The following is a 288358-nucleotide window of genomic DNA, read 5'->3' as shown; positions in this document are numbered from 1 at the left end:
ATTACCTGCATATATTAATTTTTGGCCAGCTACTGGAAAAGCATCTTTTCCCTTTTCTAATTCAATCTTCTCTTTCAATGCTTTCACCTACAATAAATATTTTTAGTTAAAAGATGTCCGTTAGCTTTCACATAAATCATTAGGATAATAAACTCTTTTACGTTCAAAATGCCAGCAACCACTAGATATTTTCTGTGTTAGCTTAACAGTAAACCAATTGTAATCTATGCAAGACAAAATTAAGCATCAGAAACAAAGTTTTCCAACTTCAAATCCATATACAGTAAGCAAAAAAAAAAGTTGCCTTTGAGAATACTGTAACACACGCATTGCTTATTCCTTAAAGATTGGTAATCTTGGTGAAGCCCTCCACACTACTGCACCTCAGAAAGGCAAGTGTGCACTGACAAGGAGACCCCAGCCCACGGTCCCTGGGTGTCTTTCACATGCACTTGCTGCTCCTCCCTCAGCTTACTCCTTGCTCCTCACCTTACACTCTTCAGCGGGCCATCCCAGTGTTGCAGGAATTTTGTTTGATCTCTGTTTTAAAATAAATCATGATATACCAGGGAACCCTAGTGACGTCTCAAGGAATCTTATAACCTCAATTGAGAAAAGAATTATATGATCCCAGAAAGAGAAGTGCGGTGGCTTACGTGGTTAGGACGCTGGATTGGAAGTGAGCAAGCCTACATTCAAGACCCAAGTACTGCTACATGGTGGGGTGAGTTCCCATCATTCGCTCCAGCTCCTTGACAAGGACACGAAAGGAGCCCCACAGGTGTCTCCCTGGGCAACGGTGATATCACCAGGTAATCCTTTCAACCCGGAAACCCTTATAATTCCTGATGTAAAGAAATTTTCAGAAAGCTGCATGTGTTTGTCTCCAAATATTCCAGTTACAATTCCTTCATTTTTCCAGACCCAAACAAAAGTATTGATTAGTTTGTTGTTATTTTCTATGACAAGAAGAGTTGAGTTTTGTTCTGTTGGGACACCAAACTACTGAATTTTGTATTACTGGAATAAAATCCAAATAGAAATATTTTATAAGTAGCTTCATCACTTAACTCTTCACTAATATTCTATGGAACCCCAGGAATTCTCAAACTTTGTGATAGCAAGACCACCTAAAATAAATGAATCTGTATGAATCTCCACGAATAAACAAATGATTTAACTGGAGATAGGGAAGGTAAGAAATAAGCAATAGTCCTTGACTCACAACCATAATTGAACCTGGAACTATGGTTGCAAATTGTGCTGGTCATTAAGAAGGTCATGACGTGACTGCATCCCATTTTATGTCTTTTGCAGTGGTCATTAAGTGAATATGGCAGTCATTAATCAAAAGTGGTGGTCATTACAGAATGCAGCAGTCATTGTTTATTTATTAAACTTGTATGCCACTTATCTACCTGGAGGTAACTCTAGCTCACTTACATTCAATTAAAATGCACTAAAACATTAAAAAAACAAAAACAAATAATGGTCTTAAGTTTAAAATTAAATTAAGCGAACCAACTGTACCCAACCATCATTTTTATGCTGCAAACCTAGGAGCAAACACCAATTTCTGACAAATACACATAGATTGTAGTCAGATAACTACAGGCTGTTGCAAATGGGCATAAATGTAGGCTGGCATAATGAAACCATAGAAGGGCTGTCATTGAAATTTCAAAATTGGGTTGTTAAGTAACTTTGGACAGGTTCATTATAACTTTGAACAGTTGCTAAGTGACTGGTCATAAGTAAAAGACTACCTGTATTCTGATTTATTTTAATAATATTTCAATCTATGTATTAGACCTCAAAATTTGCAATCAGCCTGCAGCAGGCTGACACACAAATCTGAACAAAAGAGAACAAGTTTTAACAGTGCTCCCACGTTGCCAGTAGAGAACTGGATCAGATTTTTTATTTCCTTCCTTCTTGGCTTAGACTATTACATCAAATGTGGATGACGTACTACTACTGGTACTACTACTTGAAAGCATCCTGGAAATACCATAACTATAAGTTAGGTTTTTTTAAAAAATTAAATCATACAAACCAATATTTAGGTACCCTTACAAAAATATTGGCATGAAGTCACCAGGAATTCAATTTAACTAAAAAGAAACATAATCTTTTTAATTAGCATTTTTATTACAAATGAAGTACTTGAAATTAAGACAGGAACTTGGTGAATTGTTTATTTTTTATTTTACATTTTATGCATATTTGAAAATGGATCAATAGATCTATTCACTTTTTTTAAGGCAGTAATTTACCTTGAACCACACAATGAGTTCTGTAGAAAAACACAGTTGTGCCTCAAATTCCAGAATGAACTATTGATAAAAATGTGTTCCAAATCTTAATTTATGAGGAAAACAAAAGACACTCAACAAGAAAAACTTTCTTTACAATATTTGTTCTAATACAATTTAAACCACCTTCCCAAATAATGATGTCACAAATATAGTTATTAAACTCTAGAAAACGTGTAGTTTGATATATACAGAAAATATATGTGAGCATACATTATTTGAAAATTATTTATAATTTGTTAAGCAATACTGGAAAAAATTGTACAAGGTCATGCTTCATAACAGAAGTTTCTAACTAATAGATCACAATACTCTATTAAACCTGGCACGAAGCATTGAAATTAAAACTTTAGTCCTTGGCCCACTATTTAGAATATTTGCTAACATTAACATTGAATGTGAAATCAGGATTGAGGAGATTCAGTTTCATGAGATTTAATGAGTGGTTCTGGGAAATTATTGGGAATTATTCTCAGATTAACATTTCATACATTCATTGTGGAAGAAAATACATATATGTAACCTTAAAGAAAATTGATCCACTAATCTATATTTCTATTTATGGAGGTAAACCAGAAAGGTTTTTAAAAGTTTTGCTACCAAAGTTAAAATTGCATATATGGTCTATACTCCAAAGCATTTTAAATAAACAAAACAAAACAAAAATGCAAATATTCTCTCTTGAATATTGTGCATAGATATGGGAAGAATAATGTATCAACATTTCAACAAATTTGCTGAAATTAAATTTCCTGGATCTAATTGAAATCCCACTAACTGCAATATAATTTTGCAATTTGTACAACATTTTGCAAAATGTACTTTCTTGCTGACATTTGCGAGAATTTGAAAGACCATCTTGGAACAGAAACCCAGGAAGAGGGGAGGTTTGTGGGTGTGGGTGTTTGTGTGTAAACATTTTTCTAAAGTTTTTAATGAAGCTGTTTATACACAACTCCAACATTTTAAACAAACTTGTCCTTGCCCAGACCACAATACAAGTATGTGAACAAGTCTATGGTTAAACATAGATAAGCTGAATGCAGTAGTAAATTAAAGCATCTTTATTTGCCGAATTCCAGCTATTGATGATAAATACGCAATGTAAATTAAAGAACATAGTAAACCATATGCTTTTGTGTTTAATAAACACAAAGAATTTTGAATAACTTGTTAGCACCAGAAGTCAGACTTACTGTAGTTGAAATCCCAAAGTGCAGCAGAGCTTAAACATCAACCATTGCTTTTCTCATTTTTTCACAAATACAGAACTACCCACCAGATAACAGAAAAGCTCTACTAGTGAAAATTGGGAAACACTAACACTTCCCAATCATCTTTCTGAAGGAACTCACTTTGGGAAAGAAAAAACAATATGCATCAAAGCTATTAAGAATATTAATTTATTAAACTTCTAGGCTGTCTGATTTTTGACTGACAACAAATTACAATAAAATAATAAAAGATAAAAATGATAGAAGAGAACAAGCAAAAAAATAACAGTACAAGAGAACAAGCGCAATGAAGCAACTGATCTCATTCTCTCTCCCTGAAGACATGGGTGAAGAGCCAGGTCTCCACAGTTTTTTTAAACAACAGCAGAATAGGGGCCATCTGGTTCTCAGGGGGAACTTTGCTCCAAAGGGCAGGTACCACAACAGATAAAGAACGCTTCCGGGGTCCTGAGAGAGGAGATTGTTTAATCGAAGAAAACTGGAGTGCACCAACCTTGCAACATCAAATCAGCCAAGCAGATGTTATGGGAAACAGGCGGTCCCTTAAGTAACCAGACCCTATATCATGGCTAAGAAATTACCCTCTGCTATTCAGATTTGCCAATAAGCTTTAGCCCCATTTACTACATCTAATACAGGTAGTCTTCACCTTATGACCACAATGGAGCCCCCAAAATTTGTTATTAAGTATGACATTTGTTAAGTGAGTTTTGCTCAATTTTACGACTTTTCTTGCCATGGATGTTAAGTGAATCACTGCAGTTGATCAATTAGCAACCCGGCTGTTAAATGAATCTGGTTTCCCCATTGACTTTGCTTGTCAGAAGGTTGCAAAAGGTGGATGACATGACCCTGGGACACAGCAATGGTCATAAAACAGGAACCAGTTGCCAAACCTCTGAATTTTGATCACACAGATCGGTCACAAGGATGCCGCGAAAGTCATAAGTGTGAAAAACACTCACTTTTTTCAGTGTTGCTTTAACTTTGAACGGTCACTAAACGAACTGCTGTAAGTGGAGGACTACCTGCATATTCCCGGGCTCCCCTTGAACAATGCCAGAATAAGAGAGCTAAACACTGCAATACATAATAAACCAAAGGATGATCTAACACTATTATCTCGCTCAAGAGCTGGGGATGAGATGAATGACAGCTCACTAAACGAACCGTTGCAAGTGGAGGGCTACCTGTACTAATGGCACTTTACCCCTTTACAGTTCTCAGCAGAATGTGTTTAGGCAGCATAAATCGGCACTATTACGTAGGTTATTTCGATGCGTGGTGTCCTTTGCCTGTCCGATCAAAGACACCCTTTAACCTTTTAGGAGCGAAAGCAGGCCTACCGCCTTTTCACGCAACGCGGCCTATTTGCCAACCTCGCCTAGGGGAAGGGGGGGGGGATGAGAAAGAGCGCGCGCGGGTCCCGCACCCCCGCCCTCCTCTAAATAACGCAGAGTCATGGCACAGAGTCCTATTCCAGGACGCTGCAAAAGGCAGCGAAGTCGGCGAACTCCTCACTCCAAGTCGCCTCGTTCTGAACGACCAGAACCACCCCGCCGTTCGCACGCGGGGGAGAGGGACACAAGGGGGGGGGGAGAATAGTGGCGAACGTTGAGTTTAAACGTCACTTCCCACCGGGGGGGGGGGGAGGGAGGAGGGTGAGCAGGCGAGGAGACCCGTCCCTTTTTGCCAAAGGACTCCAAAGCTGCACCAAGGCCTGGTGCCAAAGAGGAAGCCGCAGCCTCGGGTCGCCCGGGAGGCCTGTGGCGGACGTGCCCGCATGTTCCTTTTCTCTCCGCAAAGTCCCACGGTTCTTCTCCCTCTCCCTTCAGGCCCTCCACGATTCCGGGGGTCTATCTCTTTCTCTCTCTCTCTCTCACCGTCCCTTCGCTGACAGGCCCCAACTTTTCGAGGCAGAACTTCCCACATCGCTGCGGAAAATGGGCCTGGGGATCCTTCCGAATGTGGGCCTTCCACCCGCCAGCGCGCCCTACCCACACACACAACACACCACACCACCAGCACCGAGCGCCAACCCGACCTCTCGCCCCTTTTTCCCTTCAGGCCGTACGTACCGTCTCGTCCAAGTCGATGTCTATCTTGAAGGTTTGCTGCTGCAGGGTCTTCAGAGTGATTTGCATGGCGGCGGCTGGCCTCTAGGTCCCAGCAGAACCGAACCCCCACCCCCCCCTGCAGCTGCCTCAAGACTGGGTGGCGGCACCGACAGCTTTTCCCCCCACCCCCCCGGATCCTCTCAGTGCTCTCCGGCCTAGCTTGGCTTAGGCTACGGTGAGAGAAAGGGGGAGGGGCCGGGGGAGGAGCCAAACCGGAGCAAATACCGTATTCTCGCGCACCGAGGGGGCGTTAACCCACTTCTGGCGCTCCGCTCGCGGCCCAAAGGCAACGGCTGCTCCCGCCGACGACGTGACGGCGGTGACGCAATCGCCTCGTGACCTCCCGCCCAAGCCCCAGGTGAAAGGCTGGGAAAGAGCGCGGAGTGCGCAAGAGCGAGCAAGAAAATACGGCCTCTACTCCCTTCCCCCCTCCCCGTGCAGGGGAAGGACTGCGCACGCGCGGAAAGGAGTTTCGGCAGCGCGGGGTGGGGGGTGGTATGTGGAAACGACGACTGAGGGAATTCACGCTGAAGCGGCTTGGCGAAAGAGAAGCGGGAAAGCGGCCGGCGCTGAGGCGAGGAAAGCCATCGGAAGGAGTGCTGAAGCCCGCGATAGGATGGAGAATATTTTTCCTTGCTTTTGCGGACTGAATACCGTCCTCGCATTGTGACCACCGAAAAAAAAACAACCTTCCTTTTATAGTCCAAATGCTTCGCTCCCCTCTCAGTGGCGAGGGGAAACGGTTCTGTGAGGGAGACGCTCGGATTGCAACCCTTGTATTCGAATGGGAGTCGGTCCTGTGGCTCCGTATTCTAAGCGCGTACGATTACTCTGCAGATTTCTTCTCGCTCTGGTGTTTTTAAGCCGTTCACGTGGGAGTGTAATTATGGGGGACAGCTCAATTTATAGACCTGTCCCCTTGGGCAGTTTCCAAATTACGTACCGTCTTCTGCAGTTGCCCTGAGCTCGTTTGTGTTAAGCAAACCTTAAATGCCTTTGGGATTGCAGTGGCTTGATGTATCTGACATCAATCTGGTGCCCAAGCCCAATTTTAGGGTAAATCAGTTTACTCATTAACGGGGGTTTGTTTAAGGCCCTGAAGTTTTAAATCCTTTTTGGTTTTGCAATGTAATAATGCAATGGCTTAAAAGTGTATAAAAGTATTTACTTTTAAAGTATAAAGGTATACTTTGCCTTTTGGTAACCATTGTTTCTGAGCACATTTATAGATCACAATTTTCTAATGGATATAAAATATATATTCTTCCTTAGCTACTGATCTATACACCACTCTTGCTAACTATTTCAAAGCTAAACAAGCTTGCCACTCACTAGGAAGTCATTAGACTTGACAATTGGGAAGGGGAAAAAAATCTTACAAGGCAAATAGCAAGTCACTTACAAATTGTTTGTTATCAAAGCAACTACATGACCATGGCCATGAAGTCACAGGAAATCAAGTTGGACTCAAGGAAGACTTTATCTTATATCATGTTAAAGTCTAATGTGTTCTCTGATGGAGATGAAAAATTTGACTTCTCAAGGGACTTCAGTGATTATTACAAGCAAGATATATTTTAGTAATATAAATTCTAAGATGGGATACAAGTAGAACTTGGTTATAGGGAAGAGGGGGACACAAATTGTTGTGATAGAATTTATAGAACTGCTGTGGTTTTCTTGATAGGACTGAGAGCCAGAGTCGGATAAGAGAGGTGTAATGATAGACAGGTCTAGAGAGATGAGGATTATAAAGATTGGGAAAGCAAAGGATGAATTTTAAGAAGATGCCTGGAAAATCTGCTTTGTATCCTTTGTAAGAAAGTAACGGGAACTTAATACGTTCTACTGTTCGGTTGCCTTTCTGCAATATAGAATAAAGTTGTTACTGTTATTTTATGTATTACTGCTTATCTTTGTCACCTGATCATATTTCAGTGATTTCACGTCAATATGCCTTTTCTCTTTCCCACCTCTTTATCATAGGTGGATTTCCCCAAAGATCTGTGTTGAGTTCCTTTTAATTTATTTTACACACGCTTCCTTTGGATCATCTGATTTCTTTGCATCAGTTTAATTGTTGCACATATATTGATTGACAAGTCGCAAATATACCTCTCTAACCCTGTTTTGTCAACATCCTGTTCCAGATAACCTTGGTGGGCTTTTTGATTGATTGCATTCCTATCCTCTGAAGCTCAATGTGAAATGGAGATTGTCTTCCATTCTGATTAACCTATTCCTTTATATCTTCATTGCTACCAACTGTGGGCTTCCTTGGCTTTAGGAATCCGGGGATCAATTTCCTTTAAAGCCCTTCATTAATAAAATCATTAAAATCTGAAACTTTTTGTGTAATGTACATTCATAGATTACATTGGTTCTTAGCCATAGAGACAACAGAGCAGCTGTTTATGTCTTGATTATCTTATATTTTGATGTTTGGAACAGTCTGTTAACTGTTGGAACAGTATTAACCTAATAATTCTCTCTGGTCCCTGATCCAGTACAATTCTGGACCTTCCTGAATTTTGGAGTAGCAGTTTAAGTTGCTGGTGAGAGCACTTAGTGACTTAGAATATTGGCTTGCATCTTATGTGCCTTGCACTTGACCAGATCATCTAGGCAGAGCCAGCTGGGATCTCAGCATAGTAAAGTAGCCACATGATAGCTTAAAGCTTTTCCCATCCAGTGCCAGTCCTTTGGAATCAGCTTCCACCAAAATTATACCTTATGCCTGGAGTGTGGTTTACACAATTGAAAACATAGGTTTGAAGCATTTTTAATTACTGTACCTTTTGTAAAGCTGGATTAAAAATTAATTTTATGCAGCATATATTGTTAATAGCGCCTGCCATCTGGAATGTAATTCCCTCTGAGATCCAGGTGGTTCCCACCCTGTTAGGATTCCCAGGGGCTTCAAGTCCTGGCTGTTCTCTCAGGCCTTCGGTGAGGTGGTTGGAGCCCATTGAGGTTTCTGTGATTTATGTTTGGTTGGTCAGATTTGCCATCTTGTTCTTTATTTTGTCCTTTTACCATTGTTTTTGTTGATTTTTGTCTTTTTGAATTTTTATTTTATTTTATTCTATTCTTTTTTCTATATTATAAGCATCCCAAAGTCATTCTGGAGTTGGGCAATACAATACAAAATACAAAACTGAATGAAATTAAATTATAGGTTATAATTATTGTTTTATTGTTTGCCTTTTCAGGTTACTGATGCTCTATATTTGAATTGGATTGTTAACAATACTGATGTACTTTTTTGTACTACTGGTAACTGTAAAGAAAAAAATAAAAATTTACTTTCGCAATTTCATAGTTTGAAAAAATTCCATCTTAGTGAAGATTCCAAAATGGGAGTACTGTCAGTTAAAAATAGTTTTGCTGAGCCCAGACTTTATGAATATATCTGCTTTCATTATAAATTCATTGTCAGGAATTTGTGATGAGCCACTTTGGTGTAACGGATTAGTTTTTACTTCTCCCATAGACACAGAAACTGAGCTAGTCATTCTCAGTCCAACCCACCTTGTTTTATTTATTTTATTTTCATTGTTACTGTTGTGAGAAAAAAAATCAGGTATGTCTCCTTTATAAAATAAAGGTAGGAGATAATGATAATAATATATAATTTTCTTTCCACTGTTCCCATGATTTCTATGAAATCTATCTCCTGCCTCATTTAAACTAGAAGAATAGTACTCAGGATTCAATTAATTCCATAATAAATAAGCATTCTATCTGTAAATGTAATGCACAGTTAAATAAAAGTTATTATAAACCATCTGTTGAATTTTCTTGATCCAGAGAAGAAAATGTAGCATCCAGGACAAACGTACACATTCTGTTGTAAGGAGGAAGGCCAAAAATCACATGCTATCTAGGATTAGCTTCTTGATTTTTTTTATTACTTAAATAAAAATAATCCCCTCTTTTAGATCACAGTGTCAAGTATATCATATGACATTGCATCAACAACACTTAAGGTACCCATGTAGCCACAACCTAGTCTATGCAACTGCAGGTCATCTGGTAAACTATTGGAGATTGTGTTATCTCTTGGAACTCATGAGCCTTTCTGATCACAAGAACAAAGGGCAAGAGACACTTAAGGAGAAGGGTCTTCACAGATGGTCCTTATGTCCATTTTTCTCCAGGCACATTGTTAGTAATTTTTTTCTGTATGTTTAAAAAACAAAGGAAACTTCCTGTCTTTCTCTTTTGTACTTCCTTCTCTTCCAGACATACTTTAGACAGAAGTGAAGTTTAGATTTACTGTTAGCTGGGCTTAGCCTGTAGTCTGTATCCAAGACAACTGTATTATTTTTAATTCTAATGGAGTGTTCTGCAGCATAATTTCTCAATATTCTTTCAGCTCAGTGCTTATATTTAGAAGCATATCCTCCAGCAAAGACTTGCTGATTCAAATCTCCAAAATAAATTCATTCCAGTACTTTGCTATTTTAGATTACATATTCAGAATAGTATTCTGAACATTCTTCTACATTAAATATTGCAATCTGAAAACATTAAGATTGCTTGAATTGATCATATGCCATGTCATTGTAAGATAAATCTTTTCCATTACAAAGATGGGGAATCTATGGTGCCAGATGTTGTTGAATAACAGTGCCCAAGAATCTTAACAGGGCCATAGGCTATGGGTGATGGGAACTGAACAATGTCTTCACATTCTAGAGATAAATTTCTCTGTGTCTAAGAGCTTGTAGTTTACTCTGACTAGAATTTCATCTTCCTTTTTTTCAAATAATTGCTGTCATTAATTTAGGGAATTTGCTCTCGGAAGCTGTTGAAATAACCGTCAACATGGAGAGATTTAGAGGAGTACTGGGCATATTCATGGGCACAAGGCTATTAGAAGTTTATCATCATGATAACTGTATTAAGTCTACTATCAGATTAAATTTCTGGAGCACATGAAATGAATGAGCTGTTTCCTGATATCCTGGTTGTTGATTTCTCAGAGGCAACTAAATAGAAACTCTGAGACCAGAAAAACTATACAAAATATTATTTACAACGGGGTGTTGCAATTAGTGTAAACTTGTGTTGTATTTTATAGAAGGCAGTCTTCTTGAAGGGCCATTAGAGAATAGTTGCTACCAATATATGCTGGCTTCTGGTGCAAAACCAGATCCAGTTCAGTTTTGACCAAAATAGGTTCCTCTTCCATTATTGATACTATAATTTATGTCAACAGCACATCTCTACTCAATCAAATTTATGCACAAGTCTATATTTCATGCAGGGGTATCTACAGCAACAATCACTGGTATCAAGATGTCGTGCATGATCATTCAATCAAAGCCTTGTCTTTTTTTAAATGTACGCAATGTGTGTTTTAAAAGGGCAGTTTCATTACCTGGTTATATCGCTACAGTATTTTGAAGTCAATGTAGAAGTTTTATGGTGAGGCCTATCATCAAATTCTGTTCGTCCCTGCCATTATTCTTATAAAGACTTATCTACAATTTATATTTCAGATACTTACTTTTTGAGCACTTATCTCCTCTTCCTGTATTATTGTCTCACCCTATTTTAGTCAGACAATTCATGGGTGGGGGTGGGGCGGTTACTCTCCTTTAACCGCATTAGTCGTTTAAAAACACTGTTGGCCAAAAGGGCTGTGTGAATGAATAAGCACTATGCAAATTCAACAGTTCTAAAAATGTGGAGTCAGCTTCTCACACTCACATACTCTTGATCTAGGAAAGAAAGTAATAGATTTATCAAAAATTCTGAATTTGGTTCTATAAATCCCTGTTAACTGAATTTTCCATAGAGTTCTCACTTCCAAAATGATCTATATTGGAAATTCAGAATTGGCTAATTTATATAACTTACTTTTTAAACTTAGAGCCAAAAGATATGTGACACCTGCTGCCTATTTCCCCCTGTATTTAACAATCCTAGAAAAAGAAAAGGTAAATTAGCAAGTTAATTTGTTTTGGGCTTTAATAAGTAGCTAGTGTGCTTCAGATTGATGTAAGTCTATCAGATATTGGCTACAAAAATCTAGATCGCTAGGAGGCAAGCAAAAATTAGTTTCTTTTATCTCTTTGCTACCCTGTAATGGGTGTCTAGATTTTTTAAGGCCAAATGCGATACCTCTACCTTGGAGAGTTACAACTTCAGCAGGTTTGCTCCAGCCCTTACTGTATCTCAGCATAGATTCAGAGTGTTTTGATTTATCAACTAATTATGTGCACATACATTCTAATTACTAATTGCATCGTTGTATAACAAACAAGCAAACAAAGCATTTTCTAGAAGTATTCATTATTACAGGTGATAGGGCAAAAAATGAAAGAAGCCAAAGATTCACTTATTTGGGGGGGGTCTATTTAATTACAGGTTTAAGATAGAATGGGAAACAGGCTGCAGTCATTAATATTATATTAATAAGTTTGTCGGGCTGATAAGGTGTTTTACGGCTAGGGCTCTTCTAAGGACACTAGAATACAGAAAAAATAAAGCAATAGTTAATTCAGCAGTAATTTGGAACTCTGCTTTATGTAGATTTCCTAATAGGCAATAAAAGATTGGGGACAAAATAGACCAATTGTATATTGATAGAGCTGGAAACAATTTTACATGCAGATAGTTTCAAAAGTCATCAGAATCCAAAATCAGTAGGTTTACCTATTAATTGGAGGGCTGTACCCTCTGACAATACTTCCCCAGCTTCCAAATGTCAAAGGAAAATTTTAGTTGCATCCCAAATTTTCCAACGAAGCCTAATATTTAAGCCTGTAGGTGGCAGTAGCTACCTCAGAAAGGTCTCAGATTCAAGTTTATTCCTCTGAACCTTTTTCTAAATGATTTTGGAACAATCCCATGAGGGATGATGGCTAAAAAGTTCTAGCTTGATATAGAGTGCAGAATTGATAGACACATTTCACCAGCAATGCAGAATATATTAATAAAAAACATTGCCTCTGGAGAGATTTTCTGAAAATGCAATGGGAAGTGCCTCAAACCTAAGAAAGAATTAAGAGATTGAATAATCTATTACAATAACTGTAGAGAGATACAAGAGGAAAAATCAATAACTATCGTCTGAATGTTATTGGTATATCTGAGTGGTTTGTAATATATAACAGTAAATACTGTCCCAGATTTTAGGGATAAAATACTGTACAACTCCATCTTGCCCCCAAATTTTCCCCAAAACTCTACTCTGGTGTACCAGTTAGTTGAGTTCTTATCTTCTTAATTTGGGAAAAGTGCTAATAATTTTATTTCCTTGATCTCTCTAGTCTAGTTCCTTTACAGCTTCCAGCTCCTAAAAATCCTTAGATCAAAAGAGGGAAAAATAAGAACCTTGCTGTAGTTTTTTTAAGATTGGGTGGATTCTTGGATTCTCGGATTAGATGGCAGTCTAGGTAAAGTTCTATGCTCTCAATTAGAAGATATGCTCAAAGACTAAATACAGATTATTATCTCAACTATTTCGAGAGCCTGAATATCTATTATCATTTTGTATGTTTTAAACACTTGAGCTGGTTGTGAGGATCCCAAATCATTTTATTAAGTAAATCTTAGAAATTCTAATACCTTCTCCTCTACCAGCCTAATGTTACATAGTCAGTCCCTATTAAATTCAGTGAAATTATTCTAAGGTAACGGTATCCATTGGATTGTTACCTATAATTGTTGAGTTATGGTCTGTTCAGTTGTATATTAAAATAGATTCTGAATAGATTTGAGATTGATTTGAAAATGTGTGATGGGCCTACTCTGGTGCTGTACTTGAACTTTGTTTTAGTAAAGCAGAAAAATAAGCAGTGAGATGCATCCTGCTTTTGCTAACGATTATGTGGAAAAAGATTTTGTGCCAAAATTGATGCTGAGAGATAGGATTAATGTAATGTAATTTCTTCAGCTACATAAGGGTTAATATTGATATTCCATTGCACTGCATACCAGATTCAAGGCAGTAACCAATAGTTCTCAGTCGAAGCAGAATCAAGACAGTACTAAATAAGGAATTTCTTTTTCAGTTCTATACTTTGTCCTGTGACAAGAGGCCTTCTTAGATTGCTGTTCAGCTTCATGTCCAAATATAACATCTGCTCTGAAGAAAAAATACTCTTCCCTATTACTCTATTATAATTTTGTTTTCATGGTCATTTTTCTATAATAGAGCATAAACGCATTTCTTCAAAGAAGGCATGGAATCTTTTTTACATTTATAAACATATGTAAAATGTTTCTACATGAGGAGATATTACCCATATTTGTGATGAAACCTAACTGATTCCTTGTAGGTGATCTGCAGATTAGGCGTCAGTCTCCGTTCTTATTATCTAAGAGTCAGCCTATTCTGATTAATGCCAGAGCTTGTTAGCAAAATTAATCAGTCATAATCAGAGCAGCTTCACTCTTTGCATTTTTATAAATTGCATAATCACGTTTTGCTCCTCTACTTGAGGGATAATTACTGTAATGAACACTTGATTTTCCCCCTCCTAGTTAGAAATGTCAGAGATGTAGTCATTGTACAAGGTAATGTTAAAGCAGAGCAAAGGTTGAAACAGAAGATTTTGGTAAACATTTGTGGGGCTGACAATAATAGGACTGTTGCCTTAATTTGTAGTGTTTTATGGAAATGCATAGTTGGAGCAAATAATCCAGATAACAAATTTTGTCCATTAGTTGTATACTTTAGCGGTACATGCTTGTATTCTCATATGCAACCAGAAACCTGCTTATAAAGTGTCCACACCAGAGAATTCACCACAATTTGATTCATGTATTTTTGGTATTATTCATAGCTTTTTAAAATCTCTGTACGTTTCTGCTAATGGGTTCTAATTTAAAGTGGATTTCACTTTTTAGATTTCCATGTTGCTTAACACGTGTTGCACATTACCCTCTTGATTTATTTTTAATTTCATATTTTACTCTGCTGTGGCTTTTGTGAAGTTTGGATTATTCATTAATTTTGTTCATATACTTGTGCACAATGGATTTTAGGATGACAAAAACATCTGAAGTATTCTAAACTGCAAAATCCTATTTTTTTCCTGTGGATTGAATGAAAATACAGTGGAACCGATCCTGGTTGTGTCTTTTCTGTTAACAGCAAGCACTGAAAATCAGATACATATATTGCTTTTGCTTACATGGCTCAATTCCAACTACTGTACTGTTTCTTTAATCATACTAAAATACCTTGGAAGGTTGATGTCACTGATTACTATGCTCAGGAATTTCTGGCATCCTTGATTCCAGTTCTACTGTTTGCCTTTATTTAATGAAACTGAATAAAGAAACATTATACAACAAGCAAAATAGGTTGAAACCGTTGTGTACAATTTTATATATATGTATATACAAATATGAAAAGCCTGAATAATTTTTGCATTTGCTTGCTTGCTTCTGCTCTAAAAAGCAAAGGTACAATACTTTTTCTGGACTTAGAGCCACACTTGGTTTTTTGAATGCAATACTAAGTTTACTCCAAGAAGCAGAAGGTGGGGCCTAAAGAAAGGCTGCATTAGATCTGAGTTCATTGCTTTAAGTATACTTAATCATTTTAGTACTATTTAGAAAATCCTGAGTGTCCTTCTATAAAAAAGTAAAATTCAAAGACTACTTATGGAGGTTTTTAGGGTGCTTACCTGAAGTTTTCATGGACTGCTTGTGGTCCTGAAATCTCAGATTTTGTGCATTTGAATTAGATGTGTGTTAAGTCACGGTAACTGTGATGATTTGCGATGCATATTTGCTAGGGATAAATTAGCCAAGATCCAATTAGGATTTGCAGTCCAATTTTTTTTTCCATTAATATTTCTTCAATATTGGTTCTGTTGGATAAACATTGATATGTGGGGTGCCGCAGGGGTCGGTTCTCTCGCCTCGCCTCTCCTGTTCAACATCTATATGAAGCCGCTGGGTGAGATTATCCGTGGTTTTGGGGTGGAATACCATCTGTACGCTGATGATACTCAGCTGTACATTTCCACCCCTAACCACCCCAATGAAGCCGTCGACGTGATCTCCCGGTGTCTGGAAGCTGTGCGGGTCTGGATGGGGAAGAACAAGCTTCAGCTCAACCCATCCAAGACAGAGTGGCTGTGGATGCCGACATCCCGGTACAGCCAGCTTACTCCATCGCTGACTGTTGGGGGCGAATCATTAGCCCCCCGGGGGAGGGTTCGCAACTTAGGCGTTGTCCTGGATAATCGGCTGTCCTTAGAAGAACATATGGCGGCCGTCGCCAGGGGAGCTTTTTATCAGGTGCGCCTGATTCGCCAGTTGCGTCCCTTTCTTGACTAGGATTCCCTACACACGGTCACTCATGCCCTTGTCACTTCCCGCCTGGACTACTGCAATGCTTTCTACATGAGGCTCCCCTTGAAGAGCATCAGGAGGCTCCAACTGGTCCAGAATGCGGCTGCGCGGGTAATAGAAGGGGCACCGCGATGCTCCCATATAACACCTTTCCTGAGCAGCCTGCACCGGTTGGTGGTGGTCTTCCAGGTGCAATTCAAGGTGTTGGTTATCACCTTTAAAGCGCTCCATGGCATAGGACCGGGTTACTTACGGGACCGCCTACTGCCACCTATAGCCTCCCATCGGCCTGTGCGCTCCCATAGGGAGGGCCTCCTCAGGGTGCCGTCAGTCAAACAATGTCGACTGGCGGCCCCCAGGGGGAGGGCCTTCTCTGTGGGGGCTCCAGCCCTATGGAATGAGTTGCCTCCGGGGTTGCGTCAACTCCCCGACCTCCGGTCTTTTAAACGCGAGCTCAAGACTTTTTTATTCCACCGTGCGGGGCTAGCTTGGTGAAATTTTAAGTGGGGTTTTAGGATTGTTTTAATTAGTTTTAACTTTAATTGGCCATTTTATAATTAGTTTTTTAATACGCTTTTAAATTTTTGTCTATGTTCATGTTGTTTTTATTTGGCTGTGCACTGCCCTAAGTCCTTCGGGAGAAGCGCGGTATAAAAGTATAATAATAATAATAATAATAATAATAATAATAATAATAATAATAATAATAATATGTACATTGAAATCTTCAAGAGATACCTAGTTCAGTCTGATACATCCAATTCATTCAGGTATCTGATTTGGAGATTCATTCAGAAAGTTGAGTCATCTTGAAGGTGACTCAGTCTAATATTTGAAATGAAGCTTTGTACCAATATTCAACACATTTATGATGTCTCACTGATACATCATCATCATCATCTTCCTAGCGTTGTTCCCACAGGTGCAGGTTCTGTTTTTTGAATTGACGAATGCCATCTTGCACAATCAAATGCAAAATCTGTATCCAACTGGGCAATTTTCATGCCTGCATTTATTGTGTCTTGCCATCTTTGTTTTGGCCTTCCACACGAGCCCTTGCCATCTGTGTTAAATGGAAGGCTGATGTCTCACTGATACAGAAATAATTAAATACATATTCAGAACTGGACTCTATGGATTTGTATTGTTCAAAGACTTAAAACTGTCCTCTTTTTAAGCTGGATACAGTGCTCCAAAAACTCATACAATCCCCAATTGATTCTGTGGCCTCCATTGTTGGAAGTGTTCCTCCTGTATTATTTATTTATTTATTTATTTATTTATAATTAGATTTCTATCCCGCCCTTCTCCCGAAGGACTCAGGGCTGTTTACACCCATATTAAAATACAAATATAAATAGCAATATTTAAAAACAAATTAAAACCAAATATTTAATGCCCGAAACACTAAAACGGTCAAAGACCGATTTAAAACCCATTTAAAATTACAATAAAATATTTCTTAGGCTAGTCCCGCACAATGAAATAGTAAAGTCTTCAGTTCACATTTGAAGGCCCAGAGGTCGGGGAGTTGTCGTAGCCCCGGAGGCAGCTCGTTCCATAGGGCCGTTGCTGCCACAGAGAAGGCCCTCCCCCTGGGGGTCGCCAACCAACATTGTTTGGTCGACGGCACCCTGAGGAGGCCCGCTCTGTGGGAGCGCACAGGTCGTTGGGAGGCTATTGGTGGCAGAAGGCGGTCTCGTAGATAGTCCGGTCCTAAGCCATGGAGCACTTTAAAGGTGGTGACCAATACCTTGAAGTGCACCCAGAAGGCTACCGGCAGCCAGTGCAGGCCGCGCAGGATAGGTGTTATATGGGAGCAACGCGGTGCTCCCTCTATCACCTGCGCGGCCGCATTCTGGACTAGCTGGAGCCTCCTGGTGCTCTTCAAGGGGAGCCCCATGTAGAGAGCATTGCAATAGTCCAGGCGGGAAGTAACGAGGGCGTGAGTGACTGTGCGTAAGGAGTCCCGGTCAAGGAACGGGCGCAACTGGCCAATCAGGCGAACCTGATAAAATGCTCCCCTGGGGCATTTATAATATTCAAAGATATACGGAGATATATTTTTTTTCTTTAATTGGGAAAGTAATTAAAGGATTCATGCCATACATCCTGGTGCTTTGTTTTGACTAAACTATCACTTAAACCACTTCTGTACTATTTTCAAAAGCCCTCAGTAAGCCTTTGTGAATGCACTTTCACAGATATTCACCCTGCTTCATCAATGCCCAGAGTTACCTGGATGTTTCTATTGAATTCCTAATCCTGTTACCCATTCAAAATCTATTATAGGGGTCACCAATAATATATGATCTAAGAGCAGACCTGTCAATGCCTAAATCAGTATCCAGTTACCTCCATTTGGTATAAACCACCAAAATATTTTGTGCGTACATCTTCCTAAAACTTTTTCGGCAAACTTGGCTAGCTGTGTTCTGTAATGTATTTAAACTTTAGGAGGGAATTTTGGGCGGGAACAAGCACGTTGCTGATTGGTTGAAGCCTCAGCCAAAATAGTATTTAAAGAGGGGTTTTTGCCTGTTGTCTTTCGCTGGGTTCACTATAAACTAAAGAGCTGTTGTCACTCACTGGTCTCCTGCCTCTTTATTGCCCAAACTTAACATTGGCGACGAAGGTGGGATACTGAGGCAGTGAGATCGGGAAAAGAGCTGAAGGGGCAAACAAAGTCGCGAACCCAGCCAGTTTCAAGGGCGGATAGTTAGCGATGTCCAGCTACACGCCGCCAGCGCCATTTGACCCAGCCAAGGAGAAATGGGGGTCGTACATGGCTCATTTCGAGTGCTTCCTCGAAGCAAACGAACTACAAGGAGTCTTGGATAATCGGAAGCGAGCATACTTCCTGAGCCACTGCGGTCCAGAGGTCTTCGATACCGCGGAGTCACTTTCAGAGCCAACGCCGGTACAATCGGTACCGTGGCAAACACTACAAACAACACTTCGAGCGCACTACGCACCGGTACCCTCAAAGTTCGTCCAACGGTTCGAGTTGAGGCAGCGGGTACAGCGAGAAGGCGAATCGATAAGCGTGTACATGGCCGCGTTGAGGAAAGCCGCGAACCACTGCGAGTACAGAGATTTGGAGGACTCCTTACTCGAACAGTTCATCTGCAAAGGCGGCTGCTGTCTAAAAGCAACCTGACTTTGGCAATAGCCTTGGACGAGGCCAGGGCTCACGAGATGTCCACCAAAGCGGCAGAAATCTTGCAAAAGCCGAACACGCAGGTTGCCGGAGCGAAAACAACACCGGTCCACAGTGAGGAAGTCCAGGCCGAATCGGAAGGTGAGGAAGAGGAAGAGGTTTTCCACACCGGGAGGCCGGAGAGAGGTGACCGGGACGAATGTGTGAGTTGCGGGGGCCAACACCAACGACAAAACTGCAGGTTTAAGGACGCGATTTGTCGGCGGTGCGAAAAGAAAGGTCACATAGCGCAGGCCTGTCGAGCCCCCCAACCTTCCTGCCAAAAATTCAAACCGACCAATCAGAGCGCGGGAGCAGCGAAGCGGCCCGGGATTGGTCCATTCAAAAAGGGCGCGAAGTTAAATCAGACCACTGTGAGAGTGGGCCACTCATCGACACGACTAGAAAAAAAGATTTTTACCAAAACATACATTGAAGGGGTGCCGTGCCAAATGGAGGTGGACACCGGCTCGTCAATCACAATTATGTCCTGGGATACCCTCGTGAGGGACTTGCCAGCCATTGCAAAATGCCAGCTACAAACCCAGAAGCTGAGAGTGCAAGACTACCAGGGAAATCGAATCCCTGTTCGAGGGGTCACGTCCGTCAAAGTCAAGTATGGACAATTCAAGAAAACCCTGCCAATCACCGTAGTAGATGGAACTTTACCGAGTTTGCTAGGACTGGACTGGTTCCGAGCTTTGGGCATGGGAGTAACCGGGGTCTACAGAAATGAAGTCAACCTCAAGGATGAACTGCTGAAGGAGTTCGAGGACGTCTTCAAAGACTGCCTGGGCAAATACGAGGGGACCCCTATTTCTTTCAATCTAGACCCACAAGTTGCCCCCATCAGGTTAAAGGCTAGGAGGGTCCCATTCGCCCTAAAGCCCAAGATTGACAGGGAATTGGACAAGCTAGTAAGCCAGGGAATACTAGTCCCCGTCGACCATGCAAAATGGGAGACACCTATAGTGACCCCAGTCAAACCGGACGGATCGGACCGGATTTGTGCTGACTACAAGGCAACGCTTAACAAAGCATTGCAGAAGAGCGCATACCCCGTCCCAGTAGTGCAACACTTGCTGCACTCGTTAGGACAAGGGCAGGTTTTCGCCAAACTCAATTTGGCTCAAGCCTACCAGCAACTACCCGTAGATAGCAGCACAGCCGAGGTGCAGACAATTGTCACACACCGCGGCGCTTTCAAATGCACTCGACTCCAGTTTGGAGTTAGTGTGGCTCCAGGGCTATTTCAAAACCTAATGGAGCGACTATTACAGGGTCTACCCGGGGTGGTACCATATTTCGACGATGTATTGGTATCAGCAGAAAACTTAGAGGAACTGGGGGTAAGACTAAGGAAAGTTTTGGGCATTTTCAGGTCTGCTGGGCTTAAAGTTAAGCTTAACAAATGCCAAATTGGGTGGAATCCGTAGAATTTCTGGGATACCGAATAGACAGGGAAGGGATTCACCCTACTGAGAGCAAAGTACGGGCCATCAGGAAGACCCCAGCTCCCAAAAATAAAACGGAATTACAAGCATTCTTAGGGCTTGTCAACTTCTATGCGGTATTCTTAAAGAATAAGGCAACAATAGCCGAACCGTTACACAAATTACTAGCAAAGAAAGCTGCTTGGTCCTGGGGAAAGGTGGAAGCTAAGGCATTTGAGGGGGTAAAAAACCTTTTGTCCAGCGATAGCCTCCTCATTCAGTACAATGGCACGTTGCCATTAGTACTAATTTGTGATGCATCTCCCTACGGGGTGGGGGCTGTGCTCAGCCATAGGTTACCGAATGGAACAGAAGCCCCTATAGCGTATTATTCCCGAACAATGTCCCCGGCCGAAAGGAACTACAGCCAGCTAGATAGGGAGGCATTGGCTATAGTCTCCGGGGTTAAGAAATTCCACGAATATGTATTCGGACGAGATTTCGAGATAGTCACGGACCATAGACCCCTACTGGGACTCCTAGCGGGTGACCGCCCAACACCCGTTGCACTTTCACCCAGGCTGACCCGATGGACTATCTTCCTAGCGGCATACACTTACAAATTGCTCCACCGCCCCGGAAAAGACTTAGGGCATGCGGACGCTCTGAGTAGATGCCCTTTACCAGAGACTATTGAAGACCCGACCCCGGGGACACCCGTCTTGCTAATTGACTCTGGACTCTGGCCCAGTCACATCCAAGGAGGTGGCTAGGGCATCTTACAAGGATATTACCATAAGGACTGTAATCGGTTGGGTGCAAAGGGGATGGCCCGCTGCGCCGGGCGAGCGTTTCAAAGACTGCGAAAAAACGATCGGAACTGTCGGTTCAAGGGGGGTGTCTGTTATGGGGGGATAGAGTGGTCATCCCGGAGAAATTACGCAGAAATGTGTTGGAATTATTGCATGTGGGCCACCTGGGGATTGTGAGGATGAAGAGTTTAGCGAGGAGTTATGTATGGTGGCCCCTAATGGATAAGGAAATTAGCGACAGGGTAGGGAAATGCCAACCCTGCCAAGAGTCAAGGCCACTTCCCCCTACTGCCCCAATTAGAGAGTGGGAGAAACCCCAGGGGCCATGGTCCAGGATTCACATAGATTTTGCTGGGCCATTCCATGGGCAAACCTTTTTAATTGTAGTAGATGCCTACTCAAAATGGTTAGAAATCATCATCATGAAAACCACGACGGCTGAGGCAGTTATCTCAGTCCTGAGGCATCTATTCGTAACACATGGCCTGCCCAACACCCTAGTTTCCGACAACGGCCCGCAATTCACGGCAACCCAATTTGAGGGGTACTTAGCGGAAGAGGGCATCAGACATGTCCTCTCGGCGCCTTTCCACCCGGCGACGAACGGACTTGCAGAACGTTTCATTCGGAGTGCCAAGGAAGCGCTATCTAGGATAAGTCCAGGCGATTGGCAAACAAAAATCGATACCTTCTTAGCAGTCCAACATAGAACCCCCTGTGTGACAACTGGCCGCAGCCCAGTGGAACTATTGATGGGCAGGAAGCTCAGGTGCCCGTTAGACCGACTAAACCCAACCTACACCCCAGATGGGTATAAGGGGATACAAGAAAAAACCAGGGAAATGACAGTGGGTGACCCAGTGTGGGCACACAACTATAGCGAGGGCTCAACTTGGTTAAAAGGGACAATTCTTGGAATAACCGGGCCGAAATCATATGTAGTAGACATGGAGGATGGCCGGGTTTGGAGACGCCACATAGACCAAATAAGAAAACGAATACCAAGTAATACAGAAACTAATCAGCCAGGCCCTGACTACCAAATGTTCACAGCTGACTCAAACCCGAGGCGAGCGGGGGACTTATCTGAATCCGATGAAGTCCAGCGACGCCAACCGGTTCCTCCTGAAGACAGCAGGGACGACTCTGCCAATAATCCAGGGCCGGACTGCCCAGAGGAGGAGCTGGGAGGAACTAACAGTCCCTCCGACCAGCTCGACTCACTCCCAGAGAATGAATTGCGCAGGTCAGAAAGAGTTAGGAGACGCCCTGTCTACCTGCGTGACTACGTGGAGAAATAACATGCTAATTTTATGTAAATATGGGTACAATGCGTTCTGGGAGGGAAGGAGTGTAATGTATTTAAACTTTAGGAGGGAATTTTGGGCGGGAACAAGCACGTTGCTGATTGGTTGAAGCCTCAGCCAAAATAGTATTTAAAGAGGGATTTTTGCCTGTTGTCTTTCGCTGGGTTCACTATAAACTAAAGAGCTGTTGTCACTCACTGGTCTCCTGCCTCTTTATTGCCCGAACTTAACAGTTCTGTTCTAGTTGACTCCTGCTGTTTGCCTGGGCAAGTCCCTGCAGTTTTCTTGGCAAGATTTTGGAAATGGTTTGCTACTGCCTCCTTTCTAGGGCTGATAGAGAACGGCAGGCCCAGAGATATCCAGCTGGCTTTCATGCCTAAGGCAAGCTAAGAACTCTCAGTCTCCTAGTTTCTAGCCTGATGAACTATACCACATTAAACTGGCTCATACAATTTCCACAGCACTGTCTAAATGTATAAATAAGGGTTGAAATTCCATGGACGTTTTTGAATCAGGATGAGTGGTTTAGAGTTATTAGTTCCTGCATTGGCTAAGTCACATTCTATCCTGAATTGCCCCATTTGCCCAAAGTTTGATCTTTGCTTTGGGCTGCATCACAGAACTAATAGGTATCCTTGATTCAAACACAAAACACACTTTATATTTTCAGTGTAAACACAAAATAGTGATGAGGTTAAGGTTAGGCCCTTGGCGACAAAATCTGGGAAGTGGCAGTTGCATGTTTGTTCAATGTTTTCAGGAAATCTAATATAACCAAGCTGCCTGGTAAGATTTTTCTACCCTTTTAATGGACTTGTAGGAGCCAAGAGGGAATTCCAGTTCATGCTAATGAGGCTTCTAGGGTGGCAATTGTTCTGTATTAATTAGCATTGCAGCAAACAAGTGTAATTTTGTGTACATGCCAAAAGTACAATAAGGGGCTTGTTATCCAGATTTGTTAATGTGATTGAACAGTGTGAGATGAGAAGGCAAAGAAATGCGTCCAAATTCCAACATTTACCAGGGCTTCATTTTCCTTCTGTATTATTCCTTTGAAGTCAGTAACATTGCAACAGGAAAATGGGTCAGTAGAACACAGATTTAATATTCATACTGAAGGGCATGGTTTCCAAATTTAATGCTTGCTGGTGTTGGCCAGATCACCCTTGGTTTCTACCATGAGGCTGATTCATGGTCAATCAGTCACGCTCCATCCAACATCTCCGACTTCAGATGCCAGCAGAACTACTTCAGAAAACAGCAGCTACTTTAATCAGATGCATATGTCACAGGCTCCTCAGACAGGAATATTTTAGTGCATGTGGAGTGCAAGGTTCATATGGCTTGTACAAATGGAAGATAATTTAATTCTGCTGTTGGCCACTCTCAAAGTAAAACATTTAAAATGCAGAAAAATGGTTCCTCCTGTGATTGTAAGAACATCAACTAACAGTGATTGTGCTCACCCATTGCAATAAACCAGAAATCCTTCTAGGAATTGAAAATCCAAAACATACCAAGGTTTTGCTGGCTGTTTAGGAGGGAACAAATCAGAATTACTTACTCATATGTCACATGGCAGGAAGAGGAGCTAAATTGGAGAAATCAAACAGCATGTACAGATGACCAAGGAATGAGAATATATCCAGTGTTACTCTCCTTAAGAGGGCCAAATTATTCAGGATGAATAGACGTTGATAAAATCTAAAATCTTCCTCGTGATCCTTTGAGATCTTTATTCTAGTGTGAGGCCATGGGTGTCAAACTCAAGGCCCAGGGGCCAGATCTGGACTGCAGGGTGCTTGAATCTGGCCCACTGGAAACAGTGAAGGACCAGCCCGCAGTGCCTCTGCCAGTGAAAACAGAGCTTGGGAGGGCCACATGCGCCACCCCACACCCCCCAGAGCTCCATTTTCACTGGCAGAGGGTTGCAGGAGACCATCGCAGCCGGAAATGGAGCTCATTTTCGTTGGCAGAGCACTTCGGCCACCAAAGGTGCCCCCAACATGCGTGACACAAGCTGGCCATGCCCCCCCACATCCCCAAGGTCAAACACAACCCTGATGAGGCTCTCAATGAAATCGAGTTTGACACCCCTGTGTTAGGCACTCAAAGAGAAATGAAGCTTTTATTTTGTAGATTAGGGCTACTTTGTCAGTTGCATGAATTGTTTTTAGCTGATTTTAAACACATGCCTTATTCTATACAGAGAGAGATGGATGCTGCGTAGCAAAATATAGTGAGTGCATGGGAATGGTATGTATGTGTGAAAAGGGGATTTCTGTGTGAAAGGATGTCAATTGCATAATTTACTGCAGCTTACAGAATATGAAATAGCTGCATAGATCGAATTTAGTTATAAAACTGATTGTAGAGGAGAAGCTGCTGAAACCTTGGTGGACTCTGCCAGTTATGATCGTCGATTCATCTGATATTGGTCCAGGGGTGAAATGCTCCCGGATCGTACCGGATCGTGCGATCTGGTAGCGATCATGACCGGTAGTTCGGCGATCCGGTAGCAATGGCGGAGCAAAGCTCCGCCCACCCGCGCGGGTGTCATTACTTCCCGGTTTTAATCAGGAAGTAATGAGTTTTTTACCTTCTGCACATTTGCAGAAGGTCTGCACGTGCATGTGACATATGCACATGAGTGGCGCATGCGTGCGAGCAGTGCATGTGTGCAAGTGGCGCATTGTACGAGTGCCGCGTGCACTTCCCGTACTGGTAAAGAAGGTAAGTAGATTTCACCCTGGATTGGTCTCTCACAAAGGGAGGCCTTTGGAAGTAGTCTCAAAAGATGCATGGCTTCATACCCTGTCTACAGTACATTCATTATGAAATGGCTTGAATAACCATGGGATAGCATGCTCTAATATATGAGCTTTTTCCCAAAAATAATTTGTTGAACAGCGAATGGTAAAATCTAATGGTCTGCTCTGCCATATTCCTAACAGTATGTACGTCATAATCTGCAGGGCGTTAGTGGTTAAAAGCTACATACACCAGTAATACGTTAAAAAGATAGACTGCAATCTTTTAGGATAGTACCCCTTCACCTGGTCCCAGTTTTTCGAACCTCAGCTCTCATCTTAAAAATGGTGACCAACGGCATCTCCAGAATGTCCGAGTTTAATCTTAGCTTAATCTTTATCCTTCTTTGATCCAAAATCGAAAAGCAACATCGAATGACATAGACTGCTTCTGTGACACTGAATAACAAACTAGAGCAGAGCTGAGCATCAATACCATATATTGGTTCAACCGCATTCAAAAGAGTGGAATGGCTGAACATAGTAGTTTCCTGTAGGTATAAAATGAAACGGGAAGCAAGACAGAACTTTATGAGCCATGGAATTGAGCAAAGGACTAGCTTCCATATACGGTCTAATAGAAATGACTTGATATCCATACCTGTCTCCCATCAATTCTGCTTGCTCTATTAGATCCAGCCCAGAGGGGTTGCTCTGGATCCCTCCCATTAAACAATGTCATTGTGTTGGACCCTAGAGTCTTGCTTTCTCTGTTGCAGCAAGTGCCCTGTAACACAGCATCCTTTCAACAATGTGGATGGCCCTGACCCAGTTAGCCTTTTGCAAGGCATAAAAAGACTTGGCTGTTCTTCCAGGTGTTTGGGCCAGGAGGTTAAGTGAGCTCTGCCAGCTAATGTGGTTTTACTTTAAGTTGAAATGTGCCGTTTGCAACCTCAGACATGGTTTGAATTATTTTAAATTCCGTTTTAACTTTGCAGGCCTCCCAAAGCCACTGATCTGAGATGGTGGCCATGCAAATTATTTAAATTAATTGATTAACAGCCCAAAACAATATTGTGTATTATTGCACTGGATATTTCTATGATAACTAATTTATGTTTATATTTTACCAATATTTCTATTATTTCGTTGCTATATCGTGATTATTTTACTATGGGTTTTGTATGGGTTAAAGGTAAAATAAATGCAGACACAATCTGTTAAGAAAAACAATTTATTAATAGTTTCAGCCATTATCTTAGAATACCATACTGTTCCCGAACTCAGCCTTTCCCCCTATTTAATAAATGTATTTAAAATTTCAATTAATTAAGTATTAATTCAAATGCATTTAAGAAATGTATTTAAGAAATCAAATAAATAACATATTCATTTTGTGGAAGAAATCCAGGATGCAAGGAACCATTTGAGGAAATCTTAGTGTTTTTCGGTTATCAAGGGGAATGCATAAATTTGAAAGTAGCATGAAATGTTGAAGAATGGCTCACTTAAATACATATGTAAAGTGTACATATATGCAGGGACTGTTGCAGAAGGCAATATACATTGTTGTAGAACAGACTACACAAGTCAAATTCATCTTGATCCAGATTTGATTTAATCTAAGCCATGTATATATCTTTGTCATGCATGCATAGTGAACCACAGTATATCCATATGTTTCTTATAAAGAAGAGCAGCAGTGCATATGTTTTTTAAAAATATAAGGATATAATTCTCACAATTCTTAGATTTCTTCCTTTTTTGTTCCATAGGCAACTTATTGCATAGCCGACACTAATTCCTGGTTCCCAATTCACAAACCACTGTCTAAGCCAAAGGAAGTTAATCATCTTTTCCTTGCTTTCTCCAAGATTCCAATTAATACTTTTAAAACCAGCATCGGTTGCATGTTTGCTTAGAAGGAAACGGGGAGTATGTATTCAGGATCCTTATAGATTTAAAACTTCCCTTGATGCAGCAGTTTTAGCAGCCTGCTTCTATTTGAAAAAAGAAAAAGGATTTCTTTGCCAATCAGATTTTTCCCAGTTCTTACACTCCCTCAAAATAAATCAGAGGAAAGGAAACAACCTTCTTTGCCACGGTTGTTAAGTGAATCGTTGCAGTTGATAAGTTTGTAAACTGGTTGTTAAGTGAATCTGGTTTCCCCATTGATTTTACTTGTCAAAAGGTTGCAAAAAGGGCTATTTTTTGAATTAATTAGGGCATCCCTCAGAATCCTGACACTATGAGCTTGGGACATAGAGTATCCCAAGTCATAAGTGTGAACTAGTTGACAACCATCTGAATTTTGCTTACATAATCATGGGGATGCTACAAAAGTCACAAGTGTGAAAAAATGGTTATAAGTCACTTTTTTCAGTGCCCATTGTAATTTTGGACGGTCACTAAATGAACTGTTGTAAGTCGAGGACTATCTGTATTACCAGTAAGCTTTTTATTCTCAGAAAAGTTTGGGAAACCAGAGAAGGTAACTTCTCCGACCCTGTACCAACAAAGAACGAATCAAAAACGGCCAGGCCTCTCTGACTTACACTAATTGGAAACGAATTTGGATAAAGACCAATCAGAAGACAGATCACCTGGTGATAAAGACAGGTGCTCACTCAGTCCCTGCTCAGTTAGCTGTCCATTGCCTGTGTGTAACAGAAGACTTTGCTGTTGTGATCCGCCAGCAGCCTATGGAGATGGCAACGGAGTCAGATTGCGAGGAGGTTGAGGAAGAACAGGGACCAGTCCTGGAGGCTGGGGAAGGCCCAGATGAGGGCTTTGCGTTGGAGGCAGAGGTTGGGCCAGGGCCATCGGGGAGTGAGGTGCGCATTCCAGAGCCTCCAGAAGTTGACAGTAGTGAGGCAAAGGAAAAGGAGGAGCCTGTTCCTAATGCATGCATGAGAAGAGCTGCCAGAAGGCAAGAGCAGCTCAAGCAAAGATGATGACTCGGGAGTAGGGCCAAGAGATGATTGGCCCCTCCCATAAGGCTTAAAAGACCAGCAACGACGTTTGGACTTTTTGCTGGAAAACAACTTTGATAACTGTCTTGTTGCATTTGTGTTGTATCGGTGTCTTCTGAACTTTTGCCAAGAAAGGCCTTTGGCAGTTTGCCTAATTGGATCAAGGTTGGTGATAGGATTGAGGAATTGTGTTGGGAGGAATTTGCTTTAATTGAGTTGGACTGCGCTGAGAATGAAGTAATTCTCAGCTGCTCTGATAAAGTTTCTTTTTACACTGACTGAGTTTCCTACTACCTACTTGTAGTACCTGGGTCACAACATTCACCTCCGAAGATGCCAGCCACAGTTGTGCGGTCACTAACCCCTGAAGCTCAACACTGCCCAACGTATTCTGACTGTGAAAACCTACACCAGTACATTGCTCTGATGCTCTTATTTACTCTTGTATATAAGTAAACCACGGGTTTAGATTTGAATGCTGAAGCTAGTTTTCCAAAACCGCTCAAACTACTGAAGGCCAGTTCTTGTTTGGATGCTAATGTTAGCAAAGGAGTGCTTTTTTTTGGGGGTGGGGGAATGTTTCCAAATCACATGGTGGGATTAGCCTAGATTGGAATTCATGCTCGGTTCCAATCACAGCAAATGATTACTCCTTGCCAAGCGGGGCGGGGGGCGGGGGAAGTGCCAGCAACTCAATCCAGAGAATTATATTAGCGTTAATAAAGTGGCCAGGGCCAAGGCAGACGTGCCCTGCGAATGAAACAAAAAGCGCCACTTTGGCATCTCCCGAAAGCTGTTGTGTGTTGTTTAACTTGGCACCCGTTTGGCTGTGTAATTATTTGGATCTGGATTATTTGCAGGGATAGGGATACATCGTAGCTTTTGTCAAGCTGTGAGCAGCTTTTGGAAAATCTGCGTTGGAGGGAAACGTTGAGACAGGATCAAATTTCTCTCAGGTGGGGGTGGGGTGGGTCGAAAGGGCAAGGGTTAATTGCAGAAATGAAAAAAAAATAGGCAGCAGGTCTGATCCAGGCACAAATTCAAGTTAATTATAGTCCATCTGGGTATGAAGAGTCCAGGTGGAGCGGGAATCGCCAATAACAAAAGAGAATGCTGTGGCAAGATAAATGACTATACCTTTAGCAGAGTGTAATAGGTACACGGATATATTGGCGTACTCTTCTCTGGAAATATATTACCGTTGTTTAGAAGAGGGCCTATTAATTAGTCTACAGCTATTACTAACTGATGACATTATTTCTACCTACAGTGAAAGCTCTGTGATCCCGTTCCGTAAGCTGTCATTCTTTCAGATAACACCTACACCTTCTCTCTCTTAATTTGATCTAAATCATGTGGTCTGGTGTCATGTTAATGCCACCCACGCCATTATATTAAAGTGAAGTGCTGGGTACAATCATTGTGATTGATCTAAATATCAGCCTTCCATAGGCTCTAGGGATAAACAGGATTTAAATTCCTGCAATAGCCAGCCATCCTGGCAGGGAGTGGGGTCCAATTGTATTGGTAGAGCACTAAGTTGGAAAGGCTGTTACAGACCTTATTAGAAACCCTGCCACGGGTATAATATATTGGCAGCCTGTATCTCCTGACAGATGATCGAGCTAATGATCGCTCTGAAATCCAAAGGCTCAGAATTTTAAACTTCAGAATTTCACTGACAGGTAGTCCTCAGCTTATGGTTACAGTTGGGACCAGAATTTCCATTGCTAAGCAAACAGTTCAGTGGTGAGTTGCTCTCGGTTCGGTCTGGTTCTTGTGAACCGGTAGTAACAGCAGCGGGAGACTCTGCCCACCTACCCAGACGTCATCATGAACGATCATGAACGATTCTACGCATGTGCAGAGCCGCACGCGTGAGCGAAGTAAGAGCACGTACACGCACTCCCATTGCAAACTGCTAGCGGAGGTAAGTAGAACCCACGCCGAAGCAGTTGTTAAGTGAATCATGCTCAGTTTTACAACTTTTTTGCCACAGTTGTTAAGTGAGTCACTTGCCATTCTTAAGTGAATAACGCAGTCATTAAGCTTGTTTTTGTTAGTTGCGAAGTTGTGTCTGACCCATCGCAACCCCATGGACAACGTTCTTCCAGGCCTTCCTGTCTTCTACCATCCTCTGGAGTCCATTTAAACTCATGCCAACTGCTTCCGTGACTCCATCCAGCCACCTCATTCTCTGCCATCCCCTTTCTTCTTTTGCCCTCAATCTCTTTCAGCATTAGGCTCTTCTCCAGTGAGTCCTTCCTTCTCATTAGGTGGCCAAAGTATTCGAGTGTCATTAAGCTGGCTTCCCCTATTGACTTTGACTATTAGAAGACAGCATTGTAGTCATAAAATACATGCCGGTTTCCAAGCCCCTGAATTTTTATCACATGACTGTGGGGGATACTGCAGTGGTGATAAGTGCGAGGACTGGTATTCAGTTGCTAAATGAATGGCTGTAAGTCAAGGACTACCTCTTTTCTCCTTATGCATTCTTGAAAATAATTCCGTGAACGTATGGCATCTACAATTATTTATTTTATTTTATTTTATTTATTTATTTGTCACAACAGTATATATAAGCATAAGCAAGAAATAACTATACGATATATAAGCATATATATCAGCATAAGCATGAAATAACTAAATGAATTGGATACAATCTTTGAGTATCCCAGAGTTTCCCTTTGAAACCCAGAGGTTTCGGTGTAATTTTTGTAATAGGCTCTCAGTTGCTTTGCAGTTGAAGCAGTGTGTATGTCTATATCAACCCCTTATGTTTCTTATTAGTGCCCAATGATATGAGCATTCAGGGAACATACATATAATAAAAATGTGTACAAGCCGAGTTGAAATGAATAGGCTATATCATTTCAGTTCTCTTCCGAAGAATCTTGAACTATTGATAAGGTTATATACATCATTATCATGCTCCATATGTGGAGCCCTCAAAAGCCAAACACTCGAGGTTGTGCTTATTTTAAAATATAAGGACTATAAGGTTTACATAAGCCTGTTCTTTTTACAACACTGAAAAGACCTAGCCAGAGAAAATAAATGCAGGTAACAGATATCACTTGGTCAAAAATATGCAAGAAAGTTTACAGCACATTTCAAAAAGTGATTTAATTAAGGCTAAACACACCTGGAAACAATCTAATTAAATTTAAATAATCCCATCAAACTATATTGAGATTAAATGTTGGTTTTTCAAAAATATGTTTCTAACTGGCAATAGTTAAAATGGAGTATACCTAGAGCATGACTGGAAATTTATCCAGATCTTATATTAGCTTCGTGATCATTTGTTTTTCACCCATCTTTGATGTATAACGGAGATATAACCATGAATAAGTCTAAAGAAAAAGAACCAGATTTGTCTTTTTTTATCTTAGATTTTCATACAAAATCTAATAAAGCTTTCTGCAACTTGGTGCACTCCATATGTTTTTATCAGAATAACCCCAGGTTGCAGAAGGATGGGCTACATCAAATAAACATTTTGTACATGTGTATTATTCACATATGTGTGTAGCTGCGCGGGTGATTGAGGGAGCACCGCGTTGCTCCCGGGTAACACCTCTCCTGCGCAGTCTGCACTGGCTACCTGTGGTCTTCCGGGTGCGCTTCAAGGTTTTGGTTACCACCTTCAAAGCGCTCCATGGCTTAGGGCCCGGGTACTTACGGGACCGCCTGCTGTTTCCACATGCCTCCCACCGACCCGTACGCTCTCACAGAGAGGGTCTTCTCAGGGTGCCGTCCGCCAAGCAGTGTCGGCTGGCGGCCCCCAGGGGAAGGTCCTTCTCTGTGGGAGCACCTACTCTCTGGAACGAACTTCCCCCCGGTTTACGCCAATTGCCTGACCTTCGGACCTTCCGCCGGGAACTGAAAACTTATTTATTTATACAAGCAGGACTGGCCTGACTTTTTAAATTCTAAATTTAAATTTTAAACTTTTAATGGTAATTTTATTGGGTATTTTTATGGTCAATCGACGGTTTTAATCTGGCCTTTCATTGAATAAGCTTTTTAATGGTTATTTTAATATGTATATTTATTGTTTTAAATGAAGGCTGTACACCGCCCTGAGTCCTTCGGGAGAAGGGCGGTATAGAAGTTTGATAAATAAATAAAATAAATAAATATCTCATAGCGGAATCTAGGATCCTAAAACAATATATTTCCCCTATTTCATTTTATCTTCAAAATATTAGTAACATTACTACTACTAGATAGAATAATTCTACTCTTAACAGACTTGACTTCAACCAATATCACCAACAGGGTGAAAATTTAAGCCTATGTTTATTTCTATTCTAATTTTCCAACATTGCGGTCACCACTGGGGAAAAAATAGAAACATCTCTTGAGAAACTTAGTCCAATGAGATAATACTATTTAAGCAGTGTCGTTAGGTTTTGAATCATAATTATCTCTTTTTAGCTGAGGTTTAATCTATGCTGGATGGCACATTATTAGATATTTTAGTCCCACTTTTCATTCCTGTAGACCAGGGGTGTCAAACGGGCAGCCTGTGGACCAGATGGGTCATGCGCAGGCCACACCCACCGCAGCCACACAAAGTGAAGAAACATTGTGATGCATCACATGACGGCAACGTGACGGCACAAGTTTGACACCGGTGCTGTGTAGACTGTCAGCTAGAAATAAATCTAATTTATAGATCCAGTATACAGTTTCCTGCCTGAACAGGAGGTTGGGCTAGAAGACCTCCAAGGTCCCTTCCAACTCTGTTATGCTATTCTATTCTGATTTATTAAACTGATCATTCAGGGCCATGCCAATATTGTCTGCTTAAATCAACAAAGGTTTTCCAAAGCCTTAACGCAGAAGTCTACTTCTGTCACAAAATTTACAAAATGGCAGGAGCCAGGTAGCAATCTGGAACTTTCTGTTTGCATTCTTTAGCTCAGTGTTCCTCAGCCTTGGCAACTTTAAGATCTGTGGACTTCAACTCCCAGAATTCCTCAGCAGACAGTCTTCTGATCTCTCAAGGGCTGCCAGAAAGAAAAGAGAGTCAACCTATTCGCCAAGGCAGCTGAAGGCAGGACACGAAGCAGAAAGAAATGCAGCCTAAAAATAAGAAATTTCCGGAAGTTAGAACAATTAATCAATGGAAGAGATTGTCTTCGAAGTTGTAGGTGCTCCATCCCTAGAAGTTTTTAAGAAGACGTCGGTAAAGACTAGGTGTGTCAAACTCAGGGCGTCATGTCATCCCATGACTTATCGTGACTTTCCCCCCCTTTGCTAAACCGGGGGTGGGCGTGGCCAGTATGTGACACATCCGACCCATGGGCCACGAGTTTGACACCCCTGGTATAGAGTCTCCTGTTCAAGCAGGAGGTTGGACTAGAAGACCTCCAATGCCCTTTCCAACTCTGTTATTCTGTTACATGTTGATCAGAAGATTGTTTGCAAATGAATGCATAGGAGAACACACACCGTTGCAGGGGTGCTATTCAGCAAGTTATGACAGGTTCTGGAGAACTGGTAGCAGAAATTTTGAGTAGTTCGGGGGACCGGCAAATACCACCTCTGACTGGCCCCAGAGTGGGGTGGGAATGGAGATTTTACAGTATCCTTCCCCTGGAGTGGGGAGAGAATGGAGATTTTGCAGTATCCTTCCCCTCCACGGCCACCAAGCCACGCCCACCAAGCCACACCACGCCCACCAAGCCACGCTCACAGAACTGTTAGTAAAAATAAATGAATTCCACCACTGCGCTGTAGACCAGTATTTCTCCACTTTAGCAACATTCAGATGTGTGGAGCTCTAAGGTCTTTAAGTGTTCTAGCTGGGGAATTCTGTGAGTTGATGTCCATACATCTTAAAGGTGTTAAGATTCAGGCAGTCAATCACTTCACAGCCATCCCAAATGAAAGCTGAATCATACAGACTGAGATAATTACCTAGTTTAATGCTCCCTGTGGGCTGATTATACTTGACCACAACAACCAGCAACAACTGGCGGAATCGGATGACCCACTGCTGTTGATGGACTTTGTGTTTGAAAATTCTGAGCCAAAGATGCTTTTTCAAAAGGCAACTGGACTTCCTTGTTTTTTTTTTATTTGAAAACATTTTGCTTCTCATCCAAGACGCGTCTTCAGCTCAGTTCTGTCAGCTTGTTGGATGAGAAGCGAAACGTTTTCAAGGGAAAGACCAAAAAAAAAATCCAGGTGGCTTTTGAAAAAGTATCTTTGGGACAACCATGACCTGGATGATTGAGAATCTCCATAGACACTTGAAAACTCTTGAGTTATCAAGTGCTTAGAATTGGCATTCATATGCTGCCTTCCCTAACTTGGCCTGTCCAGATGTGGCCAGAGATTTGAGGGGGAGGGGTAACAGGCCCAACACATGTGAGGTCAGGAGGTTGGAAAAATCAAAACTAGTCAGTACAAGCAGTTACAAATCCCGAAATATTGAGCTGATCCAAATCAGTTTATTTTTTTTCCCTTCCCTTCACAACCTACCAGGTATGTAATTATGAGCTGTCAAGAAACAAATCAGATATAAATATTCTGTGTTAAGTTTAACCCATGAATTGCACACACTCAAATAAGATCAAAACTGATTGCTAGCAAATATTTAAAATAGTTGCAGATGTGAGGGGTTAGCACTTTGTAACACATTGATATCAGGAGTGAAATCTACTTACCTTCCTTACCGTTTTGGAAGTGCATACACTGCGTGCGTGCGCACATCACATGCGCACGCAGACCTTCTGCGCATGCTCAGAAGGTAAAAAACACAATGTGTTTTAAAACCAGGAAGTAATGACACCCGGGAGAGTGGGCGGAGCTTTGCTCTGCCATCATTACCGAATTGCCGAACTACTGGCCACGATTGCTACCAGATCGCGCGATCTGGTCCAATCCGGGAGCATTTCACCCCTGATTGATAACTGTGGGGCAGAATGAGGGGAGGGAACTTTCTTTTCAGTTTACAAAAACTTCCCTAATTTGTGACCTGGATGTGCTTCTTAAGGAAAAAAAATTAGGCCATTTATATATCTGTTAAAGTTAAAGGTTCCCCTGCACATGCATGCTAGTCATTTCTGGCTCTAGGGGCGGTGCTCATCTCCGTTTTTAAGCTGAAGTGCCAGCGCTGTTACCTTCTCACCAAAGTGCTCCCTATTTTTCTACTTGCATTATTTACGTGCTTTCAAACTGCTAGGTTAGCAGAAGCTGGGACAAGTAACAGGAACTCACTCCGTTACGCAGCGCTAGGGATTCGAACCGCTGAGCTGCCAACCTTCTGATCAACAAGCTCAGCATCTTAGCTTTGCTTGACAAAATTGAGGCAATATTTGTGGCACATCTGCCCCCAGTTCTCCTCTACTGAGTTATTCTCTGAAGTCACGTTTATTGGCCTTAAAAATACAGAAATTTACTTCGAATATGTCTATGTTGTCAAAGTAGAATTGTGATGAAAACCATCTGTATTCTACAAAAAAGCAAGTATGTTTCTCCATCCCACTCAATATGTTCCAAGCCAACCTCTGTTATGAATTGCCAATGTTGGCTGACCTGTGGTTCTCTTGAACAAACAGCAGTAATGGTAGTAGTGCTATTCAAAACTGTGATTACCGCTTTGTGATTCCAAGCCACCATTGATCCTGTAATGTCCCACCAATTCAGCCACTGCTACTCCTGGTGATACTCAGTCCAGTCTACCAATAAAGGAGAATATTTGTAGCTCAGGGTTGAAAAGAGGTGTCATTGGTGCACTCTGAGATGGGTTGTTTTCTTGCAGACATGTCATTATCCAAACTAGGTACCTAACTTCATCACTGACTAACATTGATGTTACAGTATCTAGTTTGGGTAATAAAATGTCTACAAGAAAACAACCAAGCTCAGTGACCACCAAGGGCCCCTTACTAAAAGAATAACCAAGTTGGAGGGGACTATGGAGGTCTTCTAGTCCAACCCCCTGCTCAAGCAAAAGACCTTATACCAGAGATCCTAGCACCAAGTGCCCAAACTGGAATGCATGTGCATGTGCATGTGCCGGAGCGCCGGAAGACCAAAGACCAGCTGTCTGGTGTGCATGCATGCACCAGCCAGCTGATCTTCGGGTTTCTGGCATGTGAATGAGCGCTGGCCAACTGGTCTTTGCACGTGCCGGAGCACCGGAAAATCAAACACCAGCTGGACAGCACATGCATGCCTAGTTTTTGGCCATTTTCTCCAGCTGTTTTCAAGCCATTTTCTGAGCCATTTTTCACACTTAAAATGGACTGAAAACAGCCCAAGAAACTGCCTGGTTTTTTTGGCAGTTTTCAAGCCATTTTCCAGTGCTCTGGCACCCGCAAAGACCAGCTGGCCGGCGCTGGAAACCAGAAGACCAGCTGGCGATGGCCCACGTGCCCATCAAGAGGGCTCTGCGTGCCACTTTTGGCACGCGTGCCATAGGTTCGCCATCACGGCCCTATACCATTTCAGACAAATGGTTATCCACTCTCTTCTTAAAAGCCTTTTTTGAAGGCTACCATTTATCTACTTCCTTCCTATGGACTGAGAGGAGACAGGAACTGTAGCTACTGACAGATCAGCAGTGATGAAATGACTCAGAGTGGGCTTCACATCCTTTAACAACCGGTTCGCCCCAGCACCGAAAATGTGAGCGTGCGAAATGACTCCTTTTACAATACATTTTCAAGCAATGTTTATCAAACTTGGCAACCCTAAGATGTATGAACTTTCAATTCCCAAAACCCCCCAGCTAGCATCTTAAAAGTTATCAGGTTTGAAAAACAGTTTCAAGGAATGTGAAAAGCAAGACTTCCCAGAATCAATTGGCTGACTTTTTAGGTGGCTAATCACGGGATTATTTTGGTGCTCTGCAGATGTGTTTTAACTCTCATGGTCCCCAGCTAATGTAGCCAAAACAGCTTTTACATAATTTAATTCACAAGGAAAGCCGTATTGGTTGCAGAGAAAAGGGTTTAAAATCCAACAGTATCTTGGTAGTCTTAATTTGGGGAAATTTGGTGTAGAAAATGATTTCTGTGTTTCTGGAAAGTAAGAATTTAACTTGAGCAAGAATGAGTGAATCAGCCTGTTTTAAGTTTAGCAGAAATATGGCATAGTATATACAATATATAGAGAATAGAAAGGAAACGATACTGTAATCGGGAAAATGGAAAGAAGAAAACCACATCCCTGCCAAACTTAGCAGGGCAAGCTACTGCATATAAACAGGGAACAAACTTCACACTCATTAGCACTGATGATGTTACCTAGTTGGGTAATGAAATGTCTGTAAGCAAACAATCAAACTCGGCACCAAGGATGCCACAGTTCAACCTTACATACATGAGCTACACAATTCTCTTCTCTTGGAACACAGAGTAGGTTGCCCTTATGATCTTGTAATCATAAGAGTGATTGTACTTCTATTTGCTGCCAGAAAAATCATAAACTTCCTTCTATCTTTCTTTTCAATTCTTTCTTTCTGCACTTTTCGTTTTCTTCCCTCTTTCTATCTTGCTTCTTCTTAGTTTGTGTTAGTTTCTGTACCTTTTGTAAAACTTTAGTGAAGGAAAACCTATGTCTTCACAAACAACCTGGTTTCAGGGTAGAGGGAAGAAAACAAATGTGCTTGTAACAATAAAGTCAGGAAGGAAACATCCTGTAATTAGAATCTCACCACCAAAGAGCAGAGAAGGAGCTAAAGAAGGAACAACACAAAAGAAATTCTTCAACCTATCTATATCTCACTGTCTTGTGGTCAGTAGGCTCCGAGATACTGAGAAATATTGCAATTAAAGCCACACTTCTAAGACTGGCTTAATTTCTCTGCCAAAGTGGAACATAAGTCCCAATTAAAGATATATCTGCATGATGAAATATGCTTTAGCTAATTCCAAGTTAATGACTTGGTTGGATGAGATCCTTTTATTCTCAATGACCTCTTTCCTTTCCCAATAAGCCCATACATCATTTATCTGCTGTCATGGCCATTACATCAGTAAATGCTGGAAGATACTCCGTATATAATTTACAAGAGTCCAGGTGACGTTGTCCTCCATTTATAACACACACACACATTTTTTCTGCCTCCTTTCCCAGAGGAAAATCGGTATCTAGATGGATATTGAAAAGGCGAACAGTACCCTTTCTCAGCATTTATGTCCTGCCTTGTAGCCTGCTCTTTCCACCTATTTTAGAACAAATTTCAGATTGAATTAACCCCATGTGATTTTTATTCCTAGATCACAGTTTTTCTCTCTCACATTCACATTCAAATAAACCTACTTTTACTTGTTGTTGTTGTTGTTGTTGTTCCTTTTCTCTGTTTATTTAATGAAAGTTGCCTGACCATCTTTTATTATGTCAATTATGTGCTAATAGTCTGAGAAGACTTGAGCTGGCTTATCAAACTTTGCCTTGCCACTAACCAGTCTCATTTGCAAAGTCTCATTTACAAATCATTCATAACGTACTTTAGATCTTCATCTTACCATTGATCATCCAGTCACTTTGCTCAGAGAATACTAGCTAATTCTCCTTCTCCTTATGGAGTGTCCTGCCTCTGGAGTTTCTCATAGGCTCCCCAAAGAAATAACAAGTGATACAAATACAGAGAGTGGAATTTGCTGCAAGACCAGTTTCATCCACCGCTGAAGTGGGGTGGGAGTTAGGGCACAACTGATTTTCGGACAATGGCAAGGAAGCACAATTTGTAAGAGCTTGCAACAAAACAGCTTTATCAGTGTCCAGTCAGAAAATGACAACAGAGGCATACATCCTTAAAAGCTAAATCCTGAAGATAATTTTTTGGTCAGAACTGAAAGAGACCTTCCAATTTTTCCGAATTGTAGGGGGAAAAATCCAGTCCAATTCCAATCTGGGAGAATGGTGCTGGAAATAAAATGGAGGCTGACTGGCTGCAAGGAAAGAAGGTTTATTTGGTTTCCAGAAACTTCAGTGACAACAGCAGTGTTTCTGGGGTGGCTGACCCCTTGGTGTCAGCTTTGGAAGCCATAATAGTCCGGAAGCTTCCAAGCTGTCACCTTCTCATGTGTAAGAAAGTAGGAGGGAGGTGTTATTTGAGGGTTTGCATTTAGACAAAATAGCATTCTTCCCATTGGTCAAGATGAGGAGGAGCCTGCATCTGGAGAAGGAGTGGTTGGAGTGCTTTCTCGAGATGGGATGGATGGTGATTGGCACATGTGATCGACTGATGAGTGAGGGGATGGTTTTGGAGGTTTTGATTTACTGAGGGAAAACCTGATACTCTCAGATTCGGGTTTTCCCAAGATGTGCCAGTATACCTACTCTAATAAAGGGAACTTTGAGAAAATGCTTACCTCAGAGTTTTTAATTGGAGCAGAGGTTTTTCTGGAACACTGACATTTGGTTTAGGAATGGATGTATTTTTATAGGATCTGAGATGCTCCAGGCGGTTGACCAATGTAGTGAGCCTTGTGCCTTTTGCTATTCTAATGGTGGTGGGTTAATCCTATTATGTCCTAGAGATCATGTCCTGGTTTTAGAATTTTGGTGGGGGATGTAAATTCTTAATCCCAGCCTGGGGAAGCTGTGGCTGAAAATGTTTTATTTATGAATAGGATGGCCAGGCCTTTATGAATGGATACAAAATCTGCATTCCTAAAGACCAGTCTCTTCTGCTTGAGGCTGTTTAAATATGCAAGAAGACTGGGGCTGCTTCCTGCCTTTAAGAACATGTTTCTTCATTTCTCCTTTGGGGAAATGTAATACTCTGCCACTTTTAATATCCCCCAAAATATTTCATTATCTAGGGAGGGGGGTTTCCTACAGAATGCAGTATACATTTGGGAAATAATGACACTCCTGGTGAAAGGATTAAAGAAAATTCAGAATAGAATATTGATCTTTTAATGTACAAAAAAAAAAAAAAATAGGTGGACCCAGCTGTACAGTACTGTAGTATGGAGTGCTGCAGTTTAGATTTGCACTGAAAAGTCACTCAGTGGGCAAACCATTTGGTATTTCATGGCTATTGAACATATACTATTCTCTTTAAGGATCAATTATCACAATCTGATACTGTATTGCATTTTTGTCCTGTCCCATCCCCCACTTTTATAGATGTCTGTCTTTGGCTTGGGTTTTTTTTTTAAACTGCTGATGGTCTCATAAACACGCTGGAAGCTTTACCTTGTTTGTAAACAATACACTTTGAGCTGCATAAACAATGACACTTTTAAGTTTTGATTTTGGAAATAGAAGCTAAGATTATAACCCAGAGAGAAAACTGGGTAAACAATCTATTCTTTCTGCCTATTTTGATACTGGATTATAGATAGATAGATAGATAGATAGATAGATAGATAGATAGATAGATAGATAGATAGATAGATAGATAGATAGATAGATAGATATACATACATACAGTGGTGGGATTCAGCCGGTTCGCACCACTTCGGGAGAACCGGTTGTTAACTTTCTGAGCAGTTTGGCAAACTGGTTGTTGGAAGAAATCATTAGGGCAGAGAACCGGTTGTTAAATTACTTGAATCCCACCACTGCATACATACATCAATGTATACATACATACATACATACATATATATATGTATATGTAAATGTATATATATAATACACACACACACACACACACACACACAAAATGCAAACACACACACACTCTCCCTTTTTGGAAAAAATACGAATCTACTGAAAAGATTTTTCAGGGATAATACCAACATTGTTGTGTCTTGTCCGCTCTCACTGCAGCCGGGGTCTGCTTATCTGCTCCCGAACACGGAGGAATGTATGCCTCCCGGCCCCAGTCCTGGCTCCATGCCCAGACAAGCTGCAGAGGAGGGGGCACCTCCCGGTCCCAGCCCTGGCTCCATGCCCAAGCAGGCTGCAGAGGAGGGAGCATCCCCCGGCCCCAGCCCTGGCTCCATGCCCAGGCAAACGGAGCAGCTAGACCCCTCCCCCTCCTCCACAGCATGTGAGCCTGAGGAAAGTTTACTTCCAACAGCTGATTGGAGTGACCCTCGCATCAGAAGATTGGATAGGTGGAGGCAACAGAAGGAAGGGAGGCCTTAATGAGTGCTGAGTCATGGAGCCACACCCCATGGCCTATATAAAGGATCTGCTTTCTGGCAGTCTTTGAGTCAGGCAAAGTCGAACTCATCTTGCTGAAGTCACTTACTGGTCTCCTGCCTGCTCTGAGGACTTTGCTAGGACTTTGGGCAGAGCTGCAGAGGCAAGCCTGATTCGGATTTCCCTGACCCGGCCGTCAGCAGAGGAGTGGGACACGACAAACATTCCTTAAAGGCAGAATGACCTTCATTTGGAGGGAGAGTCAAAAAATCAAGATGTAGGCTTCAGTGATGGGATGTCAGGCATGCTTTTTTGACGTGCACCACAGTTGTGTTATCGCAACTGCTGCCTTGACTAGTTTAGCCCTGTCAGACACCTCTGACAGAGTGGCACTTTACATCAATCTCCAAGGCAAACCATAGCTAACTCTCTTTTTACTAAACACAGTTCTCTCGCAAGTAAAAGGAGTATCCAAACTAAGTACATACTTAGTTTAACGTGGCACAGCATTCATACAATAAAGAGGCTCGTGCATTTGTATATTAACTCTTGTAAGTTAAACCACTTTTAATGCCTCTAGCAAATGAGACTCAGTAAGCTGAGCTGACTACTCTGGATAGTTCAAGTGACTTCATCCGGATTTTTCCTTTCATATTCTTCCTATTTATAAATTCTCCTGTCTGTCAAAGAGGAGATCGTCGCTCATTTTGACAGATTATGCATGAGTAGAGGTCTTGAAAAACACCATCTTCCCTTCCATATTATGAAATACAACAACAACAACAACAACAACAACAAGAAGAGTTGGAAGGGACCTTGGAGGTTTTCTAATCCAACCCCATGCTCAAGCAGGAAACCCTATACCACTTCAGACAAATGGTTGTCCAATCTCTTAAAGAGTTCCAGTGTTGGAGCACTCACAACTTCTGGAGAAAAGTTGTTCCACTGATTAATTGTTCTAACTGTCCAGAAATTTCTCCTTCGCTCTAGGTTGCTTCTATTCCTTGATTAGTTTCTTGTGTCCAACATCTTTATCAGCGTACATTGTCCTGAGATAGATTTGCACAGATAAATCCATACACTCAGTTCCTGGGCTATCCACACACTGTATTCAACACAATGACCTTTCCAAAGATCTTCCTATCCAACATGGTCTTTTTAACTCTAAGCATGTCTCACTTTATAATTCTTGGAAATGCTCTGAGTTCTATTAAAACAGGGTCAAAATCCAGTTAAGAAATATCAGGGTTTTCTACAAATTAACTGAAGCTTCTTCCTTGCGGAAACCTTGTTGTTTTATTGGCCTATGACCAGATGCGTTTTCTTAAAGAGGTCTCTTTCTTTTCCTAATACGCTCGCTCAAATTAAAAATGCCCAGGTGGTGCTTCCTTCGACATCGCCTAAATCCTGGAAGGCTGTTTCGTTCTCCAAATTCAAGGTGGCAGATGAAGAAATGAACAGCTTCATCCTGCAAAATGGAACAGATTTGCCAGGAAAGCAATTAGAGCCAGAGGGCCATGGTGCCACCTCTTGATACCCGTCACTTCAGTTTGTCCTGTTAGCTCAAAGAGATTCATTTCAAATGAAAAGGTTGCGTGGCAGGAGGGCACTTGCAGTGTCAAATGTTGGCGTTCCTCTTGTCTACAGCCGTGAAATGCACAATCCAGATTGATCATGCAAATGCTGTCTTTGTTCTACCGGCTAATGAATTCCTCTCTGTCAAGTAATGCTCGACCCTAGAAATCAGCAAACTCCTACTACCTTGTCATAGCCACCTCCACTTCCCATGGAAACCATTTGAAGTTCAGCACTGCTGTCATCTTAACTAAATCATAAAGTCTTTACTTTCAGAAATGGGCACTTGCAAGAAGCTACTAAAAGCTTCCCGGACTGTGTAGGATCAAAATGCTTGGAGGAATGATTCCTTGGCGATATTTTCAAGTCTATTCTTAAGTAGAGTCAAATGCAGTACGGATGGGCCAATTTAAGAGCAGGAAAAGAGATTTTTTTCTCTTTTTTTTAAAAAAATGTCATTTATATTTAATGTATACTTTACTCGAAAAAAGAGGATAGGGAAGCAGCATTGAGAAGCTTTATTTATTTATTTATTGCTATCATTAATGCAGCTAGAAATGGACCTAGATGAGGAGTGTCAAACTGGCGGCCCATGGGCTGGATGCATCACGCACAGGCCACGCCTACTCCAGCTCTGTGACGGGAAAAAACATCGTGAAACGTCACATGACGACAGCGTGATGCCGCGAGTTTGACACCCGTGACCTAGATGTTGATCCAAAAACCCCATAATCCGAGTGATGAGGACCCTGTCAGAGAGACCTATTGCCTATTAGGGTCTAGGACAATCTACCATGGCCAACTTGGCCTGGCCATCTCATTGCAATCCACTCACCAACCACAGGACAAGAGTTACATTAATAATCAAGAAATGGTGGAATAGAATTGTTAAGGAAAGGAGGGACAAAAGGAGGGACAAAATGAAATGTGAATGACAATTTTTTAAAAATTATTTTAAATAATTAAATGAAATTGTTGACTTGTCCTGCCGCGAGTTGTCCTGAGATGAATTAACTGCTGCAATTTATCTCATTCCATGTCTTTTAGGGTCTGCATGTCTGGATTCTTTAAGCCTGATAGTCTATTTGGGTACGTGCACTTCCGAACCGGTAAGGAAGGTAAGTAGATTTCACCCCTGCCTATATCATTTCAGACAAATGGTTGTCCAAGCTCTTCTTAAAAACTGCCAGTGTTGGAGCATTTACAACTTCTGGAGGCAAGTTGTTCCACTGATTAATTGTTCTGTCAGGAAATTTCTCTTTAGTTCTAAGTTGCTTCTCTCCTTGATTAGTTTCCACTCATTGCTTCTTGTCCTGCCTTCAGGTGCTTTGGAGAATAGCTTGACTCCCTCTTTTTTGTGGCAAGCCCTGAGATATTGGAACACTGCTATCATGTCACCCTTAGTCCTTCTTTTCATCAAACTAGACATTCCCAGTTCCTGCAGCCATTCTTCATATGTTTTAGCCTCCAGTCCCCTAATCATCTTTGTTGCTCTTCTCTGCACTCTTTCTAGAGTCTCAACATCTTTTTTACATCGTGGTGATCAAAACTGGATGCCGATTATTCTGGACAGTGAGTTGCTTCAGGGCTCCTGGAAGTAAAAAAAAAATGCCAGTGGGTATTTTCCTAGAATGCCACAGTGTGACATAGCCCAGGAAATTCTTGGAAAATAAAATGGCATCTGACTAGAGACACAGTCACTAAAATTGACTCATGTAAGAGGTTGCCAAAAATAAAGGAAAAGAAAGCCCAGCATAAACGAGTGTAACAAAACAGGTGATTTTAAATCAAATGAATGTAATTGAAATAATCGTAAAATTGGTCCTGTTATTTTTATGGAAAAGGTCCTCCCCATTGTTTTACACTGGTTGAAAGGAGCAGGCAAACTAAAGCGGTCTTTGAACGTGTGAATCAGCTAAGATAGGAAGTTGAGAGAGATTTGAACTGGGTGGGAGGAGGAGGAGGAGGAGGAGGAGAGGACGTGGACCTCTGAGCTCTCCAAATATATTTGGAGACATTACTAGAATCTTTCTTTGCATCCTCATCAGTTCCTTTTTACTTTAATTTCCATCTCTCTATAAAGACTCCTTTCTCCCCCCAACTTTTTGGCCTGACCCTGAGTTTGAACCAAGGGTGAAATGCTCCCAGTTCGGACCGGATCAGTCGATCCAGTAGCAATGGCGGTGGGTGTTTTGGAGAACCAGTAGCAAAAATCCCTGCCCACCCCCCGCCATGCCCACCCAATCGTCCGGCTTGCCCACTTCCCCACAGCTGAGCCGTGCAATCGTCAGAGCCTTTTTTTTACTTTTAAAAGCATTTTTTTACAATCTATTCAGCTGAATAGGTTGTAAAAAATGCTTTTAAAAGGTAAAAAAAAAGGCTTTGACGATCACAGCTAAGCTTCCTAACTTCCTCCAGATGTGTGGGGACTGCTATACAGGAAGTCCTCAACTTACAAGCACCACTGAGCCCAAAATTTATGTTGTTAAGTGAGACATTTGTTAAGTGAGTTTTGCCCCATCTTACGACCTTTCTAGCCACAGTTGTTAAGTAAATCATTGCAATTATTAAGTTCATGGTTGTTAAGTGACTCTGGCTTTGCTTATCAGAAGGTTGCAAAATGACCCAAGAACACTGCAACCGTCATAAATATGAACCAGTTACCTACCAAGCATCTGAATTTTGATCATATGACCATGGGAATACTGCAAGGGTCATAAGTGTGAAAAATGGTCATAAGTCACTTTTTTTCAGTGCCGTTGTAACTTTGAATGGTCACTAAATAAACTGTTGTAAGTCGAGGACTACCTATACTGTCTAGGTGTGGAGCAGAACAAGATATAAATATGATAAATAACGAAGTCCCATTAGAAATTACACCTACACAAGAGTACAGCACAGGGATGGGATTCAGATCCTTTAGCAATGGGTTTGCTGCCCTGTTGCTGGGTGGGTGTGGCCTAGATGGCCACCTCCACCACAGTGGGAGGGCATTTTTTTGTCCTTTCCAGGCTCTGGAGGCTTTCTTCGAGCTTCAGGGAGGGCAAAAACTGCTTCCCCCGGGCTCCACAGGCCCTCCAGAGGCTGGAAACTAGGCCATTTCCAGCCTTCTGGAACTTTCAGGAGGCCCATTTTTCGCCCTTCTCAAGGCTTTCTTTGAGCTTCCAGGAGGTCGAAAACAGCTTCCCCCAGGCTCCTTAGGGCCTCCAGAAGCCAGAAACAAGCCCGTTTCCGGACTTCCGGAACCTCTGGTAGGCCCGTTTTTTGCCCTCCCAGACCCTCCTCACAGCCCCTGCACTTACCTGGAATGATAACTCCAGGGAGCAGTGGGTGTGGGTGGCATTTGGGGATTCGCCAAACCTCGGCGATCCTTGGCTAGAGGATAGCCCAAACCCTGCCGAACCCCCAGAAGCTCACCCCTGGTACAGAAGTCTTATGAGGTTTCCTACAGTTGATATAGTTAGCAGATGCAGACAACCAGTTCATCTCCAATTACAAAGGGACACAGCTTCCCTTAAATCATACAGCAACTAATGCAAGTTTTGGCAGGGCTGTCTTTTGCCAAATTACTTTTCCTATATTGTTTTTCTTTCCTCACCACAGGGAGTAATTGCAGAAGCGTAAATACCAGAAAGTGGCAATTTTAATCACAAACCGAGCAAGTGGAATGGTTTTTAGCATATCCTGTTTCGCCTTAGGAAAACCCCCACAGTTTTCCCTTTAGGGAAAGGAAGGGAATTACAGAATGCACCATGGTTTCTTTGCCTTGCTTCCTTACTTCCCCCAAGCAGCCCCTTGGCCTTCCACGCTGAGATGGGGTTTTAGAAGTCAAGGCCTGCAAATTCCTAAAAGCCTTAAAACTAACATTGTGCTTCCCCTCCCCGAGCAAGCAAGCGTTCTTTGGATTTGAGTTAATGCAGGTAGGAAATAGGAGAGACAAACAGAAAGGGGAATACGGGTTATTTAACCCTTTCAGTTCTGCAGGCCCCTTCTCAATCATTGTTTTGCTTTTTACCAAGTAAAGTGAATAGATGTGAAAAAACAGTAAGCAGATGGAATCTCTGAAACAGAAAGAAGGCATCAAATATTAGAAGATAGGATGGGAAATAAGTTAAAATAGGCAAGGTGGTGGATGCCACGGATCAGAGCAGTGGTGGGTTTCAAATTTTTTTTATTACCGGTTCTGTGGGCGTGGCTTGGTGGGTGTGGCGAGACTTGGTGGGTGTGGCATGGCTTGGTGGGCGTGGCAGGGGAAGGATACTGTAAAATCTCCATTCCCTCCCCACTCCAGGGGAAGGTTACTACAAAATCCCCATTTCCTTCTGATCAGCTGGGACTCGGGAGGCAGAGAATAGATGGGTGGGGGCCAGTCACAATTTTTACTACCAGTACTACCGAACTACTCAAAATTTCTGCTACCGGTTCTCCAGAACTGGTCAGAACCTGCTGAAATCCACCTCTGGATCAGAGGTGGTATTCAGCAGGTTCTGACCAGTTCTGGAGAACCGGTAGCAGAAATTTTGAGTAGTTTGGAGAACCGGTAAATACCACCTCTGACTGGCCTCGCCCCCATCTAGTCTCTGCCTCCCGAGTCCCAGCTGATCGTGAAGAAATGGGGATTTTGTAGTAACCGTCCCCTGGAGTGGGGAGGGAATGGAGATTTTACAGTATCCTTCCCCTGCCCCGCCCACCAAGCCATGCCCTGCCCACCAAGCCATGCCCCGCCCACCAAGCCATGCCCACAGAGCCGGTAGTAAAAATTTTTGAATCCCACCACTGCCATGGGTGTCATATTGTTTGCTTTGTCCTCCTGCAGATATCGCTGATTTGCAAGAGGGGATTCACAAGTGCAGAAAGCAAAAACACCAAATCCTGATCAGCAAGTTTTCTTACACAAACTCCTTTTCTCCAACTTTGCCACAGTAAAGACAAATCTGGCTATTTCCTTTCTCTTTTTCCTTTAGTACAAGGTCTGGCACTGGAGCCACAGCATTGCCAGAAACAAGCGAAGCCCCATCCGCGGGATGCAGGTGATGCACGAAACCACATCCCCTCTGGTCCACAGAAAATCTGTTTCCACGGAACCAGTCCCTGGTGCCCAAAAGGTAGGGGACCACTGATTTCGTAAAGAGGTCTTATAACAGAAAGTACCAACCTTCATTAGTTTTTGACGAAGCAGCCAAAGAAATTCCTTCTTTTTCCCTTCCAATTAAAGCTCTGTTAAAGTTCCGCAGGCAATAGGTCAATTCAATCAGTTTTGGAGCATTCCCAGAAGTGAACGGATGAAATGACCCTCAACTAAAAGATGCCCTGAAGTACACCATGTTGGGCTTGCATGCAGACTACTTCTCAGAGAGACTGCCAATTCAGACAGTGCTACTGGAAAGGCAAATTGGCCACACGAGCGATTAGCACGTTGACGCCAACAAGCCAGGATGATTATTGGTTTGGAACGCATGAAGTTTCGCCTTTCCAGCTCTTTCGTTCTTTCTCAGCCTGTGTATTTTTCTACACTGGCCTAAAAGGCACAGATGATTTACTAGCTCAGAGTTGTCAAACTCGATTTCATTGCGGGTCGCATCAGGGTTGTGTTTGACTTCGAAGGGCCGGGGATGTGTGTCCATGGTGGGCATGGGCAGCTCGATGTCACTTGTGTTGGGGGCACCTGTGGTGGCCAAGTGCTAAGCCAGGACTTCCCTGAGACCCTCCCTCACTCTCACTATAATCTTCCTTCTTTCTTTCCTTCCTTCCTTCCTTCCTTTCTTCCTTCCTTTTCCTTCCCTCTTCATTCTCCTTTCTTCTTCCTTTCCCTCTTTCCTTATTTTTCCTTCCTTGCTCTCTCCCAATTTTCCTTCTTTTTCTTTTTCTTTCCTCTTTCCCTTTCTCCTGTCCTGTCCCTTCTTGCATGCTCAAATGCAAAAGGGGAAACATTTCTCCTTTGTTTTATTATTAGTTTGTTTCGATAGCCCTCTGCTAGCAAAAATGGGACCTGTGCGCGGCTCCTTGGGTGCCCCAGTTTTGGCCGTGATGGCCTTTAGCAGCCCTCTGCCAGCGAAAATGGAGCACAGGGGGGCACGCCCCACCCAGCTCCAATTTCGCTGGCAGAGACACAATGGGCTGGTCCTTTGCTGTTTCCAGGCCGGTCCTACAGGCCAGTTCTAAGCATCCCGCGGGTTGGATCCGGCCTGTGGGCCTTGAGTTTGACACCCCTGCACTAGCTGTTAGCAAATGAGAAATCACCTCCCTGTGATTCTCTGCCTTCCTTGGGCATGTTGTGACCTAGCAAGGAGCACGTTGCCCCCATTGCTGAGAGATTCAGAGCCTGGAGGTCCCTTCTAAACTAGCTCTGTCACTGGTTGTGGAGCTGGGCCAGTCCTAAAGGACAGTGCAGGGGCATCTGATCTCTTGGACAGGATCAAAGTTTCATTCATTTGCCTTGTAGTTTCCTAATAGTAAATGAAAGCAGTCACAATGTTGTCTTATATGTCTTTAATCATCTCCCAACAGGGAGGGAGGGAAAAATTGGTCATATTCCAAATTGCTTCCACATTATGGCACATTATGTATAAAACAGTGATGCTCTTTCAAAAATAATAGCATGGTTAGATTTATTATAAAAAAGGGGTTGTTCAATCAGCCTATTTAAACCTTTAAAGAAGTCCATTAAAATATATAGGGGAAATGTGTTAATGGTTTCCATCTTGCTTCCTTGCTAGTTAAGGAAGGGTTTATTTCAATGATGACACTGTTCAAGCTAAACTGAGATGGGCCTAGCAGTGTTTGGTTGATAAAGTCAAAATTGGTTGGCTTACTACATTGTGCTATCCAAAACCTGTGACCTATAAACCAGAATTTGTAGGTTCGCACAAGCTTACTGCAAAGAAAAATAGATACATTTTGGCTTAGCAATGAACCCATTATTGTAAGTGCTCCCAGTTGACCATACCTCATAGATTTCATTCAGCCTTTCTAGCCTGATGCCTTCCAGACATTTGGACTAAAAAAGTGAACTCTCCCTTGAGTGAAATGCAATTTCTCCAAATCCAGAATTTTAAGCCAGCATAGCTGTTGGCCACACTTGTTCTTTCCCCCAGTGCAATGCCCACCATATGCCTTATAACTTCAACTCTCTATGTTTCAGTGGGAATTTTGGATGTGTAGTTCAACACATCTGAAGAGCACTAGGAAGAGAGAGAGAGGGGAGGAGGGAGGGAGACACATACAGAGATACAGATACAGAGAGAGACAGAGACAGAGAGAGAGGGAGAAAGAGAGAGCGAGAGAGGAGGAGGGAGGGGGGGGAGACACACACAGAGAGACAGAGACAGAGAGAGACAGACAGAGAGAGAGGGAGAAAGAGAGAGAGAGAGGAGGAGGGAGAGGGGGGAGGGAGGGAGGGAGACACACACAGAGATACAGAGACAGAGACAGACAGAGAGAGAGGGAGAAAGAGAGAGAGAGGGAGAGAGGGAGGGAGAGAGAGGCTCTGAACAGAAACTACAGAAGCAGACCCAAATAGAGAGAGTTAAGTGGCTTGCAGTGAAGGATGAGATGTCTCTCCAAAGTAATCAGATTACACACAGTTCTGTTTTTGAATACCTCACCTCACCACTGCTCCAATACGTCATTTATGTGGCTGTCTCACTCTGCACAATGCTGGAGACATATTTCTGTCTCTCTATTCTGCTTATATTTCCCTTCCTTCCTTCCTTCCTTCCTTCCTTCCTTCCTTCCTCCCTTCCTCCCTCCCTCCCTCCCTCCCTCCAGACCTGCCATAGTTAAATTCCTAAATTGAAACAATCTTTGGCTCCATTTGTTGAGAAAGGTATATTTGCTAACCTGCACCTGCCTGGTGTATGCTGGGAAAAGAAGGCTGGGGTGCGGGGGATGAGAAGGGCTGATAGAAACCCCACCTTTTCCGCATTCATTGGGCTGTGTGTGCTGCACTGGATCGTGATGGGAGGTGGGGGGGGGAAAGTAAAAAGCCCACTCAGTCCGCACTCACTGAGACCCTGGCTTGTAAGCCGCCGGGATTCCCAACTGCAGAGCTTGCTTGGCTCTGTTCCCAGCCCTCTCCACGGCACAAAATAACAGCAACAAAAAAACTGTGGTCAAGGCTTCTGCTGTGTCATGCGGCTGTCCTGGGGAGGGAGGAGAGTGAGAGAGGGGCTGCTTGGCCTTCTACTCTTCGTCCCCATCCAGGCAGCCGGAGCATATTAGACATTGATTCCAAACTTTGTGCCAGCAAGAAAGAGTTTGGGGCAACATGTCTCAAAGGGCTTTCTCAGTTTCAGAGGGGAGGGGCAAGGGGTGGGGCCAGCCAGTGGTGGAATCAGCCGGTTCGCCAAAGTCAATGATCGGTTTACCTGAACTGGGCCAAACCGGCTGAATCCCACCTCTGCCTCGTTCCCTGAGTGCAAATATAAACAGCATATAGCTAAGTGTACATTCACCCTCTGAAAAAACCCTGCCACACAAATCAATCCAGCCTAGATGAATGCCCCCTACAATTAACCAGCTCAGTGGAGTAAGGTAACTGTTAGCTCTTTACAAAGTGCAAGTAAGGGGCAAAATGAAACCCTCCTTTCAGGAGCCACATAAAGCACTGGAGCCACATTTTTAAAAAAAGAGTACATCTGATCCATACTTCACATATTTCTTGGGCAACGAGGAGAGATATTCTCAACAGAAATTCTTGAGATGTTTTGACTGGATGGGCAGATTCCATTTTGGCAAGGTGGTGCCTGATGTATTCTGGTGCTATATTTAACCCAATATTTCTATCCAATAACCAGATATCTGCTTTAGTAGTAGTAGTAGTAACAATAAAACTAGTATACTTTTTTTTTTACTAGTATAGTAGTAAAAAGTAGTAAAAACAATAAAACTAATATCATCAGGTAATTTACAATTTTTAAGGCATTTTAACGTATGCCTTTATTATTAAAAAAAAAAAAGCTATAAAAGTCCTAGAAGATTAGAATGGTCTTAGTCTGCACCAAAATAACATTGAAATGGATGCACGTCCATGGATGCATAGAAATGCCGTTCCCTCAGGGCTCTGCAAAATGAGCATAGCTTGCAGCCAGTGATGTTCACAACAATGCCTTCCATGCCTAAAATTACCGTCACAGATAGATCTGATGGATTACATCATTCCATTTCCCTGGAACAGCTGCAAATCATCCAGAAATAACAGCAATCCAGCAGCCGACATACAATGCTAATTGAATCTTCAGATGGTGAAAAGCCTGGGAATTCAGCATAAGCCGTAAGTGTATCTGCCTCTAATCTAAGTGAAGGATGGAGACTAAAGAACAACTTCCAGCATTAGTCACTAGGCAGCTGATCGACCCTGCTTGATCAGCTGCCTGATGCTGTTGTTGTTCAATGACATCTGACGGCCACAGGTTCTCCATCCCTGTATTAAACCATTCTGTCTTTAAGCTGTGGTCATTTCTGCACTGTTGGATTAACATGGTGCCATCAACCCACTTTGTGTTGGCACACAAAAATGTCACCAGTAAATCTGCTGCCGCAGCCAATCTCTTAAATTGCCTCTATTACATCTCATTCAAGTCACTGCTGAATTGGGTTCGCCTGATTTGTGGGGTATACCAGTTATCCTAGGCAAGGTGATTGATTTTCCCCTCTGGCTTTGCTGCTGTGCCTCTTTAGCAGGTCTACAGCCTGCAGGAAGTCTTCCACCAATCAAAGAGCAGGAACAGGAAGAGTCCCATGTTATTGTGTAGCTCTAAGGCTCAGCTAGACTTCTCTGAGCTGATATGTTTTCCCCCAGTAGAAGTGGGGGATGTGATGTCAGCCCGACCGAAAGCGAATCTTGAGATCGGTAGGAATGGAGTCGGGCCTGGCTGTTGGGAATTACTAAGTAGTTCCATTTCTGAGCCGAGGAAAACATTAACTTGCTGAATATATGGCAGGAAAAAGAAAGCCAGGGAGTTTATCAGTTATGCACATGCGCTAAGCTGGGCTAGCAGCAAAGAAGGCTTTCCAGTAGTAACTAAGTAAGTGGTGTTTCCTACTATGTGCTTATGCACATGACTTTGGCTGTAATACAATACTGGCCCCTGTGTTGATCTATCAAATAATGTACTATAGTTTTCAGGAGGAATCTGCAGCAGTGGTGGGTTGCTCCCGGTTCTTGCGATCCGGTAGTAAAAATGGCGGAAGGCTCTGCCCACCCACCCGGATGTCATCATGGATGATCTGCGCATGCGCAGAAGTGCATGCACTCCCGTTGTGAACCGGTAGTAAAGGTAAGTAGAACCTACCCCTAATCTGCAGTGAATGATGAGCAAATATTCATACAACTCCTTGTTTATGTTTTGTAGATGAGAAAAATCTGGAAGACAATCATTTATACCAGGGGTCTACAAACTTGGGAAATTTAAGACTTGGGGACTTCAACTCCCAGAGTTCCTCAGCTAGCCATACAAACTCATCAAGAGTCATATTGTCTGATGAGAAGCCACTCATCATCTCCTCATTTCCAAAGCTTTTTTCTTTTTTCCTTTGTGGTTTTTTTTTTCCTTACTTTTTTCCAAAAGCATTTTTATGTGTATTTTTTCTTTTGATAATGTCTGTATTTTTATCATAATTATTTTGTGTTTTTGTTTTGTTTTGTTTTTCTTTTCGGTTTTTATTTTAAAAGCAATAAAAATTGTAACTAATATTGATAAGAGTCTCCAGTCTTTTTGTTTTCTCTGTATTCAGTACATTAGGGGTGCCTAAACACTTGAATGTTAACAATTTAAGCATTTAAATATCATTGTACTGAAATAATTTATTGTATCAAGCTTTATAGATTATGTTTTACTAGCACAGTGAAAAAAATATATAGAGGAATTAAGACTCTTTGAAATTGAAGGCCATAGACAGAAGGCCTTGATCTGTCTTTTGCCAGGAGGGGCCCAAGTCAGCTTTTGCAAAAGTTGAAGTATCTTTTGATCTTTGAATCAACAAGAAGCTAGTACTAGAGTGGAGTAGCATAGCAGGGTGGTCAGAGAAAAAATATTGGCAGAATTGGATGATTTGAAATCAATTGGCAAAATGCTGGACTCTCATTATTGGTCTAGGATAGTGATGACAAACCTATGGCACATGTGCCAGAAATGGCATGCAGAACATTTCTCCAGGCACGTGAGTTGTTGCCTGTTGCTCTTCTGGGTTCTGGTACGCTGGCCAGTTGGTCTCCATGCACGCGGGAGCACCAGAAACCGGAACACCAGGTGGCCAGTGCGCTGTTGTGGTCCACCAGCAACCTGCGGAGCTGGCAGCAGAGTTAGACAGTGATGAGGTTGAGGAAGAACATGGGCCAGTCCTGGAGGCTGGGGAAGGCCTGGATGAGGGCTCTGCGTCGGAGGCAGACATGGGGCCAGGGCTATCTGGGAGTGATGTGTGGACCCCAGAGCCTCCAGAAGCTGACAGTAGTGAGGCAGAGGAACAGGAGGAGCCTGTTCCTAATGCACGCATGAGAAGAGCTGCTAGAAGGCAAGAGCAGCTAAAGCAAAAAAGACGACTCTGGAGTAGGGCCAAGAGATGATTGGCCCCTCCCATAAGGCTTAAAAGACCAGCAACGGCATTTGAGCTCTTTGTCAGAAAACAATGCTGATAGACTTGCTCTTTGTCTTGCTGCATTTATTTCTTGTCGGCATCTTCTGCTTTTGAATTTATGCCAAGAAAGGCCTTTGGCAGTTTGCCTAATTAGACCAAGGTTGGTGATAAGACTGAAGAATTGTATTATGAAGAATTTGCTTTGATTTAGTTTGGACTACGTTGAGAATGAGTTAATTCTCAGCTGTTCTAATAAAGTCTGTTCATTTAGTAGCATCTACTACTACCTACTTGGGCCTGGGTCACAACACGCGCATGCGCTCACTGGAAACTGGGGGATCATCTTCCTGGTACACGCATGTGCACCAGGTGGCTGCTCTCCTGGTTTCCGGCACACGCGTGCGCACTCCCATTTTGCCATTCGATGCCGAAAAGGTTCACCAACACTGGTTTAGGACAGGGGTCTGTAAACTTGGCTCTTTTAAGACTTGTGGACTTCAACTCCCAGAGTTCTGGGAGTTGAAGTCCACAAGTCTTAAAAGAGCCAAGTTTGCAGACCCCTGATCTAGAATCAACAAGTCTCCCCTCAGCCATGGAAGCATCCTGAGTGACTTGGGCCCATTTTTAAGTTGGTCCTCAACTTACCTCACAAAAGAATACTTCGAGCTCCTGAATGAAAAATGGGGTATAAATCTAGTAAATGTATAAACAGAATATGTATTCTGACCATGAGAAAACAACCAGGTGCTAAACCAAAAATGTAAATTGCTTGTCTGTGACTAGCAAGATGTGGAGTGATTCCGGTTATTGCCATTCATAAACCCACAATTTATGTCTTAGTCTCTTGTACAACCAGGCATGGTGCAACACAGCCATTTCAGAACTCCCCGTGTGGCTCCCCTGTCACTGGTGGGGTATGCATGATCTACTGATTCTGCTTTGAACCCAGCCAATTCTATGATTTTGGAACGTAGAAATCCTATCGTCAGCGGTAAGCCTTCTGAGGCAGATCAGACAGGAAACTTAATCTAATTCTACATTATTATAAAGCTATATTAACAGAATCTTTACAAGTCTGAAAATACAAATTTCCCACCATCTCTTTTACAGCCCAAGAAACTAGGGAGAGTCCCTTCTGAGTCTCTACCTGCTATCCAGTTGTGAGCTGTGCTGTCTCTTTTTCTGACTGTTTCCTAGGCAGTGTGTCTTTGCTCCACATTTCCCAAGCTCTTTCTCACATAATGTTGCATCAGCCTTGAGAAACAGTCCAGACAGGGAGCACATCAAGATGAACTAATGCTAGTTAGTATTACTATACCTTTTACCGTATACTGTCTACTGTGGACCTTTCATGTTTCTTAAGAGGTCCCTAAGGGGGCGTGCATAAGAGCACCAGCGTGCCTACCGTCCCTGTCCTACTGTTCCCTATTATATGTAATCATTCTCTATGTTTATGGCTATGTTTTGCCCATTTATACACTTTTTGTGTGTGTCAAAAAATTTTCATGTGTCCGTGTCTGTGCCTACTCTGTTACTTGTTTTCTTGTATTTGTTGACAAATAAATTAAATAAATAAATAGTTTATTAATGTACCCTTAAATCAGTGGTTCTTAACCTTTATAGTGCTGCGACCCCTTTAATACAATTCCCCACGATGTGGCGACCCCAACCATAAAATTATTTTCTTTTTGAATTTATCGCGCCTGAAGCCATATTGGCTAGCGATCTGAACTGCTTGCGATTGCCTTGAGGACGGAGGCATTAAAGCGGAGACTCCTCCCCTATTAAGTTTATCGCGCCTGAAGCCAGATTAGGCTAGTGATTGGGAGTGATTGCAGCTGGCTTGAGAGGGAGACATCAGAGCAGAGATTTCTCTCTTTTTTAATTCATCGCACCTGAAGCCGAATTCGGCTAGCGATTTGAAGAGCCTGCAGCTGGCTTGTGGAGTCAACCATTGGAGCATGATTCTTCGACTCGCAAGTATACTTCCCATATTTCTGATGGTCTTAGGCGACCCCTGGAAAATCGTCATTCGACCCCCAATGGGGCCCCAACCCACAGGTTGAGAACCGCTGCCTTAAATAAAGGTTAACAGAATCTTGCAAGTCTGCAAGTACATTTCACTCCTGTCACTTTTACAGCCCAAGAGAGATATTGAGATATTGCCATGCCCACATTCCTTTGTGGGCTAAGCTGCCTCTTATCCAACCCATTCTCCTGGCTGTGGCTCCTCTCCCTATCACCCAAGGTCTTCCCCACACACCAATAAACCCATGAATATTTTGAAGTCCCATTGAACGCAACACAACTGCAAGCCAAATCTATTACTGTTTTAGACCAGAGGAAGGGAAAGGATCTCTGACTGACATAAATTTGCCCCCTTCCCATTCCAAAGGCATTGTTCCAAAGCGATACCACAACAGGGATTCCCCACAAAGACCGCACACTGTTCCATTGCTAAAGTAATGCTGCTTGTTGTTAAGACTACAAATGCAATTAAAGGCTCCAGCAAGCATTAATTAAAGAATCCACCTTCCCCCCCCAACACCCCCCCCCCATAAAAAAACCACCAAGAGCACTAGTCACTAGTAGAGACATTTGAAATGAGTCTAGTTCCATGTTTCCCCTCCTTTGGGAAAGTCAATAATAATAATTTTTAAAAAAAGAACAACAGAAGCAGCCAAGTTAGACAACAGTTCCCGGCTGTTTGCAATGATGGCATTCTCAAGAATTGGCAAGATTCGCATATTGACGACGGGCAGACACAGCTTTGCCCAAAGAGCACAGAGTACTTACAGATGCCTTCATTATCTCATGCCGTCTAATTGGCTTGCCAGCAAAACATCTCTATTAGCTCCCCTCCTCTAGTTCCCCCCCCCCCAGCCTATGGGAGGTGTGATGCATTGTTTTAGCACCCAGGGAACCAGCTTCTCCTCTTGAGATTCTCAGCTTGCACAGACAGAGTCTACCCCCCTCCCTCTCCGCCCTCTCACTTCACTCACAATGCAAAGGTGGGGGGAGGGTTTCTGCCACGCATTTCGGGGAGAATTCCAGCACAGAAGCCACTTTGCATATACCTCTGAGGAATACTGCTGGGAAACTGCTACACTGTAAATTGTCTCAAAGACGCACTTAACGTATTTAAAGAGCAATTATGGTATGTTAAATGAACACCAATCAACTGTAAAAACAGCAGTTACAGGGGTTTAATAGGTATATAACGGAGGAACCCTCACTACCCTTCAATTAATTCTAAATCACACAAGAAGTGTAAGTTGAATGCTTATTGCTTATTAATACATAAAACATGTGTGGCATGTTAAAACATTTAATTAGCATTTTAATAGCAAGCTGAACATTAAATATCAAATTATTGCCAAAGCACTTGTTGATCTATTTAATCAGCAGTTTAATGGACCTCTGGCACATGCACTAAGGTCAGCATGGAAATAAGGTGCTGCACACGGACATTAATAAGAGTTACGCCCACAGCTTTCCTCCTCTGGAGGCTGCAGCCTTGAGTCTAAGGCTGGCTCTGGCTGCGCAGCGCAAGCAGACCTGTGGCCACGTAGTAGAGTGACCATTAGGCAGCAGATGTTCGTTGTGTCTGGAAAGGGCAGCAGCCCTCTGGCTCCTTCGGTGGGACTCTTGGGACATTTTCTTTTGGCAGAGAATAAACACTGAGTCATCCTGAGAACTGGCCTGAGATGGGGGTCTCATCAGTGGTCTCAAAGCAAAATGCCTGGAATGGTGAAGGAGCCACTATTTTGTCCTCCTCTGACGGCAAATTGTCGTGATCCCAAAAGCTGAGGTTGTAACTCAGCATGGATGAAAGGTGGAATCACGCGTCACCGATTCGGGAGCTCTGACCAAACCAGGCGGTTATGATTGGATGGCCTCATCAGGGAACTGCCAAGAATTTACTTCTGCTGATTTCACTGCTTTTTTTCTGGCACCCAAGGAATAGCCAGAGGCAGCAACTTTATATGGTTAATGAATTAATTAAATCAAAAGATTCGCCCCTCTTTTGTAACATGACACGAGTGACTTTGAATATTATTAAAAAAATAAACAGATCATGTTAGAGAAAACCTATGCAACTACTAAGAGTCAACACTGACCAGATGGCCCATAATCGATCAGCACACCTACATCTATTTAAGCAGGAATGGGCATATAATTTTCCCAAGGGGCCACATAAAAAATTGCGGCTGTTATGGAGGGTTGCCACCACGCCCTGCCCCTTGCCCACTTCCATCCCTTCCCCACTCCCCGCTTATGCCCCCCACTACCCTGTCCCCACTGTCCATGCCACTGTTCCCAGTCCCCTGTCAATGCCTCATCACCCCCCACACCCCCAGCCAATGCCAATACCAACATTGCGGGAAAGACAGGGACAGGCACAGAGACGAATGTGGTCCACAGGCCGTAAAATGGCCAGGTCTGTATGTGATCTTACTTTAGAAAAGTCCCTTTGAAGTCAATGGTTCTTGATTTCAAGCAAGTACGTGTAGATCTCTAGCCCTATTAAGATATGAAACTGCAACGGTTTATTTCTATTGAAGGAGAATTTCTATGAGCATGGCTGCCTCTGCTCATACAGTAGGCTGCACATCTTCAATGAGGTAGAAGATAAGACTTGGCTATTGCTTCTGCTCACTGAAAGTGAGGATGCTATAAAAATGCCTGGATGCTACAGTTACAGGGAGCTTATCACACAGTTATCTATGGTCCCTGATTAGGATGTTTATTTGGGAACGGATGATCTCTCCCACTTCAAATGTAGGGAAGGAGCTTTGTTTTGTTTTAGAATCAGCATGGTGGCTGGGATAGGCTTGACGACCAGAAGGTTGGCAGTCAAGACCCAAGCACCACGTGATGGGGAGGAGCTCCTGTTCTTGCTCCAGCGCCTGCCCAACTAGCAGTTTGAAAACGTGCAATTGCAAGTAGGTAAATAGGTACCACTTCAGTGGGAAAGTAACGGCATTCCATGCACCTCGGCATACAGTCATACTGGCCACATGACCATGAAGGGTTTTTGGACAATGCTGGTTCCCTCTGCTAAGAAATGGAGAGTTGGACATGATTTGACGGGGGAAGCTTGTTGCTTATCTTTATGGACATTTAGTTGGAAGATTCTGTTGATAAGAATTCAGATCAAAAGTAATGCAATCAAATACATCGTGGCTTCCTGTCTCAGTCTCCGCTGTCCAGGGTTTTTTTTTTTTTTTGGGACGATGAGCATCAGGGCTACGGAAATTATTCAGAGAAGGAGGTTTAACATACAAACTCTTTAAAATACTGCTCAAGATTTTGTGGGTATCTTCTGTATTTGCTTCCAGGAAAAAAAAATGACAGATTTCAATAGTTGGGGGCTATTTAAACAAAACACCTTTCCTAAATCTATTCTGAATCCTTAAAGTTTTGAACAGCGTTAATATACATCCAACAATCTATCTTTGGCTTCATGAAATCTGGTGCATGTGACATTAGAGACAGGGCCCAACAGCAGGCCAAACATGTTTGTGATCTGATAAAGCAATGTGTTTTCAAATATTCGCAGTCCATTTAATATTCTGATATAAAACCAGGGATGAAATCCAGCAGGTTCGGACAGGTTCTAGTGAACCGGTAGAAAATTTTGAGCAGTTCGGAGAACTGGCAAATACCACCTCTGACTGGCCCCAGAGTGGGGTGGGAATGGAGATTTTGCAATATCCTTCCCCCAGGAGTGGGGAGGGAATGGGGATTTTGCAGTATGCTTCCCCTGGAGTGGGGTGGGAATGGGGATTTTGCAGTATCCTTCCCCTGGAGTGGGGTGGGAATGGGGATTTTGCAGTATCCTTCCCCTGCCATGCCCACCAAGCCACACCACACTCACCAAGCCATGCCTACACAACTGGTAGTAAAAAAAAAAATTGGATTTCACCACTGAATAAAACCTTTTCTTTTAAAAGGAGATGATGCTGAGACATTTTCCTGTTTTTTTAAAAAATTTTTCACAAAACACCAAAAACTTGAACACAGTAAAGTTGAAGATGCCCAGGGTAAAAGTGGAATGAACAATTGAAATCATCTAAGGATTCATTTTCTGACTCTTTCAAGGAAGATAATTTACTCTGATAAGGAAGGAAGCACTGCCTTTTTAAAACCCATTCCAATTGAATCATGCTCTGTCATTGTCCATGATTTATTGGAGCCATTATTGAAATTATAGTATAAGTTACATACAGGAGGTGAATGTAGGAAGAAGAGAAGAAATTAAAGAGAAAGAGCGAGAGACTGAGTTCATGAGAGAGAAAGATGGAGAGACAGAAATAAGTAGGAAATGAGAAAGCAAGTCAGAACATACAAATGGTTGGTATACAGTACTGTGTTCTAAAACTGGCCCTTGTAGCATCAGAGGGTTTCTGAGAGGTGCAGAGCAGTGGTGGGTTTCAAATTTTTTTACTACTGGTTCTGTGGGCGTGGCTTGGTGGGCATAGCAGGGGAAGGATACTGTAAAATCTCCATTCCCACCCCACTCCAGGGGAAGGATATTGTAAAATCTCCATTCCCTCCCCAATCCAGGGGAAGGATACTGCAAAATCCCCATTTCCTCCCAATCAGCTGGGGCTTGGAGGCAGAGAATAGATGGGGGTGGGACCAGTCAGAATTTTTACTACTGGTTCTCCGAACTACTCAAAATTTTCGCTACTGGTTCTCCAGAACTGGTCAGAACCTGCTGAAACCCACCTCTGGTGCAGAGTGCGTATTTAGCTTGGAGCAGCTTATCAGTTAAAAGAATCTTCTTCAGGCAGAGTTTGAAGCAGCTGAGATGGTGGATGGAGACCAACTTTTGCTGTGAGGGAAAAGAAGAAAGAAAAGGCAGAAAGAAGTAAAAGGACAAAGAGAGGGCAAAGGGCAATGAAAAGGGAACACAAAGTTTTAAAGATAGGCTGACCTCCTTCCATGGGCTCCTATCCACTGATTCTTTGCAGACCGATCGGAGCTGGGGAAAACGTGGACCCTGTTCCACAATGATTCAGAGAAAGCGCCATCTTGCAACCCCATGAAGCAGCCACGCTTCCCTCCCACTGAATAATAAAACATTGCACCTACCTACAGTAAGAACTCAGTCCTTGGGTATCATGTTAGCAAGCCCTTGTCTCTGAAAAAGCAGCGCTGCTGCATTCAGCAGGAAGGCGAGGCCGTTCAACAGATTGCCTTCCAGCTGCTGCACAGGAACATCTGGAGGCTTCCCTCGCTATTGGCCAGGTAGGCTGGGAATTGCCCTTCTGAGTCTCTGGTGAGCTGCATGTTGAGGATAACTCCCTGGAGCGGCCTAAAAAGAGCTAAAAACCTTGTGTCCCTGTCTATGGCTTATTGAATAAATCATGGCTGCTGTGACTGGGGACTGTGTCCAATGGGGATTGGAGGAGTTTGGGGCCTGATGTGGAGGAGATAATAATAAGGTCAGGCTAAAATGAGGCTAGTCAGCCATCGAACGCTTATTAGCTGAAACCATTCATAAAACCATCGCCGTGACACCAGCATTCTTGCCCGGATGAGCTGATTAATGCCAGGGTGCCTTCAGAATTTGGGGGGAACAGACAGAGGAAGGAAGCAGAGCTATATTTTAACACATCCTATTGTTGGGTTGTGGGAATCAATGAAGAGGCAGGACGACAGGAAGTAACTTCAGCTCTTTATTTCAAGTCAGTAACTTCATTAACTTCTACAAAGGCTTAGCCGGCAGCGCTCCGTTTTAAAGGGAGCTGTCCCGATTCATCCACTGGCCATGCTTTACTTTTCCCATTGTTTGAATCCACCAATCAACGGCGAGCCCCGTTTGAACCCGCCAATCAGCGGCAGGAATGCAAATGGCTAAACTCGGACATGCGTGAAGCCTACGTCCCTGGCTTCACTCGCTATTTACATATGTAACACCTATTTTAACTTACCTGTCTCTGTTTCTTTTAAAGCAGAAAGAAATTTTTGGGGAACTCATTTCTCTCCCCTCTCCCCCCTCACCAAATATGACAACTTCATGGGGTTTTTCTGGATATTCTAAACTAGTGATCTTAACCACAGCTGGATTTCTGATGCGGGGAGTTCAATATTGTCATCACTGTCTGAGGAATTTTTCAGGATTTCAGACTGGAATCTTTTCTGGTCCTGTCGCTCAGCAAGGAAGCAAAAGTTAAAAATCGGGGAGAAAAAAATAAAGTGTCAACTCACATTGTCTTGCAGGACCTATTCTAGTTGACGGCCTCACAGTTTTTTGTCTGGTGCCATAACCGTTATACCAGCCTGGATCCCTTGAGAGCTATTAGTTACCTAAAACTGAAGACCAGGGACTAGAGAAATGGGTTTTATTCCCCAAGGAATTATCCTTTCTCTGTTTTCCTAATCCAAGCAACATGTGTGACCAGCATACTAAGGGTCACTTTTTTTATATATAGGAGCAGAAATTGAGTAGCTAATATCTCCTATATAAATGCCCATCCATACAAAGGGAAGAGTTACCTTCCAAATTTTGCTTCCTTGTGGGAGGGGAAGGTGAGAGGGGGGCTAAAAGTATTATAGCCAGCTTGCATTTTTAGGATTGTACACAGCAACATTTCCCTTCGAGCGCAACAGTGACGGATAGAAACTGACAGCTTGGACTCGATCCACTTGATTTGTTTCAAAAAACTGATCAGAATTTTCCCCTTAATCCAATTACTCTGTAGTGTAAATTGAATTAAGCCACAGTATCAGTAACAAAAGGGGGAGAGAGAGTGCGAGTGGATGCATTAAGTTAATTGCTAATAAGGTTGCCAGGTTGCGGCCTGAAAAATCATGTCTCTCTCACAGCCTCCAGCTGCAGAAGAATTAAAATACAGCTGTGGCCTTTGACATATTTAACTCTTGACCACTTTTCCTTTTCATCCATTGGCGCTTGGTCCAGAAGATGGGACCAAAAGATGGCAAAGGGACAGAGGAAAGAATTGAACAACAACAACAAAAAAACCACCCCAAAACCTAGCAGATCCACTAGCACAGAGACGAATGTGGTCCACAGGCCGTAAAATGGCCAGGTCTGTATATGATCTTACTTTAGAAAAGTCCCTTTGAAGTCAATGGTTCTTGATTTCAAGCAAGTACGTGTAGATCTCTAGCCCTATTAAGATATGAAACTGCAACGGTTTATTTCTATTGAAGGAGAATTTCTATGAGCATGGCTGCCTCTGCTCATACAGTAGGCTGCACATCTTCAATGAGGTAGAAGATAAGACTTGGCTATTGCTTCTGCTCACTGAAAGTGAGGATGCTATAAAAATGCCTGGATGCTACAGTTACAGGGAGCTTATCACACAGTTATCTATGGTCCCTGATTAGGATGTTTATTTGGGAACGGATGATCTCTCCCACTTCAAATGTAGGGAAGGAGCTTTGTTTTGTTTTAGAATCAGCATGGTGGCTGGGATAGGCTTGACGACCAGAAGGTTGGCAGTTCAAGACCCAAGCACCACGTGATGGGGGGGAGCTCCTGTTCTTGCTCCAGCGCCTGCCCAACTAGCAGTTTGAAAACGTGCAATTGCAAGTAGGTAAATAGGTACCACTTCAGTGGGAAAGTAACAGCATTCCATGCACCTTGGCATACAGTCATGCTGGCCACATGACCATGAAGGGTTTTTGGACAATGCTGGTTCCCTCTGCTAAGAAATGGAGAGTTGGACATGATTTGACGGGGGAAGCTTGTTGCTTATCTTTACGGACATTTAGTTGGAAGATTCTGTTGATAAGAATTCAGATCAAAAGTAATGCAATCAAATACATCGTGGCTTCCTGTCTCAGTCTCCGCTGTCCAGGGTTTTTTTTTTTTTTTGGGAAGATGAGCATCAGGGCTACGGAAATTATTCAGAGAAGGAGGTTTAACATACAAACTCTTTAAAATACTGCTCAAGATTTTGTGGGTATCTTCTGTATTTGCTTCCAGGGAAAAAAAAATGACAGATTTCAATAGTTGGGGGCTATTTAAACAAAACACATTTCCTAAATCTATTCTGAATCCTTAAAGTTTTGAACAGCGTTAATATACATCCAACAATCTATCTTTGGCTTCATGAAATCTGGTGCATGTGACATTAGAGACAGGGCCCAACAGCAGGCCAAACATGTTTGTGATCTGATAAAGCAATGTGTTTTCAAATATTCGCAGTCCATTTAATATTCTGATATAAAACCAGGGATGAAATCCAGCAGGTTCGGACAGGTTCTAGTGAACCGGTAGAAAATTTTGAGCAGTTCGGAGAACTGGCAAATACCACCTCTGACTGGCCCCAGAGTGGGGTGGGAATGGAGATTTTGCAATATCCTTCCCCAGGAGTGGGAGGAATGGGATTTTGCAGTATGCTTCCTGGAGTGGGGAGGGAATGGGGATTTTGCAGTATGCTTCCCTTGGAGTGGGGTGGGAATGGGGATTTTGCAGTATCCTTCCCCTGCCATGCCCACCAAGCCACACCACACTCACCAAGCCATGCCTACACAACTGGTAGTAAAAAAAAAAATTGGATTTCACCACTGAATAAAACCTTTTCTTTTAAAAGGAGATGATGCTGAGACATTTTCCTGTTTTTTTAAAATTTTTTCACAAAACACCAAAAACTTGAACACAGTAAAGTTGAAGATGCCCAGGGTAAAAGTGGAATGAACAATTGAAATCATCTAAGGATTCATTTTCTGACTCTTTCAAGGGAGATAATTTACTCTGATAAGGAAGGAAGCACTGCCTTTTTAAAACCCATTCCAATTGAATCATGCTCTGTCATTGTCCATGATTTATTGGAGCCATTATTGAAATTATAGTATAAGTTACATACAGGAGGTGAATGTAGGAAGAAGAGAAGAAATTAAAGAGAAAGAGCGAGAGACTGAGTTCATGAGAGAGAAAGATGGAGAGACAGAAATAAGTAGGAAATGAGAAAGCAAGTCAGAACATACAAATGGTTGGTATACAGTACTGTGTTCTAAAACTGGCCCTTGTAGCATCAGAGGGTTTCTGAGAGGGTGCAGAGCAGTGGTGGGTTTCAAATTTTTTTACTACTGGTTCTGTGGGCGTGGCTTGGTGGGCATAGCAGGGGAAGGATACTGTAAAATCTCCATTCCCACCCCACTCCAGGGGAAGGATATTGTAAAATCTCCATTCCCTCCCCAATCCAGGGGAAGGATACTGCAAAATCCCCATTTCCTCCCAATCAGCTGGGACTTGGAGGCAGAGAATAGATGGGGGTGGGACCAGTCAGAATTTTTACTACTGGTTCTCCGAACTACTCAAAATTTTCGCTACTGGTTCTCCAGAACTGGTCAGAACCTGCTGAAACCCACCTCTGGTGCAGAGTGCGTATTTAGCTTGGAGCAGCTTATCAGTTAAAAGAATCTTCTTCAGGCAGAGTTTGAAGCAGCTGAGATGGTGGATGGAGACCAACTTTTGCTGTGAGGGAAAAGAAGAAAGAAAAGGCAGAAAGAAGTAAAAGGACAAAGAGAGGGCAAAGGGCAATGAAAAGGGAACACAAAGTTTTAAAGATAGGCTGACCTCCTTCCATGGGCTCCTATCCACTGATTCTTTGCAGACCGATCGGAGCTGGGGAAAACGTGGACCCTGTTCCACAATGATTCAGAGAAAGCGCCATCTTGCAACCCCATGAAGCAGCCACGCTTCCCTCCCACTGATTAATAAAACATTGCACCTACCTACAGTAAGAACTCAGTCCTTGGGTATCATGTTAGCAAGCCCTTGTCTCTGAAAAAGCAGCGCTGCTGCATTCAGCAGGGAAGGCGAGGCCGTTCCAACAGATTGCCTTCCAGCTGCTGCACAGGAACATCTGGAGGCTTCCCTCGCTATTGGCCAGGTAGGCTGGGAATTGCCCTTCTGAGTCTCTGGTGAGCTGCATGTTGAGGATAACTCCCTGGAGCGGCCTAAAAAGAGCTAAAAACCTTGTGTCCCTGTCTATGGCTTATTGAATAAATCATGGCTGCTGTGACTGGGGACTGTGTCCAATGGGGATTGGAGGAGTTTGGGGCCTGATGTGGAGGAGATAATAATAAGGTCAGGCTAAAATGAGGCTAGTCAGCCATCGAACGCTTATTAGCTGAAACCATTCATAAAACCATCGTCGCTCGTGACACCAGCATTCTTGCCCGGATGAGCTGATTAATGCCAGGGTGCCTTCAGAATTTGGGGGGAACAGACAGAGGAAGGAAGCAGAGCTATATTTTAACACATCCTATTGTTGGGTTGTGGGAATCAATGAAGAGGCAGGACGACAGGAAGTAACTTCAGCTCTTTATTTCAAGTCAGTAACTTCAGTAACTTCTACAAAGGCTTAGCCGGCAGCGCTCCGTTTTAAAGGGAGCTGTCCCGATTCATCCACTGGCCATGCTTTACTTTTCCCATTGTTTGAATCCACCAATCAACGGCGAGCCCCGTTTGAACCCGCCAATCAGCAGCAGGCATGCAAATGGCTAAACTCGGACATGCGTGAAGCCTACGTCCCTGGCTTCACTCGCTATTTACATATGTAACACCTATTTTAACTTACCTGTTTCTGTTTCTTTCAAAGCAGAAAGAAATTTTTGGGGAACTTATTTCTCTCCCCTCTCCCCCCTCACCAAATATGACAACTTCATGGGGTTTTTCTGGATATTCTAAACTAGTGATCTTAACCACAGCTGGATTTCTGATGCGGGGAGTTCAATATTGTCATCACTGTCTGAGGAATTTTTCAGGATTTCAGACTGGAATCTTTTCTGGTCCTGTCGCTCAGCAAGGAAGCAAAAGTTAAAAATCGGGGAGAAAAAAATAAAGTGTCAACTCACATTGTCTTGCAGGACCTATTCTAGTTGATGGCCTCACAGTTTTTTGTCTGGTGCCATAACCGTTATACCAGCCTGGATCCCTTGAGAGCTATTAGTTACCTAAAACTGAAGACCAGGGACTAGAGAAATGGGTTTTATTCCCCAAGGAATTATCCTTTCTCTGTTTTCCTAATCCAAGCAACATGTGTGACCAGCATACTAAGGGTCACTTTTTTTATATATAGGAGCAGAAATTGAGTAGCTAATATCTCCTATATAAATGCCCATCCATACAAAGGGAAGAGTTACCTTCCAAATTTTGCTTCCTTGTGGGAGGGGAAGGTGAGAGGGGGGCTAAAAGTATTATAGCCAGCTTGCATTTTTAGGATTGTACACAGCAACATTTCCCTTCGAGCGCAACAGTGACGGATAGAAACTGACAGCTTGGACTCGATCCACTTGATTTGTTTCAAAAAACTGATCAGAATTTTCCCCTTAATCCAATTACTCTGTAGTGTAAATTGAATTAAGCCACAGTATCAGTAACAAAAGGGGGAGAGAGAGTGCGAGTGGATGCATTAAGTTAATTGCTAATAAGGTTGCCAGGTTGCGGCCTGAAAAATCATGTCTCTCTCACAGCCTCCAGCTGCAGAAGAATTAAAATACAGCTGTGGCCTTTGACATATTTAACTCTTGACCACTTTTCCTTTTCATCCATTGGCGCTTGGTCCAGAAGATGGGACCAAAAGATGGCAAAGGGACAGAGGAAAGAATTGAACAACAACAAAAAAAAAACCACCCCAAAACCTACCAGATCCACTAGCGTAATTTGCTTCTCCAAATCTGCCTTTCCTTTAACAAATGCCATCTAATGCTATAGTGTTTACTCAGTTTGGCAGCTTCAGATGTGAAGGACTTCAGTTCCCATCATTACAACACATTGACCCTGCTGGCTGGTGATGAGGGACTTATAAACCAACGCATTTGATAGCCTAGCCTTAATGCCAAAAACAGACCTTCTGTTCTGATGGTAAATATTCAGAGTCTTCTGTGGAAGTGAAAACATTTTCTGAACGTTCTGCGGGTTTTTAATAAACTGAAAAAAAAAAATAGATATCAAGGTTCAAATGGAACATCAGAACTGCCATGTGTGTGTGTGTGTACTTTAATATATATCGGTATATTTATTCAAGTTTGCACTTCAAAGTGTTGAAAAACTCATTACTTTTTACTTTTCCAGCAACATTTTTCTTTCTTAATTGAGGTTTATGTATTTAATCCATCACAAAGAACTCAATCCGTGTTAAATATTGGTTCTGGAAAGCAAAATGAAGCATAAGGTCCATCCATTTATGGAAGATTAAGGATTCAAATGAATATAATTAACCAAATAGAGCTTATTGTGTAATTAAAAGTTAACAGCCCACATCCACACAACCAAATCCGTAAGCCGAGCAAGGAGGAGAACAATGAAGTCCTCCCTTACAGGAAGTCCGTGAGAATTTTTATCTGAATTGATTAGCGTTTGACAATTAAAATCTAACGCCTCTTTGCAGTTCGTTCTGCCTCTAAAAGTTGATTTTCCAGTTTTTCCTCTGATATCATAAGGAGCATTAAAACATCGCCAAAATAGGAATGCTATTCAGGTAGTATCACTGTGATTTCTTCCAGGGGAGCTTGAGCTCTTCACTTTTTTTGGAAACCCTTATTTTAAAATTAGGTAATTGGGCGTACTAAATGCTGGCCAATGTCCTTTGCTGCTGAGATTTGTAATAAGAATTATGAGTTAAACAGATCGGCTTTGCCTAACGTTAATCACCCTTTAGAATGATTTCAGAAGCAGAGATAGTAATTAGATTCCATTGAGCAATGAAGTTCCAGAGCCTTTCTTGTAATTTAACTTGGTCATAAATGCAAGGAGCAATGAATTTGATCAGAGTTGGATGATGAACCCCACATTATTCTTGCTTGCGGACAAAACCCAGGTTATTAAAAGTCCACACATCATGCATGAATTCACAAATTAAGTCGATAAATGAAGAAGTGGGGTTCAGTGGTAAACAGAGGCACATTGGCAGAAGCAATTTCTCCAGTTAATTACATTTCAGAGCAATCCTAAACATGTTTAATCAGAAGAAAATCCCAGCGCATGAACTAAATTTTGGTCCTTGTACTTGTGCCAAGATTTGATGCTCACCGTGGAATGCTTTCTATATTAATTTCCCTGCTGCTGGCTTAAACAGGGTACCTACTCACCATCAAGTAAGCAAATAACAATACTGGCATGAAAGAGGCTGTCTCCCATCACCAACTCTAACTGCCTGTGTTCTCAACCACTTCCAATCACCTGACCTCTCTTCAAGGTAATAGGTCAGTAATGGCTAACCTTTTCCGGACCGAGTGCCCAAAGCGCGCATGCGCCCGAACCCCCAAAATGCAATGTGCACACAGCCCCTGCGTATACGTCCTGGCCCCTGTGCATGCGCATGCAGTCGCTGCATGTGGCTCACTCTTGTGCATGTGCATGTGCCCTGTTCACGGCAGAGACCCAAATACTAGCTGGTCAGTGGGAGGTGCGCGCGCATGTATGGCGAAGCTGAACTGGGGTGACGGCTCGCGTGTCATCAAAGCAGGTGCTGCATGCCACCTCTGGGACGCGTGCCATAGGTTCACCATCACGGTAATAAGTAATAAGTTCTAACAGGTGTCCCCCTAGTACAGGGGTGTCAAACTGGCATGTAGCATCGTCACGTGACGTATTATGACTTTTTTTCCTTCACTAAACTGGGTATGGGCATGGCCAGCGCATGACGCATCCGGACTGCGGGCCACAAGTTTTTACAGCCCTGCCCTAGTGGAAGGGGGGTAAGATGAAGAAGGTAATGTCATGGAGAAGCAGTTAAAGAAAAGACATTGCCAGGGTGTCTATAAATGTGGCTGTTAAGGGAAGGTGAAGAAACAGATAGGTCAAAAGAAGTCTGCATCTTATCGAGAGGTAAAAGTTTCAATGCAGTAACATTTTTATACAAATTCCCAACTCCATCCTATTTTGGAATATTCTCTAAAATCTTAATTGCTCAGAGAGAGAATGTCCTTCTGGAGAAGGGAGAGAAAAAGACAACCAGGGCAATTAGAGAGCTGAAAAAAACCTTACCTCCAAGGAACAGCTATAATTCATTGTGTTTTTAAAATTAGAAATGGAAGATTAAAGAATGAGATTTTAATGAATGTGGAAGGTACGTTTGCTTCCCTTGGAATCAAGGAATGAGACATAAAGTAGAACAGGTAAAGTCTCAAGCATTGCTGGGATGTGGGCGAAACAAAAATGGTTTGCAAAGAGAGGAAGATACTGGTAGGCCTTGAGTTACAACACAACGGAGACTGGAATTTTGGTCATAAGTAATTGCAGTCATACGTTGAGGCATAATGTGACCAAACTCAATGTTATGACCGTTTTTATGATGGTTGTAAAGCTGTTAAGTTAATCCAATGTATCCAATGGGTGGTTGGTGGTGGTTTTGTTTTTTTTTGCCATTTGCTGCCGGAAAATGGCAAAAAGTCACAAATTATGGTCATGTGACCATGGAACATTGCAAGTTGTAAATGTGAGCCTGTTGCCAAGCACCTGAAAGCACTTGAAACACAATCGTATGGCATTGCGGAGGCGGCAGTGGTAATTTCAAGGACAGGTTATAATTAGCTTTTTTGAAGTCTGCTGTAACTTCAAATGGTTGTTACATGACTGATCATAAGTCAAGGATTGCTTGTATGAAGTGGTTTAAGGAAAGGTGTTGGTACAAACCAGATTTAGCTTTTTTAAAAAAAATGCATTTATTTATTTGGCATGCTACTGTATTTCTTATTCCATTCCTGTGTTTTCCAACATTGCTCACTTTCAAAGGAAGAGGGTGATGGACAGGTATGGATAGCATTTGAGGTAATCTACTCATAGCATTTGAGGTAATCTAGTTAAATAAATGAGTAGGAAGTACAGGAGAAACTTCATTAGCACAATTTTGCACTACAGATTGCTAATTTATGGCAAATAAGTCTTTCTTCTCCTTTGGTACAAGCAAAGTAACTCCCCACCTCCCGGCCAAACTCCTGCTTGAGCAGGGGCAGTGGTGAGCTGCTGCTGGTTGTAATAACAGTGTGGCATCGAAAAACCGACGATTATATAGGACTGTGATGGCGAACCTATGGCATGCGTGCCCAAAGTGGCACGCGAAGCCATGTTGCCCGGCACGCGCAGCCTTGCCTGTTCATCTTCCGGGTTTCTGGCGCACATGCATGGGTGACGATCAGCTGTCCTTCGCGCATGCAGCAGGCCCCAAAATCGGTATGCACATGCACGCTGGCCAGCTGATTGTGGGTACGCATGCGCGATAGAATCTGGAAGTTCGGCTTTTCCGGAGCAAGATCCCTTCATGCGCGTGGCAGTGCTGAAAACCGGCCTGTGTATGCCTGCCAGCCAGCTGATCGTTGGGCATGCGTGCTAGAACCCAGCAGTTTGGTTTTTCCAGACCACGACCTAGACGAGTGTGATATTTTCACACAACCTTTTTGGCATTCAGTGCCAAACAGGTTTGCCATCACTGATATAGGATGTGATAGCGCCAGGGCGGATGGGCGGGGCCAGCCACTGCTCAGAACTACCAGTTTGCCCGAACTGCTCCAAACTGGAAGCAGCCCATCACTGAGCAGGGGGCTGGACTAGAAGACCACAAGGTCCCTTCTAATTCTGATAAGTCAGTTTGACTCATCTGTTTTGATTCTGATAAGTCAGTTTGCCCCAGGTTGTATTAACTGATCACTAAAAGGATTTTAAAAGGGGATTGGGAAAGTAACTATACTACTAGCAATTAAGATGGCTGTAGAATTTCGGAATTTCTAGTGCACGTTAGGGTAAGTGAAGTCCATTCTGTATGTATTCAAGGAATATCCTTTGAAAGCTTCTTCCAAATCTTTCAAAGGTTTATTCTGGCACTCTGCATATACTTTCTTTCCTGGCACTTCCAAGTAGAAGACGACTTATCTGTGCATCCACAGGATCACAAAGACAGGCTGAGCCTTGCAGAAGATGCTATTTTGCTTCAAGGAGAATGTACTTTTTTTGGCTTGGCCTAGCCTAGGTCAAGTTGTCAAGGACTTCTGAATGTTCTGCCCAGACTAACTAGAGCAGGGCTATCCAATCACAGCAAATTTTAAGATTTGTTAAAGACTTCAACACCCAGAATTCTTTAGCCAGTAAGTCCACAAGTCTTAAAGTTACCAAGGTTGGACACACTTGAACTAGAGCCACTGTGTTCCAAGAGAAAATGTCACTGAACTGCATGCAAAGTTGTAAAATTGTTGGGGGCAGAAGCACATTGACCGAAGGACTAAGGATAGGCATGCCAGAAATCATAGAATTTCCTGGAATTTCCTCCTAAAGCTGATCTATCCTTGGAAGATTTGTCACTTAACCCTCCAGCTTTTGCTTCAGCCATTGGTAACAAGGCCACAAGGTGGAAAAGCTGTAAAGCAGGGGTGTCAAACTCAAGACCCTCCGGCCCGCAGGGTGTTTAGGTCTGGCCTGTGGGGCCACCCTGGAAACGGCAAAGGACTGGCCAGCGGTGTATCTGCCGGGTAAAATGGAACTCATTTTCAATGGCAGAGGGTTACAGGAGGCCACCACAGGCAAAAATGGAGCTGGGAGAGTGCTTGGCACACCACAGATGCCCTGACAATGTATTTTTTATTTACTGTAGTTATACAAATATTTTTGCATATATACAAAATATATTTTTGCGCTGGATGTATCAATACCCTATCAATATTTTGCAGCTGCCAGCCTTCTTAGCTTTTTTCCATGCTGGAAATTTAATATGTGTAATGGGAATTTAATTCTACACCGTTGGAGGTTATGAGGTTGAAGAAGACTGTTGGTTCAATTTTTAACTGCTAGTTTCAGTTGTATTAACACATCTAATTTCTTTTCAGTGGTAATAGCTCTATAGATACAGCCTTCTAGATGTTACTAAATTACTATTCTAAAACCAGGCAAGTCAATACATCAGCTAACTAGGAAAAACTAATTTACTTTTACCAAGAACAAAATAAGGCTAGCAGACCTGGGAAGCAGAACTCCAGAAGATCCCTAGAGGGCAGCAAAGAGAAGGGCTATTTGCATTTTTGCATGGCTGCCTTATTCTGACTCATAGTGATACTAATGGTAATTGCTTTTCCTCCTTGAGTTTGAAATATTAGCAATCAATTTGTTTACTGACTGATTTGCTGGTTCCAATTGCAGTCACTAAATGAGGACTACCTGTATCTTGGTTTAAGAATCTGTCATCTTTTTTCCCAAGTTGGCATTTTTCCAGAAGTGTTGGGACTATAGAAATCCTCCACAATCACTGCCTGTAGGTTAATGGGGGATGACAGATTAGAGAAAACTAAGCTAAATTAATATTACTTTCCCAATGCAGATGACATAGGATAGATCGGGGTCTCCAACCTTGGTCCCTTTAAGACTTGTGGACTTCAACTCCCAGAGTTCCTCAGCCAGCTTTGCTTTGCTGGCTGAGGGACTCTAGGAGTTGAAGTCCACAAGACTTAAGGGGACCAAGGTTGGAGACCCCTGGGATAGATGACCATTTATCTAGTTAGCATAAGTCATGGCAAGGATGAGATTTTTCAAACCATTGTGTTATCATGAACAGATTTTCTGGCTAACACTGGAAGACTTTTGTTCAATTCTTCAGTAAGCCATAAAGCTCATTCTATGATCTTTATATTTATATATACAAGATCATATATATGATCTTGTATATTCTGTGTTTTTAATATGGCTGTAAACCGCCCTGAGTCCTTCGGGGAGAAGGGCGGTATAGAAATTAAATTATAAATAAATAAATAAAATAAATAAATAAATAAAATCTTTCACAATATATTTGGTAACTTTTCAGTATATTATACAACTCAAGTTAATGAATACAGTAAAATGTGAGAGATAAACAAAAGTATAGGTTAATTGTAACAGTTTACTAACCTAAGAACCATCTGTAATCCATTCTTCTATTAATAATAGTTAGACTATAGGAGAACACACAACAGCACAACATTACTCTGAAGATATTTTTTCACCATTCAAACCAATGACTTTCCATTTTCATTTTTTGAGAGTTATGTGCAACTTCTTTGAGGTAAGTGGACTTCGAAGTCCTTTAATTGTTATGAGGACATTGCTTATGTATAGTTTCATGTATTGTCTATAAACTCTTCCAAATTAACAAAAAAGTAATGATTATGTACTAAGAAACCCCCATTATAGAATACTATAGACCAGGGGTCTCCAACCTCGGTCCCTTTAAGACTTGCGGACTTCAACTCCCAGAGTCCCTCAGCCAGCAAAGAAGTCCACAAGTCTTAAAGGGACCAAGGTTGGAGACCCCTGACATAGACCAATGGCCAATCTGGGAGTTGAAATACACACAGCTTAAGAGTTGCTACAGCCCCACTTAACATGGCCAATAGTTAGGGAGTTGTTGCTCAACAATATCTAAAGAAGATTTTGGTGGTTCTTAATTGCACCGAGATTAAGTATTTTGTAGTATTAAGTATTTTGCTCCTGCTCTTATTCTATTCTTATCTGCCCCTAGTGGATTTTCTGCCCCCAGTAGATTTTTCCTTCTTAATATTCCCTGAATATTAACTCTGCAGGTTCATAATTATCACCAAAATAAGCAAGTAATATAAGTAAAGCAATGATTCATTGAAAGCCTTTTAAGATGGCACCCAAGTGGTATGGGGAGAGAGAATAGTAGAGACATTTGTTAAGTGGGTTTTGCCCCATTTTATGACCTTTCTTGCCAGTTATTAACATGGTTGTTAAGTGAATCTGGATTCCCCACTGCCTTTGCTTGCCAGAATATTACAGATCTTCTGACCCCAGGACACTCATAAAGATGCCAAGCGTCTGAAATTTTGAACACATGACCATGGGGATGCTGCAATGATTGTGTCAAAATTGGCTGCAAGTCAATTTTTCGGTGGTGGTGTAACTTTGCAGACACCAAATGAAGTGTAAATTGAGGATTACCTGCAAGGAGATAGGAAATACAACACCCTTCCTCTTTTCCTAAATTTTGGAGTTATTCCCAGAATATCCAGATGGCATAGCCCTCAAACAAGAGCATCATGTGACAATCCACAAAAGAGGAGTGGTGGCCCAGTGGTTAGAATGCAGTACTGCAGGCTACTTCTGCTGACTGCTGATTGCCCAGCAGTTTGAATCTCACCGGCTCGAGGTTGACGCAACCTTCCCTCCTTCCGAGGTCAGTAAAATGAGGACCCAGATTGTTGGGCGCAACATGCTCTGTAAACTTCTTAGAGAGGGTTGTAAAGCACTGTGAAGCGGTATATGTGCTATTGCGTGCTAGCCTTCCCTGCCCCCCTCCCCAAGTGGTAATACCTAGCATTAGAGGTGAAGTTTGAATAGCTGTGCCGTTTTGGTTTTGAGACTACTGGAACCTGCATCTATGGGTATTTGCTACGTATACACTGTGTCTGTTTTTCTTATTAGGAAAACTAGTTTTCACTAACCTGGATGACTGACCTCTGGGAAGAACTATGTAGCTATTATCATTAATTATTAGCTAAATGAGTTTCAAGGGGCATGATGGTTTAGGGATTAAGACACTGAGCTTGTCAGCTGGAAAGTCGACAGCCCAGGTTTGTGACCCGAGTGCCATGTAACTGGTGAGCTCCTATTACTCACCCCACTTTGGTGGGAAAGGATACTGCGTTCTGTATCTTCATGCCAGCCACATGATGACAGAAATGTCTCTCAGACAACCCAGGATCCCTTGGTTGAGAATCTGAGATGAGCACCGTCCCCTGAGTCGCGGTCACATCAGGGGAAAACCGTTAAACCTTAAAATGAGTTTCAAATCTGCCGAGGTCAATGGAAGATCTGGTGATGTCTCTTGAGGAAACTAATTAGCTCCAAATGAAGAACTTAATTTTCACAAGACAAGACAATAAAAAATATTGACAAACTTCAAAAAAAATGTTAAAAGTAATCCAAACAAACTTTTCATTGAGGAAAAAATTAGCTGGGTCTCACAACGATTAAAAAGTACTTGTCTTTCATTGCTGATAACAATGATATCAAATTAATGGGGCCAATATTTCAATGTTAAAACAAGACAAAAGAAAGGCAGAACGTTTCTGAACTTGAGAGAACCATACGCACACTTCTGTTTGAAAATTTTTTATTCGTTTTCTTTTGCCTTAAAAAAGTTATCAGTGCAACATTTCAGAACATCCACGCCTCACCCACCAAACACTGAGCAGTAGTTAATTTTTAATTAGGAAATACTGAGTTCTGAAGCCAGTGGGTTATCATTTTGCTATTTATTTCCTTCTCTCAAACTCTGAAAAAAGTCCTCTGTATAAATTAAACAAATAAAAAAAAGGATGTTACTCTCAATCCTAGGTCATCATTACAGCCAACAGAATCGTAATAATGCATCTAAAATGTGTGTCCACAATATATCAAAGGGTACATTTGGGAGGGAACAAAACACAAGAAAAAATATGACATTCTAGACTTGTTAAAAAGGATAATGGTCCCATATATTTATTAACAGGTTAGCAAAAAAATAAAATAAAATAAAAATAAACCAAAAAACCAAAAACAAAACAAAACAAAAATCCAATGGATTACAATATTTACATGTTATTCGAAAAATAAAGTAGTGATAAAAGCATGTCACAATCATTTCTTTTTTTTTTCTTTTTCATTTTTGGTAACCATTACAAACATCCAATCCAGGTATGGAACTGTTTAAATACATTTGATATGAGGCCAATTAAAAAGAAAACATTCAGACACAAAATGTTTATTTATACTTCTCCTTCCAATGTGTTTGCCACATGACTTTCCCTCCCCACCAAATAATTAAAAAAAAAACAAAAAACCTGAAAGCCCACCCTCACAAACTAAGAATCTGCAAAATTCAAAACATGCTTTTTCAAGTAGCATTTCCTCCACAAATGCAATGGTAGTCGTTTTTTCTTTTCACCTGTTTTAGCCATCAATTTGAGAATTTCTGTGTGGATATCGGCTTCTCCGCAGCTTCCTATCTCCCATCCCATCCCTTCCCTTCCCCTCAAAGTTAAAAGAAATAATAAAAAGGAAAAGGAAAAAGGAAAAAAAGAAAGGAAAGGAAAAAAGAAAGAAAGAAAGTAAAGCAACCCAAAGAGACACATGCATTTCTAAAACTAGATTTCACTCAAGTACTTTCTACTTTTGGAAAGTAATCCCGTTTGTTCTCTATCAGACCATTCTTCCCTGGGCCCGGACCTTCTGCTTCAGGTTCATGCAAGATATCCCAACATTTTTACATGGAAAAAGGAACTCAAAACACAACTTCTGTTCCTATTTAGGCTCTGCTGTTCCCTCTCATGTGAAGAATGCGAGGTGGCGCGATGATTTGTCTCCCTCCTTGAAGTCCACAAAATGTAGATCTCTAGGCTCCTAATATTGCAAAACCGGGTTACCTGAACTTTAGAACTATATGTGGTTATCAATTCCCTCCCCCTCCGACCCTCCTTGTACCAAAACGAGACACACCACATTAAAAAAAAAAAAGGCAACCATTCTTAAGTAACCAAAATAATAATCAGTGAAAGATGTTCAATTGGACGAGCAACAGAATGATTCTTAGGACACTTGGATGAGTCCACAACCTGCATAGCTGTGCTGTAAGTTTGGTTCTTTAGTTAAAAGGGTTTTTTTGTTTTTGAGTTTCTTTAAAAAAGTTACTTCTTTGATATCGCCACATGTTTAAAACTAAATAATCATCATCGTCATCACCTATTCACAAGAACTACTTCTCCTTCCCAGCCCTATCACATTGGGTGAGGGCAAAGGAGAAATGCGGGGGAAATAACATTACTTTTACATGGAAAAAAAATTAATTGTGCTGTATTGTAATCCCTCAGGCTGAGCCGACGTAGACATGGGGCAAACAAGAACGGCACAGAGTCAATCACATGAGTCTTAAAAAAGAAAATAAAAAATAAACCCAACCAACCAACAAACCCAACGCCCTAAAATCATAGCTGAACGCTAACAAACAGCTTACCTGGAATAAAAGATGACAAGTCACAGACAGGTATCTAGGAATTCTCTCTTTTTTGTTTTGTTTTTTTACTAAAATAATTAAAAAAATCACAGTATTTTAAGAAATAAACCCCCCACAGGGATTTTTGAGCACAACTTTGTTTTTTGTTTTTTTTTTCTTCTCTTTCTTTTAAAACTTTGTGGTTTTTCTTCCATTCACCATCTTGCCCAGCAGTCTGTCTTTCTATATATATTTAACCACAACGACAACAGGTAGTACTCACAAATGCAGAGATTTGTTTTGTGTTTTTTTTTTTTTCGTTTTTGTTTTTAATTTCCCTTGGTTAATTCTGAGGTACTAGGAAACAGGTGACTGTTTTAAGCCAAAGCAGTCTTTTAACTTTCTTTTTTTTTCTTGTTTTTTTTTTTTTGTCACTCTGGAAAAGCGTAATATGTATATTAAAACTAGAAAAAAAAAAAAAGAGTGCCCCAAAGTTGGGCACGGAACTTTGTCCCCTGCATTCTTCCATCCTTGGGACGCCTCCATCGTCAAAAGGATCCCGAAGTCTCCAGTGGTGGAGCACAAAGGCAAAAATGCAAGACGCGTCTGGGAATTTGATTCTCGCAAGTCCAAAGTTATGACCGTGTAACTTCCCATTGTCGAGATCCAGAAGAGTCGTGCGGGTATCATGGAGCCACGGATCCCACCGTCCTCAATTAAATAAATTTAATCTATGTACACGCACGCCCACGCACTCACACATGCCCGCACACACACACACACACACACACACACACAAGTACCAGTGCTTTGAAAATAGATCATTCAGTCCTAAAAGCAGCTTTGATTCTTCCTTGTCCCCCTGCCCGCCCCCTCCCCATTCATCACTGTTCAAGTAGGTTGTCGGAAATCACACCAGGTGCTCATTCACTTTTGACCTCTGCCATCTCTGGGAGTGATTTATTATCAGCAGCAGCAGTAGCAGCAGCAGCAGTGACACAGATGGCAGCTTCGTTCTTGTGGGAAAAGTCCACCAGTCTCTTTGGGCTGCTTTCCATTTCTTCTGCCAATGGTACCTTAACCGTCTCTTCTGCATTCTCTTTGGCCTGGCTTTCGTCACTGATGACCCGGTTGGTTTCATTCATTGCCCTGGTAATGGAGACAGGAAGGGGGGGAAAAAAGGGTGACGATTTGGGCATCACAGGGACCTCTCGGCTCTTCTTACTAGGGCAGAGCCAACATGACTTTAGAAATTTGGAAGAGTAGATCCATGCCGGCCTTAGCAGGAATAACTTAGCAAGTCAGATGGCCTCTGAGCCTGGGAATGAGATGATACGTTTACAGTACAGATAGTCCTTGAGTTACGACCATAAGGGAGCATAATGCCCATTTACGATCGCAACGTTAATTGAATCGCTTTAAACGAATGAACCCCATCCCTCCTCTCCCCATTGCATTCGTTAACCGAGTGCACGAGTTGTTAAGTGTGCATGAAGTTCCTCAAGGATGGGGAAGACCATGGGGAGCCTAGTGCAGAAAAAGACCACCTGCCTAGGGCCACCCAAGGTCTCCCCACACCCACTGAGATATCTCATATTCCCCTCCCCGTCCCTTAGGGTCCCCAGAGCTGCTTCAGCCTCCTCCGCGCTTACCTTTTGAAGATCGGCAGAGCTCAGGGCTACAGGGCAGAAAAGGGGCCTTCTTCTCAGATGCAGGTGAAGTTGCCTTCTTTAAATCTCGTGTTCTTTGGCCCCCTTTGGAAAAAGCTTGTCCCTCAGACAATGGAGGCCTACAGGGGTGCGAGATCACGACCCTGAAGGCTTCCATCCCGTTTGCAAAAAGCTTTTTGGCCCAGAGGAGAGAGGCCTGCAGGGAGCAATTTCACACATCTGCAGGCCTCTGTCCTCCACACCAAAAAGCCTTCTGCAAAAGGGATGGAAACCTTCAGGGGCGCGATCTTGCGCTCCCGCTGGCCTACGTAGTCTGTGCAAAAAGCCTTTTGCAAAGGGGACAGATGGGCATGTAAATCAGTCTCTGAGAAGATGGCCACTTTTCTGCCATGTGGCCCTGAGTTCCGTGGATCTTCAAAAGGTTAAGTGAGCGGATCAGTGACAGGATAGGGAGGAGTCGGTGCGCTAGCACATCAGGGCCAGTGCCTGTTAGGACCCCGAGGGGTGGGGGAATAGGCTGCGGTTGGTTGTAAGACTGAGCGACTGCCATGGCGCTGCAACATTCGTAACTGGGTTGCAAGTGCTTTTGGGGGTAGTGTTGTAACTTTAAACCGTTGCTAAGTGAACTGTCACAACTCAAGGACTATCTGTACAGGGCAAAATAAGGTGGGTGATGTTTCTTCCAAAAAGTTAGCAAGCTCCCCCTTAAATCAGAAGAGAGGGAGAGGAACAAAGGCATCAAGAAGCACCTGTCTTCGTGCACTTGCTGATTTGGGGGAGTGTCAGGGACTAAAACATACTGATATTTGGTTCCCAAGATTTAATTTCTTTTTCCTTTTTAATAAGGATGACTAATTAGACTTTGCAAGATTATGGATTTCTCTGAGATTTAAGAGTAACTGGACAATTTATTGTAGCTTAAGAGAACCAGTTTGTTATAGTGAGGTTAAAACACCAAGGCTGGAAACTGGAGACTACGATATGAGTCCCTTTCCCATCTTAGGCACAAGGCCACCTGGGTGACTTTGAGCCAGTTACTCTTAGCCTTAGGCCAGGAGAAAATGGCAAACCACTTCTGAAAAATCTTGCCAAGAAAACTGCAGGGAGTCTAGGCAGTCACCAGAATCTGACTCAAAGGCAACATTTAAAAAAAAATTATATAAAAGGAGTTTGTGGGTTAGTATCTGTTTAAGACTAAGCATAAAACACAGTTAGGGAGTTGCATACTTTTGTTGGGGGGAGCGGAAGGGTTGTGCTCAGTGGTGGGATTCAAATAATTTAACAACCGGTTCTCTGCCCTAATGATTTCTTCCAACAACCAGTTTACCAAACTGCTCAGTCAGTTAACAACCGGTTCTCCCGAAGTGGTGCGAACTGGCTGAATCCCACCACTGGTTGTGCTGCATGTCAGCAACTACATAGTAGAAAAAAATCCATTCATGAATATAATGCATATGTCCAAGTAATGAGACCCCCCCCCAAAAATAGAATACAGTCAAATATCTACTAAATAATCCATGTTGGGAATTACTATCTAGCTGATGGATAACAAAATTTGAAAACATTATCCCGATGAAGCAGGATATTCAGAAGTAGATGAAAATATTGTTACGTTTGTAGGGAGAAATTATGACTTTTGTATCAAGGCTGATACGTATTTTCGTCCCACTCAAATATTTGATACAGATGAATAAATAATTACATTTGGTGGAACGAAAAATACACAGGATCTCTCGGTGAGTTATGCTGAGGGTGGCTTTAATTTTTCTAATTTTGAACAATATCACTGTGGTTATATATTAGAGCCATTCGGGTATTAGAAGGAAAATATTATTGACTATTTACCGTTAGTAAAAAGAACACAATTTTGAAACTACTGTTCAGTAACCTTGTAATCCAACAAGTTCTCTGTTTCATTACAGTAAAACAGTATGTAAATTATATACAGTAAAAAGACAGTTTCCTACAGTCAGGATTAATTTATCTTTAACTGGCTGATAATAAATATGCTTTGTTTGTAGTATTTGCTTCATAATACACAGTATACTAGGAAAACGCTCTATTCTTCCCTTTGCTGGTGGAAGAAATGGTAGCTTCTGGATTCACTTACATGCCATGTCTTAGTACATGCCGTTCCCATTCAGAGCCTTCAGCAAATGTTCGCCCGCAAAATTCACAGGGGAAGCGTTTTTCAGGAGGACCATTTTCTGAAAACCTCATGTCCCCTTGGAGGAAAAGAAGCGCATAGACATGTATCAATCTTAAGAATAAGCCAAAGTTCTCTGAAGGAGGCAGAAGGCAGAAAGAGAAAGTAGTCTGAAAGTCCAATAGAAAAAAAAAACACGTCACAAATTTCCCTATTTGAAAGGACTTGTGAGATGGGAATCCAACATCTTTAAAGAGGGACATTTTCATTTGGCAAAGAATGTGAACATCCTATGCTTCTCTTTGAGACACACACACACATATACACATTTGAAAGGTAAGAATAGCACAGAATGTTCACATTCTTTGCCAAATGAAAATGTTAGTATGTGGATGTATGTATATACATACATATACGGGGGGGGGGGGAGAGAGCGCACACCTACATTTTGCTTAATGGTGTTTGAGGGAGGGTGAAATTTCATTTCATGAATAGAACATTTCAGATTTACCAGTCTTGTCTCCCACTCTTTATACAGGTAGTCCTTGACTTATGATCACAACTGAGCCCAAAATTTATGTTGCTGAGAAATTTGTTAAGTGAGTTTGATCCCATTTTATGACTTCTTTCCACCGTTGTTAAGTGAATCACTGCGGTTGTTAAATTAGTAACATGGCTCTTAAGTGAATCTGGCTTCCCCAGTGACTTTGCTTGTCAGAGGTCGCAAAAGGAAACCCTGGGACACTGTAATGGTCATAACTGTGAAACAGTTGCCAATTTTGATCCCATGATCATGGGGATGCTGCAAAGGTTGTAACTGTGAAAAATGGTCATGAGTCACTTGTTTCAGTGCCGTTGTAACTTTGAACGGTCACTAAATGAACTATTGTAATTTGAGGACTGCCTATTTCTACAGTGGTGCTTAACAGTGTGTGAACCCTTTTAAAATTTCAATATTTCTGCATAAATATGATTTAAAATGTGACCTGTAGTCACAAGTAGACACAGAGAACCCAATTAAACAAATGGGTGTGTGTGTGTGTGTGTGTGTGTGTGTGTGTGTGTGTGTGTATATGGATGGATGGATTTGGTTATTCGGGTTTTCTCCCGCATAAAATTGGAAGTGTCTTGGCGACGTTTCGACGACGTTTCACCAAGACACTTCCAATTTTACGTGGGAAAAAACCCGAATAGCCAAAGACCTACATACAAACACCTGCGAAAACCTCAGAAAACAAATATATATATATATATATATATATATATATATATATATATATATATATATATATATATATATATATATACACACACACACACACACACACACACACACACACACACACACACACACACACATATATATATGTCTGTATGTATTCATTCATTGAGGATAATAACCCAAAGCTATATATTTGTATATGTATCACTTACACATTACCAATCGTATCTGTCTTATTGTTCTAAATTGTATATTAACTTCACTATAAAAGCTGACACCAGACAGAGCATAAAAAAACTCAATGAAATAGTGCAAGATTGGAAGATGTGGAGAGACTTGGCCCATAGAATTGCCAAGAGTCAGACTCAACTCAACGGATATCATCCTCATCATCATCTAGTAGCCTGGAAAATAATTCTAGGTTCCCAAAGGCATGATTTTCTGACATAGCTCAACTTTTTTAACTAATGTTAGCTAGTTATACTATTAAAATAATTACTACTATTGTTAGTAGTTGCCATACTCAACTATTTAACTCTTGTTAGCTAGTTATATAGTACCTATATAAAATAATAATCCCAGAGGTTATGGGAGAATTATGGGGGATCTTATAACTTCTAGGATTGTTATTTTACATAGATACTATCAATCTCTAAAGAGAATTATTTCCCCTTGTATGAATTGTTTTGTATAGTACAAGGCACAGAAGATACAAAAATGCAGAAAATGCCTCACAGTTGTCTTCTTTGCCTGGTGAAAAACAGATGCTGGTTGACAGCAAATCAAATAAGCCAGCACTGCTTGTTTAATTTTACTTGTGAACGAACCTATTTTGTTATAACAACGGAAGAGTCACTTAACAGAAATATGATTTTTATGAGTTCATTGGGGTTAAATTTACTTGTTTTAGCGTTCCGTGAGCATCTTTTCAAAAGTTGTTCTGAATGCAGAGTACAATTTGATTCCACTGAACTGGATGATGTTTATTTCAAAGGTCAGTGATAGATCAGAGCCACAGGTCTGCAGCCATATGATCTCCACCTATAGGGAAGGCATTCCTTGTAGAGTAACACTCAGTGAAAGTGTTTATTACTCTGGGAATGCCCTGCCAATCAACCCTTCGAGAGTAGACCAGCCAAATACTTCTCACTGATTCTAACGGGGGAAGCACTAATTATCGGCTTAAGCTTTGGCTGGATGTTGTTCTGCAGAACATAATGGAGCATTCCCAAGACCCTGAAATCACAGTGGACATTCCTCCTGGCTGAAATACGGGAGACCAGTGTGAACCAGAGAGCTGTCTGCCAAAACAGAAGATGAAATGTTTTCTCACAAAATTAAGACGATTGCCACACAGGCCATTAAAAATAATTACTTGGACTATCTTGCTTGATTTCTTTTCACTGAAAATGAGACAGTACCATCTGCTCCAAGCATTAATTCTGTAGTGGGGATTATCCTGAGTAAAAAGAACAACAGAATGCCAATGTCTCTCGCTTCCCAGAGTCCTCTCAAAGTACATAATGAAAAACAGTTGGATTTTGCTTCATTTAATTGCTGATCTTTGCTTGTCCTGTTTCCACTTTGTGTTATGCTGCACACAACTCATGAGCCAACCTAACCCATTGACAATCTCTCTTTTGCTTCTCTGTGTGATCTCATGAACATATATTGTATGCCCTTCTTTCTCTGCAGGTTTTTTTTTTTGTGGGGATGGCTGCAAGAAATATTGTCAAATTCTTCCCAAGACTTTTCCAAACACATAGATATGTTTTTGTTTCAGAGGATACTGCACTACAACTCTCTGAAATTCAAGCCAGGCCAATTTAAACTATCCTCAAACAGTTTTTCTTTTTTTAAAAAAAGACTTGTTCTTTTGAGGTTTAAACTTTTTTTAATTCCCCAAATGTCAATCTAACTGCTTCAGAGTTTGGATCCTCAAAGCAAGCAAATTCTTGGAGGGAAAGGCCGTCTTGTAGTTTTACAGACTTCGCTGTTGAAAGTTAACTCAGAGTAGACACAACTCCATCATTTAACGATTTATTTCTCCTAGGGTTCTCCGCATGTTTCTGAAGAGCCCAGTACTGGAAAATCTTTATAAAATGTTCACAACTCAAAGCTAGTAAGACAAAGGGGCTTTGTGTTTTAGGGCGCTCAGAGTTTGGCGATCTCCCATCTTTTGTTCTGGGGTTGCCCTACCTCAGACAGATCCCGTGTGCAATTGGAGGGTCCGTCCTGGATTTGCAGCTTCTATTTGAAGAGCAGGTGGCTCTTCATGGCCAGGCGGTCTTTTGCACAACTTTGTGTCATGCATCCCATAACTGTTCTGGACTGTGAGGTCTTTTTTACAGTCACCCATGCCTTAGTCATCTCCTACTTGGGATTACTGCTACGCGCTCTGCAATAGGCTTATTCAGAAGGTTTGCCTGTTGCAAAATGTGACAGCACAGCCAATTCTGGGTGCCAGTTGATCAGCATATTTGGGTACCTCTGCTCTAAGAGCTGTATTGTTATCAGGATGCTTTTGGGTGCAATTCAAGGTATTCTTCAGGGCTTAAGGACTGGGCTGGACCACCTACCAGGTTATGTCTCTCTAGTGGTGTCTACCCATCTTGCGGGATCCAACAGAAAAGGAATACTCCAGATCCCACCCATGATCTAGTGCCATCTGATTTAGGAACAAAGCCTTTTCTATCAAGGTGTCCATTCCCAGGAACATTATTCCCTCAGAGACTGAACTTGTCCCAACCCTGTTGGCCTTTCACAAGGCATGGAAAACCTGGTTTTGTCATCAAAACAGAAGATAAAAGTGGGTGAACCATTTCTTAGCCATAGTTGTGCTAAATCAGTGTTCTCAGTTACTATATAGTCATTTCTGCTGTTTTTAATCTCTTTTGCTTTTTACTATGTTTTTATAGCTCCCTGGAATCCTGCATATGAAAAGAGGGTGGGGTGGGGGGAGCATATTAAACAAAGAAACAAATAAAAATTGAAACTTGTGTTTGTGGATCAACAGCTGTGAGTCAGATTAGCTGAGAATAGAATATAACAATACAAGGGAGATATTGCTACCGTTAATTATGATTCCCTTACGAATCAGCATATGTGAAATCCCAGTGAATTAAGATTGTTGTTTTTCACTCATTGCCTGCCTGCCTGCCTGCCATTGGGAGGATCCAATTCATAATCAAAGATCAGCAGTGCAGGAAATGGGTACAATTCAGGTGTCTATAATGGACAAACAGCAAGTCCTCAAGACAATGGCCTTCTTAGTCATGGCACCTTGTTTTGTCCTATTCCCCTCCGCCTCCCAAATAAGTTCATTTGGTATCAACGTAATCTTTATGGTGTTACACAAATACATTTTTCTTTCAGTCATGCACATGGATTTAATAATTCTTTAAGAAACAGAAGACTTTGGGACAGTGAGTTCTTATGCCCATCGGCAGTTCCTTTTTGTTGAAAAATTAATACTGTGGAGGATCAGATCCATGAGTTTCAAAGTGGATAATGTTTAATTATGCTCCTCAAATCTAAGATCTATTTATAAGGAATTGAGGATCTACAGGTATTATACCTGGACTGTTGCAAAAACAAACAAACAAACCAAAACCATAATGATTAATGATATATTCTTGGAATGATGAACAGACTCTAAAGGTTGCCCGAACAAACTGTCCTTTGAACGGGCTCCTGCTGTTTGGAGGAAAGGCAAGTCAGTTCGCATTTTAGCATGACTGGAAGCTTTCAAAATGTTTCTCACTGGAACTGCTGGGTGGAGGAGAATTAATCAAGACAACCACAACACTGACCTCTCTCTTCTGTCTCGGGGCTCATCTCCTCATCCTTTTCTTCCTCATCACTGCTGGAGCTCTCCTCTTTTCCTTTCATTTGCTCCAACTGATCTAAGTTAACCCGTCCAACCAGCTCAAAATTGCGACTCACCTTTGGGGAAAGAAAACAATACAGTGTATTTGCAAAAACTGCAATGAGTGCTACTCTTTTAAAGCAGCTGTTTATTTTTCCTGGGAGCAGGACACTCCTACTGGATATAAGAAACTGAGAGTCCAAACACTGTATAGTAAGTAGCCTGGTATGGAAACAACAGGTTGAAAAAGACTGTGATAGCACTATGCGTGCTTGAAACTCCATAGACCAATACTCTTCTCGCTATTCCACAAGAGGGAATCTTCTCCACAAGAACCAAGCACAGAGTTGAAGATCTGAAAAGGGTTAAGTAACAGGGACAGATGGTTTCTTATGGCAGGGCTTACATTTACCCTTATTTGAAGTAAGATGAAAGTGCTGATGAAAGAAAAGACAGAGATAAGAGAAATAACGCCCTCTGGAACATCTGCTCCCGAGATACCATTGGCGTGGACCCTGTTGGCCTTTAGAAAGGCAATAAAAAAAAGTACTTTCTCTTCAGGTTGGGAAAATTGGAGTTCCCTTCTGGAGCAGGATATGAATTTAAGTTTCTGATTGCCTATTAATCTCTTAGAAGTCAATTAAAATCGTTCATCTTGTTTTGAAGTGGGGCACGATTGTACGCCATCCAGAGTTGCAATGTTCAAGTTGAGCAGCTCTATAAATTCTATAAACACAAGCAAAACACCATGGATAACTTTCTAGAGGGTGGAGCAGGAAGTGGGCCATATCCATTCTGATCTTCCAAGTCCCCGCACAGTCGAGCAAGAGAACACACTGAAAGCGTAATTAGACCTCCCTAGATTGATTGATTGATTGGTTAATTAAAGGCTGGGTATAATGACTAGATTTCCAGATGCCCATTATTTCTCACATCAGTGCAACCAATACCTCCACCTCTTATAATGTTGCTGATACTTTACTCTGTGTAGCCATCAAGGGGCCCTGCACAATACTTTAGAGATACAACCAAAGGGCATGGGAACTAAAGATGGCAGCCTTCAATTGATTCACCAGGTGATTCTGGCAGGAACGGGGGCAAAAAATAAACTGTTTTGAGCACCGTGAGCTAATACACAGTATACCAGCCTCCTCATTCCACATATTATTTAATTGAGCAGGATGTATTTTATGTAATCCTACAACATTATTATTAAGGCAGCTGATAGGAATAAATATGGTCCTTTGTACAATTAAATTGCAAGGAGGCCTTTCACTGCATGCTTCATAACACAACTCAATTTATACATTTTGCCAGCCAAACGTTGTGACTCTTTGGGATGAGACACCTGCTAACAAAACATTGGCAGGACAGCTTGGGCAAGGGTGGTGAATATAGAACACCTTCCTAATGTCATGTATCGTGTCACCATCTGGAAAATTGTGTTTCACTTTGCATCTCAATGAGCATACGATTAAACAAATATATGCAGAGACCTTTGCTACTGTCTGCTGCTTGCAGCGGGATGTCACAGCCTATCCCAACAGCCCGACTTCTACCATTCAGAGGCAGAGAGCTTCTGAAAAGAAGAGGCTCTACCTTGCCATCCGATGAATTATAGGGGTTGAGATTTTATAGGCTGTTCGTCTTTTGCCATTTCTACTGCTTGAAAGAGTCTTTTTAGCTAGAGTTCCTGGAAGCTCATCACCCAGAACCAGATTCAAAGCAGTTGATGCCGGTAGCTTGTACTGTTAAATGTATAAAGAATGAAGCTGACACTCAACATGTTCAGCACTGGAATTTGTTTCTTTATACTAGAAACAATCACACGGTCAAGTTTAAGGCAAAAATGCATTCCTGGTTTTCCATCCAAGCTCATTTTATCACAGCAGCTTGATTTAGAAGGGGAGGTTTTTGGTTTTTTCCAGGAGTTGCTGCTGTTAAATGACTGATAAATCAGAAAACAGTGATTGATTTATCCTAATCTATTTTCTGCCGCACACCTGCCATATGTTAACAGCAAGTTTACTGTCCGAATAAAGATCCACTTCCAATGGAAGGTATTAATTTTTTTATAGAAATGAAAAATTTTCGGGAGTGGGGGGGCAGGCACCAAAAGCCAAGAAGAAAAGGAGTTCAACAAGATGTTGAATCAATTAGAATGCTACTAGCGTATATAAATTCAGAAAACCAAGATGAAGGGCATGGAATGACGTCTCCGCAGTGCAACATTTAACGGCAGGTTAGACTTCTTTTGCCTAATAAAGATTGATAGATTTTCCTCTATGCATTTACCTCCAAAGGTTCCCCTCGCACATATGTGCTAATTGTTCCCGACTCTAGGGGGCGGTGCTCATCTCCGAAGAGCCAGTGCTGTCTGAAGACGTCTCCATAGTCCTGTGGCTGGCATGACTAAACGCCAAAGGCACACGGAATGCTGTTACCTTCCCACCAAAGGTGGCCCCTATTTTTCTACTAGCATTTTTTACTGCTAGGTTGGCAGAAGCTGGGACAAGTAACGGGCGCTCACCCCGTTACACGGCACTAAAGATTCAAACCGCTGAACTGCTGACCTTTTGACTGACAATCAGTGGCTAAGACAACCTTTCAATCGTCTTAGCCTCTGAGCCACCGCATCCCTTACATTTACCTCTAATACCATTTTAAAGGCCCAGAGCCCAGGGCCTGCACCCTGTGACAAATACTCCCTTAATTATGGAAAAACGTGTTCAATTCATTAGATACTTATGGAAAAAAATGAGTTCCTTTAGAAGAGGCTGGCCAGCTGACACCTCAAGTAAGACGAGACCCCCCCTCTTTTCCTCCCCCCCCCACCGAAAGGTCTGGGCCTCAAGTGAGCAGAATCCACCGCTCACCTTATGCTCATCGCGAAGGTGAGCATCGAGTTCATCTGTGTGCTTGGTCTCGTAGTAGCAGAGTTGGCATTTGTAAGGTCTCAGCTCATTGTGCTTCTCTATGTGTTGCTGTAGACTCTCATCGCTAGAACAGGTGAAGGTGCACTTGTCACAGCGGAAAACGACTCCCTGCAAATATTTGGACAGCTTGGAACGGCAAACTTCTATGGGAACCACTCGCTCTTCTATTGGGGCGAAAAAAAAGACGATACGAGAAAGCACCATTAACAAGGAGAGTTATTTCTGCTATTTCTCCAAATGCTCAGGGATGGTCACTTCAGTTTATTTGTCTAGTATTTTACTAGTCCTCGACTTACAACCATTCATTTAGGGACCATTCAAAGTTACGACAGCACTGGAAAAACAAGTGACTCACAATCATGTTTCACACTTATGACTGTTGCAATGTCCCGGGGTCATGGGATCACCTTTTTGCAACTTTCTGACAAAGCAAAGTCAATAGGGAAGCCAGGTTCACTTAATGACCACGTTACTAGTTTAACAACTGCAGTGATTCGCTTAACAACTGCATAGAGAAAAATCATAAAATGGGGCAAAACTCACATAACAATTGTCTTGCTTAGCAGCAGAAATTTTGGGCTCAACTGCAGTCGTAAGTCAAGGACTATCTGTGCTTGTCATAAAAACGCCACCTTTTACCCATTTTCTGTCTCAATTCTCATCATAGCCATACGAATTAGGAACATGGTTCTAGTTTTGCAAATATGCCCAAGCTGTGACCTTGGGAGTAAATTTCACTCAACTCGTTACTTTTGAGTGCACAATACATCAGCTTATCCAGTTAGTTACTGAATCATAAAACCAATTCATTCATGATAGATGGAATAGGTAATTCAAAGCCTGTTCACTTCTTTTTTGTTCACTTCTTTGAGGAATTGCAAATTCTTTTTGCAATTCCCCAAAGAGGGTCCTGAAAAATGGCAAATATTTTCCAAATTCTCCTCTGGCATGTTCCATTTGCTTTTTTAAAAAAAAAAAAAAGGGGGGGGGAGGGAAATGGGACGCAGCAGAGCAAAGTGGAACGATATACATATTAACTGGCTACACTGAACTTCAAAATTGTTGTCGGAGGACATTTCTATTTCTATTGGAAGTTACTGCAAGCCTGAATGCTATTATTCCTCGGCAGAAGGAATTGAAATTGGATGCTAGTGCATAGTAGCTGAATCAGAAATAATAAAATTTGACTTTATTACAATACGGGCAGCAGCTTTTCTCTAAAACAGATGCTTGTTTAGCAATGTTAAGACTTTATATTGTCAATTATTGTTGCAATGAGTGGTTGCTGTGGTGTTTTTTTTTTTTTTGAGGGCATAAAATGGTGTTCTAATCAAATTTGCCAGATTTTGTTTTTTGCATCCCATTGGTCTTCGATCAATTTTTTAACAGCTTTCCCCTCCTCTACTTCTTCATCTGTGTATATTTGCCAACTGAAGACAGCCTTTCACGGATCTGATGAAATGCCTTATTGTTATTAAGGTGTTTCTCAAAAATCCCCATTGTAGCTATCAGGATTAAGAGCAACTCCTTAGAATGAGCTTCAAAAGAACCAGCAAGCAGGAGGACCCTTTGAAACCTACCAACTTCATGCAAGTGAATTTCTGCTCACCCAACAGAACTTCTCTTTCCTTCCTTCCTTTCTGGAAGGATGTGTGTGTGCTGGGAGGGGGGGGATCACAGCGAAAATACACAGCAAATATTTTTTGTTACCTATTTATAAGAACGTGCATCTGTTTCTAAAGTTTTTGATATAAATAGTAATAACGTGTGTGTGTGTGCAATTCCTAAGTTTAAATAAAGGCATTTCCTACAATGGAAACAATTTGTGTGCTTTAATAAGTTTGAACTGTGCTGCTTCTTTGGAGAAACGAAAGTCTAAACTACCAGAAAAACAATTAAAATTATGGAGGTGGCAAGAGTAGTTAAGACACCAGGTCTACAAAGTGGGAGACTGTGAATTCTAGTCATGAAAGGCAGTTGGGTGACAGCCAGTCACTTTCTCTCAGCCCACCCCACCTCACAGGATTGTTATTGTGGAAAATATAGGAGAAGAAGTGTCACCATCTTGAGTTATTTGTAAAAATAATAAAGGCAGGATACAAACAAACAAACTCTAAGAAAATCACTGGGATACAATGAACAAACAAGTAAATAAATACAGATAGCCCTTAACTTCATTTAAATTAACTTTTATTTTATTTTATTTTGTTTTTAACTTAACTTTGTGTTGGAATGGTCAAAAACTTGGCAACTCCAAATCTCAACAGACAAATGCTCTGTCTTACACATTGGAAAAAAGAATCTGAACAATAAATACAAGCTCGATGGACACTACCTTATAGATATCCCCCACCCCGTTAAAGACCTTGGAGTTTTCATATCAAATGATCTAAGTGCCAAAGCCCACTGCAACTACATAGCAAAAAAGGCTCTAAGAGTTGTAAACCTAATCTTGCATAGCTTCTTCTCCAGAAACACTACACTACTAACCAGAGCATATAAAACATTTGCTAGAACAATTCTTGAATACAGCTCGCCTGTCTGGAACCCAAACCTCATTTCGGACATTAATACAATTGAGCGTGTCCAGAAGTATTTACAAGAAGAGTTCTCCTCTGATTATAACAAAATACCTTATGCCACCAGACTTGAAATCCTGGGTTTAGAAAATTTAGAACTACGCCGCCTTCGACATGACCTGAGCTTAACTCATAGAATCATCTGTTACAACGTCCTTCCTGTTGAAGACTACTTCAGCTTCAATCACAACAATGCATGAGCACACAATAGATTTAAGCTTAATGTGAACCACTCCAATCTTGATTGCAGAAAATATGACTTCAGAAACAGAGCTGTTAATGCCTGGAATGCACTACCATACTCTGTAGTCTCTTCCCAAAATCCCCAAAGCTTTAACCAAAAACTATCTACTATTGACCTCACCCCATTCCTAAGAGGTCTGTAAAGGACGTGCATAAGAGCACCAACGTCCTAATGTTCCCTTTGATTATATACAATTTCATATCATTATTACATACTTATGGTTTTATATATATGCTTATATATCGTATAGTTATTTCATGCTTATGCTTATATATAATTTTGTGACAAATAAATAAATAAATAAACTTAAGACCACAATTAGCATTGGAAAATTCATCATTAAGTGGTGCAATTGTTAAGCAAGACATAACATGATCGTGACTTGCAACCTTTCCTTCCTGCTTCCTCATTGGCTTTGCTTGTTGGAAGCTGTCTGGGAAGCCCACAAACGGTAATCACGTGACTGTGGGAATGTTGCAACAATCATAAGAACTTGCTTTCAACACTATCGTAACTTCAAATGGTCACTAAATGAATGATTGTAAGTCGAGGATGACTTGTAGGCAAGCAAGCTACCATGCATGCCCAGGAGCAAAGAGGAAGAATTATGTTCATCTTTTGAAAGAAGTCAAATAAATAAGCTATTACTGGGTCATGTCACAGCCCCAAATAGTGTGGAAGTTTATGTTCAGTCGGTAGCAATTTATCAAAAAATGTCATGTCCCAAAATACCATCTCCTATGAAGCCATGGCATTTATGTAGGTCATTAATTATATGAGAAGTAGCCTACAGGAAGAGCTTAAACAAAGTAAATGCCAGCTGCCACCTTAAGCTTGCTTGCGCCTCGCTACCATGCGGTGATAGTCTGCCATGAACACTGGGGAGAGTGGTTGGGAGGGGGAATGCTTGGGGGAAAATGAAAGTAACTGCTACATCTCCCTGAGAAGCTGCCTCAAGGTCACCGACTGAGAAAAGAAGGCAGCTGCATACCAACTGACTGTTCTGAAAATATTTTGCATAAACCTGATTGGTCATGGGGTGGTCAGTGATGGGAGGGAGAAAAAAGTTGAATTTAGGGATTTTGGCGCACAATTCTCAGTTCTGCCTGTGCATCACTGCACTACCCTTGACTTCTAATAAAATTATACCTTTCTCAGAAAATGAATCCAAGGAGAGAGCAGGGGAGTTAAAACTTGATTTCATTGAGGCTGCATCAGGGTTGTGTTTGACCTAGGGGGGCCAGAGTGGGTGTGGCTGGGATAGATGTGGCCAATGTGGCCAGCTCGAAATCACAGGGGGTACCTGTGGTGGCCATGTGCTAAGGCAGGAATTCCCTCAGACCCTCACTCACTCTCATTATAATTTCTTCCTCCCTCCCTCCCTCCTTCCCTTTTGTTTTTGTTTTGTTTTGCTAGCCCTCTGCCAGCAAAAACAGGGTCTGTTTTTGTTGGCAGCTTGCTCGAGGAGGCCATCGCAGATGAAAACGGAGCCCAGGAGGGTCGCGCGAGCTCAGTTTTTTCTGGCAGAGGCACTGAGGACTAGTCCTTTGCTGTTTCCAGAGTGGCCTCGCAAGCCAGATCTAAGTACCCGCAGGCCTTGAGTCTGACACCCTTGGTTTAGAGGTTTAAGTGGTGGTAGGTCTGACAGTAACTGTAATTCAAAGGCCAGATCAAACATTTACTGGGCAGCAGATAAGACAAATAGTTGGTTTGCCTTGTCATCACATCTCACGTCATGGGTGACCCAAACACTCATTTTCCCTTTCTTCCCATTAAGAACAGCCTGAGTCAGGGCATGATATAAGTGCATTACACAATGCATTTCCTGTGCACAGAACAGGAAAGGATGGCATATTTGCTCCTCCTTGCCACAATGAGAGCAGATCTGGCTATCTGAACTTAATTGCCAGTTCTTTAATCACCGAGATCTTAACTCATCGTCAAATGCACCTTTCTTTTCAAATTGTGGTCTGTGGAATTTGAATTTCTTAATTTGCTGCTTATACCTGCATAGGAGTTGTTTCTCTGAATTTAAAAGAAAAACAGTATTAATAAGATTCCAAATATGTTGTTACGTTTGCCTCGAATAAGGCTGAAATTATTATCTCCCTCTAATCTTTGAAAAATCGAAGCCCTGATACCCTGCATAGTAACTGAAGGAAGCAACAACAGGTGAGGGAGAAAAACAGTCCTCATACTTTCAAATAACTATCATTTTTTTTTGCTGACCAAGGTAAAGCAGTGATACAAGATTTTTTTTAAAAAAATATTTTTTTAAAGGCCTCAGGCATATATTATTTGGTAAACTGCATGAAGCACTGGAAAAAATGTCAGGGCATTTATTGAAAGCCTGCGTGAAAATTTGATTTATTAGAAGGTGCTAGCTAATTACATTATCTGGACTAAATGAGAAAGCTTTAACCTTTGGCTGCATATTAGCATTTCCACCGCCCTGAGAATAAGGGTGCCAAAGGATTCAAGAGAGCTAGTTGTTAGGAAAAGCAACCTCTTTCACAAGCCAGAAGTAATTCCTTACTGCCAACCGCAACCATGCAACAACTACTTTAAAAATCGTTCCGCAAATCTTTGTAAAGTACACCGAATCCCCGTTCCACTAGGCCTGTATGAGGTTAGTTGAAACCCCGCTTAGGTTGGAGTTCCAGTTGAATGACTGAATGAAGCAGCTCGGTACTGGCTTAGGCAGATTGATAACATCCAGTTTAATGAGAAACAGTCTGTAACTTTTTCTTATGAGATTCTTGTTGCTTCCCCACATATTCCTTAACTCTGGCTATATAGGAAATTCCACATTGTATCTTAATTGGATCTGAAAGGAAACAGAATGTATGCATTTTAATCCCAACTCTACCTATGAAGTTCCTCTGGCACATATCTGAATTTGTTATTTCTGATTTCCACTGGAATAGAATAGATGTCCTCTATTCTGAAACCAAGAAAGGAAACATAACATGGTCCTAAGTTGCTGCGGCCATTTTTCCTCTCTCCCTCCTTCCAAAACTTTTGAGTTTAGAAATCCTGGGAGATTAGCTAATGCATGTGATTGTGGGTGAAAACACCTAAATCTCACAAGGTCTTCTTGCTTTTGATAATATACTTTGTTGAAGCTTAAAAATACAGGCGGTTATCAATGTATGACCACAATTGAGTCCAAAATTTCTGTTGTTAAGTGGGATATTTGTTAGGTAAATTTTACGACCTTTCTTGCCATGTTTGCTAAACGAATCACTGCAGCTGTTACATTACTAAGATGGTCGTTAAGTGATTCTGGCTTTCCCACTGACTTTGCTTGTCAGAAGGTCACAGAAGGTGATCACCTGATCCTGCAACCGTCGTAAATATGAGTCAGATGCCAAGCATCTGAATTTTGAGCACGTGACCATAGGGATGCCACAACAGTCGCAAATGTGAAAAACGGTCGTAAGTCACATTTTTCATTGCCATTGTAACTTTGAACAGTCACTGAACGAACTGTTGTAAGTCGAAGACTACCTGTTAAGATTAAAAAAAAAAAACCTAGTACAAACTAAGAAAAATATAAAAAAGGAAAAAGCAAAAAAGATCTTCTGAAGCACTCAAGTGGATCCTGACCAATAGATCTCAAATTGAGACCACTTGTCTAATACCAATGTAGTTTGTAACTAAGCCTAAATGTCCTCTGTATTTTGTGGCACATTATTATTATTATTATTATTATTATTATTATTATTATTATTATTATTATTATTATTATTATTATTATTATTTATTTGATTTTTATACCGCCCTTCTCCCGAAGAACTCAGGGCGGTGTACAGGCAAGATAAAACCAACAATACAATATACAGGTTAAAATACAATTTAAAAAACTTATTTAAATTAGCCTGGAGATTAAAATTTACCATACACTAAAAACTCCGTTTAAAAATTAATAAATTTAACATTAAAATTCCAATTTAAGCCAGCCCCGCGCGGATAAAGAGATGTGTCTTCAGTTCGCGACGGAATGTCCGAAGGTCAGGTATTTGGCGTAAACCCGGGGGAAGCTCGTTCCAGAGTGTGGGAGCCCCCACGGAGAAGGCCCTTCCCCTGGGGGCCGCCAGCCGGCATTGTTTGGCGGACGGCACCCTGAGAAGTCCCAGAGAATAAGATACAGCAAATTTTCGATTTTGTTGATAAAATCTAAACGTCAGATACCAGAGGTGGGATTCACTTACCTTCCCTACCGGTTCGCAAATGTGAGCGTGCGCACGTGCATTTTGCTCATACACGCCACCTCTGCGCGTGCACACAGTCTTCTGTGCATGCGCAGTAGTCGTGCATTACGTCTGGGTGGGTGGGCGGAGCCTCCCGCAGTTGCCGCTACTGGTTCGCGAGATCCAGACAGAACCATCTGAATCTCACCAGTGCCATGAACTAATGAAGTTCATGTGAAATAACAGATAACTCTTTGGTGATGCTATCCCAATGGTATTTGCCATTTCCTTGAAACAATGGGCATGCTTCTGAGCATGCTTCCTGTTTGAATTTTTGATGAAATTATTATCACGAGGGCTACCATTTGGGAAAAGTTTATAATGAAAGCTTCAAACATTCAGTCAAATATGGTTTGGCTGGCAGTAAAAAAATATTGGTATTGACAGAGGTTTTCACAGTTGAGATCTCTCAGGCAAAATTGGGCTAAACCCAGAACACAGCCCAAGAAAAATTCATTTGTGTAAAACAAATATTAGAGATGATTGACAAATTAGAACCTGGAGGCTCTATTAGTCATCCAGCCCATGGACTAGGGGGACATTCTGACATCTGAAAAACTTCATAGGAGTAGATTTTCGGAGGAGGTAATGTATATTGGGGGATGAATCTGACGAAGAAATAGACAAAAAAAAAGCAGCACAATATTTTTTAAAAACTTCAGAACCTGAGTTAGCTATCTCCAACTTTACTAGTTTGGAAAGAATTGGCAAATAGCTACAAAAATGCTTTCGTGGATTTTGAGTTGTAGGGACTCTACAACATTTAAGTATTATGTCATCAGTTTTTCCTGTGCTGTAACAGGTATTGATCAACACTATGCTATAAAACAATGCTGGATATTACTTTGTATGCATTAATGTGGAGTATTACTTCATTAGTTTACTAATAACAGCAGCCTGCTTAGCTTTCACACCAAGTATAAAAGAACATTTTTTTCAGGAATTTTTTATCATATACAGAGGGAAACAGTATGGTATCCTTCACAATACTGCAAGTGCATCTGCATCTAGATCTGCCAGGATCCTGATATTGTAGTGCTAATATAGCCACACCATATAGAACACAACTGCTAGTGATTTCCATCTCAAGACTTACTGTACGTAGTTTAAAATATACTTAATAGATATATTTTTAAATTCTGATGACATTGACTAAATAATTGGCCAAAGCCTAGCACATTTTCTCCTTTTCAATGTTGTACTGATTTTATTCTGGACCTAATTTTAAGATTTTTATGACTTGCTTAACTCCCTAGAGCCTTGGGAGTGGAAAAATATATGAACGAACGAATGAATGAATAAAATTTGTTTATTATAAATATACAATGGGAGAAATTGACTGCATCTCCAAAACAGGAAGGAGGACCTTAAGAAGAGGATTAAAAGGAAGCCCTGATGCAGGCAAATAATCTTCCTACAGCAGATCAATATACCCTCTGCTACTTTAAGCAAAGTTCTATTCTATTCTATTCTATTCTATTCTATTCTATTCTATTCTATTCTATTCTATTCTATTCTATTCTATTCTATTCTATTCTATTCTATTCTATTGCTTCAGGGAGATTAAGAATATTTTTAAGCTAAAACATTCATCGTCCATGAAAGGAAAAAAAAACCACAGGACTTATTTCACACTTTTGTCCCTTTGAGTAAAAAGTAACTCTTGGCCAGGGTGAAATCCAGCAGGTTCTGGAGAACCGGTAGCGGAAATTTCGAACAGTTCGGAGAAATGGCAAATACCACCTCTGGCTGCCCCCAGAGTGGGGTGAGAATGGAGATTTTGCAGTATCCTTCCCCTGCCACGGCCACAGAACCGGTAGTAAAAAAAATTGGATTTCACCACTGCTCTTGGCCAATGCTTGGATGAGCCCGTGATGTTTTCTTGACAATAATTTTGGAAGTGGTTTGCTGTTGCCTTCCCCTGAAGGCTGGGAGTGTATGAAAGTTGCTCGGTTAACATCGTATCTAAAGCAAGACTCAATCTCTTTTGTTTCTAGTCTGAGGGCCTTTCACTTCTACACCAAATTGATTTTTATTCCATATTTGTAACTCGGGAATTATTTAAGCAACCCATCCTTCGTAGAAACAGCAGAAATGAAACCTAGAATGTGACAAGACCTGCATTTCAGAGAGCGTTAACACAAAACCCACACGGGTTTAATTCATATTTCCCGTGACCCGAGTGGCCAGGATAATCGGGACCTGGGCCTCCGGCTGATGTTATGTAATGCCAGGTCCGCGGTTAATAAAGCCCCCCTGATTTCAGATCTTATTCAGGAAGGGACCGCGGACGTTATGGGCGTTACGGAGACCTGGTTGGGCACCGAAGGGGGGGTTCCCCTAGTGGAGATGTGCCCACCAGGCTTCCGAGCATTCCATCAGCCGAGGGCCCAGGGTAGGGGTGGAGGGGTGGCGGTTATCATCAAGGAGAGTCTGGAGCCGAGGGAGACCACTGTGCCTCAGATAGCTGGGTGTGAATCCCTCTTCGTGAAGTGGGGTCGTAGAACTCAGGTGGGCTTGTTGATCACGTACCTGGCTCCTTGCTGCGTGACTACAGCCCTGCCTGAGCTGTTGGAGTTGCTGGCCGGGTTGGCAGTTGAAACCCCCAGACTGTTGGTCATGGGGGATTTCAATTTGCCATCAGCCTCGGCAGCTCAGGAGTTCATGGCTTCCATGACGGCCATGGACCTGATTCAGTTAATTGACGGCCCTACCCACGTCGGGGGAGGTACCCTAGACCTGATTTTTATCTCTGGCCAGTGGCTTAATGATCTGGTTTTAAATGATTTAGTTGTGGAACCTTTGTCATGGTCAGATCATTTTCTCCTTCGTCTAGACTTTCTGACCGCTACCCACCATCGCAGGGAGACGGAACTAATGCGTTGGTTCCGTCCCAGGCGCCTGATGGACCCGGAGAGGTTCCTGACGGAGCTTGGGCCGTTTCCCGAACACCTGACCCACGACTCGACTGAAGAGCTAGTTGCGGCCTGGGAACGGGCCGCGGCTGGAGCTTTGGACCGTGTCGTGCCTTTGCGGCCTCTGACCCGGCGTCGGTCTCAACCAGCTCCTTGGTTCTCCGAGGAGCTGAGGGAGATGAAGCGCCGGAGAAGACGCCTAGAGAGTGCCTGGAGATCCAGCCGCTCTGAGGCTGACCGGGCACTAGTTAGGTCCTATAGTAGGACCTACCTAGTGGCAATGGGGGTTGCGGTTCTCGTTCCTCCCTCATTGCGTCGGCAGATAACCGCCCGGCCGCCCTGTTTCGGGTGACCCGCTCGCTCCTTCAACAGGAGGGGCGGGAGGACCCCCTACAAGGGCGTGCCGAGGAGTTTAACGGTTATCTATACGACAAAATCGTTCAGCTTCGGGACGGATTGGATCAAAATTGGGTAGATCCAGGCGAGGGTTCCGAGGCCCGTCTTGTTGAGGTGGTTTGGGATGACTTTGATCCTGTGACTCCCGAGGACATGGACAGGTTGCTGGGCAGGCTGAACGCCACCACATGTTTACTGGATCCGTGCCCCTCCTGGTTAGTACTGGCTACTCAGGAGGTGACACGAGGCTGGCTCCAGGGGATTACAAATGCTTCTTTGCGGGAGGGGGTCTTTCCCGCGGCCTTGAAAGAGGCTGTGGTGAGACCCCTCCTCAAGAAGCCTTCCCTGGACCCAGCTGTTTTAGGGAACTACCGGCCAGTCTCCAATCTTCGCCACGGCAAGGTTGTAGAGAGTGTGGTGGCATGTCAGCTACCCCAGTACCTGGATGAAGCTGTCTATCTAGACCTGCTCCAGTCCGGCTTCCGGCCCGGATACAGTACGGAGACAGCTTTGGTCGCTGGTGGATGATCTCTGGAGGGCCAGGGATAGGGGTTACTCCTCTGCCCTGGTCCTATTAGACCTCTCAGCGGCTTTTGATACCATCGACCATGGTATCCTGCTGCGCCGTTGGAGGGTTGGGAGTGGGAGGCACCGTTTATCGGTGGTTCTCCTCCTACCTCTCTGATCGGACGCAGACGGTGTTGACAGGGGGCAGAGATCGACTCAAGGTGCCTCATGTGTGGGGTGCCGCAGGGGTCGATTCTCTCACCCTCCTGTTCAACATCTATATGAAGCCGCTGGGTGAGATCATCAGTGGCTTTGGGGTGAGATACCAACTGTACGCTGATGACACCCAGCTGTACTTTTCCACCCCGGCCACCCCAGTGAAGCTGTCAAGTGCTGTCCCGGTGTCTGGAAGCCGACGGGTCTGGATGGGGAGGAACAGGCTCAAACTTAATCCCTCCAAGACGGAGTGGCTGTGGATGCGGCACCTCGGTACAGTCAGCTGCAGATGCGGCTGTCTGTCGGGGTGAATCATTGGCCCGATGGAGAAGGTACGCAACTTGGGCGTGCTCCTGGATGGCGGTTGTCCTTTGAAGACCATTTGGCGACCGTCTCCAGGAGAGCATTTTATCAGGTTCGCCTGATCCGCCAGTTGCGCCCTTCCTGGACGGGATGCCTTATGCACAGTCACTCATGCCCTTGTTACCTCTCGCCTGGACTACTGCAATGCTCTCTACATGGGGCTCCCTTGAAGAGCACCGGAGACTTCAGCTAGTTCAGAACGCGGCTGCGCGGGTTATTGAGGGCGTCTGAGCTCCCACATAACACCTATCCTCGCAGACTGCACTGGCTACCTGTTGTTTTCGGGTGCGCTTCAAGGTATTGGTTACCACCTTTAAAGCGCTCCATGGCTTAGGACCGGGCTATCTACGGGACCGCCTACTGCCGGCTTCTATCTCCCATCGTCCGGTACGCTCCCACAGAGAGGGACTCCTCAGGGTGCCGTCAGCCAAACAGTGTCGACTGGCGGCCCCCAGGGGGGGGGCCTTCTCTGTGGGGGCTCCGACCCTGTGGAACGAACTTCCCCTCGGACTTCAACAATTACCTGACCTTAGGACCTTTCACCGCGAACTTAAAACTTATTTATTTCATATGGCTGGACTAGCCTGATTTTTATTTTTATTGGATGGGTTTTTAAAATTGTGTTATTTTACAGGGGAGTATGTTTTTTTAACATTTTGGGCATTTAAATTAGTTTTTTAAGGGTTGTTTTAAATTATTGTGTGTATTTATATTTTATCTGCCTGTTCACCGCCCTGAGTCCTTCGGGAGAAGGGCGGTATACAAATTAAAATATTATTATTATTATTATTATTATTATTATTATTTTCGCCCTTCCTCCAAATCCCACTCTTCCATCTTCAAAAGCCTTTTTGCAAGCTTGGGAGACCAACAGGATCGGGCTACATGGCTCTGTAGCTCCCATGGATCTAAAACTCAACTGTGACAGCAACAGTTTCCTTCGCTTCAGTTTTAGGATTCTGTTACATGGATCTGAACACCAAAGAAATCCCCTTTTTTGGGACGCTATCAAAAGGGCATCTGTGAAAGTCATTAGTCTGCTTTTCCTGTACATTCAGAGACAATGACTACCGAAGCAGCCCTGGCTTTCCTGCCTCCCCCGTTCAAAAATTCTCAGAAACAACAGAAGCTTACAAAGAAGTGGCAAGCCACCGTGTAAGTTGTGACAGAAACACAAAAAAGGAAAAAATATCTTCTCCCGGAGAGATGGCACATGCTACTCATTGCTTCGGTGCCACTACCCTGCTGAGGAAAGCTACTCAGCGTGCAGTAAGGCAGAATTCCACCCCAACACATGGATATGTGGTTTCAATAGCCAACAGACCATCTCAAAGCATCAAGGCTGATAACTATGGGCAAGGTTCCCAGCCAAGAGGACTCTAAGCAGCTGTCTTTTCAGAGCGTATAAATCTGCAGCCAAGAGAATCAGATATTATTTTGCTTTTTCAGTGGGCTAAATGCTTCCAACACTGTAAAGACTAGGTAAGATCTGATGCTGGGCATAGAAAGACATCCTAGGCCAGTGATGGCGAACCTTTTTGGCACCGAGTGCCCAAACTGGAAAGTGTGTGTGTGTGTGTGCGCACGCCAGAGTGCCAGAAACACAAAGACCAGTTGGCCGGTACGCCAGCACAAGCATGCACACCGGCCACCTGGATTTTACGCGTGCTAGAGCACCGGAAACCTGAAGACCAGCTAGCCGGCACGTGCATACCTGTTTTTTGGATGTTTTGGGGTTCATTTTCAGGCCAGTTTGGGGGCAGGTTTCAGGCTTTTTTTCGGGCCGTTTTTGGCCCTGAAAATGGCCTGTTTTTTGGCCATTTTCCAGACCGATTTCAGGCCATTTTTGGACGGTATTTTTGGCCGTCTTCAGGCCGTTTTCCAGCGCCCGCAAAGATGGCTGGTGCACATATGGTTGCCAGAAACCAGAAGAGCAGCTGGCGACGGCGCCCATGCCCACAGAGAGGGTTCTGCGTGCCACCTCTGACACGCGTGCCATAGGTTCGCCATCAAAGTCCTAGGCCTAAGGTGATATATGGAAACAGGATCCGCGAGCATTTTTATGATAGGCACACATCTACAGAGCTTGTAATGACAGTCTTCATCGTGAATACAAATGAGGAAAGCTCTGAGTTGCGGATGGCAGCAAATCAGCACACTCCTTGGTGCCTAGGCGAAAAGAAGAATTGTATTCACATTTCTGTATATCACATGAATGAGCAGCCTTTTGAAGGTTGGTAGCCATAATAGGCAGGCCATGGTCTTCTTTCATTTCTAGACTTCCAATGAGGATTTTTGGAAGCTTAACTGCTTTATAAAACCTTAGCAAGGCCACACCTGGAATACTGCATTCAGTTTTGGTCACCACATTACAAAAAGGATGTTGAGACTTTGGAAAAAGTGCAAAGAAGAGCAACTAAGATGATTAAAGGGCTGGAGATTAAACCATATGAAGAATGGTTGCAGGATTTGGGTTTGGCTAGTTTAGAGAAAAGAAGGACTACGGGGGACAGGATAGCAATATTTCAGTATTTGTGAGGTTGCCACAAAGTGGAGGGGATCAACTTATTTTCCAAAGTCAGGACAAGACGCAATGGATAGAAACTAATCAAGGAGAGAAGTAATCCAGAATTAAGGAGAAACTATCTAACAGTGAAGACAATTAACCAGTGGAACAGCTTGTGGGTGCTTCATCACTGGAGGCTTTTGAGAAGAGACTGGACAGGAACTTGTCTGGAACGGTATAGATTCTCCTGCTTAAGCAGGGAGTGGGGGGCGTTGGATTAGAAGACCTCCAAGGTCCCTTCCAACTCTTTCTTAGGGTTTTTTAGAATTATGTTTTCATGTGATTCCTGTCTCAGAATGATTTCCAGCAACGATAGTCAGAGGAGGATCTAGAACAGGGGCGGGGAACAATGGCCCTTTTATGACTTGTGGACTTCAACTCCCAGAATTCCTGAGCCAGTATGGCTGGATACCCTTAGATTATCTGGATACCCTTATATTATCTGGAGGCTGAAAATTGACAACTGATCACGGATGCCACAATTCTTGTATTCTCCTAGGCACCATGTTTTCCAGAGAGTAATGAGGAGCCACACATGCAAACCTTGGAAGGATCACTGATAACATTCTTGTAAAGTTCTTTACCTCTATGAAGGACAATATGGTCGATCATGTTCCGTTTGTATTTGGTGTGGTAGAGACAAAGAGGACAACGGAGATCTTTGGGTCCTTCCTCTGGAACTGCTGAATGCCCAGCTTCCACATGCATAGTAAAAGCAGATCTACAAACACAGAAAGTAATACACAGGCTCAGATAAGTGGGGAGAAACTTAACTCTAACCCTAACCTTTGGGTAATATTTTTTTTGTGTGTGTGACAGAAACTACAGATATCAACATTTAACAGGCATGCTATACAAATTTGTCAAGACAAATTTCTCCGACTTAAGGAACAGTGGGTTTTAATATTCCCAGGAACTGATACAGATAAAAGCTAGGCCTGACTCACGTGAAACAATAATGGTTTGTGACAACCCAGACGTTATTTTGAAAACCATGGTTTAAGGCTTAGTACAATTAGTTTTTTGCTTATTCATCAAACTACAGTGATAACAAACTATAGCTTAGGTGAAGAATGAACTCAGTCATAATTTTTATTTAACCTCTTTGCTCTCTCTTTTTTTTTGGTAGGATTAAATGTTATGTCAACCAATATTAACACAGATTAAACCTCACTGGAATTATATTAATGAATATTTGAATACAGGTAGTCCTTGACTTACAACCACAATTGAGCTCAAAATTTATGTTGTTGAGTGAGACATTTGTTAAGTGAGTTTTGCCTCATTTTACAACCTTTCTTGCCGCAGTTGTTAAGTGAATCACTGCAGTTGATAAGTTAGTAACCTGGATGTTAAGTGAATCTTAACCTTCCCCATTGACTTTGCTTTGACAAGGTCACAAAAGGGGATCATATGACCCTGGGACACTGCAACAATCATAAATATGAACAAGTTGGCAAGCACCTGAATTTTGATCACCTGGTCATTGGGATGCTGCAAAGGTCACAACTGTGAAAAATGGTCATTAGTCACATTTTTCAGTACCGTTATAAATAAATGAACTGTTGTAAGTTGAGGACGAGCTATATTCAATAGATCAATGTTACATAGATGCCAATTTCAAATATATTTGGTGGTAGCTCAGGCTGGTAAGAAGCCTGTTATTAGAACACAACAGCTTGCAATTACTGCAGGTTCAAGCCCAGCCCGAGGTTGACTCAGCCTTCCACCCTTTATAAGGTAGGTAAAATGAGGACCCAGATTGTTGTGGGGGCAATAAGTTGACTTTGTAAAATATACAAATAGAATGAGACTATTGCCTTACACACTGTAAGCCGCCCTGAGTCTTCGGAGAAGGGCGGGATATAAATGTAAATAAAAAAAAAATATTTAAAGCAAAAGTATAGATAACCAGCATGTATTCCAAAGGGAACAGGATGGGCATGTACAGTAGAGCCACAGAAAGGCATTTTAAGGAAATAAAGAAATTCATCTCGAAATAGAAAATGTGTCCATTAACCCATAATATCAATCCATCCATACAAATAGAATGGGAAATCCATATTGTCCTGACTGAGATATCTGTACATACTTCATATGGTTATCAACATGTATTTATACACAAAAAATATTGAAATGCAGAAAATTTTGTTTTCAAAGTAGAGATTGCCCAGATTGTATCTGGATTAGGATCTATTCATGCAAAGTAACTGCAGGTTCATATAATTGATATAATATATCATTTCTTCCAAAGGACATGCACCTAGCAGAGCGTTAACTCCATTTTCACAGTTTTATCCAAAAACTCCAGGAACCATTTGTGAAGTTTCTTTTGAAAAGCATGAAAACCAACTTCAGGGAATTCAAAACTTAAGAGAAGGAAGATTTTGCTGACTGCAGAACCCTACAGAGAGTCAATAAGAATTCACTATTATATCCCCCTAGGCAGGTTTCTAAATTCTTTTCCCTTCAGGGCAAATGTCAACTTTAACTAAAGAGAGAAGGTAAAGCGCTGTTGGAAGAGCTGTGTTCGCAAAGTCCCTCCCAGCCTCTGCACACATAACTTTACTGAAGCTGCAAATAAACAAGTGCGGCACAGGCAGTGCCTAGGTCAGGGGTGTCAAACTGATGGTCCACGGTCCAGATGCGTCATGCGCAGGCCACGCCCATCCCAGCTCTGCGGAGGGAAAAATGTCATGATATGACACGTGACGGCAAGATGACATGGTGAGTTTCACACCGGTGGCCTAGCCTATTTCTACATGACACAACTGCAATCTTTGTGTTGCGGTCTATGTTAGAGTAGAGACCATAGGAGGACTAGCCTACACAGCTGTTTGCAAAAGTGTGCATACTTCATACACCAATAAGGTTTTAACTCTTTTTCTGTCCTATGCATATTACAGCTGACAAGAGATTATCCATAAGCACATAGCCCTTTGCAGCTTGTGCTGCCCACTGGATTGTGTTCCTGGATTATAGTCAGAACCATCCCAAGGACCCTAAATAAAAACCACAGCCATTTAAAGACATTTTGAATGTTTTGGGGGCAAACAGCCCTTATAGGATCAGCCTCCCCAATGACAAAGTGGATTTCAGGAGAAAGTAGCCTTTTCACATGGAAAAGAGTGAAGTTATAACTCTAAGCATATGTAGTCCATTGGATTAAGTGTTCAAATTTTTGCAGGTATTTCTAGCAATGTGGATTACGGTTCTCTTACTCGTTTCTACCATCTTGTCTCAGATTCTAAAACTAAAACAGAAATCCTGTAAATCACTGATCTAGGAATGAATCCAGCGTGATATCCTTCTGAGCTGATATTTATCAGGTTGAACAATAAAGCAAATATTTTTGTCTACTTTTCCACGACCAGGACTAGAAGCACATTATAGCTTAGTACTGCTAATAAATAAGTGGGTGTGTTTGCAGTATTTAGTACAAGACACAGTTTCCCCCCACCCTCACTGTGTAAATGGGACATAAACATCAAGATATGGAAGCTGAAGTCACAATACAGAAATAGAGGGAACGCAGGTCTACTGACAGAAGTTGTGTCAGCCCTTCAAGTAGTTCAGACAAGAAGCACCAACAATGAGCATAACACTAACTTTATTTTAAGGTTAGAGTAATGTAATTTTTGCAAGACTGGAAATATCTCTCCCCTCTCTTACTTTTACTCTCCTGAAAACTAGGGAAGGTCCCTTCTGAGATGCTTTTTCCAGCCTATCTCTTCTTTGGACTCACTTATCAGACTGTTGTCTAGACCAGGGGTCTCCAACCTTGGCAACTTTAAGACTTGTGGACTTCAATTCCCAGAATTCCTTGCTGGCTGAGGAATTCTGGGAATTGCGGTCCACAAGTCTTAAAGCTGCCAAGATTGGAAACCCCCTGGTCTAGATTGTAGTTCTTCCTCCTGTCTCCCAAGGTCATTCCAACAGACCATTACAAATTGCCAGGATTAGCTGTAACTGGCAACGTAACAACCCTGAGCTATTCAACCCTGAATAGCTGCTTAATTGGCAATAGAAACAACCCTTAACTCTCCAGTGTAGCAACTTACTTAAAGCCCGTGTAAAATGAACAGTCTTTGCACTTGAACAACTTCTTCCCTCCATGTTTGTCACGATAATGACGGCGAATGCTCTGTATGTAACCCGAAGTGAATTCACAAAATTCACAGTTAAGGATGACTTCGGCTTTCTGGTCTCCTCCAGAAAGTGGGACAGGGCTAATGTTGTTATTATTCCTTGCCAAAGCTGCGGACTGATAGTGGTTCAGTTGTTGCTGGACATCTGGAGGTTCTGAATAGGAAGAATCTGCAAGGGAAAGTAAACAACTATTTAACATTAACATCAAAAAGGGGAGAGAAGGAAGGAGGACAAAGGAAGAACTGAGTTTGAAATTTAACTGCAACGCTAGATCAATGCTGCTCTAATTTATTTTTTTCATTGGTTTTAACCAATGAATTTAAACCAGTGGTGGGATTCAGCCAGTTCGCACCACTTCGGGAGAACCGGTTGTTAACTTTCTGAACAGTTTAGTGAACTGGTTGTTGGAAGAAATCATTAGGGCAGAGAACCAGTTGTTAAATTATTTGAATCCCACCACTGAATTTAACCTATTGGTTGAATTATTGTTTTAACATAATTGACAGTCAACATTATGGGTTTATTGTAGTCATTTGCTACTTGGGCAGACCGGGTCCAAAAAGGTGCTTAAACATACTTTTAAATGTAAAATAAGGTATGTAACATGAGGTGTAGCACGCAAGTGAATTTTATCAACTTAAACACGAGTCAGCTGTGTAGATGTCCATATTTATCCACATTATAAAAAACAGTGTAACCTATTTCGGTGTATTAAAAATGAAAGTGTTCTTGAAGTGGATCTGGAAGTTACAATTAGGACAAATCAAAATGATAGAGCTTCTTTCAAGTTGAGTTTGACTTATAGTTGTTTGTGTAGAGTGTTCTTGGCAGCAGTAAAAAAAATGGCTTATCATTGCCTTCTGTTGGGATGTTCTTTCAACTTTCAATCTAGCCTAAAGCCCTGGGATTTTCTAAATAGTCCGCATGCTAGCCAAGTCCAACCTGGCTTAGCTTCAAAACATAGATAAGATCAGCCAAGTGCTGCCACCTACTGAAATACTAAAGAGTATTGCAGCCACATTGTAAACTGGAACTAGTATTGACATTATTTGCTGCAAGTTTATTTTTGGGCTGAAGTTGCTGGTTTTAGCCCAGAAAATTCTACCAGGCTCAGCATAGAACTACAACATATAAAATACTGCCTCATAACTTAGCTTTCAGGTGGAAATTAGAACTTTCTTTCGATGCTTCTTTTTTGTTTTACTTTAAAGTAAGTCTAATTGCTACCAAAAGGAAGATCCAAGTACACATAATACTTTTATTAAAAGTACGCACATCTACTTTTTTTTAAAAGGGATATTGGAGATGGACTGCAAAAAATGAGGATGATCGTTAGATAGAAGGAAAGAATTAGGAGTTTTTCTAACAATTTCTGTATCTTTATCACCATTGAATGATCAGATCAATTCTGGTGCAAAGATTTGGGAGCCCTATCTTTCACAAGTCTTGACTTACAGGCATTCATTTAGTGACCATTAGAAGTTACAGCAATGGAAAAGTGATTTATAACCGGTGCACATAATAAAACCATCACATGATCAAAGTCTGAGCATTTGGCATTTTATTTATGACAACTGAAGCACCCTGGGGTCACGTGGTTTCCATTTGAACGTTCCCGGCTAACTTCTGACAAGCGAAGTCAATGGGGGAAGCTGCATTTGCTCAATAACTGCGTAATTCACTTAACAACTGTTGTGATTCACTTAACAACTGCGTCAAAAAAGATCACAAAAAAATTGTGCACGGCTCCCTTCACAACAGCCTTGCTTAGCAATGGAAATTCTGGTCTAACTGTGGCTGTAATCAAGGATTACCCATATGAAATAATAAGCACATATGGAAAATACTGTAGGAAGATTGAAAATGAAGGCGCTTGAAACAGGGAAAATTATCTGTCTTATTCCAGATTCAGTAAAGGGAATATCTCATTTTGAAATGTACTTTCAGCAGATTTTATTCCAACGAGGAAGGAAAAAGGTCTATGCATTATCAGCAGGCAAGCTGATTTTTACTTCTAAAATTTATGCTATACAGGTGGTCTAAAATGTACAACCACAATTGAGCTCCAAATTTATGTTGTCAAGTGAGAAATTTAAGTGAATTTTGCCCCATTTTATGACTTTTCTTGCCGCATTTGTTAAGCGAATCACTGCAGTTGTTAAATTAATAACATGGTTGGTAAGTGAATCTTATTTTCCCTTTGACTTGGCTTGTCAGAAGTCACAAAAGGCGATGACATGACTCCTGGACACTGCAATTGTCATAAATGTGAGTCAGTCAAGCATCCAAATGTAAACCAAGTGACCATGGGGATGCTACGACGGTTGTTAAGTGTGAAAAACGGCTGTAAGTCATTTTTTTCCTGTGATGCTGTAACTTTGAATGGTCACTAAATGAACTGTTTTAAGTTGAAGATTACCTGTATATGGGAATACAGATATAATTGAAGTGGGAGGCTACAAGTGCTGATCAAAACTACCCCAATATTATAATTCCAAAAAGAGAAAGATATTTAGAAACTTTGTATTTCATCCTTTAGAACTGTAAGCTGAATGTCAAATTTAGTCAAATCAATGTAACCACAAACAAAAAGGACTTTTAACTGAAGCAAACAAAAGTGGAAAATAAAAGGAGGGAATATAAATTACAATCTGAAGTAATGGAGAGATATGTCTGATGTCTAACAAGCTAAATTTATGATATTTAACCAATTTGTAAAATCACCAAAAGGTGGAACAACCCTCTAAAGTGATTTGCATGACCCTATTAAGATCACTGATGAATGAAGAGCTTGCTAGTCCCTGCTTCATTCATTCAGGGAGTGGGTAATAAACTATAGATGGATTGTGGCTTCTTTTCTTGGCTTGTCCTGAGAGAAATAACCCAGAATCTGTTTGAACAAACCACATTATTTACTTGTGGGAAAAACTGTCAAGCATAAATACAACACTGTTTAGTTCATTAAGGTAGACTTGTGCCAACTGGCTCAATCTAATTCTTGATAAGAAATTTTCTTTGATTAACTACTGTTACAAAAAGAATAACAGAAGAACAAAACAACAAAATGAAGGACAAAAGAAATAACAATGGTTGAATGGGACCTTTCTTGACTTCTAACAATTCCAATATATAGGACTAGCTGGATACCCCTGCTTCGCTACGAAACTATGTGATGGGGCGTGGAACAGACTTCTTTTCAGGTGGGGAGGGGGAGTAGAACTCCTTAGCATCAGAGAGCTGTTTGAAAAGTGAAACTATATTTGCTGTGTGAGAAAGAAGAAGACAGGAAGGAGGCTGGGCTTAGCTCAAGTGTTCTGTATTAAAGCTGTTTCCTGCTGTGAAAGTAAAATTGAAACTGAAACTCCTCTGCTTGTGTTTTGCATTTGGAACAGATTTCTTTTCAGGTGGGGAGGGGGAGTGGAACTCCTTAGCATCAGAGCGTGTTAATAACAATATAGAAAATACTAATGCTCTGATGGTCGTTTCGAAAAATCCTTTCTTAGTGAGCACCTAGAAGCCAAGAGGAACATACGTGGCAAATTTCAAGTTTGTAGGCTTTACGGTTCTGGAGATTTCGTGATTACAGCGTGAGTGGTTTTCGTGAAAGTTTCAGGTCACACTTCTTTGTCTTTGTAGTAGAAGGGGTATAAATTAAATGGTATCCACATAAGCAAAACACAGGTCTTTAAGCCTGTTTCTTTAATTTATTTATTGTGCAAGTGTAGCGCAAAGCAAGGTCAAGTAGAGATTTTAATGGGGCATAAGTTTAAATCACAGTGTAATACATTGCTTTCTTCCCTTGAGTCAAGCTGTCTTATTTAAATTTCTTCCCTTAAAATGAAGACAAAGAAAATTAAATTGCCAAAATTTAATCCTGGAATTAGTAGACTGATATAGGATATGGAAAACTGCTATATAACTTAAAACAGGGGTCTCTAACCTTGCAAACTTTTAAGACCTGTGGACTTCAACTCCCAGAATCCCTCAGCCAGCAAAACTGCTTGACAACTGGCATGTATTTATGACGGATGCAACGTCCTGGGGTCACGTTATCGCCAAACTTCCAATAAGCAAAGTTAATGTGGGAAGCCAGATTCCGTTAATGACTATGTGAGTCACTTAACAATTGCAGTGATTTACTTAATAACTGTAGTAATTTGCTTAACCATGGCAAAAAAATTCATAAATTCAGGTGTGATTCACTTAATGATTCCCTTGCTTAACAACAAAAATTCTAGTCCCAATTGTGATTGTTAAGTCGAGACTACCTATAGTAAAAATGAAAATTTCTATCACAAAGGCATGCTTCTTATGTTCAGTATGCATTCAACAGTATACAACTCAATATTTGGCTGTATTGTTCCCCATTCCATCCCCACAAACCTGCAAATAACATTGGTTTTAAACCTGCTTGTGTTTTTAGCTAATGCTTTGTACAGCTTCCTCCTGAAATTTGGCTCTGCTCTTGTACAATGTTTCTTTCAATTTTTGCTAATTTTTAAGGAAACATTTAATCAGAATATGTATAATCCCTGTTTAGAAGTGAGAGTTTATAAATCGAAGAACCTGGAATACAACAAATTGCAATTGTCCTTGTTATGAATCTAAGAGCAAAAGCATTGAAACTAAGTGAACATGGATTTAGTGGGAGATCCATACAAAACGCTTGAGTTTTCTGACACACAATATGTGCTCCCAGCAAAAGATCTAAGACAGGCAGAGAGAAAAGAAAGCAGTATTTTTCAATGCAGCATGCCAATCAGCAATAGCATTTATATACCGCTCCATAGTGTTTTTCCAGCACTCCCTAAGCGGTTTACAAAGTTAGCATATTGCCCCAAACAATCTGGGTCCTCATTTTACCAACCTCAGAAAGATGGAAGGCTGAGTCAACCTTGAGCTGGTCAGGATCGAATTCCTGTTTATGGGCTGTGTTAGCTGCAATACTGCATTCCAACCACTGTGCCATCACTCCAGATGCCTTTATCAGAAAAATCTGGGAAAGTAGTATCTACTAGTATCATTCAATCGGGTTGTGAATTAAGCACATGGCCACAACTCTTGAAAGCAACCGCATCTTTTCCTGGGATCATGAGGCAGGTGCAAAACAGTCACATGATTTCTAGAAAGACATGACTGCTTTAAACAATTAAAAACGATTGCTATGTTTACCCTCCTCCAACCACCCAATTATCTTTTCCAAATTATCTCGGCACTGTCCTAAGATCTACTTTAGTGCCTTTGGAAAGAGACAAAATTATTTTATCTAACTAATCTACTTAACGCCTGCAGCTGTCAATGTTCCTTCAGTTCTGATGATTTTCCAATTCTTAATGGTTTCTTTTAAATCTTCTTATATATGCTCATGCTTTGTATGTCATTGCTTTTAGGTGTTTATAGTCAGAGTTCAAGTATCATTTAGAGGTCCAGTACAAAATTGCACCACAGGCCTCTTTTTACATATGCACAATAGCATCCTGTGCATTACAGTTTATGAGTCATGAAAGAACCATTTCTATTTTAATTTGGAATGGCATTTTCTACATTTCTGAAATTATACCACAGCCCACACTAAAGCATTTCTAACAATTCATAAGGCACCCAACCTCACTTTGCTCTGAAATGATGAATCTTATCTCCAAGAGCACTTCAGGCAAAGATCCTGGACCAACAACTCTCTCTCTAAAACTCACAATTGCTTGCTCTGCTTTGGAACAGGAGCAAAGATGTAGGAAAACAGGTTTCTGTTTAGTATCTTCATATGTGAATTTCAGATTAGTCTCAAAAGACTTCAGTCTGGGCAGGTCTCCTTGAAAAACTTCCCCTTGTACACATTTCCTTCGTTCTGAATATACTGAAGAAAACGAGCAGCTGTTTAAAAGCTTTAGTCAATTTAAGGCAAATAAATACTTTTATTTGTGCTTTTATTTTATAGGAAAGAATGAAAGTAAAACACCCTTCTGAATAAAATGTAAGAATAGGTCATAACAATGAACTAATAGTATAATTAATCAGATGAAGTATTATCAGAGAAAAAAAGATAGCAGATACGGCTCCAAATAGCAAAAAGGCTTGCTTTAAAAACACATTCAAAATATCAGAAAGATTTATTTTTCTTTCTATTTTTTCCTAAAATTGATTTCCGAGGTAAGGCAGGCAAGAAAAACCAGTGAATGCCATGATTCAGTAGAGCTTTAAAATCAAGGTTTCCAGAGTTGAAGTTCACCGTTCATCATGATGCTCATCTACCTTCTCAGCATGTCTTTTGGGTCTTGGATACGGTAACCAAAATGCAAGTCATGGGAGAAGTCAGATAGATTATGGATCAGAGCCAAGGGTTCGGCTGAATTATGGCATCAAAACAGCAGTGACATCAATTGTGTCCTCTGCTTAGGAATCCCATGATCCCAACACTACTAGAGAAAGCCAGGAAATTCTTTCTCCGCTGACCTAGTCTATAATTAGTAAGCATCCCCTTCCACATTGATGCCTACATTGGTGTCAGGATATTTTCAGCCCTCCAAAGAATGTGTGTTTAACAGACTTTGCTAAAACTTAAAACGATTCCCAAAAAAGTGTCATTTTAATAATACATAAGATGAATTAAAGGATTGGGAAGGAGGGATTAATTTATACCAATAGGACAATCTGAAAAAGGTGAAGTCTAGGGCAGCCAAAGTAATAACCCAGAGAAAATAAGCTTTGCTGACCACAACTTCATTTGCATTTTTTGGCAGAGGTTACATATCAGAGTGGCAGTCCTCCACCTTACTTCCTTTCCTAAAACAAGCAGGACAGGGGCCATTTGGCAGGTGGGTTGCTGAAAGCTCTCAAACTCATGGTGCAGCTCTGGTATATCGTGCCTAATTGCCCCATGGTGGGTCTGTTTTTCCAACCACCAAAAATAAGAGAGCCAAAGTAGACACCAGCAAGCTCCTCCAATATAAATAGAAAATGCTGAGCTTGATTAAGCCACCCCGTATTGTCATCCCAAAATCTGAGCAACAAGTCAAGTCCAAGAATGAAGAGAAATGCCCACAAGTGTATTGAATATAAAGGCTGCACTTCACATCGGTGAGGAAACAGAAAAGGACGTTTAAGTTTCTTTTTTTACATTCTGTTGGAAGGACAAGTGTTGAGTGTTTAGAAGGTTTGCTGGGCCAGCCGAAGAGTGTTAGAATAAACAGACACACGCTCAATAGTGAGCTGCTGGCTCAGTTCCATTCATAGATGGCCTTAACGCTACAGCCGTTCAGGAGAAGCAGTGATATGTAAAGTGCAGAAAGGGAGTAAGAAGCAGCAAGCCAAATAAAATTTTTAAAAATGTTAGAAGAAGAGAAAATACAACGACAAATAGAACTAATTTATATGAATTCATGGTATTTTTTCATACCTTTCTATCCTTGCTTCCACCACAATTTGCTGCTTCATACATTACCTTTTGCTCTTAAATCATCACACCTTATTGTTTCTCAGGCACCCATAAACTCTACAGTTACTTTTGGGCTTTTCCTTCTTCTCACCCCATTCATAAGTTGTGAATCCACATCCATTCTCTCTATTCAAGCAACCTGTCTCTTCATACTGTTCCTCTTCTACATTGTCCCTCACTTTTGTATTTAATCCATTCATTTTTGATCTTATCTCCTCTTCTTTTATTATACATTATTATTAAGCACTCCATACCCCAGCATTCATTTTCACTACTTTTAAAAAATATTCACTCCTGACCAGTGGTGAAATCTGAACCATAAAAGCATTGCTTTTAAAAGTAAAAAAAAAAAAAAAAAGCCTCTGCCAATCAGGCAACTCAGCTGGGATCATCAGAGCCTTTTAAAAGCATTTTTTTACAACCTTTTTGGCCGAAGAGGTTGTAGAAGAATTAAAAGTAAAAAAATATTCTCTGATGATTGCATGGCTCAGTTGTGATCGTCAGAGCCCTTTTTTTACCTTTTAAAAGCATTTTTAACAACCTATTCGGCCAAGTGGGCTGTAAAAAATACTTTTAAAGTAAAAAAAAAGAGGCTCTGATATTCCTGTGGCTCAGCTGGGCATGGGTGGTGGGGGGAGGGATTTTTGCTACTGGTTCTCCGAACCACTCACCACCATTGCTACCGGATTGGCTGATCCAGTCCGAACCGGGAGCATTTCACCCCTGCTCCTCGCAAAAGGACACATACTACCCGGTATCTTTCTACCTGTATTTATGTATTTTATTTTTTTTCCATTTGTTTTTCAATCTTTATTAGTCATTGTGACAAGATACACAATAATAATACCGAGGCCTGAAAATCAAAGTGGAAAGATTATGGCATAAACTGGCCATGAAGGTCCTGATGGTTATTGGCATACTGGGTGCCATATCATGAAATCTTGGATGGCACTCTCCACTTACAAAAGGCCACACTGCTTGGATTCACACATATGCTATGCTGATATCTTACGACATGCTAGGTTGTTGGGAATAACTAAATGTATGTGAACGCCAACATCAGCTAAAGTATTAACAGCTGTGATTTCACACTGTTGTGTACATAATAACAACAACAACAACAACAACAACAATAATAATAATAATCATCATCATCATCATCATCATAATCATAATCATAATAATAGTAATGAACACCATGAGCATTGGCAAAATCACCATCAGTCATTTGCAAAAGACAGCTTTACCTGAGACAGTTTGCATCCTGTGATGATACTTTAACACAACAAATAATAACATCTGCTTATCCCAGGTCCTTGGGAAAAACTTAATAGGTGGATCAAAAGGCCAAATCTGGTTTAAGCATCTAGTTGACTGTGTGATGAACCATAATGTGATGCCCAACTTCCAACAATTCAGATACTATATAAATTACTATTACATGCTATATTATATTAATTATATTATATATAATTATATTATATATAACTTATTAAGGTCGAGCAGAGTGGTGTTTCTCTCTCTCCTAGGGTGCAAAGAAAAAATATCTGCTGCGGACTCTCTGCGTGGCGTCAGGAAGGACATCTGGCCAGTAAATGCTTAGCTCCATCCAGTCGCCCCGACTCTACCCTGAATTAAGTGATTAGAGGGTTGTTAAAAGGAGTGTTATTACATGTTAAGGTGCTGGCTTAGAAATCAGGAGACTGAGTTTTAGTCCCACTTTAGGCATGAAAGCCAGCTGAATGACTTTGGGTCCGTCACTCTCTCTCAGCCCAAACCACCTCAGAGGGAGAAAACAGGAGCAGGAAGGAGTAATTAAGTATTTTCTCCACCTTGAATTACTTATAAAGTAATAAAGGTGGGATAAGCAATAACATGTTGCCCAGAGATTGTAATTTGGAGATACATAAAATGTATCGACAGATACTCAGGATGTTGGCTCAATCCATCTGTTAAGAAAAATAGAGGAATTATATATCTATACTTTTACTGGAAATTCTAGGATTTACTATATGAGAAACAAATATGATATACTATTGCAGTGAAATATGCTGCTAGCATTTCCACTGTAGAAGCAGATGACAGCCAACAATTTGTGGTTACTTTGGCTCACATACAGCATCAAAAAATTCCCCATAATAAGCTATCATACATTTCCTTCTTTAAAATAAACCACTTTAGTTAAACATATAAAAATGCTGTAAGCCTACATGCTAATCAATAGGGAACTAGGCTCTTGTATGTAGTTTAATAGGCAATTTAAGCAGAAGAGTTCTTATTAACAGAGGGTTTCTTATAAGTACAGTGTCAGAATTTGGGCAAATTCTCAAGTTGTTAAGCGAATCCAGCTTTCCTAATTGCATTTTTTGCTGGATTGTGGTGTTGTTGTTTTTTTTGCTAGAAAGTTGCAAATTACAATCATGTGACCAATCATGTAAATGTTAGCCTATTGCTAAGCACTTGAACTGTGATCATGTGACGATTGGGGAAGCCTTTAAATGTGAATTTAGGTCATTACTTTTTCAGAGGAAGTTGTTGTAATTTTGAACTGTAATTAAACAAAAGGTTGTAAATCAAGAACTACCTGTATTAATAGACCAGTAGTCCCCAACCTTTCCTGATTGGCAGCCCGGCGGGGTGACGGGGGGATGGTTCCATGTGAGCGGTAGGCACCTGTCTGCCACTTGCGCAAGTGGAGCTGTGCACAGATACGCACACCACTTACGTGGCCCACTACCAAACAGGCTGTGGCCCACTAGTGGGCTGTGGCCCAGGGGTTGGGACCCCTGTAGCAGACTACCGACTACTGCTGATAACAATGACAGGGTCCTCTCTGATGCTCTTTTGTTGCATGCCGTGGCACTTAATGAAATGGATAAGGAAGAACTCCTTCTTAAACATGGGCGATGTTCAGAATCTTTTAACTGTATTTGCTAGATAAAACTGAACATTGTGGCTGTGGTGAATGGCAAGGTGATATGGACAGTAATGTCAAGGATGGATATCTGCTCACAATAGCCAGGTTGCATCCAAAAGCCTGTTATTAAGAACACAAAAGCCTGCAATTACTGCAGGTTCAAGCCCGGCCCAAGGTTGACTCAGCCTTCCATCCTTTATAAGGTAGGTAAAATGAGGACCCAGATTGTTGGGGGGGCAATAAGTTGACTTTGTAAAAATATACAAATAGAATGAGACTATTGCCTTATACACTGTAAGCCGCCCTGAGTCTTCGGAGAAGGGCGGGGTATAAATGTAAACAAAAAAAAATGGTTAAAGAACTAAGACAGGCACTACGTATATTGTAGCTTAACACCACATGAGGGATATTAGCTAGGAGGAAACTTGAGGGAAAATCTTGAGGGAGGGTATATGGCATCAATCGCTTTTTCCTCTCTCAGTTAATTTGGTTCCAAACAAGTAGATGGAAAAGCGAGAGGAGCGAAATGTCTTATACAACCAAGTAAAGCCCCACTTTTCTCCACCCAACTCTCTGTGGCTCCCTTGTGACAAAGTGGCAGCACATTCCTTAGCACGACCAACTCTCTTCCTGAGCAATGCTACATTACTTCCAGGACATTTTTAGTGGCAGCTGCCTGAGTTCATAAAAGCACCATTGTTGCTTTTCTCCATTGGTGCTACAAGAACAGGTTTTCTTACCTCTAACTGTGATTCTTCTTCTACAGCAAAGACTTTTGGAAGGAAGCCTGGCCCTCTGCACATGCATCAAGATGGGGTTCCAACATTCCCCCCAGCTCCCCAAGACTGATGAGTAAGCATCTAAAGAAAGGAACATAGGGGAGGAGCTGTGAATGCACAGATGACCACTTGAAGAACGATGGTTCTTCATTATAGTTTCTGGGCATCACACACAGGGGAGAGTCGTCAGCTTAACTCCAGGAACTAGGCAACTGCTTCTCTAGTTAAGAAGAACAAGAAGACAACCCTTCCAAAGCCCACCACAGTTTTCTGCTCACTTAAAAAAAAAAACACAGCTGCTTATCAAAGGACCTATAGGTAGTCCTCGCCTTATGTTATGGGCCAGAATTCGGACTAGAATTTCTGTTGTAATTCGTTGTGATTGTAAGTTGAGTCTTCATATGAAATAATAGGAAGAGGTTGACTAATCTGATTTCATTTGCTTTGTGAAAACGTGGCAAAAAAATAAAATTAAATTAAAAATTAAAACCCTCCGTGACAGAGATCCAGGTTATTTGATGAGCTGTCTTGTCCTGCTAAGACCAAGGTGTGGAACTATGGACTTCAACTCCCAAAATTACTGAGCCAGAACCTTAACATGTAATAAGGCTCCCTTTTTATAACTCTGCAATCTCTTAATTTGAGGTAGAGTCGGGGCGACTGGATGGAGCCGAGATTTACTGGCTGGATGCTCTTCCTGATGCCATGCAGAGTGTTCGCATATTTGTTTTCTTTGCACCCTAGGAGAAACATCTTCCGCTACCTAGGATTGCGCTCGTGACCTTCTGAGTGGAAGGCGAGCATCTTCACCACCAGGCCACCATTCTGCCCAACCTTAATATGTAATAATATATAATAATACATATTTAATTTAATATAGCATATGATAGTAATTTATATAGCACCTGAACTGTCGGAAGTCAGGTAGCACATTATGATTCATCACACACTGATGGCTCAGGAATTCTGGGAATTGAAGTCCACAAGTCATAAAGGGGCTATAGTTCCTCATCCCTGTGCTAAGACAAGCTTGCCCTATTAGTGCCGACAGAAGATGCCTGCTGTGGAGTCCTGTTGGTTAAGGAACTCCCACAGAGGAATTCAGCAGAAGAGCCTTCATCCTGCCCCCTAGGGTGGCATTCTTTATCCTTCTGCCCCCATCCTTTATCCTTCTGTAAGGGCCTCAACATTGGCTCTGCTGTTTGGCCTGGGGATCCAATGTGGGAAGTGCCACATGGGAGATGGCTACTGGACTAATTAACTAACCTCACTTCCCTCCTGTGCTTCCTTCTGCCCTTTTTACTAATTACTGTATTTTTATTGTTTTGTTACTTTGCTATTGTTATGTTTCAATTTTGTTTTATCATTTTTTCTGTTTTGCTATTGTAAGTTACCCAAAGTAGCCCCACAGTGAGGGGCTTTAACAAACCAAACAAACCAATAAATAAAAACATATGGGAGAAGTGAGGTCCCAGGACTTATTGCAAGAAAGAGGCCCTTTGACATAGAAGGCATACCCAAAAGCTGTGCAACATGTTATCTCTCTCTGCCAAATATTGCCACTGGCTTTGAGTGTCTGTATGGTTGGATCAATGAGATACATTTCCATAATGCATTACTATCTGTGGTCAATAGTATCCTGTACAAGTGTCTTAGACTATCACATTTATTCACCTTTTAATAGTGCGATAGTAAAAAGCTACCCCCACAATCAAGACTATGTTCAATGTGATGTTGTAAAGTAATCTTCGTTTAAAAATAGCTGGGAGAACTTTGATTTGCAGAATCTGGGGTTCAGAATGGAATTAATATTACATCAGATAGTAAATAATGGTATCTTTAAAACATTTGAAACGTTACAAAAAAGAATAAATTAATATAATCAGATGGATGGTGATCTGTCCCCCTCCTCAGTCCGGGAGTCATGAGCGATGACTTAATTAGCCGGCAACTATCAGCTCTGGCAGCAAACTAGCGAGCGTCTGCCAAGTGTCTCTGTTATCTCTCTTGATGCTGATGAGTCAGCCAGGAAACCAGGAACAAACAGGAATTCAGCTCTAATTCCCCCTCTAAGCAGTTGATTTGCTTGCCACAAAGTGGTATAGCATCCCTTGCTACTTTTATATCCTGTGGGGTGTGGCTCCATGACTTAGCACTTACTAGGCCTGCCCCACCCCTGCTTCTGTTGTTCCAGCCTCTCCTGCCTACGAAACCTAGGGTCCAGCCAGGCCTGATTGCCATCAGCCGGGTCTGGAGGTGTAGCCTGGGGTGGGGGGGAAGAGTCAGGGGACAGAGGCCTCATTATCTCCTCCACCTGGCTTGCCTCTGGGTCCTGGAGCTGAGCCAGGGAAGCTGGTGCTCCAGAGGTAAGTCCTGATGGCCCTTCCCCCTCACTTTCCAAGTCACTTTCTGGCAGGGGGCCTGGCTCAGGGGGCACAGACACAATAGATGGATGGATGGATAGATGGATATACATACATACATACATACATACATACATACACCCTGTTTCCCCCAAAATAAGATATCCACTAATAATAAGCCCAATCGGGCTTTTGAACGCATGGCAATAAAGCCAAGCACTTATTGCAGGGTTCAAAAAAATATAAGACAAGGTTTTGTTTTCAGAGTACGTGTGTGTGTGTGTGTGTGTGTGTGTGTGTGTTTGTAGGTTTTCACGGGTATAGGTATGTAGGTCTTGGCGTATTTGGGTCTCTTCCTGTGTAAGGTTGAGAGTATCTTGGCGAAATTTCGATGAGGTCTCAATCATCATCTTCAGGCTGGTGCTTACGCACAAGCACGAAGCCATAAGCACCAGCCTGAAGATGACGAGTGAGATCTCGTCAAAACGTCGCCAAGATACTCTCAACGTTACATGGGAAAAGACCCAAATACGCCAAGACCTACATACCTATACCCGTGATAACCTATGGATAGATAGATAGATAAATAGATAGATAGATAACACACACACACACACACACACACACACACACATGTTAAATCATTCGCTAATTTCAGATTTTGCAAAATGCATTAATGAGCAGCTTTTAAAATTCTGGAAGCTCTGGATACATTGTAGAAGGTTTTTAAAGAGACCAAAATACATTTACCACTATTAATAGTAATTATCAATTAAAAAAGAATCAAAATGAAATATTTAATAGAGTTTTGGAATAGCCTTTATTGCAAGATCTGTAACAGCAGGCTTTAAGAACTGTTATGTATGCTTCTGTAATTTAAAAACTCATTTGATCCAACAAAAAGTCCTTTTTGAAGGCTTATTGTGTTCATCAGAAGGATGCCCCCAAAAGCTTGGCTGTAATCTTTTTCACACTAGATATGTAACAAATTTGAAAAAACTTCCAGTACATGACATGATTATGTTAATGGTATTTGATTAGATGGGGAACTACAAGTAGAGATGACCATGTCATGTACATGAGTTCCTTTAAGAAAAAAAAAATCTACACAAAAAGGAAAAGGAAAATCAGTATCAAGTTCTACTTCAAGCAATTAATTTTTCATTCTATTCTTGTCCTGATCTTGAACCCATTTTGGGTTTACCTGTGCTGAAGGCAACTATTCTAAAAATCACCCTTTAAGCAGGAAGAATTGTATCCTACAACTGTTATCTCCAAGACAATTTTGGTTCATCCACACTGCCTTGTATGAAGGTTTTTTACAATGATATCATCTTTTCCATATAATCCCCTTATGTGTTCCCACTGCTTATCTTTTTTCCTATCCTGGAAAAAAAAAACAACCCTCATTAATGCATTTTGATTGGCAGGGCTAAAAGCTCCCCATCTGGAAACATCTATTGAAACTATAGGATATACATTAAGTGTGGTGCACCTGTGAGTCAGCGCACTTCTATAAGCGCTCAAAGAGAATTGAGCGTGAATGTATTATTTTGATTGGTAAAACGGGTGGATGTAAGTCGTGGGAAGGGATTTTCAAAAATTGGGTAAAGGAAAAACTCAGCCTTCAGATGTTTCCACGCATCAGCAAAGGGAACGCACAGCTTGCTTGCCTTGAACACCGCCTTTGTTTTCTCCCCACACAAATCTCCCGGTTTGAAAATCTTCACTTGAAAGCAACACGCTAAACAGCAGTGAGAAATGTGGTGGCAGCCGTGTGGGAAGTAGAGAGGTAAGGAAGCAGAGTTCAAGAGCACTAAGATTTGCTCACTTCATGCCGCACAGGCAGAGAAAACGGGAGAGAGAAGCAAGCCCAAAGAAGAGACAAACAAACTCAAATGGAAAACCAGCAGAAGGGTAGGATAAGCAGGAAAATAATATAGTGCACGTAATTTTTTTTAGCTGTAAACAACCCAGTCACTTTAATTACATAGATAGGTAGTTAGGTAGATAATAGATAGATAGATAGATAGATAGATAGGTAGGTAGATGATAGATAGATAGATAGATAGATAGATAGATAGATAGATAGATAGATAGATAGACAGATAGACAGACCTGAGCTGCAAAAATCCAGATAATCACTAGAAAGTCGCGAGATAGTTTTGTGTTTCTTTTTCTGTGCTGAACGAAAATCATATAGTACTCATAATTTTTTTAGCTGTAAACAACCAGTCAGTCTAAATTAGATAGATAGATAAATAGAAAGACAGATAGATAGGTTGATTGATTGATTGATTGCAAAATGTGAGCTGCAAAAATCCAGATAACCATTAGACTAGAGCCATGATGGCGAACCTATGGCACGCATGCCAGAGGTGGCACGCAGCGCTCTCTCTGATGGCACACGAGCAATCATCCCAGTTCAGCTCTGCTGGACATGCATGCCTCCCTCCCTCCAGCCAGCTGGTCTTTGGGTCTCTGCCATGCATGCACCAGTGGGGGGGAATGTGCATGCACTTGGGGGCAGAGGGCATGCAGGGGGCACATGTGCATTCGTAGGGGCATGCTGGGTGCCACGTGCATGCATGGTGAGTGGGCAGGCCTTAATGAGTGCTGAGTCATGGAGCCACACCCCATGGCCTATATAAAGGATCTGCTTTCTGGCAGTCTCTGAGTCAGGCAAAGTTGAACTTATCTTGCTGAAGTCACTTACTGGTCTCCTGCCTGCTCTGAGGACTTTGCTAGGACTTTGGGCAGAGCTGCAGAGGCAAGCCTGATTCGGATTTCCCTGACCCGGCCGTCAGCGGAGGAGTGGGACACGACACTTCTCTTCTCTCTGTATACCAATGACTTCATCTCCAATGATCCATCTGTTAAGCTACTGAAGTTCGCAGATGACACAACAGTGATTGGTCTCATTCGAGACAATGACGAATCCGCATATAGACGTGAGGTTGAACGACTAGCCTCGTGGTGCGACCAAAGCAATCTGGAACTGAACACACTCAAAACCGTAGAAATGGTGGTAGACTTTAGGAGAAACCCTTCCATACTTCCACCTCTCACAATACTTGACAACACAGTATCAACAGTAGAAACCTTCAAATTTCTGGGTTCTATCATATCGCAAGATCTCAAATGGACAGCTAACATCAAAAACATCATTAAAAAAGGACAACAAAGAATGTTCTTTCTGCGACAACTCAGTAAGCTCAAACTGCCCAAGGAGCTGCTGATCCAGTTCTACAGAGGAATTATTGAGTCTGTCATTTGCACCTCTATAACTGTCTGGTTCGGTTCTGCAACCCAACAAGAAAAACACAGACTTCAGAGGATAATTAGAACTGCAGAAAAAATAATTGCTACCAACCTGCCTTCCATTGAGGACCTGTATACTGCACGAATCAAGAAGAGGGCCGTGAAAATATTTGCAGATCCCTCGCATCCTGGACATAAACTGTTTCAACTCCTACCCTCAAAACGACGCTATAGAGCACTGCACACCAGAACAACTAGACACAAGAACAGTTTTTTCCCGAAGGCCATCACTCTGCTAAACAAATAATTCCCTCAACACTGTCAGACTATTTACTGAATCTGCACTACTATTAATCGTTTCATAGTTCCCATCACCAATCTCTTTCCACTTATGACTGTATGACTATAACTTTTTGCTGGCAATCCTTATCATTTATATTGATATATTGACCATCATTTGTGTTGTAAATGTTGTACCTTGATGAACGTATCTTTTCTTTTATGTACACTGAGAGCATATGCACCAAGACAAATTCCTTGTGTGTTCAATCACACTTGGCCAATAAAATTCTATTCTATTCTATTCTATTCTATTCTATTCTATTCTATTCTATTCTATTCTATTCTATTCTATTCTATTCTATTCTATTCTATTCTATTCTATTCTTGTCCTGATCTTGAACCCATTTTGGGTTTACCTGTGCTGAAGGCAACTATTCTACAAATCACCCTTTAAGCAGGAAGAATTGTATCCTACAACTGTTATCTCCAAGACAATTTTGGTTCATCCACGCTGCCTTGTATGAAGGATTTTTACAATGATATCATCTTTTCCATATAATCCCCTTATGTGTTCCCACTGCTTATCTTTTTTCCTATCCTGGAAAAAAACAACAACCCTCATTAATGCATTTTGATTGGCAGGGCTAAAAGCTCCCCATCTGGAAACATCTATTGAAACTATAGGATATACATTAAGTGTGGTGCACCTGTGAGTCAGCGCACTTCTATAAGCGCTCAAAGAGAATTGAGCGTGAATGTATTATTTTGATTGGTAAAACGGGTGGATGTAAGTCGTGGGAAGGGATTTTCAAAAATTGGGTAAAGGAAAAACTCAGCCTTCAGATGTTTCCACGCATCAGCAAAGGGAACGCACAGCTTGCTTGCCTTGAACACCGCCTTTGTTTTCTCCCCACACAAATCTCCCGGTTTGAAAATCTTCACTTGAAAGCAACACGCTAAACAGCAGTGAGAAATGTGGTGGCAGCCGTGTGGGAAGTAGAGAGGTAAGGAAGCAGAGTTCAAGAGCACTAAGATTTGCTCATTTCATGCCGCACAGGCAGAGAAACGGAGAGAGAAGCAAGCCCAGCTGGTCTTTGGGTCTCTGCCATGCATGCACCAGTGGGGGGGAATGTGCATGCACTTGGGGGCAGAGGGCATGCAGGGGGCACATGTGCATTCGTAGGGGCATGCTGGGTGCCACGTGCATGCATGGTGAGTGGGGCGCATGTGCGGGGCCCGCGCACACATTGCATTTTGGGGGTTTGGGCGTGCACAGTTTGGGCACTCGGCCTGAAAAAAGTTAGCCATCACTGGACTAAAGAGTAGCAAGAATTAGTTTTCTGTTTCTTTTTGTCTGCCACAGAAAATCATAGTACACATAATTTTTTTTAGCTGTCACTGTCAACCCAGTCACTCTAATTAGATAGATAGATAGATAGATAGATAGATAGATAGATAGATAGATAGAAAGAAAGAAAGAAAGAAAGAAAGAAAAAAGATAGACAGACAAATTGCAAGATTGCAAGGGGCCTCTGGTGGCTCAACAGACCAATGCAGTCTGTTATTAACAGCAGCTGCTTGCAATTACTGCAGGTTCAAGCCCCACCAGGCCCAAGGTTGACTCAGCCTTCCCTCCTTTATAAGGTAGGTAAAATGAGGACCCAGATAAGTTGACTTTGTATATAATATACAAATGGATGAAGACTATTGCTTGACATAGTGTAAGCCGCCCTGAGTCTTCGGAGAAGGGCGGGATATAAATGCAAATAAAAAAAAAAAAAGATCTGAACTGCAAAAATTCAGATAGCCTCTAAAGAATAGTAAGAGTTAGTTTTCTGTTTATTTTTCTCTGCCCTGTAAAAGTTTTCTAGATGTCCACAGGGCAGATCCGATAGCCCTAACATATACACTTTCTAAGCACCTGTTTTGTCAATGATATGGATGTTAAAACTATACAAGGCTATAAAGACCACCTAGCTACATTCTTTTCTTCCACATAACCCCACTCCAACAGCAAAAGAAACTTCTTGAAGGGGGGGGGAAAATAAAACCCTCTATATGTCTCATCTGCTTTCTCTTGTTTGATTGCATTTTTGGCTTGTTCACAAGCGTTAAGACACAAGCTGGGGACTCCAAGTCAGCTCTGACTCTCAGGGATGATGGAAAGGGTAAGCTACCTTTTGAAGAAGACTGAGGTGTCAAAAGAGCGGTGGGTGCCACTGGGAACTTCATGAGCTTCAGGATGGGAGTCTCCGGAAGAGATATTTACTGTATTTATTAGAATTACACATTGCCTTATCTTTGGAGAGCTCAGACTAGTTACACACGCTTGCCGAGCAATTTTTTTTTATCCAGGCTGCTAACATAACCAGAATTAGTATAGCTCTGGACTATACTTTCTTGGCATCAATGACCTACTACTCTTCACTCTATTTGCTTCTCTTACAAAAAATACCAGTGCACGATTAATAGAAATCACAATCTCTACAGCACAGGTAGTCTTCGACTTATAATCACAACTGGGCCCCAAATTTCTGTGGCTAAGTGAGACAGTTGTTAAGTCAGTTTTGCCCCATTTTACGACCTTTCTTGCCCTAACCCATTGCACTTATTAAGTTAGTAACATGGTTGTTAAATGAATCTGGCTTTCCCGCTGACTTTGGTTGTAAGAAGGTCTCAAAAAGTGATCACATGACTGCGGGACACTGCAACTGTTTTTAAGTATGAACCAATTGCCAAGCACCCAAATTTTGATCACATGACTACAGGGATGAACCAACGTTCATAAGTCTGAAAAAAATGGTCATAAGTCACTTTTTTTCCGTGCTGTTGAAAACGTTGGATGGTCGCTAAATGAACTATTTTAAGTCAAGGACTACTTGTAATTATTGAGTCTGTCATTTGCACCTCTATAACTGTCTGGTTCGGTTCTGCAACCCAACAAGAAAGACACAGACTTCAGAGGATAATTAGAACTGCAGAAAAAATAATTGCTACCAACCTGCCTTCCATTGAGGACCTGTATACTGCACGAATCAAGAAGAGGGCTGTGAAAATATTTACAGATCCCTCACATCCAGGACATAAACTGTTTCAACTCCTACCCTCAAAACGACGCTATAGAGCACTGCACACCAGAACAACTAGACACAAGAACAGTTTTTCCCCGAAGGCCATTACTCTGCTAAACAATTAATTCCCTCAACACTGTCAAACTATTTATTAAATCTGCACTACTATTAATCTTCTAATCGTTCCCATCACCAATCTCTTTCCACTTATGACTGTATGACTGTAACTTTGTTGCTGGCAATCCTTATGATTTATATTGATATATTGACCATCATTTGTGTTGTAAATGTTGTACCTTGATGAACGTATCTTTTCTTTTATGTACACTGAGAGCATATGCACCAAGACAAATTCCTTGTGTGTCCAATCACACTTGGCCAATAAAATTCTATTCTATTCTATTCTATTCTATTCTATTCTATTCTATTCTATTCTATTCTATTCTATTCTATTCTATTCTATTCTATTCTAACTGCTTATTTCAGCTAAGTTTTTCACTCAGGGCTCTGTTCTAATATTCAGTTATCATGCATCTGTATCTATTTTAAGCAAAAGCCAAGTGAGCAACATATATCAACAAGAGTACGTGTTCTGTGTATTCTTAGTTCTAAACACTGAGTGTGTTTATAGTCAAACATAATAGGCAAAACATTTTTCTAAAGAAAAAAAACACACCAAACCTTTGATTTGAATCCTCGGCAATGGGGAGAAAGGTTGGTGAACCAAGAAGGTGGGTTGATACACATGCTCTAGGACAGTGGTTTCAAACTCAAGGCCAGTGGGCCAGATCTGGCCAATGGGGTGCTTAGATCTGGCCCACGGGGACACCTGGGAAGCAGCAAAGGTCAGCGAAAATGTAGCTTGGGAGGGTTGCACTAGGACTATAAACCCTCCCAAGCTCCATTTTTGCTGGCAGAAGGTTACAGGAGTCTGTCCCAGCTGAAAACGGAGCTTGGGAGCCCTTTTTCGCTGGCAGAGCACTCAAGGCAGCACAGGCGCCCCCGACACAAATGACGTCAAGCTGGCCACGCTCACCCCGGCCCCTGAGGTCAAACACAACCCTGATGCGGCCCTCAATGAAATCGTGTTGGACACCCCAGCTCTAGATGGCTCAGAGTGCCAAGACACCACTGACAGAAACAACAGACATTTTGCTAAAAAAAAGAAGAAAAAATTGATTTTCCCTTCTAATGGTCTGGTGGAAATCCCTTCACCTTGTGCTAGACATGACATTTTTCTCAAAGGTCCTCAAAGGGCTAGTTTGTTAATAAAGTGAATGTATGGGCTGATCATTATGAAATCCAAGCAGAGTTAAAGACAAGGGGTTGGTGATGCTACATAATCCCTTTTCCTAATAGGCAACACAAATTCCAGGGAGAGGAGGCTTCAAGAGTTAGCTTAGTCTTACTTTGCTTCTATTATCAAACCAAATGAGAGGAACCACAATTACGCCTAATCCCTACCAACCCAGCAAAAACTGCAGGCATCCCTTACACACAGAGGCACAAACAGACCCAGATACAACCCCCCACCCCTATCCCCAAGCATGGCCCTAAACTTTGTGAAACGGAGCATTCTGTTTTTCATTATGGGAGGCTGAAACAGTGCAACTCTGTATTGTAAAATATTTTTAAACGTCATTGCTAGAACTACACGGATGATCCTTAAGATCACCAAGATTTGAAGGAGACGTGATTTGTTAGCCAGGATGAGACCAGCCAGGCCTTTTAGACTGGGAGGGAAGGAGAATAAGAAAATGGGAATGGAAGTTGCATGCAAAGGAAGCCTGTCTTGAGCAACGTGATGTTCAAATACCAGTCTATCCTATTCATCCCAAAGGCCAGAAGTTGTGAATTTTACATGTTAAAAAAGAAACATCAGAAAAGGTATGAAAAACAAAAGCTTTGGAATAAACTTTCAGAAAGCTGAAGAGAAGACAATGATCTTTCAGAACTATATGTTAGTTCTTCTTTTGTATCCGCCTTGAAATTGCATGGAAGCCTAGTCAAGGTTGGATTTTACATCCGCTCTGGTCTTTAAAATTCATTGAAATAGTATGAGGGAGAGGGAGAAAGAGAGAGAGAGAATGAGAGAGAGAGAATATTGTAAAGGGCAAGAATTAGAGGTGGACTATAGCAATGGTACCTATTATGTTATCTACGTCTCTTTGAAATTTACTTTCTCCTTTTTTAAAATTATATACTGCACATATTCAAGTTTGAATGGTTTAGAGAAGACAGATGCTAAGCAACAATTCACATCTGTTAATTTCACTCAGAATTTAAACCAAGAGGAAGTTTAAATGAATTTGGTGAGCTTCCACCATTCTATTTGGTGCAATTATTTTTAGGGTTTTTTTAAAAAAAAGAAGCACCTTCTTTAAGAAACTGCAATGTGCTGCTTTATAATTTTAATTATGAAGAAATCTATTTGGAACTACAGTACTATAAACCTAAACTAAAGAGGATACAACAAGAATATCATTGCAAAATTACACAGGCCAATTTTATTGTTTTCTGAATCTTGATCGCATTTTAGAGAGATTAAGAATAACTTAATATTATTTATTATTAACTTAATAATATTTATTATTAACAATAATAAAGAAACATTGGAAAGGTGTGATTAGTTAGGGGCCAGGTGTTCCGAAAAGGACACCTGCCGCACGGACGGCTCGCCAGGGGTCTCCCAGCCGACATACAGGACTGGGGGGACCGATGCTGGCGCGTCCTAGGCTCGGCGGGGTTCGGAGGCCACAGGCCACGGCCATTACTTTGGTCGTCGCCTGGGCCGCTGTGCCCGGTGACACCGGGGCTTTGGATTTATAACTGCAGCAGCCTGGTGGTGAACAGGGAACGGAGAAGAATTGAGGAATGGAGAAGGGAAGGGGATATCGGTAAACGCGAGTGGAGTGCTCCGGAGTGCGGGGGGGTTTTTCTCCCCTGCGGCTGGAAGGAGCACGAATCATTTTGGAGAGAGGAGAACTTAAAATAAGAAGATTACCGGTTTTGTGGAGCTCTGGAGAAGAGGTGATGGAGAAATTTAGGAGGGAGGTTTGAGGCCCCTCCTCTGGGGAACAGTGGTGGCGCCCAGCTTCCGCCTTCACTATGAGAATCTTGATGACATCACTTCCCTTGACTTCCTGGTTGACTAACTGTACTCTGGACTCGTTGCTCCTGTGAGTGCCCCTGGTGGATCCGGAGGAAATTACAAGGATACTGTGCTTGCCTGAGGATTTTGAAATTTTTTTAAATGGCAAAGGTCAGAGACCAACTGCTGGAGAGATGGAGAGAATTCTGGAAAAGTTATCCAATATGGACAAGAAACTGGATGATTTGCAAAGAGGCCAAACGGAAATAAGAGCAGAAATTGTGACTATCCAAAAGGATTTAAAGGATACTCAACAAGTCTCAGCAGAAAACAAGCAGAAAGTGGAAGGTCTGGAGGGTGAGATGCGGGCAGTGCAGAAAAGAGAGGAGTCGACAGGCAATGCTGTGCTTGGACTACAGATGGATAAAATGTCTTATTTCCTTAGGTTTCAAAATTTGGAAGAAGTGGACCAAGAAGATTTGAGAGATGTTGTGACTAAATTGTTGGGAGAATTTCTTGGGAGAGGTGTTGATTTCATGAATTGGGATGTGGATCGAGTTTATAGAGTTAATTCACAATATGCACGCACGCATGCAGTTCCCAGAGAGGTTCATGTCAAATTTGTGAGAAGAGAGACGAGATGAAATTCTTAGAAAACATAGGAGTGGGGCACTGACTTATAGGGGCAGGGAGATAGCCATTCTGAGGCAGATTCCCAGACAGGTACGTGAAATGAGAAAGAAATATTACTTTTGTCAAGCAAATTGTACCAGAAGGAGTAGGCTTCAGATGGCTGATGCCAGAGGATTGATGATTTTCCGGGAGGGCATTACGAAAAAATTAGTACAATTGGAGGCTACGGCCTACGTGGAGGAACACAAAGCCCTCCTGGAATTAGATGACCCAGGAATTGAAGAAGGGAGGTTATAGACCATGGGGCGGAGGCGGCTGCCGCTGTTGCGGCCCTGGAGTTGGGTCAGGCTGAACCCAGAGTTCTGAGATCCAAAACTAGGAAGTGACAAAGATATTTGGTATTGTGTTGGTTTTCCTTATTCTCTTTTGTATGATATTCTGTTTATTCTTGACCCTTCTTTATTGCGTATGTAAGATTTGTAAACTTAGCTACTTCGTGTCACCTGCTTGCCATATGGCTGTTGTATGTGTTTAAAATTTGAGCAAAATTCTTATCTTGCATAAGAAAAATGAAAATTTACCATACTTGATATGTATTTGTATAAACCTTTTTTGACCAATAAAAACTTTTTGAACCAGAAAGAAACTGCAATGTGCTGCTTTATAATTTTAATTATGAAGAAATCTATTTGGAACTACAGTACTATAAACCTAAACTAAAGAGGATACAACAAGAATATCATTGCAAAATTACACAGGCCAATTTTATTGTTTTCTGAATCTTGATCGCATTTTAGAGAGATTAAGAATAACTTAATATTATTTATTATTAACTTAATAATATTTATTATTAACAATAATAAAGAAACATTGGAAAGGTGTGATTAGTTAGGCATTTCTGTATTGCAGTTTTGTAAGACAGAATCTGAAACAGTAGCTCTTAGCTACCAGACACACATTTCCAAGAGTTCAGAAAAAAAAAGATAACCTGACAGTACCACACCTTACACTACCTGTAGCATTTTCACATCCACACGTTTAAAATTTCCACTGATTTCAGTCAAGAACCTCAGTACGCTTGTAAACCTTTCCTTCAGAAAATCATTTGGACAGACATAGGTTAAACTTCACTGAATCATTTCTGCATTCACACTGTGTGTTTGTTTTCCTATTATTTTTCATACATGCCAACTGTTGATTTACTTTCCCAAGAGAGGCCATGGCATTAACAAAAGATAAGCCCTTTTGGAAGGGCTTCTATTTCTTCACTTCTCTTACTTTGATCACTTCAAAATGAAATGCACTCTAACTTATCTACACATTTTACTTTTTCGTTTCCCTGTCCCCTCACCCCCACCCACCCGCCAAAAAGTCCCAGGAGATAGTCAACAGATTGCCAAGATGCTGAATCAACACATCCAGAACAACAGAAAAATGAGAAGATAAACAGAAATCAAGTATCTCCTTTCTGCCAGGGGGGAATCAGAAATAATGGAAAATTTTCCCACTAATTTATTTTATATTTTTACTTGTTTATGCAGTGCTCAACTTCCTTATTTCCCCAGACCCACAGCCAGCTTTTCCTCAAATGCATCGTTCCTCCGAGGAAAGGAAACAGTAATTTTTACAATATCAAGATTAGACTGTGAGTTGTAGTAAGTTGCTCCCTAAATGGCTCTACTCCTTATTACTATGAGGATTCCTGAAGCTCCAATCACAGTCCCGTTCCTTTGAATTATCATTTCTAGTTTGATTATCAGCAACTGGCATGCAAGATATCCAAAGTTATCAAGGTGAGTTCATATGATCCAGACCATCATATGAAACTTAAGGTATTTTAGAAGGAAGGTACAAAAGTAGCTTGTTTGTGCTGATGCTTAAGAACATCAATAACATAAAATGCAGAGTTCAAGTGAATGGTATCCTTTATCTCTTGCTCTAAGCATCCTCTAACCCAGTGGTTCCCAACCATTTTTTTTGGCCATGCCCCACCTAAGCATCTCTAAAATCCTGCTGCCCCACCACCACCCTGTGACATATAATTCTTACTTTACTCAAAAAGTGAATTCTACTCACGTGGAGGAAGCCTAAAAGGCCATTAACTTGGTTTAAACAAGGTTCAAATTGCCCCCATTAAAAATCAAATTGCTCCCCTTTGGGGCGTGGACTTGGGAACCACTGGTTCTAACAATCGATGAAAACCCAAGAAAAGAAGCCAGCTTACCTGTCCCAAAGGTGCTTTTCAAAAGGCAAATGGACTTTCTTCGTTTTTTTCTTCGCAAACTTTTCACTTTTCACCCAAAAAGCTTCTTCAGGTCTGGCTGAATGGTGAATAATGCAAGTTCTTCAGCCAGAACTGGAGAAGTTTCTTGGATGAGAAGTGAAAAATTTTCAAAGAAAAAAAACAAACCAAGGAAGTCCATTTGCCTTCTGAAAACCACCTTTTGGACAGCCATGACCCAGATGGATGAAAATCTCCACAGACTCCAAAGCCTGCCTGTTAACTCAGAAAACATCTCCTAATAAGAAGTAGCATTAACTGCATTTGCTCAAGTACCCCATTCTCTAACAAAGTTTACATTGATTTTTTTCTCCAAAGAATACATGTGTTCACTAGCATCCTGCTCTTAAATTCCAAGGAGTTGTGATAATTATTTTCCTTTACAAGAGCATACGTTTTACAGGAAACGCTATGCCATCTAAGAAAGCAAGTTTATTGTCTCTTAACAAAACTATACAGCAATGAAAGCTTAGCTACATAAATTTAAATTGAACAACTAGACACAAGAACAGTTTTTTCCCGAAGGCCATTACTCTGCTAAACAAATAATTCCATCAACACTGTCAAACTATTTACTAAATCTGCACTACTATTAATCTTCTCATCGTTCCCATCACCAATCTCTTTCCACTTATGACTGTATGACTATAACTTTGTTGCTGGCAATCCTTATGATTTATATTGATATATTGACCATCAATTGTGTTGTAAATGTTGTACCTTGATGAACGTATCTTTTCTTTTATGTACACTGAGAGCGTATGCACCAAGACAAATTCCTTGTGTGTCCAATCACACTTGGCCAATAAAATTCTATTCTATTCTATTCTATTCTATTCTATTCTATTCTATTCTATTCTATTCTATTCTATTCTATTCTATTCTATTTATTTCAGTTCCTCTTGAAGTATAAGTTATCACGGCGTTTGCTTCCACCTGGATGTACCAAGCAAAGCTTTAGGGATCTACGCAGTTAATCATTGAAAGAGATATTGCAGAAGGAATTTGGGATGATTAAAGTAAGACTAATTCAAACTGTATTTCAGATCACACAGCCGTCTAAGGATGCTTGTGCTGTCGCTAAGCAAATAGTGCTTCCAACTGCTCGCTCGCTATTCTCTCTTTGGGGGTCTGCCATTGACATAAAAGAACCGACAGCTTTTCAAGTAGAAAAACTAGACAGAAATTGTAATTAATAAATAAAGAGGAGAGCTTTGGGGCACACCTAGAATTTCCAATTTTGGAGTGGCGAGAATAAGAAATTATCAGCTTTGCTGACATTTTCCTATCCTGTTAAGACTCCTGCAGCTCTGCATGAGGATTCTATTCAGGGACAGTGTGATAGGTATGCAGCTTTTAAGATAAGCTGTATGTACCTGCTTTAAGATGCTCTCAGTTTTGCTACTTAAAAATGGGATGAATTAGACAGGTAAGTACAATGGACAGATTTTTCCAACGTAGTATAACCACCTTTTTTCCCCCCCACTATGTTTCAGACAAGACCTAACCTCTTTATCCCTGTCTACTACAAATTCCTAGAGGGGAAAAAAACCTGTCATTTCCTGCTTTCTACACTTGCAGTGTGAAGAGATTTATGATTAACAAGGTTGTCACTATCGGTAGCAAGAGAAAAGCATATAGGAGCACAAAAAGCTTCTAATAATGAGTCACGCCATTGGTCCAGCCACCATACAACTGGATGACAGCAGCTCTCTAAGGGTTCAGTCTTGATTTTGCAAGCCTTAATTGAAGATCCCTGTCATCTACTGAATGCAAAGTAGGTGCCTTACTGCCGAGTTATGATCCTTCACTACTACAATTTTAAATTTAGGTTATATCTGTGTCCATGAATGCCCAAATCCTGGCAATCGCAATGGTGGCTAATGCCAACGCTCCTCATTCTAAATTTGGGGCTTTCCCTAGTTCTTCCCCATTTTTCCATGGAAAGAAGCTTCTCAAAACTTCTCAGGAATGTAGAATTTATTTACAATTGTTATTTACTTTGCAATAAAACCATTACAGTGCTTTTAGCTACGGCTACAAAGCCATCACATTCTTTTCTATATATAGGCAGACAAAGCCAAAGCAGAAAGGGGATATGATTCAGAAGGATTTTCTCCTTCTCATGACGAATAGACGACTATCCTTCTCTTAAAAGCAATTGAATGAAATTCCCAAATCAATCATAAAACCAGAGGAATTTAAAGAGCCACTTCAGAGGTACCAGGAGAACTGAAAGAACCACTTGGAAACAAAGATAAACTACAACGGTATTCACAGGTGAGTTCGGACAGATGTTGTACAGCAGTTTTTATGGCAAAAGGAATAGATTTTCAATATGACATAAACATCATTACTACATGCATTATGTACTGGAATCAATAAAAGTAATACTGTTGGCTTCCAGAGATGTCTTCCTCATCATTAGCGAAGTGCACCAGGTTCAACTGAAGGAACAATCCAGTTAATCTTATTTCCAGTGACTGCACAAGTCAGTTATATAGCTGATTCTATATAGTTTAGATCCAGACCCTGTCAAAGTTAAAAGAGCAGAAGCATCCAGCAAATGTATCATTTATTTAAAATTACTTCAAACCAACTCTGGGCTTCCTTTTTATCCTGTTTTTTTTTTTATTCCTTTTAGTTCTGGGATAAAGTATGGTTAAAAATAACCCAATGATTTCCAAATCCCTGTTCATCTAGACAGGAGTTTAGAGACCCCTTTTCACCATGGAGGAGAACTACAGCTGCCCAGAGTCTTTTCAAATATGGTAGCTATAATCAATTTTACACTTGAGGCCCTACTAAAACATCTTGGACTGCACTTAGAAAATCTGCACATTGACAATCTTTTCATCTGTCAACTGCAAAAGGCCACACTGCTGGGATCTGCACATCTACTATGCCAATACATTGCAATTTGGGAGTTCTTGGGAAGAATCTGACATCTATGAAGGGCAACCCAGCTAAAGAACTGGTAGTTGTGGCTTCAGAGTATCCTGAACAAATAATAATAATAATAATAGTAATAATAGTAATAATAGTAATAATAGTAATAATAGTAATAGTAATAATAATAATAATAATAATAATAATAAGTAGTAGTAAGTAGTAGTAGTAGTAGTAGTAGTAGTAGTGCAAAAGGCAGCTTGACTAGGAACAGCTTACATCCTACAACAATACCAACATCTGCCTATTCCAGATCCTTGGAAAGGACTCAATAGCAGGGGTGCTATTCAGCAGGTTCTAACAGGTTCTGGAGAACCGATAGCAGAAATTTTGAGTAGCTGGGAGAACCGGCAAATACCACCACTGGCTGGCCCTAGAGTGGGGTGGGAATGGAGATTTTGCAATATCCTTCCCCCAGGAGTGGGGAGGGAATGGAGATTTTGCAGTATCCTTCCCCTGCCACGTCCACCAAGCCAAAACCACAGAACCAGTAGCAAAAAAATTTGAATTCCACCCACTGCTCAATAGGTGAATAAAAATGCCCAATCCAGTTTAAACATCTGGCTACCTATGTGACCAAGCATAATAATAATACATCTGGTTGACTGTGCGACCCACAACGATAATACAGTGCCTGTTCTTCTCTGTCCTTCAAATTTGAACACAATCAGCATGGACAAAAACACCAGCGGTCAATTGCAAAAGCAGCTTTACTTGGAATAGCCTGTGACACCATCACCATCCTGTACTTATTTATTTATTTATTTATTTATTTTTTACATTTCTATACCGCCTTTCTCCGAAGACTCAGGGCGGTTTACAGCCAAGTTAAAAAGACATACAAAAATTAAAACACAATATTTGAAATTTAAAAATCTGAATCCATAGGCCGAATATTAAAATAACAAGTAATAAAACCACCCATTAAAAATTACCCTTAGGCCAACCCTGCTCGGTGAAACAAAAAAGTCTTGAGCTCGCGCTTAAAGGCCCGGAGGTCGGGAAGAAGGCGTAGCCCCAGAGGCAGTTCGTTCCATAGGGTAGGTGCCCCCACAGAGAAGGCTCTTCCCCTGGGGGCCGCCAGCCGACATTGTTTAGCTGACGGCACCCCAAGGAGACCCTCCTGTGGGAGCGCACAGGTCGATGGGAGGCTATTGGTGGCAGTAGGCGGTCCCATAAGTAACCTGGTCCCATGCCATGGAGCGCTTTAAAAGTGATCACCAACACCTTGAATTGCACCCGGAAGACCACCGGCAACCAGTGCAGCTTACGCAGGAGAGGTGTTATATGGAAGCTCCAAGACGCTCCCTCTATCCCCCGCGCAGCCGCATTCTGTACCAGTTGAAGTCTCCCAGTGCTCTTCAAGGGGAGCCCCATGTAGAGAGCATTGCAGTAATCCAGGCGGAAGGTAACGAAGGCATGAGTGACCGTGCATAACGAGTCCCGGTCCAGGAAGGGATGCAGCTGGCGGATCAGGTGAACCTGATAAAAAGCTCCCCTGGCAACGGCCGTCAAGTGTTCTTCCAATGACAGCCATGCATCCAGGAGAACGTCTAAGCTGCGAACCAACTCCCAATATAACTTTTGTTATAGATACAACTTTTGTATCAGGGGTAAACAAAAACATCTGACTATCCCAGGTCCTTGGGAAGGTCTTGATAAGTGGATAAAAATGCCAAATCCTGTCTAAACGTCTGGCTGACTGTGCGATGAATCTTAATAATAATCAATGACAATTTCTACCTATCCCAGATCTTTCAGACAGTCTGAATATCTGGCTGCTTTGCGGCCAACTGTAATAACAATGGTCAACCATTGTTGTTATCAACAAAACAATTGTTGATAAAGAGAAAAAAGTCTGGATAGTGGATGTTGCAGAAACTTGGAGATAGCAGAAGAGAAGAAGAAAAATCACAAAATACAAAGATCTGCAAATAGAAGTAGAATGAATGTGGCAAAAGAAAACAAAGATAGCACCCTATAGGGATAGGCACCTTGGGTGCTATCCCAAAACAACTGGTGCATCGCTGAACACCACTGGCATTGACAAAATCACCATTAGTCAGTTGCAAAAGGCAGCTTCACAAGGAGTAGCTTACATCCTACATTTAACACCATCAAATAACAACAATCTGCCTATCCCAGGTCTTAGGAAGGACTCGCTAGGTGGACAAAAACGCCAAATAAAATCCAAACATTTGGCTGCCTATAATAACGCAAAACATGATTTGGCCTTAATTACGATGAATGGCAATGAGATATGAGCCTAACCATTGATAACACTGAATTAAAAGGGACTGCAAAAGCAGAGAAGGGAAGTTCCTAAGTGCTACACTCAGGAAGCTAACCAACTTTTCATCTTTGCAAATCCGTGTGTGTGTGTGTGTGTGTGTGTGTGTGTGTGTGTGTGTGTGTTCTTTCCAAAACTCTTCTGTGCATCACAAACAACATGTTGATTTTTAAGCTTGAGGAGGATTCCAAGATCCCTGGAGTTTGATGAGAGCTAAAGTCTCAAACATGGGAAGCTGCTTCCTCTCTGGTCTAAAGGGACCTTGGTATTCTAATGCACACAATGTGGATGCCTGTGAAATACAGTCTCAGAGGAGAAAATAAAACATCCAGTACTGCACAAACTATTTCTAGAGGGGGCCTTCAACAGCTTTCAAAAAGGAATAGCTACTTAAAAAAAAACCTGTAGAACAATATATGTAATTGCAATATTCTCAAAGTGAATATAGGTCAAGAATTTAGGTATTTTTATGAATTTGCATGTATATAATGTATGCTTCTTTTATGTTTTGTTGAGTTGATTCAATTTTTTTGATATTCTGAGCTATTCAGGGTCATCAGCCTACACATTTAATAAATTATCATTATTATTGATTACCTGTAGAGTTGGGGATTTTTCAAACTGTAATTCAAATACTATTGTGAATTGCAAAGTTAAACTTGTGATTTGCTGTAGGTTTTTTTAAAGCAAATCATTTATACTGAAGCCAAGGGCTAAATAACACCTTGTTTCAGCTTTAAAGAATGCAAAGATAAAATGATATATTCTTGGCATGCAAAATCTCTTAAGATTATGCATCTCTCCCCCCCCCCCTTCTCTCTAATCTCTTCTTTTGTGAAACTTTCTTGAAATGTTTCCAAACTCATTCAGGTATGAATTTGAAGTGCAAAATTTGTGGAGCAAGAACTTTTGGGTTAAATATTTGGTCTGATAGTAGGTATAGGTGCTCTGTTATTTTAATTAGTTGCTTTCCCATTTTTAAAAGGAGAATCACTATTAACCCAAGAGCAACCTAAATATCTAAGGTGCTGAAACAGAAATAAATGCATTATTCCATAGAGTTGGTAGACTGGAAACTAGTCCAATCATCATAACATATTATCCTCCATCATCCTGTGGAGGCAGGGTTTCCTGCCTGGGCAGGGGGTTGGACTAGAAGACCTCCAAGGTCCCTTCCAACTCTGCTATTATGTTATTTTATGTTATGTTATCCACTGACCAGTATTGCTATCTTCACTTACATCCCAGATTACCAAGTGAGTCATTTCATATTATAGTTGTGGGCATGGAGAATGATGACCCATCAAAGATATCCTTGCACCTATATCCAAATTTTGGTGCCATTGCAGTTTGTCATAAAGGGAACAATCTTAGTTTTGCTGAAAATATGGTAATGAGGTAGATAAGTTTTCCTCTCCATCTAATCTTTCCTTTCCTATCATTATTTCATTCATCATGTCATTTAGAGCCAAAAATTTAAACATTTATCACGAACAATATGCCAATATAGTTTCCTTGTTGATCTCACTTTGCTTTTCTTTCCAAAAACAAAATTGCTTTCAACAATTTACTAACTATGATGTTTGAACTTACCATATTTTTCAGAGTATAAGACACACCTTTTTCCCCCCAAAAAAGAGGGTGAAAATCTGGGTGCGTCTTATACTCTGAATGTAGCCCGCCCAGCTTCTCAAACGGAGCGTTCAGAGGCTGAAAAAAGCATCAGAAGCGAAGCTTCAGAAAAGAAGCCCCCAAACAGAGCTTCAGAGGCTTTTTTTCTGAAGCTGTTTCGAAGCTTTCAGAGGCAGAAAAAAAAAGTTTTTTCTGAAACGGAGGTTCAGAGGCAAGAAAAAAAAGCAAAACAACAACAATAACAACAACAAGGCACAGAATTCACAACCAAGGAACCTACCGTATATACTCGAATATAAGCCGATCCGAGTATAAGCCGAGGTCCCCAATTTTACCCCAAAAACTGGGGTAAACTGGGGACTCGAGTATAAGCCGAGGGTGGGAAATGAGGCACCTACCGGTTGGGGAAACCTCCTCCTCAGCGGAGAAGGCTGGCGGCTCCCCCGCCCCGCCCTCTCACTGCACCGGCAGGGCTTCCCCGCGCCGTCCGGTAAAATGTGAAAAAAAGAAAAAAAAAACAACTCGAGTATAAGCCGTATATACTCGAGTATAAGCCGAGGGGCTTAAAAAAAAAAACTCGAGTATAAGCCGTATAGACCCGAGTATAAGCCGAGGGGACGTTTTTCAGCACAAAAAACGTGCTGAAAAACTCGGCTTATACTCGAGTATATACGGTATTGCTAAAATTCACCTCTGGGAACAGCTGATTGAGGCTATTCCGGGAGGCTGATCCACCTGCCAATCAGCTTTTGTCTTATTTTCCTCCCCAAAAACTAAAGTGCGTCTTATACTCCAAAAAATATGGTAGATGGATTTTTTTTTGCTCTCGAAACATCAGGAATGGTGGAGCCCAAAACTAATCATAGCTTCTGACTATGGCTTGTGGAGGTGGCACGGGAAGTAGAATTAGAGTTACTGATTCTGACATCTCAATAAACAAACCACGGCAAGAGCTTTTCCGGGATGAAGAATCCAAAATACATTACACATCAATATACTGAACTTTTAATCTTGAATCTATAGTTCTTAAGAGTATTAATAAGACATTCTCAATCTGGCCAGGATCTTACTAGCTGCCACAGGTATCCCAAGCTGTGGCTACGCCCAAACATAAATTCCACTGTTCTAAAAATATCCACTGTCAATATACAATTTCTTTGCAGTAATATAAATTGCTTTTACAAGCTCTGCTGCGAAAGTCATTTCCACACTGCAGTGCTGCAGTAAAGGGAGCACCTGGTGAAGAAACCTGTCTAACATTTAATTACTAAACACCACTCTCCAGTAAAACAGTAGCTTGAATGCACAGATATTCTGTACAAATCCGCACAGCAAGACTGACCTCCTCTCTGACTCTACTTCACACCTCAGGAAAAAAAAAACGAAAAAGCGGAAACCACTGAAGGCCCTTCTACCATCTCACAGCATGTATTTGCAAACTGCTTAGCCACAACAGGATTTCACAAACAGTATGTTAGATCTGCCTTTCCCTAGCTATGAGTGTCATTTCCACTATATAATCAGCCATTCTAGACAGCCGCTTAATACTGACCCACAGCAAAAGATCAGTTGCTTGCTGGATTTCAGTCCCTGGCTATTCTGTTTCGTTAGACAACAGCCTTTGGCTGAAATGGAAGAGGTACATACCAGAGGTGGGCTTCAGCAGGTTCTGACCAGTTCTGGAGAACCGGTAGCGGAAATTTTGAGCAGTTCGGAGAACCAGTAGTAATAATTCTGACTGGCCCCACCCCCATCTATTCTCTGCCTCCCAAATCCCAGCTGATCGGGAGGGAGATTTTTGCAGTAACCTTCTCCTGGAGTGGGGTGGGAATGGAGATTTTACAGTATCCTTCCCCTGCCATGCCCACTGAGCCACGCCACGCCCACCAAGCCACACCCAAGAACAGGTAGTAAAAAAAATGTAAACCCACCACTGGTACATAATCATTTTTGGTCTGCTCTCAATAATCCCTTTGGGTCACTGATAGAGCTCCATGCTCTTCTAGAGCACGCCCCCCCCCCCGGCACGCATCCAGAAACCGGGCTGCACAAACAAGCAAAGCCCCATCTGTGGGATGCAAGCACGCCCCCCACCCCCAGTCTGCAGAAAAACCTCTCTCCACAGACCCAGTCTCTGCTGCCCAAAAGTTTGGGAGCCATTGCTCTAGAAAACACAGGGACCAGTCACACTCCTAAAATTCCATGTGATTATATTGCTAGAGATATTGGAACTAAATGGAATTTAACGAATGGCTTGATGCTATGGAAATTTGCGTATCTAAGAAGTCTGATAAGTAATACAAATTACAGGTAGTCCTCGACTTACGACACAATTGAGACCAAAATTTCTGTTGCTAAGCGACTCTTGCAGCATCTCGCAATCTTTCTTGCCACAGTTGTTAAGCGACTCACTGCAGTTGTTAGTAACATAATCGATTAAGTGAATCTGGTTTCCATGTTGACTTTGCTTGTCAGAAGGTGGCTTATGGTGATCACAGGACCCCTGACACTAGAACCATCATAAATATGATGCCAAGGGCCTGAATTTTGATCATGTGACCATGGGGCTGCTGCAACGGTTGTAGATGTGAAAAATGGTCATGTCACTTTTTTCATTGTAACGTCAAACAGTCATTAAACAAACTATTGTAACTCAAGGCCTATCTTTACTTATAAATGTTAAGGGTCCCAAACACTCTCTACCATATATACCCTTGGTCCCATATATGCACATAGTTTTCTGTATTTTTAAGCAACCATATAACTGTGATGACTCGGGCTGAGCACGGAAACGACACAACCGAAGCGAATGCTTAATTCCCTTTTATTGCTCCAATCTTCCCCCAAAATCCTCAATAGTTCTTGGCTGCTATACGTCCAGAAGAGCAGCACAGTCCTGGGAGCAGAAGTGGTATGGAAAACCTGATCATAGGGCAGTTCTTTGGGGCTACAGCAAAAACGGTGTTGCTACGCACTCGCACAAAACCAGGCTAGGCAAGTTGAATTAAAGCAAAGCAAGGCAAGGCAAGGCAAGGCAAAGCAAGGTAGCAAGATGTCGGTATTTACAAGTGTGGCTGGAAGAATGCAGCGTTTGTTCCTGACAAATGCCCCTCCCCACAGTATCTTCTTAAATCCTATTCTCCAGGTAAGCCTGGGGACAAGGGGCAGGGTGCCCTCCTCCTGAGTCGCTGTGCACTGATACCCCCTCCTCTTCATTCTCCGTGCTCAGCGATCAGGGGAGGCAGTTGCTCTTCTCCGGAGCTCCTCTGTTCCACTGCCTGTCCTTTCCATCTCCTCCCCCCTCGCTTGGTCATCGTGCGCACTCTGTTCCTCTCTGATGACACTTTACAGGCCTGGGGGACGCAGGGCTGCCTCATCCTGCTCCTCTGTTTGGGGCCATAGAGGCTGCACCATCTTCCTCTGTCCACCCCGTCTCCGTCTCCTCCTCCTTGGACCCGGCCTCCGACAGGACCATGACAATAACTTTATATACCAATTTTATATACATTGTTCATATACCATAAACAATGGTGAGCAATTTAGCAGTAAAGCCAACTTGTGGAGCTTGTTCTACACATGAAGCCCTTCTAGAAACTTAAATCACTTCAAGGATGTACAGGTAGACCTCAACTTATAACTATAATTGGGACTGGGATTTCTGTTGCTAAATAATGTAACCATAAAGTACAATGCCAAGTGACCATATTGATTAGCAAACAGGACATAGATGTGAGGAGAAAAAGATAGGTGGAGAAAACTGAAGCACCCCTGTGGGTTGTAAGTGCAGGTGAGAGCCAAGTGCCTGAATTGTTTTCATGTGTCCACAGGGGACGTTGCAACGACAGAAACTTCAGGCACTGGTCATAACTTGCTTTGTTCAGTGCAGCTGTAACTTCAAACAGTTGCTGAACAAATGGTTGTTAAGTTGACGACTACCTGTAATGAAATTGATGTCCAGAGTATAAAGTTTAGAAAAATCACTAGTGGGATTTCTCCCTTTATCAAATGAGGCTTAGGATGTCAATTTCATTATTGCAGCACCTGTACTCTGACAGGCTCCTTAGTCAGCTGTTTTCATAATTGTCAAAAATAATGTGATTAATAAACCTATTAGTAAAGGGTGAGTGGATATCCATAACACAGACCTTCTAATTCTGTAAGCTGATCTGGCTAACAGAGACATCCTTTTTGCTAATACGTGGGCTGGTTTCGTATTATTAGGAACATTATTTAAAATAAATGAATTCCTTAAGTCCTTGGCCAATATCAAGTCATTTGGGAATATATGTGTTTTTTTCCTAATAGTCTCTTGGTATAAAATTATATATTTTGAAAAAAAAAGTATATTTCACCATTGCATATCTGAATGAATATATAATTCAGAGCAAACACGGACATTATTGCTGCTTATACTGTATAAGAAACTGCTTTTTAGTAGTATCAATACAGATTTGGTTTTTTCCCCAGATCCAAAGCCCTTAGACTTATTTTGCTCATCTCATTTACAAAATATTTGGTAAAATCAAAGATAGTTATGTCAGTCCCTAATAAAGAATAAGATACAACCCCCACTCCCCTTTTGCCTCATGCTAGAAAAAAATGCTTCTTTTACTCACTACTTTGGTTTAAATCAGGATTTATTATTCTTTCTATAAGTCACCAGAAAAAAAAACCTGTAACGACATACAATTTTCATTTGACAGAAAGATCTACTAAAACAGTCTGAGGCAGAGAGATATAGCGCTAAAGAACTTGCCTGAACTTTCATAGTTTTTTAAGATGCCAAAAATTACACAACCTGACACAAGATAAACTAAACAATCTTTATTAAATGTGTGTAACCGATAATGCTTTTAAAAACAAGTCATCAAATTGTAAACAATCTCCTATTTGGAAAAGTTATAGAATTCTAAAAAATTAACTGTACTAAGCAATACTGTCATACTATTCTATTCACAGGTGCCACATTTGCTAAACAAAAATCACAAGGCCACTCTCATTATAACATACGTCCATTGACCCCAATAGCGGAAGTGGTGGACAGCATTAATCTTTATGGTGTTTAGATATTTTTGTTAAAGCTACTCAGAGACTTGCTAGCTGGTTTTTATAGATGTTTTCACAGCCTAGTGTCAGAAAATGTCAGAATTGATAAGGAAGAGAATATGTGTTGAGAGGGAGGGATAGCAGGCGCATCTCTTTACTACAGTTAAGGAAGGCTCACATTTCAGGTTCCCTGACTCCATATGGCATTGCTTAAGAATGAATCAACAAATTTGCTTGCCCAAACACCTCTTGCTGCTACTGTATGAATGGTGACAGCCAAGGATCAACAAATATTTTAGTCTCATTTCCCCAACAACATAATCCTCAGCTAGGGAAAGTCTGTAACGCTTCTGCGTCTTCATTTTAAAGCTGCAAAATATTGATAATGCAGTATCCTAAGACACTGAACAAGAAAACGCAGGGAAATCTAAATTGTTTGCGTGCCAATTATAGGGATAAAACATGAACGAGCAATGCTGTTCAGTGCCTATCAACCTCCAATTTGCTTACATGGGATTTTTTCCCCCTTTACAAGTGAAAAAAAAAATTACCTCTGAAATGCGACTGTTTTTTCCCCATGAAGAGAAGAAAAGTGATTCTCCCTCTAGAACCCTGGGACAGGAAGGGGGAGGGGGTGCTGAGAGCACCTCTTACCATTTGAGTCTTCCACTTCTTCAGCAGTAGTGTGGTTCTTGGAGGCATGTTGAGCATGCGAGGTTACAAGGCTGATAATTCGTGGTCTTGGTAGTGTCAATGCCTTCCCATGCACTTTCAGGGAGTGCTCTTTTAGCTGGCTGATTGTCATGGTGGAAAATGAACAGGAGGAACATTTGTACGCATGTTCACCTGTTTGAGCAAAACAACAAGCAAGTCATCAGCTCACAGGACAACAGGAGGTGGGGAAAAAAGTAGGGGGGGTGAGAAAGGAACCTTGGGAGGGAGATATTTTTCTTCAATGGGTTCTAACGAAATTCCATGGGACCCTCCTTTGGGTGGTCCTATAGAATAAAATTGTTGGAACAGTCCTATTTCCTTTAGTCTCAGGACCAACTCTGAAACCGAATTGCCGTACTGGAAGTAGTCCTTTCCTTCAAACCAAAAATGGAAAGTCGTTTGTCATTGCTTTTTCCTGGAGCTGAGAGAGAATGACTGGCCCAAAGTCTAAGTCACACTGCCTAGGCCAGGATTAGAACACACAGTATCCCAGTTTGTAGCCTGGTGCCTTAAGCGCTGTACCAAATTGTCTCTAATATGAGAGATTGTACAATCAGATAAATGAGCTGCTGATTGTTATCCGTGGTGAAAATACCCTATTTGCATGGTATATCAGTGGGCTGGCAAAGCCTGACAAAAATTGCTTGAGGGAGCAGAAAAAGGGGATGGAGCAGCTTCACTTGAGGAAGCAAGTCAATCTCCAAGATAAGAAGGGAAATACCAGGGGCTAAAGTGTACAGTGAAAACATAATATTCATGCCAAACAGTACTTAAATGATAATAACCCTCATTAACATGATTAATGATGTGTTACTTGTACCGTGTTGATTGAGGTCATGAGTCCAGGGGTGAAACTGTAAACTCTCCTAGTGTGTCTACTGGTAACTACTAATTAATCCTTTTACTTGAATTGAACTTGACATTTGGGCATCATATATAGACTTACATGCCCATCACATTATTTCTTTCCTGGGGAAGTAAAGTAAGTGCAGAAAAGGAACAGGAAAATATAACCCAGAGGGATTAAAAGCAAAAGGAGAAGGAAATTGAATTCTTGGATCGGTAGTTCTCGCTTGTTCAGTGGCAGGTGTTAAGTACCTTTAATAAGTGATAGCACTTATACATGGTACTTACAACTGATCCTTGTAGTTGTAGCCATCACACTGCACCCCTAGTCATGTGATTGCAATTCGGGCATTCACGATTTATAACCATCCCTGCTGGCTTCTTACAAAGTCAGTGGGAAAGCCAATAGGAAGTGGTAAATCCAAAGTCATGAGATGTCCCTTCTTTACAACTTAATGATGGCAACCGGGGCTACCAGAATTGTTGTCACCAACCATCACAGTTGTATGACATCATGCTTAATAAGTGCACAATTTAGTGATGGGATTTCTGGTCCCAATTTTCATTGTTAAATGAGGATTACCTTATTAATTTTCCTTATCTTTCTACACTTGAGGATCATCCTTGCATCCGCCACATCTATCCACTGCCTTTTCTTTTTTAAATTTCTCATCTTTTCTGAACATTTTATCAACATTATCCAGTTACATTTTCAGTGTTTTGTTTTTTTCTTGACCCACTAACTTCATTCATTCTTTCTGACTAAATCACTTCAATGTACTTTCAGTTTCGCATCTTTGATAAATATTTTACCAAGGCCCACAAATTCACCTAAAAAACCCTGTTCTTGTTTTTCATAATTTTTGCACAGCTTGCAGTGCTCAACTTTATTATTCCTCTCAAAGATAACTACTTTGATCTTTAATACATTAAAGTTTAGAATTCACAATATTAAGTGCAAATCATCTGGGTCCTCAGCCAACAACTCAGCATTGTTTCTACAAAAATGTACATACATTCCCAACAAATGTATTTCTAATGTCAACAAATGTATTTCATATATATACTGTATATGCAGAAATATATTAAATATCCGAAGAAATATCACACATATTTTTGAATCTTTTAAGCATGTATTTATTCTTCTATTATTCATTATTCTTATTCTTGAACATACTTTACATTCAGCAGCCTTCAACTCTATAGTCTTATAAAATATGCCTTAATTCAATGCTATTTATTTTAGCATGTGTTCTATGTATCAATTAATATAATAATCTTTCTTTCTCATGTTCATAGATTTTTCATTAACCTGTTCAAAAACAAAACTTTTACTTTCTAAGCCTTTGGTTGGCATAACACCATATGCATTTCTCAAATTCTGCTCAGTGCCACATTCTGAGATCAGAATTCTGCTCAAACTTTCCCAGGCATATGAGACAACTTAATTGCTGTGTAATTCTTACATTCCTTCTTGTTATATTTCCCTTTGTACAAAGGAACATCGTGGCAGTCTTCCAATCATCAGGCACAGATGAAATCTTCACACACATTATATAAATGCACAGCCACTCCAAACCACATCCCTCTTTTGACATTTCTCCAGTTCCATCATCTATACCTGCAGCCTTACCATTTTCCAACATTCTTCTAGCATTTATTAATTGCTTTTCATCGTCTTTTTCCTTAAGCACTAACAATGATAACATTCATTTCAATTCCACTGTCTGCCATATCAATACTACTCTCATGTAAATCTCTAAAAAAATTCTCAGTATTCTCTTACATCAATTACACACACACACACACACACACACACACACACACACACACACACCATCACCTGACATTTATAATTCTTCAAAGTCATAAAATCAGCATAGATAAATAAATAGCAAAACAGAACAGTAAATATATGTCATTGGTGAATGAGACTCACGTAGATGCCTAATGGAAATAATTTCTACTTTCTAGTTATCTTCGATATGATCCCCAAAGAGCCAATACAGCACCTTAGGGTAGGAAAGAAGCAATGGGTGGAAACTCATCGGAGAAAGATGAAACCTGGAATTAAGCAGTAATTTCCTAAGAATTAGTCAATGGAACAGCTTGCTTCGTGAAGTTGTGGGTATTCCATTGCTGAGGTTTTTCAAAAGAAGATTGGACAACCTTGTCCGGGATGGAATAAAGACTCCTGTCCTGGGCAGGGGGTTGGACTAAAAGACCTCCAAGGTCCCTTCCAGCCCTACGATTCTATGACTTGTAACACATCTTACATTCTGATAATCTTTCATTATCCAGATCTAATGCAGCATAATAGAATTATGGTGCAACAAGTTTTGGTGCCTGAACAACTGAGAACATTTGAAGATGCACTAGCAAGTGAATATAATGATGTTAGATGGAAAATGTGCAAAAAGGATCAAAGGACGAAAAGGAGTGCAATTAGGAATTAAGTGATAAAGGGGATTCAAATTTTACAAAGACACCATCTTTGACATGAAAGCAAGACTGCTCCAAGATCTGGTGGATGTTATATAATAATGCTTATTTAGGGTAATTGTTTATGATGAACAAAATTCCAGTTTAAAAAACAAAATGACATTCAGGTGAAGGAAAAAATGGCTGTTTCAAGACATTACAAAGTATGAATGATGTTTTCAAGAACTACTATATGAACAGAAGTCATTTTTTTTCCTACTGAGGCAGACTAACATTTATGGATCAGGTCTACCCATTCTACCTTCCTGCCATTCACCAGAGGAAAGAAGGAATTCACAGAATAATATGATTGAAAGGATATTTATTGCATGGAATATTTGTTGTTGTGCCGTCAAAGTCAGTATTGATTCATGGTGATTGCTTAGACAAGTACAGCATTTTCTGGCAAAAATTTTGGAAAGTGGTTTGTCATTGCTTTTTCCTAGTGCTGAGAGAGAATGACTGGCGCAAAATTTAAGTCATACCGCCTAGGGCACGACTAGAACTCACAATCTCCCGGTTTCTAGCCTGGCACCTTAACCTCTACACCAAACTGTCTCTAATGTGAAAGATTGTACATTGTACATTATCATGTCCCAGGATAATGTTGCAGGATCCAATCTGGATTGATCACTGGGACTAGAGGTTTAGTTTTCCAAGCTTCTGAACTCACGCTGGAGTCCATCCTCAAGGTTCTCTCTCACCAGAAATTCCCTGATATTGGGCTCTAGCACAGGTCTGAAAACTCGGAAGATTAAACCTCTGGTCCCAGTGACTGACCCAGACTGGATCCTGCATTGTACATTCAGATAAATGAGCTGCTGATAGTAATCCACTTTTTCTGCACCAGGAAGCAGGAGATATTCATGTGAATGAGAACACCGACCATGAACTGATTCTAGTGTTTCTTCTAAGTACAATCCCAGTAGACCAAAATACACACTTCAGCCAGAAGTTACAAGATGAGAATATGAGAATAAGAATTGACAAGAGGAAAAACAAATGACAGTTCCTTACAATGCTTTGCTAAATATATTTATAAACAAGCACATCAGCCAACTGTTGATAGAAAAACGACTGTTCCAAATGCTTAAATACGAAAAGCAAAAATGCCAAAGTCTACAGCAGGAGGAGTATGGGTTTATATATATTATTCATATTCTAAGTTCCTTCACAAAACAGAAGTTCCATAGACGTGAATGTTTAGGGTAAATGTTAGAATAACAAAACCGCTCTGCATCCCTCAAAGTGAGTTATGTAGAATAAAAATAGAAAATAGAATATGGAGGTCACCGGAGAATATTACGAGAGGCTCAGCTTTTTAGTACAGAAAAGTATTTTTTGATTCTTCCATTAAGACATCAGCATATAACCCCAAAATACACTTCAGCAAGACACTAAATGCTTCTGGCCCTCCTGCTCCATTTCTGGTTATGCAGCTAATAATTAACAACCCAAAACAAACCCTTTGACATTAAAAAAAAAAAGCAAAGGATATTCTGCAAACAGACAATTAATTGGCCTAAACTGCTTTCCGAAGGATTAGTTGCAAAATATACATTAGGTCAAGAATCTCAGAAAAGCTAAAGAAAATATTGGTAGCAAATCAAATGAGTAGGATCTGTGGGTATGAAGAAATATAATAGCATTTCAAAAGCAACACTTCATTTGTTTTTGTTTTTTAAAAACATTTTCCATTTAAGAGTCAACTGAAATGAACACCGAGTAATATTAAAAAATATACAGTGCGGCATACCTAGGCTCATAAGTACAGCTTTATTATGCTAGAATAAAGGGCAAATCGAGTTTATTCTGAAAGTCCCTTTCAACTATATGATTCTAGTGTACTAGTCCATTTAAATGCTGAATAAATGTTTTCAGGATATGTATAAGCAAGTATACAAGCAACCCCCGTTCCTCCGCTGACTAAATAAAAGAGCTGGCATTCAGAGACACTGCACAGAAATTCCCTTAATTATCAAGATTATTAGCCATGTAAATAGCTCATGTGTATAAATATGCTCAACCCATGTTTAAAACCATCAAGGCTAGTGGCTAATACTGTATCTAGTGCTAGAAAATTCCACAAGTTAATTCTGTACTCAATCAAAATAGAACTGAATAAAAATAGTACATCTGTCATGTCTAGCTTTGAAATAAAATACCAGTTTTGAATAGAAATGTAATCACAGAGAAAAAAAAAAGTCAAGGTAGAAGTAAGTCATATGATCCTGAGAAATAAGTATATGATCCTGATTTACAATCTGATAAAATTGTAGCAGCACAGAACACAATGAAGATCACATAACCACATCTTGATACTTATGACTACGTTAAAGAGGAACACAAACATTGAAAATCGCATGCAAGTATGTTCAGGTCATGACATTGGCTAAGCATTCCTGAAAGAACATAAACTGGAATGACTGACTTCAGGGCACACCTTCAGCAATATAGTTTCCTAAAGATCTGATCTCAAAATTATAGAGTGTTATCACTCAATTATCACCTGGAAGCAGCTTGGAAATCTGAATGGTGGGGCCAAGGTACCTTCTTCCCCACCCAAGTTTTTTGGAACTAATTGATACATGAAACCAAAGCTTATCAGAGACGAACCCATAATAGGACAGAACACAACAGCCAATCAAAGACTATGCTATACTTATTGAAGAACTAAGACTTACAAAAATGAACATAGGCACAACTATAAAAAATAAAATTTGCAACTGCCATATCCAGCATTTGGTAATATTATTTTAAGTAACAAGTTTCTCTGGGAACGATTGAGGGCAAAAGAAGGAGGGGATGGCAGAGAATGAGGTTGGATGGCGTTACTGAAGCAGTCGGTGTGAGCTTAAACGGACTCTGGGGGATGGTAGAGGACAGGAAGGCCTGGAGGAACATTGTCCATGGGGTCACGATGGGTCGGACACGACTATGCAACTAACAACAACAATAAGTTTCTAACTATGTTTGCTTTAACAAAGTTGTATCTTTCTTAACAACATTAATGCTGAAGAGAAATCTCCGAAGCCCACAGCTATTATTGAAATTCTTGGTTTTGAAATATATGCCCATAAATTAATGAATTGGCAGGCTGTACTTAGTTACTTTCAAGCTATTGTTAGTTATGTAGCTGATGAAGAATACAGTCAAAATTATAACTGTCAGATTAAACACTCATTTAACAAACTCACCTAACTTCGCTGTGCTTTACTGAACAGACTACACATTCTAATACTTAGTAGAATTTAGGTAAACCAAAGGAGTTGTAGTTTCTGAATATTACTTATTAAAATATTCATGGTTTCCTACAATTTTAAAGGAGTCCATAAATTCAAAGGTTGTAAAGTCTTCCCTGGAGATCACTAAGGCTCCTTGGGTTAATACATGACACATTGGGATTCCTATCAGAATGTGATTTCTTAGAATACACATGCTTCAAAATATACATTTAAGCATGACAATCTGTCCATGAATGTCTATTGAAGTGTGCACTCCATTCCTGTTGCTTATTCTTACTGAACCATACAGCGACATCATATGCCCATATCCTCATAGAAGTGTTCAATATGGGATCTTTGCACAGTAACCAAAAAGCAGACTGTTAACGTAAATACAAAATTATGCCAAACAACAGAATACGCAAGGAATAACGGCTGTGACTAGGCTCAAAACAAAGTGTAAAACTACACTGTGTAATCTGAATATGAACATTTGGCACAGCTCTTTTATTTCAACCTGATTAACATTTACTATCCAAAGGGGCTGGCTGTTCTGCTGTAGCCTAAGCTCTTAATTCAACCTCTTGCCCTGGTTTCCACCCAAGTAGAAGTTTAATTATGGCTCTGGAATTAAGTTCCAGCCTGTGTCTAATTTAGGATCACCTAACTCAGTTGGTTCAATTCCAGATTAAGATTTGCTGAATGGAGAATTAGCTTAACTTAAGCACTTTTCCCCTAATTGGCCCCAAGGCTCACTTTAAGGATGCAAGCTACTGTTAATTGATGAGGCTACAGCAGCAGAAAACAGCGAGGGTGGGGGAAAAAACGGAAGGGGACCTTCTTTTTATGAAACTCGGGAAGAGACTTACCAGCATGGACTTTGAGAAGGTGGGTTTTCAGCCGGCTATTATAGGAGGACTTGAAAGGGCAGAGTTTGCAGCGGAATGGTTTGTGATGACCGTGGTGTGCTTGCATATGGCGATCCAAGCTTGGCAGGAGAAAAGCAGCAATGGGAAGCAAAAAAGAAAGAAGCAAAAATATCAATCATTTCAACCAGTATGGGATGACTGAAAGACATCAACTTTCATCAATCGCGCCTGCACCGGCGCAGGTTCATTTTCTTTTCGCAGATAAGGTGCGATGCGGAAGAGGTGCAGGAACATGAATATTATATTATTTATTGGATTTATATCCTGCCTTTTGTTCAGGAGCCGAAGGTAGCCGTACTTAAGAGCTCCCTCCTCCAATCTCCCCTTCAATAGCATCACCATGTGCTAGGTAGGACAGAGTGAATGATGGGCCCAACGTCACCAGGGAGCTTACGCAACTGAGAGCAGGCGAGAAACTGGTCTCTCTTCTCCTAATCTAATACCTTCACCACCACTAGCCCCCTGAGCTGCAAGCTAGATCTCTCCAGTGGCTCCATCGATGGGTTAGAAAGCTGAAGCAGTAGCAATTCAGGGCAGAAAGAAGGAAGAAAAGGAGAAGCATCACACAACTGTACCTCTGCCAGAAGAGTGGATATGAGTCTCCTGAAGGGCTGAGGAGGAAAGGAAGAAAGTGGTCACCTATATCCAATATGCTCCCTGGTCAAATTAGCTTCTCCTCATGGGACCATGTATATTGGTCCTACAACTGCCTGTGGCCAGGTCCATCTTTTTTTTAATTTTAAGACTGAAGTCTCAGCTCACAAGGCCCAATGTAACCACTTCTTCTGTCTCCACTATAGCAATAGCATTTATATACCACTTCATAGTGCTTTACAGCACTCTCTTAAGTGGTTTACAGAGCCAGTATCCCCCCACCCAACAATCTGGGGTCCTCATTTTAATGGCCTTGGAAGGATACAAGGCTGAGTCAACCTTGAGCCACTCAGTATCGAACTACTGGCAGTCGTCAAAATTAGCCTGCAATACTGCACTCTAACCACTGCGCAACCACTATGGTTAAACCATTGATAACATGAAAACAATTAAACTGAGAAGTTGTGTATTGTTCATTTATTAGATTTGTTAAAGGTCACCCAATTCTACGAAGACTCTTGGCAACATACTGTTAAGTCCAATGCATATATTAAAAACATAAGTAAAAATCATATTACTGCCTGGACCAAAATAAGACTCCCAACATGGAAAATAAAAAATAATAACCTTAACAGGAGTTTTACTTTAATTAACACTTTAATTTCAAGCCAGGAACACAGGAGATTTCCAGACTTCTGGAAATCAAAGAGAGACACAACTCTGAATATCTCCAAGGGAATGTTGCTCCAGAAGCTAGGGGGTGTTTCTTACATGCACACTAAGTACCATGGCTTTCCTCTTTTTACACACACAAAGTTGAAAGCACTTGCTTTATAATTCTATTTGTAGCCTGCATAGTCGAATATGACTGTAGCATGTTACTGTGAGAAGAGGGTAGGTGACTTTCAATAGCTAAACTCTTTGTAGATATGCAGCACCATCAAGTACTTCTCTTTTCATCTAACCATTGTTCATTTATTTCAGTCTTTCTTAGCTGAAATAAAAATACTCAGCAGACAGCTGAAGTCCCTCCTTCCTACCAGGAAAAAAAAATGGTGTGAATTTTTGCACAAAAGAAGAAATTTTCCTAGGGGTGCTAGATCCACAACTCGTATTTAATTGAAAAAAACTGAATATCTAAAATGAAATTAGGATTGTTAGAGCCATATGAATAAAAGAGATCCATTCATTGATTCCAACAAAAGTAAGCCTTATTTTATTTATTTATTTATTTATTTATTTGATTTTTATACCGCCCTTCTCCCAAAGGACTCAGGGCGGTGTACAGGCAAAATAAAACAATACAATATACAGATTAAAATACCATTTAAAAAACTTATTTAAATTAGCCTGAGATTAAAAATTTCCATACTAAAAAACCCCGTTTAAAAATTAATAAAATTTCCCATTAAAACTAATTTAAGCCAGCCCCGCGCGGATAAAGAGATGTGTTTTTAGTTCGCGACGAAATGTCCGAAGGTCAGGTATTTGACGTAGACCCGGGGGAAGCTCGTTCCAGAGTGTGGGCGCTCCCACAGAGAAGGCCCTTCCCCTGGGGGCCGCCAGCCGGCATTGTTTGGCGGACGGCACCCTGAGAAGTCCCTCTTTATGGGAGCGTACGGGTCGGTGGGAGGCGTGTGGTAGCAGCAGGCGGTCCCGTAAGTACCCAGGTCCTAAGCCATAGAGCGCTTTAAAGGTCATAACCAACACCTTAAAGTCTTATCTCCCAAAAGTCATGCAAATATGTGGGAGAAGTTGGTTTTCTCATTGGCTACATATCTGAACAGTAAGAAATGCCCTTGCTATAAATTTTCATCCTCAGGTGAAAAGTATCTCCAGTATTTTTAATTATTCTCTGCTGGGAAAATGATCACACAGAAGTAAAATAAGACCAACTATTAAAATGTAATTTAAAATTATTTCATAAAAACAGTCAGCAACCAGAACAGCTGGTAATGTCAATCTAAATGAAGAGCAGATTTTTTTTCAAAACCTTTCAAATGAGTGTTTTAGAGCAGGGGTGTCAAACTGGTGGCCCACGGGGCCAGATGTGTCATGTGCAGGCCATGCCCACCCCAGCTCCACGAATGGGGAAAACCCCATGAAACGTCACGAGACGGCAATGTGACGCGGCGAGTTTGACACCTGTGTTTTAGACTATCCCAAAGCTTCTTTGAAGCTCAGATTTTCAAAGCAACCACATCAAGTTGCTTCTGGCTGACTCTATGAATTCAGACATAACCTCCTCATTGAGAAAAGTGCAAATTGCACACCTGAACAAAGTGTGTTCCATATATTCTGAAGCCATCTTTCAAACGATTTGTTGTGGAAAATACCAACTTTTTTAAAAAAAGGCAGATTTATGTATAAACCTAACAATTTTCTGGGGTCCTTCAGATGATGATAGCCAGGGAAAAGAAATAGGAAATACTTTGTAGGAAATAGTTTATATTTTCACTTAACGATAGTTTACTATTAGTTCAAACTGAAAACTGGGACTAGTCTTATTAATGTCTGGTATAACAAGTTAATTTCTTACTTTAATGTTCACTAAACAAATTTAACTACAATTTAAAGTTAGATGATATACTAAGATAATAAACTATGATAATAACATAGATAATAAACTATGGCTGAACTAAAATGGAAGTTAAACATTCTGAATTTTTAGCTATTCCACCAAATGACCAGAGAAAGTGCTAAGAAAGAATTCATTAATAGATCACTAAAATTGACTTAAGTATTACGTTCATAGGCACAGCTGTTTCTGTTCAGCTATCACTGTTAAAAACAATTGCCAACCAAATAAATTAAATATGAAATTACACAACCTTGTTTTGGTTTCATTTTAGCCCAGAATCAAAGTCATTACTTTATAATACCATCTACACTTCTGTTTTCTAATTTGGGCATTTGTACTTTAATAAGTATGGTAAACCTCCTCAAACCATTTATTTGTCCATGTGGACTGTGAATTACCTTTAATCCTTTTATTCACTAATAAGATTAAGGTTTTTGTTCCTGTATTATCACTCCAGTTTTTTTGATAGGATAAATTGGAAGTAATATAACTTTTATCAATACAAGGTGAGAATATAAGTATAAAATTAAAAACCTGACTACTTCATTTTACTTTTCACTGAATCTAGAATATAAAATATAATTTTGATTAATGCATAGCTTGGAGAAGTATATTAATGAAGAAAAATACTGAAGAACGAACAAACCAATTATCTCAGGTGCTTTACTAAAATACTGAGAATAGTATTTCCACAATATGCTTTATTTTAAGTTATTAATGAGAAACTTATCCTAAAGGAAATCCTGTAACTTAAAAAAGTATAAGTTTAAAATAATAAAATGGAGCCGAAAGGAATTTATTTTAAATTTAATTTGAAATATTTTTAAAGAATCATTTCAAAAAAGAACCAAGAGGGCAATCCTATCCCTGTCTCCCCATAAAATTAGCCCCCTAGTGGCTTCATTTTTCTTTTCAAAGGGAATTTAAAAAAAAATCTCTTGTCCTAGGAGACTGATCCAGGACGACTAAAATACAATAAGCTGGTGTTATCAAAAAAGAAGAAACTGAGGGAAATCTAGTAATAGCTAAACAATACAAATTGGGAGCCTGCATGGTAGTCAGGAATTATTATCATTGATTTTATTAATACAATAATCATTATTACTATTATATTTTTATTCCACCTTTTAGATACACACACACACACAAATAAAAGCAAGCAAGGCCCTTGCCTCTGATTTTCTTCACAACAATAACCCTGTCAGGTGGGTTAGACTGAGAGTGAATGACTCAGCCAGCTTTCATGCCTAAGAGTATTATCCAGATTGTAGGCCTATGGAGATGACCTAGAGGTGCATCACAGAGACAATGTCCTCTTTGTTTGGGCAAGGAAGCAACATGACTTGCCTCAGGGAAGCTTTTGGCATCCATTTGAAGGCTTCTTGTTGTATCTTGCTTTTCTCAACTGCAAACTCAAGAAAATGACATCAGCAGGGTTGGAGAAAGCTAAGAGGACTACATTCTCTTGCAGTTTCCTTCTAGTCTTCTCCAGTATTCGCAAAAGCCAAAACAGGCTTCTGGGCAGCTACATACAGAAGCCTTATCTGACTTCCCCAAGTGGTGAAGGATGCTGAGGAAGGGCTGCAAAGCGGAACAGTCTGGAACAATAAAGTCACTTCTCTTTACAAGAAATGGCTTGTTGTTTCACAAACAGCTTCAAGGTAATGCTTCTCTCAAATCTTTGAAGCATCCTTTTCTAGAAATGCATGGTCTCAACGCGCAGTGCACTTGAACTAAAGTATATCCATTTCTATGGTTGATAGAAAGGCTGATCCTTGAAGAACTCTAGCTAGTACACACTAACAATGGATCCCTCACATCTCCTCAGAAACCTACAATCAGAGCAGTTTAAGGATGGGTACCTTAAAATGGGTTCCCTGCTAAGGATGTAAGGGAAATCTCCACAGGCAGTATTGACAAGATACCAAACTGCAGGATAATTATTTGCACCATCCTGATATCTACAAGATCTCACATTTTCTATAAATTGAAGGATTTGGGAAGGTCTTAGAAGGAACAACATTTCCACCACTCTGACAGTTGAAACTCTGCATGTTCCTAACAGCATTAGATGACTCTTCACTTGATGGATCTCAGATTTGTATTTATACCAGAGAAAAAAAATCAGAAAATGGAAAGCTTTTGCTGGTATAGTTAAAACTGCCTTGTTTTGGTTCCAGATGACAATGACAAAGCTGACAGAATGAAATTCTGCCTCAAAATTCCAGCCTGACTATAATACTTTAAGGCTACCTTAAATTTAGTGCCTAATGTTTCCAAAGGTACAAACCTGATAGTATTATAAACACTGTGTCCTTAAAGTTTTTTATTTAAACAAATTATTCAGTAAATACTATCATGAGATTCCAATGGGCCAGACCTAGAGATTATTTACCTCCATCAAATATTTTATTTCCTGTTAGATAAATTAACAATGCATCATTTATTTCTGTGGGCTTATGGAAGAACCTAAACAAGGAAGGAACTTCTCTAGACTGATAGGTGGACAAGATGAACTTGAAAGACTTGTATTAATTTGCTTCCACTTCCAATTGGGACATTTCTACTACCCATGTTTGTCGATGACTTAATTTGTTTCCTTAAACTCTATACCTCAACCTGAATCTCCTGACATCCCTTGCATCTATTCCACCTCATCCAGGACCTTACTGCCTACAGCTAAATTTGAAGCAGTAAAATTATGATCCTTTGATCCAACCTATTTCTTTGCCATCACTTTCTGTAACTAAAGGAAATGATTTTTTTCCTAATCCAATATATTTTTTCTATGGAACACCATTCCACAAGATCTATATTCTTATCCCTGGCATTCAGAAAGCTATTACCTGCTTTCTTTAAAGAACTGACGCATGAGCAGGTTTATAATTAGTTTTTAGGAGACCCAGTTTGGTCTAGTGGTTAAGGAACCAGGCTAGAAACTAGAAGACTATGAGTACTACTCCCACATTAAACATGAAAGCCAACTGGGTATCTTTGGGCAGATCATTCAATTTCTCAACCCACAGTCAATTCCTGTTGCAACCAATGAATCAATACTTGGTTGATTTGAAAAAAAAAAGCACATCCTGCACTTGTGGAAAAATGCTAGGAAGGGGGGGGGGAAGTATGATTGGTTTCTTAAGTGCTTTCATTTTTATGTCATATAGTTTTAATTATTTGCTAGTAATACAAAAATCATAATTTGTACATTTGTTTTATTACATATAACATTGCTACTGTGAGCTGCTAAGCGCCTTGTTGACTCAAGTGGCATAAACACATCTGTAATCAGTCAGTCAGCCAGTCAGTCACAGTCGTTTACTTCAATCCAGGTCTGCCTAAGCTTATAAATCAGGCTATTTTTCATAGAAACCCAATTTCATAATGTAAAAGACATGAAGTTACGCTATAGATCAGGGGTGTCAAACCTGCTCACATCGCGGGCCATATCGTGACGTATCACTATGTTTTTTTTTTCCTTTGCGAAGCAAGGGTGGGGGCATGACGTGCATGAGCCTGCAGGTCGCCAGGTTTGATAGGCCTGCTATAGATCAAAGATGTCCAACTTTAGCAGTTTTAAGCCTCTGGACTTTAATGCTGGCTGGGAATTCTGGGAAGTCCACAGATCTTAAAGTCCACAGGTCTTAAAAGTTGCCAAGGTTGGACATTCCTGCTTTAGATTATTTGGGATGTTAAAAAGAAACGTCAGTAAAGGGAACATCATAGAATTGTGTTTTCTCTCCCTCCTTTCTAGTTCTTATCTAAAAGCAGATAATCTTGAATTTCTCTTGCAAAAGATGCCTGTTCTGTGACTTTTTCAGGATATACCTGTACATTTTTACAAGCATAACTCATTTTGCATTATCTCCCTTATTTCTTGGCATCTTCAATGTCACAATACGTACTATTTTTTTGCATCATTTCTATGTATATGGGGAGGTGTGTCTCTAAATAATTTCAGTTTAATTTAAAGAAACAAATTAATTTATTTAACTTCTTTTTAGATAAAACATAAAATTAACTTTTAGTATATTCCTCACCTACCCCCTTTGGTGGGAAAGATAAGAATTTAGCTTTTTAGTTCCTGCTGTTTTTTAAAGCCTGATCTTAAGCTAGCTTACTCAGAAGTTTGCATTTTGTTGAAAGGGGCATACTTCTGAATAAGTATGTTTAAAATTATAGCTTCACCGTGGCTGCCTTTTTTTTGCTTGATCTGCACCTGAGGTACAATAAAAGTGTGGTAATCAGTGTTTTCCATAGAGAACAGGAAAACAGAAAGGCAAGAAAGGACTTCCAGCACAGACAACTCAGTAGTGACATGCCACAAAAACGGAATTGAGGAGAAAGACTCCCAATGGAGAATTATCCTTAATCCTTTATCTTTTCTGTCATACATTTTTGCAACACTGTAGTATGAAATTGCAAAAAAGTTTTATAGGCATCCACAATTTTGATCTGGTCAATTAACCTATCAATCATACATTCACTTATCAATAGTTTTTCTGGCAAGTATTATAGCAAGTATCAAGAAAACCAAGCAAGGGAAAAAATAGGGACTTATCCACAGGACGAATACAGAAATCCAATAGAAGTCAAAGTTTAACATAGCAGGCCTACATAAACTTGGTTCTGTGGAGGGGGAGTGAAAAAGGATGGTTCTGCTTTCCATTTCTACATATTATATAGTACAACCTCTATGGAATAGACTGCTTTACTCAATCTGTTGTTGTCTAGCTGGTAACAAATTGAGGGTTATAAACCCAGAACATTTTTAAGTTCACAATTTCAGAAAAAATCTCAAAAAAATCTGAAACCTGATTTCAATGTAGATTTCAGTTTATAACTGAAAATCTAGAATTTATGGGGCTTGTGTTTCAATTTCATAATGTAATTTTGGCAAGTTTAAGGGTTGAAAAGCCAAAATAAGAACTGCTTATTAAGAATTACTGAGGGCTTAGTGTCATCCATATATAATACCTTTGATATTAATTGGGCACTGCACAGTAAAAGTAGTACATGTGGAAAATAAGAACATTTGCTTCGGTTTGGGTAAATCTGTGTATGGTCTTCAGAATATGGGCAAATGAACATTAAGAAACAGAAATAGTAAGTAATACAGACTTACTTGTGCCTGAATGCAGAAACAAAGGAACAGTACTGGCAGCTGTACTTGTCTTCGCGAGTAAACATGGCCAGGGCCAAGTGACTCCTCTCGTGCGATCGTAGACCCTGCATAGACATCAAAACCCGATCACACTGGCTGCAATGGTAGCCACCAGGTCTGGTTTCATCTTCCAGTGATGGTCCAGATTCAGCTTCAGCAAGTTCCATAGTGGCCATATGGTCTTTGGCTCCCTCAATACCCTCCAAGAAAGCTGCATGTGAAGGTTCTTCAGCTTCCTGCTAAAAGACACACATCCCCACCAAAGCCATCAATTCTCTCTCCCTTCTGCCCTATGGTTACCATTATATCTATGGAAGCCTAGCAACTTCTTCTGATAGCAGTAATCTTGAAATCCAGCTATGAGCAGACATCCATGCAAACTGAGCGAAGATGTCTTGAAAAGCAACATAAGGCTTTTAGTGGTAATCAGCATGGCTGGAGTGCACTGTTGCTAAAAACCCCTTTTTTTCAGAATAATTCTCTTCATTAGGTAGAAATGTCCCAATTTTGAGGCAATACCAACATTCCTTACAGAAGATTATTGGAGTGTTTCCTTACGTTCTTTTGGCTTCTGATGTAAAAATGGCACAAAGACACAACACTTTATTTTTTATTTTTTTTTGCCGATTTGCCCAAACAAATATTTTTCAAACTATTTAATTGGCAACTATATACTGGCTTCTATAGATCTGTTCAAAAAAGTCCAAGTTTCCATAAAATAATCTAGATTTAATTTAGGGTGGGGGGAGTGAGCAGGGGATAAGAAGAATATCAAAAAGACTACACAGTATTCATTACTTTTCTCACCTACTGGGCACATTCAGCTTATTTGCATTAATTTATAAAATATATCAATCTGTCAGCCTTAAATAAAGATCCACAGATGGTTTACTAACCACCATTACCAGAAGGCATGTATGCTCTGGTCGTGGCCTGTAAAAACTTGGGAAGGAAATAAACTTATAGAAAACATTTACTGCCACATTTGAAGAAAAAGCATTTTTCCATTCAATAGCATGAATGCGTAAAAAGACAGGACACATAGCAAGCAGAATGCAAATAAGGGGCCATTTGCAGTAAAGTTTTATTTATTGTACTAACATATCTCATACCAAGATTTAATTAAAGAAGTTATCTCTAAATGAAAGCTAAATTTAAACTTAAGAGTGGGTATATTTTGACTTAAAAAAAGGAGTTCATGTTTTGCAGCAATTACAGGTGAATTAGGTAGAAACTATGCGTAATGGACATGTAGGCCTTTATTCGATTCATTTTCATAATTTATAGCTACAAAGAATTTTATATAAATAAATGCACAATAGGCAGTAACATCCTAAACATAAATGATAACATTATATACAAAACATTTATTTAGAAAGAAAACATGGGAAGAATGCTATAGAAGCAACACCGACTTCAGCCTTGACCTTGGAAACTTTATGTAGCCAATTCCTCTGGCTTCTGAGGTTTTTGCATCTAATAGTCAAGAGCAGCTTCTCATATAAAAGGAAGTAAAGAACTGGTTTTTTAGAAGACAGAAAACAGTTCAAAGCAAAGGATCCTAGGGCAGCATATACCAAGACTTCCATCAGTAGCTTTCAGAAAACAGCAGTGGTGGGTTTCAAATTTTTTTACTACCAGTTTCGTGGGTGTGGCTTGGTGGGTGTGGCTTGGTGGACATGGCAGGGGAAGGATACTATAAAATCTCCATTCCCGCCCCAATCCAGGAAAATGTTACTGCAAAATCCCCATTTCCTCCCGATCAGCTAGGACTCGGGAGGCAGAGAATAGATGGTGGGCAGGGCCAGTTAGAGGTGGTATTTACCGGTTCTCCGAACTACTTAAAATTTCCACTACGGGTTTTCCAGAACTAGTCAGAATCTGCTGAACAGGTTGGCTACATCAGTATACAGTTTTGAGCATGTTAGTCCAAATCTTTTCACAAAAAACAATAACAATTTAGCATGTTGTAAGATGCCCAGGGTCATTAAGAATCAGGCAGTATATAAATTTAATAATAATGATGCTTGGATCGCACATATGCTACCCAGATACCTTATGACATCCTAGCTTCTTCAGAAGAACGTTGTTGTGTCTTGCCCGCTCTCACCGCAGCCGGGGTCTGCTTATCTGCTTCCGAACACGGAGGAATGTATGCCTCCCGGCCCCAGTCCTGACTCCATGCCCAAGCAGGCTGCAGAGGAGGGAGCACCCCCCGGCCCCAGCCCTGGCTCCATGCCCAGGCAAACGGAGCAGCTAGACCCCTCCCCCTCCTCCACAGCATGTGAGCCTGAGGAAGGTTTATTTCCAACAGCTGCTGATTGGAGTGACCCTCGCATCAGAAGACTGGATAGGCGGAGGCAACAGAAGGAAGGGAGGGGCAGGCCTTAATGAGTGCTGAGTCATGGAGCCACACGCCATGGCCTATATAAAGGATCTGCTTTCTGGCAGTCTCTGAGTCAGGCAAAGTCGAACTTATCTTGCTGAAGTCACTTTCTGGTCTCCTGCCTGCTCTGAGGACTTTGCTAGGACTTTGGGCAGAGCTGCAGAGGCAAGCCTGATTCGGATTTCCCTGACCCGGCCGTCAGCGGAGGAGTGGGACACGACAAACGTAATGCATATGAAGGCCAACACCAGCAAAAGAACTGGCAGCATTGACGTTACATTGTTGTACATAGATAATAATATCAGGGGCAAGCTATCTAAATTAATGCAGTCAAGTCCAGAATTGAAAAAAAAAATTATCGAATGATTCAAAGTGCAGATTAGGCAAAGAAGCAGAAAAAAAAAAAAGTAGACCATATACTCAGCTTGTTGAAGATCACGCAAACTGATTATAAACAACGACATAACTTAATCAGCAAAATGATTCACTGGAATGTCTGTGCCAGTAATGAAAAAAATTAAGTGGGAACAAAAAGGTGAAAATGAGCAGGTTAAAATATTGCGAGTTTTCAGAATACAGACTGATAAAAGTCTTGGCTCATCGCACACCAGATTTAACTGTGGTTGAAAAGGAAATGTGTGGGTAACTGATGTGCTAATTCCAGGAGATAATAGAACAGAAGACAAAGAATGGGGAGAAGATTACAAAGTATCCTGATCTGAAAATTAAAATTAAAAGATTATGGCATAAATCAATCATGGAGGTCCCAGTGGATATTGGTGCAAAGGCTCCATATCAAAAAAAATTGAATTAGAAATGTCAAAAGTTCCAGCTGCAGTTACAAACAGCTACATTGTTTGGATCCACACATGTGCTATGCTGATACATGACAACATCTTAGATTCTTTGGGGGGGGGGGAAGTGAAGACCAACTGATGTGAAGGCTAACATCAGCAAACGACTGGCAGCTTTGATTTCACATTGTTGTGTTATAATAACATTATAAGGGTGCATATACTCTGCCCAAAAAGAACTAGGCTTAAGTCCAATAAAAAAAAGGAAAGCTACATAGAAATCATGGTATAAAAGCTGATATATATTTCTGATTGTGGTGGTGTCTGATCCACCAAAGCGGTTAGGGATTTCTTCCTCCTTGGATGAATCCAAGGATTTAACCCCAAAAGAAACCCTTAAACTCACCTTGACTCCGGTAGAGACTGAGGAACCATTCCCATACTGGACATGTTTACGAAGATGATTGCAGATGGCGCGAAGAGTGGGATGAACTTCGACACAGAACTTACATTTGTATCCTACCACCTTCCTCTCTTTCAATTTCGAAACTTCTTCCAAGCTGCCAAAAGGCTGTAAGGCAATAAAACTTGAAACTTAATTAAGCATTCCTTCTCTAAGTAAGCGCTTCTCATCCTTGGCAGCTTGAAAACCTGTGGATTTCATCTCCCAGAATTCCTTAGGCAGCAGGGCTGCCTGGGGAGTTCTGGGAGTTGAAATCCACACATCTTCAAGCTGCCAAGGTTGAGAAACACTGCTCTAAACAATGTCACAAATTTGTAGATTTAAATACAAGAGGCAACATTATGCTGCTTCTTGGAATAAGTGAAACTCTGAATTGGAATGAGTTTATTTTAAAAACTGATGTTTAAAAATCCCAAAATAGATACAGCGTGCTATTACAATATTGATTCAAACCCTTGGGGCATGTAGAAAAACTCAACTTCAGTTTGCAGCATTCTTCTACTAGCAATTGGAAATGGGACAGCAAAACTTTAGGTTTGTATACAGAAAGAAAATAAAAACATAAATCATCAAGTTTTCCCCCACTCAAATAACATCCTTTTAGCTGCAGCTATGCTAAACCAACAGGACATTAATGTCTTTCTCTATGGGGAGCAACTCTAGCAGTTATGTTTGTGAGCACCTGTAAGCACCATGAAATTTAATTGAGAATTTGTATGTCCTTCATCAGGATTTTTTTTTATAAAATTACTGACAGAAGTCTCCCTTTATCTGGTGCTCTCTGTACCTGCTGGAGTACAGTTCTCAATTATTTAAATGTCAACCAGCTTGGTCAATGGAACTACCAAAGAGAAGATTTTTTTTTTCAAAAAAATGTAAGCTTTTCAAAATAAGCTGAATCTTTTGTACCTGAATGCAGAGCACTAATAGCTAATACAGGTAGTCCTCGACTTACAACAGAGTCCAAAATTTCTGTTGAGACATTTGTTAAATGAATTTTGCCCCATTTTACAACCTTTCTTGCCACAGTTGTTAAGTGAAACATTGCAGTTGATGAGTTAATAATCCCAGTTTTAAGTGAATCTGCCTTCCCCATTGACTTTGCTTGTCAGAAGGCCACAAAAGGTGATCACATGACCCTGGGACACAGCAATGGTAACAAATATGAACCAGCTGCCAAGCATCTGGATTTTGATCACATGATCATGGGGATGATGCAAAGGTTGTAACTTTGAAAAGCGGTCATAAGTCACATTTTTCAGTCCCGTTGTAACTTTGAAAAGTCACTAAATGAACTGCTGTAACCCAAGGGCTACCTGTAATATGTACAAACATTTCAGACAAATTTTAGATATTCAGATGTATGACTGAATTTGCTGTAAAAACTGATAAATGCTGAATCATTCTGATCAAACACAATCTCTTCAGAATCTATGGCCATGAAATTTTTCCCAACTTCCCTGTTTTGATCATTCTGATCCTTTTTCCAGAATGCTAAACCATCATTATTATTTCTTTAATCTGCCATATTCTTATTTCTTCCCCTCATCAAAAATATTCGGTGTTTAGATCCCCGTTAATTTGACAATCGGTCTCAAAGATGTTATTCCACTGGGATCCCACTTGAAAATTATTCTCCTGCAAAACCAGAAGTAGCTTTTGATCCAATGAGATGCATTTATCATTTCCCTTTTCTGTCTAGCACCACCAACTTGCTGAAACATTTCTGTGTATGACAGAATGCCATTAAGAGCAAGTTTTATTCCACATGATATTCACTCTTTGACTACTTCCAAGAGGCATGTTCTTCCATGTATATCATCAAGCAAACTAAGGGTTTAATTTAGTATGCAGTTCATTTAAAAAGACTGGTTTATATCCACAGATACAAAGGATTTTCTTCTCAATTATTTCCTTGCATTCTTGATATTTTTTGTTCAAGAGCAAGAAATATATTTGACACGGGGACAGAGGAACAGATAAGAAGAAGAAGAACTATTATCTTCTTATTCAAAGAAAGATTCACTTTGAAAAGTCAGGAAAGGAGGAAATGAAGCGGCATGCCAGGAGTCTAGAGGAGGAAAGAAATGAAACAAGGAAACAATGCGCATGGAACTTATTGGCACAACCCAATGACTGTAGAGCCTGTAGCCTTTTAGTTACCAAGGGCAATAGTAAGAAATGAATAACATTTCAGAATGTTGGCAGAATGGGGAGGGTGGAGAGGAAGAAGGAGGAGAAGGGAGGAGAAGAAGAGCAGAAGCAGGAGGAGAAGGAGGAGAAAAAGAAGATGAGGAATAGGAGCAGGAGGAGAAAAAGAAAAAGAGGAGGAGAGCAGGAGGAGGAGAAAAAGAAAAAGAGGAGGAGGAACAGGAGGAGGAGAAAAAGGAGGAGGAGGAGGAGGAGGAGGAGGAGGAGGAGGAGGAGGAGGAGGAGGAAGAAGAAGAAGAAGAAGAAGAAGAAGAAGAAGAAGAAGAAGAAGAAGAAGAAGAAGAAGAAGAAGAAGAAGAAGAAGAAGAAGAAGAAGAAGAAGAAGAAGAAACTTGGTTGATACCTAGGAGGCTGGCAGCAATCCGTATCAACCATTAGCACTTGTCAATGGTATTTGTAACACATTTTTAAATGTTCAGTCGACTGAGTTTCATGTTTAATGAATAAAACAGATGATGATGATGATGATAATATCATCATCATCATCAAATAGGAAGAAAGCAATCTAAAATCGGTTCCTTACCCTCTCTGCTTTGAAATCTACAAAAGCACCATCCGCATATTTCTGCTTGCTCAGAAGCTGCTTCCTCCTCTCTTGGCGTTTGGCTCGTTTCTGGAATTCCTCATTGTGGCCGTTCAAGTGCGTGGTCAGCTCCGCCAGGCTTTGCAGCTTACTGTCACAGTGCCTGCACTGGAAACGAGCCCCAGTTCCCAGGATGGTAAAATCCCTCTTCAGGTCCTTGCTGTGGTGGTCAGTGTAATGCATGCAGAGCAGCTCGGCCGTGCTGAAGGAGAGCTTAAAGCATTTGACGCACCGGAATGGAAGCCACTCCATCTCTGGAGCTTCCACCTCCAATTCGGGCTTCTCAAAATCATTCCTCTCTTCTGGGGGAGGTTGCTGCTTTTCATACTCGTCCGCGTACACAGCAGTGAAATAACCCCCAAGCTTGCTGGCGTGCTGTTTCTTGGGGAATACTCCGGGATGGCGTTTCATGTAGTGGGAGACTATGCCTTTTTTGCTGAAGGACTGGAAGGAGCAGAGGGAACATTTCTTCTTCTCCACCGCCCTTCTCAGTTCCTCACTTAGCTGAGGAGAGTCCTCCTTGGGGGGTGAGGGGATGATCACTTTGTTGGGTTTGTCGCTTATAGTCCTTGAGGCTGCTAAACAATGCGTGTAGTAAGCATCAATGTCGTGTCGCTTCTGGTAATGTGCAGCCAGGCCTTTACGAATAGGGTTTGTGTAGGAACACAAGGCACATTTAAACAGGTTGTTCTTGCCTTCTGGCTGTGCCCGAACGTTGTTGTGTTTTATTCGGTAGTGCCTGGCTATCCCTTTCCGGGTAGAGCAAAAATACTTACAAAGCTGGCAGCGGAACACAGTATGAGAAACCAAATGAGAACTGGAGAAGTGGGAAGATGGTAGTGAATCGTCTCCTAGGAGATCTTCTGGAGTCATCTCAGGGGAGGGCTTAATTTCAGTGAGAACTTCGGGTTCCATGGAGGCAGGGAATTTTGGAGGAGACTGTGCAAATACATCAAATTCAGGCTGGTTATGGTATTTCTCATAATGAATTTTGAGCTTCTCCAAAGTGCCATGCGTGTAGGGGCACAATTTACACCTGTAAGCACCATACCCTTGCTTGAAAATTCTGCTGGTTTCCTCCACGTCATTCTGGCTCATATCAGCAGGTTGCTCCACATCATGCACAAAATCTTCTGCCGTGACCTTCACGGAAGGATGTCTCTTCTGGTAATGTGTAAGAACGCCATGAATGCGTGTGTTAATGTAAGGGCAATGCCTACATTTGTACACCGCTCCTGGATTAATATCAATGTCTTGTGCAAAATCTGCAGCTTTAACTTTCATCCCAGGATGTTTTTTTCCATAATGGGTGAGAAGTCCATGCAAATTGTTATATTCAGATTGGCACACTGTACACTGGTACGGTGTAGAGGATATTGCAGGGTTCACAGAGGTGAGCTGAAGAGCTTTATCTTGGGAAAGGTTTGACTCTTCTGCATATTCAGTATCTGGGTCCCCGTGTGGCAATGCTAAATGATCCTCTGAAATTATTCTGGCACCAATACCATCAGATACTGGGTTCATTTTATCAACATCATCTTTTTCCTTGATAATATCTAGTAACACCGATTCATCTCCATTCATAGCCCAAGGGTGAAAAGCTTGGTAGTGATTAGTGATATCCCAAATGGAAGAGGCTTCAAAAATACAGTCTCTGCATCTATATATTTTCATTTCTGATGGTATTAGTAAGGCTGGAGGTGAAGGATCTGGCCCTGCCCAGAGTTTTGTTGCCATATATGTGTAATCAACGTAATGTTCAGGATGTCGCCTTTGGTAATGCACAAGCAGGCCACTGGGTTCCGCATGAGAATAGATACACCATTCACAGTGATATCCAGCTTCTATTAAACCATCCAAAAAGGCCCACCTCAAAATAGATGTGACAGTAGCCTTCAAGCTTGGATGGTCCTTTTTAATGTGCTTCCGCAGTGCGTAGAAATAAGGAGATGTATAAGAGCACTGCCTGCATTTGAGAGCTCTTAACTTAGCCCTTTCCTGCTCGGAACCAGAAGTAGAAATTTGTAAGCCACCAGGGGAATTTTTCTGACCCCGGTCACAGAGGCTCCTGATGGTGGCTGTGTGTTGCCTAATCACATCTGCATTGGCTTTGAAATCACGATGCTTCTTTTGATAATGAATAAGGACCCCTTTTACAGTCCGGTTTCCATAATCACAGTGTTGGCAGAAGAACATCTCGTTCTCCGCTGGAGCTACAGCACCATCAGAGTTATCCCTATTCAGGTGCTGCATAGAAACTGTAGGTCTACGAACACCAGGAGGTATCTCTCCAGCTCTCATCATCGCTGCAGTTGGGGGTGCCTGCCTAATGTATTTGGCAGTCACTTTTATCTCTGGGTGCCTTTTCTGGTAGTGTACTAGTACCCCAACCACTGACCGGTTGCTGTAAGAGCAATGTTTGCAGTAGTAAAGCTCCGTGGTAAGGTCTGGAGGTGGTGGAGGTGGTAACGGTGACATTTTGGGAGAGCCAGGTGACCCTAGTTCATAAGCCATCTGAGCCAGGGCAGAACCCCTCTCTACTGACACCACACGCATCGTTTTTTGAATCCTAAAATACGAAGCCTTCTCATCGGGATGTTTCTTCTGGTAATGCACTAAGACGGAATGCATGTTGGGACTTGCAAAAGAGCAGACATCACAGTCATAAACTACAACACTGTTGACTGTTGACTCTTTTTGGCTTTCAGATTCAGGGCTATTGCCCTTTGAAGAACTTTTGTTAAAAGCAGCAGGTATGCCACAAGTCCCACGTGCAACTGGGGTCGAAGTGGACAGGTTTTTTGGAGCAGAGTTCAGTATCTCTCTCAGTGTTTGAGATTCTGAGCTTAACCCTTCTTGTTGCTCCACTACATAACTTGAGAATATCATGGCATTGTTAATTTTAACGGTTGGATGCATTCTTTGGTAGTGCGGCATCAGGCTCCTAACATTGGGACTGGTGTAAGAGCAGAAGCGACAGCGATAGATCAAATCGGAATGATCAAAATTTAATACATTCATGGCTTCCGGGTGATGCTCACCATAATGCTGTTGCAGATCTTCAAAGTTTGTATAATCAATGTAACATTCAAGACACCTATACACTGCACTGTGGTCGTTGGGATCAAGAATATACCTAAAGCTGAATTTAATGTAGGGATGCATCCGTTGGTAGTGAGTGCTAACACTCCTGGCAGATTTGTTGCTGAAATCACAGTGTTTACAATAGTAAAGCCTTCCAGAATCACCAAAATCTGAATTTTCGTTGTTTTGATCAGATCCATATAGGCTTGCCTGGCTGCCTAGAATAGATGAATTTAGTCCTGGATCCTTCAAACCCACCGAAGAACAATAATATTCTTCCTCATCCTCAGATATAGTTAGCTCAATTTCTGCCCCATTGGTGGAGCTGTAATCGTGAGGGATATTCCTGTAGTTGGGCTCTTTCTGAGGATCACCTGGGTCTCTTCCCCATATTTGCTGGGAAGCAAATGCTGCTATTTCCATCAGTGGTTCTGTTTGTTCTTCTTCCTTGTCCAGTTCTACTTCTATTTCCACTTCATTGTCATCCTCTTCCTCTTCATCATCCTCCACATTAATGACGGCATCTTCCTGCTGCTTGTTCTGATTGATTTTGCTTTGCAAGTTACTGGCAATCTCATCAATTCTGGTTCTTTTCTTGACTGGGGACAGATCTAAGGGAAAGTCATTGGACATCTTCCTAGAGGCTTTTGCTACAAAGTTGTTTTTAGAAGATAGTCCAAGAATTGAGGTCTGGCTTTTCTTCACAGTGCTGGGAGAAGCATGAGCATCGGGCTCGCTGTCTTGCAGGGTATTTGCTGATGGGCTCTCGTATTTTGGCAAGTTATCACAAAACGAGTGCTTGTGCTGCTGATGAACCCGAAGGCCTTTCAAAGTTGTGGTGGAATAATTGCACATGGTGCATTTATACGGATGATGCGAATTGGACTGCGGAGACTGTTGCTGCTGCTGCTGCATGGAATCCATGATCCCCCCGGATTTCCTGCCGTTTATATTTCCCCCTTCGTAGGATACTGTACTTTCGTTTAAAGAAGAAGCTATACTTTCAGTTTGGGAATTCACGGCGTCCCAGTCCGAAGCTGCGCCAGTATGACACTGCTTGTGAGCACCAAGCTTGAAAGAGCTCTTGCAGGTGAAAGGACATTCGTCACATTTGTACACGGCCGTCTTTCCAGAGAGGTGGATGTTTTCAATGTGGCGAGAAATGCTTCGCCGATGCATGGTAAGGAAAGGGCAGAAAGGACACTGGAACCTATTCATAAACCTTCTAAAGGGGATCCCCTTGGTTTCCAATAACTTGTGGCCCTCAGATCCCATCAGCTGCTCGGCAGTTAGTCCTGAGCTTTGGTGATCCATAGAGTTCAACCCATTCTCGCTGTCTAATTCATTGAGCTCATCATCTGAACTGGAGTCATTCAGCATGCTGTTGGTATCGAGATCAGTAGAATTTGCCATGTCACCAACCCCATAACGAGATCGGTCAGACAAATTAACAAGACCCGAGTTGTGAGAAACCTTATGTTTCATCTGAGGGTAGGAAGCGGAGGAAAATTTTGAAGAAGCATTGGACCTGATAAGAGAGTTGTTTACCGAACTCCTGTAGTTTGGGACAGTTGCGTTGGGCATCTCTCGCCCAGAAGCATTCATGGGTATATAGTTAGAGTTTGGGGGAGGACTTGGCGGACTTTTGTTTACATCTGACATGTTGGTCCCATCCTGTTGCTGCCTCAGGTTGGATAGTATTTTCACCATGCTTCGGTGCTTCTTCATCATATGATCACACCAACGTTCCCTTCGGGGCGTCTGGTAGGTACACCATTCACAGCAGAAGTTGCCTCTTGATTTGGTTAAAGGCTTGACCATAGACTCCAAAATACTACGCTCAACAACTTCAGCTGGAAGCTCCTTGCACGAATCCTGCATCGAGACAGATGTAGAAGTTGATTCAGATATAGTAGCTGAAGAAGCAGGAGGGGTTGAGCTTTCCTTCAGGCTGTTTTTGTGGTACATCTTCTGATGTTTTATAATCCGTGCACGTCTTGGAGATTTGTAGGTGCAGAACTGGCACGAAAATACCTTCCCAAAGCCCTCATGCATCATGATGTTGTAGTTTAAGGAACCAGCACTTGTGGATCCAGTTGGGGAGCTTCCAGTCTGAGCACCATGGACTTTCCGGGTATGTTCTATGAGAAGGTTTTTGGATCGGAAATAACGTACACAGTATTTACACTGGAAAAACTTGCTTGCTGATTTGGAGAGCATATGTTGGCCATAATAACTCTGGCTATGGCTGTAGTAATTGCCAGTTCCCAGCTGAGCTGCATTTTGCCCTAAAAAAGAAGAAAAAAAATAGTAAATATTATCTGTGAAGTATGCTTACTACAGTGTCAGTTCTTTGTTTTTCTTTTCCCCCTTCAAAGCTGTGTTTCCTCCCAAGGTATTTGGTTCATAAATACTAGATAGGATGTAAAAAAACCCAAAAAAAAACCCCGAAACAAAAGTTTTTTAAAAAACCCACCACCTTATTCTTTACAACCATCTTCCAGGGAAAGTTAGTAATAAAAGCACAGTTGAAATTGAAATGTAATTGTTAATTCATACACATAGGTACACATTTTTAATGTTAATTATAGAGTGCTGAATTCATACATGCTATTTCTAAATAATTTAACCATCCCCTGCCCCCAATTACTAGTTAACAAATAAAGATAAAATTCCAGTGCAATTTAGGCATACACACCATAAACACACATATACACAAACACGCCTCAAATTTTGTTAGCAACGAAAGGCTGCTAGCAACTATATAAACTATTAAAGTTTTTCCACAAAATATTTATCTTGAAATGCATGCATACTGTGAGTTTCACGTACAAATGGCTTTCTAGACATTGTGTTGTAAATTCTGAATGCAACGAAAGAAGAAAAAGTCTGATCAAAAACTCAGCAGCCCTATGGGATCAATCCACCATATGTGGCTATTTTTTCCCCTTTTCAACCAACCCATGATGAACAAGTAACAGATTCCTTGATGAATACTTCTTGGAATCTACATTCTCAGCCACAGGATATGGTTGCTTCCTGTTGAACATGAGTAACACAGGTGTTGGTTGTCCTGCAAAGCAATTCCTGGTTTATTTTTATCTGTCATAAGGTTCGGATATGGCGATTAGGATGGTAATGTGAGAATGCTGCAATGGGATAACTTCTCAGAATGACGTTCCAAATAGAAAGTTACCTGCCATCCCATCTGCTACTGCAAATTCATCTTTTACCAAAGAATACTCCACCTCAGCCTGGTCACTGCTCATGGAACCGAATCTCGATGGGCTAGGAGTTTCTTCAGCAACATCCGTGGGCTGCAGAAATGCAGTATGAACATCCTGGATGTGAGCTTTAAGGTCTTCATAGGAAGGCGCTCGAAAATCACAGCCGTCACACTGCAGCACCTCCATGATCTTTGTTGCTAAGCTTTACATTAGGAAAACCTGAAAAAAGATGGAGAAGAAACATATTGCCTATAAGAACAGTTCACAAAACTGTCACAGCAGCAGATTCAGTACTGAGCAAATATAGGAAAGGAAATATTCTCCAAGCATAAGAAGTACAGCATGCCAGAACAGTAACAATTATTATTATTTTTTATTACAGAAATTGGGACCTAACATACTTTTGATACATTCAAATATGTGACTCATAGTTACTTTATGCAGAAGTCTTGCCCAATTGCCCTTTCTACTCTCACTTTACCTGTTCATCAATCCAGTTCCAAAGAACAAGGAAGCATATGTTGGAAAGCCATCAACAATAAAATGCATGGGAACTATTGTTGAAAAAGTTTTAGAAAGCCAAGCAGATTATTTACTTAAGACATTTAATCCCATGCTTCCTCCAAGCTTATGTGGCACACATATTATATCTTATCCAATTTTAACCTTCTTAACAACCCTGTTAGGCTGACATCTGCAACTTGCTTAAGTTCAACCGGTGTTGAGTTTAAGTTGGTACAGCCACCTCCTCTCCCACGGTGAGTCCAAACTTTTAACCAAAAAGCCTTTAAGCTACTTTCCCCCTTTCCAAGTTTACTACGTTTGATATAACCAGCTATTACTGAATGCTGTTTTATATAACCTCTCTCAACTCTAGAGCTTTCCAAATGTGGACGGCCACAATTGTGAAATTCCAAGTCTGCTAGGTGAAAGAAAACATTAGCCTAACAGCATTTAAACCTCCTTCAATAACAGAAAAGGAACTTTAGCAAGATTTATATATATATATATATATATATATATATATATATATATATATATATATATATATATATATATATATATATATATATATATATATATATATTATCAGTGAATAGGTTGAAATTTAGCAGACTAGGATAAGATAGCTACTTATTTTCATACACTAACTGTATGCTAGCTTTGGCTAATCCAGCAGCTATTACCTTAATGAGCCGCTTATTTTAAAGTCTCCTCACACGATTCAGGTCATATTTAGTCTAGGAGCTCCACCAGACCAAGAGATGGAACAGCAGCCCAAATGAGCTTTGAGAAAAATCCCATCTTCTCATTGTCATGTAACATGAGGTGATGTTTATCAAATGTTCAAAGCCGACCAGTCTCCCACCCGTATTACAAAGAAAAAGCAGAGCTACCAGGATCCTGCATCAGGAGAAAATTCCTCTCGATGGCAAGGTTTTAAAAATGTGGACCTAATAAGCATAAAACGCACACCCACGGCAATTTCTTGGTGCCCCACTTCACCTTCCTCTTTGCCCTGAAAGACTGAATGCTGGCCCTGCCTTCTTTTCAGCTAACAATGTTAACAACAATCAGGAGACTCAAAATCTTTTATGTGCAAGCACCAGACCAGACTGCATGTGGAAGAGGTTGCTATCTGCTCTGGATCAAATTACAGCAGTGAACACAGAGGCCCCACCCCATAAGTCTCCTTTTGCACAGTCCATTAGACCTGAAAACAATCTCTCTTTCCTCCTCCACCCCCACCCCTTTTGCCATGGTACAACAGACGACTCTTCTTGAATTCAGAATGCTCCAGAGGAAAAAGCAGGAGAGAAAATAAGAAACGGATCTTCTCACTGTCCATCTTCTTAAACTTCCTCCCCGCCCCCTTCCCCAGCATAGTCTTTTCATCTAAGTCAAACAAGCCACAGCTCTCTGAATGTGTTTATCACACTTTCAAGAGATATGAGCTCCTGCGTCACTGACGCTTTAAGACTCACTAAGCTGTCCTAGTCCTCTGAGCTTTAGGAGGGAGAGAGAGAGGTAGAGGGGGAGAGACAGAGAGAGACAGACAGAGCAGCCATTTTAGCTCAGACAAGCCATGTATTAAGTAAGGGAGAGATAGGCTCAGAGCTTCTAGCCTGTACACAACATGGCTTCACTTATCTCAGCCTCATCTCCACCACACAATATTCTCCATCTTCTCCCTTGCTTTCCAAGGCCAGGGTTAGAAACCAGAATTTTTTTTCCCCTTGAAGGGGAAAGAACAGATGCCCAAGACTTCAAGGTTGCAATCCAACCAGCCTTTTTTCCTCCTCTCCTTGAACAAAGCCATGGTCAAAATACCTCTGAAGGTTCTTCCAACCCTCAATGATCCATCAGCAACAGTCTTTGCTTAAGGAAAAGATCTGGCCAGGTGGCCTCCCGGTCCAAAGCAAAGCAAGAAGCAGTAATGCAACCAGATTATTGTTATTATTTTAAGACAGGATGGATAGAAGAAAGGGAAGCAGACGGAGAACCAGGAGGAAGAAAAGAAGCAAAGGGAGGGGAAAAGCCTTCCACAGTATGCGCTTTAACCTCATGGGAGTCATTCTTCTATCCACAGAAGACATACCATCTGACTCTGCCTGCCAGATTCCAAAGTCTAATGACCTTTGTTAATCACCAGCCAAGCTGTCTGCTTAGCAAGCCTTGCCAATAGGCACACCCTTCAACACAAAGGCTGGAGCTATTCCTTTGGCGAGAGGTTCTCTTGAAAGCTCCATTGTGTGTGGAAACCAAGGGGAAAGGGAAAAAAAAAACGGGCGGGGAAATGTCTTCCTTTACATACCGGATGGAGTCTTCCTTTAAAGACTGAAAGGGACCAAGAAAAAAGAAAGAAAGAAAAGGGCAAGAAAGAAGCAGGACTTTCTCTGCTGTGTTCCTCCTTGTTTAGAAAGTTCTCACATCAGCTTAGGAATCAGAAGGAAGAAGGGGGGGGGGTGTGGAATAACAAATGAAACATCTCCCTACAAGGTAAAAAAAAGCAAGTCAGAGTTGTCAGTACCACATGGTTGCATTTTCTTGAAGCTTCTTCTAAAGGTTATTAACTCTGGCTTGCCCATGAGTAAATCACTCAGCCCAAAAACTCCACTTGTTCTGTAGCAAAACAGAACACAGGGCAATGCAATTGTCAACTATTAACAAGGACAACTGTCCCAGGAAAGATCTGGCTGAACTGAGCAGAAGCTCTGAGCTGAAAAAAGCACACCTGGCTCTGGGATTCTCATAGCAAGAGGTTGCTGGCTCAACTTTTGTTTGTTTCAAAGGAGGTTCCCCTTCCCCCCCCAAAAAAAACCCCTCCAACCATGCTAGAGGACTGCATCGATCAGTATGCATTCATTTATTTAACGTATAATCTCTTAACTTTTAAGACAGTGCCTCTGATTTTAATAACTTTATGGTCAGTTACATCTTGAGTGGTCTTCAGTTTCATGTTTTCACCAAAACTGAAGAAACCATTTCCTTATTTATTTATTTATTATTTCTAGAACATTTGGAGGTAGAGATGAGCTTCCTCCAAAGGCCTTACGTGGTTTAAGTGGTCAAAATAGAGTGTCTGCATTTTTCTTTGTCTAGGGAAGATAAGAGAGCAGGGAGAACCATCTGTCAGCCAAAGAATGGAGCTTTTCACTGCTGATGTTAATATGCTGTCAAGATGCACATGAAAGAGAGATATATGGAAACAATATTGGCATGTTTGTCCATAACGACAAAGGCAGCAATGGCATACTGTCCATATGATTATCGATGGATTATATAGTAACAAAATAAAAAAGAAACCCAAAACATTAAGGAAGTTATTCAAAATCTGGCTGCCAAACAAAATGTTAAAAATTTGGCGTCCAAAAGAAAACTATGCAAACATAAAAATAGCATCATTATTATTTGTTCACAACAAAGTGAAGTCACAGTTACCAGTTCTTTAATGCATCAAATGCATTTCTTCATATGCATCAAATTCTTTCCAGGAACCTAGGAAGTTGTGATATTATCAGTGTAGTATATGTGCATTGTGGCCTTCTGCAATTGACAGATGGAAATTTTGTCAATGTGCAGATTTTCTAAGTGCCATCCAAGATTTTTTAATATGGCATCCAATGTGCCAATAACCACTGGGGCCACTACAGTTGTCTTATGCCCTGATTTTTCAATTACTCTTATTTAATAAACAACTACTTGCTATTCTTAGAATAGAATAGAATAGAATAGAATAGAATAGAATTTTTATTGGCCAAGTGTGATTGGACACACAAGGAATTTGTCTTGGTGCATATGCTCTCAGTGTATATAAAAGAAAAGATACGTTCATCAAGGTACAACATTTACAACACAATTGATGATCAATATATCAATATAAATCATAAGGATTGCCAGCAACAAGTTATAGTCATACAGTCAGAAGTGGAAAGAGATTGGTGATGGGAACGATGAGAAGATTAATAGTAGTGCAGATTCAGTAAATAGTCTGACAGTGTTGAGGGAATTATTTGTTTAGCAGAGTGATGGCCTTCGGGGAAAAACTGTTCTTGTGTCTAGTTGTTCTGGTGTGCAGTGCTCTATAGCGTCGTTTTGAGGGTAGGAGTTGAAACAGTTTATGTCCAGGATGCGAGGGATCTGCAAATATTTTCACGGCCCTCTTCTTGATTCGTGCAGTATACAGGTCCTCAATGGAAGGCAATTATTCTAATAATTTGCATTAGGAAACATTTTGGAGGGATTAAGTATTGAAGAGACATTAAAAAGGATTGCAAAGAGCTATGCATGGCAGTGAAACAACCATGTATGAGAGCTGAATACACCACATACTTTCTAATCCCATTTAGATGTTCACTTAATGTGGAGAGCTCAAAGTCTAGAGCAGTGTTTTTAGAAACTTTAAGACATGTGGACTTCAATTCCCAGAATTCCCCAATGGCTGGATAGAGAATTCTGGGAGTTGAAGTTCATCTAGCTTAAAGTTGTCACGGTTGTGAAGACTGGGGTAGGGCACAGGGCTCAACTTCATCATCCGTCAAGTTCCCAAGTGGGAAATCTGGAAAGGAAATTATATTTGCTCCAATGTAAGTAGACCTATCAAGGCAACTCAGAACTCTTATTTATTTCAATTCCTAATCAGACAGAAAGCTATACCTATAATCCAGCAAACACAACAATCATTTAGGTCTCCCCACACATTCAGATAAATACTTAAAATAGCATTTTTCTAAACTTCTAATTCCACTATATTTGCATTCTAGATCAAATAGTCAAATGGCTTCCATGTTTAGAAACTTTTTTTCTGGTTTTAAAAGATAACATATTTGAATATTGTAATGTGATGTAAAAAATCAGAGATTTCACTGAGGGAAGGAAAGAGAATAAAAAGATGTAGTGTCCTAAGCCTGATATTTCTATGTATCCCAGCCATTGTTTAAAATTACTCAGTATCAGAGGTGAGTTTCAGTAGGTTCTGACCAGTTCCGGTAGTGGAAATTTTGAGTAGTTCGGAGAACCAGTAAATACCACCTCTGACTGGCCCCACCCCTATCTATTCTCTGCCTCCCGAGTCCCAGCTGATTGGGAGGAAATGGGGATTTTTCAGTAACCTTTTTTATTATTATTATTATTATTATTATTTATTAGATTTCTATAACGCCCTTCTCCTGAAGGACTCAGGGCGGTGTACAGCCAGAATAAAAACCCAACAATACAATATACAATTAAAACAAAATTAAAGAACTTATTATACAATTGGCCGAAAACTTTAAAACATTTAAAATTCTAAAAACCCATTAAAATTCATATAAAATTTAGAAATATAAAATATAAATTTAAAAATACAACAAAATTTAAGCCAGCCCCGCGCGAGTAAATAAATACGTTTTCAATTCGCGGCGAAAGCTCCGAAGGTCAGATATTTGGCGTAAACCAGGGGGAAGTTCGTTCCAGAGGGTAGGAGCCCCCACAGAGAAGGACCTTCCCCTGGGGGCCGCCAGCCGATATTGTTTGGCGGATGGCACCCTGAGAAGTCCCTCTCTGTGTGAGCGTACAGGTCGGTGGGAGGCATGAGGTAACAGTAGGCGGTCCCGTAAGTACCCAGGCCCTAAGCCTTCCCCTGGAGTCGATGGGAATGGAGATTTTACAGTATCCTTCCCCTGCCACGCCCACCAAACCACACCCACAGAACCGGTAGTAAAAAAATTTGAAACCCACCACTGCTCGGTATGTGAAATCTTTCAACCTTCAAACACATGTTTCCTTACTTAAGATGACAACACACACACATGCACACACACACAAGCAGGCATATTAGAATTGATTGGGGAATAATTACAGTTTATTTAAATAAAAATATGCTGGTCATTTTACTAATATCCGTCTAATATAATTCTTAAGATACTTGAGAAGTATCTCAAGTTCCATGTAGGGAGATGAGGAAGGAAGGAAGGAAGGAAGGAAGGAAGGAAGGAAGGAAGGAAGGAAGGAAGGAAGGGTGGGTGGGTTAGAGTTTGTGGGAGAAAAACTGTTACGAATCCTCCAAAAATACACTTGTAGAGAAGTTTTGCATTCTCCATACATTTTAGCAAACATCTCTTAATAGAATCCAGAAGGCCATATCATTGCTCTCAACTTTTTTTTTTCTTTTCCTATGCTGGAGAGAGATTACTCTACCCAAAATAAGCATTGAAACAGCAATGTGATTAAACAGCCAACTAATTATAGATCTTACAAAACCTTCATGAAATAGAACCTGAAATACCATAAGCAACATCATACCGAGTGCATTTCTTTTTTTTTACAATTTCCCTGCTACAGAAATTTTGATTTTAAAATCAGGAAACACTAGCAGTCCTAACGCAAAGCCTCCTATTTGCTACCTTAGATAGCCAGTAAAGTATTTTACATATATTGTCTTTAAGACAAATTATTTTGACACTTTCCAAATTATTGTGAACTATCATCTCTGTATCATCCATGTTAGACCTAGTGCAAACACAGCACTATCTCCTGAAAACTGGCCAATCAGAAACTAGATTTGTAATGGGCAGCTCCCTTTTTAGTAAGGAATTTCCTCCTACTATCTGGTTTCAACTATGTTCTAGTTATATGCATAGGCAGCTACCAAATTTGCTCAAAATCATTTGCAAATCTTCTCCAATCCAAAGTTCAACTGAAGAACATCACAATGGGAAACAATAGTTAATCGTTAGTGTTAACAGTGATTGTTAGTGTGTGTGCAATTCTAGAATGCTTCACAAGTAAAGAATTGATAGAAGCCTATCTCAGTTTAATTTGCACAAAACCAACAAATGATAGCCATACTAAATGTTAATTGTACCTTCTCATTATAGACTGACCTTAAGTTCTTCTGGGCATGAAATATTTAGAAGAAATATTCAGTCTAATGTCTTTATGAAAGTAATGGAAAATAGCCCTTTGTAGTAGTGCTGAGAGGAACAGAGAGGAAATAGGTGACAGGATGTGACTATATAGATAGAAAAGCAACCAGACTTAGTGCAGTGACCTTGAGCCCAAGAGAAACTTTAATATATGGAGGCCAACTGCCTTTGATAGGTTTAAAGTGGTGAATGAGCAGAAGTAAGGAAGGAAGTAGATTGATGCCTAGCTAGTTAAAAAGAGCTTATGAATACCGGAGTAAGTACCAAGCTGCAATTTGTGGCTTCATGGGAGGGGGTTGAAATTTCCTAAGATATATATAAAGAAGATCATACCTGAATGGTTACTAAAAAAAAAAAAGACTTTAAGAGGTTTTTGCATGTCTGTATGTATAAATACAAACAAACTCAACATAGGTTTGAGACTCCTGAGTAGTCCTCTACAAACACTGTTACAAAACCAGGGTATTACTCCAACATTCAGAAATGTTCTCCTTCTGGTCAACTTGACAAATGGTTCTGCTCCTGAAGTAATATTCCAATACCTCCATTCAGAGAACAACTTTAAGCGGTAGTGGTGGACAAAAAAGTAGACTTTTCAACAGAGAAAACTTAAGATTTACATGAAAAGTTAGGAGATCTTTACTGGAAGCCATCAACCATACAAACAGAAGTAAATAAACATGGAAGTCCTTGTTGGAATTAAGCTCCAGATTTATATAATACAATGTGTGCAGTAAGTGCTGGCTTGGATATAACATGAGTGTGAATTATATTTGTGTTGCTTGACAAGGAAGTAGATAATATGCAAGTGGAAATCTATTCATGCAGGTATATATGATTAAAGACACATGATTATAAACATGATGGGAAGACAAGAAGTGAATATGTTTTATTCTAATACTTCACAAGAAGTATTAAGATATACAAATCCACTTTGTGTCCAAAGTGAGGAAAGGATTCTCAGGATTTCTGTTTTCCAAAGGAATGTATTTCTTTTTTATTTTGCTTTCCCAAAATAAATCTCTTCCCAAAGAAGCCAATATAATTAAAAAGCACAAAAATGTTAATGCAATCAATTAGCATTTTTAAAGAGCAATAAAGAATGTCAGAAACAAGAAAAAAAAAGTAGATTCATTGATGCCTAGTGGCTTGGCATCTTGATCTCATCTTTTTACCATTCAAACATTTTGCATTGTGTTCTATTAATTGCATTATTTTTTAAATCTTGTTCCACAGCTCTTCAATTATCAAACTATATTAAAATCAATAATTTTGATTTAAAAATGAACTGTTTTTAAAAAGAAATGAAATGTAGCTTAATATCATTTTACAGACCAAAGAGTGAAATTAAAATAAATGTTTTAATCTGTATCTGCTAAAGAGCAGCAAAGGAGAATACAGATCAGATAATATTAAGAGGGAGAGTGTTTGAGAGAGTAAGATTTCAAAATCTTAACTTAATGGATATATAAGATAGGGGTCTCTCCTCTAGACGCCAATAAAATAAGACATTGGAAACTACCCTAAAAACTGATTATGTTCAAAATGTTCATTAAAAACTTCTGGTTTGTCAGTTAATAGTATTTTATACAGACTTATACAGCCTTTTGCTATGGGAGGGGAAGAATTCTATTCTCCAGATGTTATCTGAAGAGTTGAAACCTCCTTACAAATCATAAAATTTGGTGCAGCTAGTAATACACAATGTCCTGGTGCTTCTCTTACTTATAAGCAAAGTTAAACTTTAATAAGTTAAACACCTTTGAGAGACAGGGGCTGCTGCTTGCAGTCAACCCAATTAATTTCTACAGCATGCCCTATAGTGTTGTGATAACACTATGGTGCAGAGCAGTGGTTCTCAATGTTTTTTTCACTATGGACTTCCTTTAAATACCTTTTGTGGTCACGGACCTCCAAGACCTTCAAGATTCAAATCATAACATGTCTTCAAGCCTTCCCAGACCCCCATATGATACTGTACCCCCCAGCAGGGATCCACGGGTCACAGATTGAGAACCACTGGTGTAGAGCACTGTTCTCCAAACCTGCTACACTCCAGTTATAATATATTTCCATAGTTCTCCAAACCTGCTACACTCCAGTTATAATAGATTTCCACTGTTCTCCAAACCTGCTACACTCCAGTTATAATAGATTTCCATAGTTATGATGCCAAGGGTGAATTGAGATCTAATTCAATACATCTGGATGATGCCAGTTTAGGCAAGACTGATATGTATGGCATAGAAAACACTACTTAACCAGTCTGTTGCAGAAAAATTAAGACTTGTGACTGCAGTGGGATAATTGGTGGAACACTGAAACAACTAGAAAGAAATCAGGTTTCAGATTTGTAGAGGGACAATACTGCTTCAAGTTCAGCAACAGTCTTGATTTTTTACAGTATTTGTTTTTCAGATGAGGAAAATATAACAGAATGTGATGCTTTCCTTGAAAATCAAGATATTAGGATGAAAATTAGTTTAATGGAACTGAACATCACACTGCATTCTAGTATGAAACTTCAACTTGATCCCAACAGCTGTTGTGTAAAAGTTCAGGAGTTAGGGAGGAATTTTTAGTGCTTTATTTTATTAATGTAAATTTCAATACAAATCTACTTCAGAGGAGTTGTGCAAAGAATTGTGCTGTGCCTAGGCTGTATTTCTTAATCTTTGTCATATGGACATCCCTTTGTTTGGGTGTTTCCCATGGTTTCATATTTGGTACTTGAATGTAATGCCTTTTTTAAAAATTTATTTATTTATTTATAATATATAAATAAGACAGAGAAATACACACATTTTATTAATCATCTGGATGCACTGATGTCTAGGGCAGTGATGGCTAACCTTTTCTAGACTGAGTGCCCAAGGCACGCAAACCACCCAAATTTAATGTTTGTGTGGCCCCTGTACATGCGCCCCTGCATGCACCCCGCCTCCCTGCATGCTCCCCATGGCAGAGCTGAGCTGGGGTGACGGCACGCGAGCCCACAGAGAGGGCATTGGGTGCCACCTCTGGCATGCGTGCCATAGGTTCGCCATCCCTAATCTAGGGGTGTGAAATCTTCTCATCTTTTTTTCTTTTTACCATTCAAACGTTTTCCATTGGGTCTATTAACTGCATTATTATTACTATTTCTAGCTGGCTCCAAAACTTTACCTTTTTCAAATTATGTAATAATCAATGATTTTTTTAAATTAAAAATGGAACTTTTTTTAAAAAAAAGGTATGAATTGTAGTTTAATTTTTCACATCAATAAAATAATAAATTGTTACCAATTAAAATTAGCTATAATTAAGTTTCATCATGATCAAGACAAACTTATACTAGCCACTTATATGAAAACGAATCAAATTATATTCATGCAGAGCTGCCAATATATTCTGTCTTTCATCTCATAAAACTAATTCTATCCAGGCTAATTAACAGGTTGAACTTTTGAAAGTTATAGACTTCCCGTTTCCATTTTTCCTGACCAAAATCAGTTCTGTAAAGACACAAACTAGATGTGGTCAGTTTATTCTGTTTTTACATGCTGCTGGAGCTGAGCCAAGTAAGCGAGAACACAAGACAATAAAGTGACAGGACAATCAAGTGCAGAAGAGGAACAGAATTCCTATTCTGCTGAACTTGAAACCTGTCACAAATAAGCATTACCTGCTGTTTCCTAAATGAATAAAAACTATTATCTAAGAATTATGAAATTCCTTCCTTGATGTCATAGAATGCTGGATTGAAACGCCAGTCAATATGCTTCAGTGTTAAGATCTGTACCATTTCTTAAAAAGAAACTATGTAAAATGCTTAAACTGAATTCAGTCTGAGAACATTAACGAACATAATTTATTATCAGCAAGCTTATGTGGGGGGGAAAAAGTGCTGGCTAACCTTTTTGGCAGTGTGCCACACATGAAGGCCAAAGTTTGAGATAATTCAATTGTAATGCAATCTACGCACAGCCCCACATTACATGAGTCAGAAGCAAGCAACAGTCATAGAAGGAAACACAATTAGGCTCAATTAGGCCTAGGAGGCCTCATGTCTTATTATTGAAATGCCACCAAATCCTACAGTGTCTCCTTTTGCAGGCTGTAGGATGAAGGGTCTAGTGATGGTATTCTTTAGGGTAACTCTCATCTGCTGGTAGACTAGTGGGCCTCTTGTGCCCTTGATTGGCCACTGTGAGACCAGACTTCTGCACTAGATGGGCCTAGGTCTGATCCAGTAGGCCACTGTTTATGCACTTATATTATTATTAATTAACTCAGCACTGAAAACAAGGACTGTATTTTTTCCCATTCCTGCTTTGAGTTACTGGAGCAATTTAGGGCCTTGGTCAAAACAGATTTCAGGCTTTTCTTTTGCATCCATATGTCCCCTCTTAATTATGATAGCAACTAACTCAGTACATTTAAATATGAAGAAAATCCAGAATAAGTTCATTATATTATATAGATTAAATATTTTCATTAATGTGATGGCAATTTGCTCCTAGATAGGCAGATAAACCCCAAATGCAAAAGGAGTACCTTACAAAACAAATTAGGATAAACAACATTACTAAAGCATTTGCAGTCAGAAACGGAGAATAAATAATATTGCATTAATAAAAAATAATTAATGCAGCATCAAAATCTACATTACCTGAATAGCTTTTTCCTTGAATTCATAAGCAAATTTATCAAGGAGGATAATTATAAGAGATCTTACCCCCTTTGCTCTGCAGAGAGCAAAGTATCTTGATCAATTTTTCCTTGCTTTGCGGAGGAAGTTGTGAATTCCATTTATCAGACTTAATTTCCTAAAGGACCAACTTGATGCAACTGCTCTAAGCAGTCGTATTTTATTTATTTGTATTTATCATATTCCAATTTGCTTTCCTTGCACTCATCCAAGAATTTGAATTATTGGGCCTAGGACTCATCCCATCTACCCACAGCTACTGCTAATCCCATTTTGAAGGAGTCCAACTCTCCTGCAAGGAATTCTGGGAACAAGCTTCTTCTCTGACTCTGGAAACATTACCCTAAAGATGAAAGAGTACATATGGGCTGTTGTATATAAGGAAAGAGCAATACGTATTTATGGTTCTAAACTTCAGTAGGGAAAGCCCAGGGCATTAAAAATGGTACACAAGGAGGAGAAAGTACAGTTTTGATTTAGGCTCTAGATCAGTGGTTCCCAACCTTTTCTTGTTTGAGGCACAACCTTTTCTTGTTTGAGGCACCCTTGGAAAGCCTTTCAAAAGTTCCCGGCACCCTTATAAGGAAATAGATATTTAAAATCTCCGTAGCTCAAAAGTTCCCGGCACCCTCAAAAGATCTCACGGCACCCCTTAGTGCCGCGGCACACTGGTTGGGAACCACTGCTCTAGATTGTTCTCATCCCTGGAATACGATAATCCCTAAATTTCTTTTGCACCAATGGAATGGGGTTTTTTTATTCCATCATATTATTGGCTTTCTGGAAATTGTAATGCTTTGTAAGATTATAGGATAAATGCACAGTAATTCTTATCAGGTATTCCTAAAAATGCATAATTGTTTCACATGTATTACCCCACAAAGACAGGTTGCAATTGCACAATCTTGGTGACCCACTGAGAGCAAATAAATGGGAATCCCTAATTTGACATGCAGCTAAATTAACTGAACACGGCAGGACTTTCCTCTAGCTCCCCAAGATATAAGCCTGCCTTTGCAAGAAACGTTTCCCTGGCCTTTGATGTGACTTAAAAACAACAATGTGGAAATGACCAAGACGGACAGCAACAGAAAATAAGGGTTAATGCTGGAAATACAACGCACTTGAAACAGATTGTTTCAAGGTTAGGTACATATTGCAAAAAGAGGCAAAATCGTTCCCAGCAAAAGGTTAAAAACTTGAATGAAAACATCTACTTTAGAAGGCTTTGAAAGGACTCAGCAGACAGAAGCTTCAGTCTGGACATAGGACCTTTCAGTAACGTTTTCTCATCCTTACAACCCTGACAACAATAAGAAAATAAGAGCGCAACGAAGGCAGGAAGGGTAAACCAAGTTAACTGGAATAAAAATTCTTTCAGGAGAAGGAACCTACCGGCCTCCTTATGTTGCTTAATTATAATTCCCAGTGTGGCTCACCAATGGCCCTGAGAACTGGGACTAGCAGACATTCAGAAATTGAAACCTAGCAAAAATTAAACACGAAGGCTACATCCTGGCAGAGACTCAATTATGGCAATTCTTTCTCTGTCAGTAATCTGCTTGTTTAGACATTTTGTAGCCAGGTTACAATGAAAGGAAGAAAGATATAGGCAGTTCAAGGGGGCGGGGGGGAGGGGGATGCATATCACTAAATAACAAAGATACAGAGACAATGAACAAACAAAAACCCCTCATCCATAAATTTTTTTTATCCATGACATGATAGGTAGCAGGTTACAAATGTTCAAAGGAGAGCATTTTCATTTTCTAAATGGTAGGATATTTTTCAGTACCGTGAAAAGTAGAACTCGCTCAAATATTCTACCAAGCCTAATTACATATTAAGTAATTATATATTAAAAATGCTTGATAGATCATTCTCGCTTGTATGTGAATTTCTTGGGGAAAAAAAAGTGTTTTCTGTTGGATGCTCATAACGAGGTGACTCTAATGGTTTTTGTCTTTTCAAGCTCTCTGTTCCTTTCAGCAATCCAAAAAAGCAGATTTTCCTGTCTTTTTCTCCCAAACGTTTGTTAACAATTGTTCTAGGTCTGAGTTTTTGTTTGTTTTTTTGTGATACAGCTGTGATAATAAAAATTGAGTAAATTTAATGATGATTTTCAAAAACATTATTTGAGTTTTTATTAAAAAATATTTTTATACTTTGTATGATTTAATACTCCAGAACATTCCTAAATATATTCTGCCATGAGAACTGCATATGTATAACATGAATATGCAGAAAGCCAATTATCATGTTCCTATGTTTTAATTTTTTATCTGCCATAAAATATGCATTCCTTACACTTTTCCTATTCAATGCTCTTCGTTTCTGCTTCCATAGCCAGCAAATATGCCAAGCAGTATATGCAGCTTGAGTTGCCTTTGCTGTGTGTTCTTTTTTCTTCCTAATTATTTCTGAATTAATATCTTTGGGGAAGAAAATAGAAAGACTACATCTGGCTGAGTTTTTTTTTCTTTGAAGAAATAAACCAAAGCTGCTGAAGAAAATTCTTTGTCCAGGTGACAGCCTTATGTATTTAGTAGACTTCCCAACTCATGGTGTCTTAATCACATGTAAGTAGGGAATAATTTCAAAGCTACTGAGACAACCTACCAACAGGGTCATTTAGGGAAAACAAGGTTACAGTCTAATCCCTGTTATAATTTAGACAAGCTATGGCCAAGCTGATGCTCTCTGGCTTGTAACTAGCTTTCATTGAGGAGCAGGAAACAGCTCCTGTCAATAAAACCCGCAGGGTACCGGTTGGGAAATACTATCTTGGACTAATGCTCCTGGTTCAAGGCAATCTCAGCTTGAAGATATCGAGCCCTCGGTGCATAGTACTGGGATATGTAGCCACTGAGCATCATAAACATGAATTTTAGACAATAACACCCACAACCAGCCTGCCATAATTGTATTAAAGGCTAATGTTTTACATAGTGCAGGAAGGAAGAGAAAACAACAGGAATAAATTACATGCTCCTTATATTTGGAGAGCCTTAGCTAAGATCAGGAGGAAAAAGTATTTTTATGCAAAGTAGGACTTTTGTGAGAGACTTTAAACATAGCTATTTACAATCTGTGTGGTCCGGCATGGGGTCGGTGAGAACTATGATAAATTGGAATGACTACAACTGCCTGCCACAGTTCTTTTTGTTGCTCCTTTGAACTGAACAACCAATACATAGTGAACAAGAATAACCGTGAACAGGACAGTGCAGAGCCCATCTCTGATAATAATTCAATGGGTTTATAATAGAGAAGCTTATCCTCAGCAGGCACAGGTGTGCTCACACAACAAACAATTCAATATGGAGACACAAGTATTTGACCCTACAAATGATGATTAAAACAATCTACTATATACATGTCTACACAGAGAGAGCTGGTGAATTAAATGAATTCTTACTAACCAGAGACATATCTAGTGGAAAATTAAAAAAAACTTGCTTTTCCCCAGAATTACAGGGAGTCCTCAACTTACAACCACAATTGAGCCCAAAATTTATGTTGCTAAGTGAGACAGCTGTCAAGTGAGTTTTGCCAGTTGTTAATTAGTAACACGGTCGTTAAGTGAGACTAGTTTCCCTATTGACTTTGCTTGTCAGAAGGTTACAATTGGTGATCACCTGACCCTGGGACACTGCAACCATCATAAATAGGACTCAGTTGCCAAGCGTCTGAATTTTGATCACATGACCACATGACCATGGGGATGCTGCAATCATTGTAAATGTGAAATACAGTCACAAGTCATTTTTCTCTAGTGTTCTTGTAACTTCGAACAGTCACTAAATGAACTTCTGTAAGTCAAGGAATACCTGTGTATACATCAAAGCTGCTTGATATACTCCCTACAAAGGTACAATATACAAACATAAGGATCCTATGATCCATGAAAATAAGTAATGTTCTGCTTTCAATGGAAACCTGTTAAATACACGAATAGCAGATGCGATAGAAAAATACCTTTACTTAATACCTTACTGCTGACAGACAAGCAATATTTGCAGTGATTATACTAATTATAAAAAGTGATCCATCACACCTCTGGATTGTTGTTATCACCATGAAAAGACATGTCTGTTTGTAAGAGTTAATTGGTTTGTTATATGCAATAATATGGACACATGCAATAATATGCATACCCCATACATGGACTAACAAACGCACATCAAAGTCACAAGTCCCTATGACTAAACCATGCTTGGTAAACCAATAATGAATTTATTGTATTTCTAGCTCAGCTAACCCTAAGGGATATAACTCCCCAGAGCTTTTAGTTACTTTCTCCAAATTCTTGGCTGTTGGGTAACTATCACAAAGAAATCTGTGTCACTCCATTTTTATTTTTTATTTATTTATTTATTAAATTTGTATACCGCCCTTCTCCCGAAGGACTCAGGGCGGTTCACAGCCAAGTAAAATAGACAATATATAAATACAGTTTAAAATACACTTAAAAAACTTATTAAAATTGGCCACAATTAAAATTTAAAACTAAAACCCATTTAAAAACCCATAAATTTAAAAACTAACCCAGGCCAGCGCAGATAAATAAGTAAGTTTTAAGCTCGCGGCGAAAGGTTCGGAGGTCCGGAAGTTGACGAAGTCCTGGGGGGAGGTCGTTCCAGAGGGCGGGAGCCCCCACAGAGAAGGCCCTTCCCCTGGGCGTCGCCAGACGACACTGTCGCGCCGACGGCACCCTGAGGAGTCCCTCTCTGTGAGAGCGCACGGGTCGGTGAGAGGTATTCGGTAGCAGCAGGCGGTCCCGTAAGTAGCCCGGCCCTATGCCATGGAGCGCTTTAAAGACGTTCACCAAAACCTTGAAGCGCACCCGGAAAGCCACAGGCAGCCAGTGCAGCCTGCGCAGGATAGGTGTCATTCGGGAGCCACGAGGGGCTCCCTCTATCACCCGCGCAGCTGCATTCTGGACTAACTGTAGCCTCCGGATGCCCCTCAAGGGGAGCCCCATGTAGAGAGCATTGCAGTAATCCAGACGAGACGTCACAAGGGCGTGAGTGACCGTGCATAGGGCATCCCGGTCTAGAAAGGGGCGCAACTGGCGCACCAGGCGAACCTGGTGGAAAGCTCTCCTGGAGACGGCCGTCAGGTGTTCATCAAAAGACAGCCGTTCATCCAGGAGAACGCCCAAATTGCGCACCCTCTCCATCGGGGCCAGTGACTCGCTCCCGACAGTCAGCCGTGGACTCAGCTGACTGTACCGGGATGCCGGCATCCACAGCCACTCTGTCTTGGAGGATTGAGCTTGAGCCTGTTTCTCCCCATCCAGACCCGTCGGCTTCCAAACACCGGGACAGCACTTGATAGCTTCATTGGGGTGGCCCGGTGTGGAAAAGTACAGCTGAGTGTCATCAGCGTACAGCTGGTACCTCACACGAAACCACTGATGATCTCACCCAGCGGCTTCATATAGATGTTGAACAGAAGGCGAGAGAATCGCCCTGCGGCACCCACAAGTGAGGCGCCGCGGGTCGACCTCTGCCCCCGTCAACACCGTCTGCGACGGTCGGAGAGATAGGAGGAGAACCACCGATAAGCGGTGCCTCCACTCCCAATCCCCAACCGGCGCAGCAGGATACCATGGTCGATGGTATCAAAAGCCGCTGAGAGGTCTAATAGGACCAGGGCAGAGGAACAACCCCTATCCCTGGCCCTCCAGAGATCATCCACCAACGCGACCAAAGCCGTCTCAGTGCTGTAACCGGGCGGAAACCGGACTGGAGCAGGTCTAGATAGACAGTTTCCTCCAGGTGCAGGGGAAACTGATATGCCACCATACTCTCTACAACCTTCGCATGGCGGGTTGGAGACCGGACGATAATTACCTAAAACAGCCGGGTCCAGGAAGGCTTCTTGAGGAGGGCCTCACCACCGCCTCTTTCAAGGCGGCGGAAGACTCCTCCAACAAGGAAGCACTCGTAATCCCCTGGAGCCAGCCTCGTGTCACCTCCCGAGTGGCCAGCACCAGCCAGGAGGGGCACGGGTCCAGTAAACACGTGGTGGCATTCAGTCTACCCAGCAACCTGTCCATGTCCTCGGGAGTCACAGGGTCAAACTCATCCCAGACAACATCACCAAGACCGCCTCGGACGCCCCATCCGAATCGCCACAATTTTGGTCCAGACCGCCCTAAAGCTGACCGATTTTATCGTATAGATAACCGTTAAACTCCTCAGCACGTCCCTGCAACGGGTCATCCCGCTCCCCCTGGTGAAGGAGGGAGCGGGTCACCCGAAACAGGGCAGCTGGGCGGTTATCTGCCGACGCAATGAGGGAGGAGGCGTAGCAACGCCTCGCTTCCCTCAGTGCCACTAGGTAGGTCCTAGTATAGGATCTAACTAGTGTCCGATCAACCTCTGAGCGGCTGGACCTCCAGGAACTCTCTAGGCGTCTTCTCCGGCGTTTCATCCCCTCAGCTCCTCGGAGAACCAAGGGCGGTTGGGATCTGCGCGGGTCAGAGGCCGCAAAGGCCTGACACGGTCTAAGGCCCCAGCCGCAGCCCGTTCCCAGGCTGCAGCTAGTTCCTCTGCCGTGCCGTGAGCCAGACCCTCAGGAAGTGGCCCAAGCTCCGTCTGAAACCTCTCTGGGTCCATTAGGCGCCTGGGACGGTACCAACGTAATGGTTCCGTCTCCCTGCGGTGTTGGGTAGCGGTCAGAAAGTCCAGGCGAAGGAGAGAGTGATCTGACCATGACAAAGGTTCAATGACTATTTCCTTTAAGTCCAGATCTCTCAACCACTGACCAGAGACAAAAATCAGGTCCAGTGTGCCTCCCCCGATGTGAGTGGGGCCATCCACTACTTGAGTCAGGTCCAAGGCCGTCATGGAAGCCAAGAACTCCCGAGCTACCGTCGATGGGGAGCCAGCAGATGGCAGATTAAAGTCCACAATGACTAAAAGTCTGGGGGTCTCCACTGCCACCCCGGCAAGCACCTCTAGAAGCTCGGGCAGGGCAGCTGTCACGCAGCAAGGAGCCAGGTACGCGACCAGCAAGCCCAACTGACATCTACGACCCCACCTCACAAGAGGATTCACACCCGGCAATCTGAGGTACAGTGGTCTCCTCGGCTCTAGACTCTCTTTAATAACAACCGCCACCCTCCACCCCTACCCTGGGCCTCGGCTGATGGAATGCACGGAAACCCGGTGGGCACATCTCGACCAGGGCACGCCCCTTCAGTACCCAACCAGGTCTCCGTGCGCCTATAATATCCGTGGCACCCCTGAATCAGATCATATATTAGGGGGCCTTATTGGCCACGGACCGTGCGTTGCATAACATCAGGCGAAGGCCCAGGCTCTGAAGTCTTGACCATCCGGGAAGCGGGTGAAGTCAGGGGATCGGGCACGCGATCGCCTGCATACATCGAACGCGTGACCCCTTGCATCGATCGATCCCCTTCCGCCATATCTGCCCCTCCCACTTACCGTGCAAATAGACTCACCCTCACACAAAGGAACGCACTCCCCCCCCATAACCTCCGAACCCATTTGACAGTCGCCACGAGCATGCGCTGGAACTGGTTTCCCTCCCGACGGGCTACCCCCATCACCCGCCCTACCCCTCCCACCCCTTAAAATTGCCCTGTCTAAAAACCCCCAAAGGCTCTTTCTTCTCGCATGCCACCTCTGTGGGTCCCAAGACCCGTCATTGAGGCCGGCCCTTGGTAGCGATATGGGCCATTCCTGCGAGGCGGGGGCACCTCGCAGGCGCAAGAGTTCATGTACAGTGTAGCGCATAGAAAAAAGTGCGAATCGACGAGGGATGCTAAGATGGTAAAATCCCAAAGAAATAAAATGGTGAATCTTCCAGCGGGAGTCCAGTTGGTAAAAGGACCGATGGAGCCGGAACCGGATAGCGATGACAGAGCAGGAACAGACAGGCCGGCAATCTCCATAGTGTGCCTATGGGGAATAGTTCTACAAGGTCTTAGTCAAGTAGAAGTGGCTCTCGGTCTGTCCGGGTCCATAGACCAGTCCAAGCTATTCCAATCCAGTCCAATCCTCTCCATAACCCGCAGATGGACATGCATGACCGACCAGTTTAGGTGATCAAAGTCCGGTATGGGAGGGGGGGGGAAGGGGAGGTAGAAATATGATGGAGCAAGCCAGGCCTCCAAGGGCCATTTGATGACACGCAAAACAGGCCACAAGAGGGGACAAACCTCAGCCATGGATCCGGCCTCCTCTCCCACCAGGGCCTCACCACACCCATCCATTGGTGGGACTGCCATACACAGGGCGCCGTTGGGCAGGCGCCTCGCAGTCCACAAGGCCTCGCCGGGCCCAACCAGCACCGAAGAAACTGGCGCCGATGGAGCTGGCGCCAACGGAGCTGGCAGGCCCACTGACAGCCAGAAAACGGGTCGGGATTCAAATCCACAACCCGAAGCTGTCAGAGCCAGGCCGGGACCGCCGCCGACGATCTCCCGTCGCTGGAACTTGGCCAGGATCGCCGGGGTCGCCGCTGGAATCGCCGCTGGGGCAGGGCCGAAATCACCGCTGGGGCAGGGCCGCTGGGGCAGGGCCGGAGCCAAGGCCGGAGCCCGCAACAAGCCGCAGGCCTCCCTCGCCTCTCTCGCCTCCTCGCCGCCTCCTCGCCACTGGGGCAGGGCCGAAATCACCGCTGGGGCAGGGCCGGAGCCAAGGCCGGAGCCCGCAACCAGCCGCAGGCCTCCCTCGCCTCTCTCGCCTCCTCGCCGCCTCCTCGCCACTGGGGCAGGGCCGAAATCACCGCTGGGGCAGGGCCGGAGCCAAGGCCGGAGCCCGCAACAAGCCGCAGGCCGCAGGCCTCCCTCGCCTCTCTCGCCTCCTCCTCGCCGCCTCCAAAATGGCCGCCCCTTCCGGACCGCCTCTCCGTCCCTCGGCCCGTTCTCGGCTGCCGTATGTCCCGAGAGGCCACAAACCTCTCCAGCGGCAGCCAGATAGATCATACCCACACCGAGGGACCGGAGAAGCCTGGTGAGTCAGCCGAAGTCTCCATTTCCTGGGAAAGCCACCATCGCCGACTCGAGCTCTTCTAAACCGCCACCATTCTCGCGCATGCGCAGAGCCAATTTACCGTTTTATGGAAGATATTGTGGAATGAGAGTCATGTGGACTCAATGGTTGCCAAAATTCAGAAAGAATCTGATAATATCTTTTGAGATGAATTATTATATATTTTATTTATTCCCTGAGTAAATTTGTAGGCTGCTCACCTCATTCATATGACTCTAGGTGTCCCATAACTGAAACAAACAGTAAAAACAACATAAATAAGAACAAGAGTGAAAAAGACTCACATTCAAATGTGCCACAACATGGACTCACATATGCCATCAGAGCCCTAGTTTAATGGCAAAGCCAGGTTTTTAGTGCCTTTTCGGGGCAAGTCTAATTTTGTGGAGGATGATGTATCAAAAGGTCCTGACAGAGGACAATTTCTTGTAGATAGAATTCAGTGAATGCTTCTCCTGCCTCTTCTCCAGTCTAACAGAATGGTAGACACCACAAAGAAAAAAGGGTTCCATAACTAAAATTAACAATACTATTTAAAGCATAATTTTTATGAGCTGCATCTCCCTTTATCAGATACAGGCTTATGCCTTAAATAAACTTATGCCTTAAATTGTCAGTCTCAAAAGATACTACCAGATTCTTTAAATTTCCATTTCTTCAAGGAGGCTCTCTTGGCATTCACACTTTGTCTCTTGAGTAGGAGATAAAAGTTCTCCCAAAATTTAAAAGTGTTATCCCAATTAAAACTATTATCCTAGCCTTTAGAATTTGAGCCACAGTGGTGCAGTGGTTAGAGTGCAGTACTGCAGGCTACTTCTGCTGACTGCCTGCAATTTGGCAATTCAAATCTCACCAGGCTCAAGGTTGACTCAGCCTTCCATCCTTCCGAGGTGGGTAAAATGAGGACCCAGATTGTTAGGGGCAATATGCTGACTCTGTAAATCACTTAGAGAGGGCTGTAAAGCACTGTAAAGCAGTATATAAGTCTAAGTGCTATGGCTGCTACCCCATTATTTCTAATTTGTACTAATAATTGTTCCTGTTAGTTGGTTTTTGTTTTGTATTGCATTTGAATTGTTTAATGAACAACTTAACTTATCCAGTTAATTTCTGTTATAAGTTGGACTCACATGTAGTGTAAGTTCCTCTATATAAAAAATACGGAAAGAGGAAGAAACTTGAGCATTTTATAAGCCACACTCCTAATAAGCATGTATCTGAAAAACACATTTCTTTGTGTATTTGCATTTGTGGGTATAAAGTTAAGAACTAAGTTTCAGTATAATTTCTGAATTTGTTATGACTTTTTACTAAGACAATAAATTTGATAGCTCTCGCTACCTTTCAACTTCTTGTCTGGGCAGTTTCAATTCTATTGGGTAGTAAATCTAGTCATATACAGCAGGATGATTTTTAATAAAAAAAATCCTCTAAGGAGCTCATCATACAGAGTTGTAAGTAATAACTTGCCTAGACTAGAACGGCTCAAGAAAACTCTTTATAATTTAGGAAAATATGATTAATGTATTTGCAAGCTGCCCCACTATTCTGAACTCATGGCACTTAACATATCATGTTTAACCCAAGGATAATCTGTAGTAATCGCTTATTGCCATCTTATCCTTTTAAGATTAATTAAAAATTGAAATTTAGGAATAGATCTAACTGGGGAAACAAACTGGGTTCCATGCCAAGAAAAGCAGACAAAAAAAGTAAAAAGAATGTAAATTTTATCCGAGATACATGATTTAATTACATTTAACTACCTTATATTTCCCGCTCACCAGTAATCAGCTTCTGCATTAAAGGTTCCTGAAACTTTGCAGAGGCAAGAGTTTTCCACAGCTAATAAAATATAGCTAAAAACAGACTAGTCCATTTATAAACTACATGGTGTCTAACATTTGACATTCAAGGTATGATATGCAGTTTTCCAAAATGTCTGTGCTTCCATAAGCACAATGCCATAACTTTAGTTAAATATGAAAAGCCAAGATGACTTGGTCTTCTAAAGTTTTCAAAAAGAAATTAGCCTAAGTATATTGTTTGAAGATTTGTCAATATATAATTAAACAGACTTTTAAAAATTGAAATTTAATCGGACACAGTTCTGAAATGGGAAATCGCTGGTAACTCAAGAAGCCAATTTTGAGTGCCGTGATAGAAGAAAAGCAGGGGATGTATTTAGATAACTCTGAGGTTTTGCACATTGTGGGTTGATTCCCCCCTGGGGGATCACAAAACAAAATGAGTGGAGTCACTTTTTTAAAAATAAAATCTACTTGGGTTTGTGCAAGTAATATAAAAATAACATCAAAACTTATACTGGGCTCTGATCCTCATTTTACCAATATAAACCCATAGTAAGGAGGTATTGCATCATACTGTAAAGTCTGTAAAGTCCTATATAATATAGAATAAGAGTCATAATACTAATGCCACTTTTATTTCTTGCACAAACTGAAACCTAATAGCATCATTATTAGTTATTAGTTAGTTATTAAACTAACATACAATAGTTTTACTAATGGGTAATCACATAAATTCATTTATGGTTTTAGGGAGTATTACAAAGTTTGAGAACCACCGGATTAAGCAGTACCTATATATATGCCTCTCCCATAACGTTTTATACAACATGGCCTTTAGATTGGTTTGCGCTCAAGGAACAGTGGTAAAGTTCATATGTAAATGAGTCAAAACAAATATAACACCCAGTTTTTCAACATATGAAATTAGCACATTCATATCAATGTCATTCTTTTTCTTTTTTCTTTAAAGGATAAATTCGGTTTGCTGGTTACTGTTTCCTTGCATAAACATGGCTACAAGCACATACTTTGTTTTACTTTAAGGTTTTTCTTCTTAGCCCCACTTAGATTGTAGTGTGGATAGGCCTTTCTGATTGTGGTGCCCCAAAGTATTCTACATATTTATTCTTATATTTGCTTATTGCTAATCAGGTACACTGATTAGATTTTTTAAGATTATTTTTTCAAATTATGTTTTTTTTTTAAAAATGTAATCGCTGCCTAAAGAGCTTATTCCACTCCACCCGCTGAATACATAATTATCTATTTTACTTTTCTTAAAACAGCCTCAGATAAAATTCTTATAGCAGTTTCTAATAGATATACAGATAATCCCGAATTTATGACTGATCACTCAGCGACCTTTTGAAGTTATGACGGACCTCCCCCATCCTGTGACTCAGATTCAGAGTTTCAATAGGTGTGTTCCTCTCAGTGCTCATATAACCACATTTTGGCCATCCAGCAACTGGCTTGCATTTACATCTGTTTGCAGTGTCCCGTAGTCCCATGAGCACATTTTACTATGTTTTTGCTGGAAACCAGCATTTACTTCCATAAGTCTAAAACAGGGACGTCAAATTCAAGGCCCGTGGGCCGCATCCAGCCTGCAATATGGTTGGATCCGGACCACAGGACCGCCCTGGAAAATATAAGGGGCCAGCCTGGTCCACCCAATGCAAAGAGAAAACATCAGGCCAGTGTGGCTTCACCACAAAAAAGGTGACCTGCTTAATAACCTGCACAATTTATGGCCATAATTTTGTGGCCAATTACAGTGTTAAGTCAAGGACTACCTATACTGAGTTCCATTGCTTTCACCAGTGTTCTTTTTCCTAGTGTTCTTTATATAACCTAGAGAAATAATGGCAATCAAAAGTGTAATTAGCCAAAGCAAATTTTATAAAAGCCCTTTAGAGTGTTGCGCCACTACATCAGAGAAAAAAAGAAAGTGACAAGATTGACAAAACCAAGTTCTAGCAACCAACCTCACTTTTCCTATTCCCTTCTTTCTTATTCATCAGCTCACGCATACTCAAACACGATCAAGGAAAGCGCTGTGAAAATGCCTCAGTTTTAAGGGACTTTCTTTCTAAAAAATCTTAAAGATGTCATTCTTTACATCTTTTTTCTTTAAAAAAAAGTTTCTGATCAATATTTGAGCCATCATCAAACTAGAGAATCAAGGTAGCTGGCAGAGTGTGTGACATTTGCCTTTTGAAGAACTCTGCCTCAACATCCACCTAAATCTAACAGGAATAGAATAGAATAGAATAGAATAGAATAGAATAGAATAGAATAGAATAGAATTTTTATTGGCCAAGTGTGATTGGACACACAAGGAATTTGTCTTGGTGCATATGCTCTCAGTGTACATAAAAGAAAAGATACGTTCATCAAGGTACAACATCTAACAGGAACATTGGTACACGTAATGTATACAACCATCTTCGATTTTGTCCAAAGTCTTTGGAATGTGCTCAGAAAGAATACTGATACATATAATATATGCTAACTAATTACATGCATTTTATTTATTAATGTTCCTACTACAGAATTTTATGTACGCTTTCTTGGGGGCAATCCAAGAGAATTCAATGGGCACTCCCACTGAGTAAAAGTATACATGATCACGTTGCCTGTCAAATACATCATGCATTAAAACCATATAGGGAAAATATTTTTGTTGTATAGCCTTTGCACACTAAACCTAACCCTGTTTGATGAAATTATTTCATTAAAATTTTAAAAACTGAACCTTTCAGCTTAGGCTGGAGGGAAGCAAATATGCAGTTGGATACCTTCTATCTGAAATTTTCTACCCGCAGCTGTGCTTAATAGCAAATTAGAATAGCAGATGCTAATACATTTCCAAACAGCTCATTAATTATTTCAGCCACCTAGGGCCATCACCAGTTTTACAATTTGGCCATATGTCTTGTGGGAGTTGGGTGGAACAACAACACAGCAAAAAAAAAAAAAAAAGGAATTCAAAAGAAAGGGAAACTAACAGAACACTTTTTTTTTTTTTGCATTTGGCCATGTGGATAATATAACAAACTGACGGTTGGAATGAACACTTCTACATATGAACTGGTAAGGGAAAGGAAGACACTTGCTAATGCTGAACAGTACTGTAAATCAGGAAATCTATTTTCTTCAAATATCAGAAGCTAGACACAGATGGAAAGCCAGTTTTGGTTTAGCGGTTAAGGCACCAAGCTAGAACATGAGAGATTGTAAATTCTAATCCCGCTTTAGGCACAAAGCCAACTCCAGCTGGGTGACCTAGGGCCAGTCCCTCTTTCTCAGCCCTAGGAAGGAGGCAATGGCAAACCACTTCCAAAAACCTTGACAAGAAAACTAAAGGGATTTGACCAGATATTTCAACATTGACTTGAAAGTTTTAAAAAAAAACCTAAAAAAATCCCAAAGGCAAAGAGGCATTCACTTTTAAATATCTGCACATAAGCATCCACATTTGCATTGTGTATGCACGTTACAACATGCGTCATACACTGGGATAAATTAATCTGAAAATGTCAGAAGAAGCCCTCTAGAAAACAGATGGAAAATTATACATTATTAGTCAGGTTTACCAGCTAATTGTATTAATTGTATAATTAATAAGCTACTGCGGTTTTCATGGCACAGATAAAAGAAAGAGCACATCAAAAGAGAAACCAAATAATTTTTAGAAATGTAGGGTGTGGCTATCCGGCAGCAAGCTCATTTGTCCAATTCAAAAAGGTGAAACATTTTTTTCCTCTGTTGATTATGCTTCCTGAAAATAATGAAACAACACTTTTTTTGACTTATAAATGGGTCTTTATGGCTGGTTTTGTGGAATCGATGCATTTGAACACCCAAAAACCTGCAATCTGAACCAACATCTATAATATTTGATCCATAACACAATCTGGGTACCTTCCATCAACTATTCTATGAAATTCTGTGGAGAAGACGGTAAACTAGGATTTTTCACTTCAGGCTAGTGTCTGTTTTTCAAATAAAAATATAAATTTTCTGGAAAGGAATGTGTGTTCTTTTGGATTCTGGAAGAGATAAACGTAAGTATCTACAGCACAAAAAAATGCTGCAGCAAAAACCAGTAAACAAATTTATGGATGAGTTTCTGCTTTACACTTCAGCATCTATAATATTTCTTGGATGTTAATAGAATTTCATACAGTGCAAATTGAGTTTGAGAGAAGATAGACCACAACGTTTCCACACAGCAAAACACACAGTGATTTCAGATGTAGCTGCTGAAATTTCCAGAAAGCTGAAAATTACCTCAGCTATCAAACTCACTAGTTGTTTTGTCTAATCATGTCTAAAGCATAATTCTGCTTGAAATCAGGCTTCATTTACACCTATGCATTGTTCGTGGGAAGGCTGGCAACTTGGTATGTTTGCTTAATCACATAGATTTGAGTTGTATTTCAAGATCTGCATCAATACAATGTCCCTCTTTCCATAGACGCGCTTTAAGGTCACATCTCATGTTTTTAGATGGGGAGTTATAGAGTGTCCTATCTCATCTAGTTGTATAATATGTTTTTGTGTCCTTTGTTTTCTATTAATACAAGCCATGAAATGGATAAAATAATATTATATAAACAAGTCATGGGAGGAGAATGAACACGTTTCATCAAACCAAGTTTTGAATATCACGTGCAATGTTTCAAGCACATCACTTCCTAACTAAGATTGTGAAAATTAGAGGTACACAACTACTAGAATGATTCCCAACCCAATAAAAGAGAATATTTGTAGCTCAGGGTTGCAATAAGAGGTCTTTGGTGCTCTCTGAGCTTGGTTGTTCTCTTGCAGATGTTTCATTACCCAAACTAGATAAATTACTTCTGAAAAAATCTGCCAAAAATCCAGGCAATTTCTACGAATCAGACATGATTGAATGGAAGAAAAAAGAAGTTTCAGTAAACTGACATTTTCCTGAGAAGATATACTTGACTGATTGAACCAAAGTAGGCTTTCAATGGAGAAGACAGCAATTTTCTGAACTACTGCCCATGGCTTCTTGCATCAGGATGCATTTTGTCCCAAAGGTGCTTTTTCAAAAGGACTTTGTTTTTCCTTGAAGGTGTTTCACTTTTATTGAGTCATTGAGGCCACTTGGAGGTTTATCTATGCCCTAAGTTCATTCTTTCAGCAGTTCCAAGAAGGTTCCACACCCATTTGAACAATTCTGGTGACCCTGAGGGTACAGATTAACCTCAAAGACTCAGAAAAAAAGAGTGCCAATGACCAAGTGACTACAAGGAATATAAATCTTTCCATCCTCCACCACTGAATCAGAACTGAAGAAGCTTCTTGGATGAGAAGTGAAACATCTTCAAGGAAAAACGAAGTCCAGATGCCTTTTGAAAAAATACCTTTGGGAGAACCACGTCTTAGATGACTGAGAATCTCCATAGACAATCAGGATGCATTTGTTTTTTTCTGAAGACCTTAGCTGAAATCATTTCCATCTTTCTTTTCCTGGCTTCTCCTATCACACCAAAATTGGTCTCATTCCATTCTGTTTTCAGATAATCATGATACTGACATACACTGAAACCTCCTTTTACTTTATTTCTTTCCAATGTTCTCGTGGTTTGGAAAGAGTTATTTAAAAAGTCAGCATTCACAAGGATCAATAGGCATTTGAACTATCTATAGAGCATAATATACATTGTTCCTTCTAGCATTCCTTCTATGAAAGATTTAGTGGAAGTCTTAGGTTTATTCAGTTTTTCAACTTCAGCTCTGTTAGAACAGCAAAGTGCTGGTAGCAAAGACCATCTGTACAATGGTGGGTTTCAAAAATTTTTTTGCTGTCAGTTTGGTGGGTATGGCTAGGTAGGGGCATGTGACTGAGTGGGCATGGCCAACTTGACATCACTCACGCCCACTCAATCAATCACATGACCCCCCCACCTAGCCACGCCCACAGGAAAAGGTAGGAAAATTTTTGTAATTTCTACCTATCTACCCACCCTCCCTTTGCCAGTCGGCCCCATTTCCCCTCCTTTAGCAGCCCTGGCCCTAGCCCGCTTCCTCCCCCACCACTGCCTCTTTGTACGGGCTGCTTACCTTCCATGTCGGCTGGTCCAGAGTCCTGAAGGCAAGCTGACCGGAGTTTTCGGCGGCCCCCAGCCAGCCGCTGCTGCTGGAAAGCGGCTGGCAAAGAAGTCTCCCAGGCCACTAAAAAGTACCGGAGGTCACAGAAAAAGCTGCTGCCATCGCCACCATGTTCTTTGTGCATACACATCGCATTGGGCTTGCAAGGCAATGGGATGCACGTGCACGAAGAACATGGCAGCGACGAACATGGCGGGCAGGGCGAGCGAGCGGCAACCAGGGGACCGGTTTGAGGGCGTGGCCAGCCAGACATTGGCCAAATTTTAGTGACATTGGCCAAATTTCTGCCAACGATTCGTGCGAATCGGTGCAAACCAGCTGAATACCACATCTGCATCTGTAGTTTTATAATACCTTATTTCATATGCTTGTTATTACAAAAGATAGGACCTTCCATTTTGGAAATGGAAGAATTGCATGTAACATGGGGAAAAGGTACAGGAAATGCAAAAAGTCAATTTACAAGCCTACTTTGTCTAAATTAATTAACTGTATCTTCTCAGAAAAATATCACAATAACAAAAACACTTTACTGCAATATTTTTTTCTTCCATTCAAATCATGTCAAATTCTTGGAAATTGCTTGGGCAGGTCCCTGCAGTTTTTGGCACACTTTTTCAGAAGCAGTTTGTCACTGCCTTCTTCGTAGAGCTGGGAGAAAGTGGCTGGCCTAAAGTCACTCAGCTGGATTTGTGCCTAAGAAGGAACTAGGAATCAGAGTCTCCCAGTTTAATAATAATAATAATAATAATAATAATAATAATAATAATAATAATAATAATAATAATAATGATGATGATGATGATGATGATGATGATGTTTTAATTTGTATACCGCCCTTCTCCCGAAGGACTCAGGGCAGTGAACAGGCAAATAAAATACAAACAGAAACATACACAATAATTAAAATAACCCTTAAAAAACTGATTCAAATTTGCCAGAAAATTTAAAATAACATTACACCCCATAAAATTACAGAAATTTAAAACCCATCAAAATTCAATTAAAATTTAAAATTTAGAATTTAAAATCAGGCCAGTCCAGCCATACGAAATAAATAGGTTTTAAGTTCGCGGTGAAAGGTCCTAAGGTCAGGTAGTTGTCGAAGCCCGAGGGGAAGCTCGTTCCACAGGGTAGGAGCCCCCACAGAGAAGGCCCTCCCCCTGGGGGCCGACAGTCGACACTGTTTGGCTGACGGCACCCTGAGGAGTCCCTCTCTGTGGGAACGCACCGGACGCTGGGAGATAGAGGCCGGCAGTAGACGGTCCCATAAGTAGCCCAGTCCTAAACCATGGAGCACTTTAAAGGTGGTAACCAATACCTTGAAGCGCACCCGGAAAACAACAGGTAGCCAGTGCAGTCTGCGCAGGATAGGTGTTACGTGGGAGCTCCGAACCGCTCCCTCAATAACCCGCGCAGCCGCATTCTGGACTAGCTGAAGTCTCCGGGTGCTCTTCAAGGGGAGCCCCATGTAGAGAGCATTGCAGTAGTCCAGACGAGAGGTAACGAGAGCATGAGTGACCGTGCATAGGGCATCCCAGTCCAGGAAGGGACGCAACTGGCAGATCAGGCGAACCTGATAAAAAGCTCTCCTGGAGACGGTCGTCAAATGATCTTCAAAGGACAACCGACCATCCAGGAGCACGCCCAAGTTGCGTACTTTCTCCATTGGGGCCAACGACTCGCCCCCGATAGACAGCCGCATCTGCAGTTTCTAGCTGATGCCTTAATCACTACAGAAAACTGGGCCTCTTGCTGCAAATATTCCTATGTAAATTCCAGGTAAGTTGTCTACAATAGATAAGACAGGAGTGAAATATGTAACAAAGTCTTATGTTGATGCTGTAAATTTAATAAACACCAAAAAAAAAAAGGTGGGGGAGAATGTTTGGGTAATTATCACCAGGATATGATGAAGAAATATTATAGTTCACCTATCTTATTACAAGTTTGTTTCAATGCTTTAGCAAATAAACTCATAAACCTCTGAAAAAGATCAATATTTTAAGTTACAATAAATTAAGTCAGACATCTACCTCCCAACTTCTGGTGGCTTTTTTCAGATGCCATATACTCTTAACTGCAACCGTGTAGAATAATTTCCTAATGGATTATGCCCAAAGCAAACAAAATTTTTAAAAAATAGTGAAATGAAAATACTATCAACACTAACCTGACTCACTTTTGCCAATGGTGTGTCAGCAGGAAGAGAGAAAGAAAGGTCTATGAAGTGGAAGAACAACACAGCATGTACTTCCTTTAAACAATATTTCTAAGAGTTGTGCATTGCACAATATATCACCTTTGCTAAACTAAGGGAGCTTCAGGACATTCGAAACAGTTTGTACAACAGTACAACAGTAAGATATATCATAAAACAAATGGAGTTGTAATACTAACTGCAGATATTACAAATGGTTCCCCTTAAACTTTATTTCAAGTCATGTTTGTTTTTCAAAAAAAAAAAAAAAACCAGAGAAAAGAAAATATAGTCAAAAGCCTGCACAATGGAAACTCTATCTAATTTGGGCCGTATTTGACAGAAGGTGGAAAGCTACACACTATTTGACCTAGTTAAAAAGTCCCTTCTTCTTTTTGAAGTTCTACAGGATGGGATTTAAGAGGAAAGGCTCATGGATCCCAACTAGGCAGCCTCTTTCACAGAAGGTGGAAGGAAGGTGACAAAATCTGAAATTATTTACAAAAACAATGGAAGCATGAGTTTGAATGTCTTCTTTTAACCACTGAAGAGTTGCTGTAAAGAACATGAAATTATTTTCCTACAATCTTAAAATGAAGTTAAACGATGTGTATGTTCTCCTTGCCTATATTCCTACTATCTGGCATCTATCAAAAGATCAAAAATTGTAGGTTTTTCAGGCATGGAGACTACTAGTTAAAGAACAATCATATAACACTGGCAAGAAAAAAAAACCTACACCTCATATGAATCAATGAATGGTTGAGATTTATTTTTCGCATAAGGTTTCCCCCCTACCCGCATCAAAGGTGCAAGAAGAAGACTTCTGAGTACATAGAGTTGTTAACAAAGTTATATTACATACATTTATTCTTTTTCCTGTGTTTATCAGTTTAGCAGAATAAAATAAGTATCTATTTACTAATTTACTAATACAACAAGGAAGGAACGTTGTACTTACCTGAACGTTCTTTCTATGTGTGCTGTAGGTGAGTCGAAGCATGGGTTTCAATTCGTCTGATTGGCCAGAGACTGAGTTGGAAATTCTTTGGTCACGCCTCCTCCCTTGGCCGAGCCTCAGTTTTTTCAACAAAACACGGATCTGTAGAGGACGTAGCCCAACCGATAAAACCGACCACTCCTGGACCCCAGACTATACCAAAACCAGGGTGGGATTGGGCTCACCTGCAGCACACACAGAAAGAACATTCAGGTAAATATAACATTCCTTCTCCTGTGCGCTGCTTGGTGAATCCAAACATGGGATATACCCAAGCTAAGTTGATATAGGGTGGGAGACAGGTTGGTCCAGGGTCCCCTCGGCCGGCAGAACCCGCTGTAACACCCATCTCCCAAATGCCACCTCCGCCAAGGCAAATATGTCCAATTTGTAATTCTGTACAAATGGGAGGGGGAAGCCCAGGTGGCTGCTCTGCAAATCTCAAGGATCGAGGCCTATACCCAAGCCGCTGTGGTGGCTGCACTCCTTGTTGAGTGCGCAGTGATACACCGTGGAGTGGGCCTGGCCTGATGTTTGTAGGCCAGTGCTATACAGGCCTTCAACCGATGGTGGACAGAGTCACTTTCTTGCGCATAGACCTCGGCTGATAGGAAATGAAGAAGACTTCCATGCGTCGGAAAGAGGCCGTTCGCTTAATGTGCTTGCGAAGAGCTCTGCATACATCTAAAGTATCCCAGCATTTTTCGTGCGCATGTCTATGTTTCAGGCAAAAATCAGGCAGGATAACCTCTGAATAAAAGCTCTGAATAAATCCCTCTGCTCCCATGGTACTGGCTCTATGGCCTTGACGTCCAGCAGGTGCTGGATCTCGGCTTCCATTAGAGCCCATTCCCAGGCATCCCTGGGAACGGGGCACTGGATGAACCGTTTTGGAACAAAATTCCAGAGTGAGCCCAAGCCTCACTGTTTGCAATGCCCAAGCATCTGTAGGGATATCCTGCCACTGCCTGGCTAACATTTTTAACCTCCCGCCAATGGGAATGAGGAACTGAGAGTCACTTCGTGCGGTGGTAGGGATGGTTGCTGGCTTGTGGTTGCTGAGCCCTAACTCAGAAGAATGATCTGGTCGAAACCGTAAGAATATGGCCTCTGGTATTGTGGAGCAGAAACCCCCACCTCAGAGCCACAAAAGGACTGCTACCTATAAAAGGGGTTAGCCCTCCTCTCCCCTCATTTGTAAGGATGAGGGAGGGACCTTTTTTTGTCCTTCTCCTCGACTAAAATGGGATCTAACATTTCCCCAAAAAGCTAGCCTCCCTTAAATGGAGCTGATGCTAATTTCCATTTGGACCCTCAAGGCAAAATTGGCTGCATTAAGAGTCAAATCGGCTGAGTATTCTGCTGCTGCTATTAATTTACTAATATCTTGCTGCAGCCTTACATCCACTAGAGAGGCCCTGGCCTGCATTTGCTACAGCCATAGGAGTGATGTTCTAGAAAAGAAGGAAGCAGCTTTGGCCGATCTAATTGCCCAAGCGGGTGCCTGGTGCGTTTTACGGGCAGACAGCTCTGCTTTCCTGTCTTCTGCCTTCAGGCCTTCTGAGGTGTCAGAAGGAAGAATGGCCACTGAAGCTGAGGTAATGCTAAGGTGGCCAGTGGGGCATCTACGGGTAGAATCTGTAGGAGCTCTTCTAGCTCCTGCTCTGCCATGTACATTCTCTTGTCCATTCCACTAGGGGCAGGGATAGAACCTGGCTGGTCCCATTGCCTTTGAATGACTTCTCAAAAAACTTGGGCGAAGGAATTACTTCCTGTGCCGTGACCTACTCTGTAAAGAGACTAGCAGACGGACCAAGAGGATCCCTGGGGTTCTCACCCAGAGTCCCAGTTCTCCCCAGGTTGGTCATCATTTTTGCCTTAAACAATAAGGTCTTAAAAAGATTAGGTCTAAAAAGCCCAGAATATGTGGGGAGACCCTTTCATTTTATGAAAATTCAAATTCCCCCAATTCTTCCAGCGAAGCATCGCTTTGCAGTGATGGAAGTGGGGAGTGGGGTTCAGTAATATAGCTCCTTTCAGGTGGCACATGATGCTGCAGTGCCCCTGAGCAGGAAGGTCCCAGAGCCAATGGCCCCATTAATCCCCTTTGGAGGAGGGCTGCATCAATACTCTGAGCTATGGTCTGTGCTATGATGTTACGCAATTCCACAGACAATCGTTGGTCTAAATATTCCTGAGGTCGGAGCCCCACTGCTGTGGGCATAAACGTGGCAGATGGAGCGGAAGTTCTATTGCCAGACATAGTTTGCAAACCTGAAGTACATAAAATTTCAGCAGGATCATCCTTTTCCTCATACGGGATAGCCTGAAATTCCTGCAACTCCCTGGTCACATTAGGAGATCAGTTTAGTTGGTCCTCCAACAGTTGCTGAGGTGGCAATTCCATCCCTAAAGGGATACAAGCCTCACCAGAAGTCCCAGAATCTCCTGGGGCCTTTGGTGCTTCCGCCCACTTTTGGGCCCTTGCAAAATGCTTTTCCAGGGTCTTCTGGCTTCTCTTGGCATCTTTGTTGGACACTGAAGAGGTTGACTTGGAGTGCTTGGCTTTAGATCTAGTAGAAGGTCCGGTAGGTACCTATCTTGCCTTTTTAGGGGCAGAACCCTCAGCAATTTGATGTCTGGAGGAAGATCCAGCAGAATTACTGCCATTTGAGCCCCTGTGGGCCGCCATTTTATGCTGCAACCGCTATTGTTAATTGCCCCTTAATTTCCTTCAAACTGCAGGAGAAAACTCTAAAGGCAGTGTCTGATCAAATATCAATACAGTTGGAGTACTCATTGCACAGTCTAGGCCGCAATTTGAGCGCCAAACCGGCAACACAGTTTGTAAGAGCAATGTAGGCAGCAAAGATAACTGTAGGGGCAAAAGGTGCGAAAACCCGCCAGGTTTCCGAGCATTCCATCAACCGAGGGCCCAGGGTAGGGGTGGAGGGGTGGCGGTTGTAATGAAAGAGGGTCTGGAGCCGAGAGAGACCACTGTTCCTCAGATAGCCGGCTGTGAATCCCTTCTTGTGAAGTGGGGCCATAAGAATCAGATGGGTTTCCTGATCGCGTACCTGGCTCCTTGCTACGTGACTACAGCCCTGCCTGAGCTACTGGAGGTGCTTGCCGGGGTGGCTGTTGAGATCCCCAGACTTTTGGTCATGGGTGATTTCAATCTGCCATCGGCTGGCTTGTCATCAACAGTGGTTCAGGAGTTCCAGGCTTCCATGACGGCCTTGGACCTGATTCAAGTAACTGATGGTCCTACTCACACGGGGGGATCCGCGCTGGACCTGATTTATATCTCTGGACAGTGGTTTAATGATCTGGTAGTAAGAGATTTAGTGACAATACCGATGTCATGGTCAGATCATTTTCTCCTCCGCCTAGACTTTCAGACCGCTACTCACCACTGCAGGGAGACGGAACCAATGCGTTGGTTCCGTCCCAGGCGCCTGATGGACCCTGAGAGGTTCCAGACGGAGCTTGGGCCGTTCCCTGAGGATCTTACCCACGGCACGACCGAAGAACTAGTCGCGGCCTGGGAACAGGCCGCGGCTGGGGCTTTGGACCGTGTCGTGCCTTTGCGGCCTCTGACCCGGCGCAGATCTCGATTAGCTCCTTGGTTCTCTGAGGAGCTGAGAGAGATGAAACGCCGGAGAAGACGCCTAGAGAGTGCCTGGAGGTCCAGCCGCTCCGAAGCTGATCGGACACTAGTTAGGTCTTTTTCAAAGACCTACCTAGTGGCACTGAGGGTGGCGAGGCGTTCTTACGCCTCCTCCCTCATTGCGTCGGCAGATAACCGCCCGGCCGCCCTGTTTCGGGTGACCCGTTCCCTTCTTCATCAGGGGGGACGGGATGACCCCTTACAGGGACGTGCCGAGGAGTTTAACGGTTATCTATACGATAAAATCGCTCAGCTTCGGGATAGCTTGGACCAAGATTGCGATGATCCAGATGAGATGACTGAGGCTCGTCTTGTTGATGTGGTTTGGGATGAGTTTGATTCTGTGGCTCCCGAGGACATGGACAGGTTGCTGGGGAGGCTGCATGCCACTACATGTTTACTGGACCTGTGCCCCTCCTGGCTGGTGCTGGCCACTCAGGATGTGACACGAGGCTGGCTCCGGGGTATTATAAATGCTTCTTTGATGGAGGGGTCTTTCCGCGCCTTGAAAGAGACAGTGGTGAGACCCCTCCTCAAGAAGCCTTCCCTGGACCCAGCTATTTTGGGTAATTATCGTCCAGTCTCCAACCTTCGCTTTGTGGCGAAGGTTGCAGAGAGTGTGGTGGCACGGCAGTTCCCTCAGTACCTGGAGGAAGCTGTCTATCTAGACCCGTTCCAGTCCGGCTTCCGGCCCGGGTATAGCACGGAGACAGCTTTGGTCGCGTTGGTGGATGACCTCTGAGGGCCAGGGATAGGGGTTGTTCCTCTGCCCTGGTCCTGTTGGATCTCTCATCGGCTTTTGATACCATCGACCATGGTATCCTGCTGCGCCGGTTGGAGGGGTTGGGAGTGGAGGCACCGCTTATCGGTGGTTCTCCTCCTACCTCTCCGACCGGTCGCAGACGGTGTTGACAGGGGGCAGAGATCGCCGCAGGCGCCTCACTTGTGGGTGCCGCAGGGGTCGATTCTCTCGCCTCCTGTTCAACATCTACATGAAGCCGAGGTCATCAGTGGCTTTGGGGTGAGTTATCATCTGTACGCTGATGATACCCAGCTGTACTTTTCCACCCCAGGCCACCCCAGCGAAGCTGTCAAGTGCTGTCCCGTTGTTTGGAGGCCGTACGGGTCTGGATGGGGAGAAACAGACTCAGACTCAATCCATCCAAGACGGAGTGGCTGTGGATGCCGGCATCCCGGTACAGTCAGCTGCAACCGCGGCTGGCTGTTGGGGGCGAGGCACTGGCCCCAACGGGAAGGGGGCGCAACTTGGGGGGTCTCCTGGGTGGACGGCTGGCGGTTGGAGATCACTTGGCGGCCCTCTCCAGGAGAGCTTTTACCAGGTCCGCCTGGTCCGCCAGTTGCGCCTTTCTTGACCGGGATGCCTTATGCACGGTCACTCATGCCTCGCCACTGACTGGATTATTGCAATGCTCTCTACATGGGGCTACCCCTGAAGTGTACCCGGAGACTGCAGTTAGTCCAGAATGCAGCTGCGCGGGTGATTGAGGGAGCACCGCGTTGCTCCCGGGTAACACCACTCCTGCGCAGTCTGCACTGGCTACCTGTGGTCTTCCGGGTGCGCTTCAAGGTTTTGGTTACCACCTTCAAAGCGCTCCATGGCTTAGGGCCCGGGTACTTACGGGACCGCCTGCTGTTTCCACATGCCTCCCACCGACCTGTACGCTCTCACAGAGAGGGTCTTCTCAGGGTGCTGTCCGCCAAGCAGTGTCGGCTGGCGGCCCCCAGGGGAAGGTCCTTCTCTGTGGGAGCACCTACTCTCTGGAACGAACTTCCCCCCCGGTTTACGCCAATTGCCTGACCTTCGGACCTTCTGCCAGGAACTAAAAACTTATTTATTTATACAAGCGGGACTGGCCTGATTTTTAAATTTTAAATTTACATTTTAAACTTTTAATGGTAATTTTATTGGGTATTTTTATGGTCAATCGACGGTTTTAATTTGGCCTTTTATTGAATAAGTTTTTTAATTGTTATTTTAATATGTATATTAATTGTTTTAAATGGAGGCTGTACACCGCCCTGAGTCCTTCGGGAGAAGGGCGGTATAGAAGTTTGATAAATAAATAAATAAATAAATAAACACAGTCACAAATGCCTCCCCAATTATCGCGCTAAACCAGCAACACGGTTTATTTGCGCTTTCTGGTTGCCTTCCATGCTCCTGACCAAATCCTTGGCCATTGGAGGGATCAGGGATGCTGCTGAAGTCTCTTCAGAGGTCTCTGCTCTGTAGAATAAGCATGTTAGCAATGAGAGCTGCCGCTCTCAAAATGGCTGCTATCAGTGGTCCGATCTCAGCGCGGAGCACTCGGTGAGGACTGCTGCAGCCAGCCACTCTCACTGACCGAAGCCTCGATCATCTGGAGCCGTTTCTAGCCGCTTCCGCTGCTCCTGCACCATTGGTGATCAAAGGAGCTGACCACGCGGCAATCGCTGCGCTGATCTCGGTACTGAAGGCAACCTCCGCTTTCACGCGCTCCAGCCACTGACAGTCATACGATCTCAGATTATTATTTTTTTGAAATGCCCAATTGTTCTAATTAATAATAGTTGTTAGATCAACTCAAAATATGTCTCTCTAGGCTGACTGAGTTGAAAAAATTGAGGCTCAGCTGGAGGGAGGAAGCGTGGCCAAAGCATTTCCAACTCAGTCTCTAGCCAATCAGATGAATTGAAACCCATGCTTGGACTCACCAAGCAGCGCACGGGAGAATTGCAGGATTTAATCACATGTTTGCAGAAGCAAAGGAGGAAAGAAGTAATACACCAACCCTTATATGGAGTTACAATAGCCTTCTGTGCTATTATCAAGGCCATCTCTTTCAAATCTGTTCTTAACTGATCTTCCTGCCAATCAGACCAGAGTTATTTTCTGTCCAAGGAAGAACTGTGGGCAACTTCTCATTGCAGAGATTGTTCTGTAACCATCTGGGATCCCATGTCAGATAATGTCATATGTCTATGCCTTGTTACCCATCTTTACATTAAGACCCAAATTCTTTCATAAGGCAAGCTTGTTTTCTTTCATCTATTGTAGGACAGAGCCACTTTCCAAACAACGGAATTGAGTTTTAATGAATATTATAAAAGATTTCTAAATGTTTAGTTAATTCTGGCTTTGTATCATGTAATTTGGATCATACATCAAAACACAGAAAAATTCTGAACTACTCCAAAAGGAAAAAAAATACTTTCAACTCATATCGTAACCCCAATAAATTAACTAGGGCTTATTCCCATGATATAGTGTTGCCTATATTTCTTAGAAGCTATCCTGTTAAGTTCACTGAATTTTACTTGTGGGGTATACGGAAATCTGCACCTTTTCAAACTGCTTCTCTCCAATCTGGCAGAATTCTAAAAGATGGGCCACCATATGAAAAATAAGGCCTCCCCCTTTTCTTAATTTTTTCCTCTTATTGCAGAACTTAAATTTGGAATGATGGCAGTTACTTTTTCCGATTTCGTCCCAGTATCTCCAGGAAAATAAATTTAAGAGTTTTTGTTTATAATATTCTTATTTTCTTTATATGTATGCAGGTTTTGGTATGTTTGGGTCTTTTCCCATGTAAGATACACGGGAAAAGACCCGAACATATCAAAACCAGCATATATATATATATATATATATATATATATATATATATATATATATATATATATATATATATATATATATATATATATACATACATATTTGTTTTCTGAGGTTTTCGCGGGTGTTTGTATGTAGGTCTTTGGTTATTCAGGTTTTCTCCCGCGTAAAATTGGAAGTGTCTTGGCGACGTTTCAATGAAGTCTCATTCGTCATCTTCAGGCTTCAACCGTGCTTCTGAGAGCAATGTGTGATTGCAGCTGTTTCTTCCTTTTTAATTGCTAGTGGGGGATTGAACTGATTGGGTGGGAGCTTGGCTGTGCTCTGATTGGATGGGGGTTTTTTTGTGCTCTGATTGGCTGGGGGGGTGTCCTGTTTGGGTGGGGGCCCAGAGCACAAAAAAAACCCCATCCAATCAGAGCACAGCCAAGCTCCCACCCAATCAGTTCAAAACCCCCACTAGCAGTTAAAAAGGAAGAAACAGCTGCGATCATACATTGCTCCCAGAAGCACGAAGCTGAAGCCTGAAGATGACGAATGAGACTTCGTCGAAACGTCGCCAAGACACTTCCAATTTTACGCGGGAGAAAACCCGAATAACCAAAGACCTACATGTATGTGTGTATATATATATATATATATATATATATATATATATATATATATATATATATATATATATGCAGCACTGCTCCCAGAAGCACGAAGCTGAAGCCTGAAGATGACGAATGAAACTTCGCCGAACTGTCGCCAAGACACTTCCAATTTTACGCGGGAGAAAACCTGAATAACCAAAGACCTACATACAAACACCCGCGAAAACCTCAGAAATGGTTTTAATGGACTTAAATGCTAATATATATATATATATATATATATATATATATATATATATATATATATATATATATATATATATATATATATATATATATAAGCATTTAAGTCCAAGATATATGGAAGACTTTAGCCTGGAGAGTGCAACTAAACTCCTCATAAATGAATGCAAAATTGAGATTTTTAGAAACAGATTTAAAATTTAACAAAAATACGTTTATAAAAAAAGCAAAAAATTGTAGCTGATACATAATAAAGCCAGTCTTAGAATGATTTAACTTCTGTAGCTCTGCTATGGAATGAGTATGAGTGCGACAGAAAGGACGATTTTCATTTTTAATTAGACAATAGTTTTAATAAACTAGGTATTTATTTATGGATTGTCCTTTGATTCAAATACGTTACGTGTATGTGTGTGTGTGTGTGTGTGTGTGTGTGTGTGTGTATCTGAGCGGGAGAGAGAAAATTAAAGATGGATTTCATTTTAAACATGATTGTTAATTCTGCACTCACACTGATGTAGTATTTCTTTCCAAATCTCTTTAAATTAAACCAAGGGCCAAATTATCAATTAACTAAAGATTATACAATTTATGGACAGCATGCAAAAATATACTGTGTATTTATTAGTTCACTCTAGTAGTTGCCCAACTCTGGAACAAAAACTAAAACTATGGCTTTTCTCAGTTGCCAAGGATACAGATCATCTCCTGCTTATTAACCTCGTGAGGAAACAATGACTTCTTTAATCATTCTAGTCTTTGAAACCATTTCCTCTCTGAAACCTAACCATGTCTTGCCAAGTTTGAATAGCCCCACCCTTTTTAAACAAGCTCTGCCCACTTTGCATGGATGTGTTATTAAAGAAAAGTCCAAAAGATAATAGAATATCAAATCTGAGCAAGAACAGAACAACAATCTCAAACAGAATCATTGGTAAAGTTCTGCTAAGTAAATTCATTCGTTCATGTATGATTGAGTTTTATTTATGTTTCAGCAAAAATAATCAATATAGGAGATTATAAAGGTCTACTGTATTATGACTACTCTAAAAGAAAGGTAAATAGATTTCCACAATGTTTATTTGAAGCACCTGAATTTAAAAGGGAATTTAGAAGGAAATTGCTATTTTAAATTAAGAATCCTAGAATATGCAACATCCCAATTCTTTGTGGGGAAAAAAAATCTTTCAAATGAAATTTTTCAAATTAAATTTATTTCCTAAATATTAATCTGGGTTCAATTCATGGTTTGTTTTAATTAGTTCTCTGGGTCTGTTGTGATTGTGATGCATACTGTAAATTTCTGCCCATGTGAGACTCTTGATTCCTATTATTCACATGACTGATTATCAATATGTCGTCATTATAGGGGTTATGTGACCTCCACTTTTACTCTGCAGGTGATCTGCCAAATCAATGTCTGAGTGCAGCAATGGATTGGATGAGGGCCAATAAACTGAATTGTAGTTTAAAGAGTATTCAATCCCCTTCCCCCCAGAGAAGAGTTGAAAAACATGTGATCCACCAAAACAATATTCTCCAAAGTAGAGTATATCTACTAAAAGAGAGGTATGCAAAATAATCTATACAGATAGGCATAAATAAGAAGATAGACAGATAGATAGATAGATAGATAGATAGATAGATAGATAGATAGATAGATAGATAGGCAGGCAGGCAGGCAGGCAGGCAGGCAGTTACAGAAAGACAGGCAGATCTATAATACACATATTTAACTTTTTAACGTTTATATATACTGTTTTATATTTTATCACTTTATTTACACGGCCCAGAGTCTCTCCTAGCAAAGGTTTATTTATTTGGCTGACAAGTACAAATTCAAAAAGTTTGGCCATCCTGCTTCACACTACAATGTAAGTACAATTACAACCACGGTTGAGCCCCAAATTTCCATTCCTAAGCAAGACATTTGTTAAGTTAGTTTTGATCCATTTTATGACCTTTCTTGCCACATTTGTTAAGTGAATCTGGCTTCCCTGTGGATTTTGCTTGTCAGAAGGTCACAAAAGGGGATTATGTGACCCCCCCCAGGACACCGCAACCATCGTAAATATGAATCAGTAGCAAGCATCTGAATTTTGATTATGTGACCATGACAATGCTGCAATAGCTATAAGTGTGAAAAACAGTCGTAAGTCAGTTTGCGATGTTGTAACTTTGAACTGTCTCTAAACAAATGGTTGTAAGTTAAGGATTACCCGTACTTGCAGCATGAAATAATGAAATATGCAAACTTCTGGAGAACCTCAAGTACCAACATGCTTGCAGTACTCTGCTCTAAAAGAATCAGTTCCTTGATCTGGGTACACTGATTCTGTAATTATTGCTGTGATGAAGCTGTCGAGACATTTAGTTGCTAATGTTGCCATACAGGAAAAGGAAACATAAAGCTGCAGAGATAACATTACAGTAGGAACAGGGAATGTAAGAAGCATGAACACAGGAAAGCTCAAGACAGTCAAAGATGAAATGGAACAGCTACAAATTGACATCTGCTGCATCAGCAAACTGAGATAGTCTGAGATAGGACTGTTTCAGTCAAGAGATCCCATCATTTATTACTGTGGAAAAACAAAGAAGAAATGGTGTTGCTTTGATAGTTAGGAAAGGTATAGCAACCTTTATTTGGCTACAATGCAATCAATGACTGAATAATATTGCTTATGAGTTCATGGACAACCAGCTAATATGATAATCATTATTGTTTATACCAAAGGTGCTTCCCCCCTCCCAAGAGGCAACTGGATTTTCTTGTTTTTCTTTGAAAACTTTTCGCTTCTCATCCAAGAAGTTTTTTCAGCTCTAATTGGATGGTGGGAAATGGAATCCAGTCAGAGCTGAAGAAGCTTCTTGGAAGAGAAGCAAAACATCTTCGAAGAAAAGCAAGGAAGTCAGGTTGCCTTTTTGGGGGGGCGGGGAGTACCTCTGGGACAACCATGACCTGGATGACTGAAAATCTCCATAGACATTCATGTTTATGCTCCAACCACCAATGCAAAAGAAGAGGAAGTTGATGAGTTTAGTATCCATTCCAAGCCCAATTTGGAATCAACAAAATATGCAAACAATATGTACATTGCTTGGGATTGGAGATTAGAAGGCGAAAAAAGAAAATGCATTGGATTATATGGTTTAGGAAACCAAAATGAAACAGGGGACTGACATATTAAGTTCTATCACTCCAATGATTTCTTCATAGCTAGCACTCTTCAAACTACCAAAATGACACTTCTATACATTGATATCACCAGGTAAGACTATACAGAAATCAAGCTGACTATTTTATTGCTAAAAGCAGCTCAGCTATGCCATTAAAGACATGGTCAAGTGCTGACTTTGGAATAGATCATGAATTAGGGCCTCTGTGGCTCAGACTGGTAAGACAGTCTGTTATTAACACAGCTGCCTGCAATTACTGCAGGTTCTAGTCCCACCAGGCCCAAGGTTGACTCAGCCTTCCATCCTTTATAAGGTAGGTAAAATGAGGACCCAGATTGTTGGGGGCAATAAGTTGACTTTGTATATAAATATACTAATAGTATGAAGACTATTGCTAACATAGTGTAAGCTGCCCTGAGTCTTCGGAGAAGGGCGGGATATAAATGCAAATAAAAAAAACTGCTCATGTGCAAGCTTCAAATTAAGCTAAAGAAGAAAAAAGAATGCTAATAAGTTTCTACAATATGATATTGAACCGATACCCACTGTTTTCAAGAACATCAGAAATCACTTTGAAATCTTGATCTTCATTGATAGAGAACCAGAAGACTCATGGAATGAAGTTCAAAGAAGTCATTAAGGATGAATGTCAAACGAAACAGCCAAAAATGAAGAAAGAGAAGAAAGCAAACTGGATGTCAGAACAAACTGTGGAAATTGCCAAGTAGAAAAGCCAAAGCCAAGATCAACAAATAGTCTCAGAAAGGAGCTTAACAAAGATTTTCAGAGAGCTGTTAGAAGACACAACACACTGAAGATGGAAATAGAGATGGAAAAACAAGGAAAGTCTTTGAAAAGATTTCTGAACGCAGAAGAAAGTCTAATCTCAATTTGGTAGTGCTAAAGAAGTCAATGGACAGACAGTAACCAAAGGAGATCAAAGGAAGATGGAAGGGCTATACTGAAACACTATACAGAAGAACATTTCAACATCTGAGATAGCTTAGAAAATATTCCTTACTTACAAAAACATCTACTACTAGATAAGTTAGATCAATACTCTGGCTATTATCAAGTCAAAACCAGATAATAGAGAAACGTATGGAATCCCACGGAAATCTAGCAAGCAACAGAAGAAGAATCAGTGGTAGTTCTAACCAAGTTATGCCAGCAAAACTAGAGAATAACACAGTGGCCAACAAATTGGAAGGGTTCAATCTACATTCCAATCAGGGTGGATTTCGTTTAAATCAAGTTGATTTAAATCACAATTTAAATAAAAAGGCTTGATTTAAATCAACTCGATTTAAATCACGATTTTTAAGGAGCAATTGTCATCTCTGTCCCGCAGCAGCTCCTCCTGTGATCTTCTGTTGACTCACCAATAGTCCCATTCACTTTAATGGGATGGCTGGTGATGCGGCAGTGACATAACAAGGTGAGGGACGTGGCGGGCAGCAGGTGAGTGGATGCCCGCTAACAGGCGCTGCCATGATGGATCTGAAATGACAGGTGCTCTTTAAATGTAAGGACTCATTCTTGCTGGTAGTTAGAATCTTTAATATTATTATTTGCAAACAAAATGAAGGTTTCCTATTTAGCTTGCAGAGCTTGGATTCATTGAATGAGTTTACCAAAAATATAAATATTGCAGAATATACAGCCTCATACTAGGGCTCCATTTTATGCTGAATAAACTATCAATATTAAATAGAAAACTATATTTAGATAGATTTTTACTGCAAAAGCATTTTATTAAAATAAATTTGATAAAAATCAAAAAATCCAATTTAAATTAAAAAAATGATTTTTTTTTAATCATCCATTTTTATCCACCCTGATTCCAATACCAAGATAAAGAGACTTAACAGAGCATGCAAACTCATGCAACAGTCTTAACTTCACATATTAGCAAAATAACGCTTCGGATCATTCAACACAGATTAGAGCCTTACATGGAAAAAGAGGTACAAGTTGTTCAAGCTAGCTTTAGAAATGGCCAAAGAACATAAAACATTATTACTGATGCATGCTGGATAATTGAGAAAGCCAAAGAAAAACAAAGAAATTTCATCAATTATAGAAAGGTCTTGGATTATGTCGATCACATCAAGGTGTAGAAAGTGCTCATAAAAATGGAAATCCCAGAACATCTCATTATCCTCATGAGAAAGTTCTATATAGATCAGGAAGCCACAGTATAGAGGGTGGTGAAATAGATGTATAGATGTGAAATACACTGGCTCTAGATTGGCAAAGGAGTGTGACAAGGCTGAATATTTTCTCCTTATTTATTCAAGAATCTTTATTAAGGGAAGCTGGATAGGAAGAAGATAAGCATGATTTTAAAATGGGAGGAAGAAACATCAGTAACCTGAAATATGCTGATGACACTACCCTGATAACTGAAAATGCAAAATATCTATAAGCTTTAGTACTAAAAGTCAATGAGCATTGTAGAAAAAAATTGGAGTAAAGTATAAAGGAGAGCAAGCTAATGACAATGGGCAAAACCAGCCTCAGAATTGACAGTAAAGATACTGAAGTGATAGAAGCTTCTTTTTAGGATCAACAATAAAGAAACACACTCAAGCATTTGGTAAACATGAAGAAAAGGTGTTCAAAACCTGTGATGTGTCTATACCTATGAAGATTAGAATCTTGCAAGCCATATATACTCCCTATGACACTCCATGGAAGTGCAAGCTGGACTTTGACAAAGCAGGATAGGAAGAGGTATTGACATTTTTGAACTTTGGTATTGGAAAAGACTCCTGAGAATATTGTGGACAGCCAAGAAAACAAATCAATGGCTCATTGAACAAATCAATCCAAGTTTACACTTGAGGCATAATTAACCATGCTCAAATTACTCTACTTCAGACACATTATGTGAAGCCTGGGAAAGGCTCTAATGCTGGGAAAGGTAGAAAGAAAGAAAAGAAGAGAATAACCAGAGGTGGATGGACTCAAACGGTGATGAGTACACTATCACTCACTCATGAGGCCTGAAAGAACGTGTTAGGGGTAGATCATTATGGAGAAAATCTATCTACATGGTTGCTAGGAGTCAAAAACCACTTGGTGGCACATAAGCAATATATGTGTTGGGAGGGGGGGGAGGGGGGTTGTGAAGGGAGGGGAGAGGAGGGGGGGAAAGGGGAAAAAAATTTTTGTAAAACTTTTTGAATAAAAAAAAATATATATGTGTTGCAATCACTTCAGTTTTCCAGACAGTGGCTGGGACTGAGCACCACAAGAACACCTTATGCAGATTTGGATTCAAAGCACTCTTGCCACTTTAGATCCAAATCAAACTAATAGCAACCAATTGATGGTTTCATCTCCTTTTGTAGCTTCTGGATTGTTTCCTATTGCTGAATTTAATCTGTAGAGACCTTCCACGGCCTACGTCAATATTATTTGAAAATCTACTTTTCTTACCATTTAAGATACGGCTGAGAAATGTTGACTTCGGACTGCGCTCCTCAAGGAGACTTGCCTGACACCTCTTGTAAAGTAACTTTGCAGTCATTTTTTGGGGTTGCAAAAAACATAAAAGCACCAGATAGCAACAAAGATGCCAAATTCTTGCCGTTATCTAGTGGTCAGTCAGATTCTTGCAGTCTAGATAACCCAGCACTTATTTTCCCTCAATCCATACTTTCACCTCAGCCTGCTTTTATGCTCCAATCACCCCCATCTTACTAACTAATTAAGTCATATCTTCACTTCATTTGATCTGTTAATATTTTATTCTCAACGAAGTGGAAGACTGATTTACACAGAAACATGAACAGTGGAGTTAGAATAATGGTCCTTTTAAAAAAAAAAACAGAAAACCTTTGCTGCCATCTTTGCTGCCATCTTGTGACTGTCCCAATTTCTGTAGCTTAAAGTTGCCTCAGTAATATGCTAGTTTTGCTTCCCATGTCTTAGGTTTTTATCCTCCAATTATTTTTTACTGCTTTTTTTAAATTAATTACTGGCTTCCAATTGTTTTAATATTGTGACCTCTTAAGACTTTATTTCAGGACATACTTATACATACTGTAAACCAATAAATTAATGAGCTTGAAACAAAAAAGACGGAAAGTAAAACCTAGATAGTTTTATTTATTTTTAATGACCTTTTAAAAAAATAATAATAAAGGACATAATTGGGTCTTCTAAAAAATCTTTAAAGTTTTCATGGGATTGTAAAGTTTAAGATTATGGGGGGGAGGGGCAGGGAATCTTTCAGGGAAGTCCATGCCTTGAATATTATGTTCAGTTGCATGCAACTTTAGTAAACAAGTGTCTAAAAAAATAGATGAACAGGTAATGAAAGACAGAGATGCCATTCAGTCTAAATTCAACTGCAGGTAGGGAAAGAGCAAAATGGTTAGCTTTGTGCCACTGACTACCGTAATAACCATTTTGTCAGGATTTGCACTTTTTAAACCAACAAGAAATTTCAGTTTCTAATAGTAGAGCAGAATGCACATGTGAGAAGCCAACACATAAGCGAAGTCTGATGCTGTCATATTTCCAAAGTAGCTTAGTAGCTACCTAGCTCTCAGAAGAAATTAAGTCCACCTATTCAAGAAAGTCAATAGAGGTCAAGGTCTGCCAGAGAATCTCACAGCAGAATAGATGCCACAAAAGATTTAATTAGATCTAGGCCAAATCGCTCAGAATATAGTTTTCTCAGAAATAGCTTTTTCAGCCTGTTTAGAGATTTTTGCCTACAGCCTTCTCTCCCCTTTGTAGGTAACTCAATTTTAGCACCAACCTGCTAGGTTTATCATTAAGAAGTATTAGACCATTCTTGGATTTTTGCAGGGCCTTGCAATTGTGTTGCAGACAATGACCATCCTTAAAAATACTGAAGTGAAAAGAAACTGAAAGGAAGATGGTTTAATAAGATGAAAGTTGAGCTGAAATCCAAAGTTTTTACAACAAAGAAGTTCTTTCCTACACAGAGGGGGGGGGAGGGAGAGAGAGAATTTGTAATTTTAAGTTCCCTTTCATTCATTTTTTTTATTCTAGGAATACGCTGGAGTGTGGCTCAGTGTGTTGTTAATATCCATGACTTCTTTAACAGCTTGGTTCTTTTTATTATCTTATTATTTGTCTAAATAAGGGTCTCCAGATACAAAGTTTTCTTCAGCAAGGGGGTTTGTGGTAGAACCATTTTTCCCAAATGGATGCCCTCTACTTACACAATTCCCATAATTACTACCAACACTACGAACTGCTGAACAACATCAGACTATGCCAGGCTGTTCTTAAATAACAAAAAGGCTATGTAATAATAAATTTTGAGGCCACATTTGTGTCCATTGACACTTTTATTATGATCCATAAACTCTTACTCATAACTTGCAGAAAAGTCACATTACACGTGCAGCCCTGATATGGATAGGTTATCTTTCCATATACATAATGCTTTTGATTTTCCTAGACAACCTAAAAATGGTATATTTCTACAGAAGTGATATTAATGGGAAAAGTCCGAATTGTACTTTATCCCAATTCAAATGATCATTCAGGAGATAAATCAAAGTATGGAATGCACATGACCATGAAGAAAAGAGATTTTAAAACATATTTAGCAGAATTAATGACTAGCTAACTTTTTTTTTGGAAAGGAGAAGATAATAAATACAAATCTGCATCAGAGCATTTTATTGATTTGTTATATATATATATACACACACACACATATATGTATACTATATGTGTGTGTGTGCGTGTGTAGGATAGATAGATAATTTTTGCAATACAACTTCCAAGAAGCTACATTAGAATAAATTTATTTATTTATTTATTTATTGTTTCAATTTCTATACCGCCCTTCTCCCAAAGGACTCAGGGCGGTTTACAGCCAAAGTAAAGACAGTTAGTACAATTTTTAGGACCAGTTTAAAAGGAAAATTTAGAGTTGGTTGAAGAACTTAAAACCAATAAAACCCCTTATTAAAACCCCACTAGGCCAGTCCTGCACGGTGAAACAAAAATGTTTTCAGCTCGCGTCGAAAGGTCTGAAGATCAGGGAGTTGACGGATACCTGGTGGTAACTTGTTCCAGAGGGTTGGTGCCCCCACAGAGAAATGTTATACTTAAGCAAGTTTAAACAAAATTAAACTGAAGGTATTAGTAACTGGCTGTGATTTGTAACATTTTATTAAAACATAACATATTTACTTTATTATTTAAGTATAAACATCAGTGGTGGGTTTCAAATTTTTTTACTACTGGTTCTGTGGGTGTAGCTTGGTGGGCGTCGCATGGCATGGCTTGGTGGGGTGGCAGGGGAAGGATACTGTAAAATCTCCATTCCCAACCCACTCCAGGGGAAGGATACTGTAAAATCTCCATTCCCTCCCCAATCCAGGGGAAGGTTACTGCAAAATCCCCATTTTCTCCCGATCAGCTTGGACTTGGGAGGCAGAGAATAGATGGGGGCGGGGCCAGTCAGAATTTTTACTACCGGTTCTCCGAATTATTCAAAATTTCTGCTACCGTTTCTCCAGAACTGGTCAGAACCTGCTGAAACCCACCTCTGATATATGTATAAGTTCCTTTATTAAGAAAAAACAAAATTTCCAACCTATTTTTCAAAAGTAGCAAAGGAGCATCTTACAAAGTATAAAGATTATCTCTATAACCTTTGAAAAGTCATCCAAATTTTTATCTTTACATTTTAGATCTAGATACCTGACCTAGACATATATCTATTCTCTTTCCAGAAGTATATTCAGAATTTCCCTGCCAGAACCACTTTTGATTGCCATACCCATATCCAAGCCTGGACCTAACAGAAAGAGCCAAATCATGATTAAGAGAGGCAACAGAAGCTAAGCAAGATTTCTTCCCAAAATTATTTATCAAGGCAATTTTCCCCCTGTCCTTCCCAATCCTCTCATATCCCCTTTCTAATACCCCCTCGTAGGTAATAAGATACCTCCTCTACGAAGCAATCACATGTTGTGCATACTTCAATGTCACCTAAGTTATCTGGACTGTTTCTCCCAGCAGGTCATTATGGTATAAGACTGATAATTTTCAAAAAGAATGACTGAATTTTCTTTCTTTCTCCTCCTCCTTTCCTTTTTCTTTGTGTGGGATTCCTTATAGACAGTAATTCAGAGGGCAAAGGATGTCTCATTACTGAGATTTATAAACTGCTAATGTAAACTCAGTAGATTCCTCCTGGTGATTTCATGACATATCTAGATAGCTTTCTTGGCAACAAGTATCAAGTGGGTGGTTGCTGCCTTCTTCCAGAATGTCCCCCCCCCACCCGCTCCAGTTCCCCGGAAAAGCCTGCTGCCTTGGACTTCCTATAGTCTGAGCACTCACAAGATGCTTACTCATCAAGACCTGCAAAGATTGGTTAGATGTTACCTTTGGCTTGGCATATAAACATTCCAAGAACATATTTTGGTTACAGAGCAAAACAAAAAGGTGGGAGAAAAATGGCCTTCCCTCAAATAATACAATACAGGTAGTCCTTGATTTACGACCACAACTGAGTCCAAAATTTCCACTGCAAAGCAAGACAAGTGTTAAATGAGTTTTACCACATTGTACAACCTTTTTTTTGCCACAATTGTTAAATCAGTGGTTCTCAACCTTTACAGTGCTGCGACCCCTTTAATACAATTCCCCACGATGTGGCAATCCCTTTAATACAATTCCCCACGATGTGACGACCCCAACCATAAAATTATTTTCGTTTTGAATTTATTGCGCCTGAAGCCATATTGGCTAGCAATCTGAACTGCTTTTGATTGCCTTGAGGACGGAGGCATTAAAGCAAAGACTCCTCCCCTATTAAGTTTATCGTGCCTGAAGTCAGATTAGGCTAGCGATTGGGAGTGATTGCAGCTGGCTTGAGAGGGAGACATCAGAGCAAAGATTTCTCTCTTTTTTAATTCATCGCACCTGAAGCCGAATTCGGCTAGCGATTTGAAGAGCCTGGCTTGTGGAGTCAACCATTGGAGCGCGATTCTTCAACTCGCAAGTATACTTCCCATATTTCCGATGGTCTTAGGCGACCCCTGGCAAATCGTCATTCGACCCCCAACAGGGTCCCGACCCACAGGTTGAGAACCACTGTGTTAAATGAATCTGGATTCCCCTTTAGCTCTGCTTGTCAGAAGGTCGCAAAAGGTGATCACATGATCCCGGAACACTGCAACCGTCATAAATATATTGCAGTTGCTAACCATCTGAATTTTGATCATTTGACCATGGGGATGCAGCAACGGTCATAAGTGTGAAAAATGGTGGTCACTCTTTTCAATGCCATTGTTACTTTGAACCATCACTAAACACTAAACACCATTAACCAATGGTGGGTTGCTACCGGTTTGCCCCAGTTCAGGCGAACCGGTAGCAGCAGCAGTGGGATGCTCCACCCACTCGCCCGATTGTCATCAAATACACTATGCGCAGAAGCTTCTGCGCGCGAGAGAGCGAACTGGTAGCAAAGGGAAATGAAATCCACCACTGGAACTAACCTATATTTATTTTGGTCAATGATAAAATAAAACAAAACATAAATTACAGTAAGAAAGAAGGGGAAAAATAAAGCATCCACATGGCCATAAGATTAAATCAATCAGATATGAAGATGTCAATCATGTCATCAGTCAGTCAATTTTTTGTGCACATTCACAACACTATACAGAATTTTGCTATGTTACAGGTGGTAGCAGTTTTCTTATCAGCTAACAGAAAGTTAACAAGACGTTCCTCGGAAGTATTTGGTGCATGTAGCATGAGAGGAAAGAAGAGTCTTCTTTAAATACAACTGTAAAAGCAGCAGTGCTGCAGCATGCGGAGAATAGATTCAACTGAACCATCACCACAAGGGCCGGTTCATTTAATCATGGGGGTTTTATTGAATCTACTGTATAAAAGCACTAAGAGTAGACTATTATATCTGGCTCTGAAGAAGAACCTTTGTTGGGCTGGAGAGATGAGTGAGTTGACGTAGTTGGCTGGTTTCTACCTAACAATGATTAAGCTGAGTTTTGGACCAAATTTGGTATGAGTCCTTTTTCATTCTATCCTTCAATCTTTAAAAGCCTTTTTCTAATAACTCTCCTAGCCTGAGTGAAGTCAAGCGAATGTAGAGAGTCAAGGTAGAGGGACCCACTATGTATTGTACTTAAAAAATCTCTCTGTTTTTAATGTCTCAGAAGTAGGTTGGTTTTAGTTCTTGGACTGTTTGCTTATACCAGCCTGCAGAGAGTTAAAATGAGGGGGGAACGACAAGCTTTTGGTCTCATTTTCCTAGTGCTTTGCTTTATCAATTTTGAAAATGTTCTAGAAATGGGATTCAGAATAATTTTGTCACAGCAAATATGACAAAAGAAAGCTCTCAGGTTATCTCTTTATAACTTAACTGAATGAATGTAACCCACTGCATGTGTGAACAGGTATGCTGAAAAGCATTACCTGAGCTTCTGCTCTTAGAACACAAGCAGTGAATGTAACAATAAGCTGTTCCTTCTAATGAACTTCTGTGTCAATCTGTAAATCTGCTTACTTGCAGCCTTATTTGCATTTGGGAAACATTCATATTTACAATAACTAAAATTTTATAGAAGAAATAGCCTTGCCCAACATTTTAAAAATATGTACTATGTAATCAGAAAAAAAAAAACTGCTGAAGTTGTCCAATTTTTAAAACACTTGTGCAGCTAAAACATGCTGGCTATCTGTTAAGTCTCTGAGAGTTTGATAGCAGTCTCTTGCAGGTTTAGTACCATGGTAGCACTTACTATAAATGCAGTAAGAAAAGAAGTTGCTGAGCCAATAAATTAAGCAGAATAATATGCTTCCAAATCTTAGTTTTATTTGTTCTGGTATTGTCTTTTATCGGGTCAAGCAGTCTGGCATATGCCAATGTTTCATCTTTAATCACAAGAAATTAATTTTTAGACAAGAGAAGAATTTGGCACATTTTCTTCAACTTCTGGTGAGATCAGACAATGAGAGTTAGTTAACATTATCCATGTTCAATTTATATTTGGGCTCCAATTTGTCTTCTCTCAGTAAATAAATCAATCTCTCTCTATTAGAACTAATGTTAATATATTCTAGTGAAGGATTCCTCAGTTTCCTCAGGTGCAATTGAATGAGAACCCGTCTATAATTTTGGTGGTAAGCTCCAGGCTGAAATTTACTTAGGTTCTCTTCAGGAAGTGAATGACGCCCAGAGTAACTTTATATTGCACTTTAACCTGTTTCCAATCCCTAAATTAACTAGAATGGGAGAGCACTTGGGGAAATGATTCAATATTTTCATGACTCTCAGTTCTGACATTCCTAATGTCTCCAGTCAGCATGCCACACTGGGTGAAAATTACAGAACTCTTAACATCTCTGGAAGGCACCAGGTTAGAGAAGATTAAGCGAAGCAAAATATATGCAATTTACTATGAATATTTACATAGAGGAAGTTAAATTTTTGCCTGATGTTGATCCAAGCACAAATCAGGATTCAGAAAAGCCAAGTGCTCAAGGCTATACATTACAATATTTTAAAAAAAAGCAGAAATGCATTTATGAAAATATTAATGATTCACTTGTCAAATATTCTACGGGTACTTCTTCACTGTTCAAAAAGATATTGCACTCCCATCCTTCCAAAGATCAACATGTTTATCATTCTGTATCAGAAACTTGTGTTTCATAGATAATTCTAAATTTTGATAAGCATACATCCTTATGGCAGACACTGTTCAACAGATTTACCTCAAAATTAGTTATATTCCCATTAGAAATATTGAAGACAAGATGATATCACTTTCTGACAAGATGCTTCACTTATATCAAACAGTAGTTGGGCTAGATAACCTTCCATATTCCTTCCTTAGGAATTCTTTTTCATATTCAGCAAGGCATTATATCTTGATTCTTATTACAGTATTTCTCCTTATAACAGCTTAATCAATTAGGCCCAGGATCTATTCAGTAATAGTCCTCTCTTTCCTAAGAATTATGCTTCATAATCTTCTAAGGCTTTAGGGTTATTTTTTTTTAAAAAGAAACTAGGTTTCAGAAACACATAACACTAACTCCTAGCTTTGGGAAGCCCTTAAAAGAGGGCAAATTGCAAATAACCTTTTTAAAAAATCAGTTCTTTTGCCTCAGAGGTAACTCATTGGATCTATATTGCTTTGTCTGTTCTGCAAGAAGTTTATGACTTTGACACTATGCAAACTTTAGTCAAGATTTCCATTACATTTTCTTCAGGTTGATTTCCCCATCTCTGTACAATAACTATTGTCTGCCTGACAATGGATTGGTACATTTTACTGAGAAAAGTGATGAGAAGCTGTGAAGATTCCATTGGCAAGCTAGGCTTAGAAAAATGTGGGCTTTATTGAGAAGTCGAAAGGAAGTAAAGAATGACACAATTTTCCCCTCATATATATTCTCTTCAAATTTTCAAAGCTAAATTTTTATACATGCACGGGAGAAATTAATGAACACTTCTTCCCCAATGTGAAATATTCAAAATATTAGGTTTTTAAAAGGACGTTGCAAAAGCCTTCACCTCTCAGCCTCAGAACCATTTTGCAATGAAACCCAGGGAGTCACTGCTTGATGGGCACAAACCAGACCCACCTTGAGCACATGTCTAGAATTATATTTTGGAATCCCTCACATAAATCTGTTGATAATACCTGAAACAGGTAATATGCTACTATTCGGTATAAGGTGACTATATTCAGGTAGCTGACAACTTTTCTTTTCCCTTATAAGCATAGAATTCTGCTTAAACCAACTCCACCATTGGAAATTTGTGTCTATTTATATCAAATCACATTTTCTACAGGGGGGAAAAAAATACTCGAGGCTTGCCCCTTCAGGGTAAGATAGAATAATAAACCCAACAAATGAGAATAGAATAAAATTGTTTTACACAGGAGTACAAAAGCACCTCAGAGAGATGTAAAACTTAAAGGTATCATAAATAGATAAAATGAATGAGGAGTTACCACAGAAAAATGCAACTCTTAAGAAGTTAATCAAAGAATTCACATAGTATAAACTTGAAATAGGTTTAGGGAAAAATAAAAATAGGGAAATAGTATACCTTTTTACACAATTCACAGAGCAATTAACCCATGAATTTTATTGCTAGGGAAACTGTTAACACAAACAACAATATCAATAGATAAAATAGAGGCAGAAAATGCCACCTCACTATTTATAAACGCTATGTATTGTGAATTATTTCACAGCCATATTTTGCATGTCCAACTTTTTGGCTTGCCAAAAAGCCAAAACGTTCACACACTGAGTGAAGTGGACTTTTTTGGGGCTACACATAAATTATACAATATAATGTATATAAACAACAAACTTCCTTTATTTTTGTATATTTTTATTATGAAATTATTGGGCCGCATTACTAGTTGTCCAGGGGCATACAAGGCTTATGGACCGTGGGTTCACCATGCCTGGTCTACATCATGGTTAGAGTAAAAAATCCTTTCCTACTGTCTTAGAATTCCAGGTATCAATAACTACCATATTTTTCCGTGAATAAGACACTCCGGAGTATAAGATGCACCTTAGTTTTGGGGAGGAAAATAAGAAAAAAAAATGCTGCCTCTTGCCTACCAGCATCCATTGGTATTCATCTGGCTAGCGTCCAGTGTGTGAGAATATTGAGGACTGTTTGAAAACTGAAACAGTATTTGCTATGTGAGCAACAAGGAAGGAGACAGCAAGGAGCCTAGCCGTGGCTTAGCTCTACAGCTCTGAGTCTGTGCTGAGCTGTACACTAGTCTGCTGCTCAAAACTGAAACTGAAACTCCTCTCCTTTGCTTGTGTTTTGCTTGTGTTGGAAAACCTCCTTTTGGATTTGTATATTTACTTTATATTATATATAACGAGAAGTTATTGAATCCTGCTGAATCAGTTACTTGTGTGTGCTTTTTGGATGTGCTTGCTGCTGCAAACTCTGACAGTCCTTGTAGCAAATAGCAAAAGGTCAGCTTCAGCACATTATTGCAGCCTGATTCAGCACGAGCAGCTGATTGGCGGGTGGATCAGCCTCCCGGAATACCCCAATCAGCTGTTCCAGGCTGCAGGGATTGCCACAGACCATTGCCTCCTCTGGGCTTCGCATTTTTGGCTACATTCAGAGTATAAGATGCACCCAAATTTTCAGACTCTTTTACTCCAAAAAATATGGTATTTTAAAATGGTTGCTTTGTAGCTGCAGGTCCTCAAATATGTATTACAAACTCTTAACTATTCTTTTAGTATCCTCACCTCATACGGTCATCCTCAGCTTTATTAGAAAAATAATCAACCAAATAAATCTTTATTATACAACATACAAAGCCCTTGAACTTACAACCATAACAAAGTCTCCTAAATTACAGTTGTATATCGTAACATTTATAAAGTGGATCATCATACGACCAATCAAATGTTATGACCTATTTTGCAGTAGTCGTTAAGCAAACATGGAAACGCCGCTATTGTCAAGAAAGCCCATTGTTTACTTTGGGGCATTTTTGCCAAAAGAGGAAGTAAATGCTAGGGTTTTTTGGCAAAAAAGTTGTAAATTGCATTCATGTGACTGTGGGATGCGGCAAAGAGCTGTAAATGCGGGCCAGTTGCCAAGTGCCAATAATGGAGTCACATGCAACCAGTTGAAACTTTGGTTTTGGTGGGGTGGTCACAGGGGTGGGATTCAAGTAATTTAACAACCAGTTCTCTTGCCCTAACGATTTCTTCCAACAACCAGTTTGCCAAACTGCTCAGAAAGTTAACAACCAGTTCTCCCGAAGTGGTGCAAACTGGCTGAATCCCACCACTGGGTGGTCCATCATGACTCTTAATGGTTGCTAAGTGACCAGTTGTAAATCAAGGATTTTACCTGTACATGTTTTTTTATGTGCAATTTTTCCTGGTAAAAGTTTGTTTTCTATAAAGAAAACTACATTACATTAGAACAATGCCTGACTATGGTTGAATTTCTTCATACAGAAGTAAATTATCTTCATCACTTAGTAAACAGCAAGTTTAAAAGTACCTGAAGTCCAGATTATTATTTTTAATGATAAAAACAGCAAACATGCCATCTGGTCAGGATAAAATACAGAAGGAGAGTCTATTGTGTGTCATGGTATGTTACTTCTCTTAATTGCAAATCATGTCTTGCTAAAATTCCAGTTAACAATATATTGTTTTAAATACACTGCTATTCAGAAAGAGACTAGAAAGCCATGTTATACATGGACAGGAAAGCAGGGAGGGAATAAACTTTTTAATGAATTATCTTATGCTTATCAATCAGGCCTTTTGAATATTCTGTTTCGAAAGTCCAATTAGATAAATTCAAGGAAACTTAAAAAAACTTATTGTTTAAGTCAGGCTTAGGCAGAAGATAAATATGAATTTATTTTGTGATACTTTAGCAATCAAAGAGGATAAGCAAGGGTATATTAAACCTCAGAAGAGGTATTAAGATGGCAAAACAACAATACAAACACACGGTGGAGAGCCATCTAACAGACAACAACCCGAAGGAAGTGTGGCAGGGACTACAACACCTAACTAATTATAAGGGCAACACAAAGATGCCTCATTGGTAGAGAAGTTGAACACCTTCTTTGCCTGCTACAAGGTGAAAAGACTAGATCCCGTAGCCGCTGTCCGCTGGCCTTTGGATTCCCAGCCACTCACTCACTCACTACGAACACCAAGTAAGAGCTGTATTGAAGGCTGTGAATCCTTGCAAAGCTGCAGGCCCAGATGGGGTGCTGGGGATAGTGGTAAAGAATTGTGCCGATCAATTAGCAGGGGTCCTAACTAGGATCTTTAATAACTCCCTGCAAACGGCCTGTGTTCCATCATGCTTGAAAGCAGCCCCTATTGTCCTAGTCCCGAAGAAAACAGCAATTAACTGCCTAAATGACTACAGACCTATCGCATTAACATCTGTAGTGATGAAATGCTTCGAGAGATTGGTTCTCTAAAACCTTAGGACATGCCTCCCATTGGACTTCAACAAATATCAGTTTGCCTACAGGGGAAATAGGTCGACAGATGACGCCATAGCTACTGCTTTACATTCTGTGGCGAGCCATCTGGAGAAACCCGGGAACTATGTCAGGATGCTTTTCATAGACTATAGCTCGGCCTTCAACACTATTCTGCCGAGCATCCTTATCGAAAAGCTGACTGACTTGGATTTTCCCTCTTCCATCTGTGACTGGATCAAAGACTTTCTGAGGGACCAGCCACAAACAGTGAGGGTTGGGTCTGTCATATCCACCCCCCTTAAGCTTAGCACTGGCTTCCTACAGGGCTATGTGCTCAGTCCCTTTCTGTATTCACTGTACACACATGATTGTGTACCATCAGACCCATCTACTATGATCAAACTTTCCACACGGTGCTTAAAAAACAATCTGCACCTGAACATCAGCAAGACCAAGGAGATGGTGTTGGAGTTCTGGAGGAAGAGAGAGGAACCTGCTCCACTTTACATTGAGGGGGGCTTTGTAGAGAGAGTTTCCTCCTTTAAATTCCTGGGAGTACATCTCAGTGAAGACCTCACCTGCGAAAACAACACGATCCAGATGGTCAGGAAGGCCCAACAGAGACTCCATTTCCTTAGGGTCTTGCATAAAAACAGGGTGGAACAACAATTGATGACCTCCTTTTACCAGTCCACAATAGAAAGCATCCTCACTTATTGCATCACAGTATAGCATGCCGGTCTGACAGCCGGGGATAGAAAAACATTACAGAGGGTGGTGAGCACAGCACAAAACATCATGGGCTATCGCTTGATACCACTAGATGAGATCGCTAGGGCTCGCTGCCTTAGAAGAGTGACGAAAATTCTCAGGGACGACTCTCACCATGGTCATCACTTCTTTACCCTCCTACCATCGGGAAGGAGATATAGAAGTATAGCCAGCCATACAAACAGGCTGAAGAATAGTTTTTATCAGTGGGCTATCAGACTCCTGAATGAGAAATAACATCACTATGTAGCATGATGGACTGCAGGACCAGTGCAATGTGTAACAGGTTCACACTGGTGCAATAGGACTGGGTGTTTTTTTAATATGATTTATTGGGTTAGGGATTTTCTGTCTTCACTGTGAGTTTTATTGTGTTGGGGCGGTGCACTGAGGGAGCTCGACCAATCTCATTGCACATGTGCCATGACAAAAAAGATTTGAATTGAATTGACCAACAGAAATAAAATGTGTGTTCAATGTTAACCTAAATTAAATTCCAAAAATAACAAGGAGGCAGAGAACAGGAATGAATTTTTCTGTGAAAGGACTAAGGAAACTTACTGAGTTTCCAAACTTATTTGTAGAATTTTCAGTCTGAAAAAACTGAATGCTATATCATATTTCAATCTTTAAAGAACAGTGAGGAAAGTGAGGAAATTAAAACTACTTAGATAGACCCATATAAAACGTTATGGAATACATTGGATTTCTTCACAACAACTTGCACTGTAAAATTAACCCAAAGGTCATGCTTCTTAGAACTCTGATGAATAATATTTATTCATGAGAAAATTAAAATAAAAACAGAAGAATCTCAAGAATTATTCTATTTTAAAATGAGAAGAATTATCTAAATAAAGGAAAGAAGACTTTTCTCTTTTAAGGAGATAGAGCAATCACCTCTTGACCAACAGATAACTAAAGTTATTAATCTGAGAACCAGCTCTCACAGCAGTTTCAAAACGAAAGGAACATATGGAAGCAAGCTCCAAGCTCAATATTTCAAGGAATTTCTGGAATTCAGTCCCAATACTAGAAAAAATTATAGTATGAGTCATCTTATTCTATAAAGCACAGGCCTATCATAAGCCACACCTTAGTATCACTTTAAAAGTGGCAGATAATGTAGATTCCAGTGAAAAATAAATATTCCTCCTTATAAGTTAGAGAGTAATCGATATCTAGAAGTTTTTATTCTGTAAACAGGAAAAAAAGCTTGTTACAATCACACAAGGAGATTATTCTTTTGAAAAAGCCGCATTTCCAACAAAATTAAAGAAGGGTAAGACTGAGTTTTGAGTTTATATAATTGAGTTTAAAAATCTGTGAATCTTTCTGAATATTCAATATTTCTGTATTACTATGAGTTAAAAAGTGATATCCCTACAAGTCAGGAATGAAATTCATTTACCTTCCCTACCGGTTCGCAAATGTGCGCACACCTTCATCCGTGCATGCACAAAGCCTTCTGCGCATGCATAGAGGCTGAAAATCATAGCAAAAAAGGGATGTCATGATGGCCGCATGAGTGGGCGGGGCTTCGCACAGTCAGCCCTACCGTATTGCGCAATCCGGATAGAACCGGCTAAATTTCACCCCGCTACAAGTCCTAAAACTATATAAAGAGAACCTAATTAAACATTTGAATCAAAACATTATACTTATTCCTATGCTGGTCTATGGCCATAATAAAGATTTGATTTGATTATATTTGTTCATTGATTTATTGAGGAAAATAATCCAAAGCTATATATTTGTGTGTAGCAACATATGTGAACCTCTAGGATCATCAACTCATTTAATGGGGAAAATAGAGTCAGATGTTTCAATCAATATTTTTGCCACATACAAAGACTTGTTCTTCACACAAGTCTTAAAGCTAGATAAAGAATCCAAATAAACAAATGAATCAAAAACTCATACTTCTTCATTTATTGAGGAAAATCATCCAAAGCTACATTTTAGATCAAATTTACGTTGAAATATTGAACATTTAAAATAGTTCACAAACATTTTAAGTGCCGCTGTCTACACAGAAACTCATGTTCAATGTAGATGCTAACATAGAGACAATCTGTGCTATTGAATGTGCTTATCAAAATTCTGCAATTAAAATTACAAGGATTAGAGTAACACCCTCAGTCAAGGCACCCAAGAAACAAAGCTCTAAATATTATTTATTTAGGATAAGTTCATCAAAAAGATAAAGGCTAAAATTGCCCCTTTATAATTTGCTTCAATTTAAATATCAAAGCTGACTTGCAAATACTCTAGGTAAAATATATACATCTCCATTTTAAAATGGGAGGCAAAAAGAAAACCCTGGCCACAATCACACTCACAAATATAAAAAAATACAATCTGGAACCTGATTAAGTTTCTACAATGTGTTCTATATGGGTCTGCCTTGGGAAACTGTTTGGATCGACAACTTGTTTCAAAATACCACAGATGGATTGCTAACTGATATTGAAAAAAATATTTGTTTTTACATTTTTCTACAAAATGTTATTGCCGTTTAAAAACAGTAACATTCTTTGACCATGGCATTGATTTTAATTCAATGACAGATTTGACTTTTGCTGGTTTTATCCCCCATCTTATTTGGTGCATTCTTTATATTAAAAAGCATTCCAGGAAGCAGAACACTTTAATTAGGTCAACCATTAACCAAATAAAATGGGTAGTTGTTTTATAAAGGATGTCCTTCAAAAGTCTGCTTAATGAATTAGTTCTTTAGAACATGTTCGTCAGTTAGGTTAAAGCTGGTAGCGTCTAAGTACTTTCTTTAAGGCTGACTGATTCACCCAAAGGTCAAAAAAAATATATCAAGTTAAAATGATATTCCCTTAAAAATTGGGGGGAAAATAAGTTGATACTAAGGTTTCTTATATCAGAACAATCAGGCTCAACTAGCCCAAATATAGTGGAGACTATATTTCATCACAGCTTTACCTAAATTCCTTTTTGATAACTTTCCTAAACATCTCTGGGGCAGGAGCAGCAAAAACCATCAGAATCACTATATTTTAGGTATCAGACCTTGAAAAGTTTTATTCCATTGTTCCTTGCCAATGACACTTCTGAGCCTGGGATAAATACAAATGAGAAGTTTCCTAACTCCAATTTTGCCAGCAGGCAAAGATTTTCACTATTTATTTTCACAGAAAAATTAACACTTTCATATTACAAAATTTAATATATATCTATTATTTAATACTTGTCTTCGGTAGAAAGAGAGGAAATATAATTTTCAAAAAGTCGGAGTTGTCAAAGTCAGAATAAGAGTTTATCGTGGTTATGTTTCACATGCAAATTTCCTCAAGGTACAGAATTAACTATTAACAACTGGATTAGAAAGTCATTTAGTGTGATTCTTCATAGGTGTCTGCCCTTTAGGCTTAATTCAAATGTTAGTAAATGAGAAAAAAATTCTGAATGTGGGATAAGGCAAGATCTAGTTTTTTAAATTTCCATATGATTTCCCAGTATCTACTATCTTATAAATCTTATAAGTATCTTATAAATACTGCTATTTATAAATCACAGTAAAAGTAAATAATAAATCCATAGAATAAATGAAATCACAGTACACTACAATTCTATACTTATCTATTCAAATGTTCTTTATTCTTTAATATGTGTATTCCCAGGCCATTGCATATAGGCTTGTCCTAATCTATTCAGAATACAGTAGATCCAGGAATCAACTCATAGACTGGCATTTATACTCTGATCACATTCAAGGAATCCATTATCTAATGTTTTCATAACCATCCTAAGAAGATGGTGCATGACAGAGATGATGTTTGCCAAAAATGATCAGCTTTATGGGTCAGCAGGGCAAATCCATATGTAGTCTTCAGTGACTATTGTTTCTCGCTGTTAAGCGTCCAAAAATTGTATATTCTTGTCAATTAATATTTTTCTTTCCTTCCTTATCCTCTATTTCCTTCCTTCCTTTTTTCCTCCCTCCCTCCCTCCCTCCCTCCCTTTTTCATTGAGCAAAAACTAAATAATTCTAGTTTTTATTAAAAAGTCTAGGCCAAAGTTGAACATAGTCCACCATGAAATTTGAACCTTAAAGATAATAAAAACTCCCACAGGCCATAGGTAGAAAAATAAGTTCCATTCAGACAACCAAATTCTTGTATAATAAACTAGAACATTTCACAGAAGCAACAAAATGAATTTAAAAGCCACAGTTAGCTATAGTTTCTTAAATTCAAAGGTCCATAATATGCATGCATTCCCTGACTTTTTATTTATTCTGTCAGAAAGAAACTGAAGTGCAATTTATGCATCTAGAAAGAGAAGCATTTCTTTGCTTGGAGATTAACTAAGTAATGTTATCTTGCTCAACAAAATAGTATGAATCAAAACTGAAACGGATACCTTAAAGCATGACTACTGTTTATTACAAAATAATTAGAGCAAAAGCAAGACATCTGGTAATACATAATTCACAGCATTTTTATGATTACTTCATTAACATGTGTCATCATTTTCCCTCCTGCCCATAAATGACTATGTATAGGAATTATAGGGTGTTAAACCTCACAGTATATACCAGTTTCTTAATCAATAGTGAAAGATCAAAAAGAAAAAGACTAGAAGGAAAAGGGACATGAAAGAGCAAAGACAAAAACTGTGAAATTATGGGGCTTCCAGAGGAAAAATGGCAAATTGAAGATGCTTCTACAAAAACTAGAGCCAAGGAACACAGCAGAATGAGGACCTGGTGAGGAAACCAGCTCTTCACAATTCCTCTCTGGCCAAGGAGAATACTTCAAATTGCCCAAAGTTGCTCCAGACAATTGTTTGTCAGGAGGATATTGCAAGGCTCCAGCAGATAGAGAGCTTTGGAAGATGAGGGAATAGCCATCTTGCTCAAAATATGGTTGGCACCTTTAAAAAGATACTGGTTTAATATGATTCCTTTTCTAATCACTTTCAGAAATGACTTAATTGCTTTTCAGCTATTAGAAACCTTTGGATCAACAAGTTTTATAGCAGCGGGTGATTTTCTATTTGAATCCTTAGTAAAAGAAGTTTTAAATACATGTTTAAGGACTTAATTTTTTTTGAATAAACAACATTAGCAAAATTAGCAAAAGGATAATTAAAATGTAAATGGACTAAATGTCCAGATAAATTTGAAATAAGATTTTGGAATTATTTGTGCCTCTATAGATAATGTTTAAAATATGTTATCCAAAAGAAACAATTAACAAGATTGAAACTGATTTGAAGCTGGATTTAAAATGACAGGCTACAAGAGTAAAAGAAAAAGAAGTTACACTGGACATGCGAAAGGAATCGACTGATATCTCTTAATGGATTTTTGCTGACATCAGGATTGAAATGATGAGAGTTTAAGTATTTGTTAATAGATCAGATAAGAGAAAAAGCAATTATATGTTGTATTTTAAGAGAAGGTCATAACTTATTAAAAAAATTATATGTGATAAAGGGGGAAGAATTTTTTTTCTTTAATATTTTCTTATATTTTCTTTCTTTTCTATTTTTTATTCTCTGCATCTTTTTAATTTTTTTACTTTCTATTAGTTTTGTTGTACTTATGCTTTTGAATAAAACTTCAATTAAAAAAACCAAAAACTGTGGAGTTGCATAGATTTACATTTAAAAATAGAGAGGCTGCTTGAAAATCTGATGCATTCCATCTTGAAAGGAAAGGTGTGGTGATAAGCATCACATTTTCCCCAAAAGTAGTAGAATACTTATTTGGTAACAGAATACGCAGGGAACACTTTTTTTTTTTTAAATGACTAAGTAGGTCCTATATCAGCTAACTTTGCAAGTGTTGAAATCTGGATCAAAAAAAGTCATCCTTATTTTAAACATTATTCCAGCAGATAAGCTTCAACCTCTGCTTCCTCTGCAACCATCAATTAGAATCCAACACTTCAAGGCCAATATATGTGTTATTGAGGATTATATCTATACATATACACCACACACACATGTACCAATTAAGGCAGAGGTCCTCAAAATGGCCCACCAAAGCCATTAATCTGGCCCATGCGGGACCATGAGATTGCCCCGCCCACATCACCCCACCTACCCACCGGCCCCCACCCGCCTTCTGGAGGCCAAAAACAGGACGCACAGAGGCCTCAGGAGGCCAAAAACGGGCCCGTTTTGGGGCGGCAGAGTGTTACTGAAGGCCAAGGAGACCAAAAACAGGCCCGTTTTTGGCCTCTCCGGCCTCCAAAGAGAGGGGAGAAAGGGAGGAAGAGAGAGAGAGAGAGAGAGAGAGAGGAAGAAACATATACACACACACAAATAGAAGTCTCTCACACACACACACAAGGCAGCCACATCTCTTCACTAACATGCTTTCCACCCCCAGGAGCATAACAAATTAAAGTTTAATTTCTGTGCATTCTTTAATGGACTGCTAAATTGGCCACGTCCACCCAGTCACATGACCACCTAGCCACGCCCACCCAGCGGGTCTGCCCCCCCCACAATCAGAGGGACTGTGAATTGGCCCCCTGTTTAAAAAGTTTGAGGACCCCTGCTATAAGGCGTAAATTTATATAGTACTGTTTCACACAAGAAAGGGCCGTAATAGCTCAGGCCGTAAAGGGCCGTAATAGCTCAGGCTGTTAGAAGCCTGTTATTAGAACACAGCAGCCTGCAATTACTGCAGGTTCAAGCCCGGCCCGAGGTTGACTCAGCCTTCCATCCTTTATAAGGTAGGTAAAATGAGGTAAAATGAGGTAAAATGAGGACCCAGATTGTTGGGGGGGCAATAAGTTGACTTTGTAAAATATACAAATAGAATGAGACTATTGCCTTATACACTGTAAGCCGCCCTGAGTCTTTGGAGAAGGGCGGGATATAAATGTAAATATATATATAAAAAAAAAAGAAATAAGAAAAATCACATAAGAGCATAAGAGCACAAACGTGCCTACCGTTCCTGTCCTATTGTTTCCTTTCATTATATCCAATTAATACAGTTATTACATACTTATGCTTATATATATGCTTATATATTATATAGTTACTTTCATGCTTATGCTTATATATACTGTTGTGATAAAATAAATAAATAAATAAATAAAAGAAAGAAAGAAAGGCAACCAGTATGTCATGGCACCCATTCCTACTGGTGTGATGTATATGTACTGCAAATAGTTCCAAGGTACAGAAATTTCTGCAAGCAGAGAAAAACTGACAATTATTAGGTGTAGCACTGACCTGAAACTGGAGACATCAACAAGTGACTCAAATGAAATGGACACGAATCAGTCTTAGATTTATGGTATCTCCAAATAGATATATATTTTATATTTAGGCACTTCTTTTTGTCTAATTAATTCAACGATATCTCCCACCAATACCCCTTAGTGATGAATATTAGTTTGGTTATAGGAATAAGTATCACCACTGCATTCATATGCAGCAGACACAAAGGATAGTCAAAAATTGTATCCCCCCCCCCCCGGGATTGGTTTGCATGGAATGATCCTATTCTACCCTCTAGTACCCCTTGAGATTAGTTGTATGGAAAATGTAAATGGCTGTATGCTATCGTGTGGCCACGCAAGGGTTTTTAATCCATATATTATGACTCTATAATCCAAAATTTTATCCGGATGGTCAGGACTGATACTTTTAGTAGATTCCGGTCCTGAAGCTAAAGAAGCCAAAATCAATCCAGGTAGCTAAGCCTGACAAAAACAACCTTTTAATCAGCATTATTTTCCTGTCCGGAACACCAAATGCACCCTATTGCTTCTGTTCACTTAACTAGGCTGGAGTAATATTTAGCATTTTATCAAGCAGGCTTGGGAATTAGAAAGGCTAAATTGCTGAATAAAACCACCAGCTTTCTCAGGAAGACACAAGCAGACCATTCACGTCCTTCAGTCAAGTGGTTTGCATATTTGTTGTCCCCAAAAAACCTTTTTAAAAAAAGAGATGGCAACAGGCACCTTGATCGGACTACCGTATTTATTTTTTAAAAATTATAGATTCTAACACCCTCTGGAATGTAGCAAGTCAGGAACTGAAGCTTATCTTTTTAATCAGCATGCATAATGTGATTTCATCTCTGATTGGAGAATTATGGGAGTTGTAGTCCAGGATATTTGGTTAACACTTAAGATTAGAACGCTACTTTAGATGTTGCCAAACTGGTTTCTTGGGAATACGGCGGTTCCAGTAGCCCTGAGCTACTTCTGTTCATTCTGGTGAGCAGGAGGAAAGATCCTGGTGATATAACTCATTGACTGTAACTGCGAGTCATCCCTAATTGTAAATTATGACCCATTCCTGATTACATAGGAAAGATTAGCCATAAGCAACATTTTTATAAAGCTACCTGCACGGGCACTGTTTATTCAGTATTTTGGGGATACAAAGAAATAGAGGAACCTGGGCAAAAAAAGCCATGTAAAAACTTAATTAAAACACTGCAGTCCCCTTTGAACACACACAGGTGTTAAGTTCTACTTTGTTGTTAGCATGAATGGAGGTGCCAATTCTTACAAGGGAGCTAAAAAACAACAGAACAGTTTTTGCAAGGTGACCATTATCTCATTGTACCTAAATGTAAACCTTGAACAATTACCAAAAGATTAGATTAAAAACTCAATTTTATTACCCCTCCCCCATCTCCTTGCACTAATAAGTGGAGAGCAAGCAACAGAAGGTTCTTGCTATGTAATTTCAATTTAATGTGTGCCCTCCCATCCCAGATGGTGCCAAAAAATGCAAACTACATCTCACGTTGAGGTCTTAATAGTATTTCAATTTAATCATTCCATGGGAATGTTTCAGAAAGCTTGATAACATCTTATTCTTGGAAAACCTCATCTGTACTTTCAGCTTAGTAAACACAGGAATAACTATGCTATACAGGTAGTTCTCGACTTACAATCACAATTGAGCCCAAAATTTCTGTTGTTAAGTGAGACATTTGTTAAGTGAGTTTTGCCCCATTTTACGACCTTTCTTACCACAGTTGTTAAGCGAATCACTGCAGTTGATAAATTAGTAGCCCAGTTATTACGTGAATCTGGCTTCCCCATTGACTTTGCTTGTCAGGTCACAAAAGGAGACTGATCACATGACCTTGGGACACAGCAACAGTCATAAGTATGAACCAGTTGTCAAGCATCTGAATTTTGACCCCATGATCATGGGGATGCTGCAAAGATCGTAACTGTGAAAAACAATCATAAGTCACTTTTTTCAGTGCCTTTGTAACTTTGAACAGTCACTAAATGAACGGTTTGTAAATCGAGGATTACCTATATTAGTAAAGCAGAACCCTGATTATTATTCTTAAAAGCATCCCAATTTTCAGTGTTCCTTAATGCTCTGCTGGTCAATAAATTCTGAAGAACTCAAAGAAAATGTTCTGAACATTCCCAGAACTTTTCCTATAAAACTGTTACACCATATATGCCATTTTTACAGACTCCTTAATTAAGAGTACCGAACCTACTGGTGACAAAGCAGCTAACTGAACGGCAACGAATGTACAGAAAAAGAAGAAATGCTCCCCAAATCTGCAGTAATGTCTTATTAAGAGACAATTGTGATGGATTTTCACTGTAACATGGAAATTGCATAATTGCACCGTCTATTCTATATCATTTGCAGTGTTCTATACCCTTCCCCACTTCATAGTCATCACACAGTGTTCTCAGATGATTGCAGCTATTGAACAAAAGTGTCTCTGGGCTGGAAACAAAGGAAGGAATCGACACATTACAATGGAGCTTCATCAGAAGCTTAGGACTTTTCACATGACTGAATGCTTCCTTTTCTCCAGATTTTGTGAACCTCTTCCAACAACCCTTCCCAGCCTTCATTTATACAAAGCTTTTGGAATAGTCTTCAGTTCCTTCAGGAGAAATAAAAAAAGGCAGATAGAAAAAAAAGGGGGGGAGCCAAGAAATGTGCATCTGGGCTGAACTTTTCAGATGATAAAACACAAAGGTGCAGCTTTATTACAAAATGGGAAGGCTGTAGTGTAAAGGACAAAATGCAGAGCCTGGAGTGGGAATAATCTGTTTAGACTTCCTGCACTGGCATGAAATGGCTGCTTTTCTTCCTAGTGCCAACTCCAGGGCTTCATGTTGACATTACACATCCTCTGCTATAGAACCACCCCCATGTTACTGCTTGCCCAACAGAATTATCTTCTGTGTCACAGCAGTGGTAATAGATCTGCTGGCTCTGCAAATCCGAGGCACTATTTCAAAACTCTAACATAAGCAGCCACGGAGCGCATTTTTCAGAAACACTGAGTTAATCTGTGGGGCACTCTCAGCAAGACATTACCTGCCCTAACCTTCTGTTAGCCAGATGGTCTATTTTCCCCAAAAAAACCCATTAAAACTTCACTTCATTTAAAGCAATCTGTTTTTTTAAAAAAATCAAGCATAGAGCACATCGAAACGACAGTCTTAACATAGAGTCTGCGTGCTACAGCGCACCTGGTCTATCTCCAACTGGACTGCTGAGAAGAACATGACCTCAAAGAATAACTAGAAGTTGTAATTCAACTAGCAGGGAAGAAAAACACACAGAGGGAGACACAAATGAAGTGATATGCCAGATTGAGCACCCTGACAAGGTAAACCACATATATTTTGAACAACTGCGTATCTCTCTTTTTAAAAGGCCACGGGAAACACTTCTCCTTCGTCTAATATCCAGTATTTTAATTGCAAATCCAGGGAACTATCTTTGCAGTAGTTTTTAAAACCAAAAGTACATGTTTACAAAAGCTCTTCGTAATATTCCCTTGCTACCCAAGTGATCAATATAAACAAGGGTGATGAAAGAAAAGAATATGGTTGAGTGTGAATGGAATGAGGGAAAAGGTTCTGCCCTCATAACTTTGGCTGCTACATATGTATTGATTCTCATCAACTGTTTCAAATTTAGCCAAATGCTCAATTGTTCTGTTCTGGGTATCGAAAGTATTTATTTTAATCAAAAGAAAACTATCAGGTGTGAATCTTCCGGTGACCACAATTTACCTAATACAGTTTATTTAAATAACTGAAAATCATACTCTTGTATTTGTTTTAAATTCTGACTAAATGGAAAGGAACAAGTCATGAGAAAACCATATAGTTTAATCTCTCCTATTGCTAACCATGCTAAATCCTGCTATACTCTAGGACTAACTTTTTAGAGAATAAAAAATATCTTTTAAAAAACACAACAAAGTTTTCTGTTAAAGGAAACAGGAAACAAGTTCATCAAAAGAAACACACACAAACCCATAATAATAATAATAATAATAATAATAATAATAATAATAATAATAATAATAATAATAATAATAATATAAAAACAACAACAAAAAGTCACACCTCTTAGATCCACAACTCTGCTATGCCAATATATTGCGACATCCTAGCTCCTTGGAAAGAATTCAATGTGTATGAAGGCCAACACCAGCTAAAGAACTGGCAGCTGTAACCTCACATTGTTGTGAACAGATAATAACAACATTTGCTTATTCCAGGTCCTCGTGAAGACCTTGATAGGTGGATAAAAATGCCAAATCAAGTCTAAACATCTGGCTGACTGTGCGACCAATCATAACATAATGGGAAATCAGAAATCGAAATTCAGCCATTAAGAAACATTGCAAGAATTTCAACAGCAATGGAATTTGGCCTAGGGAAATGTGCTACAGGAGCAATAAATAGGGTTAAAATTACAAATACTGATGGAATTAAATACCACATGGCCGAGCCATTAGGAGGAATCCAACAAGTGCCTGAGTGTATTACATATGTATAACAACAATCATGGACAAGTTAAAAATATGATTAATGAAGAATACATCCAAAGAGTGAGAAATCTAAAGACAAAATTGAATAGTGGTATCAAAGCCATGAATACCTGGCCCATACCTGTGATGCAAGGCACTGCTGGAATTATTTAACTGGATATAAGCTTAACTAAGCTTAACAGTTTGGACTGAAAAACAAGAAAACTGATGAATATTCATTATGCATTATATCCCTGTAGTGATATCGATAGATAATATACCTGCTCCAGAGAAATGGAGACCGAGGTTTACTTCAGGTCAAACTAACTGTTGAAGAAAAAAAATGTGCCTTGGCTGATTATATAAAACACAACCAAGAACAAGCATTGGTGCAAGTTAAAAATCGGAAAACTTCCTGAATGTACACAAAACAAAACATGAATATTGATAATAATGTAATAAAAACACAGACAGAATGCTGGAAAGGAGAAACGTTACATGTTCAATTTCTACAAAAGATCAAGGGGAAAGTGGATAAAGATAAAACCTGACAATGGTGTACAACTGGAAGCCATTCTTTAAAAAAAAAAATAGAAAAGAAATTGAAGGCTTGATTTTGGCTGCTTAAGAGCAGACTATTAAAATGGATGCAATCAAGACCAGAATTGAAAAATAATCAAATGATTCAAAATGCAGATTGTGCAAAGAAGCAGTAGAATATTCAGCTCATGCAAGAAGATTGCACAAATTGATTATTAAAAAAAAAACACTTGCTAAAATTATTCACTGGAACATCTGTAAAAATTATCACATGCCAGTAATGAAAAAATAAGATAGTTGAAAAAGTAGTTAAAAAAATGAGCAGATTAAAATATTGTGGGATTTCCATTTATATGAACAAAATCTTGGCTCATAATACATCAGATTTACTGTGATTGAAAAGAAGAAAATATGGATAACTCATGTAACACTACCAGGGGATAGTAGAATAGAAGACAAAGAACGAGAAGATTATAAAGTATCAAGATCTGAAAATTGAAGCTGAAAGATTATGGCACAAATCAGCCATGGTGGTCCCAGGGGTTATCAGCACAATGGGTACCATACCCAAAAAATCTTAAACACTTAGAAAAGTTGCACATTGTCAACATTTCCATCTCTCAATGATAAAAGGCCACACTGCTTGAATCTGCACTACACCAATACATTACAACATCCTAGATTCTTGGGAAAAACTTGGTGCATATGAAGCACAACATCAGCTAAAGAATCGGTAACGGAGATTCACATTGTTGTGTATATAAAAATAATCCCTAATTTTAGTTAAGACTACAAGCAATGTTCTCAGAATCCAGGTTCCAAATTAATTTTGAATTTAATTTGCTCAAAATAAATGATGTGAAAGAAAAAAATGTCTCTGTTAGGTCGGAACATACTTATGTTACACTTATGCATTCAGAAAAGTTATGTTTTTCCCATAGTAACATATCATTTCAAGCCAGGATGACTATGGCAATTAGGATGCTGTGATGTGCTTTCTGAATCCCTGAACTCTTCTTTTTTGCTTCTTGTAAGATAGGAAGAGTTCTCAGAACAGATTTCCAGAGCCATGGAATATTGTTTTACATATGAAAACTGCAGCAAGATTATCACATGCACACAAATGGAAAGTACTGGCAATACCTACAATGGAGGAATGATTGGCAAAGGGGACAGAACTTGCCAAATGGTTTGTTTCCTTAGAAAACGAGGTATTCCATGAGAAACATGGGTGCTCTCTAACTATTATAAATAAATAAATAAAAAGGTTTAGGTGTAAATTAAATTTAGCTATAGATCCTTTGTTATTGATCATGCCTTTCACTTATTTGGTTTTTTTTTAACCTTTACACTTTACATAATATTACTTATTCTGAAAGGGAATAGTATAATAGGTACTATTACTAGTACTACTGTTAGTTATTCTTACCATCATTCTAGCTAACCTCACCAAAATACATTCTCCTTTACAGAGTAATATTACTTTATAAAAGATGTCTGTTCTGTTTGTGTATAATAATTTTTAAATAAAAATAAGATTTTCAATTTTAAAAATATTTTTTATTGAAAATTTTAACAATAAGAACGAATATATATTAAAGTAGAACAAGAAAAGAAAGATAAAGGGAGAAAGAAAGAAAGAGCAGAAAGGAAAAAAGTAGAAGAAAAACAAAAAGAAAAAAGATATAAAGTTATAAAGAAGTGGCTTCTGATCTATACAGCAGTTATAAATGCAATTAATTACATTTTAAACCCTCTCTCTAAAGTTACATCATGCCTCTCTTCTTTCTATAATCTCTCTTGTATAATCATCAAAACCATAAATCATAAGTTTATTATTTTTTATGCAAAAATAAGGGATTTTCAGTTATCCATAATTGTAGATACTCTTCACTGTATCTCATTAACTTTGCAAACAATCTTTGCTTCCATCATGACATTACTTGCATATGTTAAATATACTTATATACATACCCGCAATCAAAACATTTCTAAGAATTTCTTATATATTTATCTATAAATACCTAAACAATCCAGAATATCATATATGCTGGTCTTACTAGCTTCTCAGTGCTGAGCTATTTCTAAGCATTTTGTTTATTCTTATAGATGCTTTATCTTCTTTTATTATATTCAGAAATCAACTTTCAGCTCCATAATCACGCAACACATCCTGTACTTCACGTCTACTCATTTTATCATGCATGTCTCTAAATCAACAAACATATAGTAAACTCTCTTTCTCCCATTCATGTATTTCTCAAAAATGATAATGATGAAAATAACTCCTGAATTAACTTGATAAAATATCAACTTATTTCATCAGAATGAATGCATTGTCCTTTCTACACTTCTTAACAAAAAGCTACGGTTGATTAACCAAAATAAAGTCTATAACATCCAGAGTTAGAATTTAGCTTTGAAAAAAATAGCTCAAGATTATCTAGTATCAAAACATGGCAATACTCCACAGATGCACTTACACATACACAAAGTGGCAACGTTCTTCTGTATATGGTAACAGAACCTCCAAAGTACCATTAGATAATCTGAAACTTCATCTACCAAACTGACGTGATAAAAATAGCTTACCAACCCCTTGAAATCTCAATAGACCATTTGATATAGCAGTATAGCATTAGCAAAGCCAAGTAGACATCAACTCTTAAAATAAACAACTCTACAGTGAAGACCAGGAGTCTGTCACACCCTACATCACCATAGATGAAATGACTTGAGAACCACCTGAAGGAACATACAGGAGGCTATTTTAGACCAAGAGCAGCATGTAAGTTATGCATTGGCCAACATCATCTACTTTCATAATATGCACTACAGATTAACGGAACAGAAGAGTTATCATGATTTTAATGTCCTAGCTGCCAGCTTCTAAGAAGAAAATATAACAAACATCAACTCGATGAAATCATTGGTGCTACTGAAATATCCAGTAACCAAGCTTTCTATTCTAGAAAATTCCATTTCTCCTAACAGTTGGGGGTCACAGATTGAAATGGTAGACCAAAAATAGTCTCTTTTCTATGTAAAACTTTTAATTTTTTAAGGATCACGATAACATATAAAACTAATAACGTAAATTAAATGAAAGAATTAAGAAACAATTAAGAATAGAATAGAATAGAATAGAATAGAATAGAATAGAATAGAATAGAATAGAATAGAATAGAATAGAATAGAATAGAATTTTTTATTGGCCAAGTGTGATTGGACACACAAGGAATTTGTCTTGGTGCATATGCTCTCAGTGTACATAAAAGAAAAGATACGTTCATCAAGGTACAACATTTACAACACAATTGATGGTCAATATATCAATATAAATCATAAGGATTGCCAGCAAGAAAGTTACAGTCATACAGTCATAAGTGGAAAGAGATTGGTGATGGGAGCGATGAGAAGATTAATAGTAGTATAGATTTAGTAAATAGTTTGACAGTGTTGAGGGAATTATTTGTTTAGCAGAGTGATGGCCTAAGTTAAATTTCCTCATATTCAAACCCATCTTTGCCAGAAATGCCATAGTGTTATGTTCATTCAGTGTCCTCTGTGGTATGGATTTTCACTTTAGACCATTCACTGTCATGATCTACCTGTCATGAACAACATACATTCCTTTGTACCAAATGCAGAAATAATTTTAGTCAAAACTATTTTATAACATATTTAAGAAAAAAACCCAACACATAAAATAAAGGGGGACCCATAAAACTAAATACCAATTAGTAATAAATGAGGATATAGCATGAAAAAGAGAAACTTCAGCTATACATACTATACAATCAATTCCTTACCCCACTGCCTTTCAGATAATATTGACCTTGTACATATCCATAATCACCCAACCAGCATAACCACATTGCTATCTCAACTTGAGGAATTCAGCTATGAAAAGGCAATAATATGTAGTCTTATGTTATCTGATGCTGTTAACTGGACTTCACTTGTTTCGCCAAAAGTAAACCTAAAATACAGATGTGGCCTCAACACCACGAACTCCTATTAGTTACTGAGAAGGCAAGGGCAAGCCACTTCTGAAAAATGTTGCCAAGAAAACTTCAAGGACTAATCCAGGCAATCACCAGAAATCAGCACTGACTCAAAGGCATCGAATTAAAAGTTTCTAGATAATCTGATGGTTTTCTTGAGTCTGCATTCTAAAACAAGACAACATTGCTTTCAGGAACACTCGCGGCACTTTCCTTCCCATTTCAGAGCATGTACTATATTTTCAGAATTACAGCTCACTTAAAAATCTTTGCATAAATTGCAAAGGCTCCTTGAAAAATAATCACATCATCCCCTTAGAGGCAGCTCGTCAGTGACATCACCAATGCACCTTAGAGAAAGGTGGGATTACTCATTTTCCCTCATATGTTAAGATGTACAAACAAAGGTCTTCCCAGATAGGGTTAATATGATCGATTCAATAAATAACTTGGTTTAAAAGATTTCAGAGGGAAATCTGGAAGACAAGAGACTTGAAAAGCTTCGTCTGCTACTTCCATTTTTGCTGTATGGGTAGAGCAGTTTCACCTGGAGGATGCTAAAGCATATGATTAATGGACTTTCCAATTACAAACTAAAGCAATGCTTTCAATGAACTAAGTTAATTTTGAAGCGGTGAAATATTTTATTTTCTGGCCTACTGCTGCAGCTATGCCTTCAAATTCGCACTTGAGGTTAGAGTGCCTTTTCATGTCTGTTATGGACTATTGGCTAATATCCGTCCCTGAACAGTATGATTTGGCTGATCTTGGACATAAAATGGGTAAAGATAATCAGTGTCTCTAGCCAAGTGGATCTGGCAACAAGCCATTTTGGAAAAGCGGAACACCATATCCAAACAGTGTTTGAAAAAACCTCTTAGGAAAAAGTAGTTGCTTACCAGTTGGGTAAGAGCTCAAAATCTTGACGTTCCCAAATGGCATACCAATCTCGGCCAAAATCTCTAGATACGACACAGAACATTTTTGTAGACACTCTTTTCCTATTAATACCACAACTATAATTATGACTTCACAGGACGCATGAGAGTTATACTCACATTACAGCTTCTTCCATAATCATAAACTTGTAGATCTTAGTTCACAGCTTAAATCTCCTAACTCTTTACCAACAAGACAGCTTATTTTTCTGTTCAACTGCCAACAGCTGTCAAAAATATCATGGAACCAAACAGTGTCCACATATGACATTTCCAATTTTAGTACCAAATGGTCTTCTCATTTGAAGTCTACTGATTCTACTTCTGCAGAATCTTTCATAAAAGTCTACCTTCTTTTATAGTCCATGATTAATTACCCAGTCTCTTTCTCTAACACAGATAGCTTTGTTTCCAGAGATTTTCCACTACATATTGCTTATGGAATGTTTTAACCTACTTTGTGCTTGCTTAACAGCTCTGCCTGCCTTCTGCTTCAGTGTCTCCTGTTTCCGCTTCCTGACAGCGATCATTGCATCTTTGAAAGCCAACCCTATAAGCTGACATTCCAGTTTTTAGGTTCCTTCTAATACTTCCCATTAATAATAGTCATGCAATGGGTTTAAACATCACCTATCTTCATTTTCAAGACAGTTTAGATGCTTCGGGTGTCAGATAGCTTTATAGGATGTCAGTCTCACAAGACTGTTATGTCACAGGTAATTTCTTTCCCTTGATAATTACTAAGTAATTAACTGTAATATAAAGTGGTAAAGAGAGAAAAGTAGGCAGCAAGATGGGAAATACACAGCAAGCTCTTCCTTCCATTGAACATTTAAATAAAAACCTTTACAGACCAACCTAGTACTGAGAGATATTGAGGAACTAAAGAGTTTCTTGGCTAAAGCTGATCCAGTCCACTTTCACTTTTTTATAACAAATGAGATATTTGTTCCCTTGAAGCCTTTTGGAGCAGATTGCCTTAATTCCCTATCTACCAATTTTTGTTTTTAAAAAAAGGATATTAATGCTGAACTACATGGCAAACCCACAGTAAGAATTCTTAATGTATGCAAATCACTCTGAATGCTTTAAGGAAAATATTAAGTAATAAACATGACTGTCTTGATTTTACACTGCTTACAAAAACCTTTATAGCTTATGATTATGATTTTGGGAGTAATTTCCCATATACTCATTCCTAGCGAAGTTTCAAAGAATTGACTTTAACTAGTCCACAAGTTTTGTCCCCGATGAATTCTTCTTCAGTAGCGAAGTATTTCATTCCCCTAATCAAAAACATTGTTTTGTTCCTTTACTAATCACTTGCACGTTCCCCCACAAAACAATGGAGCTTCTTAAAACACTTACAACTTCTGGCAAAAGTTTTTCTCTTCTTGGAGCACAAAAGCCACCAGGTCACCTCATAAAAATCTCTCCTCCAATCCAATGTATATGTTTGGTTTACCCCCCTTCTATCACATGGCTCCAAGCTGTGTATTAAAAGACAATGTTTATCTGGTTTGCCACAAAAACATACAGAAACCAGTGCAAACAATTACTTGCTCTTTGCTACAGAACCGTTGATGAGATTCAGCCAAGCAAACGGGAGCATTTCCCCAAACACTTAACATGAACTGAATGCCATAGCACAGGACAGTGAACAAATGAAGTAGCACCTAGTTCATGCTTTATAGATGGAGAAATTCAACTGCTGACACCATGGCTACTCAGACTCATACGTGGACACCAGTGGGTTAATATTTCAAAATGTATTATGACAGGGTCCATAAATTTTAAAAAAATCCAGCTAGGAACCTTTTCTTTACACGAAATATAAGTTAATTGAACAGTGATCTGTTACTCACTTCATCATTGCTATAGGATACCACCATATCTACTCCATATAAATAATGCCAATTATACTCTTGAATATTATTTCAAACCTATTTTTCATCTTTAAAAGTTTAACAACCATATAAAGATATGAAAAAAAATTAACACTGTTCTTCAATCTTCAATTATATTTAGCCCAGCATAGGAATTCCAATTAACCCTGACTATGATTATGCCCTATTAAAATTAAAATTTCAGAAGTATATTTTATCAGGTATAATATGCTGTAGCTCCAGTCCAATATAATATTGGATTGTTCCTATACAGGTAGTCCTCAATTTACAACCATTTATTTAGCTGCCATTCAAAAAACCAGCACTGAAAAGTGGCCTTACGACCAGTCCTTGCATTTATGACTATCTCAGCATCCCTACAGTCACATGAAGAAAATTCAGGCCCTTGATAAATTGGCATGGTTTTATGATGGTTGTAGCATCTTGGGGTCACGAGATCACCATCTGAGACCTCCCCAGCAGGCTTCTGAGAAACAAACTCAACGGGGCAACCAAATTCACCTAATGACTGCATGATTCATTTAACAACTGATTTGTTTAATGATCATGGCAAAAAAAGTCATGAACTTGGGTCTGATTGAATTAACAACCATCTCACATAGCAACAAAAGTTCTAGTCCAATTGTAAATTGAGGACTAGCTGTAATTTGTATTTATGGAATAAGCCCAATTTTTGTTGATTTGGAATAGGGATCAAAATCCCATCTGGAGGGAGGATTGTAATTTCAATATAGGTAGAATAAATTTCAGGGGTAGCTAAATCAACAGACTAAGCAATGAAGCAGAATCAATTAGTTGGCTACTTTTTGAATAAAAAAGAATGCTCTTAAATTTCCCTGGCTTAAGAAACTTTAAGTGTTATGAAATTATAACAGATCCTCTTGTAGCACATAAATCAAACTAGCTTATTCTAAATCAAACTTCTAAAGATAACCTGTCCCGTTTCATAGTGCTTACAGAATAGCCTTTCATAAGTTAAGGGAAACATCTCATGTTAGTTAGAGCTGTGAGGACCACATGTGGTCCATCTGGGCTTGCTAGCTAGTAAACATTTATAGGCCAAACAATAAGAAACCAAGGGTAAGATCGCTCCATTTCCTGGGAGAAACCTCAGGGAGATGGTGCTTTGAAAACTTTCTGATATCTCCTAGAAGAAAAATCCTTTTGTGAACAAGAATAATTCTATGCTTTGCAGTAAATTAATGCCGGAATCACTTGTCTCTATTGGCCAGGGAACAAAATAAATCAATTATAATAAGAAAAGTACTGGGCATAATTTCCATCCAAAAATAAATGTGTGCAGGTACACTTTTTCATGCTCAACTTAGATCATAAAGAACATTGAAGAGTTTTTGTTTTTCAAAAGCATATTTCCTATGATCTAAATTATAACATAGCTCCCCTGTTTTCTAATTTCTTATGTTTGGAAGTGAAGACGGTAGCATAAAAATGATTCAGAGACCATTTTGAGAGACGAAGGAAAGAAATCATTCAAATGCACCTCTGAAATTGTGTTCTTTCAAGCAACACGACTGTCAACGTTGTGATAATTACCTTATGTCTCCCTTTCTCCTCCTCCTCCTCTCAGCATTGGCATACAAACTATGCTATTTTAACTTCTTTCCTGTTCTCCCAGTTCTTCTGGAACATTTTATTTTCAACAGTAAACTCATCTGGAATATTGCCATGGTGAGGTTCATCCATTGCAATGTTAACTGTGACTTTCCCAAAAGCAGATTATCACCTTTACGTTTCTCGGTGTCCCAAACAGCTTGTTTTTTTTTTTTTAAACAATAGGGGAAACTGTACGATTTTAATGCTAACTTTTCAACGACGACTAAAAGTTCACTTCTGGGACATAAGATATTTTTAAATCTTTCTAAAAAGCAAAAGACCTAGAAGACCAAGATAAACAATTGCAACAATGTAGACATGGTTTCATAAAACTTGATAATTTTTAGAGAAAGGGCCATTTTCGTAACTCATATCAGAGCTTAAGAAATTCATTAATACTCTCATATACAAAAATCACAGCTTCTAGAAAGCCACATTTCCAAAAACGTCCAAAACATATGGTCTGAAAAGCCACCTCTGGTTATTTATAGAAGCAGGTCATCTAAAGTTGTTGCAACCTTTTGCTATAGATAGTATTTGTGCATGTTCTACGTTGTACTTCTTAAATACATTATCTATGCTTTCCAAGCAATTCATTGTAATATATTTCTAGATTTATATTGCAGTCTAAATATTCCAAGTGCAATCGCTGCCACTTCTTGCAATTAAGAATTTCTTAAATGCTCTCTCATTTCAGGAGCTTCGGAATTAACCATAGCTTTGACAAAAGCCCAAACAGATGAGAAGTTGCTATTCACCTAAGAGGCTGAAATACTTCTTGAAAAAGTAGTAAACCATCATAACCAGTATGTCCATTAAGTGGTGAAACAAGGTCTTATCCATTTAATATGTACGCAATGACTTTATCCTGTTAGTATGTCCACAGTGACATTATCCCAAGGTTGCTACTAGAGTGTACCAGGATTCCTTAATGTATCTTCTATTAATCTGACAGGTTATAGAAGATCCCAAAAATTATAATTCTGGATTAGGGAACCTGCAGCTTTCCAAATAGTACTGAATACAACTTTGCAACATTGGCCATGGTGGGAGTAGTCATTGAGAAACTGTTCTGAAAGTGGACAGGATTTACTAACAGCAGTATCTTCCACCAAATTCAAGAAGCAGAGCAATAGTGATATCATTTAGACTTATATACCACTTTACAGTGCTTTATAGCCCTCTCTAAGCAGTTTACAGAGTCAGCATCTTTTCCCCCAACAATCTGGGTCTTCATCTTACTGACCTTGGACAGATGGGAGGCTGAGTCAACCTTGAGCCAGTGGAATCGAATTGTTGGCAGTCGACAGAATTAACCTGCAATACTGCATTTTAACTACTGCGCCACCACAGAAGGATACCATGGAAATTGATTGATTTTTCTGTCTCCCTACATGCAAAAGTGGAATACTTTTTCATATTTAATATAAAGATCAACAGTGGTGTCTCTGACAGCAGAAGTTGGAAAATACTTTTCTGCAACTCAGTCTTATGGTAGAAATCAACACTGAGTAGTAGCAGGAAAAAGGTAGCCTTCAAATCAAGAGGGATTACTGCAACTGTTGAAATCGTATCCAGAAATAGACTGAAAATCTAGCTAATTAACGTATTTTTCAAAATCTTCAAAATTAACATGAGAAAGGAGGACTTTCCTAGCATATCAGTGCAAAATGATCTTCCCTAACAGTTTATTCCAACAAGGTGTTATCCAGATATGTTAGAATTCAAGACTCACATTTTCTAGGGAAGAATATGGTCCTACTATTTCAGTAGGAAGTTTTCAACTTTTAGTTAAAATGTACATAGACAGACTTTCCACTCACTTCCTCCAAGTATAATCAAATCAATCAATCAATCTATCTATCTATATCAAAAATTATACTGTGCAGTTCGACTGATGGTGCCTGTTGGTCAGAAAGGCAAAATATTAACATCTGTATCCTACACTTTAGAAATTTAACTCAAGACAAGTGTTATCCCAAAAGAAAACTGTTATACAAGTTGCTAAGAATGAAATTAATGCATTTTTGAAAAGCATCCATAAAACAACTACTGTAGAATGTAGAAATTTATGTCAATCAGTACTGCACTTCTTAAAGGATGTGAATGCTTTGGACCTCACTAATCTATCTATTTATTTATTGCTTTCCCGGTAAGCTTCCTTCCTATCCCCAAAATATATATGCAGCACTTAAAGGATAGATGGTGGTTTAAGTAACAGCAGAGATGTTACGGTCGCATAAGAGGTTAAGGTATTTTTTCCCCTACCAATTTTCAAAGTGTGCAGAACTCTCTCCTTTTTATCTCAACTAAGAATATCTATCCCACTCTCCCACTAAGAATATCTGTTCCACAAAATATTTTTGTTTCCTGTCAGACATAGCTAAAATTTTAAACTTGGATCACTATTATTCAATTATGCCTTTCTCGTAATTAAATGTATTGATGGTTTGCAAGTAAGTGCTACAAAGGAATAACTGAATATATATATTCCAGTGTATCTAATAAATTTTTACCATTAGCAGTCACCATAAGATTCCATCCCTTCAACTATCAAAAATAACTTATTTTTCTATATTGCAATATCAAATGAGAAGATAATGCAACATATTTTAATAAATTACGGTAAGAGTTTAATTAAAATCATTCCAACTGGGGACAAAATTATAAAATTTTATTAGAATTGTTTTAATAATGCAAGGCGACTATTATAAAGAATTGAAATTAGGGAGAAATTCTGTTGATTTTTAAAGAATTCATCAGATTGTTATACATTTTTTTTGCATTTCAAAAACTTGCAAACGTCTGAATAAACAATAAAAGTTAAACACCTCTTTTATACAACATTAAGAAAAATTATCTTGCCCTCAAATCTTTATTTTCATCACCTTTGCAACCATTTAGACCCTAATGCATAAAATATGCAAGATTCCTTGCTACTTCTTGCTTGGGAGATTATCTGGACTCCATTTTAATGGAACCATTAAGAAAAACAGATACTATAGAGGGATGTTGAAAAACTACAGAGGCTTATTGTAGGAGGCTGCATCTTAAGCGGGGATTTGCCATATTTTTTATTATTTGATCCAAGAACAAAAACAAAGGGAACATAATTTATAGCAATCACATACATTCTGAATGACCCTTTTTGCTGTCATTCCTCCTACTGTACTTCACCGTACTTTTAAAAAAATAGAACTTCAAAAAAACTACATTTTATCCATTCTGATATTTATTCGTTATTCATATATCAAATTACTTATTATAGAGAGTTATTTGCTATAGAATAACATTCTATAATAATAAAGCATTCTATTATAGCATGTTATTAAGGAATAACATCTACGCTTTTTCAGAGGAGCAAAAAGTTGACATATCTATTTTCATTAGTTCAGTTTTGAGACCATCCAACTCCACAGCCTCACTGAGCCACCTCAATAAAAAAAAAATCAGAAAAAAAAATAAAATTACATATGGTAAAGAAAAGTAATACAACTGCCTAGAAAACAAAACCAAAAATCAAATGACTCAATCACCAAATAGCCTAAGGCCAAAATTAGAAGGAAGAGTTACATTTCAACATATATGAATGTGTATATATTTTCATCTAGGTGACTGCAATGTCTTTAAGATGGAAATGGATGAAACAACCCAATCACATGTCATCAAAGGAAAGAAACCCACACTCAATTTAAGTCAAGAATGAAGAGCTCTTAAATACTTCACAGTTTCCTAATAGAGTACAATTGGAATATTTGCTTATGCAAGCAAAGAAAACTGCTAAATTCCTGCTAGAAGTTGTCTTAAGTAGTTTTAATGGGAAGAAACTTGAGGCTCTCTTTCCTTTTTTTAAAGAACACCCATCATTGACTGCAAATGATGTTTCATTTAAAATCTGTCATGCAAATGACCTTTACATTTTTTATAGCAATTTTCTTGAATGCTTACAAAGGATGCCTTTAAGTGATGTCTGATCTATCTTTACCTTAAAATGAGATTAAAAAATATGTGTAATTTTGTATACTATTAAAAGGGTACATTTTCTTGTAAGTAGAAATCTGTCACAGAAAGAAAAAAAAACCAGGACTTAAATCTTTTTAAATAAATCAAGAACAGATATATTAATTGGATAGATTCACCCCAGTGTATCTCTTTTGACTTGGCACAGCATGTGAACCCAAATACTGTAAGTGTTTCAATAAATTATGATTAAAATAAATGATGGTATCAACTATGGTGCCCCCTAGTCTAGGTGTAAATTCAAGGACATCCACAGAACGGGCCCTCCCAAAGACCCATCATATCATAGTTTAAAGCTTAAGCATAAAGTTCAGATAACACTGTGCTTTGTTTCAAGGAGGCTCTATGAACATGAATCTCATAAGCTTGGGAAGAAAACAGAATCAAAAGTTATCTATTTATAATCAAGAGTTGAACGAAGAGCTTTTAGAATATTGTTTTATCAGTTTACTAGCTACAATTATACTGACAAGGTGAATGAGCCACTATTTTCTCATGACTTCCAGCTATCAGTGGCATCCACAGAAATCTATCTGGCAGCATTACCTGATTTGGTTTTCCAGTTTTACTGCTCATTATGGAAACCCAAATTCTCTTAAACATGTCAAATATTTTGGTTAACTTATTTTCAGTAGTTTAGTGTTGAAATTTTATTGATTTTTGAAAGAGATTTAACCTCATAAGGAAATTATCATGGTCATTAGTTCTAGAGAATTTAAAATGTAAAGTTAAATGTTACATATACTGCTACATATTTTTCTTCCACAGACCTTAAACTAGTCCAAATAAAACTTTGATGTATATATGGAGGGCGAGAACTTCATGTTTTGCCTGAACTGCCATACTGTAAAAAAAAAAACTTGCGATTACTGAGTTCGTAATCTAAATCAAAGACATTTTAAACGATGTAGATATGAGTGTAAAAAAATTAATCCTAGATCTACACAACTCAGTGGATTTAGTCCTGGATACAAATAGATTTACTGAAACAAATAGATTTAAATATATTCAGATATGATTGGTTCATAACGGAAATTCACATGAAATGTCATCATTTGTAAGAATCAGAACTGAGGGTTTGCTCTTTATCACAAATGAATCCATAAGGTGCCTCATGGAATTTCAGGAGAACTAACAATGGCCCATTATAGATTTTTTAAAAAACCAGCAAGTGTAGCTGTAATAAGATATACAGGCCCAAATTACAATGGTTCCAGAAGGCAGCCTACTATCATGGTTCCCAAATTGGGATGATCACTGCAAGATCATCTCGAGGTTTGATTGACATTGATTCTCATGTCATACTGAGGAAGAACACTACCAGCCTCATCAGACACACTAAACTGTTCCTTTTCTTTAAAAATCCAAACATGTCTTTGATCAACTGAATGACATTCACTTGAATGCCATGAAGTTCAACCAAAAAAGAAAGAAAGAATAAAAAGGCTTAGTTTCAAAATGAAACTATTAAGAGACAGGGAAAAAAACACGTCCCTTTAGAAGACAGGTCTTTCTTTCTTTCTTTCTTTCTTTCTTTCTTTCTTTCTTTCTTTCTTTCTTTCTTTCTTTCCCTGACTGTCTCTGGAGATTCTATGAAAAGAATCTATGAAACTTCCTCAAATCATCCATTTCCTGGAGGCAGAAAGAGAAGAGACATCAAAAAACATTGCTCGCTGAAGGAAAAATCTCGTCAAAGCCAGGCTTTGCCAACAAACCTTCAGAGAAAAAAAATGGAGAAACATCCATAATTGCATGAGCACTTCCCATCTCAGCTTTGTCTGGTGGTTAAAAGCCTGTCCTTGCTCTCCCTCTCCTCCATTTTCTGGTGGAGCTAGAGAACATGACATGGCTTACCTGACTCAGATCACAGCCCTCTGTCCAACTATTCATTTCCTCTTAGGCATGCAAGTAGCTTCATGAGACAAACAGCCATGCATACAAAGCAACAGCAGAAAGCAACTCCATATCTCGCCACCTTCCTCCCCTCCCCTTTACCAGAAGGTCCTTCCAAAACCAAGAGGAGAAAACTTTCTCCAGGGTACAAAAGGAACAATCTCAAGGATCTCCAAGAAGAGATTCCTCCCACCCACCCCCACACCTCTGCTCCCCTCCCCTAGAAACTACCAAGCTTAAGAAAGAAAGGAGGTCTTTCCAAGAGAGGGGGGAAAAAAGAGAGGAGAAAGACAGGGTGTTTGTGTGTGTGTGTGTACGGGAAAGAGAAGTAGCTTTGTATTTTGGAATCTGGACTGGAACCAACGCAGACAGCTTGCAAATGGAGGACAAGGAGATAAAGAAAGAAAGGGGGGAATGAAGGAGATGGTGGGGGGGAGCTCAGCTGCTTCTCATTCCCTAGAAAGCCATAGACACCATGGAACTGAACAAAAAGTGAAGGTCTCTGTCCTCCCTCCCCCCCTTTTTTCCCCTTCTTTCTTCTCTCCCCTTCTGTCTCTCAAAGGAAAGAGCAGGACGTGTGTAATGGCTTCTCTCCAGCTTAACCGCTGTTCTCCTCCAACCCTTTCAGAAACCGCAGCCAAAGGGAAGACCCCCACTATATCAACTTCAGGAAAGGCGGGAGCTCTCGTGTGTACACACATACACACGCATATATATATATATATATGTATATATATATAAATACACACACACATATACATATACATATATCCACACCGGTTGTAGAAGAGGAGGGGGGGACCCAGTATACCTGCCTGAGAGAGAGAGACCAGATTTGCAAGGAGAGGTGGAGGAACAGAGAGAGAGAGAAAGAGAAAGCAAAGAAAGAAAAAGAAAGAAAGAGGTCACCACATAGCTGGGTCGAGTCAGCTCAGAGCTCTGGTTATTTTTTTTTTCCCCACCTCTCCCGCCTGTGATCCAATCACTTCCCCACATCCAACCCCCCCCAACTGCCCCCACACACTTCTGAGCTCCGCTCCTCTCACTTATCTCTCCCTCCCCCCCCACCTTAATGCAAGAACAACAAAAAATTAATTAACTGCCTTCCTCCTCCTCCTCCTCCCACCATCGGCTCTTCCACTACCACCTCCTCCTCCTCCTCCTCTCCTCCTCCCCCATTAAGAGACAAGAGACTTCTTCTAACAAAACCATCGTTTCCCACCACTACTTCGGGTCGGGTCCCCCCTCTCCCCCCCCATACACACACACATACACACACACCCTTTCTTCTTCTGCTTCTTCTTCTTCTGGCTTGCCGGAATGAATGGATCAGGGGCTTTGAGAGGAGATCTATCTCCCTATCTTTTCCAAGGTGGTGGGACAGTCAAAAGAAGGCTTTTTCTTCCCCGATCCCATAGCTTAGACCCGCGATGGGCTTTAATTGCAAGAACTTACAGTGGGAAGGTCCTGGCGCTGGCGTTGGTCGCTTTCCACGGGTCTCCTTTCTCTCCTTCTCCTGCTTGCAATTGTTGTGGAAGTTGTTTTTGCTAGACTCATGTGCTCCTTGCCAGGTCTCAGCAATGGAGAATCGCCATCTTTTTCCCTGCTTTTTTTTCCCCCCTCTCCCTCTCTCTCTCTCTCTCTCTCTCTCTCTCCCCCTTACTGGTTTGCTGCAGCTGCAGATGACCTGAGATATCCGTCTCTCTCTCTCTCTCTCGTTCGCTCTCTCGCTCTCTCTCTCTCTCGCTCTCAACCTTCTGTGTGTCTCTCTCTGAATAATGAGCAACCAGAGGGAGCGAGAGAAGGAGAGAGAGAAGACAATCTCCTTGCCTACCACACAAAACGCAAGAGCACCAGGGGGTGCAAGAAGGCTTTCTAACAACAACAACGTGGAGGGGGGAAGAGAAAGAAGAGAGAAAAGGGGTGGTGAAGGCAAGAGAATAAGAGGAGGGGAAAGAAAGCTAGAGATGGTGATGGTGGTGGAGGAGATGGTGTTGATGAAGAAGATGAGAGAAGGGGAAGATGGTTACAAACTTGAGTCCTCTTGGGATTTGATTTCTGAAGCACTCCCGGCTTCCTGAGGTTGGGAGAGCTCAAAGAGAGAGAGAGAGAAAAGAAAAGAAAGAGGTCACCACATAGCTGGGTCGAGTCAGCTCAGAGCTCTGGTTATTTTTTTTTTCCCCACCTCTCCCGCCTGTGATCCAATCACTTCCCCACATCCAACCCCCCCCAACTGCCCCCACACACTTCTGAGCTCCGCTCCTCTCACTTATCTCTCCCTCCCCCCCCACCTTAATGCAAGAACAACAAAAAATTAATTAACTGCCTTCCTCCTCCTCCTCCCACCATCGGCTCTTCCACTACCACCTCCTCCTCCTCCTCTCCTCCTCCCCCATTAAGAGACAAGAGACTTCTTCTAACAAAACCATCGTTTCCCACCACTACTTCGGGTCGGGTCCCCCCTCTCCCCCCCCCCACACACACACATACACACACACCCCTTCTTCTTCTGCTTCTTCTTCTTCTGGCTTGCCGGAATGAATGGATCAGGGGCTTTGAGAGGAGATCTATCTCCCTATCTTTTCCAAGGTGGTGGGACAGTCAAAAGAAGGCTTTTTCTTCCCCGATCCCATAGCTTAGACCCGCGATGGGCTTTAATTGCAAGAACTTACAGTGGGAAGGTCCTGGCGCTGGCGTTGGTCGCTTTCCACGGGTCTCCTTTCTCTCCTTCTCCTGCTTGCAATTGTTGTGGAAGTTGTTTTTGCTAGACTCATGTGCTCCTTGCCAGGTCTCAGCAATGGAGAATCGCCATCTTTTTCCCTGCTTTTTTTTCCCCCCTCTCCCTCTCTCTCTTCTCTCTCTCTCTCTCTCTCTCTCTCCCCCTTACTGGTTTGCTGCAGCTGCAGATGACCTGAGATATCCGTCTCTCTCTCTCTCTCGTTCGCTCTCTCGCTCTCTCTCTCGCTCGCTCTCAACCTTCTGTGTGTCTCTCTCTGAATAATGAGCAACCAGAGGGAGCGAGAGAAGGAGAGAGAGAAGACAATCTCCTTGCCTACCACACAAAACGCAAGAGCACCAGGGGGTGCAAGAAGGCTTTCTAACAACAACAACGTGGAGGGGGGGGGAAGAGAAAGAAGAGAGAAAAAGGGGGGTGGGTGAAGGCAAGAGAATAAGAGGAGGGGGAAAGAAAGCTAGAGATGGTGATGGTGGTGGAGGAGATGGTGTTGATGAAGAAGATGAGAGAAGGGGAAGATGGTTACAAACTTGAGTCCTCTTGGGATTTGATTTCTGAAGCACTCCCCGGCTTCCTGAGGTTGGGAGAGCTCAAAAGAGAGAGAGAGAGAGAGAAAAGAAAAGAAAAAGCGACCTGGAGAGGTTTCCCAATTCTAAGCTGTTGCTTGTAAACTCCAACCCTTGTTAAGTCTTGGAGATGCTGAGAGAAAAGCCCCTTCTCTACGCTGCTGGGTCACCAGAGCCTTTGCCACCAGACCTGACAAGTTCTAATAAAATCTGTACCACCGGGCTTGAGCGCCTCCAGAGATGCGCCTTGTTGTCTTTCCCCTAAGCTGATCCCTGAGATGCGTCCATCTAGAAGAGGCTTAGTCTTTTTCCTTCTTCTTCTTTTTTTTCCCCCCTTCCTCTGAGCAGCGTGAAAGAACACAAATGGAACTGGAGGTTGCAAAGTGTATCTTAAAAGAAAAAAATAATAATAAAAAGGAAAAGGAAAGCTCAGATCTACCACGTGGTTGATTTTAATCCCCCTCCCTCCTCTTTTAGCTTGCGTTTGAGGGTGAGGGGAGAAAAAGGACTCAAATTGTCCATTTCTAGCACGTATTTTGAAGTCTTCTCCCGGAAATAAAGACTCTTTGTCGTTTGATTTCTTCTCCTAGCTTGTGTGTGTGTGTGCGCGCGCGCGCGTGCGTGCGTCTGTATGTATATACATGTATGTGTGTGTGTAATATATACTCAACAGAGACACACAAAAGGAGAAAGCTTGAAGCACACAGGAGTAAATGCTTCTGCTTCCTTAGAACGGTCTGTGCAGTGTTTTGACTACCACAGGATCCTACTTTAAAAATAAAAATAAAAATAAAACTTTGGTGCCATCTTCCCCCTCCCTTCCCCTCTCCTTGTCTGCACTTCTCTGGCTGACTATAATAGGCACAAGCTATGGAAAGTGACAATCAAGATTGCCAATGATAAGGTGTCATCACCTTGAAGACAAAAGAGAGAGAGAGGGGAAAAATGAAGATATTACAACCATGGATCTTTATTTTTCCAGGAAATCATTCTGAACCCTTCCTGCAAATAATATGTGTGGGCAGGATTCTCTCTCCTCCCCACTTCTAGTTGCATTTTTCATGCCAAATTTAATACCTTTCAGATTTTAATCTAGTACTGGGGTTGGGGAGAGAAGGGTGGAAGGGAGATGAAGTTAACATTGCAAAAAAAAAATCAATAAACACTGTAGTGAAGAGGAAAGCAATTTGAAATGGAAGATATGGCATTCCTGATATTTCTCTGTTTCTCAAGTCCTTCAACTAGTCTCTCTGGAGTAAAGAGGGGGTAGGACTTTAAAAGATGGGAGAGGGAATCCTTTCCATGGAATGAGAAACCTTCTGTGGGGAAAAAAAAAAGCTGAGTCTTTTATTTTAAATATGTGGATTTAATTAAGATAGAGAAACAATTCAACTCAAGCTTGAAAGAATAGTTGAGTCTAAGGAGCTACAGAATAAACCCAAAATTGGGAAGATGGAAGAAACATTCATCAATTAAGTAAAAATAAGACCGCATATCTGTCTCTAATTTTCCATCATGTCCTCAATGTTGTTCTTCTTTCCTAAATTATGATGATTAATAATGAGTAAAACCTAGTCCTTCTAAAATTGTCAGGATTTATGTGATCTTGAATGAGATCAATGGCTTCTAGTATGAAACCCTTCTAATGTTTCATATTATATTATTACAATCATAATTGGAGAAATTGTTTTTGCACACTTTGGAAACTAATACATCTATCAACCTATGCAGATGCTTCTCACGGCCCCAATTCTGACTTTGTCATCAGAGGTAATAATTCTAACAAGGTGACACGCCAGAAGTAAAAGTACAATGGCCTTTTTCTTTGTGGGAAAAGGCAAATTCAATCAGCATTGCATCATTTTTCAGCTACAGTGCTAAACGGTGGATAAATTCCACTGCGTTTAGGGAAGATCTACATATCAACCTCTCATGGCAGTGCTGATGGTAATTGTATCACGGCCAATTTTGCATTTGTGCTTTTATGGTGCACTTGCTTCATTTCCAGTGTCTAAGTCCAGTGGTGGGATTCAGCTGGTTCTCTCTGGATCGTGCGAACTGGTAGCAGCGACTGCAGGAGGCTCCGCCCACCTGTCCAGACGTAATGCACAACTACTGCACATGCTCACATTTGTGAACCGGTAGGGAAGGTAAGTGAATCCCAGTTCTGTCTAAGTCCCTTCTCTCATTCATTGCAGTTCTGTAAGGAGCCCAGATAGTGTGTCCCCAACCATGAAGGGCTGCCATGTCAACATCTTGGGCCACTCTAGTTGGTACACCATTGCTTCTTCTTCTGGTTTTTTTTTTTTTAAGTTTCTTTTCATCCTGTAACCAACTACTGGATAAATATTCCCGTACTTGATGTCAGTTTTCCCAAATGTAAGCAGTTTCTTTGTTTTGTGCATGTTCTTGTTCGTGTGCATGAAATGCCAATATGTTCCAGTGTCCAATTAGCTTGCCAACTCTTTTTCCCCCCATCAAATGTCATTTTGTGGTCACTCTCTCTGTTTATACATGTATATATACATAATACTGAGAGACAGAGACAAAGATAGAGACATATACTTCTATATTTAATACACAAGTATCCAAAGAGGCTGAGAAGCTAATTCCTACCAGCAGCTATCTCGACAACCCACTGCCCTTCTCAACATCATTACTTTGAATCCTCTGCTTTCTAACTGTCAGTGGTGAAATCCAATTTTATTTTTACTACCGGTTCTATGGGCGTGGCTTGGTGGGTGAGGTGTGGCTTGGTGAGCATGGCTTGGTGGGCATGGCAGGGGAAGAATACTGCAAAATCTCCATTCCCACCCCACTCCAGGGGAAGGATACTACAAAATCTCCATTCCCAATCCACTCTGGGGCCAGTCAGAGGTGATATTTGCCGGTTCTCCGAACTACTCAAAATTTCCGCTACTGGTTCTCCAAACTGCTCAAAATTTCCGCTACCGGTTCTCTGAACTGCTCAAAATTTCTGCTACCGGCCCTGTCCGAACCTGCTGGATTTCACCTCTGCAAACTATATAATTTCTATGCGCTCAAAAGTTTTTACAAGAGAGGCCCACAGACTTCCTGCCCTCTTCTTCTCTCATGACATTGCTGTTAGTTAGAACTGGTATGTAAAGAAATCAAAGTCCTTCTGTGATGGGTCCTTAGTTTGGGCAGCAACAACTATTTGCCACCCGCAATTTGGTAGCATTTCCTTGTGTGTATCTAGAAAGGACAGCTTTGAATGGTTATCATATCAAATCCAAATGAATTTTAAGAGGCTAAAGATGGACTGGTACTCCATGGGGAGTAAGGAAAGCCACCAGCCACCCACATATTAGTATAGTACAAGGGTCAGCAACTTGCAGCTCTGGAGCCACATGTGGCTCTTTCATCCCTCTGCTGCAACTCCCTGTCACCAGTTGGCTACACAATTGATAGGGCTTTTGGTTAAGACAGGTAGAGGAAGAAGGACTCTCTAGAAGAAGACTCTATGGTGGGAGAACCAGACTTCAAATCGGCTCCAGAATTGAACGGGGGCTTCCAGTTAGGACGTTAGTGGCTCTTTGACTGTTTAAGGTTGCCGACCCCTGGTATAGTACCATAAAGTAAGGGTGGGTTGGAAGGGTGGAAGACCATATTGGAAGAAATATCATTTAACTGGTATGTATTTTGTGTCCCCTAGCCTCATTCTCCATGTTTATGTATTTCTTTATGAGCCATGATGGCGCAATGGTTAGAACACAGTATTGTAGGCTAACTCTCCATTCCCACCCCACTCTGGGGCCAGCCAGAGGTGATATTTGCCAGTTCTCAAATTTTTCGCTACCGGTTCTCCGAACTGCTCAAAATTTCTGCTTCCGGTTCTCCAGAACCTGTCAGAACCTGCTGGATTTCACCCCGTCCTGACCCTTTCAACAAGAGTGGTCTCTGTGAGAGCTTAATAGCAGAACTGTCTTTCTATACACGGAAACATAATTTCCATATTGGTCTCCCATGCAGATACGTTTACCAGTCTGCATAAGCAAATTATTCCTGTTGAAAGCTTCAAACTCATGGAGTCTAGTTTATCAGAAGAATACGGAAAATGTTGCTCCATGTGTACAAGTATGGATGACACTAAGACATAATCTACTGCATAGATGACACTGCACTAGTTTTGTTTCTCTTTTTCTCCTGGATGATATTGCATCTTTGCACAGTGGCAGTATCATAGCCATTTAAGGAAGTTAATCAGAAGCGTGATTATTGGTAATTGAAAACTTTTTCCCAATATCCCGTCATGAAACATGAACAATAGTCTGCATTGGCAATTTTTGCAAGTTCATTCTCTGATCACTGAGTTGCTTATATCCCTGTCCCGATTCCCCCTTGAACTCAACTACTGGTGAGTTGTGTTGTTGTGCACTAGGGTTGTGGTGGGATGACCGAGAGATACAGTATACCCACAGATATGCACAGAACAACTCCTGCCATTGTCTATAATTGAGAAGTAAAAGGCACTGATTGTAACACAATGAAGTGTATCATGATAAAGCTGGGTTTCCAAAATATAATACCAGGTTGCATGGGTCCTCCTTTTCCTACTACAGATCGAATATAAATGACAAGGGATTGAGTATGTTCATGATGCAGGGGGTCTGATGGGCTCCTGTAGCCTCCTTCTGAGCATAGTACTTGGAAATAGTGAGTGATAGATATAGGCTTATTAAAAGATGCAGGGCCTAGAGAACAGGGGTGAAATCCAGCAGGTTCTGATAGGTTCTGGAGAACCAGTAGCAGAAATTTTGAGCAGTTCAAAGAACCAGCAAATACCACCTCTGGTTGGCCCCAGAGTGGGGTGGGAATGGAGATTTTGCTGTATCCTTCCCCTGCAACCCCACCAAGCCACACCACGCCCACCAAGCCATGCCACAGAACCAGTAGTAAAAAAATTGGATTTCACCACTGCTACAGAACTAAAATAATTTCACATTTGTTGTTTTTTGGGGGAGACATGGAGGAACAGATAGTCCTACATGCAAAGTTTGGCGAAAGACTTGTACAAGTTAGCAAGCATAGACATGTAGGGAAATCAAGTTAAATCAGCACCAACCCAAAGTAATCAATGACCTGTCACCGCTTGGCCCTCATAATATGCTTTGGCTTCAATAGCAATAGCATTTAGACTTATATACCGCTCCATAGTGCTTTACAGCACTCTCTAGGGACTTCATCACTCTCAGGTCCTGCCTTTAAATAATGCACACTACAGTCCTTGTTCAGAAATATCATGTATGAGTATAGGTAGTCCTTGACTTACGACCCCAATTGAGCCCAAAATTTATGTTGCTAGGTGAAACACTTGTTAAGTGAGTTTTGCCCAATTTTACAGTTTTTCTTGCCGTAATTGTAAAGTGAATCACTGCAGTTGTTAAGTTACTAACATGGTTGTTATATTGCCTTATACACTGTAAGCCGCCCTGAGTCTTCGGAGAAGGGTGGGGTATAAATGTAAACAAAAAAAAAAAAAGCTGTCTTTGTCATTGATTTTGCTTGTCACACGATCACAAAAGGGGATCACATGACCCTGGGACACTCTAACCGTCATAAGTACAAACTAGTTCCCAAGTATCTGAATTTTGATCACATGATTATGGGGATGGTGCAACAGTTGTAAGTGTGAAAAATGGTCATAAATTGCTTTTTTCAGTGTCATTGTAACGTTGAAAGGACACTAAAGGAACTGTTGTAAGTTGAGGACTACCTGGATCTACATTGCCTCCTGCAGTGAATTTCCTGAATCCTTCTTAGGGAATTTGGTAATTTATCCAATCTTTAGCTTCCTGAAAAGAGGATTGGCTGGCCACCTTTGGATACCGCTCATGTGGATACAGAAGAGCCCACTGCAGGCCAAACCTTGTATGGGACATAAAGATTACAGGCAGTGGTGGGATTCAAATAATTTAACAACCGGTTCAGCCAGGGTCAGGTTGGCTGTTGTGGAAGACATGGCCCATCCCCGTCCTCCAGCTCCGCTGCACATGAGGGATGAGCCTCCCGCCAACCTGACTCTGGGTGAACTGGTTGTTAAATTACCCCACCCACCACTATCAAAGTAGATCCTGGGTGCTGTGCTGTAATGGAGAAGCAGGCAATGGAGCGGCCAGCACAAGGGAAGAAAGAGAAGCAGGGAGAAGAAAGAGGGAAAGCGGTCTTCTCCTTCTCTCATGCCGGCCGATCAGTTGCCTGTTTCTCCATTGCAGTGCAGCACAGCGTCCAGGATCCACTTTGATAGCTGGGGTGGGTAATTTAACAACCGGTTCATCCGAACCGGTGCGAAGTGGCTGAATCCCATCATTGATTACAGGGGTATCCTCCAGCTTGTTCTAGCTGCTGCACTGTAACAAAGAATGGTGTGATCTGAAAACTAATAGTGGAAAGCATAATGATCCTGCAATGTGGAATGTTGCAGCTGTGTTCCAGATGTCATGATGTAAGTGGTTGACGAAATCCATGGTTGTCCTCATGGTGGTGCATAGGTCACAGTTGTGCTTTCATGGGGCAAGCCCTTTGTGTGCCTGGTCCTTCAGCTGCTGCACAAAGACAGCCTTGCAGGAATGTTTAGAGGCAATCTCCTTAACAGTAGTACTTCTTTCTACTTGGAGTAGTGAAGGAGACACTCTACCGGTATGTACTCAGTGCACTACTTTTGTGCAGCACTACTAATTGGAAATTCAGGGGCAATGCTGCAAGCAATGGGTGCTATGACAGAAAGAGAATCATATTAGATGGATGCTGGAGGAAGAGCAGATTGGCCATGACTGTGCTAATTTCCAGAAGCAATCATGACTCTCCTTAGTTGATGGCCCTGCTGCAGGAGAACAGTGGCAATAGTCATAACATAACATAACATAACATAACATCAGAGTTGGAAGGGACCTTGGAGGCCTTCTAGTCCAACCCCCTGCCCAGGCAGGAAACCCTATACCATCTCAGTCAGATGGTTATCCAACATTTTCTTAAAAATTTCCAATGTTGGAGCATTCACAACTTCTGGAGGCAAGTCGTTCCACTTATTAATTGTTCTAACTGTCAGGAAATTTCTCCTTAGTTCTAAGTTGCTTCTTTCTTTGATCAGTTTCCACCCATTGCTTCTTGTTCTACCCTCAGGTGCTTTGGAGAACAGCCTGACTCCCTCTTCTTTGTGGCAGCCCCTGAGATATTGGAACATTGCTATCATGTCTCCCCTAGTCCTTCTTTTTATTAAACTAGACATACCCAGTTCCTGCAACCGTTCTTCATATGTTTTATCCTCCAGTCCCCTAATCATCTTTGTTGCTCTTCTCTGCACTCTTTCTAGAGTCTCAACATCTTTTTTACATCGTGGCGACCAAAACTGGATGCAATATTCCAAGTGTGGCCTTACCAAGGCATTATAAAGTGGCACTAACACTTCACGTGATCTTGATTCTATCCTCTGTTTATGCAGCCCAGAACTGTGTTGGCTTTTTAACAGCTGCTGCACACTGCTGGCTCATATCTAAATGGTTATCCACTAGGACTCCAAGATCCCTCTCACAGGTACTACTATTGAGCAAGGTACCACATATACGGTACTGGTGCATTTTGTTTTTGGCCTAAATGTAGAACCTTACTTTTTCACTGTTGAATTTCATTTTGTTAGATAGCGCCCAATGTTCAAGTGTGTCAAGATCTTTCTGTAACTTGAGCCTATCTTCTGGAGTGTTGGCTATTCCTGCCAGCTTGGTGTCATCTGCAAATTTGATGAGTTCCCCATCTATCCCTCGTCCAAGTCATTGATGAAGATGTTGAAGAGTACTGGGCCTAAAACAGAGCCTTGGGGTACTCCACTGCATACTTCCTCCATGTGGATGTAGTTCCATTGAGGACTACACGTTGAGTGCGGTTGGTCAGCCAATTACGAATCCATCTGGTGGTGGTGCTGTCTAACCCACATTTTCTACTTTATCTAGTAGTAGGTTATGGTCTACTTTATCAAATGCTTTACTGAAGTCCAAGTAAATTATATCGACAGCATTCCTCTGGTCTACTAATTTTGTCATTTTGTCAAAGAATGCGATAAGATTAGTCTGGCATGATCTGTTTTGACAAACCCATGTTGGCTTTTGGTTATTACTTTGTTTGCTTCTAGGTGTTCGGTGATTCGTTGCTTGATTATCTTTTCCAGAATCTTCCCGGTATTGAGGTCAGACTGATAGGTCTGTAGTTTCCTGGATCTGTTTTTCCTTTTTGAAGATGGGAACTACATCAGCTCTTTTCCAGTCCTCTTGCAGCTCCCCTGTGCTCCAGGATCTTTGAAAGATATAGTTCAGTGGTTCTGAGATCACGTCTGCCAGTTCCTTCAGAACCTTGGGGTGTAATCCATCCGGTCCTGGTGATTTGAACTCGTCTAGGGTAGACAGGTGTTCACTTACCATTTTCTTCCCTATTTTAACTTGTGTTTCTAATCTGTTTTTTGTAGTGCTGTTTTTGATAGGTTGGATTGTTTTTTCCTTTTGTGTAAAGACAGATGCAAAAAATGAGTTAAGTAGATCTGCTTTCTCCCTGTTGCTTGTCATCTTCTTGCCATTTTCTCCCAGCAATGGGCCAATTGTTTCCTTGACTTTTTTCTTTTTTTTAACATTTTTTTCTTTTTTTTAACATAAAATTTTCTTTTTTTTAACATAGTCATGGTTGCTATTCCAGATGCAGCACCTCACTTAGCCCACCGTATTGCATAGTAGAGTGGAGAAACTCATTTTGCATTTGATTATCATACGGTTGTCTATGGAGATTCTCAGTCATCCTGGTCCTGGTTGTCCCAAAGGTGCTTTTTTTCAAAAGGCAACTGGACTTTCTGGTTTTTCTTTGAAGATGTTTTGCTTCTCATCCAAGAAGCTTCTTCAGCGTCTTCAGAGCTTCTTCTGCTTCGTCTTGCCTCTTGAAAAAGCTCATTTGGGACTTCTGTATGCTAAGTAATTTAATACCAACATAAGGACATTCTGCCTTGGCAATCTAATAAACATATTATAATCAATATCCTTCTTCTTCTGTAGTATTATTTTCCTTGTTCAAAAAAGCACCTTTGGGACTATCATACAATTGGTTATCTAGTTCCCGCTCATTTTGGTACTGTTCAGTGTCATCCAGCATCTGCCCCATCATGTCATGGAAATGGTAGTCTATAAGAATGCCATGGAAGAGAAGAGATGGAAGGGAACATTAGTCAGATGATCAGGCAGCAAGCCAGCCTTGATCTGGAGGGACATGCTGTGGATGCTAGTAGGCAGTAAAGCAGAAGACTTCTAGGTGCATTGATAATACAACTGCAGATTGCAGGTTGCTGTCATCCTTCACCATCGTAATCTTGGCAAGAGTTGATGGATTTTGTAATGAAACATAAAGAGAGTCACATATTGCTCATCCCTGATGAATAGACATTATCAAATATGCATTCAGATAATTCCCACTGAAACCAAATCAATTGAGCAACAGTATTTAGCTCTGCAATCATAAATGTATTTACATTAAAATAAATTCCAGTGGCATATGCTTCTGAAAAGATATGCAAAGTATTTTATTGATGGACAATATATACTAGCTGATGTACATCATATGCTGTATTTTTGGATCCCATCTCTTTAACTGTCTTAAGGGAACACCAAATACATCCAATTTTTCCTCCCAGACAAGTCCCTTTAATCCCTGCAGTTTTCTTAGTAAATATCTATGGAAATTCTCAGTCATCCACATCATGGTTGTGCCAAAGGTGCTTGTTCAAAAGGCAACTGGACTTTGTTTTTCCTTGAAGATGTTTCGCTTCTCATCCAAGAAGAGCTGAAGAAGCTTCTTGGATGAGAAGAAAAACATCTTCAAGGAAAAGCAAACTCTAGTTGAAAAAGTACCTTTGGGATTTCCTTAGCAAAGGTTTTCAGAAGTGGTTTGCTATTGCTTCCTTTCTAGGGCTGAGGGAAAAGGACTGACCCAAAGTTACCCAGCTGGCTTTTGCCTAAGGTGAGACTAGAACTCACCTTAGTCTCCCAGTTTCTAGCCTGATGCCTTATCACGATACCAAACTCCCATCCACAGATCTCCCATCCTATATACTGTAATTCTGAATTAACTATTCTACTCAGTACTATTTAAATAAAATGAAAAAGAAACAACTAATGGGGGAGCACAGACGAAAAACTGCCTATTTTAGAAAATCAATCGGGGTGTGGGTGGTGGGGAGATCTGGAAAAATTTGTATCGATTCTCATAGTTCCATGCAGACAAGAGAAGCAGACACGACCTAAGATGCTGATAAAAGAACATTATTAGGGAAGAGGCGAGGAGGGGGTGGGGGATAGACTTTGCTGCTGCCAGGGTGTGCATGTGTTCTGGCAGCAATTTTCAATAAATCATCCCTTCTCATGAAAGGAACGCCAGGACTTTTCAGAAAGTCTTTGACATACCTTCAGCACAAGAGCAGATAATGTGTCTCTTTGTCTTTTAATAATGAATCCTGACTCTTCCTGTCAGCCAGTTCTCCTGGAAAATAAGAAAGCTGGGCTGGTGTGAGGTGGAAGCTTGGAACTTCAGTTATGGGAAACTCGACTCATCGCATCCTTCTTTCCCTTTCTCTTTAAAGAGAAAATCAAAACTGATCTTCCCAGAGATTATTTTTTAGCTGACCTCATTTCCATAGAGATGGCCATAAGGATTTTGTCTCCCTGCTATCTTAGCTTGCATAATTATATACAGATTGACTTAGGTAATGCATTACTTTTATCTCCAAAGACGGCCACAGAGCCCAAGGATAACCCTTTATTTTAAAATACTGATTCATCCTTCCAGAATATCATGGTTCTGCACAGCATAAATGTATGCCTCTTCATCCCTTCTGCCAACTAGAAGTCAGTAGACTTGGCACGAACGCTTAGTGGTGCATCTTACTTAAGAAGCATTGACCTGGTGTTCTTCAGATTGCAAATTTAACTTTCTTTAAGGGTTGCCCAAGGCACATTGCTCTGGTAAGTGCAAGGGAAACAGCCTTCTCTGTGATCATACTCGCCCTTGCTCCCAGAAAAAAAATAGAGCTTCGTTTACTTTTTGATTAATTTTAATATGGTCTAAAACCTGTATTTTTGCCAAACTGAATTGATTAATCTGAAGGTGGCCCATGATTTTATTTCAGAATTTTAACTGTTGCTATTTTCCTACATTTTTATTACTGTGGATTTTATCCTTTAGTCATATTTTCCATTTGTTTCATTACTTATTTTGAGTCCTAAAAGGCAGCAAGAAGAAGAACAAATAGATACCAATAAGAAGAATATTAAAGATCTGGTAAAGATCAGAAATGTAAGCTGCCTGTAGCAATAAAAATAATGGGCAAAAAATGTTGGAAAAGAACTAGTTCCTTTAAGTCACATTTTCAGCATGTGTGTGGCTTAGTAGATAATCTGTAGAAGTTGGTTAAATAGCCATTTTTGCATAGTAGCAATTTTTCTTTTCACACATAGATTTTTAAAGGGATTTGATTAACCAGTATCTGCTATAGGAAGGGCAGAGAATGGCTGCTTATCTTATCTCTAGTATGTCTGGAGATGATCTGCCAACCAACTTGGACCCAGACTATTTAGTCCTTCAAAGGGCTTGCCAATACTTTGATTTAGGCCTAGAAGCAATAGATGAGTGCAGACATTGTGAGATCCAATCTAATGATTTCATGGAAAGTGCTCACTAACATTTTTACGGAGGCAGCCTGGAACAACTGCAACTTCCAAAAAACACTTCAGAAATAGCCCCAGGAAGAGCATGCTGCAGTAATTAAATCTAGATGTAACTAAACAGTGTGCTACTTGGCTTCTTCAGAAGCAAGTATGTTGGTTTACTGGTCTAAACTGCCAAAGATTTTCCTGGATACTTTACCATCTGGCCATCCAGAGGCATGCCTGAATCTCAGAAAGCAACACTAATCTGTAGACACAGCTTTTTTTTTCCAGTGTGAGCACTTCTCCATTACAACAGCTGTGACCTGCTTCTGTTATTGATCTAGAACCTTGGCAGCTTCATTAAAGTTAGTTTTTAGAACAAGGAAAATAAATACTACAGAACAGAAGAATATTGATTATAATATGTTTATTAGAATGCCCAGAATGTCCTTAACGTTGGTATTAAATTACTTAAATACAGAAGTCCCAAAGGTACTTTATCAAGAGGCAACTGGACTTTCTGGTTTTATCTTTGAAGATGTTTCGCTTCTCATCCAAGAAGCTTCTTCAGCACTGAAGAAGCTGAAGAAGCTTCTTGGGTGAGAAGTAAAACATCTTCAAAGAAAAATCAGAAAGTCTAGTTGCCTTTTGAAAAAACCTTTGGGACAACCATGACCTGGTTGACTGAGACTCTCCATAGACATTTAGATACAGAAGTGGTTCTTGAGGGTCATTATTCATTAGATTCTACTGGTCTAATGCCCATCTCACCTATAACTGGAATCTAAATTCCCATACATATTAACAAGAAATTGTATGAATTGATAGTCAATATATAGCCAATATATCAGTATATTATCTTGAAAAAGACTGCAAGACACTATAGCTAAGGAATCCCACAAGACTCTCTAGTGATCACGTGATTGCCATTTATACCTAAATGCCCAAAACCCAGGGGTGAAATCCAGCAGCTTCTGACAGGTTCTGGAGAACTGGTAGCGGAAAGTTTGAGCAATTTGGAGAGCCGATAGTGGAAATTTTGAGTAGTTCGGAGAACCAACAAATACCACCTCTGGCTCATCCCAGAGTGGCGTGGGAATGGAGATTTTGCAATATCCTTCCCCCAGGAGTGGGGTGGGAATGGGGATTTTGCAGTATCCTTCCCCTGGAGTGGGGTGGGAATGGAGATTTTGCAGTATTCTTCCCCTGCCACGTCCACCAAGCCACGCCCATCAAGCCACACCACGCCCACCAAGCCACGCCCACAGAACCGATAGTAAAAAAAAATATCAATTTCACCGCTGCCAAAACCTCTGACTTTCCAAAAAGAATCTATACCATATAAAATCAAAGGTGAACCTGCAGGTGGAAAGGAGAAAAATCAGCTGATAGTGATATCTGTCTATCTGTATATTTCTGTCTTCATCTCAAGGACGTGCACAGATGTTCCAGTCATGTTTTAGGCAAATAGAAAATGTCATTTCCTCGTTCAAGTTGAAGTTGTAGTTAACGTGGGAATTAGTTTTCCAAATGGGCTTATTTAAAAGATGGAACAAGTTTCTTATCAGAACCTTTGGGTCTTCTGAGTAGTTTGTAGCTCCTCTAGCATTTGCCAGGCAAATTATTTCGCTGTCTTTAGATCTCAGAAACTGATCTCCTTAGTTAGGGAAAGAAGCTGGTTCAGCACATTCTAATATTGCAAACGTCAGCTTAACCCTTCATCTCTTTGCCATTATTAAAGCAAGTGTCAAGGACCATCTGAGTCATACACATCATGTCATGATGTGGTCGGTTGCTTTGTGATGTTGTGGGAAATCAGGGTAGAAAAGGGTTCACACAAAATAATACCCATCACAGTTCTGACATGACAAGTGGGATAGAAGATAGGTACAAGGAGCAAAATATGGAATCTGCAATCTGCCTAGTTGTGGGTAGGGGAATTGATGATGCAGAAATGACGAAATAACATTAGATGCAGATCGGGGTCAACAGCATCCATTATTAAGTACTTTTAAACTAAATACTTCTTATGTGTTTTTAAATTTTCTTTAACAATGTAGGTACAGGTAGGCCTCAACTTACAACAGTTCGTTTAGCGACCATTCAGAGTTACAGCAGCATTGAAACAAGTGACTTATGGCCGTTTTCCACATTTACCACTGTTGCGGCATCCCCCATGGTCACCCGATCAAAATTTGGACGCTTGGAAACTGATTCATATTTATGATGGTTGCAGTGTCCCAGGGTGATAGGCAGTGGTGGGTTGCCCCCGGTTCAGACCGGTTCGCAAGAACCGGTAGTAAAACCAGCGGGAGGCTCCGCCCACTGACCCGGACATCATCAGGAAGCTTCTGCGCATGCACAGAGGCGCAGGCGCGCGGCCCCAATTGCAAACCGGTAGTAAAGGTAAGTAGAACCCAGCCCTGGTCATAGGATCAGCTTTTGTGACCTTCTGACAAGCAAAGTCAACAGGGAAGCCAGAGTCACTTAACAAGCGGGTTACTAGCTTAACAACTGCAAGGATTCACTTAACAACTGTGGCAAGAAAGGTCATAAAATGAGGGCAAAGCTCACTTAACACATATCTCACTTTAGCAACAAAAAGTTTGGGCTCAATTGTGATCGTCAATCAGGGACTATCTGCATTTCCATCTTTTGCATTTTGTTCTGCTTTTTAGTCACTACTTTATCAATGATAAAATAATAAATTTTAAAAAGCATAAATTATATCAAAACCATGACCTGTGAATCTTTATGTCATTGGGTAAATGGGGTGCTTAAGTAATGACGTCATGGCATCTGATGCAAATTCATACAGGTGGGGCTGAGAATTCTGAGAGCTGTAATCTTCTATACCTAGAGGGTTCCAGGTTGAAAAGGCTAGTGTCATTAAACAGTGTTGTTTCCTGAACGTAAAGCGACATGTACAAATAATGACACTATCATCACTTCCATGTCCTCTTTGAAAACAAGTGGGCTGGGGAAAAAAAGGGTGCCTACTAAGAGTCAGAGATCTAGAAATGGGCAAGGTTTTTTTTTTTTCTGCATCTGAAAGAACATTCTTTTCATTGTAACCTTTTACGTTTCAGTGTGTCCATTTTGATTCCATTTCTCTTAGCCCTTACCCTCCAGAATTAGCTAGTAAACGGAATTCCTGGCAAGACTCTTTTGATTCAGGAAGTTCCTCCTTGGACTGCTTACTTTGGCAAATTAACACTCATTCTCTTGCATCAGGAATGTAGGGATTGGAAGTTCCAGGTTCACAAATGCTCCCCCAAGTTATAAGGACAGTTGCTGGAGCTTTTCCAAAAGTTGAAAATTCTGATTTATAAAAGTGGGGAAGATTTTAAATATGGAATGGAATGGAACGGAGCGGAATAACAAAAAAGTACAAAGAAAAACTAAGAAGGAGACCAAAAGGCCAGAACACCTCTCTTCCAGCAGCTAACACCCAGATAAGCAGGGATTAAAACCAGGTAAATAACCAAGGATAAAACAATACTCTAATCAAGCAATTACAAAGGAGAAACACACCCTCACCAAAACTGTCAAGGCAAGCTACTGTATATAAATAGGGAGCAAACACTACACTCACGTTGTTACCTAGTTGAGTAATGGAATGTCTACAAGCAAACAACCAAGCTCAGAGAGCACAAGGACCCCACACAATAGAATAGAATAGAATAGAATAGAATAGAATAGAATAGAATAGAATAGACTAATGGCAAGTGTGATTGGACACACAAGGAATTTGTCCTGGTGCATATGCTCTCAGTGTACATAAAGATATGTTCATCAAGAATCATAAGATACAACGCTTAATGATAGTCATAGGGTACAAATAAGCAATCAGGAAACAATATCAATAGAAATTGTAAGGATACAAGCAACAAAGTTACAGTCGTACAGTCATAAGTGGAAGGAGATGGGTGATGGGAACAATGAGAAGATTAATAGTAGTGCAGACTTAGTAAATAGTTTGACAGTGTTGAGGGAATTATTTGTTTAGCAGAGTGATGGCCTTCAGGAAGAAACTGTTCTTGTGTCTAGTTGTTCTGGTGTGCAGTGCTCTATAGCATCGTTTTGAGGGTAGGAGTTGAAACAGTTTATGTCCAAGATGTGAGGGGTCTGTAAATATTTTCACAGCCCTCTTTTTGACTCATGCAGAGGTCCTCAATGGAATGCAGGTTGGTAGCAATTGTTTTTTCTGCAGTTCTAATTATCCTCTGAAATCTGTGTCTGTCTTGCTGGGTTGCAGAACCAAACCAGACAGTTATAGAGGTGCAGATGACAGACTCAATAATAGAATAGTTATATTTCATCTATATGTATACGTATAGGTATAGTATAGGTATACATACATACATTTTTTTTCTTGTATATGAAAGAGAATTGACTATGTTTGAAATACATAACATCTATGTTCATGGACATCTACTTTGGTATCTGCCAGATTTCTTATAAAACAAACTGATAGATAGCTATGATTTAAATTGCGCTTCTCCAAAGTGAATGTTACCAGGCAAATTATGGAACTCTTTGCCAGAGGGAAAAGTGAGTCAAGAAGAGTAAAATTGTGCTCTGTTGACCCCTGGAAGGTAACAGTAACAGAGTTGGAAGGGGCCTTGGAGGTCATCTAGTCCAACCCCCTGCTCATGCAGGAGACCTGTACTAGGGATTCAAACCACCGAACGGCCAACCTTGCCAAGGAGGCCTCAATGTTGCCCCATGGAAAAGAAGGTCTCTTAACATCCAACTGCAAAGATCCTGTTCACTGTTTTTCCAAAGAGTTCAACCTTGGCTGCTTCTTATTTTTCAGAATGGTTTGCTGGGTGTAGATAACACTTAATTTCCACACCTCAGCTTTTTTACACAGATATGCTTCCTACAAACATTGTTTAACAACTGCAGCACACATTTTTTTCAAGGCCACTAACTTTCCAAATAAGGTATAAAGGAACTACAACTGAAAGCATAATTTCGAACATATAAAAAACAGTAACCAAATCAGAGTAATCCCAAGACCATGCTCATTTTATATGAAATCAAAGTTATTTGGGTGAGAGGATAAATGTGAAGGGCCAAGTGCATGTAGTTGCCCCTAAAATTAAACACCTTAACCCCCAGATCCAATATTCAAGGGGAAAATCATGAAAGTCCAGCAGGCTGGCATCATCTGGATCCTGGAGAGATGTAATAGTATATGTTTCAGTCCAATATTGTATATGAAACTACTACTACCACTGATGTATCATGATTTTTCCCCCTTCACTTAACCCGGGGGGTGGGGGGTGGCCAGCGTATGATGCATCCGGCCTGTGGCCCGTGAATTTGACATCCGTAATGTCAGGGGTGAAATGTCAAATTTGTTACTAACGGTTCTGTGGGCATGGCTTGGTGGGGGGTAATGTGACTGGGTGGGTGTGGCCAACTTTTTTTTTTTACTTTTAAAAGCATTTTTTCTACAACCTCTTTGGCCGAAGAGGTTGTAAAAAAATGCTTTTAAAAGCCTCTGATGATCAGGTAACTCAGCTGGAATCGCCAGAGGAGCCTTTTAAAAGCATTTTTTCTACAATCTCTTCGGTGCAGCTCAGCTGTGCATGGGGGCGGGAAGGGCTTTTTGCTACCGATTCTCTGCCGCCATCGCTACCGGATCGGGTGATCCGGTCTGAACCGGGAGCATTTCACCCCTGCCTAATGTGTAGTAAAATTTGCTTCCAAGGAACAGATTCAGGCTCAAGGTTGTCAAATATTTCTGAGAAGAAAGTTTTGGTAAACACATTTTGTGACAATCTTCTCCATTTTTTGGCTACCCACATGCCATGGCTATCTGCCCCATCATCCCCACCTTTATTTATTTATTTATTTATTTTGTCACAACATCATACAAAAAGATTATATAGTATATAAACATATAAACATATATAGGAAGAAGAAAAGAAAAACAATAGGACAGGAACGATAGGCACATTTGTGCGCTTATCCACGCCCCTTATGGTCCTCTTAGGAATGGGGTGAGGTCAATAGTAGAAAGTTTTTGGTTAAAGCTTTTAGGATTATGGGAAGAGACCACAGAGTCAGGTAAAGTATTCCAAGCACTGATGATTCTGTTGCAGAAGTCATATTTTCTGCAATCTAGATTAAAGCGGTTAACATTAAGTTTAAATCTATTGGTTGCCCTTGTATTATTGCAATTAAAGCTGAAGTAGTCTTCCAGCATAACATGACAATGTGGGCATGATGGGCTATAGTTGACCATCTCTAAAAGTTTCAGGTGAGGTAAAGTTGTATCAGAACAAGAATGTTTTTAAGTGAGAAGAAAAAAAGTTCTTCCCAACATCCAAAAATCAGACCTGACTGTTGTCTGGATTAATAGTTTGTCTGTGAACTGTCTACTTGTGGATTGCTGATTTGGTAGACATACTCCTTAAGGAAGAACTAGTAATGGAAACTGATCAGGAGTCTTATCTAAATTTAAGTTGCTGAGATCACTTCAGCATTGATCAACTAATGTTGAATTCTCAGATAAGATTCCTCTTCCCGTAGCTTTGTTCCCTGGCTCTGCATACTTTGGAGAAGAAGTAATCAGTGCTGAAGACTTTGGAGCCACACTGATGGGACTGAAGAAAGAAACGGAGTCATGCACAATTCTCTCCTAGTCAGATGGACATTTGTAAACTTTGGACTTTTACACTTTGGCTGACACACATTCTTAACTGCAAATGGGTCATTCTGTCCCATCTTTTAAAGTCTATTATGTCGGTTTTGAAAAGATCTTTTTCACTTTCTGGTCTACATCATTGTAGGTCTCTCCAGATAGATTTCTGAGTATTTAGCAATTAAATAGTGGGTTACTGAGTTCCAGTGGTTTTATTTTAGCAATAGCGTAAGGACAAACTCCAATTTTACATTGCTGAAACAAAGAAACTTTAAGGGAGAGGTGTGATAGGTCTGGATTTTGGTCTGAAAAGGATGTTGTCGTCAGTTGTGGTACTGAAAACAATTCCTCGATTCAGAACAGATTCGTTCTAAGTGCTTATCACTTATGTGAAGCATTTGGCGGGGAGGCAGGGGGTGGGGGTGGGTAAGGAGACAGAAAGAAAGAGAGACTGTGCTTTTTTAAAACAAAACAAAACATCAAGAAGCCCAGAAATGTTCAGATTACAGAAAAGCCTAGTATCACCAGGAACTTCTCCAGGATCTCCTCCAGTGCTTCTTGCCTTTGAACTATGTATCCAATATTTTTAAACTTTAGCTTTAGTGCTTTCAGTGAGCAGCCTGGCTTGTTCTCCCTGGGATCAAGATAGTCTCATCCGTTTTCTCCAGCAACACAATTGAAAAAAAAAACACCAAAACACATCAAAACTCTCTGATGCTTTTCATAGGATGCTACCGATCTTTCTCTTTTCTCTCCCAAGCTTCCTTTCTTCTCTTAATCTTCTTTGTATAAAACTCTGGTTCCCGCAACCGATGGAGTTTTCAAGGCATCCATGTGTTTGTCCCCTTGCACTGCGTCTCGCTCTTCATTCCTCCCAGTTTAAAAGCATTCTGTTCATGCCGGCACAACCACAATGCGCAGGACTAGTCTCCGACATCATCTTCATTTGCAAGAATGCTTTGAGCTTCAAAGCTTTGCCAAAAAAAGAAAGAAAGAAAGAAAGAAAGAAAGAAAGAAAGAAAGAAAGAAAGAAAGAGAAAGAAAATACACAAATGGAAGGGAACACAAATGAAGTTTTGTTAGGCCCACTTGCAAAAAAAAAAAATGTAACGGGTAATAGTGTTGTTGGAAAAATACCCAGGTCCAGGTCCAAGCCAGGAGAAAGGCACTGGAAATAAAATGGAGGCTGATTGAAAATAAAGGTTCCCTTTATTGATGAAGCAGAACCACATGTGATTCTGGGCAGCTGACAAATGGGAGTTGAGAGTGAGTGGGTTTTATACCTTCTTTGGGCTTTGTCTCTGAGCTTCCTGTTTCTGTGCAAGAACAGAATATTCTATTGGCTGTTGTTAGATTCCTATGGGGTCATGGCTGGCTCTATAGGCAAAAGAGGAAATGCAAATCCTAGGTGTTTGTCTGAGATAATTTTGTCAACCTTTTGTTTGTTGCTTATCTGAGTTTTTGTCTTGACTCAGTCTTTCTAAATAGGCATTTCTAAAAGCTGGCCTCCTCAGTTTCTGCTTGGGGCAGGGAAACGGGGGCTGGTTTCTGCCTCCCTTAAAAAAAAAATTTAATTTCTCCTTTTAGGGGAAATATTTTATCCTACCTTTTTAATATTATGTCAGAGTATGAATATTCATAGACTGGGATAGATCAGCCAGTAAGGACTGAATGGAGACTTGGTAACAAGGTCAGCCAACGAATAGGCATAGCAACTAAGTCAGCCGATGGGAGCTGATTGGTGAATTGAAACTGAAACTGGAAAGAGTCTGGGTGTGGCTCAGCTCTGTGTCTGTGCAAAAAGAAATCTGAAAAGTAGTCTGTGTTAAGCTCTGAGCTCGGAAGCTGCAAACTTGTCTGTCTGCTATACTGTGCTTGTGTTTGTTTGTAACTGCTACGTTGGAAGAAATCTGCTTTTGGGATTGTACATTTATCTTCATATGTCATTATGTATATAAAGTTAATGAACCCTGCTGCATCAGTCTGCCTGTGTGTGCTTTCTGGATTTGATTTTTGCAACAAACTCTGCTATATTTCCCAAAATATTTCATTTTTCTAGCGGGGAGGCTTCCTACAGTGTCAGATAAAAGGGGACGTTGCAATAGATAACATTGTGGCAAATCTGTGCTTTGTAACTCCTAATATCTCTCACATTAACCATTTTGTGAAAGGACAGACCCCTCTCCACATTTTAGAAGCCCTCAACAACCTCTACAAATTGCATGTGGGTTCGCCACCCCCAATGATTAGGGGTGAAATCCAGCGGTTCTGACTGGTTCTGGAGAACCGGTAGCGGAAATGTTGAGTAATTTGGAAAACCGGCAAATACCACCTCTGGCTGGCCCCAGAGTGGGGTGGGAATGGAGGTTTTGCGGTATCCTTCTCCTGCCACACCCACCAAGCCACACCCACCAAGTCACACCACTCCCACCAAGCCATGTCCACTGAACCAATAATAAAAAAATTGGATTTCACCACTGGACCATTATATAGGTAGAAAGCAGGGGTGAAATGTAAAATTTGTTACCCACAGAACCGGGCATGGCTTGGTGGTGGTGGTGGGTAATGTGACTGGGGGGGCGGGCCCAATTTTTTTTCAGCCAAAGAGCTTATAGAAAACATGCTTTTAAAGGATTCTGAAGATCAGCTGGGATTGCCAGAGGAAAAAAAGCTTTTAAAGGGTTCTGACGATCCCAGTTGAGCCGCGTGATCATCAGAGGCTTTTTTTTATTTTTAAAAGCATTTTTTCGGCCGAAGAAAAAATGCTTTTAAAAGTAAAAAAAAAAAAAACCTCTGATGATGGGGGCAGGGATTTTTGCTACTGGTTCTCCGAACCACCCAGTGGTAGGATTCAAATAATTTAACAACTGGTTCTCTGCCCTAATGATTTCTTCCAACAACCAGTTCATCAAACTGCTCAGAAAATTAACAACCGGTTCTCCCGAAGTGGTGCGAACTGGCTGAATCCCACCACTGGAACCACCCGCCGCCATCGCTACTGGATCGGGCAATCCAGTCTGAACTGGGAGCATTTCAACCCTGGTAGAAGGTTTTTGTAGGCAGAGGAGTGTTAGAACCTGGGGGAAAGATAAAGGAGGGATCAGCCTGGAATCCATACATAGCCACAAGCAGACTCTACCCCTGTTTTTTGCCACTCCTTCTTCTACAGTTTTGTTGTACTGTTGTCTGATGAAAGGGGAAGAGACATGTGAAACAAATGGTCAGCTAAAGTTGAACTCATTTAATTCCCACCACTTTCAAACACAGGTTTTAAATAAAAACTTTCTCTTGAAGGCATTGGGACTTAAAAAAAAAATCCCTAACCTTAGCTGGATTGTTCTGTAACAGGCATAAGAGTTGCCTACAGTAACAGACATATCTCAGCATCCTCATTACGGAATCATATTACTCTTGTTTCTTGTTAGCCAGTTGACACCCAAGTGTTTTTAATGAACCTCTGCAATTAACAGCCCATTAGGATGAATAAGCAAAGTTGGCACATCACTTAGTGACATTTCAGCTTTCCTGATGAGAGGATTCACCAAGCCAGTAAGGCATTTATTCATATTTGGAGAGTTAACATGAAGCTTAGAAATCTCTTTTGGTGATGTGAAAACTAAATGTAAGAGATGTTTCTATTATTGCAAACTTATTCTTTCTCAATCATTGTCCAGGTATATGGCTGGTTTGGAAACTAAACAGGTCAGTGGTGGGTTTCAATTTTTTTTACTACTGGTTCTGTGGGTTTATGCTTGGTGGGCATGGCATGGCTTGGTGGATGTGGCTTGGTGGGCATGGCAGAGGAAGGATACTATAAAATCTCCATTCCCACCCCAATCCAGGGGGAAGGATACTGCAAAATCCCCATTTCCTGATCAACGGGGACTTGGGAGGCAGAGAATAGATGGGGGTGGGCCAGTCAGAATTTTTATTACTGATTCTCCAAACTACTCAAAATTTCCGCTACCAGTTCTCTAGAACTGATCAGAACCTGCAGAAACCCATCTCTGAAACAGGTTCATCTTTGCTTAGTGTTTGATGTGGTTTTATCTGAGAAGCTCAAGACTGTTGGTTAATTTGGAAAATTGAAACTATACTCTGGAAGAATGCAGTAAGAAATCACATCATGCTAGAAAACTGCTATGTATGTATGTATGTATGTATGTATGTATGTGGGCATTAAGCTTCCAGACAGTATTACATTTTAAGTTTAATTTTTTGGGGGTGTTCATTTAATTGTGTCCTTCCCTTTTTCTTAATGGGAATATGATATCTAACAACCACAATATGCATTTACAAATAACGGAACATCCAATGTTCAAAATGAAGCACTATCATAAATGAAGAACATATATTTACTTTGGGGGAAAAAAGCAATTTAGGAGGGCAAGAAGTACACTTTAGTCAGGAAAGCCCATAACATGTTTATCTAGATAAATTATGGCTTATATAGTTGAACTGTATAAACTATGCTTTGCAAACATAAAAACTGGATTCATGCAACATGTTGTTATCTGAGGCATGTACAGATTGAGAAATCCAGATATAGCAGTTGACTACACTTGACAGCTGATATTTAACTTTGAGGACTGGGCATCCTCTTCCATCACTCTTGAGCAGGGATCTCCAACCTTGGAAACTTTAAGACTTGTGGACTTCAACTCCCAGAATTCAATTGG

General features: G+C 40.6%; 2 protein-coding genes and 1 non-coding gene across 17 annotated transcripts in view; 1 reads left to right on the top strand and 2 right to left on the bottom strand.

The window, feature by feature from the left end:
- RAD23B (RAD23 homolog B, nucleotide excision repair protein) overlaps nucleotides 1-5785 on the bottom strand; it is a 22320-nt gene extending 16535 nt beyond the window's left edge. The window contains exons 1-2 of the mRNA XM_058168912.1: nucleotides 5629-5785; nucleotides 6-87 (exon numbers count right to left, since the gene is read on the bottom strand). Coding sequence (XP_058024895.1) covers nucleotides 6-87; nucleotides 5629-5694 — 148 coding nt within the window. The 5' untranslated portion in view covers nucleotides 5695-5785. The remainder of the gene's footprint in view (nucleotides 1-5; nucleotides 88-5628) is intronic.
- Nucleotides 5786-76890: 71105 nt separating this feature from the next.
- On the bottom strand, nucleotides 76891-263833 carry ZNF462 (zinc finger protein 462). 15 transcript variants are annotated; one of them, XM_058168895.1, is made up of 15 exons: nucleotides 263484-263833; nucleotides 175930-176179; nucleotides 169590-175021; nucleotides 166799-166963; nucleotides 163174-163448; nucleotides 155449-155484; nucleotides 154814-154932; nucleotides 147334-147525; nucleotides 119742-119861; nucleotides 108565-108820; nucleotides 105088-105224; nucleotides 90405-90628; nucleotides 87473-87605; nucleotides 82403-82517; nucleotides 76891-79771 (listed from the first exon to the last, which is right to left on the bottom strand). In XM_058168895.1, the coding sequence occupies exons 2-15, from the start codon at nucleotides 176144-176146 to the stop codon at nucleotides 79546-79548; spliced, it is 7647 nt and encodes a 2548-aa protein (XP_058024878.1). In that variant the 5' UTR covers nucleotides 176147-176179; nucleotides 263484-263833; the 3' UTR covers nucleotides 76891-79545. The 15 variants fall into 15 exon arrangements, with proteins under 15 accessions (XP_058024878.1, XP_058024875.1, XP_058024882.1 ...); XM_058168892.1 differs by having other exon boundaries at nucleotides 163174-163451; nucleotides 263484-263832; XM_058168899.1 differs by having other exon boundaries at nucleotides 163174-163277; nucleotides 263484-263832.
- Nucleotides 263834-269509: 5676 nt separating this feature from the next.
- Nucleotides 269510-269662, top strand: LOC131193746 (U4 spliceosomal RNA). Its single transcript, XR_009154004.1, has one exon. It is a non-coding gene; the product is annotated as a U4 spliceosomal RNA (small nuclear RNA).
- Nucleotides 269663-288358: the final 18696 nt, after the last annotated feature.

This window comes from Ahaetulla prasina, chromosome 2 (assembly GCF_028640845.1).
Source record: "Ahaetulla prasina isolate Xishuangbanna chromosome 2, ASM2864084v1, whole genome shotgun sequence".
Classification (NCBI taxonomy): Eukaryota; Metazoa; Chordata; class Lepidosauria; order Squamata; family Colubridae; genus Ahaetulla; species Ahaetulla prasina.
The sequence above is the reverse complement of the archived record's forward strand: the minus strand, read 5'-3'. Positions and strand labels throughout refer to the sequence as shown.

Bases quoted from the DNA above. Each gene is read 5' to 3' on its own strand.
- ZNF462 (XM_058168892.1), bottom strand. From the start codon at position 176,146: ATGGAGGTGCTGCAGTGTGACGGCTGTGATTTTCGAGCGCCTTCCTAT. The intron at 155,485-163,173 runs GTAAGTCTGTAT...TTTCCTCCTCAG, and splicing joins GTTTCTGCATTCAGGCACAA to CCCTTCAGGAGACTCATATC. The intron at 119,862-147,333 runs GTAAGAGGTGCT...TCCTTTCTTTAG, and splicing joins AGAAGTGGAAGACTCAAATG to ATGCTTACTCATCAGTCTTG.